Below are 288,358 nucleotides of genomic sequence, written 5' to 3'. Positions count from 1 at the left end.
TTGATGCTAATTGACCGAGGGATGACGCTCATGCATCCCGTTGATGAACTTCATAATTTACCACATCAATATGCCAGCGTGCCACCTTTCTGTACAAAGGCATACATCACCAACATTAAACCGTACATTGGGGATCGATGGGATATGGTTTGCAGCCTTCACTATCAACGAAAGCTAGTCAATCAAAGGGCAAAAGTCAACATCCTCAGGGATCATCCAACCCTGGATGGACATGAGGTCGATCTTTTTATCACTCCACACTACGTCAACCTGCGGGAAAGCCTCATTCAACGTGGATACGCTACAGAAGGCGAATATGCATTCTAGCTTCGAGATGACATCAAATGTGCAACACCAGAAGAAATACAGAGACTGGTAAATGGAGAACAACGGCAGGAACCTTTCGATCCAATCGAGGCTGAGCTGAGGCAATTAGAACATCTGCAATTTATGGACTTGGAGGAAGAGCAGGAGAGAGAGGTCGATTTTTGGAGCGACTAATCACCATCGAGAACTCCGCTGAAAAACAACATCGCTGTCATCTAGAGCCAAGCTGAAAAAACATCAAGATCCTCGAGAAACCTGCAAATCATCAAAATCATCATCATCTTCAGAAGATCATCACCCTGTCCTCCCACTATCCCAAATCAAATTTCATTTTTTATTATTCTCTGTTGAGAACAAAAATCAATTAGAGTCTCAAAATTTCTTTTTGTTCTGGGGGGCGTTGAAGCGAAACACACTCTTAAACACTTATTTCGAGGACATGGCACGCACGAGTGTTTACACCGGCGGCCATGTTGAAAAACTGTCACTTCGCGAAGCGGCGCTCGGGAAGCGAGGCGCTCAGCGCTGCCAACTCAATTTCGATTCCACAAAATTCCCTAGATTCGTGAAATTCTTTATTTTATTCAATTTCAATTAAATAAACTCTTTCTTATTGAAAATAATGATGCGGATTGTTAAAGAAACGTATTGTGGACAATTTGGTGAAAATTTCAGATTAAAATTATTTAAAAACTTAAGAAAACTTTTCTTTTATAGATCGAGCGTGCACAGTGCGCATGCGCGATGACCTACTTTCAGCAGGCACGTGCAAGAACGTGGCCTTCAGCAAATTAATGAATAAAATCAAATAAAAATAATCTTGTGAACAGAATCAATAGAAAACAAAATCAAATAATGGAAGAAGACTTAAAAGGGATAAAAATCGATCCAAAATTCATTTTATTAAATTTTATTGAATTCTCGCACATGCGCAGTGTGACTGCAGTTCGACTCGGCCAATTGGGACCCACGCGGGGGAGTTAGCACACCAATCAGAGAATTTAGAGTGGGAGTCCCTGGTTCGAGATTAAATCGCGCAGCGAATTGGAGTAAGGGACAAAGTCCAAGCGCATTATTATTATTATTTCCTTTGTTCGGGAGAGTATAAAAACCCGAGCGCAGAAGCTCCGGTAGCTTGTCTCATATAGAATCTCGCCACGCTAGGAGCCAGTCACGTCTCGAATCCCTGAGAGCTCGACTCGCATGCCATAACCAAAAGCCAGTCTTGCCTCCGGATCTCGCCGCGTGAACTCGCCATAAAATCGAGAATAAAGAAACATAGAATTTTCACTCATTTCAAAAATAGCTCTAAAAACAAAGAGCAAAATAACATCGCTATTATCCCACTCAGAATTCAAACAGAATAACACCTTTCCTCTCTCACGCTAAGAGGCCCGGGTTCATTCGATTTCGTTTGAACTCAAGATTCTTAGGTGAGAGTTTCCGATCTATCCAGGAGGGCCGGGACAGTTCGATTCCGTTCTGTCTCAAGATTCCTGGTAGATTTCCAATCCTTTTTCTATCCAAGAGGGCCGTGGCCGTTCGATTTCGTTCGGTCACAAGATTCTTGGGTAGGACTCCTACCTTTCTACGCCAGAGGGGCCGGGACAGTTCGGGTTCGTTCTGTCTCAAGATCTCTGGGTGGATTCTTTTCCATCAATGAGTTATTGTTTTCTGAGTGGTGATCTAATTCAGTAGAAATCATTAAAATCAAACAAATTTTCTTTATTCTCATAACGAGACAATTGCGAGTCATTTAGAGCCAATTAAATTATTTCAAAAAGCGAAATAACTCACTGAAAACAATTTATTTGAATTATATCGAGTCAAAAGAGTGAGATCGATCAGAAAAATCCACTCGAACAATTAATTTGGATTGTATAGAGTCAAAAAGTGAGTTTCTAAGAATTATAGCTCAATTATCAAATTATCAAATGATCGAATTATCAAACAAAATTAATCAAGACCAGCGTTGGCGAGAATTATTGAATTATTATTATTGCAAGCGATACTATTAATTGTTATTATTCTAATAAAAGCGAGCGTAAATTCATGCGAAGTTTATGATAATTAATTCTGCGAAAATTATTCTTATTACAAAGAAAAATACCGGAAATAAAATTTTTCATGCAATTAAAATAAAGCGGAAAAACTCGATTTCAAATAAAAAGCCTTTATTTTTGTAATTTGGTTTAAAACAATTAAAAATTGAATAAAACATTTGTCATTTCAATCTAATTTCATTTTACTTTTGTTTTTCCTTCATGCCCGCTCTTCTTTATTATAGAATTGCTCGAATCTTGGCGTGACGGTGTGCACAAGCACAAACGTACCGTTACAATATATGACGTAAAAAATTCATTATAAAATTCTTCAGTTGCTCATTTATGGATAGATTTGAAATTGCTGTCTTCGAAGCTCATTGCGCAGATACATTGAACCACAGCAGATACCTGCGAACTCTGAAATTTCTGTGTATAAATATATATGCTACGGATCACCCCTTATCTTTGATTATGGTAATATGTAATGGAACTTGGTTCAGCAAGTTTTTAAGTGTTTCTTTTCAAATAGTATTGAAGTTTGTATGACTGATACACAGCGAATACTTCTAAACTTTGATATTTCTGTGTTGCAGCATGTGTGCCAATCATTCAAATCATTTACTCCAACCGTATCATGTAATCTAGAAAATTCATCACAAAAGTCTTCAGCTTTTCTAAATACTTCAATTTTCCTTTTTCTATTCCATTCTGAGTTTTTGAATTTCTAAATTCATTTCTGAATTGTCCTGAAATGGTTTTCCTCTAAAACCAATGCCGGTACCTTAAACGTCTTTGAATTCTGTTGCTCTGTTGAATAAAGTTCGCTTAGTTTTTTTTGCTGCTTCGAGTTCCGGCATAATAAATTTTAGAAGATTTCGGGTACTTTTATTCAGCAACTATCAAACTGTGGATAATTGGACCTCAGCGGCCACTTGCAAACTTTGGAAATATATTTCATTGGAGGCACGTTTTGGATGAGACGAAATCTCTAGATTCAGAATGCAAAAGCGACATTTAAGGGGGGCAAATCTATTGGATTTTTCGTGTCTTGAATTTGATCTACCTTTCATTTGAATTTTTAAGAAAATGGATAAATAAAATCTGTTCTATTAAGGAAATCTTTACGTCAATTCTTTCTTGGTATGAAGACTTGAAAAAAATTACCAAAGGCCAAGGACAGACCGGTGACGAAATATTTGTAGTACAATTTGGACGAAAAATAGATCTTTTTCGCGGAAACCAATGTTATAAGCCGAAAATCATATTATACATATATACAGCCCACGAGACGCATTTCTTCACGCTTTTGGGTTACTAATACAAAAAACATATTAGAAAATATGCGGGAAAATCACCAACGTGCAAGAACAAACTGGTGCGGAAATATTTCCAGTACAATTTTGACGAAAAATCGGTCTTTTTTCGTGGAAACCAAAGTTACAAGCCAAAAATCATATCTCGGCCTCCAATGCGCTTTTCACCGTGCTTTTGGGTTTCTAATAGAAAAAACATATTAGGAGACAAGAGGAAAAATCACCGAAGTCCAAGAACAAACCTGTGCCGAAATATTTTCAGTAAAATTTTGACGAAAAATAGGTCCTATTCCGTGGAAACCAACGTTATAAGCCGAAAATCATCTCTCGGCCCCCAACCCGCTTTCTACCATTTCTCTTGGGTTCCCAATAAGCATAGCATATTAGAGTGAAAGGAAAAAAATCGCTTAAATCCATGGACAGACCTGTGAGGGAATATTTTCTTTACAACGTTGACGAGAAATTTGTTTTTTTTTGTGGAATCCAACATTATAAGCCGAAAATCATATCTCGGCTCGCAACACGCTTTTCTCCATGCTCTTAGGTTCCAAATAGACGAAACATATTAGAGTACAAGGGAAAAAATCACCAAAGTCCAAGGACAGACCTGTGACGAAATATTTCCAGTACAATTTTGACGAAAAATACATCTTATTTCGTGGAAACCAACGTTATAAGCCGAAAATCATATTACGGCCCACAACACGCATTTCTTCATGCTCTTGGGTTCCTAATAGACAAAACATATTAGAAGACAAGGAGAAAAATCACCAAAGTCCAAGAACGAATCAGTGCCGAAATATTTTCAGTACAATTTTTAAGAAAAATTGGTCTTTTACGTGGAAACCAACATTATAAACCGAAATTCATTTCTCGGGCCTCATCCCGGATTCCTCCATGTTGTTGGGTTCCTAATAGGCATAACATATTAGAGTATAAGGAAAAAATCGTCGAAGTTCAAGGACGGACTTGTGACAAAATATTTTCACTACAATTTTTACGAAAAATTGTTTTTTTATGGTGGAAACCAACTTTATAAGCCGAACATCATACCCAGGGAAAAAAATGTTGGGAAAAGTATATTGATGGTCCCTTATTTGCTGATAATTTCATAAAAAATATTACCCTATAAAAAATGTTCGTATGAGAATGGAATCTATAAAAATGTACTAAGCTAATAATTCATAGAAATTTAAACTAAAATCCTATACCCATATCATAACATAAATGAGGAACTTTTGAGAAAAAAGGCGTGATATCAAACCATAAACTTCCCCTAGGGAAAAAAAGGTTGGGACAAGTCCATTGATGGTCCCTTTTTTGATGACATAGAAAAAAGATTCAGAACCAGGAAAAAAATTCTATAGAAATAATAAACGAAAAATTGTTAAGTTCAAAAAAATTCAACAAAAATAAAAAACAATCGAACAAATTTCTGTAAAGAAAAAAAAAATTTTTCAAAAAAATTCATAAATATCGAACAAATTGAAAAATGTTCTATCTAAGTTACGTGCAGTATCAAAATGTATGATATCAATTGGAGGACAAGTTTTTATTCATAATTTGTAATATTTATCGAACAAATCGGAAACTTTAATTGTAAAATAGACGTTTTATGCATAGGAGACACTAATCATTCATGATAATTATTTTCAAGAAAAAAGTTCTTGAAAAAAAAGTCGTCACGGAAGTTACGTGCAGTACTAAAATGTATTATATCAATTGGAGGCCAAGTATTTATCAGTTATTCGAAATATTATCTCCGGCGACAAATAAGCGTTGAGAATCCTTGTCGGGCTCAGAACGTTTTATCAAAATTACTAAAAAATTAATGGAAATAAAAAATCGCAGAATCTTCCTTTCGAATAATAAGAACGATGTCAAACCATTTCTTTTTAACCAGACCATATAAAAATCGTTAAAAATTCACATGAAAGTCATTCATTACTTCAACAAGGTACAGACTTTGAAGAATCGATTCCTCTCCGACTTTCAGGATCCTTTGGTATTATTCACGACATTCAACTTCGATTGGATCGGTACAAATTATGTTCAAATACGTCTTAAACGTACTTGTCCGGCCCATCACTTTTTATTCAAATTGCTCATTCGAAAACAAATCAGGGCTGTTCTATAATCCCAAATATAATAAAATGGATAGAAATAAAAATAATATCTTCAAGTAATTTGAACTCGATTGTTCTCAGGTTCGTATGGCAATATCCACTTCTCATTTCCTTCAGGGAACACGTACCATTCGGTAAGAACCGATGGAAATGAGGAATAATCAGGCACATTACAAGAAATTTTAGAACTTATTCAGCCGTGCAATGTTTTTTTTTCGATAGTCACGTACACATTTTGATAAATATCACTAGTCGAGTACGATACGTGGATTCCTGGAATTTGGAGAAAAATGATTTTGTTGTGAATTATGACTCCATACAATATAAATAGAGTAATCAACTTCATCTTTCATTTTCGTTTCATTTTGACAAGAGCGATTCGAAGGAAAATTATTTTCTCGGGAATTACTGTTCCTTAATATCAACACATGGATCAACTTCGTTTTTGATTTGTTTTCGAATGAGCAATTTGAATAAAAAGTGATGGGCCGGACAAGTACGTTTAAGACGTATTTGAACATAATTTGTACCGATCCAATCGAAGTTGAATGTTGTGAATAATACCAGAGGATCCTGAAAGTCGGAGAGGAATCGATTCTTCAAAGTCTGTACCTTGTTGAAGTAATGAATGACTTTCATGTGAATTTTTAACGATTTTTATATGGTCTGGTTAAAAAGAAATGGTTTGACATCGTTCTTATTATTCGAAAGGAAGATTCTGCGATTTTTTATTTCCATTAATTTTTTAGTAATTTTGATAAAACGTTCTGAGCCCGACAAGGATTCTCAACGCTTATTTGTCGCCGGAGATGATATTTCGAATAACTGATAAATACTTGGCCTCCAATTGATATAATACATTTTAGTACTGCACGTAACTTCCGTGACGACTTTTTTTTCAAGAACTTTTTTCTTGAAAATAATTATCATGAATGATTAGTGTCTCCTATGCATAAAACGTCTATTTTACAATTAAAGTTTCCGATTTGTTCGATAAATATTACAAATTATGAATAAAAACTTGTCCTCCAATTGATATCATACATTTTGATACTGCACGTAACTTAGATAGAACATTTTTCAATTTGTTCAATATTTATGAATTTTTTTGAAAAATTTTTGTTTTTCTTTACAGAAATTTGTTCGATTGTTTTTTATTTTTGTTGAATTTTTTTGAACTTAACAATTTTTCGTTTATTATTTCTATAGAATTTTTTTCCTGGTTTTGAATAGTAAAATTTAATAGCATTAAAGTTAATACGGAGTTCAATGCCGAGTTTGCTACGGGTGATCAGCGTGCTCATAAAAGTATCAATACGGCTAATGTGGAACTTTTTCAAACGTTGAATGTAAAAGAGTGGTATGAAGAGCGAGTGATGGAGCCCACTTTGGCATCACTCGATGAGTTTCAAGAATGTGATAGTGGATGGACATTGATTTCAATCACCAATCTCACTGTAAATATTAATAAATATAATCCGATGTGTGCGGGATGTCACATTCGATTGCCGCGAAAAATAATGTTGAAGAGAGCCGTTGTCAACGTTAAATCAAATGACAACGCATGTTTTGCATGGGCTGTGGTTGCCGCTCTCCACCCAGCTGAACAGCATGCTGATCGTCAAAGTTCGTATCCCCACTACTCGACGATTCTGAATCTTCAGGACATTGACTTTCCGATGACACTGAATCAAATTAAAAAATTTGAACAATTGAACGATGTCTTGATAAATGTGTATGGTATAACGAAAAGTGGTATTGCACCTCTTTACATTACCAAGTGGAAAAGAGGGAGACACGTCAATTTGTTGCACATTGAAAACGAGGAAGGGGACAGAATTGGCCACTTTACACTGATTAAAGATCTATCCCGCTTAGTGAGCAGCCAACTGAGCAGCAAGAATCATAAAAAATATATTTGTGATCGGTAAGTAAATTTCTATACTCATATGTGCAACATTTTTTTTTCCTCCCTCAAAAATATATTCATGATCATTTTACAGGTGTTTGCAGTATTTTTTAATGGAGAGCAAGCTACGAGCTCATGAGGTGGATTGTGGCAAGATGAATGATTGTGCTATACGATTACCGGCGGAAAACGATAAATGGTTGGAATTCACAAACCATAATCGGAAGGAGCGCCTACCATTCATCGTTTATGCTGACCTGGAGTGCGCATTAGAGAAAACTGGTGAGAGAGAAAGAGAGATGAATAGGCAGCACCATCATAAAGTTTTTAGTATAGGCTTTTACGTTAGCTGTTCATACGACTCATCATTATCGGGATATTATTCACGTCGTAGTGAAGATTGTATTGGGTGTTTCGTTGAACAGTTGAAAGAATTGGCACTCCGCGTGGAAAAAATTTTACTAACGAATGTCCCGATGAAGGAATTATCGCCAGCGGAATGGAAAAAAATTCCAGAGGACGTAAATTGTCACATTTGTGAAAAACCCTTTGTTGAGAAAGAACAACGTGTACGCGATCATTGCCATCTAACGGGGCAGTTTCGAGGTCCGGCTCATGGCAATTGCAATTTAAATTACAAAAATTCATTTTTCATTCCAATTGTTTTTCACAATATATCGGGCTACGACGCGCATTTCATAATAAAGGAGGTGGCCACAGCGTTTGAGGGGAAAATCGATTTACTCCCTTTAACAAAAGAAAAATACATTTCTTTTTCAAAAACAGTTAAATCATCGTCACATGACTATAGGAAACAGATAAGACTCCGTTTCATTGATTCATTCAAATTTATGAGTTCGAGTCTTGATAAATTAGCATCGCTCCTATTGATTGACCAACTTAAAGTTTTAAAATTACAGTTTTCAAATATTTCACACGATGATTTCACTCTTTTGACGAGAAAAGGAGTCTTCCCGTATGAATACATCGACTGTTTTGAAAAATTAAATGATACAGAGCTTCCACCTCGGGATGCTTTTTACAGTTCTTTAGCAGACACAACAATTTCTGAAAGTGAATATCAACATGCACAAACAGTTTGGGAGCGATTTTCAATTCAAACGCTGGGGGAATATAGCGATCTTTATTTGAAAACGGATGTCCTTTTATTGGGAGACATTTTTGAAAATTTCCGAGTTAGTTCTCAACAAAGTTATGGGCTTGACCCAGCATATTATTTCACTCTCCCGGGGTACACCTGGGATGCTATGCTTAAATTTACTGGAATTAAATTTGAATTACTCACCGACATTGATATGGTATTGTTTATTGAGAGAGGTATACGCGGTGGTTTAAGTCAATGTTCGAGGAGATATGCACGTGCAAATAACAAGTACATAGAATCTTTCGGTCCATCACAAGCTTCCACATACCTTATGTACTATAATGTAAATAATCTGTATGGAAGTGCAATGAAAACGCCATTACCGTATCGAGATTTTGAGTTTCTCGAAGACATCTCGAACTTTGATATAAACTCTCCAGATCCGACAAAAGGTTATATACTTGAAGTTGATTTGGAGTATCCGGCGCACTTGCATGACAAACACAAAGACTTGCCTTTTTGTCCTGAACATGGAAAACCACCGGGTAAGAAACAAGAAAAGTTACATGCAACCGTTTTCGATAAAGAGCGCTGTTATCCATTACCGAACTCTACAACACTGTCTGAGTCATGGGCTCATACTCAAGAAAATACATAGGATATTGCAATTTGCTGAAGCTCCATGGCTGGCAGGCTACATTGATCTGAACACACAATTGCGAACGCGTGCAACGAATGATTTTGACAAAAATATGTATAAACTAATGAATAATGCAGTTTTCGGTAAAACGATGGAAGATGTGCGCGAACGTAAAAATGTTTCATTATTAACAGAGTGGGATGGTAGATATGGAGTGGAAGCGATGATTGCAAAACCGAATTTCCACAGTCGCAGTATCTTTGCTGAAGACTTGATAGCCGTTGAATTGCGTAAGCTTGAGGTGAAATTTGATAAACCAATATACGTAGGCATATCAATTCTCGATATATCGAAAACATGGTTGTATACGTTTCATCATGAGTTTATGACTCCAAAGTATGGGGATAAATGTTCAGTAATGTAAACAGATACAGATAGTTTGATATATGAAATTGAGTGTGATGACGTTTATCGAGATATGCGAGAAAATATCTCCAAATTTGATACGAGTGACTATCCCATTGACAATGCTTACCATATTCCGCTTGTCAATAAAAAGGTTCCGGGTCTCATGAAGGACGAGAATAATGGATCCATTATGACGGAGTTTGTGGGGCTCAGGTCAAAAATGTATGCCACGCGTGTCGAGGGTAAAAAAGATGTAAAGAAGGTTAAGGGTGTGAAGAGCAATGTTGTTGCGAAAACAATAAACTTTGACGATTTTGTAAAATGTTTGAACGAAGAGACTGAAGTGACACGTTGCTAATCAGCAATTCGTTCAACATTAAATCAGGTATATTGAGACGTAACACTCGCGTAGCGGCCCGAGCCCGCTCTAACTATCTAATACTACGCGTGCGAAAAACATCGCGGCGCGATGACGGGCGTGCGTCCCAACCGGCGGCCATGTTGGCGACTGGTACAAAAGCCCGAGCGAGCCGGCGGGCAACGCTCCGAACAGCGCCACTTGACAAGAAATCAAACTAAATCATAATTTCTTTATTCTAATTGTTTTTAAACTTTTTATTTATCAATATGAGCGTAATTAGGCTCAAAATGTCGGGAAAAATAGCCGCTATCAAAGAAAAATAGAGAAAAGATTAAAGCTTGTAGAAAATTTGTGTTATTTCAAATAGAGCGAGATGCTTGATCACAGCGCATGCGCGGGGCTAAGCGTTCATGGGCTATAGGAACCCGAACGTGACTTTTTGTGATTTTTCAAATTAAATTAAATTAAAAGATATTAAATGAAACAATGAAGCCAAATCATTCAAATAATTAAGCAACAACAATTGACATTGTAATTTCATTATTTTTAAATCATGCTGAGCTGAAAATTAATCAAAGCGGAATTCGGCGCATCGGGCAAAATAGCGATCAGCCAATAACAAGGCGCGAATTAGGGCAGCGAGCCAATGGTGAAGCCCGTTACAGGGGAATGCGCAGAACGCGTCCGAAATAGAGAAATTCGGCGTTTGAGAGAATTAAGAGTGGGGAACGGGGTATAAGAGTGGGTGCACAGCTCATTCGGGAGGCAGTTCACCCTACCTCTAGAACCAACTCGGATCTCCTAGAAGAACTAGCAGACTCAAATAGAAAAATACACTCTATTCTGATATAACCTAAAATCCTTTTTCCTATTATTCCTTTGGATGCCTGGGGTATTGGTGAGACTCGGTGACGTATCGATCCCGTAGTCCAGGGTCCATTCTACATAACCTATAATTTCCGAATTTTGCTGCACGGGGCATTGGTGAGACTCGGTGACGTATCGATCCCGTGGTCCGTGGGCAAAATTACCTAACCTAGTGAATGCTCAGGACATTGGCGAGACTCGGCGACGTATCGAGCCCGTGGTCTGGGGTTCACATCCTAACCTGTCTTGTGTTTTTGAGCATTGGCGCCATTCGGCGACGTTTGAGGCCCGTGGTCAAGCACAAACTTTCCACCTAGCATTTTTTTTGGGTTTATTGAGAATAGAGGCGGTAAATAAATGATTTTCTGATTAATTATTATTAAATTCAAAATTGTTCCATAATTTATCCGATTTGGTTGGGTCGAACGAATTGATTAGCATTAGAATTCAATAATTTAAGAATCCATAGTCCATTGTACGACTCCAAAGTCAAAATAAATTATCCGAGCCAATTATAATCAATTATAACGAGTAAAAACAATCAACAAGCAAGCAAAAACGTTAATTCAAGAGGCAGCGGTAAGACTAGAGTTTGTATAGCGTCAAAAGCGATCAAGAAACATAAGGAATTGTAAAAACAAAAGCGTTCAACACTCTTGAATTATCAGCAAGCGTAAGGACTCAGGCTCAATCGGATAGGATTACAGGACATCGGTTGTCAATTTTTAGTGTTGCGCATTTCATTATTTTTTGTTTGTATTTTGTCTGAAAAATCTCATGCAAGCGGAAAGGAGAGGCAATAGAATAAGCAGGGGCACGATAAACCATAAAGCGTTCTTTATTGTATAAAACAAAAATAAATTTGAAAATTCAATCGAAATTTCATACAGAAAAACGCTCCGTTTTTCCGGGTCTTTCGAGTCTTCTCTCGCCTGACTTGGTCAAACAACGCGGACAGACAAAGATTAAAATTAAAAACGCGTATCATTTTGTAAAAACATAATATTATTGTTTAATAAATTCATTTTGTTATCTTATCAACACAATTCTTGTCTCTCGTCTCGTTCATACCTGCTCCTTTTAAAATTAAGGTAGCTCGAACCGACGCGTGGCGGCGTTCAGGCCGGGTCGGCAAGAGCGTTACGTTACAATATACCATCTCAGAAACAAAAATTGCCCTGAGCCCACACGATGACAACCGTTATATTATACCGGGGACGGTGGAGACATTGCCGTGGGGTCACTACGAGATCCCCATGTCCTCAAACATTTCCGAAGAAGAGATGTAGATTTAAGAGCTGTCAAAAAATTTGATATAGTTGAAATGTAAATATGTATGTAAGCGTGAGAGAGAGAGAATATTTTTGTTCAATATTGTACATTTTTGTGTCGAATAAAAAGAACCAGGTCTACAAGCCCCTTTTTTCATTCTACCGGCTTTTCTAAACTCAGACCTCTACAATATAAGGCTTGACCATACGAGTCTCGAGAATTGGAGGGGTATGCTATAGAAAGAAAAAAAAAATCAGCAAGTCCTTTTTTCACATTTTTTTATTTTTTCATTTTTACAAATCATCCTTATTTATCCAACTATTGTGCGCGTCATCAAAACCTAACCATTTAACAAGCAACTGACTACCACGTTTTTTCAATACTTTTTCTACAAGATATATATCGGGATATTTAACAGGAAGTAGCTCTTGTTCGTAGAAACTGCCTGCAATAGGCTCCTCTTGATAATCTTTTATATTATATGTGACTGGATTGGTTTTTCTCACTTGATATATTGTGAAAATTTCCGTTGTCCAGTTTGGAGTATAACCTTTCTCAAATACATTCTTAAATTTACTTATACGCACTTTATCTCCAATTTTTAATTTAGCTCGCTTCTTTCCCACTGCAGTTTGATTGAAAACAGTACGCAATAGTTGTTTCTCATTCGTTGCGTCAACATCTTTCGGTTTCATTCTAATCGTATGATGTATAGTATTATTATATTTTGTAATTAACATATCAAGAATATCGATCCATTTCCAGTTTCCGTGAAAACTAAATTGAATCCACATTTTATTCTTAAGTGTACGATTGAAGCGCTCACAAATTGATGCTTGCAAGTTGCTAAATGTAGAATACAAGTGTATATTATACTTTTTCATCAGAGCCTTAAAGTTCGTATTATAAAATTCTTTTCTTCGATCAACGTGAAGATTTTTCGGTATGCGTCCTTTGCTGAGAATCGACTCCATTGCAGCACTCACATCTTTTCCACTTTTACTCTTCAACGGTGCGGCCCAGGCGAATTTGGAGAATATATCGATGACGGTGAGGAGAAATTTATGGTTGGAGTTGTGTTGTGCATATGCAGACATATCTACAAGATCAGCTTGCCAAGTCTCATCCAGGCTACGTATATCCACATGTCGACGTGGATAATTCCGCCGAGCTAGCTTATACAGTTCTTCAACCACCGCAAGCTTCTTTTCACTCATTTTTTCTTCCCCCCCCCCCCCCCCCCCCCCCCACGGTCCTCATCAATTGCAGAAGATAAGAGTCTGGAGGACTTTTCACTGACTTATCATTAGATGATCTCGTAAAAGCTTCATATCATCATGAAGTTCTGAGATTTCTCTCTTTATATTATCAATTTTTTCACGGAGATAGGCGAGCTAGGTTCTCACACGCTTTTCTGCAGCCGCCACATTCGATTCGCACTTTTGATTCGTTGTATGAGTCATACTATGAGTTATAGAATGAATGTGTTTACTGAATGCTTCGAGTGATACAACATCTCGAGCATTTACTGGCTCGCCAACGTTGCTCAGTCGTTTTCGGTTCAAGTCGTAATGACCGTCTGATGTAATTTTGAATCCAGCACCTGGTTTACCCGGAGGACCTGCACCGCGTCTACTCAACTTTCGTCCAAACACATCAACGCTCATGTTGGGAATGTGGATGAAAGCAAGCCGTCACGCGTTAATAAATGATTTCAGCTTCACGCAACTCCTCGATAATCGATATAATTTCATTAGAATGTGATGAATTTCCAGCAGCTTGCGATGCGAGCAATAAGCGAAGACGATCCACTAGTTCATTCGGATCATCCCAATGAACATAGTCGACAGAGGTATGCTTTCATGCTACCTTATACTGAGGCAGAGCACCGCCCTTCTTATCATTGCTACCGAGCATTTGGGATATATAATTTTTAAATTTACTATTTTTATCCTGACGTACTGCACCCGTGCGTTTATAAAATTTTTTATGAGCATTCGTTGTGATGACAATTTTCTGATATTTCTCCAAGTCATTTGGTGTTACATATTTGAGTTCGGGCTCTTTTTTAAACAACAGTTCCACCAAGCCAATACTTTTGGGATACTTTTCATCTCCAACCACTATATGATCGAGTTCGACATGAATTGGTGAATCACCAATCATTAATCTGTTTTGAGCGAGATTTCGTACTCCATACGCGCCATCCAATCTTGTTTTGTTATTACTACGCAGTAAGCCCAGATATTCACGTATTAAATTATCAACATCTCCAGATGATTCTAAATTATCATCGACATCATCATTATTATCTTCTGAATATCATTATCACTATTTTTAGTTAAGGGTATACCAATATTCTCATCAGTAATTGCATCATGCCAAATATCGTCTTTGAAAGAAATATCTTGCTGCATGCTATTTTCACCAAAATTTGGAGCCTCCTCTTCCTCCTCCTCCTTTTTAACATTTACACGTTCATTCTTAATTTTAGGTTTTTTCGTATATGAAACTAGTTCTTCTAACGGTTCAACAATCGGTTTAAACACATCTTGCATTTTCTGCTGAGCACTATCACGTCCACTTTTCAACATTCGATGTTTTCGTCTGATTGCATCACTCGCCTTGGCAAGTTCACTCAATACAGCCGTCTCCTTTAAAAGTTCTTTGCGCTTCATGTTGACACGAGTAAGTCAGACTTTAGACTGTCTTGTAAAATCTAGGGGAACAATTATTTATCATCATCATCATCATCATCGACAGTGAGGAAAGAATCAAATCCCCTTCTATATCTTTCAGCATTCAATTCACTGTCCTTGTCAATCGTGATGAATCCATACTTGCCCGATTTCCAACACTTGACACACATTTTTTTGAAACTTGCATAAGTCATATCCGTATTAACATGATCATTATATACATGCTTGAGGTTCATATCATCATGTTTGAATAGCACTATAAAATTTGCATTGTCTCTCACGAGATGTTTCGGAATACGAGTATACGTCTGACAGAGATAAAAACTATCCACAATCTCGTGTCTTCCCATGGAAAAAAATGCTTTCACGTTGTCCTGTTTCTCACACGCTATATCGTCAAAGATGAATATGGAGTTTGGGCGAGCTTCACTAGGTGCCACAACTTGTTCATGTTCGTTAAATTGAAAAAATTCCACTCCTTCCACAGGTTTAAGCATTTGCTCGAGCAATCGGTATTTTGGCTGCTTCAACGATTTCGAGTATAGATATATATTCTCAAATCTCAAACCATTTGGATGTATTAGGAGCGTGAGTAAGGCATTCGTTTTTCCACAATTCGAGGGGCCACAAAATACGGCTCGAATGCTGTTAGGTAGTAAGTTTCCATAACGCTTCTTCACACTACCCGCTCCAACAATAAATTAATCGAAATTTATTATGGGGAGTTGTCCGCTCGAAACTTGTTTCTTCGACTTCATCTCGCATGCTACTGATTGAAAAAATCATATAAATGCAACTTTATAATGTTGGAATAGTCAGTCGAGTTGTGACCACTGCAGAGTAATGATTGTACATGATAAACCTGGTAAAGGTTTGGTAAACAGTATAATCAACAATCTCCTCGTGGAACTACATCTACCGGGCTATCAATATTGTGGACCTGGTACGAAATTGATCAAACGTCTTGCTCGTGGTGATCCTGGTATAAACCCGTTGGACGCTGCTTGTAAAGAATACGATATCGCATATTCGAAAAATCGTGAAAACTTCGAAGCACGACATCTGGCGGATAAAATTTTGGCTGAACAAGCCTGGCAACGTGTAACCTCGAAAGACGCAAGTCTTGGTGAAAGAGCAAGTGCTTGGGCCGTGACAAACATTATGAAGGCGAAAAAGAAATTTGGTCTAGGTATGCAACGAGTGACGAAAAAGACCAAAAAAAGTGTTTGCCTGAAAAAGATCATCAGTGCTGCAAAGAAAGCCATGATTCGTAGTGGTGACCCCCGTGAAATCGTCATGTCAGCATTGAAAGGTGCGCGTGCCAGTGTTAAAGGTGTTACAGTACGCACGCCTCGGGCTCTACCTGTACCTCGCAAAATCGGCGGTTTATTGCCCTTCCTCGTACCCATCTTTGCCGGCCTTAGCGCCGTTGGTGCACTGTCTGGTGGAAGTGCTGCAATAGTCAAAGCTGTAAATGGTGCTCAAGCGGCTAAAAAGGAATTGGAGAAAAGTAAACGTCACAACCGAACACTCGAGGCTATCGCTTTGGGTAAAGGTTTACATCTGAAACCATACAAACAGGGTTTGGGTCTTTACCTCGGGACAAAAAACGTATAATCACGCTACCACATCAACCACTCACCGACATCGATCTGCTAAAGTATGCGAGAGCCATGAAAATTCGTAACTTTCGTGGCGTTTTCATGCGTGACACTTTACCTGAAAATGGACCACTCAAGCAAGAATCAGCAATCCTGAATTTGGATGAAAATGTGGGCCCTGGGACACACTGGGTTGCATATAAAAAGACTGCGCAACGAATCACATACTTTGATAGTTTCGGCAATCTCCCACCTCCACCCGAACTCATGAGATACTTCAATGTTGGTAGCGTGAAATACAATTATAAAAAGTATCAGGAATATGATACAATAATATGCGGGCATTTATGCTTGAAATTTTTGTGTGGACAACTAAATCGACGAGACAATTATGCACTATATAAATGAGGACTATGGAGCTGCGTGTTTAGTTCTAAATCTGCGAGCATCATGGATGATAGTTTGACGATCACCACTACTGGATCATCTTCCATACTCGAGGCACAATTTTTTCCACCCATCGAACTATCGCCCCACAAAAATTATACTCTTGGACTCGTCGAGCTGCTCACATTCAATTCGATTCCAAATATCGACATTGGTTGCAATGAATTTCATGTTGGAAATCATGTGGTGACCATTCCAACGGGCAGCTATGAAATTGAAGATATTGAAAAATATTTGAAAACTGAGTTGGCATCTAAAAACATACATATTCAGCTTAAGCCGAATAATTATACGCTACGCAGTGAAATTGAGTGCAATCAATCGATTGATTTTACATTCAAAAATTCGATTGGACCTTTGCTGGGTTTTACGTCGCGTCGATTGGAGCTCAATAAAAGACATGTGTCTGATCTACCCGTGTCCATTCTCAAAGTGAACGCCATTCGAGTCGAGTGTAACATAACCACTGGTGCATACATCAACGGGCGAAAAGTTCACACAATTCACGAATTTTTTCCATCTGTACCGGCCGGCTATAAAATCATCGAAGTACCGTCGAGCGTCATTTATCTACCAATCACAACTCGTCGCATTGACAATATACATCTTCGTATTGTCGATCAAGACGGAGATTTGATCAATTTCCGCGGTGAAGTCATCACCATAAGACTTCATATAAAATCTCAATGGGCATAATTTACAATCATCGTATTGGCAATATTAATAAGCCAACATGCGATCGCGAAAGCAGTCGTCGATCAACGCTCAAAGAGCTAACACCTCAAAACCTTTTACTATTGAAGAGTTTGGGTCTCAAAATTCGTGGAGTTCGCGTGTGAGAAATTATCTGCTTTGCTCGTTGTGCATCTGCTGCCTGCAATGGAGGAAAAAATTGTAAACATCCAGACACCCGTCATGTTTGATGAATCCATCATACATTATGAGGTTCATGCACATCAACCATACGCGTCGTCAACATACAACAATAGTGATGAAATACGTATTTCAATCCAGCATCAAGATCTATCAATTCTACCGAGTAAAAGTTCAATTCACATTTGCGGCAAACTGACAATGGCTGATGGTACAGCGTTAGTTGCAACGAATTTCGTTAACAATGCCATTTGTCATTTATTCGAGGAAGTGCGTTATGAACTGAACGCCGTTGAAATCGATCGTAATGAGAATGTGGGAATCACATCTCTTTAACACATATTTAAACATAATTTGTATCGATCCAATCGACGTTGAATTTTGTGAATAATACCAAAGGATCCTGAAAGTCTGAGAAAAATCGATTTTCTTATAAGTCTCTGCCACCATAGAGTAACAAATGACTAGCTTTCATGTGATTTTTTTGGATTTAAAAGCTTCTTAGAACCATTTAATAATGTCAAAATTTGGAGTTACTCATAAATTACTTGTCCTTCGATTGATATCATAAATTTTAGTGCTGCACGCAACTCAAGTGGTAACTTGTTTCAATTTATTAGAAAATACTTGGCCACGAATTGATATAATAAATTTTATAGCTGCACGTAAATTAGATGCAATTTTTTTCAATTGATTTAGCTGTTCGAATCAAATAAGAAGAATGAGGCATCGGTTTCCAAAATGATTTCAAGCACGATTTTTCGGTTTTTTATTTTTTACTTGATATTTGATACTTTTGACACTTTAAAAAATAGATACCGATAAGATTTTTTTTAAAGATAATGTTTTTCCAAGATTTGTGAAATGTTTTTCGAATTGTTCTGTATATTTTTTATAAAATAATTTTTTTGACAATTTGTTAAAAACATTTTTTTTTAAGTTTTTTTTATAGATGGAATTATCAGGAAACGAGGGACCATCAATGTACTTGTCCCAACCTTTTTTTTCCTAGAGGAAGTTTATGGTTTGATATCACGTCTTTTTTCTCACGAGTTCCTTATTTATGTTCAGTTGACTATAGGATTGTAGTTTAAATTTCTATGAATTATTTATGATTTTCGGCTTATAACGTTGGTTTTCACGAAAAAAGACCTATTTTTCGTCAAAATAGTACTGAAAATATTTCGTCACAGGTCTGTCCTTGGACTTTGGCGATTTTTTCCTTGTATTCGAATATGTTTTGTCAATTAGGAATCAAAGAGCACGGTGGAAAGCGGGTTGGAGGCCGAGATATAATTTTTGGCTTATAACTTTGGTTTCCACGAAAAAGACCTGTTTTTCGTCAAAATTGTACTGAAAATATTTCGTCACAGGTCTGTTCTTGGACTTTGGCGATTTTTTTCCTTGTATTCTAATATGTTCTGTCAATTAGGAACCAAAAAGCACGATGGAAATCGGGTTGGAGGCTGAGATATCATTTTCGGCTTATAACGTTGGTTTCCACGAAAAAGATCTGTTTTTCGTCAAAATTATACTGGAAATATTTCGTCACAGGTCTGTCCTTGGACTTTGGCGATTTTTCCCCTTGTACTCTAATATGTTTTGTTCATTACCAACCCAAGAGCATGGTGGAAAGTAGGTTGGAGGCCGAGATATGATTTCCCGCTTATTACGTTAGAAAAAAGAAAGGAAAAGAGGAAAGATAGATCAAATTCAAAACACAACAAATCCAACAGAATTGGTTATTTTTAAATGTCGTTTTTGCATTCCGAATTTACACATTTTCGTGTCATCCAAAACATGCCCCCGATGAAATATATTTCCAAAGTTTGCAAGTGGCTGCTGAGATCCAATTATCTACAGTTTGATAGTTGCAGAAAAAAAACACCCGGAAACATTCATTATGTCAGAATTCAAAAAAGCAAAAAAAAACTGAGCGGACTTAATTCAACAGAGCAACGGATTTCAAAGACGTTTAAGGTACCTGCATTGGTTGTAGAGGAAACCAATTTCATTTTAGGATAATTTAGAAATAAATTTAGAAATTCAGAAATGTAGCATGGAATTTAGAAAAAGGGAAATTAAGTTAATTAGAAAAGCTAAAAACTTTTGTGATGAATTTTTGAAATTACATGTTAGGGTTGGAGTAAAAAATTTAAATGATTGGCACACATGCTGTGACACAAAAATATCAAAGTTTGGAGGTATTCGCTCCTTACCGCGGTAATACAAACTTCAATACTATTTGAAAAGAAACACTTTAAAACTTGCTGAACCAAGTTCCATTACATATTACTATAATCAAAGATAGGAGGTGATACTTAGCACCTATAATTATCCACAGAAATTTCAGAGTTCGCAGGTATTTGCTGCGATTCAATGTATCTGCGCAATGAGTTTGGAAGACAGCAATTTCAAATCCATCCACACATGAGCAACTGAGGACTTTTGTAATGAATTTTTCACTTCATATTTATGTTACGGTGAGAGTCAAAAAGTAAAATGAATGGCACAGTATATAAATTTTATAGTTTGCAGATTTTTGCTGTATTTCAATGATCCAAATCTATAGTATTATAGTGAAAAGTTGTTAGAAGTCATGATGTTATATTAAAATGACATAGCGCACATGACATTCAGAAATACAGTTGGTTTCCCTGATGTTGGCAGGCATTATACTTAATCGCATCCATAACTGAGCAACTGTAGACCTATTGTAATCAATGTTTTCACTAATAATTCCTTATTTGCAGTTTGCAGAATAGGAATACTCAACATACACATCATTTCATAAGTATTGTTGTCTACATTTGTGTTTGTCTACCGCATTCTAAAGGTTCAACTTTTCATATTATCAGCAAACAAAGCATCCAAAGACGTTTTGGAACAAGTTTCAAACTTTATTACTCGACAGACCAGGTGGAAAAAGAATAACTACACTTATGTCAAGACCAGAAACTGTTTTGAAAATCTGATGTACAAAATGTGCAATTGATGATCATAGTTAGAAACCTCCTGAATCACGTTACCACAATCAGCATGAAGAAGTAGTAGGAAATCAGAGGACACATCCCAGACAACGAATTAATAATATGTATCGATCCGCTGCAAACCAATGGAGTCAAAACAAGGATCGGAAAGAGCAGAGTCAAACTCAATAGGAAGCAAAATATGGGAATATTCAAAAATAATGTTGACACAAGAAATAAATTAGAAAACATTTATTCGATTGGAGTTTCTCACATTATACACTAACATTTCCGTGTGTTCTTGTTATATTAATTATCAACCATAATATTTCAGATCGCAAAAAGAAATCTTGACACATTAAAGATTGACGAACATTTGTCCTTACAACTTCCAGACCTATTTTTGATAAACTGATTTGCCTTATTTATATTATTATTCACTAACTGTGTGAACGTTTGTTACATTTGTCCCGCACTTCGGAACGTCAAACCCCGGCCGGTTCGTTACGACACATAGCTATCAAAGGGAACTCGCATATATAACCTACATTATTACACATGATATATAATCACGCAACCGACGATATATTTACACTTGACAATATTCCGCGCACTCTGGTTTAATTGAAAGATTATCTCAGTTGACACTTATTTCCAATCGAACGAAATAATGAAATACTGAAAAGTTTCGTTGACATAAGCATCGCGCATTTTTTTATATTTTTCATTTTCACACACAGATCACAGTCTACATTTACGCGGCCGCTTTTATACCGGTTTAGTTTACCATAAGAACAAAATAAATATTAGTATACACTTTGTTAGATGACGCGAAAATTATTTGTATTTTCCCGCACGCACTTAATAACATCATAACCCCAAACGTCAACATGACGTGAAACTTCGGCTAGTGACTTTCGAGTACTTTCGAGCTCTCGAGCTCCGAGCTCCTTAGCTTTCCGCCAAACTTCCTTGCTGGTTGGAGTACGCGTATACAGATACGTCAAATCCTGAATGTGTTAGTAACTTTTGCATAATCTTAAGCCCGTGCAAAGTTTTTTCTCAGAAATTACGACACCGAGCATGCTGATTTTGGGCTCATTCGACAGAGAACTTCTTAATTAGCTAAAAGTTCAATTTTCAAAGCGGTACATAACTCATGAGCTTCGCAATTAAAGAAAATCACATGCGAATTTTACCCCCACCACCGCGAATCGTTTTATTCAGAGAAAGTATAGTCTCGGCGAGAGCCTCAGGCCAGCAGACGACAGGGCTGTCAATGTACTTGTCCCGAGACTCTACCGAGTCTCTTGATACGATTTTTCTGTCCGACGTAGGCGGAATGCGGCAACTTCGGCCCGCGCCACTTTCGGTTGCCACTTTCGGCCCGGAGGGCAGAAAAAAATGTTTATCTGTAAATTCTATTATAATGTTCAAATAGAGTAAATTGTATTTTAAATCTATATATTAAATCAATTTTCTAATGTATACGTTCACTCCATGGAAATTTATTGTAATAAAATTCTAATTTTTGATAAATTTTGTCAAGCGTATGCAATATTTAAAAACAATATTTCCCCAACTCCCATTTTCCTTCTCTTTAACACCCATTCATTCATCTCTCTTCTCCACCCCCGCTTGGTGATCCCTCTACAAACTCCCCCACTACAGACCCTGCCACCACCACTGCGGATCATTTTTCCCATCTCTCTCACATTTATCTTCCATCTCTCTCCTGACGGCCCCCCCCTTTACAGACCCCTCGCTCGCTGCAGACCCTACCCTCCGCTGCAGACCCCGCGCTCCCCCGTTCCCGCACCCTCCTGAGATCCCTGGCTTAGAACCGGCCTAGCCCCTATACTGATGGGCATCAAGAAGCCCTTGTATGTATCGGTCTACACCCATATACAGATACGTCAACTCTGTAAATGTGTTGGTACTTTTGCATAATCTTGAGCCCGTGCAAAGTTTTTTCTCAGTAATTACGCCATCGATCATGCTGATTTTGGGCGTAATCGAAAGAGAATTTATTAATTGGCTCAAATTTCAATTTTCAAGTTGCGAAATGACTCCTGAGTTTTATTATTCTACAAAATAACATGTTGATTTTACCCCCACTACCACGAATCGTTTTATTCAGACATAATATAGTCTCGGCGAGAGCCTGGGGCCAGCAGACGACAGGGCTGTCAATGTACTTGTCCCGAGACTCTACCGAGTCTCTTGATATAAAGATTAAAATTGACATGAAATGTAAAAAAATATAAAAACTAAAAGATATTCTTTGGTTAATTTTTTCCTATTTCTCTGAACGATTTTTAGTGTCGGTATGGACGTATTTTCATATCGATGAAATTGTATTCTATTTTGTAATAAATCATGGTAAAACTCAATGAAAGTTGAATATTTTTTTCTATACATATCCAACCAATGCAACATTGCGTTCCAAACATTGCGTTTTCAATTGATGTTAGAGTATTCGCAAGTGCAATCACTTCGGAAATAGCTCGTCAGCGTCATCGACAATTTCCAGTGCGCTTGAATCGTGAACGCTTTTGTCCACCTGTCTTGCTCGTCTTTCTCTAAAACACTGGCTTTCACCGGGTCTGTCTCCATGATAACAGCAGGGATCTGTAGTCGAAATTAAGAAAGAATGATAAACCACAAAGTGAATGATCGTTTATTTTACAAATAGACCCATAATTGATATCCGTTATGACTCTATTCAAAACTGAAACAAGTTTTATTTATTTTTATGCCAAATTCGCATGACTATTTATAATGAATCGATAAAAAACTCAATACCCACGATTAGAAATCACTCTAGAAGAATTGACGTTGAAAAAAGAACTTATTGAAACTTATCGGAATAATAAGGAATCAAAATGATCATTGCTTGACTGACAATGAGTAATGATATAATTGGAAAATTTTTCCATAACATCCTGGAATTATGTTTTTTTTCTATAAATCAAATTACCATGAAAGTGGCTAAAAGTCCTACGTTCATGAGTTGTTCTTACGTTTTTTCTCAAAACTCATCGACCTCCAATCAAACAGCGGAAACAACGGGTATAATGGACTTTAAAAAAGTGTGTTCGACTTTGAGGACTCAGTTGAGATTTCGATTTATTCCCCTAGCGTGCAAGTATCTGAAGAGTAGTCGTGCGATTCCCATAGTCACGTTTGATTCGTTGAATGCTCTTTTTCGATCAGACTGTTTCTCATCGAGTTGTTGATTAAACTTTTACCTGGATTTATCCTTCACCACCCTTTTTTTTGATTATAATGGCTGTAAATTACAAAAAAATGATTTTTTTGTAATTAAAATTTGTTAAATTTGTAATATTCAAAATTAATTGGCTTGGTTTAGTGTGTGAATTAGGCACTGTTTTAAATAAAGAAAGGAACATGGAAAAATATCAGATGCGATTTCGATTGAAAAATGTTCATCTCCACGATGAATGGTCGAATTTTTCAAAGTGAGAAATATCAAAATGAGAAATGTATGAGCTTCACAATAATGACGGTGAACGCTCAAGTCTAATTACGATAAAATCCAGTGATAAATCCATATGCGCTACTACGACGCAAAATTTTTTCATGGACAAAACTACAACGTATTAAAAGATAACTAGAGAGGTAAAAAGCGACACGAGGTAAAAAAAATTATTTTCTCCTTATTCGTCTCTATCTATAACAAAGTCATGTCATGCATATCCTTATTACTAAATGAAGTTGTCGTTGATGATTTATAATTGCATTAAATGAAAGCTGCATGTAATTTCAAATTGCTACACCAAACAGCAATTATTGTAGAATAAATACTCAATTTCTCGTAATATACGTATAAAGCGAATTCCAAAAATTTTCTTCAAAATGATATTTATTATTTGACCCTAAGTATTTGAGTTGTGAACATAAGCATCAAGCATATTCGAATTCTTACTTCATACAGTAGTTCGTCATGGATTTGCAAAACCAAATGACCACCGGTGGCAACTTTGTCAGGACTAGTGCCTCGCAACTTTCGTCTCATTGGAATGTCTGTGAGCACGAGAGGTGTATCTGAATATTCACGACGTATACTTTCATTAATTCGTACCATGGCCCTTTTCGCTATATCCGCCGCTGAACTTGTGTGTTGACTGCTTGTCATTCAGCTTGAGCTGCAACATTGAACATTTAAAAACTTGTGCTCTGTCTATAACCGTATGGACGCTTTGAGTTTGCTCTTTACGTTTTCATTCAAGTATGGTAATAATTTGAATTTTTTCGAAATAACTCATTCGGAAATATTTCAAAATACAATTCCGGGAAATAAAAAAATGTAATTATTCTTTAATTTGATTTTCCGCACTTTTCTTACATATATCAAATCCATGAAAAAACATGATGAAAAAATTACTGCCCCTCACATCTTTCACTGGATTTTTTGCTGTTGAGTGCCGGAAGAAATCTGCGACGTGACATCAAAGTTGTTACGTAACAGTCGGTGCGAGTTTGCTCAATCACTCGAGTTAGCCATTGACGAATTCCTGGATAAGCCCCCATGAATGATTGCAAAATTTCCTTAGCTTTTCAATCGGTAACAGCAAGAGTTTCCGCAAGAGTCCTCGTCCCTCTACCGTATATCATACTGTAGCACAATTGTATTGTTTTCTGACGCATGTTATCGTCGACCTGGACCGTTAAAAATGTTTTATAGGAATTAATATACAAAAGTTGAATTACAGAAACAATTTTTTGTCATTTTCCTCTAATGGTCAGTTGAATTTGAAAAAACATCACCTTTTTTACGTAAAATTCGACAGAGATTTGGCTCTTTTGAGAAATGTGCCAAGATCCTCAACTCTAATTAACAATAATCAGCTGATAATATTAGATTTATAATATATATGGATATATAATATAGATATATAATATAAATATCATAATATTAGATTCATAGCAACAAACGCCATTCGAACACTAATTACATAGCTGTCGTCGTGAGAATTGAAGTCTCTCGGAATGCTCTGTAAATTAGGCTCATGCATTGAAATTCATCCTGCTACGGTATTTGTAATGCAATTTTCGTGGATTCTTGAGTTGCATTCGACCAAGCTCAAAGGCTATTTCCATTTTTCTCAGAACCAGAGTGACTTGGCAAATTTTCCAGAGGCGTTGTTTCCACTATGTTGCAACTTACTGTAACAAAATCTATAATAATTATATGGCAGTTGAGTTAATCAGTTTAACGAAGTTATTTGGAACCATTCGGTTACAGCTTAATTTTTCTCATACAGCTTAATTTTTTTCACAAAACATTTTCTTACACAACAAAATAAATGACTTTGAGTTCTTCTCTTAGTTTTGGATATAAATTGAACGATTTCCAAATTAAGATCTTTAAATATAGTTCAAAACGACCAAATTCTGTCAGAAAATTTTTTTTATTTTTGTACGTCATCTGAACTTTTATGTTTTATAAAGTTTAGTGCAAGATTGAATTCTCTGTCATCACATTAATCTCTCTTGTACTGAAAAAGATAAAAATGTGAAAAAAAATAGAAGCAAAGGAATTTCAAACAATGAGGGATCTGAAAATTTTCTCCCCTGTCTTTTGAATTTGTTTTTTATATAATTCTCAAGATATGGAAAAATAGTAGGGCTCAGTTGTAATAAATTATAAAGGATTTCATACTCATTGCATTTGAAGCACCGAACCTTTCCAAGACTTCCGCTGATGTGAAGCCGTTCACTTGAGTACTGAACCGCCTGCCACTTAAATGGACACTTCTGCGTTCTAGAAGATGCGGAGACGATTGTAGGAAAGATCTTGCTGCATCTTTACATTTTTGTTCCTCTAGATAACCTGTATGCGTTGGAAGTCGACAATATATTATTTTTTTAATATACAGAGAAAACTGAGCTATGTCATGAATATACGGACTACTTTTTGATTTTCAAGAATCATGTTAAATAATAAATCACTATTTAAATTGTAATTAACTATTCAATTTCCCATGTCAGGAATTAATGTGACACTGAAATTATTTCGTATATGCTGAAATTCTTCCAAAACGTCACTTAAGGTGATGTCAATGATCAGCATTTTTCCATTGTTCAAAGCCACTATCAAGTACTTATCACTAAGTATGAACGTCGCTCTCAGTGCGTAGTCACATTCGACGATTCTTACAAGGAAACATAGGGAGGTCGACCCCTCCGATTTTGATATAATTTATATATGTTGTAGTACATCGAAAACTAAGAGACACGTATTTTTTTTTATCGGCCCATAAACGGTTAAAGGGGTGAAAACAACCCCCGAAGATGGGCACCTCAAGGGGTGGTTTCTCAGTTTTGCATACAAGCGCTTCATGTATTCGAATGAAACCCACGCTAAAATATTTATATTGATAAATCATCGAAAACGGACCCAAGGCTTTCTAGGAGAGGGGGTTTTTAAGGGGTGAACAACCCCTATTTCAAAAATTTTATTTTGTACCATAAAAACTATTCTTCCGATTCGAACGGTACCAACTGCATTTTGTAAAGGTCAAAAAATTAGTCGATACGTGTTTCGGGGTTTTTCGGAAAAAATCGCTTTTAAGGGGGTAAATCACCCCTTTCGTCGTAATACCTTAAATCATTATAAAAACATTTTTATTCTTAATTATACTGTTGTACGGTAGCACAACCCCTTATATATATTATTGGAATGTGTTTAAACTCGAAAATAAGTTTACCTTCGACCGTGTTTCTACGCGAGATCATCCCTGTATCGATATTTACCACATAGCCCCTTTGTGAGTAATGAAACTTACCGTAATGAATCTTTTTTAGGTTCTATCTGTTCCGATTATTATTATTCGTCAACTTCCATGGATATAATATTTTTATCTACATTATAGGATATTTGTTTGGTCTCATTCTCCATAATTATTTGCAGGAACTACTGTGTTCTTTGTATGTATTTATTCAATCCCTTTGTATTTCTCATATTAGCGTACATATTCAACTACCATCATAATACGTTAATATAGTTTTTAGATTATTATTAGTTTTTATAGTCCATGCAGTAATGGTATTCGTCAAAAAAGTGTTGCAAGCAAAGTGATTTCTTACACCACGAACATCTTATTATTGCCACTTTCTCACAACCTTGAACATCACATTGAGGTCTCGATGATTGTCCGAAAGCAAATTCGACAGGGTTTACAAATTCTTCAGGTTTATCGCTTGTATAACCACATTTGTACCAAGCATATCGAAACAAATTTTGATACCTTGGAGAAGATAACTGATTATGAGTTAAAGATTGCAATTTAATTATATTATTTCTTAAATGTAGTTTGAGATCATAATCAAGTAACAAGACAGCGTCTGAAAAATGTCGAACAAAATTCTTCCATATTCTGAATCCATACACATCGAGTGGTTAAATCCTTCCGGTTGTACCTTTGGGTATGATCATTATTTTGATGTCTCTTCCAATCGGTGTAAGCTGCCTGACTACTTGTGTGCAATGTCCACTCCATGAATCTATTAAAAGTACGCTTTTTGAACCGATGTTAGGGAAAAAGACCGTCTCCAGTCACATCCTAAAGTGGTCTGCAAAATTCAAGATAACGTTTGTTTTAATTTTTCTTCGCATATGTAGGATTGAAAGATTTTGAAATAATTTTTTTTTCTTATAAAACGTTGTGAGCCCGACAAGGATTCTCAACGCTCATTTGTCGCCGGAGATTATATTTCGAATAACTGATAAATACTTGACCTCGAATTGATATAATTCATTTTAGTACTACACGTAACTTCCGTTATGACTTTTTTTTCATTAACTTTTTTCTTGAAAATAATTATCATGAATTTCAATTAAAGTTTGCGATTTGTTCGATAAATATTTCAAATTATCAATAAAAACTTGGCCTCCAATTGATATCATACATTTTTATACTGCATGTAACTTGGATAGTTTATTTTTCAATTTGTCCAATATTTATGAATTTTTTTGAAAATTTTTTATTTTTCTTTACAGAATTTTTTCGATTGTTTTTTATTTTTGTTGAATTTTTTTGAAGTTTTCAATTTTTCGTTTATTATTTCTATAGAATTTTTTTCCTGGTTCTGAATCTTTTTTCTATGTCATCCAGAAACAAGAGACCATTAATGTACTTGTCCCAACCTTTTTTTCCCTAGGTCATATTATCCTCTGAAATACGGCCCTTAAAAAGGGTGATTTATGAATTTTTTTCGTCATTATAGTGACGAAAGTAGGTTTCAGACTATTAGCGTTACCCAGAATTCACCCCGTGGAGGTTGTCTGCATGGAATTCCTGGTCCTCATAAGGGCCGTTGTGTGTATGTGTGTGTGTGCGTGCGTGCGTGCGTGCGTGCGTGTGTGTGTGTGTGTCATAGTTAGTGCAGTAGTACCGTTTACCGTAGGTATGGATGTAAAGTATAAAAATAATTTCATAAAAAAAACTATAAATCCAAGTTTAAATAATTTCAACAGAACAATTCGAAAAAAAGTTTCACATCGATGCCCCATTCTTTTTATATTATTCTAAAAGCTAAATCAATTGACAAAAAATTCCATCTAAGTTACGTGCAGTATTAAAATTTATGATATCGATTCGAGGCCAAGTATTTAAGGATAATTCGCATTATTTATTCTTATGGAGGAAACATAAGGAACTTAATCTAATGAATCAAAAAAGTTACCATTTGAGTTACGTGCACCACTAAAATTTATATCAATTGAAGGACAAGCGTTTTGTTAGTAATTCCGAGTTTTAATATTATGAAATTGTTCTATGGAGCGTTTGAATAAAAAAAAAAATCACATCAAAGGTATTGTAATTTGTTACTCTATGGTGGTAGAGATTAAGAAGAAAATTGATTCCCCTCAGACTTTCAGGATCCCCTGGTATTATTGACAATATTCGACGTCAATTTTGGATCGGTACAAATTATGCTTAAATATGTGTTAAAAGTACTGGTCCGGCCCATTACTTTTCATTTAAATTTTTCATTCAAATAAAAATCAGGGCCCTTCTAGGACTAATGGATCATACTGATGCATACAGAGGGGATTGAGAAAGTTATTTCCAAATAATTTTTACTCAATTACGTGAGATTAATAACAATTGCAAATGAATTCTCCTAGGCTGTCGTTCCGAAAGGGACACTTCGAGTTGAACACCCAGCTTTTGGACCCATGAAAAGGAGGTTAAAACAAGATGACACCTAAAATTTCAACCGCGGCAAATGGTTTTTTAAATTTTTATCACCATTTTTGTGTGGCGGTAGCCAACTCGCGAAGACGCGCACAGAGCACCTTTCGATGTGTGTGCGGAATCGAAGGTGCTCCAGATCCACCTAACGATTCCGCACACATATCGAAGGTGCTCCAAACCCACCCAACGATTTCGCACACACATCGAAGATGCTTCAAACCCACCCAACGATTCTGCACACACATCGAAGGTGCTTCAAAGCCACCCAACGATTTCACACACACATCGAAGGTGCTGCAAACCCACCCAACGATTATGCACATACATTGAAGGTGCTCAAAACTCGCCCAATGATTCCGCACACACATCGATGGTGCTCTGTGCGCGTCTTCGCGAGTTGGCTACCGGCACACAAAAATGGTGATAAAAATTTAAAAAAACATTTGCCGCGGTTAAAATTTTAGGTTTGATCTTGTTTCAACCTCCTTTTTATGTGTGCAAACGCTGGGTGATCAAATCGAAGTGTCTCTTTCGGAACTATATCCTTCTCCTATAATATATAGGGGATATTACTGTACATCGATAAATAAACGAAAAACATTTTGTACAATAAATATGTCTAAGCTTCTAGAATGACCCCCCAATTTATATTACAATGACGGCAATTTTGACTTCTCTTTTCTTCCAGCGAAATAATTCCATATGGGATAAGATCTAGCCCATACTTTTATCGGAAACATTAAACGGATAATAAATCGCATTTCAGTAAATTTTCAACCAGATTCTGCCGTACAATTTCGTTATTTTATTATAGGTTTTTATTTGAATGAAAAATTTAAATGAAAGTGATGGGCCGGACAAGTACTTTTAACACATATTTAAGCATAATTTGTATCGATCCAAAAACGTTGTCGAATATTGTTAATAATACCAGGGGATCCTGAAAGTCTGAGAAGGATCGATTTTTTCTTCCAAGTCTGTGCTACTATAGAATAACAAATTACTATACACTCGATGTGATTTTTTTGGATTTAAACACTTCTTAGAAAAATTTCGTAATGTTAAAACTCGGAATTACTAATAAAACACTTGTTTTCTGTGTGATATCATAAATTTTAGTGCTGGACGTAACTGAAATGGTAACTTTTTTGATTCATTAGAATTTTCTCAAGTTCCTGATGGGTCCTGTGGAAATGAATATTCCGAATTACCATTGAATATTTGACCTCGAATTGATATCCTAAATTTTAATACTGCACGTAACTTAGATGGATTTTTTTTTGTAATTGATTTAGTTGTTAGAATATGATAAGAAGAATGAGTCATCGGTTTCCAAAATGATTTCAAGCGTGATTTTTCGATTTTTTATTCTCGCGTTTCATTTGATTTTTTTGACACTTTAAAAAATGTCTTCCAACTTTGTATTTTTTAAATTATAATACTTCTTCATGATTTGTGATTTTTTTCGAATTGTTGTATTGATATCATTTGCAGTTGGTTTCATAATTTTTTTTTTGAATTTTGTTTTTAATTTTTCATGATATGATTATGAAACTAGGGACTATCTATGTACTTGTCCCAACCTTTTTTTCTCCAAGGGAATTTTCGAGATTTTATATAACGCCTTTTTCTCAAAAGTTCTCAAATCTTGTTTTGTGGATTAAATTAAGCTGAACTAACTACAATCACGCTAATTTCGAAAAATAAAAATAAGAACTATATACTCTGCTATCAGAAAATTGAAAATTCGATTGAGCAATTTTTTAAAAAATGTTCACATGCGAGACAAAAGTACTCGTCAAATCGATATATTCTTGTACCTTCTAACCAATTTGTTTCGGAAAATTCAGAAAAAAAATTGTCTCATAGTAGGTAAAAATTTCAACATTTTCCATAAAGTCCTAATAGTACAATATTCTTTTTTATCTCATTTAACTTGCTATTGATTATCTCAAGAACAAAAATCAACGGAGTGTGAAATGCGAAATTGAAACATTGGTTGATCTATCGAGGATTACTCTGTTATATATGTTGAAATTAAATTTTCGTAATGTTGATCTCATTCTCTTTAAATAATAAATTGGAAGCCGTATAATGACAAATAATTATGGTCAATAATTTAAACCACGGATGTTTATTTTGTGTGTCCAATGTTTGAAATTTGATTGAAAACTCTCATTAACGTTGAAAATACGGAATGATCGGTACATTAGAAGACAATATTATCCACTAATGCTGAAGGATAGCAATATATTTGATATTTTCTCAGGGTTTGAAATAATTTTAATTACGAGGTGTGAGAATTTTTGTTTACATTTTTTGAGATTTAATCCGAAAATGGGCGATCATCAATATACTTGGCCGAATCGTTTTTTCCCCAGAGGGAATTTTTATAGTTTGATACGAAATTTTTTTTCTGTGGTAATTCTAAACGATACAAAAATGTTTTCCAATGAGGTTTTTGAAAATTTTTGAATTTTTTTGTGATGTTTAAAAAAAATGTCTTAGATGATTTTCGTTAAGTTTTATGCAATTTATAACGGTTTAATATTCTTCGAATGTTTGAAATGATTCCCTTTATATTTCAATGTTTTCGAATAATTCCACAATTTTGTGAATTTAAAATCTTTTTTCGTAAGGTTTATAACCATCATGAAATTTTTCCCCCTTATTTATAAACTGTGTTTTCAATTTTTTTAAGAAATTATTGAGAATAAAAAAGATATAAAAGCTTTTCGAGAAACCAAATGTTTTCGTTGATTTTCCTGAAAATGTGACAGAAAAAGAGTGAGAGAAAATAACAGCTAATGCTCACCAAGTCTAACAGCATTGGCAATGTTTAGATATATATATTGTATTTTTAAATTAGAAATTTTTATTTCATTAAAAAATGGGCTTCCAATGAAATTTTGAAGCATTGTTTTTTTATTTATATTATCATACCCAGAGATGCATAGTGAATGTACACATGTCGATACACAGCATTTTTAAATTCTGCATGTAACCACCAAAGTTTAATCAGAGAAAGAAAAAGTATTGAGTTCTTCCACGTACAACCAAAGATGTCGTGGACCCACCCAACGGTTATGCACACACATCCAAAACTGTTACAGATCCATAATTCTGTGTGGACGAAACATGAAAGAGATGACGTATTCGAATTATGATATGTTCACATTGTAAAAAGCAATGATAAAAGGAACAATTCCTTTTTAAAAAAATAATTGAAAGTGAGGAAAAAGAAAACGTCACGAAAAGTGACAGTTTTTTTGGTGAACTTTGAAGAACGAATTTGTTCTTCAAATATCCTTTTGAAATATCCTCTTTGAACTAATAAATAAATTTTCATTATTAAATTTCAACCTCCGTCACCTTAACGTTGCTTGTTAACATGTTGCCCATTGATAAAAAAAAAAAATTTTTAATTCACTCCATTATAGGTGGAGCCCTACTTTTGCATAATTACTTTGTTTTTAGTTGTTACGTCCAGAAGGGACGAACGTAATTGGGAAATTTACTTAGTTTTCGCTGCCACCAACCTACACAAAGTGTAGGATTTTTGAAATGTGAAATATTTAGTAGATATTTTGTTTGGTCTAAATGAAATTAAAATAATTGGATAATTATGGGAATAACCGAAATATTGTAATATTGAAGTGATTAAGTAATCGAAATAATTTAAGAGATAACGAAAGGGTGCTTATATGGTCCCGTACGGGCCCCGAAGCAGAAGATTGGGTCGCTCAAATAATTATTAACCGGGAAATCAGATTTATTGACATGGAAATAGAAGGTTTGACGAGAACAGAAATAGATGTGAAAAGTATGCGAAAAGGAAAGATACAAAAAGGTTTACATCACACGAACGGGAACAATTCTCTCGTTCCGCTCCGCACACAATAATCGCGCCTTCGTTTGACGCGCGGTTCACACACACGCACAGAATTAACTTGGGTTTATGAAGAATAACAAATTGAGAAATAAACTTAACAAAAGGGTGCACGCAAAAGTCGGCAAGACTCGGCAAAAGAACGTCCGTGAGGCAAGGGGCAGTGTGTTGCTCACTTCGCGTTTGTTGTCGGAGGTTAGGCTTACGGGTCCTCTATGCAGTTTCACCATTTTTCAGGATTTACTAAACCGCCGCGAGTTGCTAACCTACGGAGTTATCCACGTGGACGACCGAGTGCCAGTGAAGATCAAACGGAACTGATGTACAAAAATCCTCGCCACGGCGACGAGAGCTCGAAAGCGATCGTCGTGACGGGGTTTTCAGCATCTCAGCACTTTAGTCGTTCCCATGGATAGGTCCCTCGAACTCGCGATCAGGCGATGCTGATCGGGCGGATTCCGAGGGCTTCCGGTCAGCGGCGACACGAGGCAACGCACAGAGATCGCACTCAAGGACGCTCCGTTGTCAAGTCGCGCAGTTGTCGGAGGAGGCCGTCGTCACGAACCGCGTATATTGAAATCACACGCGGGACGTGACATAGTCAAATATGTTGACTGCATAGTTAGAATAGGAGATCACGAATATTATAATAATGCTTTATTTCGTTCAAACCCCCGTTTCACCCTCTTAAAGATCGTATTTCAAATTTAGGCATTCTTGAAAAAAGTATTATTTTGGTCAAAATATAAAGGCTGCATCGTCAACTTGGGGGCACAGATATCGCAATACTGCCTAAATCACGTCCGGTATTCCGCGTAATAATTTCTTAATCTCAACTTATCAAGGAGAAATTTACAAAAATCATCTCGTATCCCCGGAATGTTACGTTCCCCACTTGAAATGCTCCTAATTCAGTTTTCATTTTTTGTGATAAAACAAGGATCCACGTCAGGAAAAAATTTTCCGTCAAGTTTCGAGTATTATATACGTCGAGCCGCTACCGCGTCTCTTGATTACAACTAAAAGTGCGCATAACTCCTTAAGGAGGCCGAAACGGCAAATTTTTTATTCTTGAAAATCTTCTTATTTTAGCCCAAATATTCAGAATCAACCGTTAAATCTTGGCGCTCCGGAAACCGTAGACGTGCCCTTCGTAATGTTGAAATTTTGTTTATCCGATCAAAAACTGACACACTGTTTGTACATATATATATATCAAGAGACTCGGTAGAGTCTCGGGACAAGTACATTGACAGCCCTGTCGTCTGCTGGCCCGAGGCTCTCGCCGAGACTATACCGACGCTGCTTACGAAAAGTAGCATGTTTCAGATTTCTAACGAAAACAAGCATGTTCCATATTACTACGAAAACTAGCATGTTTCGATTTTCACCACGAAAACTACCATATTTCGGTGTTCACTGCGAAAACTAACACATTTCGGTATTCACTGAGAAAACTAACACGTTTCGGTTTTCACTACAAAAACTAACAGATTTTCGATATTTACGGTGAAAACTATAGCATATTTCGGCTTTCACCTCGAAAACTTGCACGTTTCGATAACACTGGTATTGTTTCCAATTTTTTCTGCATACTTTTTTTGATCATATTCACGGAGAAAAGAAAATAGTACTGGTTACCAAGCCAGATGGTACTCAGTACTATCCGAAAAAAAATAAAATTTCAGATTCAATTCAATACTATGTGGATAACACTGGTTACTATTTAGATGCTACTCAGTACTATCTCGGATGTTACTCATTAACATCCAAGATTATAAACCGCCAGATGGCACTGGGTACCATCCAGATGGTAACCAGTAATATACCACATAGTACACGCTCCTATGTGACGATGTTACAGAGTCGTATCTTGCATGCGCATGCGCATACAGTATTTCTTGTTTACGTTATATATATATATATATATATATATATATATGCCGTAATTAAATTTTATATTTTATTTCGCGTATAATTATTGAAAAAATGAACATAATTAAGTATTAAATATCTAACGAGCGAATATAATATATCATTTTCTCGTTAAATTTAAGCTTGAAGTTTATATTTTATATTTAAGCTTGAAATTAAATTTTATATTTTATTTCGCGTATAATTATTGAAAAAATGAACATAATTAAGTATTAAATATCTAACGAGCGAATATAATATATCATTTTCTCGGTAAATTTAAGCTTGAAGTTAATATTTCTTCATTGGTTTATAATTTTTTTGTGTTATAATGAAAAGTTCTCATTAAAAAAAGCAAAACTTTTTGGAATAGAATGCATAATTTAAATATTTATATAATTCATATTACTTTCAATGTTTTATTAAGCGTAGTACACAGTGAATTACAAAATCAAGACTTGCATAACATTTTTACCACTGGCATATCATAAGACTTTATTTATATATAAATACATATTTTATGCGCAAACCAGGAGATGGTATTGCCCCCGCTGTGCGCCCATTCTCTGTCTCTCTCGCTCGGCGACGCAGAAGGAGAGGGGGTAGCCGCGTTCAGCGTAGTGCGTGACGTAGAGTGTGACAAAAGTAAGAAATCGTGCAAAGGACGTAAGTCCAAATGTAAACAAGCGTAACTTACGCCCCTCTGTCTCTAAGAAAATGAAAATCCCGAAATGATGGATTTCAAATCACTAACGTTACATATCTCAGGATCTACTGGACGGATTTACTTGCAACAAAGACCAATGGAAAGAGAAAAATCGAAAAAAAATCGTCACAAATTTTCAAGTTCTTTTATGAAATGGTTTATTTGTGAGAGCCATTTGAAAATTCTGTGACGTCATAAAACCGGCATATTCGCGTATATAAGAGTAGCGGCAGGGCTCGCGCTGGCTTTTCTTTTGCGCTGCAGTTTTTCCTTTTAATACTTGGCGTCGAGCCGCTACCGCGTCTCTTGATACCTTGCTTACCCCCATCTTTGCGATCCAAAATTGAAAATATTTTTCTACTATCTTTGTATAAATGCGAAGACTTAAAGTACGTCAGCTTAAAAACAATGTTGTCAAGAGCAATAAGTCAGCTACTATTTTTAGAAACTACTGGTGTTACAATTTCAACATCATCAGGTCAAAAACAAATTTATTTTTCATTGGCTGGAGTAATAGGAGATAATCTCGCGGTTCACTCAATATTGGGTTTTGTTGGGAGTTTTTCATCACACCATCCTTGTAGATTTTGTTTAATAAATCGGACAGAAATAAATAATACGTTTCATGAATCAAAGTGTATACTTCGAACAAATGAAAATTATGATGACGATTTATTAAAAAACAATCCAAGTATTACTGGTGCTTCTAAGCCATCAATCTTAAGTGATATTAAATCATCTACTGCGATAGATCTTTTAACCGTTGATGTCGCGCATGATGTATTAGAGGGAATCGTAGAGTATGATTTTGGCTTACTTCTCAACTATTTCATAAAAGAAGCGAAATTTTTCTCTCTCGACAATTTAAATGATCGCATTGAGTGTTTAAATTATGGACCTGATGAAATCAGGAATAAACCACGAGATATTAAAAAAAACCAGATTACTGAGAAACATTTGAAACCTTCTGCTGCAGAAGCGTTATGTATTATCCGCAATATTGGTGTTTTAATTGGTCATTTCATTCCAGTTGATAATATACATTGGAAATTATGTATTACGTTAAAAAATATAATAGATATAGTAACGTCACCTGCAGTACACAATGACTTATGTGATTATTTGGACCGACTCATTAGTGAATATTTAAGATTGTTAGCGTCGTTATTCCCTAATTCTCTTAAACCGAAACATCACTTCTTGCTCCATTATTCGCGCGTTATGAAACTCATGGGCCCAATTTGGAATCTCAATACAATGAGAGCTGAGAGTAAAAACAAGCAAGCTAAAATAACAGCACGTACAGCAATAAGTCGACGAAATATACCTAAAACAGTCGCTATTAGACATCAGTTACATTTAAGTTATAGATTCACATTAAATCATCAAAACGAGTGTGAATTGGACTGTGAGCTTCATTCTGTTATCTCTATTCAAGATTTACCTCAATATTCTTCTTATTGCCAAACCTTACCGAAAAAAATAACAGAAGAAGTCTACGAAGTTTCATCATTAAAATTCAAAGCACGTACGATAAAAAAAAATACAATCCTGACGGTTGCAACTAATACTGGACCTGATTTCTTTATGGTATTTACTATATTCAAAGATTTTGGTAATAAATTATTCATAATCTCGAGAGACATAACAAATTACTGTATTTACGATGAACATTATCAGGCATATGAAGTTTACCCGTTCGCTTTTAATGATTCGCCGAATTGGAAATTAATTACCTTTGATGATTTAGAATCATGTTCTACTTCTCATATTACTGAAGGTGGAAATAAAAAAAAATACATTGTGAAACGATGGGTATAGCAAAAGTTATTATTATCATCATTAAGATGATCATAATTATTATTTACTGTAATTTGTTTCTTTCAAATTTTGTATTGTTCAAGTTACTTAATAAATTGTTTATTCAATCCAACACAGACGTCTTTCAAATTTGTTCAACAATTGTAATTTTCCCACATTTATGTCTTGATGTACATATGTAAACTTTATGCTTATACACGTGAACTTTAGTGTTCAATTACTTGAGAGCTGTGTGGTAGAAAAATCTTAAAAAATTTATATTGTCTTATATATTTTTTAAAAATAAATTCTACCAAATTTTGTTAAATTCTTATCATTTTGAAATTCTTAATATTTTTAACGTGGTTTAGCATGGCAACATTGTATCGTCGCGATCCACCCTCCTTAACAGTACTACGACGATAACGTTGCATCGCTATTGTATTTTTTTGACCGGCATTATTATATCAACATAGTAAAAATTGTTATAATAATACGTCATTATTTATTTAAAAAATGATAAAAATACCAATCATGATAATATATTCTTCATATTTTATTGCTTGGGTTTTCAACGCGTATCTTGATGTGACCTTTTTTATCCGAAACAGCTGTTGAGCGTGATTTCTATCATATTTTGATACCGTATCTAGAGTCGCGGCAGTGACTCTGAGACAAGTACATTTATGTTTTGACGAGTTGCTGCCAGAGACTCTTCACCGGAGCGATAGCGTTTCCAATTGTTTTCGAAATCATATTTACTGAGAGTAATATCTTGTAAAAAAGTGTTTAATAAAAAAACTTAATATAGCGACCTCTATAAATTAAAGCAAGATTTGAGCTTAAATATATTGCACGTGAAGGCGCAAGAAAAAAAGATAAATTTCTTTTGAAGTAATCTCGTGTACATAATACTCGACATATAATAGTAACAATCTTTGAATCAAAATGATTCGTGATCTGAGTATGATACGATTTGCATAACAAAATTTTCCGTAGTTTTGTCGAGTACATATCTTCGCCGCGTCGCAGCTCGACCAGCTCGATCTAAGAGCCATGCGCTAACCAGTGCCATCTGTGAGCTGTTTTAGGAAGCACGAAGATTGAGAGGTGGATATCTTTCGACCCAGAGGCTCTCGCTATATGACTGTTCGATATTCCGATGGTTCGCTATTTGACTGTTCAATTTGCCTATGTTTCGCCATTTTGACCACATTAATGTTTGATGTCTCACTATTATATTTTCGAGACTGTGAATATTCCTAATATTGCCCATTCCCATATGAGATCAGTCGAATGCGTGATATATGAAACTACGTACAATTGATGTTTAAGAGTTTTCATTTATAGTTCATTCTCATATTTCATTTTTGATGTAAACTGATTTCGAACTCTTGATTTCTTCATTTTTTTGTTTACGTTACTATAGGTTCTTGTAGGATGAGTCTGTCTAGATATTATCGTTCTTAAATTTAGAAATTCGCTATTTTAGGTGTTTGTAACTTGAGGCATTCAAAAATCTTACTCCCACCCGCCAGAACTATTGCTAAAAAGTATCAGGAACTATAGAACTCATCTGCATGCGAAGAGAACTTGAGTTTATTTATGATATGCTGGGAAATGATATGTTAAGTTCACCGACATGTTGACCTTGAGGTCCCGGAACCCTGGAAACGCTAGGAATTTCTTCAGCATACTCGAATACCGTACCTCCCGCCACTCGTCCGAGCCCAAACGCTGAAGCTCAATCAATTTCTCAAGTAGCTCTGGCACTGGCGCCTGAACCTGCTTGTTTTCGTCCACGTCCGTGGATAGTTAGCCCAGATCACTTCGACTCGCTGTGGCGCTGCCAAAAAACACTCACTCGATGTGGAGGCCCGCTGGGGATTCTCTTGTGCCCCAGCCGGTGCCTGAATATGCTGTGCCAGAAGGGCAGCAAGACAATCTACCTTATGTTCTAGTACCTCAATCTGTGAACTGAATGCCGGACAATGCCTCTTTGCGGAGGGTTGGTCCGCCTCTTCGTCTCCCGAATCTTGGGAACCTAACCCCTCTTCTTGCCCCTGAATCTCCTCTTTGAGCTCCTCTCCTAGGGGTTCGACCGACATCTTTCTATCACCCTGGTAAGTAATTTGCTCGAGGTACACTGACTTTCTAACTAGTACCGAATTCTAACTAGAATCAAGTCAATCATTAAAAAAATTAATATTAAGATTAATTGTAATCTGAAAAATTTTCGAAATATTAATACTAATTTAATGACGTTGCAAGATTAGAACTTCCTTTGAACTGCGCTTACATGACATTTTCTCAATTGGTTGAAAACAAAGTCATGTTGGTAGCTGTATATAGACGTGGGGTATTTCCTTTAGTCTTGAAACGAAATCGCGCTTGTGAACACATGCATTCGAGAAAACGTAAGCGAAACCTTTGTTGTTGAAACCAGTTTATTATTCGGATCATGTCGAAGTAAGTATCTCTCTAATAGTTTGATATATCAATTCATCGATTATCGATATTAGCACCCTTCTGACTTATATATACGAACGAGATTCGATGATCTTTTGTGTATGTTCATTAAAACTTCAAAAAGTAAAAAAGGCACGCCAAGTATTAAAAGGTCGTGACCGTCGTTTTAAATGATTTTCTATATTCGGCAAATTGATGGCAAATTAAAAAACAATTACATGAGAGGATCATCAAGTTTTCTTCAAATATATGGACGGATGAGGCATTCCTTCGCCGAGCTTCCGATTGAAAACCATGCACGCCAAGCTTGTGTGTAATGTTGAAAATGAATTTGTGCAGTTCATCGTATAGATACAATGCATGCACTTGTACGCATAAACTGTTTTAAGTTTATAACCCGAGCTAGCATAAAAACAGATGATAATCTCTTAATAATTGCAGAATCATTCGAGAAACCTTTGTTGCTCTGTGACGTTTGCTGGAAAATTTTTCTGAATAAGTGAGGGATTAGGGCTAAAAGTGTACACGAATGAATTCCACAAGAACCTTAATTCATTCACTGTACTTGGCTACGTTAGAAAATGATCTCATTTTTTTTTATTTCCAAAATTCAGAATTCCTACAGGAAACGTAATTCATTCACTGTATATGTTACAATAAATCTCATATTTTTTCACAGTTAAACATTTTTTTAAATTTATTTATTGACAATGCGAATATAGAAAATCATTTAAAACGACGGTCACGACCTTTTAATACTTGGCGTGCCTTTTTTACTTTTTGAAGTTTTAATATTTACTGATTTCACTTCTTGTTGCGAGACGTGACAACTATATAGGAATCGTATTTCATTCACTATATTTGTCAACTTCAGAAAACGATCTCATTTTTTTTTATATTTTGAAATTTTTTATTGATAATGCAAATATAGAAAATTATTGGAAACTACGGTCGCGACCTTTTAATAATTGGCGTTCTTTTTTTACTTTGTCAATTATTTTTTTTCTGATTTAGCTTATTTTTTAGAGGCGTGACAATATTTACTTAAGAAAAAAAATACATTCCTCGTCTTCGACGAAAATTTTTAAAACGATTTGTTTCAAGTTGAGTGCTTTTCTCTATGTGCCAAAAGCAATCGACACAGCCAATTTTTCTATGTAGAAGGACGAAAACTGTTCATGTGAGTTAAAACCTTTTACAAGCAATAATGGTGACGATTTTGATTATCCATTCAGCAAATCGAATTTTCCAATGAAAGATTGGGAAATTCCTATGCAATGGGATGATATTTTCATTTTCTATTCCTTTTTTTGAAAAGCTCCACTTGTTTACTTGGAAAAATGATTTTTGAAAATATCTTCTTCTCATTCATGGATTCCATGTTGACATGGATACTGTCAATGGTTTGCAATGTCCAAGGAGATGTTTCCATGGTATTCAATGTCTAAGACCACAGCTTTATGGTTATTGGTGTCCAGTGATATTTTTTCATGGTCTTCTGTAACGTCTGAACCTGCCTCGTCAATGTAAACTATTAAATCGCAGATCTAGATATCGATAACTATGAGGAAATATATCGTAAACCATTGCACCGTTTACCTAAATATCGGGAAATATAAAATTGTCGAATATATATTGAAAAATACGAAGGCATCCACCTAGACATCGAAAACCCTATAGTCGCCAAACTAGACATCGAAAACTATAGAGCCGACGACCTAGATATCGAAAACCTTAGAAAAACTCACCACACTATCGGAAACTATGGAGCCATTAACTTTCATATCGGGAACCATGGACAAATTCACCTTAACATCGGAAACTATGGAGCTATCGACCGGGATAGTGAAAACTATGAAGTCGTCAACCTAGTCCACGAAAACAATGGGAAAACATACCTGGACATTGAAAACTACGGAGCCGTTGATCTAGACCTCGAAAAGCATGAAAAAACATACCAGGACGACGAAAGCCATGGAGAAATATACCTAGCCATCGAAAACCATGGAGCTGTCGACGTAGACATCGAAAACAATGGAACCGTCGACCTAGACCATGAAAACCATGGAGAACCATAACCAAACATCGAAAACTATGGAATTGTTGACCTAGCATCAAAAGCCATGACGGAATATACCTGGACCACGAAAACCATAAAGGAACATACGTAGACATTTAAAACTATGAAGAAATATACCTGGACATCCAAAACCATGGAGGAATACACCTAGATATTGAAAAATATGTAGACACTGTGACGTGACATTTCTGCCCCGCCACTCGTACGATCTGTGTCGACCAGTGGACCGGGTTTACGGTCCATTTTGGGACGCCCCTCGACTCACTGGCAGTGTTCGGAACAAAACTCAGCGTCACGTATCTTTAAGTATTAGTTTATTAACCCGTGTATTACCTTGCTAGCGAAATTTACCTGTTTTACCTTCTGTTACCTCCGCGTGCAAAGAAGAGGGAGAGAGAATTTTAGTTTGCCTGTTTTAAGTTCTAATGACGTGTATTTGGACAGCTTCGAACGATATTGGAGCGATTTGGCGTTGCCACCCGCCGGGGCCCCCCTCCCCCCATCAGTATTATTTTGGGTGAGGCTCTCCGATTGTTTGAGCCGATCTCGCTCATAAGGATCACCCCTCTCACACCGTCACCGAGCATCGAATAACACTCTCGACTTGCGGGCGGCCGAAGGAGCACGCTGGCATAGGCCATAGTTTGAACGCCGCCCGTGTCCTTCCCGCTGGAGCAACCCAGAGTTGCACCGCCCGCACTACCGTGGATTCGGGTGTCACAGTCCGTGTGAACCGGCGCCTCGTCAGGTGGGATCTGGGGGAGTTTTTCTGGAGGCGAGGTGCTGTTGTACCTGGTGGTTTATTTTGTGGGCCCACCACGTCTCCGAGACGTCCGGAATCGTGAGGGAGGCCTCCCCTCGTCCTTCCAGAGCTGCCCGCCGGATCCCCAAGAGGAAAGACACCCGGATCACGGCTATCAAGTCGAGAGGAGTGTTCCGAGTGAGCGAGGGAAGGGAGAACAAAAGGTGAGTCGTGATTAACCCGTTAGGGCAAAAGGCGTAATCAAAATTACGTTCATTACACGCTCCCCATTTGAAAACCCCGCGCGAAAGCGCGAGCCAAGCGTTCGCGCTCGGGCTCGCGCCTAGCGCGAGAGCGCTGCGTTGCCGGGGCCCGGTGGTGGGGACAACGCCGAATCGCGAGGACCGCTCGCACGCACAATGAGTCGAGTTCCGAACATCATTCCGGTGAGTCAGCGTCCAGTCGAGTCCAACGACCACCCCTTTGTGCAGCGAGCGTTCCTCGGTAAGTCCAACTCGTTATCTCCACCGAATTCACTGATCTAGACGAGCCCTTTTCTTTTCTCTTATGGTTTCGGAATATAGTTCCGATTTTTTATAGTTTATGTTGCGCTTCAGTGGGGCATGAGGGCGAGGTATCGAGCGAGATTGCGGCCGATACTTCCCGTGTTTCCCGTCTTTTGATATTGTCGTTTTGAAGGGCTCAGCTTGATCAGTTTTTCGTTATTAATTTGGTCTCAGTCAATTCTTTAAAGTTTCGCGCTAAAGTAGAGTCGGTCATAGAATTCGAGTCTTTGTGAAATAGCGTCGTACGCGCTGGAATATTCCACGCGACGACGCCTCTCTCTCTCTCTCTCCCTGCACGCGCCGAGGCTCTAGCGAGCATATTACCTCGCGTTTGTTTGCGCTCTGTCTCTCTCGCTCGCGCTGGCGAGCATCGTTTATACGGCGTTATATTTTGTCTTTCGTATCGAATCTTTTTCAACCGTTATTTTTACCTTCGCCTATATTGTTCTTTCTCTATTTCGTGTGACGCTTACCGTCTTTTCTGTTACCTTTTTCTGCGAGCATTATTATTTCGTATTATTGCATCATTTCTGTTATCTTCGCCAATATTAATCCGACGCTCATTATCCCTAATTTATCGTATTCGTTATTCGCGTCAGCTCGTATTACCTCCACTGAACGCGCAGGAACTTCGGCGTTACCTCGCGCTTGGCCGAAGTTCGCCCCGCGGTTACCTTCGGTTACCTTTCGTCGCGTATCGCCGGATTCCTCGCGATCGAACGGGTGCCAATTACCTTTTACCTTGGATTACCTAGGGCGCCGGCTGTTCTGGCGTTGCTTACCTTTTACCTTTTACCTAGAGCATCCGCCTGGCGGACGGCTGATTACCTTTTACCTGCACGCCAGAGCATCGGTTGTCGATTACCTACGGCACCCGGGAGACCACGAGGCGAATCGTTAACCACGTTATTACTCGATGAATTCGGGCGCGCCCCGCGCGAAGTCCCACGTTACTGCGCGAGCGGTCAAAGTTTTGCGACCTGATGCCCCCCCCCCCCCCCCGAATTAATTTCACTCAAACTTTATTTTGTATCGAGTCCAACCCGGTTATAATTTATCTCTGTTGCTGTATTCGAACTTATTCGGTCACTTTGAATAAAGCCTGAAATATGTCCAGAATTCTGCTTTGTCTTGGCTTATTTTTTGCTTTGCGAATTGCTACCTCTTCCCCAAGGATCCCCCCCTCTACCTTTCAGTATCTCAGATGAGCTGAGTAGCCGGACCGTCCTCAGTCACGCGGGTCTCTCGTTCCCTCTGTGTCGTACATTATATTATTTGACGTTACCATCGTTGAGAGTGAATGAATCAAAAGTCGAGTAATCGGCGGTACTTCGTACCTGGCGCCCAATTCACTCTCATGGCCGGAGAGTGGTGCGAGAGGACGAGACGGGTGAGCTGAGAAGGGACGTAATCGTACCCATCGGGGGAAAATATTACGTTACAACACATACCTAGACATCGAAAAGTATGGAGTCATCGACCTAGATCACGGAAATGATGAAGAAATATACCTAGAGAACAAAAACTATGTAAACTAAGACCTAGCCATCGAAAACTGTGGAACCATCCACTTAGACCACGAAAACCATGGAGAAACATACCCAGACATCGAAAACCATGGAGGAATATACCTGAACCACGAAAACCATGATGAAACATGCCTAGACATTGAAAACCATGGAGGAATATACCTGGACCACGAAAACCATGAAGGAACATGGTTTTCGTGGTCCTTCATACTTGGTCATTGAAAACTGTGGAGCCGTCGACCTCGACTGCGAAAGCCATGACGAGACATACCTAGACCACGAAAACCATGGAGGAGTCTACCTAGACCACGAAAGCCATGGAGGAATCTACCTAGTCCACGAAAACCATGGAGAAACATATCCAGACATCGAAAACTCTGGAGGAATATACCTGAACCACGAAAACCATGGAGCAATGTATCTAGACCACGAAAACCATGGAGAAACATATCCATACATCGAAAACCATGGAGGAATTATCCTAGACCACGAAAACCATGGAGAAGCATACTTGGACATCGAAAACTGTGGAGCCGTCGACCTCGACCGCGAAAACCATGATAAAACATGCCAGACATTGAAAACCATGGAGGAATATACCTAGACATCGAAACCCATGGAGGAATTATCCTCGACCACGAAAACCCGAGAGAAACACACCTGGACATCGAAAACTGTGGAACCGTCGACCTCGACCGCGAAAACCATGAAGAGACATACTTAGACCACGAAAACGATGGAGAAATATACCTTAGACATCAAGAACTATGGAGAAATACACCTGGACATTAAAAACTATGGAGAAATACACCTGCACATCAGAAACCATAGAGGAATATACCTAGACATCGAAAACCATAGAGGAATTATCCGAGACCATGAAAACCATGGAGAAACATACCTGGACATCGAAACCTGTGGAGCCGTCAACCTCGATCGCGAAAACCATGGAGGAATATACCTAGACATCAAGAACTATAGAGAAATACACGTGGACATGAAAAACTATGGAGAAATACACTCGCACATCAGAAACCATGGAGGAATATACCTAGACATCGAAAACCATAGAGGAATTGTCCGAGACCATGAAAACCATGGAGAAACATACCTGGACATCGAAACCTGTGGAGCCGTCAACCTCGATCGCGAAAACCATGGAGGAATATACCTAGACATCAAGAACTATAGAGAAATACACGTGGACATGAAAAACTATGGAGAAATACACTCGCACATCAGAAACCATGGAGGAATATACCTAGACATCGAAATCCATGGAGGAATTATCCGAAACCATGAAAACCATGGAGAAACATACCTGGACATCGAAAACTAAGGAGCCGTCGACCCAGACCTCGAAAACCATGAAAAAATATACCTAGACGACGAAAGCCATGGAGGAATATATCTGGACATAAAAAACTATGGGGTCGTCCACCTAGAAATCGAAAATCGCGATAGAATGTACCTAAACCTAGTCCTCCAAAACCCATGAGCTATCGCCCTAGACATCCTCGAAAAATCCAGCGGCGTCGACCAGAATTTTATATTTTTTTATTTTTATTATTTATTATTTGATGTTATTCGTATTATTCAATTTTTTTATTTTATTATATTATTATCATTTTATATTATATATTGTATAATATAATATATATATTATATTATATATTAATTATATTAAAATATTTATTATAATAATATTTTATTATTAATTAATATTAATAAATAAAATATATATTATATAATTATATACATATTTTATGCGCAAACCAGGAGCTGGTATTTTTTTTTTTTTTTTTTTTTTTTTACCAAGGAGTTGCGGAAATCCTTTTTACGGATTCCATGTAGTCTTACGGACTACATGGGTATGTGGGACTCCCAAAAAAATAGGCCTACCCACTAAAACCGCCACCTCCTTGTTGTCCTTCCCCCCAGCCAGGGACTATGTTGATATTACTTCTGACTGGGGGTTCTGTCTGTGTTCGTTCGTTCGTTCTGTCCCACCGTTATCGTTACGTCGCGTCACTCCGTCTGCTCAGTTGTCCGTCAAGCAGCCGTCCGCGTTCTTGCGTCTCAGTACGTTTTCTGTGTAGGTGGCGACTAAGCGCCACCATTCCGGTCTCTGCAGCATCACCCCGACGATGTTCTCCGGGGTAATACTGCCAACTGTCATTTCCAGTTCCCGTCTCTGTCTCGTCCAGCGGTCGCACACGAAAAACGTGTGTTCCGCGTCGTCTCGTTCGTGTCCACAGTACTTACAGTCGGGTGTCCGTACTCTGTTCATCCTGTGCAGGTACCGTCGGAAGTAACCGTGTCCCGTCAAGAGCTGGGTTACGTAAAAATTTACGTCCCCGAACTTCCTCCCGAGCCACGGCCTCAGGTCCCGTATAAGTCGTTTCGTCCAGTTACCGCGTCTTCGTTTGTCCACCGTCCTTGCCAGTCGTCGATCGTCCTTTCGCGCTCGGCGATTGCCGCGTTCTTCCGTCCTATGTCCGCGCTGCTCCCGTAGATCCTCTTGCGCTCAAAGGCAAGTAGATCCACGGGTATCACGCCCGCCACCACCAGAACTGCTTGTGCAGAGACTGTCCGGTAGGAGCAGGCGATTCTCAGCGCGCCCTGTCTCTGTACCATCGTCATTGTCTTGCAGTACTTCTTTGTCTGCAGGGAGTCTGCCCAGATCTCCGCACCGTACAGGAGGACAGGAGCTGGTATTGCCCCCGCTGTGCGCCCATTCTTTGTCTCTCTCGCTCGGCGACGCAGAAGGAGAGGGGGTAGCCGCGTTCAGCGTAGTACGTGACGTAGAGTGTGACAAAAGTAAGAAATCGTGCAAAGGACGTAAGTCCAAACGTAAACAAGCGTAACTTACGCCCCTCTGTCTCTAAGAAAATGAAAATCCCGAAATGATGGATTTTAAATCACTAACGTTACATATTTCAGGATCTACTGGACGGATTTACTTGCAACAAAGACCAATGGAAAGAGAAAAATCGAAAAAAAATCGTCACAAATTTTCAAGTTCTTTTATGAAATGGTTTATTTGTGAGAGCCATTTGAAAATTCTGTGACGTCATAAAACCGGCATATTCGCGTATATAAGAGTAGCGGCAGGGCTCGCGCTGGCTTTTTTTTTGCGCTGCAGTTTTTCCTTTTAATACTTGGCGTCGAGCCGCTACCGCGTCTCTTGATGAGTGTTAAAACGAATTGAATTTGCAATAGGAATCCTAAAAAAATAACTTGGGCTCTCGTTAAGTGGGTTGGAGGGATTGATGACAAAACGTACACAGTCGGAATTGATACTAATCATATAAAAAACTTTGATTATGAAAAATTTATGGATGAAAACGAAGACCCAAATAAAATTTATACAGTTGAATGGCACGACACATTGAAGAAGCCCCTAGGTGGTTGGGCTTGTTACAGCGCTCTAATTATTGCCGTATCCAGTGAGTATAGAGTTTTATATGAACGTTGAAGCACGTCACGTCAAGTATAATAATATGATGGACCGTATTCAAATTCAGGCTCAATTACGGTACTAGAAAAAAAGCTTAATGTGCAGGTAAATAATGAATAATTGTTTTTTAATTATTTTTATAAACACAGTTTTCTATTTTTAAAAAATTATAAATAATCAAAAACAAACCCAAAATATAACAGATCCACAGCAGCGGAGAGGGTAGTCCCGCTGTTACCACAACGCAGACACATCCAAAAAGATCTGGATCAAAGCATTTTGAAACAATCGTAGAAGTTCACACATTTCCATCATCGGAACAGGTGTGAAAATAATTTTTGCTTTAATCACTGAACAACAAATTGTAATTCTATTGAGTCAATATACTGTTACGTCCCGGTATAAATTGTTATTACCGTGGTCGTAAACGATGCTTCAGTTTCGGTCAGCTGGAAGAGACCGGGGATTGAAGCGATGTCGCTTGACAAGCGGATCCTTTTTGGTTATATTTTGAGTAAAACCCACTTACCTTTACGCTGATACTTAGGATTTACGTAGATTGTGCTCGACGTCCGCAAGACGGTCCGATCCCTTGTTCTCGGGTCACCCGGTATGTAGCCGACGGCGATTAGAGAAAAATGAGTAGAGGATAACAGGTGGAACCGTTGTTCGCGGATATATTCGCGCGGGTGCAATAAAAACAGAACTCCGCGCGTTAAGTATTTGAAACAATAAAATTATATTCAAAATAATGAGTTGATGATGCGATACAATTTTGAATGGGTTTTAATATTTGTCAGTGCAACCAAAGCCGGAGGAGAACCGATCGGTTTCGTTCGCGAATGAAGACTCACTACTCTTTTGCATTTTTCTCACTGACTCCGGCTATCTTGTCCGAGTCAGTCGTAAATGCTTAGGCCGAGGTTCCCATGATCTTGGATTGATGCTTCAGCATTTTCTCATGGCAAACCGTCTCACGGCGTTCGTCGCTGCTGATTTGCGTTTTCTTATCGCTAGGTGAGACGGACCGCGAGCGGTTCGTCTCTTCGAATAATTATTCTATTAACGTAATTTACTACGTTAATTATTTATTATATTTCTATAGATTCTGTTAGGCAAAAATCAAAACGAATCTCCAGGACGTAACAATACTAAGACATTCTATTGAAAAAAAGGCTGACAGCGGAGAGAAAACTTCCAACAATCAGGTATCGCAGAGACAATATAAAAAATCTGGATCGAAGCGGCTTGATGTCTCCGCAGGAGTTCTCCAAACAAATCAAACAGCGCAGCAGGTGTAGATATAATTTTTATTCACCACTTAACATCAAACTTTTAGTGAACATTTGTTTATTAAGCATAAATAGAACCATAAAAATTAATTTGAGAATGTAAAAGGTTGATAAAGGAGAGGACAACGCTGGTATTCATACTTTGCAAAAAGAAAAGCTCAACGAAAATGCAAAGCGATGCAATATTTCTAGCGAAGAAGACCACACATCACTGCAAGTATGAAAACTGTTGACTATTGCTCCTGACGCTTGCTCTATACCCATGGCTTTTTGATGATCGAATTATAACGAATGAAATTTTGATTAAGGCTGCTATTGGAAAAAACAATCCAACTGTTAAAGTCGGACAACCTAACTGGATGAAACGTCACCACTTAATCGTGGATGAAACGTCATCAGAGGTAAAACAAAAATATTCCTCATTTGTTATATTAATGGAAATGTTATTTCCCGCAAGGAACTTTGCAATTTTCATAATGAATTTCAAAATTTATAAAATCTCCAAAAGGATGAGGAATGTGAGGACACGGCATCGGTACATAGTGAAAGCAATGAAACGATTTTTCATGACCAACATCCGACACCGTCTCCATTGATAACTAAAGTTCCTTTTCGTTCAGTTATGAAATAAAAATAATAACGAATGAAAACAAAAATGACCTTACAATAAAACGAATGAAAAAATCATTTTTATATTTATTCATAATCGTTAAATATTCAAATTAAGTGCCACTATTGACCAGTCAATGTTAATAGCATACGCTGAAGCCTTTATTAATCTTTTGAGAATCATATGAAAATATTTTCAATGGAATTAAAACCATGAAATTACTATATTTTATTATTATAGGGAAGAAATATCGCTAGTGAGCGTCGAGTTGACGTCAGATCCATGAATGATGATGAACCATCCACTTCAAATTCACGGGAAAACTATGTGACAGTAAAAGATTTTCAGAAAGGTATTATTTGAAAATGGAAATCTCAACATGTTAAGAACAATAGCAGTCATTTATAAATATACTCGGAAAAAAACATTTTATCAGTTAAAATCTTCTCGTATTAAAAATTTTTTGAACTTTTTTGTATCCTAGCCTTCACAGAATTACGTGAGCTTTTATTGTCGACATCACAAAGACCACAATCGAGATCAGATACTGAAAAAACAAACTCGAATGGAGACATGGTAAAACATTCTCAAATTCTGTTCACGTTTTTCACCAACTATTTTTCAATACACATGTTATTTTTTATCATAGAAAGAATTAGGTCGCCCAGGCTACATGGTTATGATTCCTTATAGCGAATTTTCAAGGGCAGAATCAGCACTAACGCCTACAGCGATGGCAACAATGTTGTTACGAGCAGTGTGCTCGGAGGAAATACTGCTCGTCAGTAATTATAAAAGCGGAACACCTAAAAATGCCAAAGAGCCCAACATCAGGCACAAAGCTCCCGACAAAACGAAAGTTGAGGCAATCAGAGGTGAAAAAAATCGCATCCCCCCACAAATATATGTAGTTTTTTTCCCAGGGAAAATAACTTATGATAAAATATTTCCGTTTCCAGAAACAGTGAAGCAACGATTTGGAAAAGAATTCCGAGAAGGCGATTTCGGTAGAGCCATCAATGTAAAATGTAACAAGCTTAGGCAACTTCGCCGCGAAGCAGAAGTAACTGTTGAAAAATATACTTAATTTTTTGGAAATGAAAATTAAGAACTATCCCGTCAGATAATATATGTAAATTTTGTTACTGTTTCTTTATTCCAGGCGAAACGGGGAAATTCGTAGAGAAGTGGTTTTCACTTCTCCCTTCAAACTTTAAACATCACAAAAATGAGGGATATGAATTCAAATTTATTTAAAATAAAGGAAAATATATAACCTTATAATGATTATAAATCAATATGAATAAAACTTAATTACGATTGATATTTGTTGCGTGAAGATCTGGTGTTGGTGAGGAAATAAATGACGCAATGCAGGTCGGCGTAAAAAGTGTAACAAGATGGTGCTTTATTTGATATCGATGGTAAAATAACCATGAAGGAATGTCCCGACAATGAATGATAGGCCCGAACGATTAGCCCGGTGAGAAGGAACACGTGAGAAGTGACCCGGTTGTCGTCGTCGAACACACGTTCGACGAGGCCGAAAGGATAGCCGACGCGTGCTCGCGCTTGCCCGAACGATAATCCCGAAATATAGGAATAATCCCGCGTTTATAGGTCCCGGAAAACGTATCAAATTGTAGCAGATAATGTTCCGAATGCGTTGAGCACAATATTTTTAGAATGGCACCCGAAATGTGAAATGTTGCCAAAAGAAAGAGTGAAGAACACGGAGCACGTCAGCACGCTGTACGACCGGATCGAAGACTATCAATCAATATGGAGATCGATGAAGACGCGCCCGAATTGCGCGCCCGAATTCGTCGATCGCGCCCAAATTGCGTATCTAGTACGTGCTAACCCCCCGCGAGAGCGTGAGAACTAGAGCACGAAAAGCCCATTGTCTCACGTTTCCCGAATTCCCGAGCCCGCGAGCTAGCGACGCCCGCGGTGGGGCGAGCACTCGATCCCGAGAGCGCTCGCCGGCACCGAAGCCTCGCTAATTCCTGATCATTCCGCCTGTCATCGGCAGCCGTGCTGTCGATTAATCTCCCGGATGAATTGGCAGGACCGCTAGTTTGGCGATCGGCCTCTTGAGTGTCGTGGTCGCCGTCTTCATGGTGACGACCCGAATGAGCCCGTCCCGTCCCGGATAAACCTCAACGACTCGTGCCCGTGGCCATTTGAGGGGAGGTAGATTCCCGTCAGTCAGCAGAACCATCCTGCCGACCCGAATTTGATGAGATGGGTGATGCCATTTGGAGATGGATTGCTGCTGCTGGAAACAGCCCGATGACCAATGATGCCAGAAATAACATACCTGTTCTTGAATGAGTTGCCACCGCGACAACCGAGTGACGTTCACATCCCGAAGTGATGGCTCTGGAATGGCCGTAAGAGCTTCGCCGATGAGAAAGTGCCCGGGGGTGAGTACGGAGAGATCGTCTGGATCCTCCGAGAGTGGTTCCAACGGACGTGAGTTGAGCGCCTCCTCAATCTGCGTAAGAAGAGTTGTGAGTTCTTCATACGTGAGGCTGGTCTCCCGAATCGTCCGTTGCAGGTGAAATTTGACGGATTTCACTGCCGCCTCTCATTTCCCGCCCATGTGAGGTGCCAAATTTGTGACGGATTTTTCTTTATAACACGATGCCACAAAACTATTCTTTCTCCCGTACGTCGATTTATTTATTTGGGCATCCGCACCTTGAAAATTTTTCCCGCAGCCGCTGTATAGCGTATGTACGTGACCCCGTCTCCCGGTGAAACGGCGGAATGTAGCGATGAATGTATCAGTGGTGGCGTCAGTTACGAACTCGAGATGCATCGCCGAAGTGGTGAAGCAAACGAAAATGCACAGCCAGCCTTTGTATGTTTTGTGCCCGCGTCCCCGCCAGCTTTTGAAAGAGACTGGCCCGGCGTAATCGACGCCAGTGAATAAGAAAGCCCGTGCTGGAGTGACCCGTGTTGAAGGCAACTGGCCCATGAGTTGCTGTGCCCGATGTACCCGAAAGCGCGCGCAATGCACGCACCGAAGTATTCAGGAACGAGCCGGGGCCCGACCTCCGATTATCCAGTACCGCTGGCGCAGAAACGCCAAAGTTGCCTGAGTTTCCCCGTGTAGCGTACGCGTATGAGCGTCCGAAATGAGTAGATGCGTGAGTGATCAGTCCCGCGGGAGGATGGCTGAATGTTTGCTCTCAGGTTGTAAGGCTGAGAGCTTCAACCGTCCCCCCACCCGTATGGTCCCGTGAAAATCAATAAACGCCGTGAGTCGCGTGAATGGATGCGACTTCGGAAGCGTTTGACCCGCCGAGAGAATCTTGAACTCCGTCGCAAAGTAGGCCCCTTGAATTGCCTTGACCCAATATTGTAGTGAGTGTTCCAGGTCGCCCAGTGTGAGGAGTGAGCCTGATGCATCCTGACCCGCACCTTTCAGGTTTGTAAGCGCCTTGAAAAGTAGAGAAGTGATTCTCAACAGCCGTGTGAGAGAGGAATACCGGTAAATGAGATCAAAGACTGGTGAGGGTTGTGTTGAGATCGTGAGAGTAAGACCTGGCCGCTCTTCGAGCGCCGCTGAATCTGCCGTCCCGATGAAATGAGTTGGCCAATGTGAGGATGATTTTACTAACCAGTGTGGCCCGTCCCACCATAATGAAAATTGTTCGAGCTGTGAAATGGTTAGCCCGCGTGAAGCACAATCCGCTGGATTGTCTCGCCCCGGAATGAATCTCCATTGACCCTAAGGAATGAGCTCTTGAATTACTGATACGCGATTTCATACGAAGTCCTTCCACCGCGAAGGATGACTGGTGACCCAGGTGAGAGTGACCATGGAGTCCGTCCATAAATACACTCGAGAATCCCGAAGTTCCAACGTATCCCGAACGTAGTTCGTGAGTTTGGCGACCAATAACGCGGCGGCGAGCTCTAACCGCGGAATGGTGAGCCGTTTGATCGGCGCGACTTTTGTTTTTGAGCAAACCAGCGCGGTTCTAGGGCTCGTTCCCGGACCCGTAACCCGAACGTACACGACCACTCCCAGTGCGAGTTGAGAAGCGTCAAAGAACCCGTGAATTTCGACCGTTGACCCCGAGGTCAGATTGAGCCACCGCGGAACCGCGGTGTTCCCGAGATGAGACAGATCTTGGTGAAACGTGATCCACGATTTCGCGATCTCCGAGGACACGGGGTCGTCCCACGAGAGTTTTTCTAGCCACAGCCATTGCAGCAGAATTTTTGCCCGAATGACCGCCGGTGAGAGAAACCCGAGAGGATCGTAGATCTGAGCAATCTCCAAAAGAATGACCCGTTTTGTTATGTGTTGCCCGTCTGTGTACGGAAGTGAGGTGAACTTAAAGACGTCTGGCCCCGGAAACCATGCGAGCCCGAGAACTTTGATTTCACACTCGTCGATTGAGCGAGAAGCCTCAGAACTCGACTCTACCCCGAGATTCGTGAGTAAGGCCGGACTGTTGCTCTGCCACTTTCCCAGCGGGAAGCCGCTCGCCGTGCAAATCCCGATGAGATGTCGCGCCTGGGTGAGAAGTTCCGAAATTTGGTCAGCCCCCCCCCGTTAATATCGTCCACGTATCGCCCCTTTGTAAGAGGAGCGACTGCGGCGGGATATTTAGCACCTTCGTCTGCTACCAGTTGAAGTAGCACCCGTACCGCGAGAAATGGAGCTGACCGCGTTCCGTATGTGACTGTGGTCAAGTGGTAGTGAGCCGTGTTCCCGTTTCCATCCACCCAAAGAATTCGTTGTAATTCCCAATCATCCCGATGAACCCGAATTTGTCGAAACATTTTGACTATGTCAGTCGCGAAAATGAATCGATGACGCTGTACCCAGAGGAGAACGTCCGAAATGTCCTTTTGTAATTTGGCGCCCGTATACATGAGATCGTTTAATGAAGTCCCAGAATCCGTGTTGCAAGACCCGTTAAACGTTTGAACCATAGCTTCCAACCTCTCAAACATTCTAGATTTATTTTTTTCGATATTGCTTTGACTATTATTCATGGAATTTTCATCTGATACATCGGATCTCTTTTTATTATCCCCCATTATACTAATTCCCGATGACTCTGTTGTATATACGTTTACTGTGTTTATTTCAGTATTCTTTTGAATTTTATTAATAGGTGATCCCCCTTCACGTTGGATGATTTGTATATAAGTTATATCTCTCTCCGCGGATATATTTACGTGTTCCGTGGGGATTTGTCCGAAGGACACTAGTTCGTTGGGAATTAATTCTTCTTTTAGCATTATTGTCTTACGCTCGAAATTTATTATTGTTCCCGTACGAAGCATCCAATCACTACCTATTATCATCATATTCGACAAATGTGGTATGACCAGAAACACAGTATTTATTATTATCGGTCCGACTGTTATTTCTAAACGAATCTGTTTTTTAACGGGGGTTGGTTTTTTACCAATAGCGCTCAACACTACCATATTTGAGACAGGTAATTCAACAAGCGTCACAAGATTCTTTAGATATTCATAAAAATTTTCTGAAATGCAAGTAATCCGACTACCGGTATCCATCAAGGCCCGGGTGGGAAAACCGACTTGAAAAACGACAATATGCGGGCACACTGATACGTCGGTATATCCCTTTTCTTTTACCCCATTTAAATCATTATTGGTAGTGTGTATAAGGTCTTCAAACAGATCATAAGGGGTGTGACACACGTGCGTGTGGACCTCGCTTCACTGTATCACCCTTCAGTTTAAATCTTGTTCCTCCGGTATTTGATTTGCCGGTAATGACGAAATTGCTTGATTATGGCTAACAAATGATGGTGGTGGAACCGATAGGTCCGGAATTGGATACCAAGGTTGCGCCTGTATATCTAAACCCCGAGTTCGGTATGACGCATTTTGATGATTATAACTATTTGCGTTATTTGAGTAACTGCTTTGATTTGGGCTTGGATTGGACGAGCCTGCTTGCTTAGAAGGATTGTTAACGAAGTTCCGACGAGGATCGTGGGGTTTGTTTTCTTCATACGACATATCGAGCTGAGCAAGAGCTCGTGCGACCATGTTCGTATCACCGTAGTCAATCGTAACAAGAGCATCCCGAGCCCGAATCGGTAATTGTTGTACAACGCTATAATTTATTTCGTACTGATCTATTTTTGGAGTAAAGTACTGCGCTGCACTCGCTTGCTGATGGAAATAAGTTTGCATTGTTCCATCAGCTGGGTTATACCGACGAGAGGACCACTGAGATTTCAATCGCACCTGTGTGGGTACTGAGTAGAACTCTTGTATAAATATCGTTTTGAATGTTTCGAAAGTTAAATTTTCGGCATGTTGTGCTCTATACCAATCGCGAGCGCGACCTTCTAAAAGTGTTTCTAGTGTTACGTCCTAGCATTACGCTAAACGCCCCTCACTTTTTCTCTTCAACTCAAACGCTATCACGAGTATATTTCTAACCTTTATCATCATTTGTCGATACATAGTTCTTATCTAGGAATATATTTAAACACAGAGCGTATCCAGACCATCCATAACAAATACATCCTGCGAGACACTCGGCGCTCGCACATATTTTTTTTCCTCAACTGTCCATTCTTTAAACACTCACAACGCGCGCCCTAGACTCTCCCCGACGTTCCGGCGCCACAAATAATCCTACAAGACGAGCACGGAAAACCAGAAATAAACAGTCCAAGACCGATTTCCTATCCTTGAATTTATTATCAATGCAACATTTCCTAAATCCACACGAGATTCCAGAGACGCGTTCCGAAACTCGCGTTTCCCACGAGTCCCGAAAACAGATGCTCTTATCTCAAGTGCAACACGTGCACATCTCAGAACTCCGCTTAACACACTTTCCCTAATTCCGAGAAAACCTCGCGCGACTTTTCCTCCAATCGTATCTCCGGAAAAGTCTCCCCCATATTCAAATCCAATCATCAAATCAGACGATACTTTTTACCCAATCCAAACTAAAAAACCACAGAGAACAAACCCCCTCTACAGCATCCTACCCCCAAAAAACACATCCTTCTCTCGAACTCTAACTATGCTAAGAATCTTAGTTGTTAGTCAGTTAGCAGCGAACCTCGAAACAATTAAGATCGGAGAACTCTCCCTCTCTAATCCAAATCACTTAGGAGAACTCTGTCATAATCGCTAACTCAAAAGTACATAGTAAAACATTTCAATTTCAAAGTGTAAATAAGTGTAATAGTCAATCAATAAATTCATCAATATATTTTGTAGTGAACAAAATATCATCGCATACACTTATTTCGCGAAGCCTTCGACACCGCTCAACAATTGGAAAATCCTTCCAATTTGCGGGTACAACCTCAATAAAAAGGTCACGTATACCTGAAAATATAGTATATGTTCTCGGGGCTCGCACAAGTCCCAAAGAAGACTCACTGGCAGATGTACTCAATGTACACTCTGCTTCTCTAAATCGGCGACTGTGCGCCCCCCAACTAATCCTCCCTCCTGGGACGTAACACTAGCACTAACAATTTGCAATCCTCTTGGACCTTCTTTATCAAAAAGTATTTTTCAACATTTTCCAAGAACTCATTGGAATTTAATTTGAAGTCATTTCCAAATTTAGGAGGTTTAATATTCAAATTCATTGATTGAATTCCACATACCAGCCCGTTTAGCATACCTGTCCGTGTATCACCATTTTCATCGCTAACGCTCGAGTTATTCCGAAGTTGCTCATTCTCTTCCTGAAGCTTCTTAATCATTTGGTCAAGACGACGTGTTTCTCGTCGCATTGATTCCAATTCCGCCATAAGCTTCAGTCTCACTGCCTCCCACTCTGTACGCTGGCGAGCCAAACGCTCTCGATCTATTCTGTTTTTCTCGGCATCGTCGATGGAATTATCGCTCGAACCTGCTAGCGGATCGGTGTTTACATTTTTTAACGGCATGATAGAAGTACAATTATTAGAATTCGTATGCTTCTTGGATAGTTGTTTCTTTTGAAATTGAGCTCTGGTAATCATGAAAATTATATTATCTTGTTTTGATACCGATTATTATTATCGTCGAACACGAAATAACTCTCTCGTGTCCTTGTTCGGGCGCCAATTGTAACAATTTTCGTATATATGTTGTAACGGTACGTTCGTCCTTGTGCACACCGTCACGCCTGGATTCAAGCAATTCTATAATAAAGAAGAGCGGGCATGAAGGAAAAACAAAAGTAAAATGAAATTAGATTGAAATGACAAATGTTTTATTCAATTTTTAATTGTTTTAAACCAAATTACAAAAATAAAGGCTTTTTATTTGAAATCGAGTTTTTCCGCTTTATTTTAATCGCATGTAAAATTTTATTTCCGGTATTTTTCTCCACACAAAAAGAAAATAATTTTCGCAGAATTAATTATGATGAATTTCGCAATGAATTTAAGCTCGCTTTTATTTGAATAATGATAGTTTCGCTTGCAATAATAATTTTTCAATAATTCTCGTCAACGCTGGTCTTGATAAATTTTTAATTAATTTTGTTTGATAATTCGATCATTTGATAATTTGATAATTGAGCTATAATTCTTAGAAACTCACTTTTTGACTCTATACAATACAAATTGATTGTTCAAGTGGATTTTTGTGGTTGATCTCACTCTTTTGACTCGATATAATTCAAATTATGATTTTTTTTTTTAGTGAGATATTTCGCTTTTTGGAATAATTTAATTGGCTCAAAATAATAAATGACTCGCAATTGTCTCGTTATGAGAATAAAGAAACTTGGTCGGTTTTAATAATTTTTAATGAATTTAATTAATTGAACTGCCACTCAGAAAACAATGATTCGTTGGAAAAGAATCCACCCAGACATCTTGAGACAAAACGAAGCCGAACTGTCCCGGCCCCTCTGGCGTGGAAAGGTAGGAGTCCTACCCAAGAATCTTGTGACCGAACGAAATCGAACGGCCACGGCCCTCTTGGATAGAAAAAGGATTGGAAATCTACCAGGAATCTTGAGACAGAACGGAATCGAACTGTCCCGGCCCTCCTGGATAGATCGGAAACTCTCACCTAAGAATCTTGAGTTCAAACGAAATCGAATGAACCCGGCCCTCTTAGCGTGAGAGAGGAAAGATGTTATTCTATTTGAATTTTGAGTGGGATATCAGCGATGTTATTTGGCTCTTTGTTTTTGTGAGCGATTTTGAAAATAAGCGAAAATTTTATGTTTCTTTATTCTTTAAATTTGGGCGAGTTCACGCGGCGAGATCCGGAGGCAAGACTGGCTTTTGGTTATGACATGCGAGTCGAGCTCTCAGGGATTCGAGACATGACTGGCTCCTAGCATGGCGAGATTCGAGATGAGACTAGCTACCGGAGCTTCTGCGCTCGGGTTTTTATACTCTCCCGATCAAAGGAAATAATAATAATAACGCGCTTGGACTTTGTCCCTTACTCCAATTCGCTGCGCGACTTAATCTCGAACCGGGACTCCCACTCTAAATTCTCTGATTGGTGCGCTAACTCCCCCGCGTGGGTCCTAATTGGCCGAGTCGAGCTGTAGTCACACTGTGCATGTGCAAAAATTTAATATAATTTAATAAAACCAATTTTTATTGCTTCTACGCACATTTCGCGTCTTTCTTAATTATTTTGTTTTATTCTTAATTGATTTTATCCCCAAGAATCTTTTATTTCGTTTCGATTAATTTATTTGTTCGTGATTACGTCTATTGCACGTGCCTGTGAAAGTAGGTCATCGCGCATGCGCATTGTGCACGCTCGATCTTTCAAAGAAAAGTTTTCTTAAAAAATTAAATAATTTTAATCTGAAATTTTCACTAAATTGCCCACAATACGTTTCTTTAACGATCCGCATCATTATTTTCAATAAGAAAAAGTTTGTTTAATTGAAATTGAATAAAATCAAGAATTTTGCGAGTCTCGGGAATTTTGGTGAAAATGAAATTGAGTTGGCAGCGCTGAGCGCCTCGCTTCCCGAGCGCCGCTTCGCGAAGTGACAGTTTTTCAACATGGATGCCGGTGTAAACACTCGTGCGTGCCATGTCGTCGAAATAAGTGTTGTTTAAGAGTGTGTTTCGCTTCAATGTATTGATTTAGTTCAGGAGATAAAATGAGCCTTCATCTATTGCCATGTATACCGATATATATAAACAAAAATAAAAAACAATCGAAAAAATTCTGTAAAGAAAAATAAAAAATTTTCAAAAAAATTCATAAATATTGGACAAATTGAAAAATAAACTATCCAAGTTACATGCAGTATAAAAATGTATGATATCAATTGGAGGCCAAGTTTTTATTGATAATTTGAAATATTTATCGAACAAATCGCAAACTTTAATTGAAATTCATGATAATTATTTTCAAGAAAAAAGTTAATGAAAAAAAAGTCATAACGGAAGTTACGTGCAGTACTAAAATGAATTATATCAATTCGAGGTCAAGTATTTATCAGTTATTCCAAATATAATCTCCGGCGACAAATGAGCGTTGAGAATCCTTGTCGGGCTCACAACGTTTTATCAAAATTACTAAAAAATTAATGGAAATAAAAGCATTAAAAATTCACATGAAAGTCATTCGTTACTTCAACAAGATACACACTGTAAAGAATCGATTCCCCTCCGACTTTCAGGATCCCCTGGTATTATTCACAACATTCAACTTCGATTGGATCGGTACAAATTATGTTCAAATACGTCTTAAACGTACTTGTCCGGCCCATCACTTTTTATTCAAATTGCTCATTCGAAAACAAATCAAAAACGAAGTTAATGCATGTGTTAATATTAACCCTCTCAGACCGAGACTTATTTCGCGTTGACGGAAAATGTTTCCCTTCATAATTTTATCTCAAAATACTTTCTAGTTTCCGAATCCATTGTGACATTTCAGTTTTTTTGTTGGGAAATATGAATTTTTGAATGTTCGCTGCGCGCAGCACCAGGTTCTTGGGGAGCAAAATCAGGAAAATTTACGAATGAATCTAGCACCGAATACCTTAAATACATCATATTAGCTTCCCTTTGAAAGGAAATAACGTTTGGAGTACGAAAAAAAAATGTATACCCACTTTTCTTTTGCGATAACTAAAGCACCATTTCACACAACGCCAGCTCAACATGAAACTCCGACTTAATATTGATATTTCGATGAGTTAAAGCAATTTATCTCTTGGTTTAGGAGTATCTAAGGTGCAATCTAACCTTGCTTCATGGGAATAGGCAGTTAGAACCCCGACCTTACTGACCGATGCAGTTTTATTGGGCCTGGAAGCGCGTGTTGCGTAGAAGCAACATACGGTCCGAGAGGGTTAAGGAACAGTAATTCCCGAGAAAATAATTTTCCTTCGAATCGCTCTTGTCAAAATGAAACGAAAATGAAAGATGAAGTTGATTAATCTATTTATATTATATGGAGTCATAATTCACAACAAAATCATTTTTCTTCAAATTCCAGGAATCCACGTGTCGTACTCGACTAGTGATATTTATCAAAATGTGTACGTGACTATAGAAAAAAAAACATTGCATGGCTGAGTAGGTTCGAAAATTTCTAGTTATGCGCCGGATTATTTCTCATTTTCATTGGTTCTTACCGAATGGTATGTGTTCACTGAAGAAAATCAGAAGTGGATATTGCTATACGAACTTGCGAACAATCAAGTTCAAATTACTTGGAGATATTATTTTTATTTCTATCCATTTTATTATATTTGTCATTATAGAACAGCCCTAATTTGTTTTCGAATGAGCAATTTGAATAAAAAGTGATGGGCCGGACAAGTACGTTTAAGACGTATTTGAACATAATTTGTACCGATCCAATCGAAGTTGAATGTTGTGAATAATACCAGGGGATCCTGAAAGTCGGAGGGGAATCGATTCTTTACAGTGTGTATCTTGTTGAAGTAACGAATGACTTTCATGTGAATTTTTAATGATTTTATTTCCATTAATTTTTTAGTAATTTTGATAAAACGTTGTGAGCCCGACAAGGATTCTCAACGCTCATTTGTCGCCGGAGATTATATTTCGAATAACTGATAAATACTTGACCTCGAATTGATATAATTCATTTTAGTACTGCACGTAACTTCCGTTATGACTTTTTTTTCATTAACTTTTTTCTTGAAAATAATTATCATGAATTTCAATTAAAGTTTGCGATTTGTTCGATAAATATTTCAAATTATCAATAAAAACTTGGCCTCCAATTGATATCATACATTGTTATACTGCATGTAACTTGGATAGTTTATTTTTCAATTTGTCCAATATTTATGAATTTTTTTGAAAATTTTTTATTTTTCTTTACAGAATTTTTTTGATTGTTTTTTATTTTTGTTGAATTTTTTTGAAGTTTTCAATTTTTCGTTTATTATTTCTATAGAATTTTTTTCCTGGTTCTGAATCTTTTTTCTATGTCATCCAGAAACAAGAGACCATCAATGTACTTGTCCCAACCTTTTTTTCCCTAGGGGAAGTTTATGGTTTGATATCAAGCCTTTTTTCTCAAAAGTTCCTCATTTATGTTATGACGGTTATAGGATTTTAGTATAAATTTCAATGAATTAATTGCTTAGTACATTTTTATAGATTCCATTCTCATACGAACATTTTTTATGGGATAATCTTTTTCTTGAAATTATCAGCAAATAAAGGACCATCAATGTACTTTTCCCAATCTTATTTTCCCTGTGTATGATGTTCGGCTTATAAAGTTGGTTTCCACCATAAAAAACCAATTTTTCGTAAAAATTGTAGTGAAAATATTTCGTCACAAGTCTGCTCTTGAACTTTGGCGATTTTTTTCCTCATACTCTAATATGTTATGCCTATTAGGAACTCAACAGCATAGAGGAATCCGGGATGAGGCCCGAGAAATGAATTTCTGTTTATAATGTTGGTTTCCACGTAAAAGACCGATTTTTCTTCAAAATTGTACTGAAAATATTTCGGCACTGGTTTGGTCTTGGACTTTGGTGATTTTTCTCCTTGTCTTCTAAAATGTTTTGTCTATTGGGAATCCAAGAGCATGAAGAAATACGTGTTGTGGGCCATAATATGATTTTCGGTTTATAACGTTGGTTTCCACGAAATAAGATCTATTTTTCGTCAAAATTGTACTGGAAATATTTCGTCACAGGTCTGTCTTTGGACTTTGGCTATTTTTTTTCTTCTACTCTAATATGCTATGCTTATTGGGAACCCAAGAGAATGGTAGAAAGCGGGTTGGGGGCCGAGATATGATTTTCAGCTTATAACGTTGGTTTCCACGAAAAAGGACCTATTTTTCGTCAAAATTGTACTGGAAATATTTCGGCACTGGTTTGTTTTTCCACGTTGGTGATTTTCCCCCTTATCTTCTAATATGTTTTGTATAATAGGAACCCAAGAGACTGAAGAAATGCGTCTCGTGGGCTGTAATATGATTTTCGGCTTATAACGTTGGTTTCCGCGACAACAGATCTATTTTTCGTCAAAATTGTACTGAAAATATTTCATCACCTGTCTGTCCTTGGCCTTTGGCGATTTTTTCCAAGTCTTCATACCAAGAAAGAACTGATGTAAAGATTTCCTTAATAGAAAAGATTTTATTTATCCCTTTTCTTCAAAATTCAAATGAAAGATAGATCAAATTCATAACACGAAAAATCCAACGGATTTGCCCACTTTAAATGTCGCTTTTGCATTCTGAATCTAGAGATTTCATTTCATCCAAAACGTGCCCTCAATGAAATATATTTCCAAATTTCGCAAGTGGCCGCTGAGGTCCCATTATCCACAGTTTGATAGTTGCTGAAAAAAAGTACCCGAAAACTTCTAACATTTATTATGCCAGAACTCAAAGCAGCAAAAAAAACTAAGCGAACTTAATTCAACAGAGCAACAGAATTCAAAGACGTTTAAGGTACCTGCATTGGTTTTGGAGGAAAACCATTTCAGGACAATTCAGAAATGAATTTAGAAATTCGAAAACTCACAATGGAGTAGAAAAAGGAAAATTGAAGTATTTAGAAAAGCGGAAGACTTTTGTGATGAATTTTCTAGATTACATGATACGGTTGGAGTAAATGATTTGAATGATTGGCACACATGCTGCAACACAGAAATATCAAAGTTTGGAAGTATTCGCTGTATATCAGTCATACAAACTTCAATACTATTTGAAAAGGAACACTTAAAAACTTGCATTTACCTTACATATTACCATAATCAAAGATAAGGGGTGATCCGTCGCATATATATTTATCCACAGAAATTTCAGAGTTCGCAGGTATCTGCTGCGGTTCAATGTATCTGCGCAATGAGCTTCGAAGACAGCAATTTCAAATCTATCCATAAATGAGCAACTGAAGACTTTTATAATCAATTTTTTACTTCATATAGATGTTACAGTTAGAGTCAAAATGTAAAATGAATGACACAGTATTTAAATTGTATAGTTTGCAGATTTTTGCAGTATTTTAATGATCCGAATCTACAGCATTATAATGAAAAGTTGTCAAAAGTCATGATGTTACATTAAAATGACATAGCGCACATGCCATTCAGCAATTCTGTAAGTTTCTGGGGATGTTGGTAGGCATCATATTTGATCGCATCCAAAACTGAGCAACAGTAGACTTATCGGAATGAATTTTTTTTATAATTCCATATTTGTAGTTTGCAAAGTGGAAATACTCAACATACATGTCATTCTATAAGTTTTGTTATCAAAATTTGTGTTTGCATACCGCATTCCTAAGATACGACTTTTCATATCATCAGCAAAAAAAGCATCCATAGGCTTTCTGGAAAAGTTTCCAAATTTATCACTCGTCAGACCTAATGGGAAAAGAATAACTACAAACTATACCAAGACCAGATGTTTTTTTGAAAATCTGATTTACAAAATGTGTAATTCAAGATCATGGTTAGAAACCTCTCGAATCATGTTACCACAATCATCATGAAGGAGTAGAAAATCATAGGACACATATTAGGGAATGAATTAATAATATGAATCGATCCGCTGCAAACTGATGGGGTGGAAACAAAGATCAGAGAGGGCAGAGCCAAACTGAATATCAAGCAAAATATGGGGATGTTTAAAAATAATGACGACACAAGAAATAAATTAGAAAACATTTATTCAATTAAAGTTTCTAATATCATTCTAACAGTTGCGTGTATTTTTGTTCTATTTATTCGTATATATAACCTATGTACACATGATATATAATCACGCCACTGACAATATATTCGCACTGGACAATATTTCTCGTATTCTGGTTTAATTGAAGGATTATTTCAGTTAACACTTATTTCCAATCGAACGAAATGATGAAATCTTGAAAAGTTTCGTTGACATATGCATCGCGCATTTTTTATATTCTTTTTCACACACACATCACAGACTATATTTACGTGGCCGCTTTGATACCGGTTTAATATATCACAAATAACAAAATAAATAGTAATATGCACTTCTTTAGGTGACGAAAATTATTTTTTTATTGATCCCGCACGTACTTCGTAATGTCGAATCTCTGTTCATACGATCAAAAACTGACACATGGTTTGTACATTATTATATGTATATCGATCGAATTTATGACTGCTGTTACCAGCTGTGCTGCGCCGTGTGCTACGTTCTGAAGTTGACGTCAGATTTCCAATCATCAACAACTAATTTCAACAACCAATGACAACGTTTAAAAATGGATGTCGTCAGATCCAACCAATCAGAAACTCGAGAGCATCAAAGTGCCTTTGATTGTGTTGTAAATATAGACGCATAAATTCTAGAATGTGTTGGTAACTTTTGCATAATCTTGAGCCTGTGCAAAGTTTTTTCTCAGCAATTACGCCACCGATCATGCTGATTGTGGGTGGAATCGAAACAGAATTTATTAATTAATCTCCAGTTCAATTTTCAAAGCCTCAGATGACTCAGGAGTTTCGTAATTGAACAAAATGACATGCCAATTTTACCCCCACCACCGCGAATCGTTTTATTCAGAGAAAAGATAGTCTCGGCGAGCTCGGGCCAGCAGACGACAGGGCTGTCAATGTACTTGTCCCGAGACTCTACCGAGTCTCTTGATAAATGGATATATTTGCAGAATTGGTAGTTATTCTCAAAATTTCATTTTCGATGAGCAAACTATTCAGAATGAATCACACAAAAAATAAATAGTTATACATTTGTTTATCATACAGGGTGTTAGTTATGATGATCAATTAATCAATAGCAAATGAAGCTCCGAATACAAACAGAAGAAAAACAAAGGGATACATCACTTTTCATTTACAGTTATGAAGGATTTTCGACATTGGTGCATCTTACAATATTCATCTCCTCTCATTCTTATACCAAATACATTTGATTATCAAAACTCTCACTCTCCATTGAGCGATATGCACAGATTAGTTAAATTCGAAAGTATATTATAATGTCACTTATCAATATTCACTCCTCGCTCCGTCATTGAAGAAGTTCAGGTCCGCGATGGCCGATGAGGATGAAATTTTTCTGTGTTGTTGACGAACTGCAAGGTTCTCGTTCTACTTGATGTGATTTCACACTCCGACAGTGGAGGTAAATCTCGACGACGAAAGACAGATAAATTTTTCTTCTTGGCTGAACTTCTTGGTGGTGAGATGGTTTTTTTTTTTTTTTTAGTTACAGATCGAAGGAGTTTACAAACGATTACTTTTTGCTGGTATTTAATATATATATATATATATATATATACATTTCGAAAGTGAATCGATGTTTTATGAATATATATATATATATAGTGTGACGTGACATTTTGCCCCGCCACTCGTACGAATTGTGTCGACCAGTGGACCGGGTTTACGGCCCATTTTCCACGACTTTTCGACTCGCCGGGTGTTGGTCGGAGCCGGACTCATTATTGCGTAATTATTGTATTAACTTCGAAAAACCGCCTACATTACCGATTTGAGAGATTTTAGTTAATTTTAGCTACCTGTTACCTACGTGGCAGGAAGAGAGAGAATTTCGTTGTCTATTTTTGGATTTAATCTGACGTTTATTTAAAGGAAAATTTCATTGTCGTTTTGGGATATTTGGTATCGCCCCCGCGACTGGGTTTGCGAACCGTCTTTTATTGTGGTGATGCTTTGCTGTTGTTCGACCCGACCTCGTTCGCGAGAAACACCCTCCCACACCGTCTTCGAGTTACAAGCATCATTCTCGACCAGTGGACGGCTGAGAGGACACGCTGACATAGGCCATTCGTTGAACGCCGCCCGTGCCTCTCCCGCTGCAGTAACCGAGAGTTACACCGTCCGCTACGCCGTAAATTCGGGTACCACGGTCCGTGCGATACGGCGCCTCGTCAGGTGGGATTCGGGGGAGTTTTCTGGAGCCAAGGTGCTGTTTTGCCTGGTGGTTTTTGTCGTGGGCCCACCATGACTTCTAGACGTCCGAAGTCATGAGGGAGGCCTCCCCTCGGTCCTTCAGAGCTGCCTGCCGGATCCCCAAGAGGAAAGGCACTCGAATCACGGCAATTAAGTCGGGAGGAATGTTTCAAACGGACGGGAGAGGTGAGAGCAACAGGGAGGCAAATTACCGACGTGGCGCTTCTTAATTTGAATTCCCGCGACAGCGTGAACTACGAGCCTATGCTCTGGCTCGCGCCTAGCGTGTGAGCGCTGCGATTCGCGGGCCTAGTGGTGGGGATGGCGCCGAATATTGAGGACCACTCGTTCGCACAATTAGTCTTGTTCCGATCACCTCACCGGCGAGTCAGAAATCCGAGTCTGCAGTCATCTAGGTCTCTTTTGTCTTTTCTTCGGGTGCGACGAGTGATCTCCTAGGTGAGCCCACTACTCTTTCTCCCCGGGTTCTTTGGTAGAATTGAGCGTATTGTTTCGGAATTTAGTTCCGGTTTTCTTTGGGTTTTGTTGCCTGGTGGCCTTTTCTTTGAGGGAGACCTGTGTGGCGAAGTAGCGAGCGAGATTGCGGCCGCTACTTCCCAATCTCCATTATTTTTCGTGTAGTTTATTGAGACGCTCAACTCTATCAGAGGATTCACTCTTAATCTGGTTCAATGCATTATTATCTGATTTCGAAGATGGTGTGAACGATTATTCGTTCGAGTTTTGATAAAGCGCTGAATATTGCGCGCAGTAAAGTTTGAGTTCTCTTTTGTCTCTCTCTCCCTGCACATGTCGAGAGCCCTAGCGAGCGCGCTAGCCGCGCGATGTTTTCGTTGTGTCTCTCTCTGTCTCATTGTCGCGTTCGGGATGTACGGCGGTTAGTCAAGGCATTATTTTTCAGTATTTTTCTCTCGTTTCTTTTATATTGCGCCTTCTTTCGTACCTGCTATTGTAATTTTTCTTGTCTCACGATCGACGTATTTTCTGTTACCTCTTTTGAAGTATTCTATTGTAAAATTGCGTTATTCTCCGTCGTCGATCATAATTTCGCCTATCTTTTGTCTTTCGCGTTGCGTCCGTGCATTGCCCAAAATCGCGGACTTCTACCTTTTGTGATTTCTGTCGCCATGTGGTAGGTTAGCTCGCGGATGAGTTATTGGGTAGTAAATTACCAGGTGTCGATTACCTTTTGCCTTTGCGCTACTTACGACACCCGCGTAATCTACCTGGAATTGTCTCACCGTGGTCACTTTGTTGCCTACCCTGCCTTAGTGACCAATGCGTTACAATTTCCGTCATAGCAGTTACCTATTACCTATTACCTATTGCCTGTAGTTACCTTGTGAACTCGGGTAGGTCGTTGGCGACGTTTAGTTACCTACTTGTAAACAGGGCCAACGCGATGGCGAATTAAAATTACCATTTTTTCCGAATTATTATCTTGTTCCGTTTAACTGGCGAATCTAAACTATCGTTTCCTGAAATATTATTTTGTTGAACATTAATTGGCGATCTCGTATTTTTCTCCTGAATAATTTGTTTTCCGCTAAAAATTGTGAATAAATGACGCATACTGTTTCGAATTTCATATTTTGTTGTGGGCTATTTCTTTTGTGTTTCGTGACCGCTACTTTGCCCCAAGGATCCCCCCCTCTACCTTTTGTATCTCAGATGAGCTGAGTAGTCGGACCGGCCTCGGTCACTCGTTCCCCTCGTGCACTCTAGACTTTAATTTTGCGTTGCGTTACCATCACGAGGATTGACGAAAATTAAGTCGATTAATTCGACGGTACTTGGTACCTGGCGCCCAGTTCATCCTCGTCGCCGGAGAGTAGCGCGAGGCGAGGTGAGTGAGCCGAGAAGGGACAGATCGTACCTTCCCGGGAAAATCTTGTTACAATAGATGCAATAGCAACTACCAATAATTACGACGTTTACTTTCTGACTATTAGGTATCGAATGATCGGCTTCTTCCCGAAAGTGGGACGAGGCATAATCTTAAACGTTCGAAAAATCTAGGAAGGGGAACATCCCTACCACCGATTGAGGTTCTCTATCTCGATCCCCTACTTACGCACGCACTCACGTATACACACACATACAACATCCTTATACGGGGTGGCTGCTAGGAGACCGGGGGTGGGGTTTTTAGCCGGTAGTTCCGTAATGGAGAGTCCAGCACACAGGGGGTCTTACAAGCCCCCCCCCCCCCTCCCCCCCAGTGCGTAAATGCATTTTCCCAACCCCGGTATACAAATTTAAAAAAAAAAAAAAAATCATTATTGTTATAATTATCACGTGTAATGTTGAGGGTCGATTGTTTTGTATGGCTTCTGTATTTCTACTTTTCATCCTTGTTTTAAGTACTCTGTAGTTTTACTATATTTTGATACTTTGTTTATTTTACATTTTTGTTATTTTAATGTTCTTTCTTCTCTTGCCTTTTGGTTTAGTCCAAGGCATAAATATATGAATGAATGAATCAATCAATCTCTCTCTCTCTCTCTCTCTCTCTCTGACTGTATCATCAGACTTGTCGATATTTATTATTGGAGAATATAATAAAATAACCCAAAACAGGAATGTCGAAGGAGAGCAAGGGATTACAAAAGTATAGAAAGGCAGTATAAACGCATAATCTGTAATCGCATGACAGATTATTCGAAAGTGCTTGATTACAAAATTTCTATTGGCAATTCGAAACTGAGGCAATCAATATTTTTTTTCGTTTTGCATTGGTGGATTTTTTTTTCCATTGAAAAGATTAAATTGATCATAACGGAGAATTTTCACTTCAATTCCAACAAAGTAAAATTTAAGTTCGAAATAAAATATGTCCGCGTGTATGTATGTGTGTACATTAGGGTGGTCATTATATATGGGGTTAAAATTTATTTTGACCTTTCTGCCCCCTAAACCGGTTCGAAATACATATAAAGTAATGCTGTAATTTTTTCAGATTTTCGAATCAGTGCTTAACCCTCGACCACGGGGGTTGAAGTTTTTCGTTTATAATACATGGAATTTTTCTGCGTTTGTGGTCACGATTTTACTGTGGGCCTCAATCCGTTTGGAAAATCTTGAAATTTGTAAAAATTATTTCACAAGCATGTTGCTACACGGAAAAAAATTCCAATACTCCTACCCTCAAAATGTTGTTTAGCATCACCATACTAACCTATTAAAGCGCAAAACGATAATTTTGGGCACACAATTTCAAGTAAGCAGTTTTAACTAACAAGGAAAGGTACTTTAGTGTCCGCCTCCGATTTTGATAATTTTTTTCTATGTTATAGTCCATCCAAAAATAAGAGACACGTATTTTTTTTTATCGGCCGAAAGTTATTTTTAAGGGGTGAAATCAACCCTCAAAGTTCGGCATGTTTTGCGTCTGGTAGAGTGTTTCATATAGAAGCACTCAACCGATCGAAACGAAACCAATTGCAAAATGTTTGGCATGTCAAATAACCCATATGACATGTCCATCTTCTTATGCACCCTTACGGCCAAGGGATGAACCACCCCCGAATGTTCAGAATTTTTTCGTATAACAAAAACTTACAATCCGATTTTAATAAAACAAACGCCATTTTGCAGAGCAAAAAAAAATAAAATCGACGTGTTTTCGGGTTTTCCTCAGATCAAAAAAATTAAGGGGGTAAAACACCCTTAAAATATCAAATTTTGTTTTGAGCACTGGCCCCTTCCAGTTTTAGTATTCTTTTCATAGAATGTAGCTTATCAAAAAATAAGAAACACGTATTTTTTTTTATCGGCCGAAAGTTATTTTTAAGGGGTGAAATCAACCCCCAAAGTTGGGCATGTTTTGCATCTGGTAGAGTGTTTCATATGGAAGCACCCAACCGATCGAAACAAAACCCATTGCAAAATGTTCTGCATGTCAAATAACCTATATGACATGTCCAACTTCTTATGCACCCTTACTGCAAAGGGGTAAACCACCTCCGAATATTCAGAATTTTTTCGTATAATAAAAACTTACAATCCGTTTTTAATAAAAGAAATGCCAATTTGCAGAACAAAAAAAAATTTTTTGGTTTTCCTCGGATCAAAAAAATTAAGGGGGTAAACCAGTCCTAAAATCTTGAATTTCACTTTGCGAATCGAAATGTTTACAATCCAATTCATATGGTTCCTTTATCATTGCGTATCGACTTATATGTTGAATAATATTTATTTCACATATTCATTGGCTGACATCATAATCGTATAGGGAATCGAATACTTTGACATGCTTTACGTGAGAAGTGTTAGTTTTCGTTCTATTTATATAAGTTTCTATTTTGAATGAAACAAAATAAAACTCAAATATCGAGAGCCGCATTGACAATTCCCCGCCCAGAAGGCAAACAAATCTGACTCAAGCCTTGCCATATTCTTATCCATATCAAGAATCGCTATAGCGGCTCGTAGCCATGTATTCTTAAAAAAGCCAGCTCGCTCAGCCTAATGCTTGAGAGATATCCGAAAAAATAAAAAAATCTGTTTTTGTGATGATGTCAGATTAAGCCACCCACTCAAGATGAAGAAGCTAAAACTGACTTTATATTACTCCAAAAGTTTAGTTGCTGTTTGATTATTTATCTATCACTATCCTGTCCGCTATTGTGAATAACGTATTGTCATGAACATGTCTATCAACCCAATGAACGTAATAAGACTGTTGCTTCTTATATTTGAAGTAATGAACATTCCTCACAGTCCTGTTAACAATAATGAAGTGGAATTGAAAGAAAGTTTCGAGAGAATTCTGAAGGCTTCTATGGCAGAGTTCAATCGGTTAGAAATCGTGGAAGATACGACATTAGATTTTCAAGAACCGTTTAAAGATGTCATAGTAGAACCTGTAGAACGAAAACTAACACTTCTCACGTAAAGCATGTCAAAGTATTCGATTCTCTATACGATTATGATGTCAGCCAATGAATATGTGAAATAAATATTATTAAACATATAAGTCGATACGCAATGATAAAGGAACCATATGAATTGAATGTCAACATTTCGATGCGCAAAGTGAAATTCAAGATTTTAGGACTGGTTTACCCCCTTAATTTTTTTGATCCGAGGAAAACCAAAAAACACGTGCATTTTTTTTGCTCTGCAAAATGGCATTTCTTTTATTAAAATCGGATTGTAAGTTTTTATTATACGAAAAAATTCTGAATATTCGGGGGTGGTTCACCCCTTTGCAGTAAGGGTGCATAAGAAGTTGGACATGTCATATAGGTTATTTGACATGCAGAACATTTTGCAATGGGTTTTGTTTCGATCGGTTGAGTGCTTCCATACGAAACGCTCTACCAGACGCAAAACATGCCGAACTTTGAGGGTTGATTTCACCCCTTAAAAATAACTTTCGGCCGATAAAAAAAAATACGTGTCTCTTATTTTTGGATGGACTATAACATAGAAAAAAATTATCAAAATCAGAGGCGGACACTAAAGTACCTTTCCTTGTAAGGAAGAAAAGAAAAATTCTCCAAAATCTGATATAGGGGGTTTTTGAGGGTGCTCTTTCAGAATCTGGCATTTATTTTGTAAAATTAAATCAAAATCTTCAGTACTTGCATTTTGAATTGGAAAGTCAACAATTTTTGACGTTTTTTTTTCCTTCAAATCGATTTTCGTTCCTGTTGCTGCACTCAAATAACTATATCATCGCCAGCAAAAGTGTTCTCATTGTCTGACCTTTCCAGAACACTGGTTGTGACCAGTATTATAAAAGTATGTATAAATACTTTTTCCTCACTCAGTCTTCCCAAAATAGCGGTTTTTTCAAAACAGCATGATGTAAATTTGCGTAATTTTTTTCCCCGAAAGTCTCAACGTAACAAAGAAATGTTACAGACCAAAAAGTATTCAGCATCATCTGAAGAATAAGTCTGATTTTTATGAAAAATTTTCTAGCTATTTTTGTATTTTTCAATTTTGACAATTTTAGGAAAAATTTTTAAAATTCTGAAAATAGTCACACGTATTTTTTGGATGATTCTCAACAATTTTTGTTATATCAAATTTTTTTGTAAAGTTGAAACTTTTTGAAAAAAAAATTATTTTCTATCGCATAATGAATAGGTTCATAATTTTGTTCTCAAAAAGTTTCAGCTTTAAAAAAAATGTTACATAACAAAAATTGTTTGAGAATCATCCTAAGAATGCGTGTAAATATTTTCAGAGCTTTTGAAATTTTACAAAACATCGAAATTGAAAAATACAAAAATAGCTAGAAAAATTTTGAAAAAAATCACACGTATCTTTTAGATGATTCTCTATACTATTTATTCTGGAACATTTCTTTGTTATGTTGAGACTTTCGAGAAAAAAAATCTGCAAATTTTCATCATGCTGTTTTGCGAAAACCGCCATTTTGCGAAAATCGAGTGAGAAAAAAGTTTTCATCACCAGTGATCTGGAAAGGTCAGTTATTGAGAACACTTTTTCTGGCGATAGTATGATTATTTGAGTACAGCAACAGTAACGGAAATCGATTTAAAGGAAATAAAGCGTCAAAAATTCTTGAGTTTTCAATTAAAAACGAAAAAATAATGAAGATTTTGATTTAATTCTACAAAATAAATGCCATATTCTGAAAGAGCACCCCCAGAAACTTGCTATGCCAGATTTTGAAAATTTTATTTTTTGTTCCTCAGTTAAAACTGATGTGTACTTGAAATTGAGTGTCCAAAATTGTTATTTTGCGCATTAATGGGTTAGTATGGTGATGCTATACAACATTTTGAGCGTAGGAGTATTGGACATTTTTTCCGTGTAGCAACATGCTTGTGAAGTAATTTCTGAAAATTTTAAGATTTTCCAAACGTATTGAGATCCACAGTAAAATCGTGAACACACACGCGGAAAAATTCCATGTATTATAAACGAAAAACTTCAACCCCCGTGGTCGAGGGTTAAGCATTGTTTTAAAAATATGAAAAAATTGCGGCATTATTTTTTAATGTATTTCGAACCGATTTAGAGGGCGGAAACGGTAAAATTTTGATCCCAAATAACGACCACCCTAGTGTGTGTGAATATATCTAAACCAACTTTCATGTTCAATAAAACGATTTTTATTTTCAAAAAAACTGATTTGGCTTATGGGGGTCACCCCCGGTGGGAGCCGCATTTTTTGGGGTTTTTCCCCGATTTTTTTGCGGCAAGGATAAAAAATATAGACTTTAGAAATTTGAAGGTTTCCTTCCATGGTATTCAACTCTATGGTAGAATTTTTTAACTCTGATATTTCGGGTTTATTCGGTGTAAAACTACTTTAAAGGAAACCATCTGCATGGTCTCCACGATTCCGGAGGTTCCGTTTATCTGCGATCAAAAAACCAAGGAGCGTTTTAATTTGTAAAGCAGTGGCTATCGCCTGAACATACAGAATCATACAGAAATATTAAAAATTAAAGGATTATTGAGCTATGCAATATTTTGGAAAATTTAAATCAGGTGTTTCAAAACGGACAAATCCTTCAATTTTTCATATTTCTGTATGATTTCGATTCAGGTGATAACCATAGCTTTACAAATCAAAACACTCCTGCTTTTTTGATCTCAGATAAACCTATCCCCCGGAATCGTGGAGACTATGAAGAAACATATGGGTTCCTGTGGAATAGCATTACACCGAATCTACTAGAGATATCAGAGTTACAATTTCTACCATAGAGTTGAAATACCATTGAATAAACCCTTCAAATTTCAAAAGTCTATATTTTTTTCCTTGCCGCAAAAAAATCGCGAAAAAACTCCACCAAAACCGGCTACCACGCGAGGTGACCCTCTTATGTTGTATTTCATTATTCCAATCGATCAATATTGCGTTATCTGAAAAAAAGATTCGAGCGCCTTAGTACTTAAAATCCTGTCGTTATTTAACGACTTAATCTCAACATTGGAATTTATAATTCGTTACAATTTTTTGAATTTTTAAATATATTAGCCGTAATTTGATTAAAAATTTTTTGGTCCCTTTTTTTCGATATCTCTTTCGACGAGGCAGAAAATAATTTTAATTATAAATTTTTTCAATAAATGTCGTTTCGCAAGTACACTCTGATGGGAGATAATCATTACCTAACATGAAGATTTTTCCCATATCCTGTAAAAATTTGTCAAGTTCATAGTGCACAAAAAGTAGTCAAATCAAATCATAAGTCACAGCATGAATGCTGTTGAAAAATTGGAGACAAGTACATTTATGTTTTATGTCACCTGGACAGTAGTCTCAGTGAAACCCCATGTAACACGCATGTACTTCAAAACACAAATGTACGATGATTTATAAGAAGTTGTTCGATCTATTCTCTCGAAACTTGCTTCAAATGAGCAATTCCTTACTAAAGGTCATAAAAAAAACCATTTCAAACGTAATCAATAAAAAAAATTGAATCTGCTAAATCTTGGTAATCTATGAAAAACGTTTGGTGTTCAAATGAACAAAACGTTGTCAAATAAATGCAAGTGACGAGTACATCGGATAATGGCGAATGAAAAAAATTAAAAACATAATGGTATGTAAAAAAAATTATGAAACCAACTGTAAATAATTTCAACAACACAATTAAGAAAAGCTTTCACAAATCGTGAAAAAAATATTATATTTAGAAGAAATACAAATCCGTAATTATATTGTAAAGGAAAAAAAAATTCCAATAGAACGTGAGAAATTCATTCCTACGGGAAGCATCCGGAACTTGAAAAAGTTCTAGTGAATCAAAAAGTTACCAAAAAATCGCATCAAAGGTAAAAGTCATTTGTTACTCTATGGTGACAGATACTTAGAAGAAAATCGATTCATCTCAGACTTTCAGGATCCCTTGGTATTCACAATATTCGATGTCGATTTCGTATCGGTACAAATTATGTTTAAATATGTGCTAAAAGTACTTGTCCGGCCCATCACTTTTCATTCAAATTGCTCATTCAAATAAGAATCAAACTAGACCTTAATTAATGTATTATTTTTATGGAACTAGTATTAACGCTGCCGTTTCACGCCCACCTGAATTCGAACATCATCCCATATATGCTTGGCGGCAACTATCTCTTCGCAACAATTCACTCATGTTTTTATGTTGATTTTAAAAAAGTGCTATTGTGTACGTGATGATAAAAAAAAACGAGATTGTACAGACGAATCCTCTCGAAAATTTATTAAAATGCGATTTATTATCAGTTGAATATCTTCAGTAATATAATAGGTTAGTTGCTATAACAAATAAAATTCGTTTGAAGAAGGAAATGAGTAGTAAAAATTGCCGTCATTTCAATATAAACTGGGGAGTTAAGGAGGGTGGCTAGAGACGATACAATGTTGCCATGCTAAACCATGTAAAATAAAAAATTTCAAAATGATAAGAATTTAATAAAATTTGGTGAACATATCCTTTAGAGTTAAATTTGACAATCAAAATTTTTTTTAATTTTTCTTCTGTACAGTTATCGAGTAATTGATCACTAAAGTTCACGTCTACAAGCATAGCGTTTCCATATATATAGGTATACATTCCGGGCATAAGAAATCTGCTTTAATGCGTAATTACTCGATAACTAAGCAGAAGAAAATTTTGAAAAAAATTGTGTCTTCGCACTTGATGTTGAAGAACATTATCACCAAATTTGATCAATTTTTTATCAATTTGACGAACGTAGCCACCCTCCTTAATTTGGAAGCTTGACAATTTTTATCGTCCAAAGGGTATTTTTTCATCAATACAGAATAATATCTCTTGTATATTACAGAAAAATTTGTTTGGATCTTTTATAATGAATGCAATCAAGTTAAAATCTCTTGGAGATAATTTTCTCAATTCCCTCTGTAGGCATACATGTGATCCATCAGATCTAGAAGAGCCCTGATTTTTATTTAAATGAGCAATTTGAATGAAAAGTGATGGGCCGGACAAGTACTTTTAGCAAACATTTAAACATAATTTGTTCCGACATGAAATCGACATCGAATATTGTGAATACCAAGGGATCCTGAAAGTCTGAGAAGAATCGATTTTCTTCTAAGTCTCTGCCACCATAGAGTAACAAATGACTTTTACCTTTGATGCGAATTTTTGGTAACTTTTTGATTCACTATAGAACTTTTTCAAGTTCCGGATGCTTCCCGTAGGAATGAATTTCTCACGTTCTATTTGAATTTTTTTTTCTTTACGATATAATTACGGATTTGTATTTCTTCTAAATATAATGTTTTTTTCACGATTTGTGAAAGCTTTTCTTAATTGTGTTGTTAAAATTATTTACAGTTGGTTTCGTAATTTTTTTTAATACATATCATTATGTTTTTAATTTTTTTCATTCGTCATCCGATGTACTCGTCACTTTTGCATTTATTTGACAACGTTTTGTTCATTTGAACACCAAACGTTTTTCATACATTACCAAGATTTAGCAGATTCAATTTTTTTTATTGATTACGTTTGAAATGGTTTTTTTATGACCTTTAGTAATGAATTGCTCATTTGAAGCAAGTTTCGAGAGAATAGATCGAACAACTTCTTATAAATCATCGTACATTTGTGTTTTGAAGTACATGAGTGTCACATGGTTCTTCGTTACGCAGCGCGTTACTATCCCTCTCTTCCCTCTTCGCTCGTTAGGTGACAGGTATGTCACTCGAAATTTCTACAATAGGCGTTAGACGGGGTCCCGAATTTTTGCGGGATTAAATATTTAATTTTCGATGTTAACCATAACCCCGCCCAGATTTTGCGTTTGTTGTCGCGAATGCTAACGGAAAAGAGGAGTATCCCAACGTTGAATCGTGGATTCTTGATTGTAGATCCTGAAACTCCGGAAGGGTTCGACGTCCCTTTCGACGGGACTCCCCTGAGATGTTGGCACAGCAATGTCGATGACTCCTCGCAGGATTGAGAATTTCGATCTTCTCGAACATTCGAGAATATACTACAGCGTGTATCGTGAAATTGTGCGTGCGTGTGTGTGTTGTTCGGAACGTATTTGTATTCCTGCGTACGAGCCCTGCTCGAAGTACGCCGACGTTTCGAATGTTCTGTCCCTCAGATTATAAGCTTTTTCCCAAATTCCCATCTTCCTTGCCAATTTCACAGGACGACTCGCATGGAAAACAAATAAAATAAATCGCTTGCCAGAAATTAAATGTTATCAAAAAATTTTGACCCTATGAAGGCTTTGTGCAGTTGTTGCGTGGCCGAAGTATAGAGCGAGCGAGACGGGTGTTACATCCTAACACATACTCCTATGTAGCCCTCTATTTTCTTTTCGACAAACTAGTAGATAGTATGCAAACTAAAGCCACATCATCATTTGTCGTTATCGGTAAGAGTCATTTAAACATACAGTAACAATAACTCGTACACAAAAACAACTCTATCTCATCATTCCGCCAGCAAGACACAGCTAAACAGTATCGATAAGACCAACCCGAATTATCAGCTTCTACATCAGCTGGAAAAAATAATCACTCCTTACAGTTCTAACTCATGAGTTAGAACTAAATCACGTCGTTACGTAAAACTCCCTCATCCTAAAAACCGAACCTATCAAATCCTATAACCTACTTTCCCACACTTTTTTCCACCAGCATCCAAGCATAGGAAACCTTTTATCACTTCAACAGCCAATCTTAAACACAAAAACAATCCCCTTCCATAACTCTCTCAAAGTAAATTTCGAAGTTATAAAATTACCATTTTTGTAACACAGCAGGCAGTTAACACCGAAACTCCGAAAAGTTACAATCGAATATTAAACGTAATAACTTTTGTCCAATCAATAAGATTGTTAAACTCAGCGAAATTCAAATCAAAATCTATCTCAACTTGTAATGAAAAATGTAATTCTGCATTAATAAACAAAGTCATATTTTGTAGTAACAAAATATCTTCGAACACTTTTTATTCAACGACCTTCAACATCGACTCCATGGTTGGAAAATCTCTTCCCAATCTATGGATATTAAAACCTCCAACTCAAGGTCATGTTTACCTACAATATAACGTATGTAATCGAGAATCGTCCAAAACCTCAAGAAAGACTCACTGATATGTTTTGAAGGAATATTTCCTGGTTTGTGAGGATGGGATCGTGGATGATGGTATTGCCAGAATGAAATAAATGAAAACGAAGGCAAAGTATTTCGTGTAAAAATAATAGTCAAAATATCACAGATTTTATTAGTTAAAGAGTTCACAATGTGCCAATATGGCGTCAAAGCGTGTGAAGAAAGCCGGTGATAGAATGTTCTCGAACAGAAGAAAGATCGAAGTCGAAGCGAAATAATACCGGCATGCGTAGCACGAGAGAGGGAAGCGCGCGCAGAGGTGCACAGCACCGCCGAGCTCAAGCGAGAGACCAATGTGACGTTCCATGTAACTCACGCAACCACCGCTACGAGGCTATAATTTTCTCGTATACGCTTCGACAGGCTCTCATTCAATATATAACACATCCTATCCCAGTACCCGCATCCACAGCGTCTGGGGTAGGGTACAGTTGGCATCAGCCCCACTGATGAGTCTGCCACTGTACCCGAGACGAAACGCATCCCTCAACCATTCTTTTCATACCACAGCTGTGGCGGACCTTCGTTACCAATATCCGTACAATTCCCAATTAGCCATCCACAGCCACCAGGGAAACCAGAGCCCACGCGGAGCAGAGTGCCGAGCGGAAAACAAAGCAGCAACACATAGCAGCCACCGCTATACCAACCGTCGACTGAGGGCCCCACGCGATAGAACGGCGAACTATGCTCTTAATGGTGATCGACCAATCGATACATGGTTCTCTACATCGAGAATTGAACGATCTCATCAAAATCTCCCTCTCGGGACGTAACACGGGCATATGTTTCCCCGGGTCTCACTCTTTATAAATCTTATTTGTGCCAATCTCAAAAATAAAAATTGTCACAGCATATTCTTCAACACTTTTGTGACACAGTTAAAAATTGGGGCCCCATATGGTGTCGCAGCGCTTTGATTTGCAAATGCAACAATCGAAAAATTGCAGAAGCTGTCAATATAGTCCAATTGGTCGACCGCTGCAAATTATGAATAAGTATAACGGAAGAAATGAGAAAGAAGATAATAAGTATTCTTGACTATGAGACAAAAGCGCCGTTCCGCATCAAATTTAATGGACAAGAACATGAAAACTTCGAGGGTATAGGCATATTCGTTTTGAGAGTACTGAACGATTGAGAGCGTATCTTAACCTCGGTTAGACTAACATGCAAAGGCAGAATGTATGTTTTTAAAAAATGTTCAGTTAAAAGAAATTTTTACACTAGTGGTAGCATTGAGCGAGATGATACGAGATATTGTCGTTCGTAAAATTTGTTAACGACGAGAAGTAAACAAAGGAATGCTCGTTAGATTTTACAATACTGTAGGTAACTTAGGAGAAGCCGGATTCATAAAAGTATTGAACCATTCGAATGTAATTTTAACGCCGTTACCCTCCGAATGAAAAATGAATTATGAAGTAATTTTTATAGCATGTTTGGAAAATCGCCAATTGACTGTTATAAACTTATAATAGATTATAAGCCGTTGTAAATAATAAGCCGCCGATATTTTTATTGTTGATTAGTTTTGAAACCATTTTCTTGTAAAACATTTTTCTATCCGCTTTTTTAAGTAACTGCGATAAATAATTCTATTAAATTATTAAGTTTTTTGTAATATTAAAAAAAAAAAAAAATGTTCGTTATATTCTCCTCTCCGCAAACTCCGAGGCATATTTAATTGCTCTTGGAGTGATGAAAACCTTCCCACCTTGAGCTCGCTGCACACGATGCTTGTTTTGCTGCTGGATCGCTTGCGGGGAGCTAGGTTAGCTACCTTGTCGGTTGCAAAGATGGAAAGTGGCACCACTGCGGGCTTCGTAGCGTGGACACGTACTGGATTTTGGTGATTGAACCGGTACTATTTTTCGTGCTTGATTGCTTGCGAGAATCGCTCTCATTGGTTGAATCTGTGTCTCACACGAAGCTAGCGGTGGAGACTTCCCCTTCATTGCCGAAAAGAAAAAGAAGAGGAAGATTACTTGCGGATTCAGAACGAACTATTCGGCTCAAAAAAATGAAAAGTGGACGCAAGAGCAAATTAATATTTTTATTGAAGCGTATCAAGAGGAACCATGTTTGTATGCAACGAATGAATTCACCCAATTATCACAACAAAAACCTCCGAGCCACTGCCCTCGGTCGCGTGAGTGAAGCCATTTTAAGGTTAAGGCTCGGAACAACTCGAAAAGAATTCTCGAGTAAATTCCATAATTTACGAAATCAGTTCAACGTAGAACACTCCAAAGTGAAATTCTCAATTAAAAGTGGCACTGGTACTGATGATGTGAGTATTATTGGAAAACATAATCATTTTATTAATCGCGAGCATAACCACTGAATATGTATTTTCTATGTGAAAATGCCAAACAAAACGCATAATGATCGGAATTTTCCTTTGCATCTAAACATTTTCAATTTTCAAGGTATATACTCCAGGTTTGTGGTATTATGAGAAAATGCTGTTCTTTGACTCATATGTCACTCCCAGAAAGAGCAAAAATTCTTTGGAAAGGCAATGCACGCAATCTGATTCACAAAGTTAAGTAATTGAAATAATTATTAACTTGACTTAGAGGATTCATTAAAAAAAATTTATTTGACATGAAATACAGAAATATTTTTCTCGGTGGATTTTATCAAATTGTAGATATTTCAAATGACGTAGATAAACTAGATAAAAAAATGAGATTGAAAAACATTTATGATTTTTGTTGTTTTCTTCATGGACTCTAAATGATATGGAAAATAGAAAATATCAACCACTTAGAAACATAAAATGTTTATTTTTATTTTTCTTGATTTTCAGATTACTTTTTGAACGTGAGTCAAGACGATACTAGATTTATAAATGTGGAATATTTGAAAGACATTGACGCACCAGAAACAACAGAGCATGAAAACATAGCTAACGATTTTTTAGACAAACGGCTGTTGAAAGTTGATACAACTGCAACGAACCCAGTGCGCATGTGAAATGGACGTGAAGGTGAATTTCACGTCCACCGATCAGTGCATCGTCGTCGTCATCGTCATCAGTTTCAACAATTTGTGACACAAACAATTCTGTTTTTCAACGATCGAGCTTCACCTCTCCTACTCGATTGGCATCTTCAACATCGGGAGTGTGTTCACCAAATATGCGCAAAAAGAAAAATCCTCGCTTCCACTCAAACGGAAACGAATACAACGAGGCGATTCAAAAAATCGCGAAATCAATGGAAGAGCCCATCAATGTACGTCTCGGTGACAATGACACGACAACAGATCCAGATTTTGCGTTCGGAAAATTTTTGGCAACCTTATTACAACGGTTCAACAGTATCCAGCTGAAAATGGAAGTGATGAAAAATGTCATGCAGACAATAACAAATGCTTTAGTAATGGATCAGGAGTGTAATACAAAATAAGTGTAAGACGATGGAAAAAAGTTTAGCTCCATAATTTTGACGTATATAAATAAGTATATTTATTAATATTTGTATTTTAGCGCATATCATTGACATAAATAAAGAAACATGAATTCGCACTTTCAAACCATTATCTTACTACTTATTTATCTCTAAATTAAAGTGCTGAATTTCTAAGAAAAGTATTCACCGTTTTTATGAAACTATCTCAAGTGTATATAAACATTTATTTACAATTCGATCAAAAACTATTGGCATACCAAAAAAATTTTGGGTTACTGAGAGATTCAGTATTGGCACTTATTTTATTTATCCTTGTTCAAGATATTTTTTGTAGATTTACATAATAAAGTCGAAAAATTCATAAAACTGATATTGAATAATTTAAAGTATTAAAAGGTCGTGACCGTCGTTTTAAATGATTTTCTATATTCGCATTGTCAATAAATAAATTTAAAAAAATGTTTAACTGTGAAAAAATATGAGATCTATTGTAACATATACAGTGAATGAATTACGTTTCCTGTAGGAATTCTGAATTTTGGAAATAAAAAAAAATGAGATCATTTTCTAACGTAGCCAAGTACAGTGAATGAATTAAGGTTCTTGTGGAATTCATTCGTGTACACTTTTAGCCCTAATCCCTCACTTATTCAGAAAAATTTTCCAGCAAACGTCACAGAGCAACAAAGGTTTCTCGAATGATTCTGCAATTATTAAGAGATTATCATCTGTTTTTATGCTAGCTCGGGTTATAAACTTAAAACAGTTTACGCGTACAAGTGCATGCATTGTATCTATACGATGAACTGCACAAATTCATTTTCAACATTACACACAAGCTTGGCGTGCATGGTTTTCAATCGGAAGCTCGGGAAGAGACAATTGTTCAAATTTACTATGAAAACAATAATTAATTAGAATTGTATGAACGAGTGTGAAAAAAACCGATCCCCAATAAAATAAGAGGGGCCCTGTTATATAATGATTTGGTAAACAATACAGATGGGTGAAATTTGTGGATAAAATTGAACGATTAAACGAACGGATAAAGAAATGAAATCAATCAATCCCTTTATATGCCTTTATCTTGTACGGATACATACGGCCATTCTTTCATGCCCATACGCATTTTAATTTATCCACGCGTCACTTTCACTCGTTTGTCCGTACACTCTTTTTTTTACCAAATGGGCAGATGATTGGATGAATTACACAAGTATTGAAATGGATGAACAAAGAAGTAAGCTGTGTAAACATTGATTTGAGAAAAGAAAACGCGTTGAATACGAAACATTTGGAGTAATGAATTTATCAGTCAAACTAGTCAAGAATAGATATTTTTCTTTGTGTACACAGCGTGGGATCTCACGTCGGACTACTCAATAAAATAGTTGGATGGAAAAGGGATGGCAAATTAAAAAACAATTACATGAGAGGATCATCAAGTTTTCTTCAAATATATGGACGGATGAGGCATTCCTTCGCCGAGCTTCCGATTGAAAACCATGAACGCCAAGCTTGTGTGTAATGTTGAAAATGAATTTGTGCAGTTCATCGTATAGATACAATGCATGCACTTGTACGCGTAAACTGTTTTAAGTTTATAACCCGAGCTAGCATAAAAACAGATGATAATCTCTTAATAATTGCAGAATCATTCGAGAAACCTTTGTTGCTCTGTGACGTTTGCTGGAAAATTTTTCTGAATAAGTGAGGGATTAGGGCTAAAAGTGTACACGAATGAATTCCACAAGAACCTTAATTCATTCACTGTACTTGGCTACGTTAGAAAATGATCTCATTTTTTTTTATTTCCAAAATTCAGAATTCCTACAGGAAACGTAATTCATTCACTGTATATGTTACAATAGATCTCATATTTTTTCACAGTTAAACATTTTTTTAAATTTATTTATTGACAATGCGAATATAGAAAATCATTTAAAACGACGGTCACGACCTTTTAATACTTGGCGTGCCTTTTTTACTTTTTGAAGTTTTAATATTTACTGATTTCACTTCTTTTTGCGAGACGTGACAACTATATAGGAATCGTATTTCATTCACTATATTTGTCAACTTCAGAAAACGATCTCATTTTTTTTTTATATTTTGAAGTTTTTTATTGATAATGCAAATATAGAAAATTATTGGAAACTACGGTCGCGACCTTTTAATAATTGGCGTTCTTTTTTTACTTTGTCAATTATTTTTTTTTCTAACTTAGCTTATTTTTTAGAGGCGTGACAATATTTACTTAAGAAAAAAAATACATTCCTCGTCTTCGACGAAAATTTTTAAAACGATTTGTTTCAAGTTGAGTGCTTTTCTCTATGTGCCAAAAGCAATCGACACAGCCAATTTTTCTATGTAGACGGACGAAAACTGTGCAGTTATGTTCATGTGAGTTGAAACCTTTTACAAGCAATAATGGTGACGATTTTGATTATGCATTCAGCAAATCGAATTTTCCAATGAAAGATTGGGAAATTCCTATGCAATCGGATGAAATTTTCATTTTCTATTCCTTTTTTTGAAAAGCTTCACTTGTTTACTTGGAAAAATGATTTTTGAAACCATCTTCTTCTCATTCATGGATTCCATGTTCACATGGATACTGTCAATGGTTTGCAGTGTCCAAGGAGATGTTTCCATGGTATTCAATGTCTAAGACCACAGCTTTATGGTTATTGGTGTCCAGTGATATTTTTTCATGTAATCATTCTTCTGTAACGTCTGAACCTGCCTCGTCAATGTAAACTATTAAATCGCAGATCTAGATATCGATAACTATGAGGAAATATATCGTAAACCATTGCACCGTTTACCTAAATATCGGGAAATATAAAATTGTCGAATATATATTGAAAAATACGAAGGCATCCACCTAGACATCGAAAACCCTATAGTCGCCAAACTAGACATCGAAAACTATAGAGCCGACGCCCTAGATATCGACAACCTTAGAAAAACTCACCACACTATCGGAAACTATGGAGCCGTTGACTTTCATATCGGGAACCATGGACAAATTCACCTTAACATCGGAAACTATGGAGCTATCGACCGGGATAGTGAAAACTATGAAGTCGTCAACCTAATCCACGAAAACAATGGGAAAACATACCTGGACATTGAAAACTACGGAGCCGTTGATCTAGACCTCGAAAAGCATGAAAAAACATACCAGGACGACGAAAGCCATGGAGAAATATACCTAGCCATCGAAAACCATGGAGCTGTCGACGTAGACATCAAAAACAATGGAACCGTCGACCTAGACCATGAAAACCATGGAGAACCATAACCAAACATCGAAAACTATGGAATTGTTGACCTAGCATCAAAAGCCATGACGGAATATACCTGGACCACGAAAACTATGAAGGAACATACGTAGACATTTAAAACTATGAAGAAATATACCTGGACATCCAAAACCATGGAGGAATATACCTAGACACTGAAAAATATGTAGACACATACCTAGACATCGAAAAGTATGAAGTCATCGACCTAGATCACGGAAATGATGAAGAAATATACCTAGAGAACAAAAACTATGGAAACTCAGACCTAGCCATCGAAAACTGTGGAACCATCAACTTAGACCACGAAAACCATGGAGAAACATACCCAGACATCGAAAACCATGGAGGAATATACCTGAACCACGAAAACCATGATGAAACATGCCTAGACATTGAAAACCATGGAGAAATATACCTGGACGACGAAAAACATGGAGGAATATACCTGGACCACGAAAACCATGTAGGAACATATCCAGAGATCGAAAACCATGAAGGAATATACCTAGACATCAAAACTCATGGAGGACTTATCCTAGACCACGAAAACCATGAAGAAACATGCCTAGACATTGAAAACCATGGAGGAATATACCTAGACATCGAAACCCATGGAGCAATTATCCTAGACCACCAAAACCCGAGAGAAATATACCTGGACATCGAAAACTCTGGAGCCGTCGACCTCGACTGCGAAAGCCATGAAGAAACATACCTAGACCACGAAAACCATGGAGGAATCTACCTAGACCACGAAAACTATGGAGGAATGTACCTAGACCACGAAAACCATGGAGAAACATATCCATACATCGAAAACCATGGAGGAATATACCTGGACCACGAAAACCATGAAGGAACATGTCCAGACATTCAAAAGCAAGAAGGAATATACCTAGACATCAAAACCCATGGAGGAATTATCCTAGACCACGAAAACCATGCAGAAGCATACTTGGACATCGAAAACTGTGGCGCCGTCGACCTTGACCGCGAAAACCATGATTACACATGCCTAGACATAGAAAACCATGGAGGAATATACCTAGACATCGAAACCCATGGAGGAATTATCCTCGACCATGAAAACCCGAGAGAAACATACCTGGACTTCGAAAACTGTGGAGCCGTCGACCTCGATTGCGAAAACCATGAAGAAACATATCCAGACCACGAAAGCCATAGAGGAATATACCTAGACATCGAAACCCATGGAGAAATTATCCTCGACCACGAAAACCCGAGAGAAACATACCTGGACATCGAACACTGTGGAGCCGTCGACCTCGACTGCGAAAACCATGAAGAAACATTACTAGACCACGAAAACCATGGAGAAACATATCCATACATCGAAAACCATGAAGGAATATACCTAGACATCAAAACCCATGGAGGAATTATCCTAGACCACGAAAACCATGGAGAAGCATACTTGGACATCGAAAACTATGGAGCCGTCGACCTCGACCGCGAAAACCATGAAGAAACATGCCTAGACATTGAAAACTATGGAGGAATATACCTAGACATCGAAACCCATGGAGGAATTATCCTCGACCACGAAAACCCGAGAGAAACATACCTGGACATCGAAAACTGTGGAGCCGTCGACCTCGACCGCGAAAACCATGAAGAAACATGCCTAGACATTGAAAACTATGGAGGAATATACCTAGACATCGAAACCCATGGAGGAATTATCCTCGACCACGAAAACCCGAGAGAAACATACCTGGACATCGAACACTGTGGAGCCGTCGACCTCGACTGCGAAAACCATGAAGAAACATAACTAGACCACGAAAACCATGGAGAAACATATCCATACATCGAAAACCATGAAGGAATATACCTAGACATCAAAACCCATGGAGGAATTATCCTAGACCACGAAAACCATGCAGAAGCATACTTGTACATCGAAAACTGTGGCGCCGTCGACCTTGACCGCGAAAACCATGATTACACATGCCTAGACATAGAAAACCATGGAGGAATATACCTAGACATCGAAACCCATGGAGGCATTATCCTCGACCATGAAAACCCGAGAGAAACATACCTGGACTTCGAAAACTGTGGAGCCGTCGACCTCGATTGCGAAAACCATGAAGAAACATATCCAGACCACGAAAGCCATAGAGGAATATACCTAGACATCGAAACCCATGGAGAAATTATCCTCGACCACGAAAACCCGAGAGAAACATACCTGGACATCGAACACTGTGGAGCCGTCGACCTCGACTGCGAAAACCATGAAGAAACATTACTAGACCACGAAAACCATGGAGAAACATATCCATACATCGAAAACCATGAAGGAATATACCTAGACATCAAAACCCATGGAGGAATTATCCTAGACCACGAAAACCATGGAGAAGCATACTTGGACATCGAAAACTATGGAGCCGTCGACCTCGACCGCGAAAACCATGAAGAAACATGCCTAGACATTGAAAACTATGGAGGAATATACCTAGACATCGAAACCCATGGAGGAATTATCCTCGACCACGAAAACCCGAGAGAAACATACCTGGACATCGAAAACTGTGGAGCCGTCGACCTCGACCGCGAAAACCATGAAGAAACATGCCTAGACATTGAAAACTATGGAGGAATATACCTAGACATCGAAACCCATGGAGGAATTATCCTCGACCACGAAAACCCGAGAGAAACATACCTGGACATCGAAAACTGTGGATCCGTCGACCTCGACTACGAACACCATGAAGAAACATACCTAGACCACGAAAACCATGGAGGAATCTACTTACACCGAGACAACCATGGAGGAATATACCTGGATGACGAAAACCATGAAGAAACATGCCTAGACATTGAAAACCATGAAGAAACGTACCTAGACCACGAAAACCATGGAGGATTGTACCTAGACCACGAAAACCATGGAGAAAAATATCCATACATCGAAAACCATGGAGGAATATACCTGGACCACGAAAACCATGAAGGAACACGTCTAGACATTGAAAACCATGAAGGAATATACCTAGACATCAAAATCCATGGAGAAATTATCCTAGACCACGAAAATCATGGAGAAACATACCTAGACATCGAAAACTGTGGAACCGTCGACCTCGACCGCGAAAACCATGAAGAGACATACTTAGACCACGAAAACCATGGCGAAATATACCTTAGACATCAAGAACTATGGAGAAATACACCTGGACATTAAAAACTATGGAGAAATACACCTGCACATCAGAAACCATAGAGGAATATACCTAGACATCGAAACCCATAGAGGAATTATCCGAGACCACGAAAACCATGGAGAAACATACCTGGACATCGAAACCTGTGGAGCCGTCAACCTCGATCGCGAAAACCATGGAGGAATATACCTAGACATCAAGAACTATAGAGAAATACACGTGGCCATGAAAAACTATGGAGAAATACACTCGCACATCAGAAACCATGGAGGAATATACCTAGACATCGAAATCCATGGATGAATTATCCGAAACCATGAAAACCATGGAGAAACATACCTGAACATCGAAAACTAAGGAGCTGTCGACCCAGACCTCGAAAACCATGAAAAAACATACCTTGACGATGAAAGCCATGGAGGAATATATCTGGACATAAAAAACTATGGGGTCGTCCACCTAGAAATCGAAAATCGCGATAGAATGTACCTAAACCTAGTCCTCCAAAACCCATGAGCTATCGCCCTAGACATCCTCGAATAATCCAGCGGCGTCGACCAGAATTTTATATTTTTTTAGTTTTATTATTTATTATTTAATGTTATTCGTATTATTCAATTTTTTCATTTTATTGTATTATTATCATTTTATATTATAGTATAATATAATATATATATTATATTATATATTAATTATAATAAAATATTTATTATAATAATATTTTATTATTAATTAATATTAATAAATAAAATATATATTATATAATTATATACATATTTTATGCGCAAACCAGGAGCTGGTATTGCCCCCGCTGTGCGCCCATTCTCTGTCTCTCTCGCTCGGCGACGCAGAAGGTGAGGGGGTAGCCGCGTTCAGCGTAGTGCGTGACGTAGAGTGTGACAAAAGTAAGAAATCGTGCAAAGGACGTAAGTCCAAATGTAAACAAGCGTAACTTACGCCCCTCTGTCTCTAAGAAAATGAAAATCCCGAAATGATGGATTTTAAATCACTAACGTTACATATCTCAGGATCTACTGGACGGATTTACTTGCAACAAAGACCAATGGAAAGAGAAAAATCGAAAAAAAATCGTCACAAATTTTCAAGTTCTTTTATGAAATGGTTTTTTTGTGAGAGCCATTTGAAAATTCTGTGACGTCATAAAACCGGCATATTCGCGTATATAAGAGTAGCGCCAGGGCTCGCGCTGGCTTTTCTTTTGCGCTGCAGTTTTTCCTTTTAATACTTGGCGTCGAGCCGCTACCGCGTCTCTTGATGTGAATCGAATGTGTCTATGAAGTCAGAAACTAAAAATTACCTCGTTCGATAGTAGTATACTGAAATGGCACTGAACCTACGGTATTAAAGTATTCACAAAACTTATCTCTTATCTCCAAAGCTTTGTTACTGCTTCGGTTAATACCTGGACGCGGAGAAGAATTCTACATTTCTGATATCTATGGTTAATCACAACGATCACCGTTTGCGCTTGAAATTCAGTAACTATGAGGCACATACCATTGCTCAAAATTATTACTAGATTTATAAATTAAATAGTTATGTAATAGTACACATGTGTACGTAATTGTCTCAACTTTCACAACGAAAAGAGGTGTGGTAGAAAGTAAAACTCGCCATCTATTTGCTAGTATGCCGAAAGCATTTTCTACAACCCTGCGAGCACGGCTTAATCTGTAATTGAATATTTTCTTTTCGTGTCAAATTTTTACCTGGATAAGGTTTTAATAAATTGGGTTTTAAGGCGAATGCATCATCCCCGACTATTACGTGTGGCAACTTGCAAACAAACCCTGGAATTTCACACGGTCGGGGTAAGCTTAATGTACCATCATTGAGTTTAGCTCCTAATGGGCTCTCACGCAAAACAGAAGAGTTATACATCCGTCCATTTTTCCCGATATCGACAAACAAAAATCTATATTCAGCATCGACAAGACCCAACAGAACAATGCTGTCTTTCTCCTTATAATTTCGATAAATTGATCCGTCTCTGCTAGGAGGACGAAAATTTACGTGTTTCCCATCTACCGCTCCGATATAATGAGGAAAATTCCATAATGTGTGGAACTTGTGGGCGATAACCTGCTACTCTTCCATTGCAGATGGAAATTTCTAGACTTTAGAATTTAGAACTTTTATAATTGTTTGTAACGTTTCATCGACTATTTTCGAAATAGTGTTTGGAGCAATCCGAGTTGAATAGCTCAAATCTTGAAAGGTATTGATGGTAGCCAAATATCGAAGAGTCAGTGTGAGTCTATCCCTCGGTGATGTGTGTGTGTGTGTATTTCGTTAGGTACTGGCTCCGGTCTCTGCTGTTACGCGTCGTGAGACCATACGGCCATGTTTGAGTAATTCCTTAAGTTACTGGCGTGTAGAGCGCGAAGCTTGAATTGGAAAAGGGATGTGGGAAGACAGAGAGTAATTAGATATTGATATTAGTGCTTTTTAAAAAACGAAGAACGTGAGTGAGAAGTCTAGCTGATGGATAGGCAATAAGAGATTCGATGTTGTAAGGAGGAAAAATTATTTGGGTCATGAGAGCTTTCAAAAGAGATAGGCGTTGATGTTCAAAACGGGGGCACGCCCAAAAGATGTGATTTAGGTCTTCAGAGTCATGACCACAACTGCAGGAACGAGAATTAGAGAGGTTTTTACGGAAGAGACTAGCTTGAAGACTATAATGGTTCATTCTCATCCTAGTGATTGTGACTATTGATTCGCGATCGAGGCGATCAAATTTCGAGAACCAAGGTTTTTGGTGATCGAAGAAATGCTGGAAGTAGACGGTTCCTTTGGATACGCTTGAATTTATAAGAGATTCGTTGTTGGACTGATTACAATCTTTCCTTGCTAAGGGAAAAAAATCGGAAGCTGGAAGGCGAGTCCTGAGAGGTTCACCCCCGAAATGGCTTCTTTAGCCAGAAGATCCACTTTTTCATTGCCTGGTATGCCTACGTGAGAAGGTATCCAGACTAATTTGATTTTAAAGTTACGTTGAGTGGCACTGTGAAGAGCTAGATATATTTTTGAAATGATAGGGGAACAATTGTGAGAACGAGGAATAGATGAGATGGCTTGTAGGGAGCTTAGAGAGTCTGTGAAAATGTATGCCTTGGAAATGTTGTTAGAGGTGATAAAATTAATAGTGTGGAAAATGGCCAGAGCTTCTGCTGAGAATATAGAAGCGTGGGAGGAGATTTGAAATTTTTGCGACAGGTTCAGGAGAGGGCAATAGATGGCGAAACCTACGTTATTGCCTGGATCTGTTTTGGAGCCGTCAGTGTAAAAGTACGTAGAATCGGAAGGAGAGAATAGGGAAAGAAATTCGGCGCGAGGAGAGTCTGAGAGTTTGATAGAAGTACCGGTGTGAATGTCAATAAGGGAAGAAGGAAGAGTTAAGAAAGGGGGGATCGAAAATATTGGAGGGAAAGGAGAAGATTCAATTGAGTGCATGTGACGAAGAAGGTGATTATAAGCTCTAACGAGAGGAATTTGAGAGATGTTGGCGACAGGCTGGAAACGTCTTAGGGAAAGTGTGATCATGGCCAGATTCGTGAGGAGAGGGTGGTTAGAAAAGGCCGAAGTTCTGAGGACATATTTGTCGCAGAGAAATTGAAGGCGATGGTGAAGAATTGGTTCGTTCGATTCAGCTAACACCACATTATTGGGAGAGGAATGATAATTTGATGGGAATAATAAAAGAGCAATACTCCATGGAGGTTCTGATGAGTGCGCGATATATGCAAAGGAGGGTTGAGGGGTCTGCTCCCCACCATGTTGAACGTAGACATTTGATAATGTTGAGCAGTTTCGAGCATTTGAAGAGGAGGTTTGAAAGATGGGGGGACCACGTTAGACGTTGGTCAAAGGTGACGCCAAGAAATTTGGCGGATGGAGAGGTTGATACTCGAGTAGAGTTGATTGAGATGTAGTAGAAATCACGGTTGATAGATTTACGAGAAAAGAGGATGAATTTAGATTTTGTCGGTTTGATAGAGAGTTCTAGAGAGAAAAGGTAAGGAGAAACGTTGTCGAGGCTGGATTGGATGGACGAAATGGCTTTTTGAGGGGACAAAGCCGAAGAAAATAGTGCCACGTCATCAGCGAATTGAAGGCAGAGGCTATTGGGATGAAGGTGTCGTTCCAGTGAATTCGTGTAAATAATATACAGGAGGGGGCTCAGGATACATCCTTGCAGAACTCCTTTGTAGGAGTGAAAAGGACCTTGTGTAACGCCTGCTATGGAGAAGTAGTTGGAGCGGAAGGAGGTTAGGTTAAAAATGAATTTACAGAATGACCATGGAATACCTAAGGATTTAAGATGAGAGCAAGAATGCCTGGGTCGACATTATCGAAGGCACTGGAAATGTCCAGGAAGATGCATGTGGTGAGTTTGTTACCGAGGAAGCTGTTGTATATTTCGGTACTCAGAATGGATAGGTTGTCGGTACAAGAACGCGATTTACGAAAGCCATATTGGGAATTTGCAATGAGAGAATTACTTTCAAGCCATTGCGTTAAGCGGACCTGAATTAATCTTTCCATGAGCTTGAGAAGGCAAGGCGCTAGAGAGATGGGGGGAAATTTCCCTGGAGTAGATTTTGGAATAAAAAAAACCAGGAAGTTGTGCCATTGATCTGGGAAAAGGCCGCGTGAAAGAAGGAAATTGTAGGTGTCGAGAATTAGGAACAAAATCGATTCTGGAAGTTTCGTAATGATTAAAAAGTCTATTTTGTCGACGCCCGGAGCCGATTTGGTGTTGCATTTAGAGATGGCAGCTTGGAGTTCTTGGATGGAAAACGGAGTGTCAAGATCCGAGGGAGGAGCGTCCTGAAAACCGTCCAGAAAGGAAGGATAGGAACATGAAGGAGGACAGAGAGCAGATATGAGTCCTGTAAGATGTTTATGAGAGTCGGTGTTGGTGGGGAGAGACGAGGGGTTATTGAGGTTTCTATGACGAAAGCTTTTAATTTTTGACCATACATTGGCAGAAGGAGTGCGAAAGTCTATAGAGTTGGTGAAATCAATCCATGATTGTTTTTTAACTTTTTTGAAGGTTTTTTTAGCCAAAGCATCCTGCCTTTTTGCTTCTATGAGATTGGAGATGTTAGATACTCTTCGAAAGGCCGCCCAGGCTTGTTTCCGGGAGTTGTTGGCGGAAGAACATTCTTCGTTCCACCAAATAGCTGGCCTAGATTTATAAGTTCGAGAAGGGACCGGATTAATAGATGGGAGAGCTCTAGAGATGGAATCAAAGATGGCACGAGTTATGTTATTGTATTGTGTAATAGGACAAGAGTCGGCGAGGAGTGGAGCATTCTCCTCTAAAGTATCCTTGAATATAGTCTAATCAATTTTTTTGTGGGGATATCGGAGAGGAGAAAATAAAATGGGGAAAAAGGTGATGCCTAGGAAAACAGTGATGGGGAAGTGGTCGCTCAGGAGAGAATCTTTTCCCACGTGCCAACTCGAGGAAGGCAGAAGATGTTAAGATATGAGTGAGAGATCAATGGCAGAAGGAGGAGTGAGCGAAGGGTTCGAGGGTTTTGTGGTAGCAGATCCATCATTAAGAAAACATAGATTAGAATTATTTAATGAGTCAAATAAAGATATGCCAGAAGGGCAATTATTCGAACAACCCCAGGAGATGTGGTGACTGTTGAAGTCTCCGCAAATTAAAATGTTGTTATAAGTGATAAGAGAGTTGAAAAGACGGTTCCAATCTTGAGAGTTTATGTGGGTGTGAGGAGGTTTGTAAAGTGATACAATGGTGAGAGGGCCAGAGGAGGTGGGGATGGAGATTGCAAGAGTTTCAATATGATTGGGAGAGTGGAAAATAGAATCAACGGTAGAGAAAGGAATGTTCTTTTTTAGACAGATGGTAAGGCCGCCACCTTTCTGAGTGGCAGAGCTTTACTGTACCCTCATTTATTGATTCCTGCAACTTACCGATGTCTTCTCACAGAGTCCTCTCTGGACAGCGTTGAAAAAAATACCGCTAGTAGGGACCGCTGCCTTCCTATAAACAGGCACCAAAACGATGCCGTAAAATAAATCCCCAAAAATTTTGCGATACCTTACCTGATACCCTCAAAAATAGGGTCAGGGTAACGAATTCAGTCGTACATAGGAGAGTAGTCCATAAGGATCTTTTGTACCCACTTTAGTGGGGACATGTTCACAGCGTCAGTTCTCAAATGTGACAGCGCTGATAGCTCGTTTTCATTCTCGCTCTCACTCCCTCTTATATGCCGTGGACATCACGGCGTTCTTTTCGCTCTTATGACTTTTTGCACTGAGGACAATGTCTTCCTTATCACATTTTTTAAAAATAAATCTTTTTTATTAAATTCTTAGGAAAAACTTCTTTTTTTTTAATTCCTTCAATTTGAAATGAATATAAGCTATTTAAAAAAACAAATTATTCAGTGCAAAAATCGATCCTGAAATTTCTAGCTACAGCAGTACACTGGTCATGATCACAAGACTACGATGATACTTGAAACTTCTGTTTATAAAGTCTATATTTAAATTGTGAATTAGCGCTCACTGTTTAAACAAAAATAATCGGAATAGAATTCATATGAACATATTAAAATCTCTTTCAAGTTTCAAAATAGTATGTTAAACATTTTTTAAGCTAAATAATTTTTTTTTTAACTTAACATGAGCAAAAATCTATTCTAAGATTTCTCGTTACATTACAGTTCAGTTTCTACTGACATAATCGGAATAGAATTAATACAAATAAATTAAAGTCTCTTTAAGGCTTCAAAGTATTATGCCAAACGTTTTTGGCTTAATCCCGTTTAAAATAAAAAATACATCAAAACAACGAGGGCTCGAACTTTCGACCCGATCCCATGACTCGCACGGAAACACCGCAACGACTGGTGACCGACGGATAAGTATCGGCGATATTCGATAACTCACGCTTTTATTTTTTTTCATGTTTGCAAGAGTAGGGATAAATTATTGATTGATTATTATTAAATTCAAGCCTGAGTAAAATTTGATCCAGATTGATATGGTTAAAAACGAATTACAATTTAAGGAATTAAAAAATTTATTAATCCAAAGGCTACTGTGCTGAGAAAACAGTAAATCAGAAAATTTGTAAAAATAAAATCGCCTTTGGATAATTATAATTAACTAAATAAAAAACAAACGATTCAAAGCCAAAATGCAAGAAGCAGCGGTAAGATCTAGAGTTTGTGCAGCTTCAAAAACGAAATATCGGAAAAAAATTATAAAAGCGTAATAAAACACTCTTGAATGAAGGCGCGAGATAGAATTCAGATTTAAGGGGTAGAATTACCTAGACATCGTAGATATCATTCCAATCGCATAAAAATATTATTTAGTAATAGAAAATTCGTTTTCGAGATTCAGAAGACATAATTTTAGTATTTTTCATGCATAAAGCGTCAAATCTCGAATTAAGAATAATAAACTTGCAGGAAAATGAAAATAAAGCGGGAACACAAGAAATTAAATAAAACAGAAAATTCTTTATTGTAAACCAAAATAGTTTTGGAATATCATTATCGTGAATTTCACGCCGAAAATCGCACTGTTTTTTCGGGTCTTTCGAGTTTTTTCTTTGCTTGATTCGTTAAATAACACGGAGAAATGAAAACAAAAACCAACCTTTTAAGGCTTTATATACACTTGTGATGAGCGGATAAATCAAAAACTTTTTTATTACATATTCTTCAATTATAACGTCTGAAGAATATTCTCACCGAAGTTTATGAAGGTTGGAGCTTTAGATTCGTAGCCATGGATTTGTTTGGATTTGGGTAAACCTAAATAACGGACCGAGCGGTGCGCGCAGTCGTCTAGCACGCAGCTGCCGCCCGAACGAGTGGTATAAATACTACGTTAAACCTCACCACTATATTGTATTATTTGATTGTATGGCCTTGAAATTTTCGAATTGTTGGACCTACGAGTTCGAAGGTTCCACATCTTATGTGCCTCTAGCAGTTGTGTTTATACACTCGAGTGTGCAGTATCTAATCATTAATTATTTTACATTTGCTCGTAGAAACATGGAATTTATTCGGTTACAATTATGATTGGTCAGCATCATAAAAGCACACTATGAAGTATGCTTTGAGCATCTTTATGCATGAAGAGCATCTACAGAATCATGTAAAGACCGAGTGAAAAAAAGAAAACAATCTTTTAACCCGTAAACCGCAGAAACTGACGAGAGTAATTTAGTGCGTCTCAGAAAAAACTGAAGGTCAACAAAGAAGTCACTGTGTCGGTGGATTATTCGGTGGAATAAAGAATTTTCAATTTTATAACGGTTTTTACAAACAATGTCATAGTATGTGAAGTGTAAACAGTGTGACAGTGATGTAAAATTTGCTCCAACCGAAACACGCGGGCTTGCTTTCAAAGTAGCCATTATATGTGACAACTGTGAGCAACACACGATTCCTTCGTGTGTGTATATTCGGCATTCATATGAAATAAATAGAAGTTTTGTTTTAACAATGCGAATGCTCGGGTTAGGCTTAGCAGTCTGTGCTAAATTTTGCGGGTTTGTGGATATGCCACCGTGTAATGGACCGTCAGTCCACTTACAGTATGATCTTAGAGCACGTATCTGGTACTGTCAAAACTGTTTTCAATAGTTTTATAAAGCTGACTGCGAAACACGAAAAAGAACAATTTAAATCACAGAATAAAAATGATTTTACAGTGCCAGGGATGGGACATAGAAAAAACATGGATTTACGTCACTATACGGTATTGCATCATTGATTGGCTATGACGGTGGAAAACTCGTTGATGTTGTTAAGTCAACCGCCTAGAATTGCCTTAATTAAAACAAATTATTTTTTCAACAATAAAATGAAATCATATACAAGATATATATTCTGTTTCGATGTTCAATTACACCGGATGAATAATCTCAGAATATCAATCTCGCTTTTTGTCGGTAATGCATGTCGGTTACGTTATTTATCTAACCGCTTAAATTCACGTATGAATTATACTCCTTGCCGGAGCCCCGGGTGTATAGACTCTAAACACAGTATTCCTATTTCATTACTGATAATACGAAACCACCCGTACACTTCTTCACCCGTGAGAATAAATCAAATAAAGATCATGTACCATCACTCTTCAACATTAGCACTCTGTATAATTGAGCATCGACGAATTACGGTAAATTCGTTAATTGTAACTCGCCGAGAGAGGTTCTCTCTCTCTCACACTCTCTCTCTCTCTCTCTCTCTCTCTCTCTCTCTCTCTCTCTCTCTCTCTCTCTCTCTCTCTCTAGACCGGTGAATTAGTTGCTGCGCTAATTAAACCTTTGCGATAGAAAGTACGGGATAACGATTCCAGTCTCGCGATACAAAAATATTAAACGCAGAAAAAAAAGTGTTATTCGAAATCGGGTGAAACGCCGTTTGTGTAAAATTAAATAAATTATATGCGCCAAATACTCGTGATTATCTCCTTTGTGTAAACCCAAAGACATCTTCTTCCTCCGCATACTTTGCCGTTTCACATCGTACTCACCAAGATTCATCCTCATTTTTCAATGACATCGATAGTCTGCTACGACGGAATTCCGGAGGAAGGAGACAATCCTCATCTATATTAATCTATATTTTGATAAGTATCCTAATACACACTACATTCGTTTCACTTCTCATCTTGATCCTCATTCTGATTACGAAGGAAGACTGCGCGGTCTATGAAGACACCGTTGGGCAACAAACTTATTGTTACGAGTATTACCATCCTAACGTGTAATACAGCCCTGGAAGGGCTTCGACAAATAACTGAACCTGATGATTCGAAAACCATGGGTTCTTTATAACGAATTACCTTGTGAAGTGTATATTACACAAGGGTGGAGTTCACAACGAACGCCAGCTGGATCCGAGTCAGTTTTTGAGTCATTTGCTTAATAATGTAACTATAAAGAGTTCGTACTGCTAAATGTGCGAAAGTTGGGTGCAGAAGTTGGATACAGCCGGATATGAAGAGTTGAAGACGATCCATGATCCAAACTGCAATGCTAACCATTCAGGATCAGCTGGTAAAATGGAAGTTGACGCCATTACAAAAATGTTCGAACGTTTTGAAGAATTGCACGGAATAAAGTATGTGAACTATATTGGTGATGGTGCTTCCAAAACTTACAGTGTCTTAAAAAATTGTTCAATTACATCGGAGAAAAAAAATGTATTGGACATATTCAAAAGTGAATTTAAAAACAAAATAAAAGTCCCAGAAAATAGAGGAAATTGACAGCAAAAATGATTGACAAGTTAACGGTCTACAACAGTTTGGCAATTCGCCGAAATACTGAATCTGCTGAAAAAATGAAAAATTAAATTTGAGTTAAGTACTTTCATTATAGTTCAACAGATAAAAATTTACAACATAAAAACTGTCCGCCCGGATCTGATTCATGGTGTAACAGATAAAAGTTTAAAATATTTCCCCTTTTTACTGTGGTTCTATCTATTTTTATCTCTCGGGCTCTTTTCAGTAAACCTCCATATACGCGATAATTTTTTTCATCAATTGAAATAAAAATAAAACCAAAAAATTGAATTTGGAACAATTATTCTACCAGTCGTATACGCGATGAAATTCTTCGCAAATACTTTGAGCACCGTGTCTCAACGGCCGCTTCCCCTCTCCCGTCCCCCGCCATAAGTGCTAAGATAGAATAAAAACTGCACTCGTGAAAAAATGATGATATTTTTTTGTATCTCGATTAGAAGGTACTGAAATAGTGATTTTAAAATGATAAGGGGGAAAAAAACCATAGAGAGCCACATTCGGAACACCTTATCAGAAAAACTCTAGAAGTCCAAAAAATACTCTTCAGCATTTCAAATTTATTAAGTAATAGAAAAATGTTATAGCTTGTTGTGTCTCACTCAGTTTTACCTATCGTTTCTGGTCACTGAAAACAAACATGGAGCGTAGTTACTATTGAAAGTGGGTGACCGGTTACTCTGTGACGGGCCCCAGCTAACGCTGATAAAACGATTTCGAACGGGAAATACGAATTTATTGCTTTGAACGCAACATCTTCGTATGTTACATTCTTCTTCGTGGAATTATCATTATTACTATAATTATTATTGCTGTGTCGGTCCGTGGCGTATCCCGGATGGAACGATTACCGTTAAGAATACATAATGAGACAAGCGAACGGGAAACGACAGTTACCCCACGCTTCCAAAAGAGAGACCGCATGAATATACTTTTACAATTTATTCAATCTCTTAAGAGGATGGATCAGTCTTTATATTGCAACCATGAGAGCGAGAGAGATAGCTGCAATTTTTTAAGGTAAATTTGTATAAAAAAATATTGATTTCGAAAATTCCAAGTGAGGTTAGATGACCGATCCATACTCTTATCGAAAAAAGCTCCTTTCTTCTTTCCAGATAAATACAACAAACAGGTTATATTTATAGTGCGAGTGATTCAAGGGACTTTAATACCAAAAACATACACATACTAATGTATATGTTTTTATCATTTTTTTATTTTAATTTTCAATTTTTAATTACCAATGTTTAAAATAAAAATATATACATCAATTGTATACTATAAAGAGGAGCGAATTTTCAATGGGCCTGGAACGAATAAACAGCACAAAACTTCAAAATAATATCGACAGGTAGTTCACCCATTTGGCACATAAACCTTGCGCAGTTGTTGAATCGAACAGAAGAAAAATATTTTTTCTTCTAGAGTTGGTCTACGATGTCATGATCATTTAAGAACGATTTGCGCGCGATATCTTTTTGTGAATGTTTCGTTCGCTGCAGCTCTTTTGCAAAATACGTTATAGTCTTTTTTAGACCTACATCCAAAGGAACTTTAGGCTCCCAGTTCAAGTATTTCTCCGCTCGACTTATATTGGGCCTTCTTCGCTGAGGGTCATCCTCGACGGCTGCTAATTCGATTATTTTACTCGTACCACCAACTAGATCTTTTATTATTCTCGCAAATTCTGGAACAATTAATTAACAGAAATTAATTTACAGAAAACTTTATTTCATATCATAGTACATAATAATATACTTGATCATCTAGTACACGCGAACATATGTTTCTTTGATAAAGCATACAAACAACATGTGTGACCTAAATAAAGAAGAAAATAGAATCAATTGACAGAAATATCCCAAATTCGTGTGCGCTCATATGTCTTATCATCAAAAGACTTGGTAGAGTCTTTTGACTCAAAGAAACAAATCTGTTTACCGTTAATCCAATCACATGCGAGAGGGTTCCTTTTTTATAAACAATAAGAGACTCAGTAGTCTCGGAACAAGTACATCGACAGCCCTGTCGTCTGTTAGCTCGATATTCGCCGAAACTATACTTTCTCTGAATAGAACGATGCGCGGTGGTGGGGGTAAAATTGGCATGTTATTCAGTTCAATCACGAAACTCAGGAGCCATTTCGAAACTTGTAAATTAAACTTTCTTTTTAAGGTTGTTCAATACCAAAACCCGATTTTTTACGGAAATTTTGAAAAAAATATATGTCGCACAGAAAAATCTAACGAATCGATTAAAAAAAAAGTAGTTCTACCGTTTAGTTTTTCAGATACTGCAAGTTAAACTGTGGTTTTTTCATCTGAACACATGGTAATCGTCAAACAAAAAATGTGAACCGAAATAACTCGAGAACGGTTCTTACCATTTTGATTTAAAAAAACACATTGTTTATCAGAGTATCTTCTGAAGAAAAAATTTAAAAAAAAACAACATGATCTACCGTCTAGTTTTTGAGAAAAAAATGATTGTAATAAAAATCGTATGAGAATTTCGGTGGGAAAATTTCAAGGTTCGCGACAGGGCAACGCTGTCGAGTGAGATGGGAAATGACTATCACTATACTTTAGGACGCTGCGCTCCTTTTAAACAGTTGCCTGTGTACAATGTTGTCACGATTGACGCGCTTCTGAGCGTTCATTTGTATGCTCGTATATATGCATACGGCATGAAGATGTATTCTAGCAGGGGCGTAAGCAAAAGAAAAAATATAAAAATTTTAAAATCACGAGCAATTATGAAGTTTTAGTAAAATATCGTAAGCATATATTTTTTTACTGATATTTAACGATAATTTGAAGGATTTTTGAAACATATTTCACATCGAATAATGTTCACACAGAAAGGGGGCTGCACCCTATTTTTTATACGGCACTTTTATACGGCACTACGTTAAAAACCAGCATGTGACGTATTTGTTGAGAGAAAACTTTGCACGGGCTCAAGATTATCTAAAGGTTACTAACACATTTATGGATTTGACGTATCTGTATATGCATTTAGACCGATACATATAAGGGTCTCTTGATGGCATTCGTAGCCAGGGAATTACCGCCGAGGAAGTACCTGCTTCAACCAATCATCGACGAGAAAACTTTTGATTTGTTCTGATACATATCGTTTGTCTTCACATCGTCGGCTTCGTTACATCATCTGTTTAGATTCGTTTATTCATCGTTTGTGTAAAGATTAGGGTGGTTCAAAAAAATCGACTATTTTTATTTCTTCAAAGCTCGGGTTTCAATTATTACAGTGAGGTGAAAAAAGATGCCTGACAAATTTTGAGCCCTTAAAAAAATTTTTTAGAGGTCGCTCATCGCGATTTTCTTTTGTCCATTTAAATAACAGATTCTTTTGACACTTTAAAAAATAGATACACATTATTTTTTTTTTAAAGATAATGTTTTTTCAAGATTTGTGAATTTTTTTCGAATTGTTCTGTATTTTTTTTTATAAAATAATTTTTTTGACAATTTAAAAAAAAATATTTTAAAAGGTTTTTTATGGATGGAATTATCAGCAAACGAGGGACCATCAATGTACTTGTCCCAACCTTTTTTTTCCTAGGGGAAGTTTATGGTTTGATATCACGTCTTTTTTCTCAAAAGTTTCTTATTTATGTTTAGTTGACTATAGGATTTTAGTTTAAATTTCTATGAATTATTTATGATTTTCGGCTTATAACGTTGGTTTTCACGAAAAAAGACCTATTTTTCTTCAAAATAGTACTGAAAATATTTCGTCACAGGTCTGTCCTTGGACTATAGCGATTTTTTTCCTTGTACTCTAATGTGTTTTGTCAATTAGGAACCAAAGAGCACGGTAGAAAGTGGGTTGGAGGCCGGGATATGATTTTCGACTTATAACGTCGGTTTCGACGAAAATAGAGCTATTTTTCGTAAAAATTGTACTGGAAATATTTCGATAGAGGTTTGTTCTTGGACTTTGATGATTTTTCCCCTTGTCTTCTAATATATTTTGTCCATTGGGAACTCAAGAGCATGGAGCAATGCGTGTTGCGGGCCGAGATATGATTTTCGGCTTATAATGTTAGAACAAAGAAAGGAAAAGAGGAAAAATAGATCAAATTCAAGATACAACAAATCCAACAGAATTGGCCATTTTTCAATATCGCTTTTGCATTCTGAATCTAGACATTTTCGTATCATCCGAAACGTGCCCCCGATGAAATATATTTCCAAAGTTTGCAAGTGGCCGCTGAGATCCAATTATCTACAGTTTGATAGTTGCCGAAAAAAGGCATCCGGAAACATTTATTATGTCACAACTCAAAGAAGGAAAAAAACTGAGCGTACTTAATACAACAGAGCAACGGAATTCAAAGACGTTTAAAGTACCTGCATTGGTTGTGGAGGAAAACAATTTCATTTCAGAATAATTTAGAAATAAATTGATAAATTCAGAAATTTGGCAAAGAGTTTAGAAAAAGGAAAATTAAGTTAATTAGTAAAGCTGATAACTTTTGTGATGAATTTTTGAAATTACATGTTACGGTTGGAGTAAAAAATTAAAATGATTGGCACACATGCTGCGACACAAAAATATGAAAGTTTGAAAGTATTCACTCTATACCGCAGTAATACAATCTTCAATACTATTTGAAAAGAAACACTTTAAAGCTTGCTGAATCAAGTTCCATTACATATTACCATAATCAAAGATAGGAGGTGATACTTAACACATATATTTATCCACAGAAATTTAAAAGTTCGCAGGTATCTGCTGCGATTCAATGTATCTGCGCAATGAGTTTGGAAGACAGCAATTTCAAATCCATTCATACATGAGCAACTGAAGACTTTTCTAATGAATTTTGCACTTCATATTTATGTTACAGTGAGAGTCAAAAAGTAAAATGAATGGCAAAGTATATAAATTTTATAGTTTGCAGATTTTTGCTGTATTTCAATGATCCAAATCTATCAAGAGACTCGGTAGAGTCTCGGGACAAGTACATTGACAGCCCTGTCGTCTGCTGGCCCGAGCTCGCCGAGATCTTTTCTCTGAATAAAACGATTCGCGGTGGTGGGGGTAAAATTGGCATGTCATTTTGTTCAATTACGAAAGTCCTGAGTCATCTGAGGCTTAGAAAATTGAACTGGAGATTAATTAATAAATTCTCTGTCGATTCCACCCACAATCAGCATGATCGGTGGCGTAATTGCTGAGAAAAAATTTTGCACGGGCTCAAGATTATGCAAAAGTTACCAACACATTCTAGAATTTATGTGTCTGTATTTACAACACAATCAAAGGCACTTTGATGCTCTCGAGTTTCTGATTAGTTGGATCTGACGACATCCATTTACAGATGTTATGATTGGTTGTTGAAATTGGTTGTTGATGATTGGAAATCTGACGACAACTTCAGAACGTAGCACGGTAGTACAGTAGACATTTAAATAAAAAGATGTAGCAACGGTAAGGCCTGCTACACACGGTCAATAATATTGCGCAATATAACAGGTGATTGCACAATATTATTAAACATGTAGATGTAGTATTGAAACATTGCGCAATCATTGGCGCACTACACGCCATATAAACTTATTGTCCAATATTACTGTGCAATATTATTGAGCGTGTGTAGCGAAGAAAAAAACAGACGTTTCTCAGAAATTACAGTTGTTTTGTGCAATTATCGTAATATATACGAAGATAGCACATTTGCGAAATTTCACTTCATGTTGACGTTTGAGGTTATGATCCCCTGAGTGCTGTTGCGTGCGGAGTGTAAAAAAATAATAATGGTTATTGTAAAGTGGAAGGAATCGATATTATTAATGACGTGACTAATTATAGTGTTGAATGATAATAATATTAATGAGAAAAAAAACGTTCGTTCATTATAATGTCTCAAACGTTCTTTCCACACAGGAATTTTATGTTGTGTAATTACATTAAAGAAAAAATATGCGTGGTTGTATGTAAATGAATTTAAATAAATTTTGAAAAACTTTGGTCAAGGAAAAGTGTCTAATCCAATGTATTGTTGTCATATTTTCTTTCATTTAGTTTGGTTGTATTCACCGGGCCTTTTTTCCCACCTCCCTAGCTTTTACAGTGTATCCATACCAATTTCTATTCATTCTCTAGACAATTCGAGTGACATTCGTATTTCTATTTCCTTATACTGATTTCAATAAATTGGAAAATTCATAACAAAAAGTTTTCATGATTGCTTGTTTATAAACTCGAGTTTGAAAAAATCTTTGGGCCATGTAAATTCATAGATATTCACTTGAATTGTTGCATGATGAATTTAGGAATATATTTCAATAAGTCATTGGTTGCTTATTTTTCGTGATATCAAAATTTGTATCTTTCAAATGCAATAAACACCAATTAAGTTTGACAACGTGATGAAGCGACATGTATATTGAGTATTTCCAGACCATGTTTACGATTGGCATTATGGATTAAAAAATTCATATGTGTGACTCTACGCCTGATCATTTTTGGATGTGATCAAATATTTTGTCTGTATATAACCATGGAGACATACTAAATTACATTATTTTATTTACTTCAACATGCAGCGTATCTGTCACTTTATTTCTTGAATATGCCATAATAAGTTTCAAAAATGTGGTTCAGGTAATTTTGAAGTTTTTTGCCCCATAGCACCAAAGTTTGTATTACTGGTACGCAGCGAGTACCTATGAACTTTGATAGTCCTGTGAAGCGGTAGGTGTGTCAAACTTTTCACTTTTTGGTTCCAACTGAAATATATGAATGAAGATACATGAAACAATTATGAGTTCTGTTCACTTTCAAGTGTGCTGTCTTTTATCCTTTGAGTTTTGGCATAATAAATTTTATGAATCGGTGGTGATTTTTTCTGTCTGTATCAAAATTTAGATGAATAAATCGCAGCGGATACTTGCAAACTTGGAAATTCTGTGTATTGACATGCATGCTAGGTACTTAGTACTTCCTATTTTTTATTATAGAATATGGACTACAAATAATAAAATTTATACATGAATTATAGGATTTGGATATAGATTATAAATAGTAATCAATAATAAAAAATAATGATGAATGCTACAAAAATTCAGCAATGGCCTGTTTATGAATGGCATATCAAGTTATGTTTTCAAAATGCAATGCGCATATGAAAAAGTAAGCAATTCTGTTGGTTTTGACGCACTTCATACTTTTTCTTTTGTCCGGTTGAATCTTGGTGGCTACATGCAGAGTTTGAAAATTTTGTGCATCGACGTGGGTGCGTCAACTTTCTATCTCTGGGTATGATAATATAAATGGAAAAGATTGCTGCAAAAAGTGCTTGGAGGCACGTTTTTTAAGGGTGAATGATACAAAAGTCAAAATAATTAGAAATTGATCAAATTTGGTGATAATGTTCTTCAACATCAAGTGCGAAAACACAAATTTTTTCAAAATTTTCTTCTGTTTAGTTATCAAGTAATTACGCATTAAAGCAGATTTCTTATGTCCGGAATGTATACCTATATATATGGAAACGCTATGCTTATACACGTGAACTTTAGTGATCAATTACTCGATAACTGTACAGAAGAAAAATCTTAAAAAATTTGTATTGTCAAATTTGGCACTAAAGAATATGTTCACCAAATTTTATAAAATTCTGATCATTTTGAATTTTTTTATGTTTTTAGCATGGTTTAGCATGGCAACATTGTATCGCCTGTGCAATATATCCTTAATGAAATAAAAATTGCTAGCATTAGAATTCAATAAACATATGTGAAAATTGCAAATTCTGGTGGACTTGGTAAACATTATATATATTTTGTTCATTCTCCTTCTGTCAAATTTTAAGGAAAATCAATCAAAAAATCCGTTTCATTGGAAAATTTTCATATTTTCTTTATTCACAATGATTTCATCAAAACAATTGAAAACAAAATTTATAAATGACGGAGAAAAATTCCAGAATGATACGAAATATTGAAAAACCTTACGGAATATGATTTTAATTCCACAAAATTATGAACACGTTCGAAATGGTTGAAAAATTGAGGGTATCACTTCAAACATTCGAAGAATATCAAACTGTTATAAATTGTACAAAACTGAAAGAAAATCATTGGAGAAATAATTTTAAATATCACAACAGAAACATTGGAGAACTTTAGAAAATTTTATTTAAGAATATTTTTTGTCGTTTAGAACTACCACAGAAAAAAGATTTGATATCAAGCCGTAAAAATCCTCTCTCAGAGAAAAAAAATTTGGACATTTACATTGATGATCGCCCGTTTTCGCATTATACCACAAAAAATGTAAACAAAACTTCTTAAATTACACAACGAAAATGATTTCGAAACGTAAGGAAATATCAAATATATTACAATCCTACAGCATTCGTGTTATAATATTCTTCACTAGGATACTGATTGTGCGATATCAGTCTTTTTTCGACGAATCAGATGTTACAAGCCAAAATCATATCTCGGCCTCCAACCCGCTTTCCACCGTGCAATTGGGTTCCTAATGGACAAAACATATAATGGACAAAACAAGGGGAAAAATTGCAAAAGTCCAAGGATAAACGTGTGACGAAATATTTCTAGTACAATTTTGACGAAAAATATGTCTTTTTTCGTGGAAACCAACGTTATAAGCAGTAAAACGTAAATAATTCATAGAAATTTAAATTAAAATTATATAGTCATCAAAACACAAATAAGGAACTTTCAAGAAAAAAGACGTGATATCAAACCATAAACTTCCCCTAGGGAAAAAAAGGTTGGGACAAGTACATTGATAGTGTCGTGTTTGGTGATAATTCCATCCATAAAAAAAATCTTGGAAACCGATGCCTCATCCTTCTTATTTGATTCGAACAGCTAAATCAATTGGAAAAAATTCCATCTCATTTACGTGCAGCATTAAAATTTATTATATCAATTCGAGGCCAAGTGTTTTCTAACGAATTGAAAAAGGTTACCACTCGAATTACGTGCAGCACTAAAATTTATGATATCAATCGGTGGACAAGTATTTTATTAGTAACTCCAAATTTTGACATTATTAAATTGTTCTAAGAAGCTTTTAAATCCAAAAAAAATCACATGAAAGCTAGTCATTTGTTACTCTATGGTGGCAGACTTATAAGAAAATCGATTTTTCTCAGACTTTCAGGATCCTTTGGTATTTTTCACAAAATTCAACGTCGATTGGATCGATACAAATTATCTTTAAATATGTGTTAAAAGTACTTGTCCGACCCATCACTTTCCGTTTAAATTGTTTATCCAAATAAAAGTCAGGGCTTGTCTAGAACTGATGGATCACAAGTATTCATGCAGAGGGAATTGAGAGAGTTATCGTCAAGTAATTTTTACTTAATTGTACTGATTTTATAAAAAACGGAAACAAATTGTTCCGCAATATACAAGGGATATTATTGTGCATCGATAAATGAAAAAAATTATACATGTTATATATGTTCAAGCTTCCAAAATAACTCTCCAGTTTATATTTAATGATGGCAAATTTTACTTCCCACTTATTCTTCCAGCGAACGAATTCCATTCGGAATAAGAACTAACCAATACTATAATTAATAACATTAAACTAATAATGAATCGCATTGCAACAAATTTTGGATCAGATTCTGCCGTACAATTTCGTTTTTTATGATTGATTTTTTATTGAATGAATAATGATGGGCCGGAAAAGTACTTTTAACACATATTTAAACATAATATGTATCGATCCAATCGACGTTGAATTTTGTTAAAAATACCAAAGGATCCTGAAAGTCTGAGAAAAATCGATTTTCTTATAAGTCTCTGGGGAAAAAAGGTTGGGACAAGTACATTGATAATCCCTTGTTTCCTGATTATATCACGAAATATGTAAAAAAAATTCATAAAAAAAATTACGAAACCATGTGTAAGTAATTTATAAATAACACTCACGTAATTTGTAATCAAGAATGTAAAATTTCGATTGGCAATGTTGCTCACATATTCTTAGTAGTCCCAAACGATTTCCCTCTTGAAGAAGATGGAATCGCTTTTTTAACACAAGAAGATGCAATTATCTGCATGAAAGAACGTACAATAATTTTCAATAAAATGCGCTCGGAATCGAAGCTTTTTAAACTCAACAACTCATCTCCAAATAATTATTCTCCGTCTCGAAGCCAATTATTAAGAGAAAATACTCGAATCCAACACATTTTGAGTGAAAAAGATCGCGATAATATTCGGGAGATCATTGACGCATTTCAAGACGTCTTTTATTTACCGGGTGACCCACTACCGTGCACAAATTTAGCTGAACATGCAATAGAAACGAGTGATAACATTCCGGTGAATGTTAAACAATATCGGCATCCGCCGGCTCAACATGAAGAAATCTTGAGACAAGTAGAAGAAATGAAAGAAAAGGGAATTATTCAAGAATCGAATTCACCATACAACTCACCATCATGGGTAGTTCCAAAAAAAATAGACGCGTCCGGAAAGCAAAAATGGAGAGTAGTTGTAGACTTCAGAAGAGTCAACGAAAAAACTTTACAGGATGCTTATCCGTTACCAAATATTGAAGAAATACTGGATCAGTTGGGTAACGCCCGATATTTTTCAGCATTCGATTTGGCTAACGGGTTCCATCAAATTCCAATGAAAGAACAAGATAGGAAAAAGACTGCATTTAGCACACCTCATGGTCATTTTGAATATTTGAGAATGCCTTTCGGCTTGACAAATGCTCCTGCAACGTTTCAGAGAATGATTGACAACGCTTTGAGAGGATTGATTGGTAGAATTTGCTTCGTCTACTTGGATGATATCGTTATCTACGGAAAAACTTTAGAAGAACACAATGAAAAATTGCGCATATTTTTTGAAAGAATGCGAGAAACGAATTTAAAACTTCAACCCGACAAGTGCGAGTATTTGCAGCGTGAATTGCAATATTTAGGCCATATCATTACCGAAGAAGGAGTAAAGCCAAACCCTGAAAAATGCAAGAGCGTTTTAGAATTCCCACAGCCAAAGAACATTAAGAATGTCCGTCAATTTCTAGGACTTACAGGTTACTACCGAAAATTTATTAAAGATTACAGCAAAAAAACGAAACCATTAATGCAACTACTGCAGAAAGATGTCAAATTTCAATGGAGTATGGAACAGGAAAAATCTTTTGTCACTTTAAAAAATGAATTGTGTGAAGAACCGATTTTGGCATATCCTGACTTTTCGCGGAATTTTACGTTAACTGCAGATGCTTCGGATATTGCTTTGGGAGGAATTTTGTCTCAGGAAAAGAATGGTAAGGAACATCCTATTGCTTATACTAGTCGTGTTCTGAATAAAGCGGAACGAAATTATTCAACGACAGAAAAAGAACTCCTAGCAACCGTGTAGTGTGTCAAACATTTACGACCATATCTTTACGGCCGAAAATTTAATATTATCACCGACCATCGCTCATGACCTTGGTTAATGAATCATAAAGATCCTCATTCACGACTTGCAAGATGGTGAATCGCTTTACAGGATTACGAATACAGGATCGATTACAAGGAAGGCTCACTAAATACAAATGCTGATGCATTATCCAGAAATCCCGTTCTAGTTTATCGTCGCTTAAACGCAGATGATTTAATAGAAGAAGAAGATCACGAAGACCCAGTACCAGAAGAGGAGACTAGAAAAAGAAAACGAAGAAACGAGCCAGAATCGTGCCGGAAAAGGATGTGTTACCCCAACGAAAACGAGGAGGAATCAGAACAACAAGTAGAAGAAACACCGACGGAAGATTATCGTTACGAAAATGCCGCGTACCAAGATGATCTACACGAGGAATTGGAAGAAATCGAACAGTCAATGATAAAACTAGGGAAGAAAATATTCTTGATGAACTCTCCAATACCCGAGGGTAGTATAGATGTTTCGTTTATCAGGAAAGACGATGAGGACGAGGATGCACAGAATTTTGAAGTCTACTCCGAGGAGGGCGACCGAGAATTTCATGTGGTAATTGGTATAAATCGAAGAACGACAAGCAATGAACTGTTGAGGCAGATCAGAGAATTGTGCTACGTTGCAGTTGTCGAAGAATGGGAAGAAATTCATGTTGATCATGAGAGTTGCATCTGGTTGACGAGTCTTTCGAGAAAAGAAATCGAAAAGCAATGGCGAGAAATCTTTAATCCTGGAGTGTCGTGTATCTTCACGACAAAGAACGAATGATCCCTCGAGTAGAGGATATTCAGAAAATACTCGAAGAAAACCATAACAGTCCAATAGGAGGCCATGGTGGAGTTAAGAAAACATATTATCGGATATCACAAAATTTCTTTTGGAAAACTTTGAGAAGAGATGTAGAAAAATTCGTGAAAAATTGTGTGATTTGTCAGAGAAATAAAGCCAATCGACATTCGACTAAAATGCCTATGGTAATCACGGATACACCGCAAAAGTTCAACGACAAGATCGCTATGGATATCTGCGGACCCTTACCATTAACCGCTCGTCGAAATAAATATGTTTTGACTATACAAGATTATTTGACAAAATATTTCGTTGCACTTGCATTGAAAGATATTACAGCTCATTCGGTTATTGAAGCATTCCTGAAAGGATATGTCAGATACTTTGGACCACCACGCACAATCCTGACAGACAGAGGAACGGATTTTACCAGCGACTTAATGAAGAATTTTACAAAAATGTTAGGGATTAAGCACATCACGACGACCAGTTTTCATCCAGAAAGCAATAGTAGCTTGGAGAGAAGTCATCAAGTATTAAAAGATTACCTTCGCCATTTTACAGACAAAAACGCTGATGATTGGGACGAACGAATTCATTTGGCGAATTTGTATTATAACACATCAAAACACGAGAGTACGGGGTTCACGCCGTATAAGTTATCTTTCGGTATTGATCCACAGAATATCTCGTCACTCATGAGAGTTAACACAACGTATCCTGAGTATTTGGAGAACCTACAAACGAAAATCGCTACAACGCTGGAAGAGAGCAAACGAATAATCACCGATAGTAAAAGACGGACAAAAGAACGATACGATCGAATGATCAATCCACAGGATTTTCATCCTGGAGATTTAATCTGGTTGAGGAAAGAAAGCAAACGACAAGACGAATGCGTTGAATGTCCCATTCGAGGGACTCTACGAAATAGTTGAAAAAGTTTCAGATGTTAATTACAAAATCCGTAAAAACAGAAAAGAAGTAATTGTTCATGCAAATAGAATGAAATATGCTAATGTGAATTTGTTTCAGAACCATACTGATTGAAATATTGAGGCCCGATGCCAGAAATTATGAGGAAACAGAATTTTTTACGTTACCGAATTTGCACATGGAATATTTGGGAAATACAAAATTCTTTCATGAGACCTATAACGTGATTTCATACTATAATTTGGACGAACTCACTTGGGAGGAGAGCGAAATCACTAAAGGATTGAATTTCGTGGAAAATCTGTGTTCTCAAAATTGCACAGAAAAGAGATTGATTCAACGGCTACGTGAACAATTAAACATCATTCGTAACGATAAGTACACACTGTTTTCAACCATCGGCGTACCAACCCTTTATCGAAATAAACGTGGTTTGTTTGACTTTGTGGGAAAAATACGCAAAATTTTATTTGGAACTATGAGTGCAGATGATGCAGAGTATTATAACAAAGAAATAGATGCAGTCCATAATGATAACAAATGAATCGGAGAATTATTCAGAAATCAGACTCACATAATTCAACTCTTTCTTCAAAAAAGTGAAGGGCTTTTTCGTAAATATAATGATACATTCAATAAAATCAATCTAAATTTCCAAAATCTTGGTAATGAATTAAATGAATTGATAAAAAGAGACAAGGTATTAGCAAATGATTCTTTGTTAGCAGAAATGTGTTTGGAAATTGAATTAGCATTGATAGGACTAGACAGAAATGTAAGGATTTTAATAGAATCAATCATGTTTGCAAAAACTGGTCAGACAAACCCTCAACTATTATCGCCGGAATTATTAATGAGTGTTATTAAATTAATAAAAGAGGAAAAGGGAAGCGATCGGATGCCCATCCCCGTTCATGATGGTAACTATTTCGAATATTTGGAAGTCAGTGATGTGGCTACTAGTGTCATAGGATACCGTTTTGTGTATGTTACAAAAATACCAATTCTCGAAGTCGAAAATTACAAAGCATTCAGAGTGATTCCAGCTCCGAAATTGATTGGAAACAACTTAATTGCATACATTTCGAATCCACACGATTATATTATTACTAATGATGAAAAATTATTGTACACCCCGAGCGACGAACGTTTTTTAGACACCTGTAAGGTGCACCAATCTCGATATTTTTGCAAAAGGATAAACCCGAAATATTATATGAAAGCACACGACACTTGTCTGAGTAAAATAGTAAACGAACCTCTAAAGTTGAACAAAAACGACTGTACTATTAAAATAGTCCACGTAACTCACACGATGTGGGTTCAATTTAAGAGTCATAATAAATGGCTATACACTGCACCAAAACCGGAATCCATTCGCATAATGTGTAAAGAGAACGTAGAAAAAAAAATGATAAACGGCACTAAAATTCTTTGGATACCACCAGGATGCAGTGCAGTAACCAATAATGCTATATTAAATTCACACATCGAAAAGGAATACGAGCAAAATAAGGCATTTACTCCCCTCATCACTTATAATTTTAGTGATCACTTCCAAACATTAGAAAAATCATTCTTTAACCTTAGTCTTGTTAGAATTCACACAATCGAAACACCAGATGTGAAAATAGGTGACCTCACCAAATACGGAACTAAATTAAGTGACCTTAGCAAAGAAATAAACAAAATTGGAAGTCATCAAAGAACTAAATCTTTTCAAGAAAATTTAATAACATGGTTTTGGTACATCTTATATGGGGTGGCTGCGGTACTAATAATTTATTTAATTTTTAAGTTAAGAATCGTAAAAATCTTGAAATGTCTATTAAATAAGGTATCCAATCTGTCTACTTCATTGTCAAATTACTTCCTGGATCAACAGACTGAACGTAATGCTTTTCAAAATGACATCTTTATGGAATCAATACCAGAAGTCAACTCAGTATCAAGGCTAGAAACGTTGCCAAGTAGACCTGCCAAAAATAAACATTCTTTTCAAACAACAAGGGGAAATTTAAGACATTCCAATTTGCGCATTTCAGAATTTTGCGATCATAATTAAGACAACTAGAAATTAAAAGAGAAATCCCTTATTATAAAATTGTAAGTGGGATTTCTCATCTATGGGTGGAGGTGTTATGCCAGAGGTATTTGGATTTCACTAACATCCGTTTTATTTGATAAAAATTAGTTTAGGAAGCGTTAACACGGTTTTGTAGCTGTCTCAGCAAAAGTGACCGTGAGAGGCCGACCGTACTACGCTCGACCACCGCACGTTACCCGCGCGAAGTAATACATAATAGCACTAATAAGGTAGATTTTTTTATAAGCGTGCGAAGTCACTCTAAAACACTCCTTCGACTTGGTACGATCTCGAGAGACGTAACCGACAAGAGCCGAAGTTCAGAACGAAAAACTTGTGAATGTTTTATGAATCAGTGAAGAACAGTAATAAATTTAAGTTTTAATCATAAAAAAACAATCGAGTGAATTTTTATTCCGAAGAAAAACCCGTGGCATAACAATACACTTATTTCGGACCGTATGGCTCTACATGGTTCTCTCATTCAACCACGCCATATTTACACAATTATTAATGAAGATCGTAATGGTTTCAAGACAATGATTACAATGGCGCAAAAAATACAATCGAGGGACACAAGTAATGCCAATGTAAGTGCTGTAAGCACAGAATCTGGAAATGATTCAAATGTGGCTTTATCGGAGAGCGTTTTTTCGAAAGAATTTAAGTTGGTTTTGTCCGCCCAGAAGTGGTTGGAAATCGCCCCGAAAAAAAAAAATATATGGTAGGCGAATATATTGGAAGCTCCAAGAAGGGTGGGGTGATGTCATTGCAGAGCGAATTTGTCAGCAGCATAAATCCATCGACTGCGTCTTTTCATGGAAAGATAATCGTTCGAGTCGATCTGCTACTGTGGCATCCTATGTTATATTCTGGGGTAACTGCGTTGAATGTCGAGCAAAGATGATTGGTCAATCAAACGAAGCTCCATCAAAGGATGTCGACGTAATATTTTTATGTCGTCTCGAAAATTTTCGTCCCGCATCTCACGAGGGGAAGAAAAAAAGGCAGCTAAGAGGCAAACGCCGAGAAAAAGTAGCCGAAAGATTAATTAACGAACGAATGGGCGCAGTTGCTTTTCAGCGCAATGAAGCGAAACGAATGAAAAAGTTTGGCGGAAAAAATCTCGCTATCGTGCCAAATGCTCCTACGCTACGTAAAGTAAAAGAGCAGCACTTATTAGAGTTGTTCGGGTTGGAATCCGCGAATCCGCCGCTGAACCTTTTACACGAATCAAAAAATGGGAACTTTGCTGGTTCTATCCACAGCATTAGCTTGGTCAAATTTTATTGCATGTACTGGTCACCAGAACAGCAACAGATCTATACTGCAAGGTGCCGAGGCAATCCGGATTGCATCCTAACAATTGACGCAACTGGAGGTATAGCGAAAAGAATGAATAGTCACGATTCACACGTTTTTTTATATCTATGCATGTTGGTAACCAAAGAAGGTAGTGTACCCGTGTTTCAGATGGTATCCGCTGATCAAAGATCATTTATCATCGGGCATTTTCTGAGATCCATAATGGCCATGGGTGTTCCACGACCACCTACTGTCATATGTGATTTCGGCCGAGCTCTGGTAAATGCCATTGCTCAAGAATTTGGCAAATGCAATAATCTAGAAGAATATTTGCAAAAATAAGGCTTATCTGCAATTTCAGCTTCATATACACGCCTCGGTATGAACCATTTTGTTAGAATGGTTTCCCGATGGCCATGCCTTAAAATCACAGTGATTGCCGCACGCAGATTCTATATCCGCTGCATTTGCCAAGTCTATCAGATGGATGATTTTGAAAAGGTCACCGATTTCATAGAATCACTGCTCGCGATAGCTTTAAGTGAATCAATCGGGTTTACGGCCGAGGGAGAGCCGGTACCAGCTGAAATACGGATGCAAGTCCTCACCAACAGCATTAAAGGTGTTTCTTTCGAAGGAATTGAAAATGATGCCGAAAAAAGTGATGACGTTGAAGTAGACGCGGCTCTCATGCGGAATGTGATACAATCGATACGGATTGGCACATGTGGGTAAACTCAAGATATTCCATTGCAGAAGACATTGGAAAAAGATCGAAAGAAGGAAGCATAATCAATGCATGTTTTAACCCTGACTTTGCCCTACGTATGAAAAAACAATTGCTTCCGATCTTACCGCTTTGGACTAATGTCATGAGACGCCATTTCGGTAGAGGGGAAAAAATTAGAACGTCGGCTTCGGTTGAATCGGAGTTTTGCGACTTGAAACGTCGAGCTTTCAATGGTAAATTACCAATGAGAATTGATAAGATCATTCTTCAACCTTTAGATTACCTCGATGGCAAGATTAAATTGGCTTCCAACGAAAACGACCTGTCGTCAACTGTAAAAAAAAATCGAGAAATCGGAGAGTACATTCACGAGAATACATCTGGCCAAGATGATCGAATCGCTGAAGAATTCGACCCGACTCATGTCACCAACGAGTCATAAACCTCCAATGATGAGGAACCGTCAGAAAAATTCGAGAAATGCGGTAACAAGTCTGACGCTATCAGCGATTTAGAAAACGACCTGTCCAGAAATGGATCTCAATGTAATGTGAATGTACTTTCAAGTGCGCGAGCTGAAGACTGTGAAATGTCCAACAACCAGGAACAACTAGAGGCCTTTGAAAATCGCGGAAAAGACAAATCGAACTTTATGAGCGATTTTGAGGGCGACCTACCCGAAAACGTCTCACAAAGTAATGATAATGTTCTTTCAAGGCCATCAACTATTGAGTGTGACGTTTGGAATACGAATGAAAATTGGCGCGGGAAAGCTAAAAAAATATTAAAATCGACTTCTGAGACGAAAGATTCCCCGATCAAAAAAAGAAGAAAACCTTCGTATTTGGTCAACTGCCCGGAATGGGATTTTGTAAAAAACACAAAAGTTTTAAAATTTCCTTCATTAAAAAACGGCTCGTTCTGTCAACCAGTTATCATGGTAGATTTTCGACTCAATTTGAAACGAACTTGTGCATTTTACACGCTGTTTCAGCTGATCTTTACCGCAATGGCATCAGCCTTAACGTATATCAAAACATTAGAGCAGTCTACAAATCCAACAATTAAACTGGCTCGAAAAATATTGGTGGAGAAACAAAACATTTCGGCATCTGACTATCGAGAGAGAGCGGATATACTTTCAAAAACAGGACTGTTCCAAATGGAATCATTCACCAGGAAAATAAAACAGATAGACGCAGAGTGCAATGTAGCTCATTTGGCTCAATACATTTTCAATGACATACCGAGCTACACTACCAAAGTTCTCTGCCCATGTGGATATAACTTGCAGAACCAACATATCATTTTTGGTATAAACATCAATTTGATATTATGACAAGGTTTCCAAGCCATGCAGCAAGCGGTCGACGATGTACACCAAAAACAGTGGTTGTGTCGAAAGTGCAAACGTTTTATCGAAGACGATATTGAATATGGACCGCACTTGATAATTGACACGAGTGTAATAACTGACAACCGCTACACAACCAAAAATGAGAATCTCATTCACACTCTGGGGTCGATAGCCAATTTGGTCGTTTTGGGAGATAAGACATATTGTCTTGCTGGTGTCGCTAACTGGTCAGAGGGACACTACACTGCGCTTGCAAAATCTGGAATGTTTTAGCATGAATACAATGATTTAGGCCCAACTCGTGACAGTGTCAATGCAAAAAAAAACAATACAGCCACATCTCGTTTTCTACACTTTTGTAGATAAAACCCATTGAAAAAAAGGGCATGAGACCGAGAAATCTTGGTTCTTAGAATCCCTTTCCGGAAAAATTTCATTTTAGAATCGTTCCATTTATTTTATTTTCATTTATTTCATTTCAATTCATTTTATTTTTTCTTAGACCTTTTTTTGGGAACAAATAAGCATTCTACTCCTTTTCCGGATATATTTCCTTTGACGTATATGTTCAGATTAATTATAACTTTTAAATACATTCCCAATAATTTAATGAGTATTAAAAAAAACAAAACAAAAACTGCAAACAAAAAAAATCAAAAAACTAAAAACCACAAAAAAATAAAAACAACAAAAAAGTACAGAAATAAAAAAAAAACAAAAAATGGAGCCAAATCTTACCACGTCCCCGTCGTTGGTTCCGGGTAATGCTGAGAGTAAGAAATTTCATGTGTGAAATAGTTTACGCTGTACCAAAAGAGCGTGAAACGATAAGGACGACAGAAGAGATCGAAAGAATTTTCAGAATCGGTGAGGATGAGAAATTGCAAGCGAATGACTTGATAACTGTTTGCATTTTGTAATTGGCAGTTTACTGGAATATTTAAAAATTATTTACAATCTCGTACATGTTTGTGAAAAAACATGATCTCATTCCATCTTTCAGTTTGATACAATTAAATAAAATTATGCAAAGAAAGAAATTCTAATTGGTGAGATGCTGTCATACTATCACGAGTTCCAGCTAACATGACGGTTGTATATGATATCTATATTCGCATTGTCAATAAATAAATTTTAAAAAATGTTTAACTGTGAAAAAATATGAGATCTATTGTAACATATACAGTGAATGAATTACGTTTCCTGTAGGAATTCTGAATTTTGGAAATAAAAAAAAATGAGATCATTTTCTAACGTAGCCAAGTACAGTGAATGAATTAAGGTTCTTGTGGAATTCATTCGTGTACACTTTTAGCCTTAATCCCTCACTTATTCAGAAAAATTGTCCAGCAAACGTCACAGAGCAACAAAGGTTTCTCGAATGATTCTGCAATTATTAAGAGATTATCATCTGTTTTTATGCTAGCTCGGGTTATAAACTTAAAACAGTTTACGCGTACAAGTGCATGCATTGTATCTATACGACGAACTGCACAAATTCATTTTCAACATTACACACAAGCTTGGCGTGCATGGTTTTCAATCGGAAGCTCGGGAAGAGACAATTGTTCAAATTTACTATGAAAACAATAATTAATTAGAATTGTATGAACGAGTGTGAAAAAAACCGATCCCCCAATAAAATAAGAGGGGCCCTGTTATATAATGATTTGGTAAACAATACAGATGGGTGAAATTTGTGGATAAAATTGAACAATTAAACGAACGGATAAAGAAATGAAATCAATCAATCCCTTTATATGCCTTTATCTTGTACGGATAGATACGGCCATTCTTTCATGCCCATACGCATTTTAATTTATCCACGCGTCACTTTCACTCGTTTGTCCGTACACTCTTTTTTTTACCAAATGGGCAGATGATTGGATGAATTACACAAGTATTGAAATGGATGAACAAAGAAGTAAGCTGTGTAAACATTGATTTGAGAAAAGAAAACGCGTTGAATACGAAACATTTGGAGTAATGAATTTATCAGTCAAACTAGTCAAGAATAGATATTTTTCTTTGTGTATACACAGCGCGGGATCTCACGTCGAACTACTCAATAAAATAGTTGGATGGAAAAGGGATGGCAAATTAAAAAACAATTACATGAGAGGATCATAAAGTTTTCTTCAAATATATGGACGGATGAGGCATTCCTTCGCCGAGCTTCCGATTGAAAACCATGCACGCCAAGCTTGTGTGTAATGTTGAAAATGAATTTGTGCAGTTCGTCGTATAGATACAATGCATGCACTTGTACGCGTAAACTGTTTTAAGTTTATAACCCGAGCTAGCATAAAAACAGATGATAATCTCTTAATAATTGCAGAATCATTCGAGAAACCTTTGTTGCTCTGTGACGTTTGCTGGACAATTTTTCTGAATAAGTGAGGGATTAAGGCTAAAAGTGTACACGAATGAATTCCACAAGAACCTTAATTCATTCACTGTACTTGGCTACGTTAGAAAATGATCTCATTTTTTTTTATTTCCAAAATTCAGAATTCCTACAGGAAACGTAATTCATTCACTGTATATGTTACAATAGATCTCATATTTTTTCACAGTTAAACATTTTTTAAAATTTATTTATTGACAATGCGAATATAGAAAATCATTTAAAACGACGGTCACGACCTTTTAATACTTGGCGTGCCTATTTTACTTTTTGAAGTTTTAATATTTACTGATTTCACTTCTTTTTGCGAGACGTGACAACTATATAGGAATCGTATTTCATTCACTATATTTGTCAACTTCAGAAAACGATCTCATTTTTTTTTATATTTTGAAGTTTTTTATTGATAATGCAAATATAGAAAATTATTGGAAACTACGGTCGCGACCTTTTAATAATTGGCGTTCTTTTTTTACTTTGTCAATTATTTTTTTTTCTAATTTAGCTTATTTTTTAGAGGCGTGACAATATTTACTTAAGAAAAAAAATACATTCCTCGTCTTCGACGAAAATTTTTAAAATGATTTGTTTCAAGTTGAGTGCTTTTCTCTATGTGCCAAAAGCAATCGACACAGCCAATTATTCTATGTAGACGGACGAAAACTGTGCGGTTATGTTCATGTGAGTTGAAACCTTTTACAAGCAATAATGGTGACGATTTTGATTATCCATTCAGCAAATCGAATTTTCCAATGAAAGATTGGGAAATTCCTATGCAATGGGATGATATTTTCATTTTCTATTCCTTTTTTTGAAAAGCTCCACTTGTTTACTTGGAAAAATGATTTTTGAAACTATCTTCTTTTCATTCATGGATTCCATGTTGACATGGATACTGTCAATGGTTTGCAATGTCCAAGGAGATGTTTCCATGGTATTCAATGTCTAAGACCACAGCTTTATGGTTATTGGTGTCCAGTGATATTTTTTCTGTAACGTCTGAACCTGCCTCGTCAATGCAAACTATTAAAGCGCAGATCTAGATATCGATAACTATGAGGAAATATATCGCAAACCATTGCACCGTTTACCTAAATATCGGGAAATATAAAATTGTCGAATATATATTGAAAAATACGAAGTCATCCACCTAGGCATCGAAAACCGTATAGTCGCCAAACTAGACATCGTAAACTATAGAGCCGACGACCTAGATATCGAAAAGCTTAGAAAAACTCACCACACTATCGGAAACTATGGAGCCATTGACTTTCATATCGGGAACCATGGACAAATTCACCTTAACATCGGAAACTATGGAGCTATCGACCGGGATAGTGAAAACTATGAAGTCGTCAACCTAGTCCACGAAAACAATGGGAAAACATACCTGGACATTGAAAACTACGGAGCCGTTGATCTAGACCTCGAAAAAAACATACCAGGACGACGAAAGCCATGGAGAAATATACCTAGCCATCGAAAACCATGGAGCTGTCGACGTAGACATCGAAAACAATGGAACCGTCGACCTAGACCATGAAAACCATGGAGAACCATAACCAAACATCGAAAACTATGGAATTGTTGACCTAGCGTCAAAGGCCATGACGGAATATACCTGGACCACGAAAACCATGAAGAAACATACGTAGACATTTAAAACTATGAAGAAATATACCTGGACATCCAAAACCATGGAGGAATATACCTAGACATTGAAAAATATGTAAACACATATCTAGACATCGAAAAGTATGGAGTCATCGACCTAGATCACGGAAATGATGAAGAAATATACCTAGAGAACAAAAACTATGGAAACTCAGACCTAGCCATCGAAAACTGTGGAACCATCAACTTAGACCACGAAAACCATGGAGAAACATACCCAGACATCGAAAAACATGGAGGAATATACCTGAACCACGAAAACCATGATGAAACATGCCTAGACATTGAAAACCATGGAGGAATATACCTGGACAACGAAAAACATGGAGGAATATACCTGGACCACGAAAACCATGAAGGAACATGGTTTTCGTGGTCCTTCATACTTGGTCATTGAAAACTGTGGAGCCATCGGCCTCGACTGCGAAAACCATGAAGACACATACCTAGACCACGAAAACCATGGAAGAATCTACGTAGACCACGAAAACCATAGAAAAACATATCCATACATCGAAAACCATGGAGGAATATACCTGGACCACGAAAACCATGTAGGAACATATCCAGACATCGAAAACCATGAAGGAATATACCTAGACATCAAAACCCATGGAGGAATTATCCTAGACCACGAACACCATGAAGAAACATGCCTAGACATTGAAAACCATAGAGGAATATACCTAGACATCGAAACCCATGGAGGAATTATCCTAGACCACGAAAACCCGAGAGAAACATACCTGGACATCGAAAACTGTGGAGCCGTCGACTTCGACTGCGAAAGCCATGAAGAATCATACCTAGACCACGAAAACCATGGAGGAATCTACCTAGACCACGAAAACCATGGAGGAATCTACCTAGTCCACGAAAACCATGGAGAAACATATCCAGACATCGAAAACTCTGGAGGAATATACCTGAACCACGAAAACCATGGAGGAATCTACCTAGACCACGAAAACCATGGAGCAATGTACCTAGACCACGAAAACCATGGAGAAACATATCCATACATCGAAAACCATGGAGGAATATACCTAGACCACGAAAACCATGAAGGAACACGTCTAGACATTGAAAACCATGAAGGAATATACCTAGACATCAAAACCCATGGAGAAATTATCCTAGACCACGAAAATCATGGAGAAACATACCTAGACATCGAAAACTGTGGAACCATCGACCTCGACCGCAAAAACCATGAAGAGACAAACTTAGACCACGAAAACCATGGAGAAATATACCTTAGACATCAAGAACTATGGAGAAATACACCTGGACATTAAAAACTATGGAGAAATACACCTGCACATCAGAAACCATACAGGAATATACCTAGACATCGAAACCCATAGAGGAATTATCCGAGACCACGAAAACCATGGAGAAACATACCTGGACATCGAAACCTGTGGAGCCGTCAACCTCGATCGCGAAAACCATGGAGGAATATATCTGGACATAAAAAACTATGGGGTCGTCCACCTAGAAATCGAAATTCGCGATAGAATGTACCTAAACCTAGTCCTCCAAAACCCATGATCTATCGCCCTAGACATCTTCGAAATATCCAGCGGCGTCGACCAGAATTTTATATTTTTTTATTTTTATTATTTATTATTTAATGTTATTCGTATTATTCAATTTTTTTGTTTTATTATATTATTATCATTTTATATTATATATTGTATAATATAATATATATATATTATATTATATATTAATTATAATAAAATATTTATTATAATAATATTTTATTATTAATTAATATTAATAAATAAAATATATATTATATAATTATATACATATTTTATGCGCAAACCAGGAGCTGGTATTGCCCCCGCTGTGCGCCCATTCTCTGTCTCTCTCGCTCGGCGACGCAGAAGGAGAGGGGGTAGCCGCGTTCAGCGTAGTGCGTGACGTAGAGTGTGACAAAAGTAAGAAATCGTGCAAAGGACGTAAGTCCAAATGTAAACAAGCGTAACTTACGCCCCTCTGTCTCTAAGAAAATGAAAATCCCGAAATGATGGATTTTAAATCACTAACGTTACATATCTCAGGATCTACTGGACGGATTTACTTGCAACAAAGACCAATGGAAAGAGAAAAATCGAAAAAAAATCGTCACAAATTTTCAAGTTCTTTTATGAAATGGTTTATTTGTGAGAGCCATTTGAAAATTCTGTGACGTCATAAAACCGGCATATTCGCGTATATAAGAGTAGCGGCAGGGCTCGCGCTGGCTTTTCTTTTGCGCTGCAGTTTTTCCTTTTAATACTTGGCGTCGAGCCGCTACCGCGTCTCTTGATCTGAAACTTCGATGAATGCAGTTCTGCAGAGTTGCGGCCCCTGACATTTTTTTAAATTTTTTCCCCAATAATTTTCGACAGAGAATCTCGGCGATCGTGAGATGCTGTCATACTATCACTAGTTTCTGTAAAGATTTTCTTCAACGACTGAGCCTCTAACAACGTCATTCCATGGAGTTCTAATCAATACAACTTGTTTAATGATTCTGAAATATACCGATTCTTGGCAAAAAATTTCAATAATTTTTCTTCCTCCCGCAGCCGAAAGTACGCACTTTCTGGCCGCATTTCAGGCCGGGAAGAGCACTTTTCGTAGCCGGTTGACTCGGCTAACTTCAGTGCGCTTTGACGATATTTTTGCGGCCGGTGATCCTTTTTTAAAAAAAGACATTTCGATATACTAATGTGAAGCCTGTATTCGTTGCCATGATTTTGTTTATTCGTTGCCAAGCATCATTATTTGCTTCAAGCGGGCGCGTATAGGGTAGCTTTCATCATTCATGTTATGCGCTATACTGCCATGAACCCGGACGAATAACATACATTTGTTCGTCCAGATGCAAAAACAGAAAATAATGTAACCGGACTAATAAAATGAATATGGTCGTCCGGAATAATGTTATATTTCCAGATTCCAGGTTCATAGGAAAGCACATATTTATATAAATTGTCAAGTATAGCGGGAAATATTCATATATAGAAATTGTTAACTATCATGGGACTTTAAATCAGACATTTATCAACGAATTATTTATTTGTACTAATAATATTGTTGTATTATTGTGTGATATTTTTGTGTTTTTTTACTTTTTGTTTATGCTTTTAATGCCTGCCCCGACCAGCAAAACCTCGGCTTCGCTTCGGTCCTGCAAAAGTCGGGCAGGCGCCCCCCCCCCCCCCCCCCCGCCCCCGCGATTGCTAATAATTATTGAACGTACTTTCGGCTACGGGATCAAGAAAAGTAGTATACAACCCCCTCGGCTTCACCTCGGCCTTCATATCGCACATGCCAGGAAATCCAACTTTCGGGCCTAGGGTCGTAATATACTAATTTCTGCCCTCCGGGCCAAAGTTGCCGCATTCCGCCTGCGTCGGACAGAAAAATCGTATACACACCTCGAGCAGGAAAAAGTAAAGCCTCAGACCATTACATCGGCCGACAATTACATGTGATCTGAGACTTTCCTTATTTTCCTGCCCTATAGGTGTGTAATATACTATTTATCCATCGTCAATATTTACTTCCATGATATTCTTTTGGCCTGTGGTGAGTTCCAGCCGGCATGTCAGTTGGAAATGCTACACAAACTAATTTTTATCATCCAAAATTTTGTATGAAGCTCTGAGGTATTTGATTATAGTCACAATTCCTTTTTTTTATGGTAGCGGTTTTATTGTCTCAAAAAACCATTTTTTTGCATTAAATCGACAGAACTATCGATAAATCTCTTATAGGACACAGAACTCAGCGGGTTTCAACTTCTAATCGATCACTCTTCCAAAATTCGTTGAGATGCTGGAACATTTTTTGCGAAGTTTTTCAAAACGCAATATTTATAGTAATTTCGACGGAACTATTGTTAATATTCATCTAGAACTATAGAACTATGTTGCATGTCACTTCATCTGCAATTTTTTTCTGAGATGCTAACGAATTCGGGAAACGTGAGACAACACGGCGCGTCTTCATCGTTCTCCATATTGATTGATTAGTCTTTGATCCGGTCGTACAGCGTGCTGACGTGCTCCGTGTTCTTCATTTTTTCCTTCTGGCAACATTTCACACATTTCGGGTTCCTTTTTAAAAATATTATGCTCAACGCATTCGGGACATTATCTGCTACAATTTGATACGTTTTCCGGAACCTATAAACACGGGATTACCCATATATTTCGGGATTATCGTTCGAGCAAGCGCGAGCACGCGTCGGCTATCCTTTCGGCCTCGTCGAACGTGTGTTCGACGACGACGATCGGGTCACTTCTCACGTGTTCCTTCTCACCGGGCTAATATTTCGGGCCTATCATTCATTGTCGGGACATTCCTTTATTGTTATTTTACCATAGACATCAAATAAAGCACCATCTTGTTACACTTTTTACGCCAACCTGCATTGCGTCATTTATTTCCCCACCAACACCAGATCTTCATGCAATAGCTTCAAATAACTATAAGTAAAAAAATTAAAAAACGAATTTTTGGTAATTATGCAGAAGATATGGATCTAGCACTCGAAAAACGATTCAACAATTTTTTTCCATTGATTTATACTGAGTTTTTGCAGGAAATTTAACTTTAATATGCGGTTTTGATTAGTAAATCACAACACAAAAGTTTCATGAATGGGCTCCTGAACCGAATAATTTACCGAAAATTGAAGTTAAATTAAAACTGAGTATGAATCAATTGAGAAAAAAATTGTTGAATTGTTTTATGATTGCTAAACCCATACCCAACACACAATAAATTTATCTTGCCACACCGAATAGTGAAAACGCAATTAGTGTAATAACCCTTTCTAGATCAACGGAAACAAAAATGCATAGTATTCAGAATAATGAGAAATAAAAGAAAAAGTTTGTAATGATAGTCAATCAAGTAAGATGTAAAATGTAAGAGAAAAGTTATGTATTTTGAGACTGATTCAAGGAATTACGTGATCTCCGAAAAAAAACAAATCGAATTGACAGAAAAAAAAAGTTTAAAAATTTTTTTTACTTGAAGTTATTTGAAGCCCATCTTGCAACATGGCTCAAAATTTTTTTTAACGTAGAATTTTGTGAATTTTTTTGAAAATAATCGAGTGTCCCATTAAACGAAAAACCATTTTTTGGCTAAAAAAAGCCGAAAAAGCATTAAAAAAAAATATCTTTTGGTTTTTTAATCTTCATTTAGGGAAAGCGTTAAAAAGTAAAAAAAAAATTACCCGTATTCAGTGACATTATGATAATTATAGTCAGGGATATACATTATTTACGCAAAAATCGATAACTCCGGAATGGGTGGAGATAACGAGCTAAAAACCTAGCTGAAGACTTCTTTTTATTATTATATTAAAAAACGAAAAAATTAAAGAAGGTCACCGTCACAACGTCGTTGAATTGACATGGAATGACCTATATACAGGGTGTCCCATTTTAATCTTACACCTGACTTTTCTCGGAAAATATTGCTCAGATCAAATATTGTGTGGAACAAAACTTTTAGGGGTTGAAGGGGGACGTATGATAAAAATTGGTTTGTGGATCCAAAATTCAAAATGGCGGCGTTAGAATGGCCGACATGTTTTTTTCGAATGGAAACATAACTTTTTTTCATCACCAAAAAATTTTTCAGCGCAAAACCAACAACTTTTGTTGCAAAAATTTTTTGATTAAGTTCATATTTTTTAAGTGAGAACATCATTTTCAACTATTTTAGAGGTATCCAGGATGTACCGCGAAGAGATCTTTAACGTACCAAGTGCAAGTGCGTTTGCATGTAAGGAGCATATCAACGATTTCGTTGGGACTGAAATCAGCCATTGTTGCTAATTTTCAGAATTTTCCTCTAATATAAGAACTTTTAAAAATTTCGAGAATCAAGAATTTTTCTCTGAATTCAGAACCTTTACAAATTTTCGATTTCGTCTCTTGCTAATGGCTGCGGAGTCAGAAGATAAACGTTTAAATCAATTTTTCATCCGTGGGCGATCACAATGACTTCTGAAATAAAAAATTCTTCTCTGATTTAAAACTCTAAAGTAAGAGAACTACGCAAAGTCAAACTACGTCAGTACTATCAATGATGTTTTCTTTAATCTCTTACAAAGTGAACTTACCTTTAATCGTAAGCGAGGCTTACGCTTAAAGATAAGTACACGCAAGCGAGGCTTACGCTTAAAGATAAGTTCACGTAAGCGAGACTTAAGCCATGATAGCAATTGATCCTCATTTGAGTGCCAAAGTGATCTCGGAACGACTGGGGTTTCCCAAATCGACAGTGCACCGTGTATTGAGAGGTGCGAAACTTCACCCGTACTGACTACAATTCCACCAAGACACTCCTAATCCAGATCCGTTGCGAATGGTGGCGTTTTGTCGGTGGGCGTTGAGACAAATCGAGCGATCCAGGGACTTTTTTCGATACGTTATGTTCAGTGATGAATCCACTTTCAACAACCGTGGTCAAGTGAACCGATGGAACTATCGGTATTGGTCTGATCAGAATCCACATTGGTTGAGACAGATCGATCACCAGCATCGATGGAGTTTGAACGTATGGTGTGGTATTGTGAACGGGCAATTAATAGGTCCCCATTTTTTCGAGGGAAATGTGAACTCTGTCCGTTACCTTGATTTTCTACAAAATGAACTGCCTCTTTTGCTAGAAGATCTGGATTTGGAAACACGTCAACAGATGTGGTTTCAGCAAGACGGTGCACCCGCTCACTGGGCTCATGTTGTTCGAAATCATCTGGATACAACATTTGGTCAACGGTGGATTGGTCGAGACGGTCCTGTAAATTGGCCTCCAAGGTCACCAGATCTTACGTCTCCTGATTTCTTTTTGTGGGGGTACTTAAAAGACGCTGTCTACCGTCAAGCTCCAACAACACGAGAGAACATGAAGGAGCGGATAAGAGCTGGCTGCCGTGCGATCCCGAGAGATGTTCTCCTACGCACAGTTGATGGTTTTGAGAGAAGAGTTCAGGCATGTTTAAACATGAATGGAGGGATCTTTGAACATCTCTAGGGAGGGATCAGAGTACACTCACAAGGAGGGTTTGGAGTCCGAAAATACTGCGGTAGTGATGAACCGCAGAGACCTAATCCTTGTGAGCTCGTACCTACGGGCATAAAGGCATTGCATGCCCCTCTTTTTAAAAAAAGTTGCAAAATAAAATGAAAATAAAAAACACACACACATGCACCTCCCCGTATGCACGCATATGCAGACGCACACGCAAACGCACTTGCACTTGGTACGTTAAAGATCTCTTCGCGGTCCATCCTGGATACCTCTAAAATAGTTGAAAATGATGTTCTCACTTAAAAAATATCAACTTAATCAAAAAATTTTTCCAACAAAAGTTGTTGGTTTTGCGCTAAAAAATTTTTTGGTGAAGAAAAAAAGTTATGTTTTGTAACAAGATTTTCCCGGGAAGGTACGATCTGTCCCTTCTCGGCTCACTCACCTCGCCTCGCGCTACTCTCCGGCTACGAGAATGAACTGGGCGCCAGGTACCAAGTACCGTCGAATTAATCGACTTGATTTTCGTCAATTCTCGTGATGGTAACGCAACGCAAAATTAAAGTCTAGAGTGCACGAGGGGAACGAGTGACCGAGGACGGTCCGACTACTCAGCTCATCTGAGATACAAAAGGTAAAGGGGGGGATCCTTGGGGCAAAGTAGCGGTCACGAAACACAAAAGAAATAGCCCACAACAAAATGAACGGTATTTTAATTCGCCATCGCGTTGGCCCTGTTTACAAGTAGGTAACTAAACGTCGCCAACGACCTACCCGAGTTCGCAAGGTAACTACAGGCAATAGGTAATAGGTAATAGGTAACTGCTATGACGGAAATTGTAACGCATTGGTCACTAAGGCAGGGTAGGCAACAAAGTGACCACGGTGAGACAATTCCAGGTAGATTACGCGGGTGTCGTAAGTAGCGCAAAGGCAAAAGGTAATCGACACCTGGTAATTTACTACCCAATAATTCATCCGCGAGCTAACCTACCACACGGCGACAGAAATCACAAAAGATAGAAGTCCGCGATTTTGGGCAATACACGGACGCAACGCGAAAGACAAAAGATAGGCGAAATTATGATCGACGACGGAGAATAACGCAATTTTACCATAGAGTACTTCAAAAGAGGTAACAGAAAATACGTCGATCGTGAGACAAGAAATAATACAATAACCGGTACGAAAGAAGGCGCAATATAAAAGAAACGAGAGAAAAATACTGAAAAATAATGCCTTGACTAACCGCCGTACATCCCGAACGCGACAATGAGAAAGAGAGAGACACAACGAAAACATCGCGCGGCTAGCGCGCTCGCTAGGGCTCTCGACATGTGCAGGGAGAGAGAGACAAAAGAGAACTCAAACTTTACTGCGCGTAATATTCCGCGCTTTATCAAAACTCGAACGAATAATCGTTCACACCATCTTCGAAATCAGATAGTAATGGATTGAACCAGATTAAGAGTGAATCCTTTGATAGAGTTGAGCATCTCAATAAACTACACGAAAAATAATGGAGATTGGGAAGTAGCGGCCGCAATCTCGCTCGCTACTTCGCCACACAGGTCTCCCTCAAAGAAAAGGCCACCAGGCAACAAAACTCAAAGAAAACCGGAACTAAATTCCGAAACAATACGCTCAATTCTACCAAAGAACCCGGGGAGAAAGAGTAGTGGGCTTACCGAGGAGATCACTCGTCGCACCCGAAGAAAAGACAAAAGAGACCTAGATGACTGCAGACTCGGATTTCTGACTCGCCGGTGAGGTGATCGGAACAAGACTCCTTGTGCGAACGAGTGGTCCTTAATATTCGGCGCCATCCCCACCACTAGGCCCGCGAACCGCAGCGCTCACACGCTAGGCGTGAGCCAGAGCATAGGCTCGTAGTTCACGCTTTCGCGGGAATTCAAATTAAGAAGCGCCACGTCGGTAATTTGCCTCCCTGTTGCTCTCACCTCTCCCGTCCGTTTAAAACATTCCTCCCGACTTAATTGCCGCGATTCGAGTGCCTTTCCTCTTCGGGATCCGGCGGGCAGCTCTGAAGGACCAAGGGGAGGCCTCCCTCATGACTTCGGACGTCTAGAAGTCATGGTGGGCCCACGACATAAACCACCAGGCAAAACAGCACCTTGGCTCCAGAAAACTCCCCCGAATCCCACGTGACGAGGCGCCGTATCGCACGGACCGTGGCACCCGAATTTACGGTGTAGCGGACGGTGTAACTCTCGGTTACTGCAGCGGGAGAGGCACGGGCGGCGTTCAACGAATGGCCTATGCCAGCGTGTCCTCTCAGCCGTCCACTGGTCGAGAATGATGCTCGTAACTCGAAGACGGTGTGGGAGGGTGTTTCTCGCGAACGAGGTCGGGTCGAACAACAGCAAAGCATCGTCACAATAAAAGACGGTTCGCAAACCCAGTCGCGGAGGCGACACCAAATATCCCAAAACGACAATGAAATTTTCCTTTAAATAAACGTCAGATTAAATCCAAAAATAGACAAGGAAATTCTCTGTAAATAAACGTCAGATTAAACTCAAAAATAGACAACGAAATTCTCTCTCTTCCTGCCACGTAGGTAACAGGTAGCTAAAACTAACTAAAATCTTTCAAATCGGTAATGTAGGCGGTTTTTCGAACTTAATACAATAATTACGCAATAATGAGTCCGGCTCCGACCAACACCAGACGAGTCGAAAAGTCGTGGAAAATGGGCCGTCAACCCGGTCCACTGGTCGACACAATTCGTACGAGTGGCAGGGCAAAATGTCACGTCACAGTTTCCATTCGAAAAAAACATGTCGGCCATTCTAACGCCGCCATTTTGAATTTTGGATCCACAAACCAATTTTTATCAAACGTCCCCCTTCAACGCCTAAAAGTTTTGTTCCACACAATATTTGATCCGAGCAATATTTTTCGAGACAAGTCAGGTGTAAGATTAAAATGGGACACCCTGTATATTTTATGTATACTAGGTCGACACCGCCGAATTTTTCAAGAATTTTTAAGTCGATAGTTCAACAGTTTTCGATGGTTTGGTATATTCCCCCATAGTTTCCGATGTACAAGTATATTTCTCCATAGTTTTTAATGTCTAAGTATATTCGTCTATGGTTTTGCGATATCCAGATCGACAACATAGTTTCTGATATCTAGGTATATTTCTCCATGGTTTCCGATGTTTAGGTAAATTTTTCTATGGTTTTTTATGTGTAGGTCGACGGCTTGATATTTTTCAATGTCTACGTCAACAACTTTATATTTCCTGATATCTAAGTAGATGATGCAATGGTTTGCGATAAACTTTCTTATAGTTATAGCAGGTTTCGGAAGACTCAACGATCAATGCAGAGGGTAAAAGATTGTTAAATTTTTGTGAGAGAATGGAGTTAATGGTGATAAGAAGACGAGGATATAATTAAGAGAGTGGAGGTAAAGGTACGCATTGAGTCGGATCACTTGCCAGTCAATCTTAACCTAAGAATAGAGGAGGGGGAAGGGGAAACAAAAGAGAAATGCGGGGGAAGAGAAATGAAGAAAGAGAGAGAGGTTAAGGTGGGGCGTGAGGGAGGGGGAAAACTTCGAAAAGAAGCATATCGAAAAATGCGATATGGAAGGCAGCGGAAAAAATGGGAATGATAAAAAAGATAGGGGGACAAAAAGGAGGGAAAAGAGGATGGTTTAACGAAGAGTGCAAGGAGCAAAGGGCATTGATATGGCAGTGCCTCAAGAAATTTCTAGAGGACAGAAGCGAAATCAACAGAGGAAAACTAGCTGAGGAAAGAAAAAAGCTGAAAGAACTATACGAGGGTTTGAAAAGAGAATAGTTCGAGGAACGCTGGAAAGGAATACAGAACAAGTGGATTAACAAAGAAGGAACAATCAAGGAAAGTCAGGCAGGATTCAGAGCGGGAAGAGGTACGAGGAACCACATATTTGTGTTAAATGGGATAATTAATAATAGATTGAAAAACAAAGAAGGAAAACTGTATGTGGCCTTCGTAGACTTTAGGGCAGCATTTGACAAAGTGTACAGAGAACGATCGCTGAGAAAACTATGGGACAAAGGGATCAGGGAGAGGATGCACAAAATGACAAAGGCAATCTACAGGAAGACGATAAATCAGGTCATAACGGAGGAAGAAATATCAGAGGCCTTCGAGACGGGAAATGGAGTAAGACAGGGGTGTCCAGTCAGCCCAACGCTCTTTAATATTTTTCTAGATGATATAGACGATGAATAGGAGAGGAAAAATAAGGGAGGCACCGTATTGGGAGGAACGAAATTATTTGCGCTCAAATATGCGGACGATATCGCAATTGTGGCAGAGAGAGCGGAGGAACTTCAGGATATGTTGGAGACCCTGGAAAAGTACGTGAGAAAGGCGAAGATGGAAAAAAACAAAGATAATGGTATTCCAGAATGGAAGAAGAAGGAGAAAGGGTGAGACATGGAAGTATCTAGAAACGAAGCTGGAAGTGATAAACGAATTCAAGTACTTGGGATTTTGGTTCAGCTCGAGGAATAAGCCAAGCAGACATATAAGGAACCTTGTAGAAAAAGCGCAAGAATTGCCAATCTTAGGAAGAGACTGTACCTCACGGACTCGTTGGTAAAAGCGAGGCTACTATATAGAATAGAAATATGGGGTTGGAAGCGGAGAAAATAAATAAAAAGGATGCATGGAAGAGTCGTAAAAATGGCATTGGGGGTTACAAGAAACACACTGGCGTATATATGGAGATTAGAAGCTGGGAGGAGAAGTATTGAGGTAGAGGCGAAGAAAAGAGATAGCAAAAATGGAGGAAGGGAGGTGGCCGAAAGTATGCTTGAAGGAAGAACTGAGGGGAATTCGGAACGGAAGAGCATCACAATGGGGGAAAGAATTGGAAGTAGCTGCGGCAGAAGTAGGAGATGGGAGGTTGCTGAATGCTCTGTATGAAGGAAGCAATGAAAAGGAACTCAGTCGAATACTCCAAAAGATAATAGAGCAGAAAATTGAGCAAGAAACGCAGATGGACTGGGTAAAGGTGGACCAATCAACGTTCTGCAGTTTTTACGGAGAGATAAAAAAAGGGCATGAGTGAGGAATATTGGGAGGGAGATGAAAATGCCAGGACAAAAGAGATGTGGGCTAAACTACGGTGCGAGAATATAGGAAAAGTAGGGAAAAAGGGGTATAAAAATTGGAGGTGCAAGAATTGTGGAATGGAGGAGAGTCTAAGTCACGTATGGGAATGCGAAGTGGCTAGAGAGGGAGCGAAGGAAAATTGCAGATCAGTCCTGGACTGTTGGAAGGAGAAATAACCGAAGCTGAGGAGACAGAGGAAGGGTTAGGGGAGGAAGTATAGACACGGAATATGGAAACAGTCAAAAAGTGAAAAATGTGAAAACGTAAAACGTAAAATGTAAAAGGGAAAGAGGAGAAGGAAATATAGATGTAAATGCAAATGTGAATGTGAAGGGAGAGGGAGATGTAAAAAGCTAAACTGTACATTGGAAATATATATACTACTTATGGAGCCACCGACCTAGACGTCGAAAAACTGTAAAGAAACATACCTCGACATCAAAAACCATAGAGAAATATACCTAAACATTGCAAATCGTAAAGAATATACCTCGACATCGAAAACTGTAGAAAAATATACCTAGACATCGAAAACTATGGAGCCGACCCCATGTACTTGGGTTTTTTTCTTATTAAACTGCTCCAAAATAGGTTAGCTACAAAACGCTGTTCCAATAAAAGAAATACTGCAGTGCTACCAGAAAACAGTTCACTTTAGCGTGCGCGATGCACCCTAATCCATGCACGCCAAGTTTGCGTAATTTGTGCAGTTTTTCTTTAAAAAATTTTTTTGTATATATTGTGTTGAATGTTATACGGTTATGATCCTGAGCTAACATAAAAGCAAAATAATAATCTTTCAATAATTGCAGAATCATTCTGTAGATGAATTCCCATCGGAATCGTAATTTTTCACTGTACTTGGCTACGTTAGAAAATGATCTCATTTTTTTTTATGGATTGAAATTTTTTTCAAAATTTTTTATTGTCAAGCAACTTGTGGAAAGGATGTTGCAGATTTTAAAAAAAGTCCTGAGTATCAAAGGTGATTTTTCCTATGAGACCAAAATGTGAAAGGTAAATGAAAAAATTTATCAATGAAAAATTCAAATATACAAATGATTTTTTTTCATTAGTTAAAGTTTTTGGATGAAAACATTTGCAAAAACTGATAAAATTCTAATAAGATAAAAATAAAAAGGTAAAACTTTTTCTCTTTTAAAATTTTACCAAAAACCCCACTGTTTTCAATAAATGCAATTATATTCCTGTGGAACCGCAATTGAGAAACTTAATGAAAAAATGATAAGAAAATTCCAGCAACCAAAACAATCGCAGACGCAATTTTTTTTTACTCTTGCAATATCTTATGTAGTCTAATCTAAATTCACGGCAGCGACTCGGAGGCAAGTATATTTATGAAACAAATGTGCTGGCAGAGATTTTCTACATGAGTCATCGCGTTTCCATTTGTTTTTTTATTTCTATGCTACACGGCAATTTCCAAAATTTATCTTCACTGCTAAAAATTTGATAATTCTGTAAAAAGAAGTCATTTTATTTTTTTCCTAAAACAAAAAAGAAACTGAAGCTTCTTCCTTTGACGATTCCCTAACAAAATTGGGGATGGAAAATGTTATCTGAAAACGTGGTCAAAATGAAAAGAAGCTAAAAAATGAACGTTTTTGAAGCGACATAGTAACCATAAAAAGGGTCGTTGAAACTTTTTAAACAAAAAACAAAATGAAGCCGAATGGCCTCCCTTGAAAATGTCTATTATAGCATACTAATATCTAGATTAATGGCGTAGTAGGAAAAAAAAGAGCGCAGGAATTTTTTGGAATTTTGTCCAGAAACTTTTCTCCGATAGTGTTGTACTTGATTTAGACCAATAGAATTTTTCTCGTGTTCATCACTGGGATTTTTCCCGATTTTTACGTATTTCGGGTTGTTTTGCAGTTTAGTCGAAGTTTCGGAGATGTATTAGACAATCAAACCCCGGATTTGGATTCAGCGTTATCCGAAAAGATGGCTCAATTCGGCTTGCGAGAACAAATACTCCCGTTTGAATCACAAACATGCAGTGCAATTCTAAATCGTTGAAAAAATAAAAAGACCCAGATAATAGCTACTTTTTTCTTTATTTATCAAAAATATAGTGAAAACGGGTTCATCGTGAATAAAAAGGTCTCATGCGAACCGCGTGTTTGTGACGTTAAAGGGTTCCAATCAGCTATAATTATTTGTCTATTATGGAACGGTTGATTTGAAGCAATTAACTCTAAGAATTTTCCCGTAGAGAATTTCATTCTCTCAGATATCTCAGAACTGTATATCCGTGGAATTCTTTTTTTTTCAAATGATGTGGAACAACGTTCACTGCGATTGTCTTCTTCCACAATTTGGCATATTATGATAATAAATGGTCTTTTTTCAATACATTCTAATATAAACATTAGCGTGCTTAAAAAAAAAATCTTTTTTCCTCGCTCTTTCCCTTTTAGATTGTAATATTCGCTGAAAAAAATATCATGTCAAAAAAAATCAGCCCTCTAAGTAATTTCTTAGAGGTCGCTAATCCCACTTAAATTTCCCGTTTAATTAAAGAGTCTCGGTACAGTAAACCAAAATGCTTAGGTTATTTTGAAATTTTTTCCATATGTTCGTCGATAATGTCAAGGCTCACCTGCAAAAATTGAGATTGATTCACAACACAGTTTTTGAGAAATACATTTTTTTTATGAAGCATTTTAACACGGGATTAAATGGCACAAACCACATTTTTTGTCATAATTTAAAAAATGCTTACACATTAAAAAGAAAAACACCAACTTCCACGTTGTATTAAACTGATAATTGTGTCAAATTTTCAAGAAGTTTCTCTGCATAGTTTGTTAGATTTTCGTAGAAACAAATTACTGAACTGCTCATTTTCCATCGACTCGCCACGGTCGAAGAAAGTAACGGCAACGTTGCATTATGTCAGGATCGGCGCGAAATTTTAAACAGTCAAGTGGAGTGGATAGATGAGGTTATATGTATCGTATGAAACCGAGCAATATTCGTATTTTGTCCAACCTCTGTCTGTTTCACTCTTTTATCGTGAACAGCTTCGGTCACCCATTTGCTTTTCCACCGTTTTCTTGGCACCATTACGATAATAACAAAAAACAATTCAACACTACTGACAAAATGTTCGCGAGGTTGAAACTTCGAGACCGAGGTTAGATTGTCCACACAGCTGTTCGAGAGGACCTGTCGACAAAGCAGGCCGGCCACTACATGCGAAACAAAACATGACAGAGCAATGCCGCGGTAGTCACGTTCGCGTCACATTTTTCGATAATTTTTAGAAATAACATAAAAAATATCCATAATATGTAAAGTAAACTATAACATTCATCATTACAAAATATATGGATGGATACTGTTCAGAAAAGGGCATAGTTCGCCGTCCTCTCGTGGGAGGCCCTCAGTCGACGGTCGGTCTCTCGCTTGAGCTCGGCGGTGCTGTGCACCTCTGCGCGCGCTCCCCTCCCTCGTGCTTCGCTTGCTGGTTGTTGCCGGCGCCTTCTTCTCCTTCTTCTGTTCGGAACGTCGTACAAGACGACACGTGCTTCGCTATCGATCTATTTTTCGCAACCTTCAATCTTTCTTTTTCTAACTCTGTTGAGTGCGCGCTTTAGTCTCGCGATTTACGCCCGTGAAATTAAAACGTACACTTCAATTGTTTTCCGGCGGTATTCAACTTCTCTTTCATTTCGGAACCAAATTATTAACGGCTCTCTTCGATCACTTCTCCGCCATATTGGCCACCCGCGGACTCTTCGATATCTCAACATTGTGAACTCTTCGAACTAAATAAAGCTGTGATATTTTGACGACTTTTTTTACACGGAAACTTACGGCTTCGCCTTCATTCTTTTTTTTTCTTCACCCGGCCATACAATTATACACGATTCCATCCTCACAAACCAGGAAATATCCCTTCAAAAAATTACAGATACATAATTACACACATATTATTCGTAATAAAGCCTACTCTGAATAATGAAAAGTGAGAGTGTAGAAGTTGGCGCCCTGCTAGAATACAATGGATTTGCCACCCTGATCCCCTCCAAAGATAAGCGGTACCGAAACTCCTTAACATGGGGGAATTTTGCTTTTCGACACAATGAAAACACTCGTAAACGACTCAATATTTTTGTGATTCTTTACGCTTTCCAAAACCCTAAAATAGAGCATAATTATCAACTATATAACAGGTATTGTAGCCATCTGAAAATTGAATTTTTTTTTACTGGTAATGAATTGTCCATTTATTTTTGTTTTGCTTCCTCATAGAGGAAGCTTTGTGACGATGAAAATTTTTTTTTCCAGTTTTCAATATCAATGTGCTCAAAATGTTCCAAAACACCGAAAAATCATATCTAGAAAAAATCCGGGTGTGTGTGTGTGTGTGTGTGTGTGTGCATGTGTGTGTGTGTGTGTGTGTGTGTGTGTGCATGTGTGTGTGTGTGTGCGCGCGTGCGTGCGTGCGTGCGTGCGTGCGTGCGTGCGTGCGTGCGTGCGTGCGTGCGTGCGTGCGTGCGTGCATCTTGACCATCTTGAGGAAGCAATTTGCAAATTTTAATTTGCAGCATTTTTTTTTCTTCTTAATTGAATTATTTTACATGGTTTATTTAAAGATATGCGTATTTGTAAAGATATTGTAAGGGATCATAAAGCAAAATATCCCTATTTTGAATTTTTAGTAATTACACAGATTGATTACTTTTCCCAAGTTCGATGCAAGAATTTTTTTTTTTGCATGAACAGCTTCGATTAGTCACTATTAATGGAATTTCATCGGAGGAGGTTAACATTTTCCATAAAAACCATAAATTATGGTATTTTGAACTTGTTGGAAAAATGTAATGAAATAGAGACTATTTGAATATTTTTGAGTTCACATTAGGACAGGTGGACATACACACACATACTTAGGCTTATACTTACTAATAAAGAAAAATGTATAATTCGTTACCAGTAAAAAAAATTCACTTTTCAGGCGGCTATAATGCCTGTCATATAGTTGATAATTATGTTCTGCCATAAGGTATTGGAAAGCGTAAAGAATCAGTTTGAAGGTACTATGCGTAAATTGCAAAAATATTGAGTCACTTACGAGTGTTTTCACTTTTGCCGAAAAGTAAAATTTCGCCATAATAACTAAATGGGAAATTCAAGTAAGATTAGCGACCTCTAAGAAATTAGTTAGAGAGCTGATTTTTTGACATGATGATTTTTTAATCGAATACTAAAATCTGACGGGCTAAGAGCTTTTTTGAAGCACCCTAAATACACATGTTTTTACTAAATGACGTTATCCCACGTTTGCATATATACGCAGTGTTTTTTTTTCTAAACAAAAGTTAGGAATATTTTGATAATTATTAACAGTCATCGAGCTCACGTGATCAACTCAAAATCGATGGTGGCGCCTCCCATAGTAAAGTATATCTGTATATAGTAAATACAATCGCTGTCACATTTCAGACGCCTCGCGTGTATTCTACCGGATTTCTTCTTAAATTTTTTTTTAAATGGCGATGAATAAATTTTGTAATGAGCAGTGAATTGGCGTGAATCCCGTTCTGGTCTCTTCGGTTGTGACGAATGTGTGTGCAATTTATTATAACATAATCTTTGTGACTAGCGTAAAAGGTGTTATGGCGTACGCAAACTGCTTAGTATTTCCATTTATTCATTGCGCTAATGAGAAAAATCTGGTGTCCGAAAGCGGACCACAGCCAGAATCGGCTAATTGAGGTGGTTGGATCACGAAATCAAAGTAATCAGAATTTGATAAAATTTGGTGATAACATTCTTTGGCATCAAGTATACAAAGACGATTTTTTTCAAAATTTTTTATCACATCGTTATTGAATAATTGAGCGTTCAACCGAAGTTCTTATGCATAAGATGTATAACTGTATATATGTATGTAAACTCTATGCTCATACACGTGAAATTTAGTGTTCAATTACTCGAAAGCTATGTGATAGAAAAATCTAAAAAAATGTATCTTGTCATATATATTGTGACGTAACATACTCCTGAACGATCGCGACGCGGCGCGATGTTTTGACCGAGCACGTACAACGACCGGTGAGACGCGTCACTGCTGGCCGGCGGCGGCCGTACTGGAGGGCAATACAAAGGCCCGATACAAGCGGCGGAGCGCGACACTAGCGGCGTCGCGTATTAAAAACTCGAACTATCATATTTTTTTTCATTTGTTAATTAAAATTCAACGCGATTTCGTAAAATATTGTAACTAGGCTCAAATGAAGCGGAAAATTATAATGAATCGAAGAAAAATGATTATGAGTCAAACTGATAATATAAAATCTAATCACAAATGAAAAATGTAAAAATCAACTGCGACGCATGCGCGAGCGGAGCGTTAATGGGCTATAGGATGCGTACGTGACTTTTAGCGATTGTAATTATTCGAATCATATTAAATGAAGTAACAATGCCAAATTAAAGAAGAAAATAAATAATAACTGATCAAATTGAAGTTTACGTTGTTGAAAATCGCAATAAGCTGAAAATCATAAAAAGCGGTAGACCGCGCATCAAATGTTAGCCCGCTCAACCAACGGGCGAGCGTGAATCATGGCAACAAGCCAATAGCAAGTCCCGTTACATTAGAATGCGCAGAACGCGTCCAAAAACCGAAAATTCGGCGATTGAGACATTTTAGAGTGGGGAACGGGGTATAAGAAGCGCTGCGCGACTCATTCGGCAGACAGTCCTTACTCAAAATTCTGACTTGGAACAAAAAGGCTGACCTCAAACATTCTTCCTGGTTTTGGCAAGCAACCTAACCTATTATCCTAATTTTTCCTGGATTTTTTTTCCGACGTTTCAATCCCAGAGTCTAGGGTCCGCACCTAACCTTTAAACTTTCCAAATTTCCGTTGCACAGGATCTCGGAGCGATTCGGTGACGTTTCAATCCCAGAGCCTGGGGTTTGTTCCTTAACTTAACCAATTTTTATTTCTTTTTTTTTGCTTGCTAGAATCAGGAATGGTTTTTTTTTGTAAATTAACTTGTGAATTGGGAAATTTTTCTTGATTACCATTTTTTAAGTTCAAACTTGATACAACTGAGCCCGAGTCAGATTTCATTTTTATTTTTGGAAATCTTCTAAATTCCTTGACATCATCGATAATTCAAGAGGTCGCGGTACGAATTTGAGATTATATCGCTTCAAATTAATAATAATAATAATAATAAATTTTCTATATATAAAATCAAAAAACTTTGGATTATCGAAACTTTTTTCTTTTTATTTTTAAAAGCGAGCGAAAAACGCTTAAATTAAAAATTGATTCATTCGAAAACGGCGAGCGCAATCGAAATTCCCCTAATTGGCGAACACAATCACAATAATAAATCAAAAAAACCAAAGATCCTGTAAACTCAATCAAAATTGAATAAATCGGAATTGTTAAATTCTTCAAAATCGAAATTCCGCGTTCTCACGTTTCTTTCATACTTGCTCCTTTTAAAATTAAGGTAGCTCGAACCGACACGTGGCGACGTTTAGGCCAGGTCGGCAAGAGCGTTACGTTACAATATTTGTAAGAATACATTTACCGAATTTTATTAAATTCTTGTCATTTTGAAATTTTTAATGTTTTTAACATGGTTTAGCATGATAATATTGTATCGTCGCGATCCAACCTCCTTAAATCATATTTTTTTATATTTTTCATATTCGCGTAATCACTATGTTCGCGATGAAATCCGGTAGAAACGGATTTTAGTTTGATTTTTGGATACTTGGCGGTGCGATGATTTGATTTTGCGCTCGATGACTCTCAAGTTTGGTTTTTTAATACCTTCAATGGTGTGTTCCACAGGATTCCCGATATTAATGGGCATAGTGTAATTTGATGCCATAAGTGCCACTAGGCCATCAACGAGATCAGAAACATATTGAAACGATCTCGTCTGTTGGCCATTGCCATAAATCGTAATCGAATCGTTTTGTAAAGCCTGGAGAATAAAATTCGATACAACACGCCCGTCGTTCATATGCATCCTCGGACCAAACGTATTGAAAATCCTTGCGACACGAACTTGTACCCCATCCTGACGCATGTACGCGTAGCTCAATGTTTCGGCAACCCGTTTGCCTTCATCGTAACACGCACGGGGACCTGTCAAAACGATGGAAAATCCATGTTAATAGTACATCATGATACATATGACTTCAGTTGTCTGTTATTGTACGGCGTGAAGTTAGCGCCCGAGTGTCAGTGAGGATGCTAAACTCCGTGCATATAAATAGAGTAACTTACTTTACAAGTATCGTATGCTGTTTTATAGCCCGTATGACATAAAACGGCATTTTAGCCACGCGAAAGAGTTTTATTTCATACGGTACTATAAATGAATGTACATAATTGTTCAAATATTAAATAATTTCATCAACATTATCGTAGATGCTAGTTTAATTTTCATATAGATGGACAAAAAAAATTTAAGTTAAACTGAATTGATCAACAGTCTAGCAGCAAGTAAGTTTAAAATTAAAAGACACTATCTAGATAATCTAGCGGCAAAATCGGTAAACCAGTAAATATTACCCCTCATCTTCACCAATTATATACACTGCTATAATTTGATGTAATATTTAATCGTGATTCGCGTAGAATTCGATGTATTGAAATTGTAGGGTAGATAAATATTTCCAGTTTGTTCCTACTTGTTTTACCAATTATACCGAAATTAAGCCATCCATAAAATTACGTTAATATCGACATTAACAACCTAATTATAGAAATTTACCAATTGGATTGACATGTCCCCAATAAGTTTCAGTTTGTGGATGCTCGTTGGGATCTCCATATATTTCGGAAGTGCTGGCTATTAAAACACGGGCCCCAACACGCTTAGCCAGTCCGAGCATATTTATCGTGCCCAGAGTATTGGTCTTAAGAGTTTTTACCGGGTTCAACATGTAGTGCGGCGGACTCGCCGGACTTGCAAGATGATAAATTTCGTCCACTTCGAGGTAGAGTGGCCTGACAATATCATGATGTACCAATTCAAAATTCTCATGTCCCACCCAGTGCTCAACATTTCTTTTTCGACCAGTAAAAAAATTGTCCACCACGATTACCTGCGATTAGAGACAGAAATAATTTAAAAAAATAAAACCCTTCATCGGTAATACCTTAATACCATATCGAATAATTGGTTTGAAAATAGTTATTCAATTCGTATATTTCATTCAAGTTGATCGAAATTTAATCGTATAGTGAACATAAAGACCTCGTGTCCGGCGAGCATAAGACGATCAACAAGATGTGAGCCTACGAATCCAGCTCCTCCGGTTACCAAAATTCTTCGTCTGTTTTTGTAATTTAAAAACTTCACAACCGGAAAATTTTTGGGTATCCGATCGTTCATTCTAGTCTCCATGTGGCTAAGTTTTTCCTCAAGTTGGCGAATCCTTGCCTCGTGAGAATCCCGAATTTCATTAGCACTCGGCTCTCTTTTTTCCCAAAAGAATTTATCATTGATTTCCGGATCAGATGTATCATGATAGACTTTTTTATTGAACGCATCCTTTGGCCAGGCTATCGACGACGCATCACCCGTTTTCACGACAGTCTCGTAAAAACCAAAAACTGTGTTGACGTTTTCCCCATCATTAGCATTATTGTAAAAATGTGATCGATGATTATTTTTTACATGATAATATTTAATTTTAATATTGACTTTAAGAACGGTATTGACAAAAACTATACTTAGTAAGACATAAATTATTTTTATATAAAAACAAAATTCATAGTTTTCTCATGTTGTTTGTGGGAACTTTTATTTTTCGCAGTTTTTTTTGTTTGTGCTATACAAACATGTACTATTTATTGAAGAAACGTATCCGATCATTCTTAAATTTTTGACATTTGTGGAAGGAGAAAATACTCAGGAACCTAACCGAGTGATTTGTATCAGAATACTGCAATTTTTTTGAAATAATTACAAAACTCACTATTTTCCGCAAGAAGTAAAACGCTAGGTTCCTAAGTATAGAATTAATTGTTTTTTCCAAATAAAATTTGCATTTTCTTATTGATCTATATTTCACTGATATTGATGGCAATATCTCATGACCTGAATAATGAATGCACACAAATAATATTCCAACGTCTATCCTTAAGGTAGTAAATAATCTGATAACATAAATGCCAAGTATGTTGCATACAAAAAAAAACAAAACTAGTCAAAACCTATTACTATTCACAATCATTCACAAACAAAGCAGAAGCGGAATTAGTAGGGATTCAGAAAACGGTGCTTACCGATTCCAACCATTTTAAAATATATTAGTTTGGACATCGTTCCGAGTACATAATTTGACGTATATAACGGACGCTCTATATAGTTTCGGAAATATAAGGAGGGCATGCCATGCTAGCTCAACTCACGGTGGAAATTATTATCTCTGATTCGGCTTGAATTCTATTATTTTAATGTTCTGTTGCATGAAATTCTTGAAAAGTTCACTGAAAAGCCCACGATTAAAAGAAAACATTCAATTTGATGTATTTTAAAACAAATTATAAGCATTTGAAAAGAAAACCACTACAATTTTGAAAAATCCGTATCTCGTGAACGGTTTGATAAAAGAAAATCAAAAAAAAATCATTAGCCTCTTTTTTACAGAGTATAAAATGATAATAGAATTAAAGCCAAATCAGAGATATAAATTTCCACTATAGTTGGAGTTGGTATGGAAGGCGATATGATGTCAAATATGTATCTAATAAGCACGCATATACATTAGTCGTGTATTTCGGTGATCTTAGTCACTCTTATGACTGTCACCATAGTACTCGTGTAGAAGAATTCTAAAAATTCTAATGAAAATTTGATTTGATAACATTTTAATCCTAGGAGTAGGGTTTGCAGGATTTGGATCATACAGAAAGTTCAATCCTACATTCGATGTTGAACTTTTTATAGCATTCAAACCCTGTATATCCCACTCCTAGAAATATTACTAAAAATCCGTCTCCCCGCGTTTCGCACCAATTTCATTTATTTTATATATAAAAATTGGTTGGATGGGTTTAAATAAAACCTTGTACACATCTCCTTTACAAACTCAGGTATTGGAAAAAAAAAAATTAATTTTATTAGTGGTATATTTTTGTACAGTGTTGTGTTGAGAATGGCATCAATTGAATCTGGCCTCAATAATATTGAGAGCAAAACACTGAAATGTTACATCTAGGGGGATTTTCAAAATATTGTTTAAGGAAGTTAACGCAAATCTAATGGAAATCGAAAATTCCAACTTCAAGACTTGACATTTTGAAATATGCTAGACCATGCGTCTATTCCCGGAATGATTAGAGGATCTACCGTCTAGTTATCGAGAAATCTATGAACAAAAATCACATTTTTTGAAGGGTTATATATGGACTCTTATGACAGGTACACTCCCTGTGTGATGATTTAAATTTAATGTAATAGGATCCTCCCAACTTTGAAGAGTCAAAAACGAAAATAAGAAAGTAGAATGTTTTTAGAGACCAATGATGTCTTAAAAACCCTTGTTAACATAGAAAATAACTTGGGAATGGAAAAAGAAAAAACACTTTTTGAGTTTAACGAGTAATAACGGCATAAACAGCAGAAGTTTCGACAATCCCATGAGTCAGCTGGTTTAAAATATAGATATGCATACGCATGTAAATAGAAGAATTAGAATAATAGAATTTTAATAATTGCGAGAATGAATTTTAATAGTTTTTTTGATCATCAAGAGAGCAAAAAAATTCAGTTGCTTTTTTGAATCACAAGTAACGCAAGATCTTCCTTAGAAAAAGATGGCAACCATTGGAAAAAAAAATTACAATTCTTGTGGATTTCTCAGTAGAAAATTGCTTAACCATAAACTTCCCCTAGGAAAAAACAGGTTGGGACAAGTACATTGTTGGTCCCTCGTTTGCTGATCAAGAGACTTGGTAGAGTCTTGGGACAAGTACATTGACATCCCGGTCGTCTGCTGGCCTGAGGCTCTCGCCGAGACTATACTTTCTCTGAATAAAACGATTCGCGGTGGTGGGGGTAAAACTGGCATGTCATTTTCTAGAATTGCGGAGCTCAAGAGATGTTTCGTTAAGCGAAAATTAGTTTGGAGACTAATTTACAAAATCCCTTTCGAATGAGCCTGAAACGAACACAATCAGTAGCGTTATTGCTGAGAAAAAACTTTGCACAGGCTCAAGATTATGCAAAAGCTACTAACATATTTATAAATTTGACGTGTCTGTATATAATATCATCAAAAGCCTCATGTCCCTGGGGCTAACTTCATGGCGGTGTCGTGGACTGACGTCACATGCCAGCAATTCCACCTCGTCGCCATATAATCGAGATATTATGAAAAAAGGTTATGTTGTTTTGACAATGCGAAGTTCGGGATGTGTGGATCGTGTGTTTGATAAATTCGTAGTAATTAGTTAATTGTGTCATTCTTTTCCGTGAATTCTTTCTAAACATAGATTTATTTAATGAGATCATGGCCACTATTTAAAAATCTGCAGAAAAATCTGATTTTTTTACACAGCATAGAAAAATGTTCGAAAATGACGGTAAAAAAAATTGAGGGGAGGTTATCGAACATTTAAGCAAGAAAATAAGTATTAAAAATTGGACATCGTAGTGGCAGTAAATGGATCGTGATTTTTCAATTAAATTTAAGGGATCGTAAATGCTGGAAAAAAAAAAAATTAAATCATATACGTATTCGTTGAACATTTATCTTGTTAATGGCGTTATAAAATAATCAGGTCACCGAAACTTTAAGAATGAAATCATAAATTAACTACGATTATCGCTCACGATGAATCGTTGAATACTAGGTTCGGTACGACATCGGCAACACCGCTCTATCAGCTGTTTATATATATGTATATCGACGTATATCGTGTTTAGTTGTGACGTGCTTACATTAGTGTATCGGTACTGTACAGGCGTGTATACTTTCTCGGTATAATTAATAGAAAAATGTTTTTTGTTCATATTTATACGAATATTGTGATAACAAAAATATTTGTAATCACAAATAATGACGTAACCTCAAATTCAAATAAATTGTTGGTTATGTGTATCAAGTCATATGTGAGTGACAAGCCATCAGTTTACCGTTGGCAAGGTAGATATATCTCTCCACCAACAACAAAGTTACCAAATCAAAAAGTTAACTAGTCAAATTTTTACTAATAATGATATTTTTTTTTATATAATTAATAATTACAACGGACTAATTGATTAGTTATGTTAATTTTTAAATCTATAAATTTTGAGAGAACATAATAGCACCAATCCCTTATCATGACAAAAAATTCAGTTGTTCAACGCTCGTGTGGTGGGCATGATCTCATTAAACGAATAATTATTTCAATGTAAATAAATTCCAATACATTTTTTAAAACTTTTATCAAATAAAAATGTCTAATCCAATGTATTTTTGTCATATTTCCTTACATTTAGTTTAGCCGTGCCCTCCAGTCCCTTTTTTCCACCTCTTTAGCTTACAGTTTATCCATATGTGTGTGTGGACTATATGTGTGTTGTGTATTTCTATTTCCTCTCATTGAGTTCATCAACATAGTTTGAAGATTTATGACAATAACTCGTGTTCAATCTGATTGGTTGTTTATACACCTGAGTTTGAAAAAAATCTTTTTGCCAAGTAAATGCATAGATATTCACTTGAGTTGTTACATGATGAATTTGGAAATTTATTTCAATGAGTCATTGGGTGCTTTGTTCCTCGTGATATCAAAATTTGTATCTTGATAATGCAATAGACACCTCAAGTTTAACAACATGATTGAGCGACATATATATTGAGGATTTCCACACCATGTTTGCGATTGGCATTATGGGTTGAAAAATTCATGTTCGCAAGTCTACACTTGATCATATTTGGATGTGAACAAATATTTTATCTACATATAACCATGGAGACATACAAAATTGCTTCAATATGCATCACACTGTAAAGATGTTATGAAATTTACAATACTTTTACTATACTGCGGTGTATGAATTTTACAAACTGGGTATATGAAATGAAAATTAATATACTTGTGTGGTAAATTTAAAACAGTATTATACATTCCTATAGCTGGTATGAAATCTACAATACATGATATTCAATATTCAAAACGGGTTTGAGAATTTTTCGAACTAGTGATGTAACATCCCATATTGTCAATTGGAAATTACAACATTTGTATATGAATCCACCTGTCGGAAACAAAACATTGAAAATACAGTACAACTTTGAAATTTATTTGCAGGAGTTTGGGAAATGATATACATATGAAGTTGAATTTCAAGATATGCGCGATTTGTGCTTCCAACAATGACCTTTCAAAAATGCTAAACGAGAATAAGAAACAAAAATTAATATACACGGTCGAAAATTGTATTATGAGCTCTATGAAGATTTGCCATACATTTTTTTTGTAATTAGTTACACCGCAAACCCCTAGGTTCAGAGTTTTAAAAATATTGAGGAGATTTCAGAATTTGACTGCCACCATATTGATACCGTCATTTCGAATTTTAAACATCTAATGCCAGATTCGTAATCAAGTTTCTGATCCTTTCAGTCCCGACTTTTTTTTATAGTAATGCAATTTTCGTCGCAGAATATACCTAGGGAAATAAAAGTTGGGACAAGTACATTGATGATTCCGTGTTTCCCGACCATATCACGAAAATTGTAAAAAAATTCCTTAAAAAAAATTATGAAACCAACGAATGTTAACAGAACAATTCGAAAAAAATGTCACAAATCCTGAAAAAAGTCACATTGAAAAAAAAAAACGAATCTGTAATTATTTTGTAAAGTGAAAAAAATTTAAATAAAACATGAGAAATAAAAAACCAAAATATCGCGCTTGAAAATCATTTTGAAAAACGATGCTTCATTCTTCTTATCTTTTTCTAATAACTAAATCAAATTTAAAAAAAAATCCTATCTAAGTTTCTTACAGCATTAAAATTAATGGTATCAACTCGAGGCCAAGTATTTTCTAATAAATTAAAAAAATGTTACCACTTGAGTTACGTGCATCACTACAATTTATGATAAAACCATAAAAATTCCCCCGCCGGAAAAAAATCGGATAAGTAAATTGGTGATCGCCCGTTTGCGCATTAAATCTCAAAAAATGTAAACAAAAATTCTCAAACCTCGCAATGAAAATGACTTCAAACCGTGAAAAAATATCAAATATATTACAATCCCATAGCATTAGTGGATAATATTATCCACTATTATCCACTATATTAGTGGATAATATTACCGCTAGGAAAGAAAGGTTGGGACAAGTACATTGATGGTCCCTTGTTTGCTGATAATTCCATCCATAAAACAAACTTTAAAATAAAATTTTTATAAAAAATGGGCAAAAAAATTATTTTATAAAAAAAATACAGAACAATTCGAAAAAAATTTCACAAATCTTGAAAAAACATTATCTTTAAAAAAAACTAACCTCTATCTATTTTTTAAAGTGTTAAAAGAATCAAATAACAAGTAAAAAATAAAAACCGAAAAATCGCGCTTGAAATCATTTTGGAAACCGATGCCTCATTCTTCTTATTTGATTCGAAGGGCTAAATCAATTTAAAAAAAATCCATCTAATTTACGTGCAGCATTAAAATTTATTATATCAATTCGAGGCCAAGTATTTTCTAATAAATTGAAAAAAGTTACCATTTCAATCGGATCGATATCAATCGAAGGACAAGTAATTTATGAGTAACTCCAAATTTCAACATTATGGAATTGTTTTAAGAAGCTTTTAAATCCAAAAAAATCACATGCAAGCTAGTCATTTCTTACTCTATGGTGGCAGAGACTTATAAGACAATCGATTCTTTTCAGACTTTCAGGAGCTACTGATATTATTCACAATATTCGACGTCGATTGGATCGATAGAAATTATGTTTAAATATGAGTTAAGAGTACTTGTCCGGCCCATCACTTTCCATTCAAATAAAAATCAATCATAAAAAAACGAAACTGTACGGCAGAATCCGGTTAAAAATTTATTGAAATATTAGCGATTTATTATTAGTTTAATGTTTCTTAATAATAGTATAGGTTAGTTATGCCGAATGAAATTCGTTCGCTGGAAGAAGTGAGAAGTAAAAACTGCCGTCAGAGCAATACAAACTGGGGAGTTATTTTGGAAGCTTCAACATATTTAATGTGCAAAATGTTTTTTATTTATCGATGCACAATAAGATCTTTTGTATATTACAGGACAATTTGTTTCCATTCTTATTAAATTAGTGCAATTAAGAGAAAATTACTTGAAGATAACTCTCTAAATTCCCTCTGCATGAATAATTGTGCTCCATCAGTTCTAAAAAAGCCCTGATTTTTATTTGGATAAAAAATTTAAACGGAAAATGATGGGCCGGACAAGTACTTTTCACACATATTTAAACATCATTTGTACCGATCCAAAATTGACGTCGAATTTTGTCAATAATACAGGGGATCCTGAAAGTCTGAGGGGAATCGGTTTTCTTCTAAATCTCTGCCACCATCGAGTAATCAATTATAATACCTTTGATGTGATTTTTTTTGGATTCAAATGCTCCATAGAACCATTTCATAATATTAAAACTCGAAATTACTAATAAAACGGTTGTCCTTCGATTGATATCATAAATTTTAGTGCTGAACGTAACTCAAATGGTAACTTTTTTCAATTTATTAGAAAATACTTGGCCTCGAATTGATATAATAAATTTTAATGCTGCACGTAAATTAGATGGACTTTTTTTCAATGCATTTACCTGTTCGAATCAAATAAGAAGAATGAGGCATCGGTTTCCAAAATGATTTCAAGCGCGATTTTTCGGTTTTTTATTTTTTACTTCTTATTTGATTCTTTTGATACTTTAAAAAATAGATACAGATTAGTTTTTTTTTTTAATATAATGTTTTTTCAAGATTTGTGAAATTTTGTTCGAATTGTTTTATTTATTTTTTAATTGCATCAAAAAATGGGTCGGATTTTCGCATACATTTTTGATGTTTATTTGTTTTCTATTTAGTGACAAATCTAGTGCCATAATACAAGTATATATCTGTATATTTTCGTATCGTATGACGTATGATGTGTTGTTTATGCTATGATGAGGTTATAAAGATCGCGAATTTGAAAGTTCACCGATATCCCAGTCTGTAGTACAAATATATACCTTAGGGTGGCCCTTAATATGAGTAAAAAAAAATTGATCGCGCCGCCCCTCAAAATGATTCTAAATGATAAAAAAAAATCTACGCAAAGCCGCAGCTATGTCCGGTAAGAAGAAGACGTGCCTGTAAGCAAGAACTTTTATTTAAATATCAACTTTTCTGCATGATTGGAGAAACACGGACTTTTTAAATCTGTTTTATGTGTCAATTTTTGGTTTCCTACTTTCCGAAGCTATTGTATATTAGTATTCAATATACAGATCAAATAATAAGGTCTTCCATACTACACTAACGAAAAAAATTAAAGGGTCAAAAGACTTTTCCCAATTTTTAGTGATTTTTCAAAATGTTGTATTTAAGTGAAAAATGGTCGTATCGAGGTCTGAAAAAATGCATTTTGAAGCTTCAAGTTTCTAATTTCAAGATCTTATGACGAAGAAAATGCAGAGCTACATGTTCTGCGCAATTTTGAGAAAAAGTGCGAGAAAAAAATTTACAAATTCTTATGCTTTTTTTTCAATTCCACAAGCGTAGATTTATTTTTCTCATCCAAGTCATGGTATGGACCGGATAGCTGGTTTATTCAGCTTCAATTTACTTTTTTTAAAACTTCAGTAGAACCATTTTTTGCTGAGATGTTGAACTTTGAATCAAGAAGGACTCTTTTGTCTTTGATCGACGATATCTCGGCAACCAATGGTCGCACAGGAAATTTAAGGGCAGTTCTGAAAACTGGAATGAATGTCCTACGAGGTTCCGTTGCGATCTTGCAGACGAATTTTTTCTTTCATCCTTGTCGTGCATTTAAAAAACAAGAAAAAAAGGTAATTTATGGTTTTTCAGAAGCCCTCAATGTTGGAAGCCTTGAGAAAAAAATCAATTTTCAATCAAAAACTTTCAGAAATTTGTTTTTGTATATTTAAACCTTATTTATGGAAAAAATGTGGAAAAAAGTTGGAAATTTTTTATTTTTCTTTTTTGATCAAAAAACCAAGGAGCGTTTTGATTTGTAAAGCAGTGGCTATCACCTGAATTAAAATCATAAAAATATTAAAAATTGAAGGATTATCGAACTATGCAACATTTTGGAAAATTGAAATCAGGTGTTTCAAAACAGATAAATCCTTCAATTTTTAATATTTCTGTATGGTTTTAATTCAGGCGATAACCATTGCTTTACTGATCAAAAAGCTCCTTGGTTTTTTGATCTCAGATCAACCGATCCCCCAGAATCGTGGAGACCATGAAGAAACATATAAGTTCCTGTGGAGTAGCTTTACAACGAATCTACCAGAAATATCAGAGTTAAAAAATCCTACCATAGAGTTGAAATACCATTGAATAAACCCTTCAAATTTCAAAATGCTATATATTTTTTTATTGCCGCAAAAAAATGGCGAAAAAATCCCACAAAATCCGGCTGCCACACGGGGTGAACCCCTTATGTTGGATTTAATTATTTCAATCTATCAATATCGCATTATCTGAAAAAAAGATTCGAGTGCCTTAGCCGTTGAAATCCTGTCATTATTTAACGACATTGAAATTTATAATTCGTTGCGATTTTTTGAGTTTGTAAATAAATTAGCCGTAATTGGATTGAAAAATGTTTGTTCCCTTTTTTTCAATATCTCTTTCAACGAGACGAGGAATAATTTTAATTAAAAATTTATTCAATATATGTCTTTTCGCAAGTACATTCTGATGGGTGATAACCATTACATCTGAACGGTAGTTTCAGTGAATAAACTCTACATATATTACTCATGTAGTGTGCATTTCTTGGAACGAACAAAAATGAATTAACAATAACAGAATATCATCTACATTGTGCCCTAACATGAAGAATTTGATTTTCCAATATCCTGTAAATTTTTTTTAAGTTCACAGTGCACAAAAAGTAGTCAAATCAAATCATAAGTAATAGCACGAATGCTGTTGGAAAATTGGAGACAAGTACATTTATGTTTTATATCACCTGGACAGTAGTCTCAGTAAAACCCTATGTGATACTCATGTAGTTCAAAACACAAATGCACGATGATTTATAAGAAATTGTTCGATCTATTCTCTCGAAACTTGCTTCAAATGAGCAATTCATTACTGAAGGTTATAAAAAAACGATTCCGAACATAATGAATAAAAAAATAAATCTGCTAAATCTTAGTAATGTATGAAAAACATTTGATTCAGAGGAACAAAGCGTTGTCAAATAAATGCAAAAGTGACGAGTAAATCGGATGACGAATGAAGAAAATTTTAAACATAGTGGTATGTAAAAAAAATTAGGAAACCAACTGTAAATAATTTCAACCAAACAATTAAGAAAAGCTTTCACAAATCATGAAAAATTATTATATTAAAAAAAATACAAATCCGCAAATATATTGTAAAGGAAAAAAATCAAATAGAACGTGAGAAATTCATTCCTACGGGAAGCATCCGGAACTTGAGAAAGTTCTAGTTAATCAAAAAAGTTACCATCTGAGCTATGTGCAGCACTAAAATTTATAACATCAATCGGAGGATGAGTATTTTATTAGTATATAATTCAGAATTTTTCAAAATATGAAATGGTTCTGAGAAGCGTTCAAATCCGAAAAAAAAAATCAGGATCCCCCGGTATTCACAATATTCGACGTCGATTTCGTATCAGTGCAAATTATGTTTAAATATGTGCTAAAAGTACTTGTCCGGCCCATCACTTTTCGTTTAAATAAATATCATGGCTCTTCTAGATCTGATGCATCACATGTATGCATACTAGGGTGATCCTTATTTGAGGTTGACATTTTTTTTTTCAAATTCCTCCCTGGTTCGATTCCAAATCATTAAAAAAGACACCACGAAAAAGCTAGAGTCAGTGGGATGATGGGAAATGGTGCCGGCAAGTCCGAATCGATTGAAAAAAACGCATTTTATATAAAAGAGATGTTTTTCTGCTGGGACCGATTATTTATTATTTCATTCGAATTTTTCTTCCTTTTGTAATCTCTGCGTGTTTTCCTATTATAGTCTCTGCGGCATAGAGTCCAACTATCACACTTCCGTGGGAAAGCCGACGCCGTTCCGAATATCATGTCTCGTGACACAGCGTCCAGCTAACACGATATTCTTCCTGATATCTTTCAAGTTTTCTCGGCATAGCCCAAGCCACCTTAACTACAAATTCTATCCTCAAATATTAATCTTCTTAATCATTATTCTTTAATAACTTTCATATAAAATGCTGATATAGATCATCCGATGGTTCAGGAATTGCATCTTATTGCGAATTATTCATCAAAACTCTTTCGGCGTTGCGTTCGACCTTCTTTTGACAAACAAACTCTCAAAACAGTTCTTTTATCCCGTGACTCTCAACATAGCGCCTGACTATCATATTATATAAAAAAATTCCTCAGATGTAAGAATTCACATCGCAACATCGACAAACTGACATAATCCTACGAAACAAGATTACTTCGTTTCATCGGCCTTCAAAAAAGGCTGTTCTTGAGCAATGTATCCCGAAAACGCCAGATATATAAATTCAGTAATAGCATGCAAATAGAACCGTTTACCTCCAGGTCATCAAGAAAATATTAGAGGAAGTAATGATCTAGAAATTTTAGAAAATATAATTCTCTCGACAAATAGAAAAACGATAGAAAAGTTGTCTATTATCGAAATTCAGGAGCAAAGAATAAAAAATCATCTGATTATTTATTCCTGGGCATACGGGTAAATATTGTAGTTCGAATTCTCAACGATTATATGTTGAATAAATACTTGAATGGTTGTTCTTAATGACGATTTACAAGGGTTTCGAGTACACTTGGATGGCTCGACGTGATTTATACATAGAAAAAGAATAGCAGCCAAAGATAAAGCAAACACAAATTTGACTGAAGTAGAAACAACGACCGGGCTTGCCGGCACCCTTTCCCATCATCCCACTGACCACAGCTTTGTTGTAGTGTCTTTTTTAGTGATTTAGAATCGAATCAGGGGGGGAATTTGAGAAAAAAAAATGTCAACCCCAAATAAGGACCACCCTAGTGCATACAGAGGGAATTGAGAAAATGACCTCCTAGAGACTTTAACTTAATTGCATTCATTGCATAAAAAAATGCAAACAAATTTTTCTGTAATATACAAGAGATATTATTGTTTATTGATGAAAAAGTTTCTTGAAACCCAATGAAAAGTGATTCCCTAGTGAATTACTATATATCCTTTCTTTAAAAAAAAATCGATAGATATATCGAAATGTAAAGCTTCTATCCCTTGCAATGGTTTTGTTTATTCGTTGTCCTGAATTGTTGCCGCCGAGCATATGTGGGATGATGTCCAAATTCAAGTGGGCGTGTAACGCCAGCGTTAACGTTTAGACGACCGGGATTTAAGAGTTGAAAACGCCCTTGAAAAGTGCCCAAATTAGTGTCTGGTATTACGTATCAACTATATACAAAGTTCATATCACAGGGCGAGCCGATATATCGGCTTTCTGGTCCTCTAGAGGTTAATGCTAGTTCCATAAAAATAACGCATGAATCCAGTTTGATTTTTATTTGAATGAGCAATTCGAATGAAAAGTGATGGGCCGGACAAGTACTTTTAACACATATTTAAACATAATTTGCACCGAAACGAAATCGACGTCGAATATTGTGAATACCAGGGGATTCTGATTTTTTTTTTTCGGATTTGAACGCTTCTCAGAACAATTTTATATTTTGAAAAATTCTGTATTATATACTAATAAAATACTCATCCTCCGATTGATGTTACAAATTTTAGTGCTGCACATAACTCAGATGGTAACTTTTTTGGTTCACTAGAAGTTTCTCAAGTTCCGGATGCTTCCCGTAGGAAGGAATTTCTCACGTTCTATTTGAATTTTTTCTTCCTTTACAATATATTTGCGGATTTGTATTTTTTTTTAATATAATGTTTTTTTATGATTTGTGAAAGCTGAATTCTTAATTGTTTTGTTGAAATTATTTACAGTTGGTTTCCTAATTTTTTTTATATACCATTATGTTTAAAATTGTCTTCATTCGTCATCTGATTTACTCGTCACTTTTGCATTTATTTGACAACGTTTTGTTCCTTTGAATCAAATGTTTTTCATACATTACCAAGATTTAGCAGATTCATTTTTTTATTCATTACGTTCGGAATGGTTTTTTTATAACCTTCAGTAATGAATTGCTCATTTGAAGCAAGTTTCGAGAGAATAGATCGAACAACTTCTTATAAATCATCGTGCATTTGTGTTTTAAACTACATGAGTATCACATAGGGTTCATAAATATACATCAAAATACTCAGGAGGATGTCTAGAACAACAGATTTCAAAATGGTTGAAATGTGGTGAAAACCATTTTCTGAATATTGACTGGAAAGTTTTAACTGCGATTGATGGAAATTCAGGACATAAAAGATAAAGAAATTTCTTCAACCTTCACTAATTTGAATCAAAATATCTTTCAATTGTATTGAATTCAGTTGCAGATAAACGACTTAAATATAGCAAAATCATGCAATTTTAGTTTAAACTATTTCCTTTAGGAATTTTCCTTTATTTCTCTTGATATTTCAATAATGCTTGTATTGTTTCACCAGTATCATGCATTAAATTGCAAACATGCTCAAGGCCTCTGTTATTTTGTAGAAATGGGATTTTGAATATATAAATCTTGACAGATTAACCCTTACTAGTCACACCTCAAGTTTCTGGCGTAATGGTCACACGGGGTCCAAAGTACCCCACTCACTTTGGGGGACAATAAATAATTGAAAAACTGTAAAAAAAAAAGAAAATAAAAATACTGTAATGAATTTTGAACCTTTAAGAAACGATCATAACGATTTTATTCTATTCGTGTTATTTTTAATATTAAAAAAAATGTCAAAGAAAAGAATGCAGGAAAAATGACTTTTTTCACAAAAATTGATGTAGAAATCGTAATTTTCAATTTAAAAAAAATCAACTTGTTCTATAAATCTGAGAAATCACGCTTTCAGGTAGGATTAGTTAAATTTGTCACGCTGGGGTGGATCGGACCCGAGATCTTCGCACAATCTGACTTGGCGGGCCCTTTCAAATAATAACGATGAGGCTCCCTTCTCAAAGGTTCGAACAGTCAACCGAGGGAACCACAAGTCCCATTTTCTCGAAATTTCTATTTGGTATCGTCGGTTGAAAAATGGCTGGGGTCCAATATACCCCGTGTGACTATTAAGGATTAAGAATGTCATCTCTTTACACAAGAATAGAAAAATTTGAATAAAACTCTGCAAGCAATGAAATATTTGAGAAAATAAATGCTTGCAAAGTTGATCACATTTAGGGGGATGATTGATACGTTGTCAATCAATCAATTACCATAACTATTGCAACATCATGGCATGAATAAATGAATTGTATATTTAAATAACCAACAAATTGAATGAAACTTTGAGAAATGCTTCTAGAATTATTGAATAAGTTATACTCCAAATTTCAAAAGGATTGATAGAATGATAGGAAAAAAGCTTCCACAATCATGAAAAAATATTTGTTCCTTGCAAAGAAAATGAAACGATATAACATTTTCTTGGATTTACTTGATACGACTTACCAAGAAGTAGACATACGATGAGAAATGCAATTTGTTTAATTTGCCGCTGGGTAAGAACCATTATTTTTGAATTTGATTTGTTATTTAAAAGTATTGGCGCTCAATAATTTTGCATCAACAAGGCCGTGCATTCTCCCCGTTTCAATGATTTTGTTGTTCTTTATAACTTGCCAATGTGCAATTTTTCTTTGCTTGTCTGTTTTTTTTTCATATCCTTTATTGATTGAGTTTTCATGTTTCATGGTCAACTTTCTTCCACGTTGGTATTCAATAAATTATAGAGCACTCGACGTTATTTTCGTTTGCATCCCATTAGTTTAGAAAAGTGCTGTCTGTCTGATGAAAACTTGGTGTCACCATGAGGAAAACGAACATTCGTATCAAAGTGTGCGGAACATTGGAGTAACTAGAGATATCGGAAGCGGACGGAACAACGAAATTACGGTTTCGATTAACATGATTGTGGTATTATCTCGATGTAATCGCGTTGCACCATCTTGTGGTTATATCAATCGTAAAAAATAGAATAAGGAAATAAAGAAATGAAGCTTATAATATTACATGTTTGATACTTCGGTTTTACTCTGATTCCTCTGATTATTTTAAATTCCCTCTGAAATACTGAGTTTAATATTTAGCCTCACTTATTATTTTTACCCAACCGCACTCTGTTCACCAGCATCTGTCTTTCAAAACAAAACTAATGCGAAACAAACGTCACCAATAAGATTAACAATAAAACTGGCATTATCGCCACATTTTCACCATTAACATATTTTTTGCGAATATTTTCTTTGAGGTTATAGTAATCATGCGCATCAAGTTCCAGACAGTGGGTAGAGATGTCGCCACGGTCGTTTTTGTCGGTAAAAAGATTTTGTAGCGAGTCAGTGCCTGGCGTCCGTGGGGACGTTTAGGCCAGAGTCTAACACAAATCGTGTACCGTCGAGGAGTTTCTGTATAATTAAGGAATGGTTAAGTCGGTAAAGAAGATCCCTACGCAGTGCGTAGCGGTCGAAAAGAATGGGATCGTTGCGTTTCGTCTCCGGTACGGTCACAGCCTCATCAGTTGGGCTGAGTGACTCGTACCGTGCCCTAGACCCGCTGAGGATGGTGAGGCGTAGAGCGATGTGTATTATATTGAAACGCAGACCTAACCTTCTGCTTACGAGAAACTGTTCAACGGATTTAACCGCGTAGTGGCGGTGATGAGAAGCTTCGGGAGCCTACAATTTAGGCAGCATGGGCGACATCTGTTGCTCAAAGCCCTTAAAAATAAATAAAAAGATTTAGCAGCTGACAGACGACAGGGATTCTCAAAGCTATATAAAATTATCATCGATTGGCGTTTAAAAAAATTAATTTTGAAAGAGTTGGGGCTAATTGAACGCTATTTTTGTGTCAAAAAATATTATCGGAACAAACGTTTAAATTAATCAAACATTCACAAACTAACGACAAACAATCATAATGAATTAAAAAAAATGGCAAAAATCAAAATCAAGGGACTAATTTTATGTAGCTGATTTTCCCATCATTTTAGGACAATCTCCACCCTATAGCGTTGGCACAGAGATTGGGGCTAGTTGAAACCACAGCGAGCCTGAAACTGCTCGCAGTGTACTTCAGAGTATCATAGTGCTGTGTCGTGTATAGTTGAAAAAACTTTCTTCGTCAGCACTGTCAGTAAAGGTGCCTGTAGTAGAAGCGTTGACAAGAAACTGTAGCCTCGTAGCGGATGTTGCATAAACTACTGAAACGCTACAGTTTAAAGCCCACTTGATCTCCCTGCCATACCTCTATTTAAGCCAACAAACGAATAGCATAAGCGCTCAGTATATCAGTAAGAATCGTTTGGAGTGCTAAATACCCTTATTCCGTGTAGTGTATGTTTATTATCTTGATCCATACACGGTTATTAAGTATCTTTTTTCATTTCCTATCGATTTGACAATACGTCATAAACAGCAGGTCGCCATCGAATTGGAGTGGCGTTCCGTAACGTAGAATATTGTATAAAATGGCAGACGTTGTGGATTGTAATTTTCCTGTTTGGGGACTTCTACCGAAAAAAGAAACCGGTGTCAATCAATTTCTCATTAAATATCCCGAGTACGATGGACGTGGCACGATTATCGCGATCCTCGATTCCGGCGTCGACCCTGGAGCACCTGGATTACAGGTCTCATTTACAAATTTATTCAATATAAACAATAAACACATATACACCTGATACAATATATTTACCCTGATATATTATATATAATTTCCTGAAATGAAATTGAAGACAAATTCATTGATTTCTGAAAAAAAAAAATTTACCATCAAAGGGGCAGTGATCCGATTGTGTTAAGGAAGTTTTTTCGTCGATGTGTCAAATGGTTCTTCGAAGGGCACGACTCTAGGTGCATCCAAAAATTAGAAAAAATTAACCAATCCTGATTACGGGTGAACTGCATAACTTCTTGCCTTGCTTTTTGAATTTTTTTTTGGCTATATCTCTAGATATATCCATTCAATATAAACTTGGAAAGAATGCCTTATTGGATATGACAGTCCTAAATAAAAATGTACACATATCACGTTATTCCGCTTAATTTTTTATTGTATTTTGAATCTAAATTGAATTAAATGAAATTTATCCAATTTTGAAAAAATCATAAGATTGTGATTTAACTGGGTTTCACAGACTCAGTCAAGTCAAGTTAGGCAAAATAAAAATAGGCAGTAATGAAATTTGTGTTCATCTATCTTATTTGAAAAATAGTGAACTCTTCACACTTATTTTGTTCAATTTTTCAGTACAAGTGTACAAGAGAACAGATTTCTATCCTTTGAGTCTTTGATTTGAAATAAAGAACTAGTGTATGATCTGTTATTATAATGATAAAATGTTTTCAATAACAAAAAAACTACTTTGAGATCTATATATGATGCCAAGTTGAAAGCTGCTAGATGTAATTTTATTCCTAGAAAACTATGTTACATGCTGATTGTGCAATTAGATAATTATAATGGGAGTTGTGTACGATTACAGATGGTTACTGCTTTTTGATACAGGTAACATCTGATGGTAAACCCAAAATTATTGGACGATTTGATTGTAGCGGAGCAGGAGATGTTGATACAAGCACTATCGTGCAGGCTGAAGAAGGTTTTATAACTGGCGTTACAGGCCGTAAACTCAAGGTAAACTATTTAAATTTAATAAGTTATCAATAATATTGTTCAGTACATCCTTGCTGGTTCTGAATGAAGATTCCAATTATTGATTTATTTCTATAGACCATTTATATTTGAACAGTTGCATTGAACATTTTGATCTGGCAAATGGTTGCGAATGAAAAAATTTCTTTAGAATCAATAATCGACTACAGAAAAATATACTTTTTCTGTGGTAGTCTAAAAACAACATTAATTGGTTACTCATGTTTGAAAAACATGTTTTTTATGCTGAAATTTCCTGAGGTAATCTTTTTTCAGTATCAACATAGAACATTGCCAGGTAGATGTAGAACAAAAAATAGTTATAGTGAAATGTTTTTTTGTATTTTCACTGCTAAATTGGGAATTGATTAGTACACTTAGCATATTGTTATTGAATTGAACGAATAGAATGTGATGGAAAGTTGAAATGAAGAATTGCAGAAGAATGGTTTACTTAGGAAGAATAACGTGTTTTTTTGCATACATATATACATAAAAAATATTTTTTCAGATTCCGTTTAAATGGTCAAATCCTTCGGGTGATTACCATGTGGGAGTTGTGTATCCTTTTTCTATTTATCCATCCAAATTGTCTGAAAAAATAACGGCCGAGAGAAAAAAACGGTGCTGGGACGATGGCCAGAAAACAGCTCTTGCCGAAGCGACAAGGAAGTTACAGGTGAAAATTTTCGAACTTTTAATCTATAAAAAAAAAAAACAAAAAAAATCAGTGACAGATCTTTAAAATTTCCTAGATAGTAGAAAAAAAATTATAATAGTAAAAAAATGCCAAAGATGATGAAACATCCAGGAAATCATTGTCGTTGAGTTTCACCAATTGGAATTCTAAACCAAGTCATCCAAAGATAGGGTCGCTGGCGTCTGGGCGGGGTGCATTGAACTGTTTACCGTTGCTCTTTTTCTTTTTTATTCCAATCGGCCCGTTTTATTTCGGTCTCTAGCGACCCCCTTTTGTTGCTATATTTGTCTTTTGGCATTATCAAACGACACAGATACGTCTAACATTTGATTTGACACTCAATCATTGCATAATCCCGATCATTCTTTTTCGAACATTTCGACACTTTCGAATCGACGTGAAAAACAATTTTATGTTATACTCGAATGTATTGTTTTTTAGCGGTGTTATTTTGTTCCATTAAATAACGTTTACGGATGAAGCGAGAGATAGTATAATAAATGATTAACATCAATTTTAATTTCGTTTTTTGTACTTCCTAACTCGTTTGTCCAAATAATCCACAAACATAATAAATTAGGAGGATTTAGCAAAGCATATCAGTTAGTCTGTTTAACGGTATATTGTCTAAAAAAACAAATATGAGATATTATATTATCAATGAAAGAAAAGGAGCGTTTTCAAAATTTGGGGTTTAAAGAAAATAACAAATTTGTACCTATCAAAGAAAATATAGTTTCTGATATTTATTATCAATAACCATTAAAACCAACATTAACATAAGAAGAACGTTTGGGCATAACAAAATAAATCGTTATAATTGGGAATGACTTAATGAACCCAGGAATTTGAAGCAAGAACTTCACAAGCACCGAGTCCACAGGAAAAACTGGAAAAGGAAGAGCTCGAAGCTAGAATCGAAGTTTTGATGAACGCGGAGAAAAAGTACAACGATTCGGGCCCGGCTTACGACTGTGTAGTTTTTCATAATGGGGTCGAATGGAAAGCCTGTATCGATACGTCAGAAGAGGGAAATTTGGAAGCTGGTGTTAGCCTTGGCGAATATTCGGTCAATTACGAATTTGCCCCGCTCACGCCGGAAGATCAATTGAACATTTCCATCAATATTCACAACGAGGGAAATACCCTAGAAATTGTCAGTCTCTGCTGTAAGTCTATCGTCATTGCAAAAATATGATAAAAATCAAGAATCTCGGTAGAGTCTCGGGACAAGTACATTGACAGTCCTGTCGTCTGCTGGCCCGTGGCTCTCGCCGAAACTATACTTTCGCTGAATAAAACGATTCGCGATGGTAGGTTTCTATTTATTTCGAAGAAAAAAACGACAACAACGACAAAGAAAATACTGGAAAAGTGGTTTTATTTTTTTGAGAAAATGTTTTAGTTGTACTATTCATCGACAACTTTTCGGCATGATTAGTCAAACGGGAATGAATGATATTCAAAAATTGATATATGTAACTCAATAATAAGTAGAAGAAATTTTTTCGAAACAATGTTCAGTTAATGAGAACAAAATTTCAGCTAGTCACGGGACACACGTAGCATCTATAGCGGCAGCATATTTTCCGGAGAGTAAGGAACTGAACGGTGTGGCGCCAGGTGCACAAATAATATCTCTAACAATCGGTGACGGTCGTATAGATCCGATGGAGACGGGAACGGCACTAGTAAGAGCAATTATATGGATAATGCAACAACGAATAAAAGTTCACGTTATAAATATGAGTTACGGGGAGCACGCTAATTGGACCAATACAAGTAGAATAATGGAACTGATGAACGAGGTTATTGACAAATATGGAGTTTCGTGGGTCGCAGCCGCGGGAAATTTAGGCCCGGCATTGTGTACAATTTGTACACCACCAGATATCAATTCGTCCAGTATAGTGAGTGTTGGGGCGTACGTGTCCCCGGATATGATGGTGGCTGAATATTCTTTGAGAGAAAAATTGCCGGGAATGCCGTACACTTGGTCCTCTCGTGGTCCAATGGTTGATGGTGGAGCCGGAATCACGGTTTGCGCACCCGGAGGCGCAATTACCAGCGTACCAAATTTTACTCTTAGAAAATGTCAACTTATGAACGGTACAAGCATGGCAAGTCCCCACGTTGCTGGTGCTGTTGGTAAGCTAAATCAACAGAAAAATCCATTATTTTTCTTCATTTTATCGTGTTGCCAGTCGTCAATTTGAGGCTAATCATCACTCTGGGGGGATTTATTGAAGCAATGGTCTAATAATTTGAAGCATTGGAAGAATGGTTCTCGGGAATCCTTTTCATAAATCTGTGCTGTAGATAATAATCTGTTTTAAAACTAATCTATCGAAATTTTCATTAATCGAAAACAATGGCAATCGTATTTTTTATTCGATTAAAAAAAAATCAATACATTTTAAGATCGCATTCATTCGTTGATCAATCAATAGAATATGAAAGCTGGTTAGACGGAAAAGTTTGTAGCTTATTCGGGAAATAAGCAAAATAATATCTTTCGAGAATAATTTTTGATTGGAGTCAAGAGGTCAAAAAGTTTAATCTCACCTTTTCAGTGAAATGAGGAACATCATAATAATAATCTTTCGATTTCCAGATAGATCTCGCTGATTTTTTTCCTATCAGAATATGTTGGTCGCCGTTAGAAAAAAAAAACCATTTTTATTTTACCCCTCATAATCTAGATACTCCTGTAATGATCGATAGTCTATAGAACTTATGTCGTTTGCTGCATTGATCAAGAGACGCGGTGGCGGTTCGACGTCGAGAATTAAAAGAAAAGCCAACGCGAGCTCTGCCGCACTCTCATACAGGGTGAAGCACAAACTGTTCCCACCTCAAATATTTCGGTAACTATTGACGTTACAAAAAAATGTTTTAGACAAAAGTTGTGCCATACAAAAGGGGTCATCAAATGCGAGCATTTTTATTTTTATTTCGGTGGAGGCGCTGACGCACACTGAAGATCACTTCGCCTTTTTTAAATCGTTCATCGCTTGATGGGATAATACTAGTTTTACCGTACATACTATCGTTGGCTTGTATGTAATGCAATGTAAGTGTGTGTGAATGTAAACACGTACACCGTATTTACTCAATACGGCGTACGAGAATGAGTGATAAGGAGATTACAATATTGCATCAGTTCCAACGGCAATCACTTTAAAAATCTCCCGTAAATAAAGTTCATTTCACATAGAAATAAAGTTCACGTTACTTTTTGATCTTGAATGACCTTGAACGAATTTGAATTTGACCCCCAATGTTTTTTATGCAGTTTGTAGTGCTCTACTTCTCTAGCTGAAAAAAAATGTACCATAAAAGCAGTAGAGGTGACCTTCACTATGCATCAACGCCTCCACCAAAATAAAAAAAAAAGCTCGCATTTGACGACCCCTTTCGTATGGTACAACCTTTGTCCGAAACATTTTTCGGTGACGTCGATAATTACCGAAATATTTGAGGTGGCAACAGTTAGTACTTGACCCTGTAAACGCGACTATTATTCCATATACATATGGAAACGGTGTGTTACATCTAGGCACTTGTATATTGATGCATACTGTTTTATTTTTATGGTAAATGAAGCTGTGCTAATATCCGGCCTCGAAGCGAAAAACGTGCCGTATTCACCATACAGCATCAAACGTGCCCTTGAAAATAGTGCAATGTACATTGAACATTTGGATCCGTACGCTCAAGGTTGCGGACTTTTACAAGTTGAACGCGCTTTCGAGAACCTCGTCGAGTACAGCGATGCTATCGAACGAGACGTTCGATTCGCGATCAGCTGTGGTGTCAACGCTTCTAAGGGAATACATCTTAGATCGGGAGTTATTGATCGACCGAAAGACTGTACGATTACGATCGAACCCGTTTTCCTCGATACCGAAAAAACTGGTCAGTTTGAAATTCTTATCAGTCACTTATTCAGAGCTTGCTCAATTCAAGCGTCAATACACGTTCTTCCAGTGATTAAATTGGCAAATTTCTTCCAGACCCACAAAAAAAAATAGATTTCAGTCTCCGTCTGTCGTTAATATGCGAGGCCTCTTGGGTACACTTTCCCTCGCATTTTGAGCTGATGAATATGTCACGCGCATTTGCGGTACGAATCGATGCTGCCAAATTGTCAGAGGGTGTACACTCCGCATCTATAAAAGCTTACGACGTCAAAAACGTTGAGAAAGGTCCCGTGTTCCGTATTCCAGTAACCGTCGTTCAACCAATGACACTTCCAAAAACTATTAATTTACCAGATTTTCATTACAACAACATACTGTTCAAACCGAACACTATTAATCGACATTTCATTCTCGTTCCGGACGATGCAACGTGGGCAGGTAATTCAAGGGCTATAAGGGCTCTATTGAAAAACATAATAGTTGAAACTGCATCTGTTTGACCTCATATTCCTAGAATGTCAAAATATCAAATATTTCTGTAACAAATTTTCTCGAATGTTTGCAATTGTCTAACTGTACATTTCTACATTAGCATACAATCGCTAATACGTCTCATCTTAGACGGAGAAAAAATCGGGAAATAAATACATTGTTCATTTCATTGGCGTAACGTCGCTGTATCAAGAGGCTAGATTCTTCTTCAAGATTAGTGGAATTTAAAAGCATTAATAGAGTTATAATTTTCTTATTATTTTAATTTGTTGCCACTTGAAATGAGCCTAAAATCACTCCCGATAGCATTTTTGTATTAACGCCCTCATTCCACAGTTTTGAGGCTGAAAGGTACGGAGAAGGAAAAAACTGGAAGATTCGTGATTCACACGGTACAGCTGAAACCTCGACTAGTCTGCAAAACTCTTGAGCTTAATAAAATGATTAACGTTACGTCACAATCTGAAACCGTTCAGGGCTTCGCAGTCCAGGTATTTGTTCCGGACTTACTCCTTTCAATTCTAACGATGCTGAAACTCCAAAAACAATCATAGAATTGGTATGAAAATTACATAAGCAAAATAAAAATGATTACAGGGAGGACTCATATTGGAGGTGGCTGTGGCTAAATATTGGGCTAATTTAGGAGAAATATTGGTTGATTATTCTATAGAATTTCACGGTATTCACGTAATTGATGGAAATATGACAATGCAATCGGGTGATGGTATTCATCGTCTCGAATTGCGGAGCTCGCTACGACACGAAGAAGTCGTGCCAAGTATAACGTTGAAAACGGCCGTACAGGTACTACGACCGAACGAAATGAAGATTTCGCCATTGGGAGAACGCGACGTTATTCCACCAGCAAGACAAATTTACGAGCTACAACTTACGTACACATTCCACGTTGCAAAGACGACCGAGGTCACACCAAACGCCGCTTTGCTCAGTGATTTACTGTACGAGAGTGAATACGAGTCACAAATGTGGATGATTTATGATTCTAATAAGCAACTCATTTTCTGTGGCGACGCCTATCCTTCGAAGGTCTGTCTTTTTTTTTTATAAGGTTGATGCATTTATTTAGGCTCTGGATCGCATAGACGTTGTTTTTAGTCTATTTTTAATTTCCAATAAATACATTTAATACAATTTTGGAAAATTAATCTACAGTATACGGTTCACAAAATGGAAAAAGGTGATTACAATCTAAAAATGCACGTCAGGCACGAGAAGAAAGATTTACTTGACCGTCTGACAGAAATGCCAATTTTGCTGAGTCAAAAACTTGCCTCGCCGATTAATCTTGACGTTTACGCTAACCAGTGTCAAGCAATTATTGGTGGAAAAAAAATGGTCACGGCATCGGTTCCACCAGGACACGTTATTCCTGTTTATATTGCACCCATATCCAACGAGAACAAGTGAGTATTTTTTATTTCGCAATTGAAAGGTTAAGGGCGTTAATATTTATCCAATTGCAAACGAGCAAAAGCATTTTTAGTTGTATCTTTTCATATTTAAGTGCTCGTTTTGTTACCGTACGAAGAAATAGTATATTACACACCTAGGGAGGGAAAGTAGACTACTCAAACCGCGGGCACGCGGTTTGAAGTGGTCTAATTTCACTCCCGTGGAGTATATACTATTTTTCACCACACATGCACCAAAAATTCAACCTTCCGATTTCGGAAAGTTGAACTTTCAGCGCATGTGTGGTAGTCTATAGTCGCGGCAGCGACTCTGAGACAAGTACATTTATATATATGACGAGTTGCTGCCAGAGACTCTTTACCGGAGCGATAGCGTTTCCAATTGTTTTCGAAAATTTTCAAAATTTGTTTCTTCAATAATTAATTAATTATAGCATTCCGGAAAAGATTATAAGTTGACATATTTTTTATTTTTTTTTTCTTTCGATTGTGACCTCTTCGAACTCTGTAGCTTAATGCGTTGAAGAGATATTAATTATTTATTTTTTAATTGGATCAAAAAATGGTCTCGGATTTTCGCACACATTTTTAATGTTTATTTATTTTATTTAGTGCCAAATCTGGTGCCATAATGCAAGTATATACCTATATATTTTCATGACGTATAACGTATGGTGTGTTGTTTATGCTGATAGATGATGAGGTTATAAAGATCGCGAATTTGACAGTTCACCGATATCCCGGTCTGTAGCACAAGTATATACCTATATATTTTCGTTTTAGTACATTACGATACGTGTGACTTAAGATGATGGATCAGTCGGTAATCACAACCGTGAGTGCGAGAGAGATAGCTGCAAATTTTGAAAAGGAAGTTTTTCCACATCGTTCGTCTGATCGAAAAAATAAAAATGTCATCGGATTTTTGCGATCGTGCTGCGTACGATGACATTTTTATTATTTTAATCGGACGAACGATGTCAAAGAGTTTCAATTTCAAAAATTCGAGGTGTGATTACCGACTGATCCATCATCTTAAGAGTATGGATCAGTCGACTAACCTCACTTGAAATTTTCGAAATCGAAATTCTTTGACACAGTTTGACTGATTGAAAAAAGGCTCTGTCAGCCTACGCAGGACGATGGAAAAACCGTGAGTGCGAGAGAGATAGTTGCAAATTTCGAAATCGAAATTCTTTGACACAGTTTGACCGATTAAAAAAAGGCTCTGTCAGTATAATTTTAATTATAATTTAATTTCTGTCAATATAATTTTTTCCTCTTAAGAGGATGGATCAGTCGGTATGTGGCAACCGTGAGTGCAAGAGAGATAGCTGCAAATTTCGAAATCAAAATTCTTTGACCAGTTTAACCGATTAAAAAAAGGCTTTGTCAGTCGATTTTTGCCATCGTTTTGCGAAGGCTGACAGAGCCTTTTTTTAATCGGTCAAACTGTGTCAGAGAATTTAAATTTCGAAAATTCCAAGTGAGGCTAGTCGACTGATCCATACTCTTAAGCTGCCTATTATTAGACGGCGTGAGGTTAGCGCCCGAGCGTACAGCGAGGGTGCTAAACGCCGTGCTATAATAGAGCAACTTAATTCACGAGTATCGTATACTATTTTATAGCCCGTATGACATAAAACGCAAAAGCGTGGCTAAAATGCGGGTTTAGGTCATGCGGTGCTATAAAAATAATTACAATATAATTTTTTCAATTGTTTACGTGCCCGTTTCTTTGCTTGTTGCGGTTGTACATTATTTGTTTTTGGGTACGTATGCCTACTTGTTCATTTGCTTTCAAAGAACAATTTCTTATTTCTTTGTGATATATTGATATTTTGTCGTATGATTTACAGTCAAGGAACCATTTTATATCGCTAATTCTAATTTTTTTAAATGCGTACCATCATACACATACACCGCTGTAAATAGCTGCAATTAGAATAATCTGTTGAAATTTCTCAGTCATTGCATAGAATGTAAATTTGTCAATCGCTACTCGTGGATATACACGGAAAATCATTGATTTTAGGTTTTCAAATTCTATTCCTCATTCAAAATTCGTATTTCATTATATAATAATATCTCGACTGGAATTCTAGGAAAAATCGCTTCGGCGAAACAATCGCCGCAATTGAATTCCTACATTGAAGTTTTCACGAATCTTCTTAGGGTCGACATTATTTTTTTTGTCTTTTGCATAGCCATGACACAGCGGTTTTTTATTAGCGTTTTACGACGTTATTGTTTTCTCAACAATTTGCGTTTTTTTTTCCTATACAATTTACTCATCTCGTCATTTGTTTTATTTGGTTTTTTCTCGTCTATATGCCGTAACTCCCATTAAAAATGGGCTTAAGAATATCGAAAGGCGCCACCCTGGGAACGTATCTCCAAGGTACCGCAACCTTCTGTAAGGACGAGATTGGTAAAAAAGTCGATTGTCACACCTTCAAATATGTACTTTGTGAACCTGGGAAAAAGAACAATTCGAATGCGAAAAACGAAAAAGAGAAAGTTAGTAAGTGGGACGAGTACAAGGAAACATTGAGAGACGTCAAGTGTACCTGGCTAGCTAAACTCGGTGAGTTGAATAAAATACTAATGAAAAAGATACGCTATTCGCCAAAAATTTATAATTGATTATTTTCTTATCTTTTTCGAATATTATTTCGTTTTTATCATCAAAACCCAATTGAATTTTGTTCTCCGTCACGGCGCGATCTTCTAGCACCATCGATAAGTAAGTCTTTTCATGTAACTTTTTCCCGTCAAAAAAAGCAATTTCTTCAATAAGAATGACTAATGTGACTGAAAACTCAAAATTCTATGAAAAAAAAATTACTCTGGCTTTTGTACGTTTAACGATTTTCCAATGTTTTTTTTTTTCACATCCTATTACACCTTTCTGTTCTATGCAAATTCTATAGAAGCGGAGTTATAACCGGTTACTGATTTTCTATTGTTTTCCACCTGGTATTTTTTGTTGATCTGTTTATTTTGTAGGTTTAAGGTAAGAGTCGCGCGACTCTATGGTCAAATGACTATTTATTAATCGTCGAAATAAAATAGGTTATAAGAAAGGTTTTCTGTATTGAATAAATCTTGGGGCAATTTAAACTGGATTCGTCTAAATTTATACAAGATCATATTTAATAATTTATGATTAAAAATATCTTATGATTGCTTATTTGACCCGGTTTTTCAATATATACATATATATATCGGTTCTCTTCTCACCTGACAGTCGAAAGATATCCTAGCCTCCAAACTCGCCGGCTATCACGAAAAGTATATATATATGTATACATTCTTAACGTTGCCAAGTATATCGAGCCACTTCATGGCAGTCGATCTCCTTCCATTTTCTGAGTTTTCATCGAGATTATTTTTAAAATTCTCTTCGAATTAGTCGATGGCCCTATATTTTTATGGTCACATTATAATCTTTATAATATAATCTATGAGGAGCAATTTTATCATAAACTATATCTAATCGATAAGGAAATGAATTCTGCAATCATAGTGTTGGCGGGATGGGTTTCTCATACGATGCCGTGTTATATTTCTATTTTTGATCGTAAATTTCTTGATATAATTTTCGGTAACCTATTAAATCCTTTAGCCATATGAAAGTTTATCACGTAAAAATGGTATAATTTAAAAATCACGAGTTCGTCTAATATCGATTGTCGCGCGACTCCTACCTTAAGATGATGGATCAGTCGGTAATCACAACCGTGAGTGCGAGAGAGATAGCTGCAAATTTTGAAAAGGAAGTTTTTCCACATCGTTCGTCTGATCGAAAAAATAAAAATGTCATCGGATTTTTGCGATCGTGCTGCGTACGATGACATTTTTATTATTTTAATCGGACGAACGATGTCAAAGAGTTTCAATTTCAAAAATTCGAGGTGTGATTACCGACTGATCCATCATCTTAAAATAGAGGTTTGATGTTCCTTACTCTGTGTTGATTTTCTTGTCGTAAATTATTCCGTTAAAATAAACCGAAACTGGATCGACTCACATTACGGCTTAAGGAGACTCGGTCGCGGATGCTTGCACGCCAGAGAAAAATATTTTTCTGGTATCTTATAGTTGAATTACCAATATCGACGTATGGCAAAATATATCAAAAAAGTTAGGGGTTATCGACTTATCTAAAAAGATAAAGACTGTTAAAGTGTCTAAAAACTCGGAGCTCCAGGACATCTTGTGACTGTAAGACGATTCGGTAGCATCGCGAAAATGAGATCATCAGTACAACACGGAAGCGCATGCGCAAAATTTGAAGCACTATCAACTCGGGGGGCTCCGGATCATGAGTGCGACAAGGGAATCCGTGGACACAGTCAGATAGAGAATTGCAATATTTTGCTGCACCATAAAGTTGTATCAGTTTTTGGCTTTGATTTATCGATATACGCCTGATTTATTCGGTATTAAATTACCAATAATACATTCATAATTCATCTAGAGTAGCGATAGTGATTCGGATACAAGGACATTTATGAAAGCGAGCTTGCTACCAGACTACTATTTTTTTTTGTTCGAGATCCGATGTGCTTGGCAACTTCTGAGATTATTTGACGTTCTCTTTCTTTGAACTGAAAGTCTTACAATCATTGATTCCCATAATTTTACAGATTCGGCTTAATTTATCAATTTCACTCAAAATAGTTTTTTATAAGTTTTCATAATTAATGCTTTTATAGCACCGCATGACCTAAATCCGCATTTTAGCCACGCTTTTACGTGGCTAAAATGCGGTTTTATGTCATACGGGCTATAATAGTACATTACGATACGTGTGACTTAAGCTGCCTATTATTGCGCGGCGTGAAGTTGGTGCCCGAGCGTACAGCGAGGGTGCTAAGTCACACGTATCGTAATGTACTATTTTCGTTGTGTTACAGGGTTTTAGTTACATAGAAGGAAAATTTAATTACGGGGTTTGGTTTTCGATTGTAATGATAACGTGAGCAGTTTTTTTTCAAGTGTATAATGAGTTGGTTTTATTGGAAAGTTTTTGTAAACGTCATTTATTTTTTAGAAATATTTTCTTATTATCGCAAATATGCGTATTTGAAAAAAGGGGGAGCTCCGATCATACGTCTTCCGCGACCGAACCTCCGTTAAGTCATGTATTAGCTATACGGTCAGAAAAAATTTTGGTACACGGCTTATTTCAAGTGACTTGGTATTCGAAAAACGATATGAGCTTCACGCTACTCACCTTTTATTAGAGAACAAGATGTAACTTTTATTTTTCTCGAAATACAAGGATACCCACGCGCGACAGAAGTTTAACTTCTAGTATATTATGTAATACTGAAAAATTCGTATTATTTTATTTTTGTTCAACTGAAGAAATTATTTAGAAATAGTAAGGATGCGGGTATGATCTGAAATGAAAAAAATCAATATTCGAGAGCCGGGAGAATAATGATTACACCGGCACACAAAAAAAAAGTGGTCAGTACTTTTGGCCGGACCCATTAATTTCTATGTATTTCGATGCGCTGAATCCAGATTTCGACCCGTTAAAAAACCGTTAAAAATGTCTAAAAATCGCATTTTTCAGTATTCGAAATTTTTGTTTGACTCATATCATGCATGATTTATATGTAGTTTGATATACTGAATTCGAATTCAGGGTTATTTCAGCTCGTCCACCTCTAGAACATTCAGTAAATTCCAAAAAACCGTTGAAAATGCCAAAAAACTGTATTTTTGAGTATTTAGATATTTTATTAACCTATATTATGCATGATTTTCATGTAATTTAACGCGCTAGATTGATATCCAGGGTTGACTTAGCCTTAGATCATCAAAACGTTGGACAAATATCGAAAAAACCTGTAGAAATTGTAAAAATCGTAGTCACGAGTATTTAAAAAATTGTATTACCTGGGTTAAGGGGCCTCACTTGCACGGCGAGAACCGTTGATAGAAGCCCCTGAAGCCATACAACGACCCAACACGCATCGCAGAGAGTTATTCTTTTGTCCCTGGATTTGTCAAGATGGAGTCCGAAGCACTCGGGATCACAGTTGAAACATTTTTTTATTGGTGTTCTGGGCTGGGATTCGCACCTAGGGTCCGCAATATGCAAGCCCGAGTTCCAATCCAGACACCAACCGCTCTCCTTGCTTGATGGAATGATATTTTCTTTTTTTTTTTTATGGATGCTGAACGAGATGCAAGAGCGATGTAGAAAATATGACAAAATAACTTTTATCGGTATTGAATCGTTCTTCTCTTATAATGAACTCTATTTCCTCAAATAAATGTTCGATGCAGTGGATTTCTCTTTCTTTATATTGTCTCTATTTATATCTCTCTTTAGCGTCCAGCAAAAATCAGTCACCACGTTGACGTTCCATTTTTCTTTAAACCCTCTCTACATTTCACTAAATAGAGAGTCGGTATCTTGATAAAATCGTTCTCCTTTTTCTTCACTATAATCTCCGAGGTTTTGAAGAAAGTAGTCGAAAAGAGAGTGTAAGAAGTGCAATTTAAGATTCATCAAGCAACCCAAATTTTTATAATTCTCTAACGACTCGTCTACCAATTTCTGGTAATTCTCACTTTTCGTATTTCCTAAGAAGGCCTGAGATATATTTTTTTAATTTAGCCAAGCAGTTTTTTCAATATCACTCATTTTATCAAGAAAATTTTCCTCTGAAAATAAATTCCGCATTGGAGGTCCATCGAAAATCCCCTGTTTTTATTTAGCTTTACTTATCGCCGGAAATTTTTCTTTCAAATACTGGAAACAGCTGCCATCTTTATTCAGAGCATTAACATACTGCTTCATAAGACCGAGCTTAATATGTAATGGTGGAAGACGATATTTTGACGGGTCAATTTATGGTACTCTTATAATGTTTTTACTGCTGGGATCGAAGTTCGTTCTTGTTAGCCACTCTTTCTAAATGTAGTGTTGTTTCTTGTCCCTACTATGCCATAAACTCAAAAAGCAGGGATTTTATGTGAAACCCGATTGTTATCCTAAAAGTATTGTTGCAATTTTCAAATCCGCACAAATTGGCCGGAGATGATCCGAATACTTTATTTTTTCCAATACAATCTGTAAATTTTGATAAGTCTCTTCCAGTTTGATCAAGTATACTATTAGAATGGATGCGTATGTATTTCTGTTATGGAGTAAAACAGCTTTGAGACTTCTTTTTAACGAATCAATAAAAAGTCTTCACTCATCATCTTTGTACGAATTAGGTTTCTGTGCATCTACCAAGTCTTTTACATCCTAATAATACAATGAGGAATTCTCTTCATTGTTCACAAAAAATTGCCGAAACTTTTTCTCCCTATAACGATAGAAATAAGCTGAAGTTCCTTTTGTGAACAGATTTTTTTTTCTCAAATGCTGCTGCGAGATATTCAGCTCCGTCTTTAGGTAATTCTCAATCTCGTACGAGTTTATTCAATTCTTCGTGGTTGAAGGTTTGCGGAAAATGTCTGCCATCATTTGGCAAAAATTCATCGTCAGCTGAACTTTTTCCTTCAAAAATCTCGTCGACTTCCATGACTTTCTCTTCATCGGTAAGCTCTAAATTCATCGATTCAGGAGTTACAATTTCTTTCACGGCCTCTTTTTTTTGTTTTCAGAACTGATGGAACGTTGGCGTATACAACTTTACCTTCAGTATTTTTAGTAAAACCTGTGATATTAGTCATAAAAAAAACAATTCTCTTGAGATGGTGCAGAATATATCATAAGTATTATAAATTGCTAGTTTAAAAATTTTTTTTTGGATCTGGCTGCGTTTGAGCGTGCTCACATTGCCACCAGGGGAAATTTCCCTTCACCCAATAGAGTAAAATTAATTTCAATACACGTATAACATACCTAAAACAGGTCAAAAAATTTTTTAAAAATACTCATAACTACGATTTTTTTACAATTTTTAAAGGTTTTTTCGCTATTTACTCAACGGTTTGATGATCCAAAGCTAAATCAACCCGGACTGGCGCTCTGGTCTAGTGGTTAGCGTGCTTGCTTCTAAACTAGAGCGCCGGGAAGGTCCTGGGTTCGATTCCCGGTCTCGTAGCCTTTTCGCGGAAATTGAAATATGAGCGTGACGTAGCTCCAGGCGTATGTATGGGTCACACTCAGGTACTTGTACCTGTGCGACACATGCATATGACTGTAGTTCATGTTTACATTCCCGTGAAAAGGCGCGACGTAGCTCCGATACCGTGAGGCGAGCTCAGGGCCGGGCTGTAGTGGCACAGGTTTTCCGCAATTTCCCTGTGCCCATGGAATCGAGTGCCATGGCAAATGCGCTACAGAGGGGGAAGTCGGGTGCGGCCGCATGGGGGACTGGTTACTGATCCGGACCAGACCCCCAGGGGGGACTGGCTACTGACCCGGGCCGACCCTGCAATAGGCGAAAGCCTCTACGCGGGGGGACAATACGAATTAAAAAAAATAAAAAAAAAAGCTAAATCAACCCTGGATATCGATTCAGCGCATTTTAATTATATAAAAATCATTCATGATATAGGTCAAAAAAACCTTTCGAATACTCAAAAATGCGATTTTTTGAAATTTTTAACGATTTTTTGAAATTTACTTAAAATTGGTTAGTGTAGGTGTTGAACTGGGCCGAAATTCGATTTCAACGCGTTGAAATACTCAGAAATTGGTGGATCCGGTCAATAGTACTGACCACTTTTTTTATTTTGTGTACCGGTGAGGTTATGTCGTCATGCTGGAAAAACTCATTTGTCTGAATAGTTATAATTTTCCGAATTCCCCCTTATTTCATCATACTGTTCGCGAAATTGTTTCCTGTATCCTCCATCGAAATCAGTATGATTATATTTTTGTATGGCATGGACTATATTTCTGCAGTCTATTCACAATTAATCTCTTGCAACACGTGAAAGTCTGCTTATGGGTTCGAAGATTTATGTTTCAATGCTGCATCGAATGCAGCATTTTCGATGCACAGGAAAATGTGAGCATGAGGGTTTCCATGGTGTTGAAACTCAATTCGCTAAAAGTTATGAATCGCTCGATATTCCCCGAAAGGATTTTTTTTTCTTTTTGAAGTGAGCAAACTCATAATGATATTCTATTTAATTGAAGCAGATAACGCACATTATTGTGTCTTCATTGACTAATGTGCATTCATGAATATAGTTCATTTGTTCCAGTTATTTATGGGAACAATTGTTACTATGGTTTTTCTGTATATATAAAATTTTACGAAGCGACGCCTGTCATGGCTGTGATTTCACTGACATTGCTACTCCTGCATTAGTAGTAGTGCTGAAAGCGAGTGGGACCACACGGGGTCCAATTATAAGCACCCAGAGCCAAGATGGTTCCTTTGTGATGTCTCGCTCTCTAATCGATTGTCACCCTATGTACATTTATCCCGGATTTTTCAACCAGGTGGCACATTTAAATAACTTTCGCATTAAATTTATCTCCGGGTTCGATAAACATTCGCCCCCAGGTTTTGTGACAATGGGGTAATGCTCTGGATAATGTGTCCCGTAAGTAACGCAATGTCTGTATTGAGTTCCTTCATCCAAAATTTGGCTTGCCTGCAATCTCTTCTCGTTTTCCAGAGATGGAGGTGCGGCGCTTCAACCCAGTTTGGATGATATACTTTCCAGTGACAAAAGAGACTCGGACCCTCTGGTATAATGGTAGCGTCTCCATTCATTATTTGGCCAGCTCATCGGCCATAGAAATCTTGATGACCTGGTATCCAGGTCAGCGTAATCTTGTTATTTTCCCCATCCTCGCTCAGGGCTTGCATGCATTACCATAATCGTTGAGTCGGCGTGTGGTTTAGTGACGGCGTTCAGGGCCGCCATACTGTTCGAGTAAACCAGTATATGTTTGCCCGTCGTATACCATTCCAGGCATAGTCTGATGCACTCATAAATGGCCAGCACTTCAGTCTGAAACACCGTGGTTAGTTCCTCCATGGAGAAGCTGAGTCCAGTATCGGTCGCCTGGGTTGAAGACCTCAGTCTTCAGCCCCTGACCCATCCGTGAACCAGACATCCACTTCCCGAGAGGTTGGGGGTTGAGAATGCCTCCAATCCTTTCTTGAGCGGATGATAGTTCTAAAGGACTTCATTACCTGGAATTTCCTAAGTATTTTATCCTGTTGAAGGGAGAATGGGTTCCTCTGTATGAGTCCCAGGTCAGTATGACTCGTCCCGGTACTCTTCCAGTACCCTTACAGATTAACCTGTCTGCTGATAGTTTACCTGACGGTGGTTTCGATGTTAAGAGGTAGGAAGCCAAAGGCCACCTTCGGTGCCACCGTTAGGGGCGTCCTCATGGCACATGTCCCCGCTCTTAGGTATTTTCCCTGTAGGCCACCCATCCAACGACGGGCCACCAGATGACGGCTGCGTAGTTTAGTTTGCGAAGCAAGATTGCCCTGTACACCCACAGTACAATCGTGATCTCCAAGATCCATATCTTGCCCATGGCCCTCCTACAAGACCAAAAGCTCGTATGGAACTTATTCAGCTTGTCCTCTAAATGCCGGTTCCAGTTAAGTTTACGGTCAAAATAGACACCCAAGCTCTTAACCTCATCGATGGCATTGACGGCATTTGGCGTCAGATTTTTTCTGTGCTGCCGATAATTAATAACGACACCGATGGCTTCATCGATTATTTCGAGATTGGCTTAATGAGATCATGCCCACCACACGAGCGTTGAACAACTGAATTTTTTGTCATGATAAGGGATTGGTGCTATTATATTCTCTCAAAATTTATAGATTTAAAAATTAACATAACTAATCAATTAGTCCGTTGTAATTATCAATTATATAAAAAAAATATCATTATTAGTAAAAATTTGACTAGTTAACTTTTTGATTTGGTAACTTTGTTGTTGGTGGAGAGATATATCTACCTTGCCAACGGTAAACTGATAGCTTGTCACTCACATATGACTTGATACACATAACCAACAATTTATTTGAATTTGAGGTTACGTCATTATTTGTGATTACAAATATTTTTGTTATCACAATATTTGTATAAATATGAACAAAAAACATTTTTCTATTAATTATACCGAGAAAGTATACACGCCTGTACAGTACCGATACACTAATGTAAGCACGTCACAACTAAACACGATATACGTCGATATACATATATATAAACAGCTGATAGAGCGGTGTTGCCGATGTCGTACCAAACCTAGTATTCAACGATTCATCGTGAGCGATAATCGTAGTTAATTTATGATTTCATTCTTAAAGTTTCGGTGACCTGATATTTTTATAACGCCATTAACAAGATAAATGTTCAACGAATACGTATATGATTTAATTTTTTTTTTTTCCAGCATTTACGATCCCTTAAATTTGATTGAAAAATCACGATCCATTTACTGCCACTACGATGTCCAATTTTTAATACTTATTTTCTTGCTTAAATGTTCGGTAACCTCCCCTCAATTTTTTTTAACGTAATTTTCGAACATTTTTCTATGCTGTGCAAAAAAATCAGATTTTTTTGCAGATTTTTAAATAGTGGCCATGATCTCATTAATTGATTTCCGTCCGGAAGAAGTCCGGAGACTGGAGAGGAGGTAAGAAAGAGCAGAGCATTCGACATTTTCATTGACAACTGCTAAAAATATAACACATAGTGTTTTGAAAACATTACCCAATTTTCATTGTTAGTAATTTCAATTGATTCTTATCACTGTCTGCAGGATATATATAATTTGCCTTCGACATTTATGTCGATGGTCATAGCGGTATAAAATTATGAACGTAGATTGAAATTCACCACCTAATGCACGGGGCAATTTTTCTTAATATTCATGCTGAGTACTAAAGCTCAAATACCCAACAAATGTGAACAAAGAAAGAGGTTTCATTCCAATCATTCAACGTTTTAAATTAGCGTGCGCCAAACTCAATCCAACATTTAGACTTTTTGCGTTTCGAGAGTAGATTCATAATCACTGACCTTGGAAACTACTAAGTACCAATTTTCATCTAATTCAAAACAGTTTTTGCATTTTGATCCACCATTTTAGATGCGCCATTTTGAATTTGTATATTTTGAGTGCAGATTCGTAATCAGCGACCTTGAAAACCCTCGAGTACCAAGTTTTATTCGATTCAAATCAATTTTTGCATTTCGGTCCGCCATTTTCAATTTCTGCCTTTTGAGTGCAGATTAGTAATCAGTAACCGCGAAAACTCGCGACTACCGATTTTCGTGGAAATCTAAAAACTTTTTTTCAGCGTTTTGGGCACTTGGCGTAAAAAATGTCTTGCCACTGAAAGGGTTAATAGTCGGCGAGTCCCCTTCCAACTTTAGTGGGTGTATAGCGGTAGGTTTATATTTTCTAGTAAAGATCATGATCATGACTTAGGTATTCTTTGAATTTACTACTCGTCCCTTCACCGAGCTCCAGTCCAAGATGAAGTAAAGTAATGAAAAAAGTTTCATTAGCTTCTACAGTGCTTATAGGAAGTTACCTTACCAGAAAAGCTACGTCATCTTGTAGGCAGCCTTTTTTCGGCGTCCTACTGATCGTCAAGCCATTGTGCCTAGCAGTCAATCGTCTGTCCGCCAATATACCGTGTGTCCAGTAGGAGGGTGGTCGTTATTCGGGGTAGAATTTTTTTTTTCAATTCCCCCCTGGTTCGATTCCAAATCACTTAAAAAGAGATCACCAAACAGCTGGGGGTAGTGGGATGATGGGAAAGGTTGCTGGCAAGCCCGGTCATCGTTTCTACTTTAATCAAATTTGTGTTTGCTTTATCTTTGGCTGCTATTCTTTTCCTATCTACAAATTACATCGAGCCCTCTAAGTGTATTCGGAACCCTTGTCCATCGTCAATGAGAACAACCATTCAAGTATTTAATTCTGAGAAGAGAAATTTTGTCCATGTGATGCAGACACTAATCATTTTTAACAACAAAATGTTGTACTATTTGACTAACCAGAAAACATTGATGCATGATCAGATTCTCATTCGTCGCCGTCTCTTTTTGTCTATTTCATTGAGACATTATTGATGCATTGTTGTACAAATAATTTTTCATTCGGTGTTTTTTTTTGTATAATCGTTGTTGAAAGGTAATCGTTATATTTCAAAATAGCGGTCAAACATAATTATTTATTGAGATGATGAAGCGATTTTTAAGAGTATGGATCAATGCGTAGCTTGCCGAGGTGAATGCGAGAGCGATAGCTGCAAATTTCGAAATTGTCATTCTTCGACACAATTTGACCGTTATAAGAAAAAAACTACCATTCTTAGACCATTTTTAATACCGCCTTACAGGGACTGATAAAGCTTTATATAATGAAATGATCGGAGCATGTTAAAGAGTTCAATATCGAAAATTTGAAGTGAGGTAAAGTGACAGGTCCATACTCTTAAGATTTGTATTTGAATGAAACAATGTAAATAAACATTGCGTTACCATTGTTAGAACCAGGGGAGCACGCAGTCCACTTGTACAACGAGTTGAAGATCGCGTATCCAGATCATTTGCCGGTACATACGGCGATGTTGACGTCGCTCGATTCGCCCGAAGCTCGTCGTCACTTGCCTCATGACGATCTCTCCGAGAGTGCAATCAGTTTTGCTGATCAAATGATCGACGTTGCTGACACAGTTATTGGCGCAATAGACCAGGAAAAGTTGTTAGCATTCTATGGTATGAAAAATGATCAACGAGCGGATGCCTCAAAAATCAAAACTACAATGGACAAACAAAGGAGTTGTTTGATAGAGGCTCTCGTAAAAAAAGGATGCGCATTGGCCAGAATGTACGTAAGTGCGGAAAGGAAGGGACAGCGCGAGGCACCTAATCTTTTAAGGCAGTGTGGTGAAACGTGGAATGAAGTTCAAAAATATGCGGAGCCTACTGACCTCAAAGTAAGAAATAGTTTCTGACTTACAATAACATAAGAAACAGTTCGCGATAAAAAAATTATTTTGAAAGGAAACCGTGAACGCATGATGATGAAAACTTGTCACGAGACGAGTACAAGATTCTCAACATTATCGTAACTTTTTTCATTATTGCGCTTCGATCAATGTGTGAATAAGACGATTTTATCTAACGGTTTGTTCGCGCCCATTACGTACGCAATCACGAAGCTTGTGTAATGTTGCAGGTGAAAGCGACTCCTTTTTACGCTTCATCTGAAAACTTTTTTGGGGAACTAAATGATGATCCGAAATATTCACGACACTTTTTTTCACATTTGGAGCACACTTAACTAGTTTTTCAGCTCGAAATCGTCGCTCATTTCTGAATTTCACGGCAACTCAGCCACTCATTTTCAATACACGATTTCTCGTTACCACAAATGCGAGCGTTCTGAATGGTTAACACGAAAAAATCAAACAGCTTTTTTATCGGAGAAGTTTGACCTAGTCTTGAAAACAGGATTATCAAACAATATTGAGAAGCTTATTGTTGAAAAGTTAAAGACGTCATTAAAAAAATACAATTGACGAGAAAATTTCAACAAGGTGTCGAAGTTCGTCTCTTCAATATTTTTGATTATTCTAGTTTTAAGATCGGCTCAAACTCAAATAGATCAAAATACTCCTTAATTTTTTTTATTTCAAATCAACAGAGCGGCCGCAATCGTGGTGACTAAATAAAAAATATGTTATTATTTGAAAACGTGGTAAAAATATCACAGTTGTATCTTTGTTTAGTTAGCAAAAAAATACCAAAAGAAGCGTAAAGAACGAACCTCTACACGGGATAACGGACGGCCTTGACACCATAAATTTGTCAACTCACGCCCAACTGATGGATATCTTTCTACATGTTTATACTTCAATGTTCATGGGTACCTCTGCACCCACTGCTTTTTTTACAATGTTTAATTGCAGAACTCCTTCGAACGTAGCAAGTTTATCCCGTGTAACGAGACCGGAGATGTATCTAGCCTGAGCTACCATTTTTACTGAGTTCACTTGACACGGTTAGGGACTATGACTCGCTACAGTTACGATCTTATACACACTTGCAGCAGGCGAAAAACGTGATTTTCTTGATTTTTTTTTCAACAAGAAAATAAATGTTTATTGAAAAACTGTTAATGACATTCATCATGAGTACATATGTTCATGTACTTGTACAATTTTTTTCTTCAAAAAATTTCTCAAAATGGCGAAACTCCAGCTGTATTCCAGTAGCACTTTTTTTTGAGCATTAGTTGCGGTGGGCATGATAACTAAAAAACTATTAATCCGATCGATACCAAATTTTTACCACTTATTTTTATAATAATAGCTCAGGCCTGGACGGAAGACTTGTAAAAATTTCGATTTAAAAAAAAATGGCAACAGTTTTTAATAAATTCATTGTTTGAGCCGTTAAATTTACGTATTTTTGTTAAATTTTTTTTCCCAACAAAGTACGAAATCAATTTGGTATGGATCGGATTAATAGTTTTTTAGTGATCGTGTTCACCGCGAAGATATTTTTGAAAAACAGACGATTCTGAGATAATCGCATTTAAGGAGAGGTCCTGCTTTTAAAAATAAAACAAAATCGATTGTTTTTGGGAATATTTTTGGATAGACGGAAATAACTCACCATAGCGAACTTTTCCATATAGTTTCAAGGATATTTCAAGAGTACAAAAACATTGTTTTAATGTGAGAAGTACTAATTTGTACATGGTTTATGCGCAAAGTCTGATTGTCGAAATTTCTCAGCTGTGTACAACGTGGAGATCGTAATTATTGTCTGAAACGAAAATTCCAAATTTTTTTCCATTTTCATATATTTTCTTTACATATGAACCTATAAAAACCTTAAAAAATTGCGAAATTCTATATTTTTAGCGAGTTTGAAAAAAATGGTTTGTTATTCTTCTTTAAAAATTCTTAAATTCTTAAAAAAATTCTTTAAAAGAATATCACTTCAACGTGCTGTAACTAATGAAAAAAATTGCGATTTTTCCGCCTATTTCAAGTGTATATAAGGCCTTAAAGACTTACTCAATTTGACATTGTGTGGTTCGGTTGACACAGTAGCAAGTAGATCCAAGATGATTGATGACCGCCCCCCTCCCTTTCCCTACTCTCGCAAATGTTAGATCACTTTAAGAGGATGGATCAGTCGGTATATTGCAACCATGAGTGCGAGAAAGATAGTTGCAAATTTCGAAATCGAAATTCTTTGTCTTAAAAAAAGGCTCTGTCAGTCGATTTTTGCCATTGTGCTGCGTAGGCTGACAGAGCCTTTTTTTTATCGATCAAACTGTGTCAAAGAATATTGATTTCGAAAATTCCAAGTGAGCTTACTGACTGACCCATCCTCTTAAGAGTCATCGAGCGATGGCATACGCAGCGCTAAATGTCTAGAAATCAAATTAAAATTCGTTTCTACTGAATTTCATAGCGAATATAACGATTCGCAAATATAAATAATAACAAAAAAAAGTGATTTGCTGAGGTCTGAGACTGTGGTCTGAGACCAGATTTTTCTCATAAACGCATTGTATAAATAAAAATATCTAGCAGTTTAGGTGCGCCATGACATCTTTTACGCCAGAGAATAAAGATTATTTTATCACAAATTGTAACTACATTTGACCCAACCGAAGAGATCAGAGCCGGATTCACACCAGTGTGTGCTCATTACAAAATTTATTTGTCACGATTTCAATAAAAACTCATGGACAAATCCGGTAGAATACACTCGAGACGTTTAACATGTCATAGCGAACATATTTACTCTATATAGATACTTTGCTACCGGAGGTACCACTATCAATTTTAAGTTGGTCACATGAGCTCGATGACTCTTAACATTAATCCGATCAAAATGCACCAGTGCTCATTTTGTTCTCATTTTGAATCTCTGAAATCTGGCTGGCCTTATAGAGTACATACACTGCTTGTTTGCCTTACATTGTTCACATGAAAAAAGGATATGATAAATGCGAGTAAGAAACAGTAGAATGTAACTATGGATTGACTGTCTGTATAATGGTACCATCGGTATCCTGGTAATTTTTTTGTCGACTATAAATTTCTAATGCTTGGCCTGCTTTCTGAGGTTAAATTCTCTTGGTTTCTATTAATTTACATTCTGAGCCATTTGCATAATCGGAAAACACCTCTTTTTTTTCACTTTTACGAAAGGTGATTTTTCGTGACACCTACATCTTGAATTGTCTTGTCTGTCAGAAATCTAACTCAATACGAAACCCCGATGAATATTTACCAGCTGATTCTTGGAAAAAATTCTAAATAATTATCATTTAAAGTTTCGATACAACAGAGCTAAGAATATAAGTCCTATTCTAGTTTTTTATCGCAACGTTACCCCTCATGTGAATATAACAAGGTTTAGTATTAAATATTTACTGTTTTTCACAATCCAGGTAATAATTCTGTCGTTGTGGCACGCACATGTGAACAAACATTACGGACGTTACCTCAAACTGTTGACTCGCTATTACGAGGAAAAACCACTGAAAGAAATCGACGAGAAAAGCGTCGAGATATCGAGGGTTCTTGGATGGGAGCATTTTGTTAGACAAATTACCAACAGAATACCGACACATTATCCCAATGCATATAGACCATTTTGAATAATGGTAAATATAGCAATGAATTTTACTTGCATTAGCCAAATAAAATGTATGAGTGAAAATGAGTCATTATAAATTCCATGTTTGTTTGCAGATATTATCAAAAAACTCATTCGATTATTGTCTCGGTGGGGGAGCCGATTGAAGAACTGAACGTGATTTTTCAGTCTGATGTTTTTCCCGTGGATTACCTTTTTCGTCTCAAATCCAAAAAAACAAAAATCCGCCAGTTTGCGAAGATAAATGCAAACGAGAATGAACGAGTGTAATAACTATTTCAAAAAATATTCGTATTTAAACTTTAATTGTATATGTAAAATTTTACAATGGACATGAAACGTAAAGTTATGACCCTTTTTTGGCAGCCGGTCCAATGGATTTATAACTCATTAAAAAATAAAAAAAAAGATATTCATCGTGCAGTAAGTTCATTGAGAATGTTCTCCTTTCGTTCGAAGATAAAAAAGAAAAAAAACAACGTAATATGAGCATTACAAAATCGGGAAATTTAAAGGAACGTTGAATTTCGATTAAATCTTTCACCAATTAATCATTTTCTCGCCCCGTCATGTTCTTTTTCTTTTTATTTATCTGTTTACAAGATCATACGTTAGGGATCATGAGGGAATGTTTGAGATCTTGTTTTTTCTTTCAACATGGATAGTAAAAAAATATGACTGCTCTCTCAAGATTAATTTTGTACTGCCATATTTTTTTTCAAATTAAATGACACCGTAACCAAATTTCGCTAATATAAACTGTGGTCGAAGAAAACTATTTCTAACGGAGCAAAATAAAAAGTAAAGCAGGCTTGGCCTACTTCGGAACAATCATAAGAATCCCTTGAAAATATATTCCTATAAATTTTCCACACAGCATTCTATTGCTTCTATATAATGAACAAACGCATCACTAAACATTTGTTTAGAAGCTATTAATCTTCTCTTTCGTATTTTGATAGTTATATATTTACAATCATCTAAAACCGCATATGCTCTCTAAAGAAATAGAAGAAATAAAAAACTGTTACAAAAAGTTCCGACTTATCTGAGCGAGCATGAAACGCAAAAAAAGACGAATATTTTCTTTAAAATTAACACGTATTGGTCATGTTTAATATTTTCCATTGGCTTCGTGTGAGTTTCCTATTAGTACAATCGAATGATTTAATTAAATAAATACGTATAATTATTTTACACATCTTAAAAAATTGCCGCTTCATTTGTTACTATTGAATTATGTTATTTGTTTTTTTTTCAACATTCACTCCCACATGACGAATTTCGCGCAATCTTTTTTCTTCTTTTTTTACTGTACAACAAATTCATTTTCGTGGTTTTTAATCGTTAAACAGATAATGCATCAGGTTTGCTCAAAACACTAGTTCAAAAGGCAGAGACAATGTGTTGCCCGAAATTACCTTTTTACGACACCCGTTGAATCCATTACATCGTTTTTTCTACCCGCCGCAAATAATTCTCTTTCGATTAATAATTGGAAATAACCTTAACGTTATTATTAACAATAGTGATGAAAAAAAAATTATGAAAACGGGTGCTCAAGGCCGCACCTCGAACACCCTTAGTCCCGTTGTCAGACGTCAATTTGCACGTCACTGTCTTCCGCCTCACTTTCCGTACTGATGATCGCATCCTCACCGACCAGCAACGCCGCAGGTAAATTTTGCGGCACGTTATCAATGTCTAAACGGGGTGTTGAATAGACATTTAATACTTGTATTGTTGTTGGTGACGTCGATAAACATTGTTGTACCGTCGCCAATGGATCGGTCTCCAATGAATCACAGTGAAGGGGCGCCGAGAGCTGAAGTTGCAAATTGTGAAGTTCCGGTATGTGTGGACGAATCTAAATTAAACAATAAAGTTTTTTTCAAACTAAAACCAAAAATCGAGAATGAAGAGAACGATTCAAATAATCACATATTGTTAGAAAAGAAGATCGACGTTATTGTTGATGTCAAATTTGTCACTACTTAATTTTTAGCGAATTCGATAACTGCGAAATTTACTTTCGTTCCCTGTGAAAAATAAGTTTATTAATTTTTCTAAGATTATTCTAAGATCTTGCTTTGTACTTCTTGCTTCTGACTTGGTCATTTTTTTCTGCAAACTTTGGAAAAAATAAAAATGGAACTGTTTATTCGATTTGGCTAGTGGATCCTCGAAATAATATCATCTGTCATTTGTTTTGTTCTGGACGAATAAGCAAAAAGAAATTAAACATTTTGGGAAAATCATTAAACATTCAGAAAAATCAGCTGTACAAAATTTGCATTGCGAAACAGATTTAAAGACGCTTGGTCACCAACGCTTGCGCGCCAGAAAATTTGAGATTCATTTATCGACCATTTAAGAGAAAAAAAGTTGAAGTTAGGATTCGTAGCGGGAGTCTTATGGAAAAGTATCTCCGAAAACGCGTGTCCTAAGTGGTATTTTTGCACTGGCTCAACAGAAATGAATGAAAAACTAGTGTACCGTTCTTTTGATCGTAAAGATTGAAAATATATAAAAAAATGCTGGGGTTCTCTATTCATCTAAAAAGATATTAAGTGTTGATGTATCTAAAATTTTCAAGTTCTGAGATGATTCGTGACTGTGAAACGGTTTCGTAGTGACGTTGCAACAATTTTGTGTACCGTCAAATTGTACCAATTCTTCGGTTTTTATTTCTCGATATACGGCTGAATACTTCTCTAATGAATTTCCAATTTTACGTTTATAATTCATTGTAGTATCGCAAATATACGTATTTAAAAAAGGGGGAATGCCTCGCTCGTGTACTCCCAGAACCCTCTATTAAACGATTGGTGCGCATTAACGAATTGGCTCACACAGTTTTGGCACTAATTTACAACGAATCAATAAAGTATAACAAAATTACAACAAGTAGTATAACAAAAATACGACCGAAAACAACCGATTTCGGTCGTTTTTGTAGTCTTTTCGACCAAAATTCTGGTCGTGCAATCCGCTAGGGAATTATTCATCTTATCCCGGAGTCAATAAAAAATCCGGTGGAAACTCGCCGAGTTTGTATTTTCTCGTAATGAAACGATTCGTGGTAGCAGGGACGAATTTTTTTTTTTACTTTTTGACCAACCGTAGAACCGAGCACGGATTTGACATCTTGTAATTCACGCATAAAAAAGCATTGATAATCGAAAGATAGTGAAAAAAAAATAAATCCTTGGCTCGTTTAAGTAGTTTGAGCGTTCTATGACTAGTCAAGTTAGAAACTGCTTGATATTGATCGAATTGAAGTATAAATTATGAATAAAATTAATAAACTCATACATTGAGAGTATTTTTACCACGAGAATGTAATAAAATACCTTGAAAAAATCATGAAAAATAAAATTTATAGTTCAACTTGACCAGTTAACCCTTTAAAACATGATGGCGACCTACGTTACCACTTCGATTTTCTTAAATTTTTCCCATTTATTTACATTTTTACGTACTCAGATCCGGTTTTTTTTTAACTTTTTAGTTACTGAGTGATTAAAGAACATAAAAATACTGTCTAATTGGCAAAATTTTTTTTCATATGATATTTGTAACGCGGCCGATACATGTTCAGTAGTATGATACAATAATATTGGACAATAAATTTGTACGGTGTATGGCGCGCCATAAATTTAAGCTCACTGAAACTTTTGTTCAATCATTGCGCAATAATTCAATACTGCCCCTACACGTTCAATAGTATTGTGCAGTCATCGATATTGCACAGTATTATTTTGTGGTATATGGGTCGCCTAAATAAACAAACTATTAAACACGACGTTTTTTTCGGAAAAATTCATTTTCCCAGAAAATCTATCCAAGGCAATGACTTGAAATTTAGTTTGAGGGGGTATTTGGGTCGCTAATTGCAAATCTGTATTAAAAATTCGGAAGTTCGAAATTCAAGATGGCGAACCAATAATACAAAAAATCGTTTGACGAAAGCGAAATTGGTACTGAGAAGTTTTCGAGGTCGCTGGTTACAAATTTGCACTCGAAATTCTGAAATTCAAGATGGCGGATCCAATATTACGGATCAATCGTTAAAAAAGTCGTTTGACGACAGTAACAGTTGGTACTGTTACTGGTTGGTACTAACGGGTTGTTAGAATGAGACGCAAATAACTTCTCACCAGATTTGTAAGAAATAAGTAAAAGTGACTGTGTTAAAATTACTTTCATAAAGCAATTCTCACTCTCAATTCACGAAATATAGTGTAGCGTAACGCTTCCCGAACGACGCGAATTGACCCTAACCCGAACTTAACCCCAAAAAACATCGCGATCCGGAGCGATGTTTTTACCGAGCGCGTGCAGTGACCGGTGGATCGCGACGCTAGCTGCGCCACGTATTAAAAACTCGAACTACACTATTTTTTCTTTTGTTAATTTAAATTCAACGCGATCTCGGAAAATAATGTAACTAGGCTCAAAAGAAGCGGAAAATTATAAAGAACCGAGGAAAAATAATCCCGACATGAAATTTTGGAAATAAATTCTTGAAAATAATAAAATAAAAATACTTTACAGCACATGCTTAGATCAAATGTTCTCGAACTAGCCGCGACGCAAAAAACAACTTTTCTACCAAATTAAATCTTTACAAATTGAACTTTGTTATGAGATAAAACTTCTATAAAAATGGTTAAATAATTAATTGAGTCAAATTTTTATTTTTTCATTGTAAAATAATTCTGAAAATGATAAAAACGAACTTTCGCGCATCATGTGATAATTTTCTTAACCAATGCTAGAGCATGAATCAAGGCAACGGGCCAATACAGAACAATGTTACAAAAAGATGCGTAGAACCGATCTAAACTTGAGTCAGACCTAAACTTTTTATTTTTGTAAATTTTGTAAATTCTGTAACATCATCGATAGTTCAAGAGGTCGCGGTACGAATTTGAGATAATATCGTTTTTAATTAATAATAATTTTTTTTATTGTATAAAACCAAAACACTTTTGAATTATCGAAACTTTTTTATTTTTATCTTGAAAACGAGCGAAAATCGCGTAATTAAAAATTGATAAATTCGAAAAACGGCGAGCGCAATAAAATTTTCCACAATCGGCGAACGCGATCGCGAATATATCACAAAAAAATAAATCAAAACCAAATTATCCTGTAAGAACGATAAAAATTGAATAAATCCGAATTGTTAAATTTTTTCGAAATCAAAATTCCGCGTTCTCACGTTTCTTTCATACCTGCTCCTTTTTATTAAGGTAGCTCGAACCGACGCGTAGCGGCGTTCAGGCCGGGTCGGCAAGAGCGTTTCGTTACAATAGTTAGATAAGTTTATTGAGCTGACACGCTTTAAAGTTACAGAGAGATAGAGAGAGAGGGTTGTTTATGAAACAAAAAACAAACGTAGTCAAGGAAAATTGTATGAATGATACGAGTGGAGACATCTAGTCTCTGAATAATAGTAATAAGGAGTAAAGTCAACATTTTTAACAGAAAGTAAACTAGAATGAAATCAAAAGTGTCTTTATTTATCATATAACGAAAAAAAAAGTAAACAAGACTTATGTCGTCTAGGTAACATAACAGTTGAAGTTAGTGATACTAATCTTGTGTTGTAAAAGAAAACAAATATAGAGACGCAATAGCGTCTTGACGCCGAGTATTGAAAAGACATTTTGTAGGCAGAGCGAGTCAACGGGCCGTGTATTTTTACTCGAGATTGGTCGATTTCCCCTCATTCGTGAAGTTGAAGTGGCAGCCATTTGTTGAGAATTTGTCGTTCATTTTTTTTTTCAGCAGAAAAAAATTACGGTGCCGTATGATAATGTGATTTATGCGCTTCCTATGATAAAAAAATTTGTTTGCTGTGACATTGTGAAAGGGTTAAAATACGATTAAAAAAATAAAGCCGCGCGGTTTCACGATCGAAAATTTTCTTTCAACAATATATAAGGTATTCCAGCCCAATTGTGTAAACCCATGACGCTGACCCTCGTAACGGATTTCTTTGATTTTTTTTAATATGATCACATTGGGTCTAAAAAACACTCTCATCATATTTTTAGAGTGTTCCGAAGATTCCTCATTCCACGAAAAAATTCTTTTCGAAATATAAAACGTCATGTTTTAAAAATTTTTTTAATTCTAGAAGCACCGTGATAACGTATTAAACAGTTAAGCCAGCACTCGTAGTGGGCAAATTATTTTTTCAGTGTTTTATAAGCTATTAACGTTCTGGAAAAAAATTCTCAAATAGCTCTCACCTTGAGCTGATGTTGATTTATTTTGGTACTCAAATTAATTTCATTAATGAATTTCGAATAGCGAAATACAAATTAAAAACCTTAAAATGAGAATAATGCCTCCGTAATGCCTGAATAATACTTCACATCATGATATAGCATCTGGCGTTCTTAATATGTTTTTCCAGAATAGGTATAAAAAATTCTACTTGTAATACAATTAACGATAACATCATAATTATTAAGTCACATTAATTGATGAGAAATAGATGTTATCGTAGTTTGCGTGCGCGTACTTGGCTTGCATCACTAGTACTTGGCTTGATTGAATTTATATGATTATATTTTTGTAACGAAACAAAATGAATAATTTGAGGAAGAAATATAATATAAATATTTTTATCAACAAATTTGGGACTTTTTAATACTTGGGGTAACTTTTTTACTTTAAAAAAAAGTTTTATTACAACAAGGATTTTTAGGGGCTCTGATTACGAATCTAATGTCAAATACTAACGTAATTGAAATTGCTGATTCAGTATGGCCGACATCAACACATGAATTCAGAAAATTTGATGAGATTCTGGGAATCGACTGTCTCTCATCAGCACGACATCGATTTTCAGAACGATTACGACAATAATTCTAATGTCACTTCCCTATCTCTTTCTTTTTGATTTGCGCCGTAACATTGTACGTGTATTTTTTTGCTTAAATCTCATTGATGATAATCTTCGAATAGAAATATGTACTTCCGACCTTCACGAATTTCTTACAAACGGCCGCGATTATGGATCCGGTATATTGAATTTCCATTTTTTTAATGCAGATTTGTAATCAGCGACTCTGAAAACTCCGGTGTACCAACTTTCGTTTTCATCAAACGATTTTTCCGTTCATGATCTACCATATTAGATCCACCATCTTGAATTTCCAAATTCTGAGAGTAGATTTGTAATAAACAACCTCAAAAACTCCTAAGTCCATAGTTTTGAGGTGATTGCATTTAAGGGAAAATGTATGCTTCTAAGGGTTAAGTAATTGAGTTCACAATGATTGTGGTAATGTTCGGATAAAGTCGGGTCGCTGCTCATCTCACTCCCGCCATAACGGTATTGCTACCATTTTAATCAATACACTGTGATGGTTTTTTTCTGACACCGTTTTTTCGTATCGTTAAGTAAAACGGAAAGCTCCGAAAAATGTTTTCCCATCTCTTCCATTCGATACTTCAGCCACGCACCAACTTCGTAAAGCTTTTATGGGGCCAAAATTATAAAAAATACTTAATTTATGTCACGTAATCTGTTTATTTTATTTTTCATACGAGTCATTCCCGGGAAAGGAAAGTTGGAATTAGAAAAAACTGAGCGAGAGACTGGAGAGGAGAACAAAAGTGAAGCATTCGAAACTTCGAGCAGGGCTCGTACGCGAAACCACAAACAGGCCACTGAAACACACACACAACTACACAGCTCTTGTCATCAAATGTTCTCGAAAATTCGAGAAACCATTGACTTTGAACTAAGATCTCAGGGGAGTCCCGTCTAGAGGGACGTCAGACCTTTTGGAGTTTCAGAATCTTCGGTCGAAATTCAAATCGTGAATCGGAATATTCTCTCTTCCCGCCGTCATTCATCACAATTATCGTTATACTTGGGCTAGGGGTTATTGTTAACACCATAAAATTGAATAATTAGTCCCGCGAAAATTCGGGATCCCGTCTAATGCTCATTAAATAAAATTGATGCGACAGACCTGTCACAGGACAGGCGAAAATCCAGAAAAAGAAGCGTGGTATCGTACCACGTAGCGAGGATCGATCTTGTTAGATTTTCGTGAAGTATCGAGTGGGTGAGACGTATGATCCAGAGAGTGTACAACGCCATGAGTTTTGTCTCTTCATTGTTCGTTTTGTTCAGTGAGCTCTTGTTCAGAATATTTGCTCCTGGGAATTATTGTTGTTTTGGCTAATTTCAAATTTTTTTGGGAGAAATTCAAATGGGAGAAATAAATCATGATCGATCCCGTAAAATAAAAATAACAACTCGAGAAAACGCGGTCACTGCGGCAATTTCACCACGGGTTGATTTAACCGGTAAAATTATCTTTTCACTGGTATTCCGATCTCGTGACATTGATATCCCGAGAAACATTGTTATTTAAAATAAAATCGGTTACGTGGCCGTACGCGAAAATCTCAAAATTTTTGTTGTTCATAATTGGTAATAATTGTTCTTGAAGATTCGCGAATGAGTGTGTGGAAGAGTGAGTGACAAGGAAAGAGTAGATCGGGATTTCTAACGTGCACGACGGGTGATAGCTCGGCCGAGCAACCGAATACCGAGACCGAGGGCCCGGTGATTTGATTCACTCTCGATAATTTTCAACAGTATGAATTCCATTTCTAGTAAATTTCTGACCACGAGTAGAACCGTGACAGAAAATAATGAGCTCGGTATAGATTGTAGCGAGTGTAGGCTCCCGATCGAGCGTATGAAATGTGGGGTTTGAGATCACGACTTTTTCTCATCTTTTGAATCTTCTTCTCGCGGTTTTTCCAATACCTCCGATCATCCTGTGTCACTTCGGTGCCCACAAGAATAAGATCTTTTCCCGAAATTATGAAGCAGTATGAACGGAAGAATTTGATTTTGTGACAGCCGGGAAAATTTTGGTCACGACACATAACACTTGTATTATACATTACTATTTATATTTGTGAAACTTAATTTCTTCATAAAAAAAGAAAAAATAAAAATGAATGTTCATCACTTTTAAAGTTTTTCAAGATGAATTTGAAATTTCCGCTATTACCGACTTTGCCCGAAGCTTTAATCAGCTGTTGCTAGCAGTGCAACGTAATGGCTGACATCCGCTTCCATTAATGACTAAAGTTTTTTTCATGTTTTCTTTAAGGAGTTTCGGTACAGCTTATCTTTGGGGGGGGATCAGGGTGGCAAATCCATTGTATTCTAGCAGGGCGCCAACTTCTACACTCTCACTTTTCATTATTGAGAGTAGGCTTTATTACGAATAATATGTATGTAATTATGTATCCTTCCATATTTTCTGTAATGATGAATGTTATAGTTTACTTTACATATTATGGATTTTTTTACGTTATTTCTAAAAATTATCGAAAAATGTGACGCGAACGTGACAACCGCGGCATTGCTCCGTCGTGTTTCGTTTCGCGTGTAGTGGCCGGCCTGCTCTGTCGACAGGTCCTCTCGAACAGCTGTGTGGACAATCTAACCTCGGTCTCGAAGTTTAAACCTCGCGATCATTTTGTCAGTAGTGTTGAATTGTTTTTTTATTATTATCGTAATGGTGCCAAGAAGACGGTGGAAAGGCAAATGGGTGACCGAAGCTGTTCATGATAAAAGAGTGAAACAGACAGAGGTTGGACAAAATATGAATATTGCTCGGTTTCATACGATACACATAACCTCATCCATCCACTCCACTTGACTGTTTGAAATTTCGCGCCGATCCTGACATAATGCAACGTTGCCGCTACTTTCTTCGACCGAGGCGAGTTGATGGAAAATAAGCAGTTCAGTAATTTGTTTTTACGAAAATCTAACAAACTATGCAGAGAAACTTCTTGAAAATTTGACACAATTATCAGTTTAATACAACGTGGAAGTTGGGGTTTTTCTTTTTAATGTGTAAACATTTTTTAAATTATGGCAAAAAAAATGTGGTTTGTGCCATTTCATCCCGTGTTAAAATGCTTCAAAAAAAAATTTATTTCTCAAAAACTGGGTTGTGAATCAATCTCAATTTTTGCAGGTGAGCCTTGATATTATCGACGAACATATGGAAAAAATTTCAAAATAACCTAAGCATTTTGGTTTACCATACCGAAACTCCTTAAAGCCTCGTAAGGTAATGTTTTTTTTAAATAAACAGAATCTGTGATAATTTTATTTTCACGATAGAATTGAACTTTTCTGAAGCTCGAACACCAATTAGCTTTTTCACAATCAACATTATTGTGAGTTTTCCCATAAGGTACGGTAATAAAAAATGAAAGATGTAAATGGAATAATTCAAAATTTTGTTTCATAAGAGGCCCGAAAATGTGCTTAGTGTAATTTATCATTTACCGCGAAAAACGTGATGGAACTACTGTAAAAAAAATATATTACCTTCAAACCATCAGCTGTATGGGGATTCCTGCAACCTCGACATCGGCACTCGATGCAAGGTTTGCTCTCAACGTAACAAGGGCATCTTTGACCGCAGCAGGTGAGTTTACCGGGTATCGCTGTCGCGTTGCCGCATCTACACCCCTTTCTCTTGCTTCTGGTGGAACTTGATCTCGGTTTTTTAAAACTTCCGGACGCCTGGAAAAACCTATCGATATGACATCTTATCTGAACCTCCGCACCTTACTTTCAATTACATATATATTTCAGTACAACTTGGCAAGCATTCCGATTGAATTATATTGATTGATCTTTTATAAATATACACGGTCGTCTAAAGGTAGTTTCCAGAACTTTCTAAAAAAATGTCTAATTTTACATCATTTAGTCATAAACCTAGAAGTAAAACCTATAATAATATTATTATCATTATTTCAATGCTTATGATTTCGTCAACAAAGCTAATATACGAATAGTTTTGAAGTTATGTCATATCTTATTGGGGAAAAAATGGATTGAGAGCATATAAATTTTACATCTCATGTATTTTCATAATTTTACATTGACATATAATTTTGTACATTTTTCATGTTTTTATTTCAACTTAATTCAAAATTAGAGTAAATTTGTTACGTGCAATTCAAAAAGACATTGATAATGCCGTAAACGTGAAAAAAAATGCGAGAAACTGGGACATTTTGAAAATACATTTTGACATTTTGAAATTCACCAGTCTTTAAGCTTCAAAGAGTTCGCACGGAAAGGAGAGCGGTTGGTCCGATCGACAAGGACTCAGACCCGCAATCTGCGGGTCCCGGGTTCGAATCTCGGCCAAGACACCAATGAAAATTGAAAAATATTTTCAAGTGTTTTCTGCTGTGATCCTGAGTGGTTCGGACTTTACCTTGATAAATCCACGGCCAAACACCTCTCTGTGATGCATGTGCGGTCAGTGTACGGCTTCGGGGGCCTTCCGTGGACGGTTCTCATCATGCAGTGATGGCCTTCTAGCCGTGTACTGGCTGGCGCAATGTACCGCAGTAGAGAAGGTGCATGTTTGAGCACCTCTGGTGGGAGCGTTTGAGCGCTGCCACCCGAGGGGATCAACCAAGTATCGGCTGTATCGGCAAGGTTTTCTGCAGTTTCCCTTCGCCCTCGGCAAATGCAATACAGCGGGGAGTACGTCGGCTGCAGCCGCAATGGGCGGGGGAAAAATGTGGAATGCGGACAAGGGGGGGGGGGGGGGGCGAGAACGTAAAAACCGAGAAAGAGTAGAAAAAATTAATAAAAAAAAAAAAAAATAGTAGTCACGTGGCTTTCATTTGCAATCAAGTTCGCACGGAAAAATCGTAAAAATGGCCAAAAAATTGACTTTGTAAGAATTAAAAAAAAATTCTACAGCCATCAAAATTTCCTGAACTAACTTCACATTTGAGGGATTATCTTGTTTTTAAACTATTTTTTAGGGAAAAATTGGCAGCTAAATCACTGACCCGAGCGCGCAGACTGCAGTCGAAAAGTAGTGATCTACCCATATAAAGGGTGGTCCATTTTAACATTGTCATTTCAACGTTTCGAAAACTAAGCGATTATGATAAAAAATTTTTGGACAAAATTTTCAGGGTTTGGTAAAGGTCGTTTAACGACGTTAGCAATTTTGACCTTCAGTAGCTGCCTCAAGGTCATTTGAAGGTCAACTTTGTTTTTTTTTTTCATAGGAACTATATATTTTTTCTCGCAGATTCGTGTTTTATGTTAGAAAATAAGTAATTTTTGTGTATCAAAGTTTTGGTCAAAAATCTCAAATTCAAATGGAAAACTGACATTCTAGGTTGTGGAAAATAGTATCACCCACTCGCCTCACCGTTAGCATTGACGTTACCCAGTGTGCATCACATGGAGGTTGCTGATCGCGTTTTACACATCACTTGGCCCTGAGAAGAGCCGTTTGTTTTTTTAACGCTTTTTTCTGCTTGATCTAACGCGTTTCGTGTTCTCTCACCAAAGAACCCCCACCGGAATGGAGAAATCAGCAATCAATATCGTTGGAGTCTCATCACTCGGATAAAGATTGTCAACAATCAAATCACCGGGCAATATTTTTTCGTTCGTGATGATGGACGGGATTGGAAAAGCGTGTACCGCAATCAATGCAAACACTATCAGATTTAAATTAATTTCCGACATAGGTTTAACTTGTGCATCCAGAGCAACGGAGGCCATTTTGAACACGAAATACGTTAAATCAAGCAGCAACAATCGTTAAAAAAAAAAACGGCTCTTCTCAAGGCCAAGTGATGTGTAAAATCGCGATCAGCACCCTCCACTTCATGCACCCTGGGTAACGTCGATGCTGACGGTGAGGCGAGTGGGTGATACTATTTTCCACAACCTAGAATGTCAGTTTTCCATTTGAATTTGAGATTTTTGACCAAAACTTTGATACACAAAAATTACTTATTTTCTAACACAAAACACGAATCTGCGATAAAAAAATATGTAGTTCCTATCAAGAAAACTAAGTCGACCTTCAAATGACCTTGAGGCAGTCACTGAAGGTAAAAACTGCTAACGTCGTTATAGACGTCCCCCACGAAGTCCTGTCAATTTTGTCCGAAAAATTCTCATCGGAAGCGCTTAGTTTTGGAGATATTACAACGACAAAGTTAAAATGCGCCACCCTGTATATAGTAACGTAACGCTTTTGCCAACCTGGCCTGAACGCCACTACGCGTCAGTTCGAGCGACCTTGACAAAAAGGAGCAGACATGAAAGAATTTGTGTTTTTTAAAATTCAGCGAATTGCATTTATTCAATTTTAACAGCTTGTTGTATATCCACTTGTTTTTTATTCATTTTCTATTATAAATTTGTGATTACGTTAGCCGATTATCGAAATGTATGTTCCCCTCACAGTTTTGAATTCAAACGATTTTCAATTGTGCGATTTACACTCGACTTAAATTTCTTATAATGAAAATTCAAAATTAATTTTATAATTGGTCGTTTCAAAATTAGATTTCCTTTCTTAAAAAAGACATTTCGATATATCGAAATCTGAAGCCTCTATTCGTTGCCACGGTTTTGTTTATCGTTGCGATGAAGGCTTGCGACGTATCGATATCGAATATGGAGCCTCTATTCGTTGCCATGGTCATGGTTTTATTTATTCGTTGCCATGAACATCATCAGTTGCCGCCAAACACGAGTATGCGATAAATGTCAGCGATATGCGATATGTCGATATAAAGTGAAAATTTAGTAAATTAAAGTGAAGAAATTAAGTGGAAGCAAGAAGAAACAAAATCCATCAACGACTAGAGAATTTACGACGACGACTGAAGAATTTACAAGTAATAAAGAAATGGATGAATTTATTGCGGGTGATGAAACCATGTAAGTACCATCATAAACCTTTTTCAAAAATGACGAGGATGACGACAATGAGGACACGTGAACGTGGATGAGGGTTACAATGATGACGACGATAACGACGACGAGGACACGTGGACATGGATGAGGGTTACAATGATGACGACGATGACGACGACAAGGACACGTGGACGTGAATGAGGGTTACAATGATGACGATGGTGACGACGACGAGGATGTTACGTCCAGAAGGGACTGACGTTCTGAAATATTTTTTTGAAGTTTTCGCTGCCACCAACCTACACAAAGTGTAGGACTTTTTCAAATGTAAAATATTTTAATGGATATTTAGTTTGATGATCTGAATGAAACTGAAATAATTGAATAATTAAAGGATCGAAATAATTGAAAAGATAAGTGAGGAATACCTATGGTCCCGTACGGGCCCCGAAGCAGGTAATTGGATCGCTCAATTAATAATTAATAGTAAATTAGATTTATTGATAAGACATGGAAAACAGAAGGCTCGACGAGAACAGAAATATATGCGAAAAATATGCGGAAAGAAAAGATACAAAAGGTTTACAATTTGAATGAGTCGAGGTGCAAATTTGAAGATGAAAACAACAGTGAATTAGCGTTTACGCCAACTTACTCTCTCACACGAACGGGAATAATTCTCCCGTTCCGCTCCGCACACCATAACCGCGCCTTCAATCGACGCGTGGTTCACATACACGCACAGAATTAACTTGGTTTTGAAAAGAATAACAAAAAGTGAGTCTCGAGACTCGATAACAGAACGTCCGTGAGGCAAGGGGCAATGTGTTGCTCACTAAGCGTTTGTTAACGAAATCCAGGCTGACGTCCTCTGTGCGGTTCACCTGTGTCATTGTACAAGGATTTATTACCCGCCGCGAGCTTGCTGGATTACGGAGTTATCCCGAGGGACGACCGAGTGTCAGAATTGACCAAACGGAACTGATGTACAAAAATCCTCGCCACGGCGACGAGAGCTCGAAAGCGATCGTCGTGACGGGGTTTTCAGTGCATCTCAGCACTTTAGTCTCTAAGTTACGACTTTAGTCGGTACCAAGGGTATCCACGAGCCACCTTGGAGGTTGCGATCAGGCGATGCCGAATCGGCGGATTCCAAGCGGTTGGTAAGATACGAGGCATCGCGTACTGACCAAATCAAGAACGTTCTAGCAGTTTCAATGAAAGAAATATTTTAAAGTTGAGAGGGACCGTCGTCAAGTCTTGCGTTTAATGATAACCAAATGTGGGACGTGACACGGACACGTGGACGTGGAAGAGGGTGACGGCGACGAGGACGAGGATAACGATGACGAGGATAACGACGGCGATGACGACGACTACGAGGACGATGACAATGACCACGAGGACGAGGACGATGAGAACGACAATGAGGACACATGGACGTGGTCGAGGGTGACGAAGATGACGACGCAGACGAGGACAACGACGACGAGGATAATGACGATGACAACGAGGACACGTGGACGTGGACGAGAGTGACGGGGATAACGATGACGACGAGGACAACGAGAACGACAATGACGATGAGAACAACGAGAACCACAATGATGATGAAAACAACGACTACTATAATGGCAATAAAGACTACGACGATGACAACGTAATTTTAAATATTATAAATGATGATTATAAATCAGCATATAAATATTGATTAAAATTCCGAATTATCATTAGAAATGATATTAATTTATTACTTTTTCGTTAAATTTTTTCAGCCACTTCACTGGGTACATCGATACATTCTAAAGAAGACAATTCCCAATCAAATTGGCTTTTGTAATGACAATAAACAAATCGCAGGGTCAAGCATTTGATATAATCGGGATTGATTTAAGGAAAAATGTTTTTAACTATGGTCAATTATACGTCGCGTTTTCACGAGTACGTTCTTGGAGTTCACTTAAAATATACTTGGGTAATCAGAGACATGATAGCAATGTAAAAAATTTTGTATACTGTAACGAAACGCTCTTGCCGACCTGGCCTGAACGCCGCCACGCGTCGGTTCGAGCAACCCTAATAATAAGGAGCAGGTATGAAGGAAACGCGGACACTGTTAATTTTGGTAAAATATAAAAATAATCAATTTTATTCAATTATTTAACCGAATTCTGACAAAAATAAAAGAAATTTTGCGCCTTGGCTCGCTAATTCGAAAACAATTTTGTGTTTTTTGTTTTTAAACTGTCTTGCTTTGTTTAATCGGGTCTGGCGAGAAAAAGACCCGAAAACGTTGCAAATTCTCTGTCTGAGATAATTTTTGATTTCTCAATTTTCGGAATTTAATTGTACAAAATTAACAAACAAAAAAAAACTTGTTTTTATTCTAATTATCGCCTTTGTCTTGTATTTACGACACGCCTTAAACCGAAAAACTCGCTATTATTGCAAAGTTCAATTTTCCCGATGTCCTGTTACGTCAGCTCTAAGAATAAGTGAATCCAAAAATATTGCTCGCTTTTACAATTTTGAATTTCTTTTTACTTGATATAAAATCAATTTTAAACTATCGTCTCTTGGATTATTATTTTCTAAAATGGGTCTAGATCTCCTTACCTGGACCACCTCGGACAATGTTTTTCAAACGAGAATTTAATTTTTGATAATAAGGTGAATTTTTAATCCTCCTCAACAATAAGAAAGAAATAAAATGTGAAAAAGTAGGATGTAAACCACGGGCTATGGGATAGAAACGTCACCGAATCCCTCCGAGAGTCCGTGCATTCACCGGGTAAAGATAACCTCCCGTCCACGTGTTATGAGATCGAGACGTCACCGAATCGATCCGAGAACTCCGTGCAACGGAAAGCCGGAAAATTTTTTTAGAGGTTAGGTGCGGACCCTGGATTATGGGATCGAGACGTCGCCGAGTCGCTCCGAGAATCCAGGCATCCAAGGAAATAGGCAATTCACCGTCCACGGGCTATGGGATCGAGACGTCACCGAGTCGATCCGAGAGTCCGCGCTACGGGAACCCCAAAAATTTTGAGGATAGGTTTAGTATTGCTGAGGCTGATGTCGAGGTGTACTAAGAGAGGTCCGAGTTAATTCTTTAGCCAGGGAGAACTCTCTGTCGAATGAGTCGCGCAGCGCTTCTTATACCCGTGTCCCCACCATATAATTCTCGAGCGCCGAGAATCTCCGTTTTCGCTCAGTTCTGCGCACCTTTCTGTAACGCCTACTCTGATTGGCCCGTTGCCATGATTCACGCTCGCCCGTTGGTCGAGCGGGCTAACATACGATGCGCGGACCACCGCTTTTTATGATTTACAGCTTATTACGATGTTCAACAACAAAAACTTCGATTTGATCCGTTATTATTTAATTTCCTTCATTTTTTAACATTGTTAGTTGTTTTAATATGATTCGTAAAATTATAATCGCTAAAAGTCACGTACGCGTCCTATAGCCCATCGACGCTCTCCCCGCGCATGCGTCGTAGTCGCTTTTTACATTTTTCATTGTGATTAGATTTTATGTTATTAATTTGACTCGTAATCAATTTTCTTACATTCGTGTTATTTTTCTGGTGATTTTGATCGTAATTACTCACTTCGGCGACTTGAAATAATAAAAATCAAAAAGAATTAATTTCAGTAAAATATAGTGCGGCGAAGTTCAAAGCGGTGCCGGTTGCCCCGCTCGGGCTCATGCCTACCGGCCTAAGATGGCCGCCAACTGTCAATAACGACGAGCGTGGTCGCCGCGATGTTTTGTCCGCGATCTAAAGATCGCGGAGTTTCGTTAGTTTCGACGGGCTCGGGCCGTCGCGCGAGTGTTTCGTCACAATACACAAAATTATACGATACTGTAAATAATTAAATAATATATTTAATTACAACCTATTCAATGTTGCAAATCATCATTTTAATGGGTGGGGATCAAATGTTGGAATGACTAAAATTTCGAACAGCTAAAATCTCGAATTTATAAACTTCGAATGATAATATGGAGACGGATAGATTCGACTAGAGCTTTGAATGCCGAAAATAAATAAAGCAGAAACTGCAAGGTTCAAAGCACCTTTACATCGAAAATAGAATGTAACAATCGCCCATAGAACTATGGCTAAAATATCGATTTTTCGAAAACTCGACTATCACTCTTTCGATTCATAAATTACTATAGTCAGCGATATTGTGAAAATTCACAATTTTGAAAATATAATAACGAAAGACCAAATATTACTGAGGTTGAAATACTGAAACACCAAAAAGTCGAATGGTCAAAATAGCGAAACGTTAGAAAGTCGATCGATCAAAATAAAGAAATGGAGCGGAGCTCCAAATACACGCGTCTCACTCACTCACTTACTCAGACCGGTGATCTCCAATTTTAAACATCGCCATTTTGACTCTTGCCTTTTCGAGCTATCGCTATTCCGCATATCTAAGTTTTATAGGCTCGAAAAATTCACTTTCGATTTTTTGCTACTCTATATTCTGGTCTGTCTGTAAAACAATTACTCTCCATTTTGAATTCGAAATATGAACTTTTGACATTCGTACGGTCTATAAAAATTGCATTCGAAATGCAAACTATCGAAATATATATTTTCGAATAAATGCGAATTCAAAGAAAAAATATTCGATTAAAGACGTAATCTGCTAAATAGTCGATCGGGAATAAGAATTTCGAATTACTTATTTTTCTCCAATCTTACATGACAAATTTATTAATTTCGAAATATCGACCATTCTACAATTCGGTTATTCGAAATTTCGAACCCCACCCATTTTAATTATATTTTCTTACAGTACTGGAAACGGATTTTGTTGCATTATTAAAATATTTTGTTGATTCAATCACAAACCTGAAACGAAACTTTTTTCAAATGACGAAACAATTTGTTACGTCCATAAAATATTTTAATATTTCAAAAATTTTCCAAATATTCATATTTTATTATATTTTTAATATAATAAAAGTTTCTTTCAGACACCAACAATAATAATTAAAGCAGGCGCGTAGCGCCCGCGTTGTTACTAGTTTCAAAAAAAATCGATAATTGAAAAGTGTTTTGATTTTATACAAGGAAAATTATTATTTAATTAAATTGTCGCAATATAATCTCGAATTATTTTGAATTATTAATGAATTTACAAAATTTACAATTTAATTTACGCAATTTAAGAAAACTAATGAAAAATAAATAGGTTCGGTTTAAGAAAATATCCCCTAGGCTATAGGATCAAAACGTCGCCGAATCTCACCGATACCCTGGGCATCTGTTAAGTTAGTCAATTTACCGTCCACGGACTATGGGATTGAAACGCCCCCGAATCTCTTCAATACCTCGTACAACAATTGAATCGGAAATTTAAAGGTTAGTTGTGGACTCTGAACTATGAGATGATTCGATACTCCAGGCATTTTGTTCCGAGTCAAAAATTTGAGGAAGTACTGCTTCCCGAATCAGTCGCGCACCGACTTCCATAACCCCCTTGGTCGTGACTTTCGGCAATTGAAGAGTCGAGTGCCGAATTTTCATCTCGCACCTTGTTCTGCGTATGTTTTATTATTTCTTGATTTTTATTTGGCTTAGCGCCCTCGTTTACGCAATTTGATTTGTTTGCCGCTATTTTGTAGTCTCAACTGTGAGATGCGCGAAAGTTTATTTTAACATTTTCAGTTTTATTTTACAACGAAAAGATCGAATTTGATATTAGTAATGATTTGACAATTTTCAAATAAGTTTTATTTTGCAACAAAAATCAATTATAAAGAATAAAAATTGACCAAAGAAATGTGTTTGCCGTGCAATTATTTTCAGAACATTCGATTTGTGCATGCGCTGTAAAACGCATTTTCATTTTATTTATTTCCCGAGTTCATTAACAAAATTTAATGACGAGAGTATTTTTAATCGATTTCACGTATTTTTCCGCTTATTTTGAGCCTAATTGCAATAATAACAAAGATCGCTATGATTTTGAATTTATAAAACAAAAAATATATATTCTGGGAGCTAATGAACACTTTTTGGAACTTATTTTCACACGACCTATTTATCGTAGATTTAGTTCTATTAATGATGTTCTTTGAATAAACAGACAGTGGCTGTGAAATTCTGATGAAATTAACGAGGTAAAATAAAAATTCATTCTACTTATTTTCTCAAGGATAAAACTTACTAATTACAAACATCCTAAAACTCGTTACAAACAGTCTGGCTGATTTTCGCAGTTGGAAAATAGGTCTGGCAGGATTCTTCTGATTTTCGAAGTTTTGGTTTTTTTTTTCAAATGCTCGAAACTTTTTTCGCAGAAGTGAAACTTGTACTGATTCACGTAATAATTAAACTTAGTATAAAAGCAGCCAAGCTGATCTATGAATTCGGGAAATGAGACTGGTAGACATTCAAAATACGTTCATAAAAAAACTTAAGGAAAATATTTTCGCAGATTTAAAAATTTTCCAGATTTTCGAATGCTGTATACAATGATTGAAAAAAGCAGTCTGGCTATCATTTGAGATTACTCAAGTTTAGCCAGACTAACCGAATAATACCATAGTCTGGAAATTTAGACAATTGTTATAGATTCGTTCATGCTTAGATGATTTTATTACAGTCTTAATTTCGCAAAACCAGAGTATTTTAGATGTAATAATAACTGGATATGCGAGATGGTTCGGTATCGTCAGACATAGCGTTTAAAATACTCAACTTAGATTTTCTTAGTTCAACGAGGCTGGGGTCATTCAAAATAGTAATCACCCTGTTTATTTTATTCACTTCACAGTGTTATGGATAACCTGAAGAAAACTCAATCGTGCAAAAATAAGACTGTACTAATTGTATAAGTTTTTCACGTATTAAGTCCCAGCCTACGCATATTCTCGTTTATTTCGCAAGGTATTGTAGCGTAACGCTTCCCGAACGACGTGAATCAACTCGAACCCGAACGTAATCCCAAAAAACATCGCGATGTTTTGATCGATCGCGTACAATGACCAGTGAGCTTCGTTACTGTTGGCAGGCGGCGGCCGCACTGGTGGGCAATACAAATGCCCGAAACAAGCGGTGGAGCGCGACGCTAGTGGCGCCACGTATTAAAAACTCGAACTACACTATTTTTTCTTTTGTTAATTTAAATTCAAGGCGATCTCAGAAAATAATGTAACTAGGCTCTAAAGAAGCGGAAAATTAGAAAGAACCGAGGAAAAATAATATCGACACGAAATTTTGGAAATGAATTCTTGGAAATAAATTCTTGAAAATAATAAAATAAAAATACGTTTTACAGCGCATGCGTAGATCGAATGTTCTCGAACAAGCCACGACGCAAGCAATATTTTTTCGACCAAATTAAATATTTTTTAATTAAATTTTGTTATAACATAAAACTTTTGTAAAAATTGTTAAATAATTAATTGAGTCAAATTTTGATTTGTTCGTTGTAAAATTGTTACGTCCAGAAGGGACGAACGTAATTGGGGAATTTACTTAGTTTTCGCTGCCACCAACCTACACAAAGTGTAGGATTTTTGAAATGTGAAATATTTAGTAGATATTTTGTTTGGTCTAAACGAAATTAAAATAATTGGATAGTTATGGGAATAACCGAAGTATTGCAATATTGAAGTGATTAAGTAATCGAAATAATTTAAGAGATAACGAAAGGGTGCCTATATGGTCCCGTACGGGCCCCGAAGCAGGAGATTGGGTTGCTCAAATAATTATTAACCGGGAAATCAGATTTATTGACATAGAAATAGAAGGTTTGACGAGAACAGAAATAGATGTGAAAAGTATGCGAAAAGGAAAGATACAAAAAGGTTTACATCACACGAACGGGAACAATTCTCTCGTTCCGCTCCGCACACAATAATCGCGCCTTCGTTTGACGCGCGGTTCACACACACGCACAGAATTAACTTGGGTTTATGAAGAATAACAAATTGAGAAATAAACTTAACAAAAGGGTGCACGCAAAAGTCTGCAAGACTCGGCAAAAGAACGTCCGTGAGGCAAGGGGCAGTGTGTTGCTCACTTCGCGTTTGTTGTCGGAGGTTAGGCTTACGGGTCCTCTATGCAGTTTCACCATTTTTCAGGATTTACTAAACCGCCGCGAGTTGCTAACCTACGGAGTTATCCACGTGGACGACCGAGTGCCAGTGAAGATCAAACGGAACTGATGTACAAAAATCCTCGCCACGGCGACGAGAGCTCGAAAGCGATCGTCGTGACGGGGTTTTCAGCATCTCAGCACTTTAGTCGTTCCCATGGATAGGTCCCTCGAACTCGCGATCAGGCGATGCTGATCGGGCGGATTCCGAGGGCTTCCGGCCAGCGGCGACACGAGGCAACGCACATAGATCGCACTCAAGGACGCTCCGTTGTCAAGTCGCGCAGTTGTCGGAGGAGGCCGTCGTCGCGAACCGCGTATATTGAAATCACACGCGGGACGTGACAAAATAATTCTGAAAATCATAAAAACGAACTTTCGCGCATCTCGCGATCGAGATTAATCAATCAACATGCGAAAACGCAGGCGCTAAGCCAATAAAAAGTCGTAAAATCATTTAACAAGCGCAGTACAGGTTTTGAGATAAAAATTCGACGCTCGACTTTTCAATCACCGAAAGTCACGACCGAGGGGCGAGGGGAAAATAAAGGCGGTGCGCGGCTGATTTGATAGGCAGTCCTTCTTCAAATTTCTGGCTCGGAACTAATAAGGCTGACCTCTCTGATGATACTAGCAACTCTAACCTATAAAACCTATCCCATTTTCCTTGGATTTCTGGGATATTGATGAGACTCGGGAACGTATCGATCCCTTAGTCTACGATCCACTCCTAACCAAACATTTTCCGAATTGTTGTTGCACGGGACATTGGAGAGGTTCGGCGACGTTCTCATCCCGTGGTCGGTGCACAATCAATTACCTAACCTCGCGGATTCTCCGGATATTGGTGAGATTCGGCGACGTATTAATCCTGTAGTCTGGAGTCCGCATCCTTAACCTGACCTCACTTTTTATTATTTTTCTTGCTTTTCTAGAATCAGGGATGCGTTTTCTTTGTAAATTAATTTGTAAATTTGTAATGTAAATGTCTTTGGGTCTTTGTATCGCTCGCCAATATTGCCGCCGCCTGTCAACAACAACACGGTCAGTCGATCATTGTGCATGATCGTGAAAAATATTGCGTCGGATTGCGTAGTATTTTAGGGGTTACGTTCAGTTCAAGTCAGTCGGGAAGTGTTAAGCTCGCTACACACGACGCTTGTTTTGCTGCTGGATCGCTTGCGGGGAGCTAGGTTAGCTACCTTGTCGGCTGCAAAGATGGAAAGTGGCACCACTGCGGGCTTCGTAGCGTGGACGCGTACTGGATTTTTCGTGCTTGATTGCTTGCGAGAATCGCTCTCATTGGTTCAGATAAACTAGATAAAAAAACGAGATTGAAAAATATTTTTGATTTTTGTTGTTTTCTTCGTGGACTCTAAATGAAATGGAAAATAGAAAATATCAACCACTTACATTATGTCTCTACCACCATAAAGTTATAAATGAGTTTTACCTTTGATGCGATTTTTTTTGGATTCGAACACTTCTCAGAACAATTTCATATTGTGAAAAATTGTGTATTATATACTAATAAAATACTTATCCTCCAATTGATGTCGTAAATTTTAGTGCTGCACATAACTCAGATGGTAACTTTTTAGATTCACTAGAACTTGCTCAAATTCCGGATGCTTCCCGTAGGAATGAAATTCTCACGTTCTATTTGAATTTTTTTTCCCTTTCAATATAATTACGGATTTGTGTGTGTGTGTTTTTTTTAAATATAATGTTTTTTCGTGATTTGAGAAAGCTTTCCTGTTTTGTTGAAATTATTTACAGTTGGTTTCGTAATTTTTTTTTACATACCATTATGTTTTGAATTTTTTTCATTCGTCATCCGATGTACTCGTCACTTTTGCATTTATTTGACAATGTTTTGTTCTTTTGAACCAAACGTTTTTCATACATATTCATACATACAAGATTTAGCAGATTCATTTTTTTTTCACTACGTTTGAAATGGTTTTTTAAAACCTTTAGTATAGGTATAGAGAAAAGATCAAACAACTTCTTATAAATCATCGTGCATTTGTTTTTTGGACTGCTTGAGTGTCACATAGGGTTTCACTGATGAGACTACTGTCCAGGTGACATAAAACATAAATGTACTTATCTCCAGTTTTTGAACAGCATTCGTGCTGTTACTTATGATTGGACTTGACTACTTTTTATGCACTGTGGACATAAAAAAATTTTACAGGATATTGGAAAATCAAATTCTTCATGTTAGGGCATAATATAAATGATATTCTGTTATTGTTAATTCATTTTTTTTTTAGTTCCAAGAAATGCACACTACATGAGTAACATATTTTCTGAGTTTATTCACTGAGACTACCGTTCAGATGTAATGATTATCGCCCATCAGAGTGTACTTGCGAAAAGTCATTTATTGAAAAAATTTTTAATACGAAAGACATATCGAAAAAAAAGGGATAATTTATTTGAAAATTCAAAAAATTGCAACGAATTATAAATTTCAATGTTGAGGTTAAGTCGTTAAATAACGACAGGATTTCAACGACTAAGGTACTCGAATCTTTTTTTCAGGATCAATTGGAATAATGATTTTTTTGCGATAAGGAAAAACCCTAGGAAAAAAAAGGTTGGGACAAGTACATTGATGGTCCCTCGTTTGCTGATAATTCCATCCATAAAAAAAACTTTAAAAATATTTTCTTTTTAAATTGTCTAAAAAATGATTTTATAAAAAAAAAACAGAACAATTCGAAAAAATTTGCACAAATCTTGAAAAAACATTATCTGTAAAAAAAACTAATCTGTATCTATTTTTTAAAGTGTCAAAAGAATCAAATAACAAGTAAAAAATAAAAAACCGAAAAATCGCGCTTGAAATCATTTTGGAAACCGATGCCTCATTCTTCTTATTTGATTCGAACAGCTAAATCAATTGAAAAAAATTCCATGTATTTTACGTGCAGCATTAAAATTTATTATATCAATTCGAGGCCAAGTATTTTCTAATGAATTGAAAAAAGTTACCACTTGAGTTACATGCAGCAGTAAAATTTATGATATCAATCGAAGGACAAGTAATTTATGAGTAACTCCAAATTTCAACATTATGGAATTGCTCTAAGAAGCTTTTAAATCCAAAAAAATCACATGCAAGCTAGTCATTTCTTACTGTATGGTGGCAAAGACTTATAAGAAAATCGATTCTTTTCAGACTTTCAGGAGCTTCTGATATTATTCACAATATTCGACGTCGATTGGATCGATACAAATTATGTTTAAATATGAGTTAAAAGTACTTGTCCGGCCCATCACTATTCAATCAAATAAAAATCAATCATAAAAAAACGAAATTGTACGGGAGAATCCGGTTAAAAATTTATTGACATGCGATTTATTATTAGTTTAATGTTCTTAATAATAGTATAGGTTAGTTATACCGAATGAAATTCGTTCGCTGGATAAAGTGAGAAGTAAAAATTGCCGTCATTCCAATACCAACTGCGGAGTTATTTTTGGAAGCTTGAACATATTTAATGTGCAAAATGTTTTTTATTTATCGATGCACAATAACATCCCTTGTATAGTACAGGACAATTCGTTTCCACTCTTATTCAATTAGTGCAATTAAGGGAATATTACTTGAAGATAACTCTCTAAATTTGCTCTGCATGAATATTTGTGCTCGATCAGTTCTAGAGAAGCCCTGATTTTTATTTGAATAAACAATTTTAATGGAAAGTGATGGGCCGGACAAGTACTTTTAACTCATATTTAAACATAATTTGTATCGATCCAATCGACGTCGAATATTGTGAATAATATCAGAAGCTCCTGAAAGTCTGAAAAGAATCGATTTTCTTATAAGTCTTTGCCACCATACAGTAAGAAATGACTAGCTTGCATGTGATTTTTTTGGATTTAAAAGCTTCTTAGAGCAATTCCATAATGTTGAAATTTGGAGTTACTCATAAATTACTTGTCCTTCGATTGATATCATAAATTTTACTGCTGCATGTAACTCAAGTGGTAACTTTTTTCAATTCATTAGAAAATACTTGGCCTCGAATTGATATAATAAATTTTAATGCTGCACGTAAAATACATGGAATTTTTTTCAATTGATTTAGCTGTTCGAATCAAATAAGAAGAATGAGGCATCGGTTTCCAAAATGATTTCAAGCGCGATTTTTCGGTTTTTTATTTTTTACTTGTTATTTGATTCTTTTGACACTTTAAAAAATAGATACAGATTAGTTTTTTTTACAGATAATGTTTTTTCAAGATTTGTGCAAATTTTTTCGAATTGTTCTGTTTTTTTTTTATAAAATCATTTTTTAGACAATTTAAAAAGAAAATATTTTTAAAGTTTTTTTTATGGATGGAATTATCAGCAAACGAGGGACCATCAATGTACTTGTCCCAACCTTTTTTTTCCTAGGGGAAGTTTATGGTTTGATATCACGTCTTTTTTCTCAAACGTTCCTTATTTATGTTCAGTTGACTATAGGATTATAGTTTAAATTTCTATGAATTATTAATGATTTTCGTCTTATAACGTTGGTTTCTACGAAAAAAGACCTAATTTTCGTCCAAATTGTACTGAAAATATTTCGTCACAGGTCTGTCCTTGGACTTTGGCAATTTTTTTCTTCGTACTCTAATATGTTTTGACAATTAGGAACCAAAGAGCACGGTCGAAAGCGGGTTGGAGGCCGGGATATGATTTTCGGCTTATAACGTTGGTTTCCACGAAAAAAGACCTAAATTTCGTCGAAATTGTACTGGAAATATTTCGTCACAGATCTATTCTTGGACTTTGGCGATTTTTCCCCTTGTCTTCTAATATGTTTTGTCCATTGGGAACTCAAGAGCATGTAGCAATGCGTGTTGCGGGCTGAGATATGATTTCCGGCTTATAACGTTAGAAAAAAGAAAGGAAAAGAGGAAAACAGATCAAATTCAAGACACAACTAATCCAACAGAATTGGCCATTTTTAAATGTCGCTTTTGCATTCGGAATCTAGACGTTTTCGTGTCATCCAAAACATGCCCCTGATGAAATATATTTCCAAAGTTTGCAAGTGGCCGCTGAGATCCAATTATCTACAGTTTGATAGTTGCAGATAAAAGGCACTCGGAAACATTTATTATGTCAGAACTTAAAGAAGCAAAAAAAACTGAGCGTACTTAATTCAACAGAGCAACGGAAATCAAAGACGTTTAAGGTACCTGCATTGGTTGTGGAGGAAAACAATTTCATTTCAGGATAATTTAGAAATGAATTTAGAAAATCAGAAATTTAGCATGGAATTTAGAAAAAGGAAAATTAAGTTAAATAATAAAGATGAAAACTTTTGTGATGAATTTTTGAAATTACATGTTACGTTGGAGTAAAAAATTAAAATAATTGGCACACATGCTGCGACACAAAAATATCAAAATTTGAAGGTATTCGCTCCATACCGCAGTAATACAAACTTCAATACTATTTGAAAAGAAACACTTTAAAACTTGCTGAATCAAGTTCCATTACATATTACCATAATTAAAGATAGGAAGTGATAATTAGCACATATATTTATCCACAGAAATTTTAAAGTTCGCAGCTATCTGCTGCAATTCAATGTATCTGCGCAACGAGTTTCGAAAACAGCAATTTCAAATCATTTTCATTCAATTTCAAATCAAATTTTAAAGCATTAATGAGCAACTGAAGACTTTTCTAATGAATTTTTCACTGCATATTTATGTTGCAGTGAGAGTCAAAAAGTAAAATGAATGGCAAAGTATATAAATTTTATAGTTTGCAGATTTTTGCTGTATTTCAATGGTCCAAATCTATATAGTATTATAGTGAAAAGTTGTTCAAAGTCATGATGTTACATTAAAATGACATAGCGCACATAACATTCAGAAATTCTGTAGGTTTCCATGATGTTGGCAGGTATTATACTCAATCGTATCCAAAACTGAGCAACTGTAGACATATCGTAATGAATGTTTTCACCAATAATTCCACATTTGCAGTTTGCGGAATAGGAATACTCAACATACACGTTATTTCATAAGTATTGTTGTCAAAATTTGTGTTTGCCTACCGTATTCCGAAGATTCAACTTTTCATACTATCAGTAAAAAAAAAATCCAAAGACTTTTTGGAACAAGTTTCAAAATTTATTACTCGACAGACCAGGTGGAAAAAGTATAACTACACTTATATCAAGACCAGAAACTGTTTTGAGAATCTGATATACAAAATGTGCGATTGATGATCATAGTCGGAAACCACTTGAATTACGTTACCACAATCAGCATGAAGAAATATTAGAAAATCATAGCACACATATTAGGAAACCAATTAATAATATGTATCCATCCGCTGCAAACCGATGGAGTCAAAACAAGGATCGGATAGAGCAGAGCCAAACTCAATAGGAAGCAAAATATGGGAATATTCAAAAATAATGATGACACAAGAAATAAATTAGAAAACATTTATTCGATTGGAGTTTCTCACATTATATATACTAACAGTTCTGTGTGTTCTTGTTTTATTAAATATCAACCATAATATTTCAGATCGCAAATAGAAAATTTGACGTTATAGGTTGACGAACATTTTTTCTTACAACTTCCAGACCTATTTTTGATAAACTGATTTGCCTTATTTATATTATTCACTAACTATGCGAACGTTTGTTACATTTGTCCCGCACTTCGTAACGTCAAACCCCGGCCGGTTCGTTACCACACAGCTATCAATACAAAGGGAACTCGTATATATGACCTACATTATTACATATGATATGTTATCACGCAACTGATGATACATTTACACTGGACAATATTCCGCGAACTCTGGTTTAATTGAAAGATTATCTCAGTTGACACTTATTTCCAATCGAACGAAATAATGAAATCTTGAAAAGTTTCGTTGACATATGCATCGCGCATTTTTTTATATTTTTTAGCACACACAGATCATAGTCTACATTTACGCGGCCGCTTTTATACTGGTTTAGTATACCACAAGTTTTAACAAAATAAATATTAACCACTTTTCACTAACCATTTTCATTTATTAGAGTCTGCACAACAGCACTTTGGGGATTATAACCTCACCTGTCAAAATGACGTTCAGTATGAAAACAAGTTTCAGGTGGTTTCGGATGTGCGTATCGATGTATTGATATCATATAACCTATTTACAAATGATATAAATGATAAACTTATTTTCAGTCAAACGAATTAATGAAATCTTAAAAAGTTTCGTCGACATGCATTTCATTTTTATTTTATTCTTTTTTACACACGACAGATCACAGACTACATTTACGCGACTGCTTTTATACCGGTTTAGTTTAGCATTCCACAGGTTTTAGTACTATGCACTTCGTTAGATGACGAAAGTTTTTTTTATTTATCCCACACGCATTCCATAATGTCAAAACTCCGTTTGTTTATACGATGATCGAAAACTGGCACATGGTTTATATATATATATATAATATAATATTCACGGAGTCTGAGCGCGGTCGGGGTAAGACTCAAAAGTTAGAAGGCCTAAAATGGCGAACAGGCATTCTGTATAACGCATATATAGATATACAGAATGCCTGTTCGCTATTTTAGGCCTTCTAACACTTGAGCCTCACCCGCGGTCGGCCTAGCAACTGGAGGAGCCGACATCGTTGAGCCAATCAGAATGCGTAGAGGCAACAACTCTCTTACCACTAACTACGTCAAAACGCGTATACGTATACGTCGAACTCGTGATGTGTCAGTAACTTTTGCATAATCTTGAGCCCGTGCAAAGTTTTTTCTCAGCAATTACGCCACCGATCGTGTTGATTTTGGGCGCAATCTAAAGAGAATTTCTTAATTAGCTGAAAGTTCGATTTTCAAAACCTCAGATGACTCATAACTTCGGTAATTCAAAAAAATCACTTGCCAATTTTACCCCCACCACGGCGAATCGTTTTATTCAGAGAAAGTATACTCGGCGAGAGTCTCGGGCCAGCAGACGACAGGGCTGTCAATGTACTTGTCCCGAGACTCTACCGAGTCTCTTGAAAATATCGAGTTTTGAAATTTAAACGGTTTATTCAATGGTATTTCAACTCTGGTAGAATTTTTTAACTCTGATATCTCGGATAGATTCAGTGTAAAGCTACTCCATAGGAACCCATATGTTTCTTCATAGCCTCCACAATTCCAAGGGATCGGTTTATATGAGATCAAAAAACCAAGGAGCGTTTTGGTTTGTAAAGCAGTGGTTATCACCTGAATTAAAATCATACAGTAATATTAAAAATTAAAGAATTTTTGCGTTTTGAAACACCTGATGATATACGGTACAATAACACACAAGTATATATAAAGCGACATTCAATGGTGATAAAGCCTGAAAGTGATTTTGAGGAAAAGGGAAACAAAGGTGTGTTGCGCGGTGGGGGAGATAGACTTGTTTCGTTTTATATGCTGCGAACTTTATTATATAACTCCAAGCCGCATCCGCGCAACACACCTTCGCTGCCCTTTTTCTCAAAATCACTTACAGGCTTTATCACCTTGGAATGTCCATTTTTTGTGTTTTACACCGAATAAACCGGAGATATCAGAGTTAAAAAATTCTATCATAAAGTTTAAATACCAATGAATAAATTCTTCAAATTTCAAGTCTGTTTTTTCTCGCCGCAAAAAAATCACGAAAAAACCCCAAAAAATTCGGCTGCCACACGGGGTGACTCTTTTAAGCCAAATCAGTTTTTTTGAAAATAAAAATCGTTTCATTATACATTCAAGTTGTTTCAGGTATTTACATACACACACACGGATAATAGAAAAAAAACCACCAAAAAACGAAAAAAATACGGATTTCCTCAGTTTCGATTTGCCAATAGAAATTTTGTAATCAAGCACTTTTCAATAGTCTGTCATGCGTTTACAGGCAATGCGATTATACTTCTTTTCTATATTGTTGTAGTCCCTCGCCCTCCTTCGTCATTGCTGTTTTGGATTATTTTATTATATATTCTCCAATAACAAACATCAACAAGTTTGATGATACAATCAGAGAGAGAGAGAGAGAGAGAGAGAGAGAGAGAGAGAGAGAGAGAGAGAGAGAGAGAGAGAGAGAGAGAGAGAGAGAGAGAGAGAGAGAGAGAGAGAGAGAGAGAGAGAGAGAGAGAGAGAGAGGAGGCATGGATTTTTTTCTAATGTTTCAGAATCCGGATTACATCTCAAGATATATATAGAAAAAATCTCTAACCTTTCTAAATATTTTATACCATCAATTCGTACGTTGTTGACAATTTTCGGTTTATTTTCCATCGCATAACACTCTTAGATTCCTTAGCCTTTATTTCTCTTTTATTCTTCTTCCCTTTTTTCTCACCACTTTCACTAAAATATTGTCCTGTTTTTATCTATTTTTTACAGAACCGGACAAAATTGGAACAGTGTTGGTGAATTGTCACTTTCGCGATCTTTATAACCTCATCATCTATTAGCATAAATAACACACCATACGTCATACGCCACGAAAATATATAGGTATATACTTGTATTATGGCACCAGATTTGTCACTAAATAAAAAACAAATAAACATCAAAAATGTGTGCGAAAATCCGACCCATTTTTTGGTGCTATTAAAAAATAAATAATTAATATCTTTTCAATGCGTTGAGCTACAGAATTCGAAGAGGTCGCAAACGAAAAAAAAAAGTAAAAAATACGTCAACTTATTATATTCTCTGAAGTACTATAGTTAATTAATTATTAAAGAAACAAATTTTGAAAATTTTCGAAAAAAATTGGAAACGCTATCGCTTTGCTAAAGATTCTCTGGCAGCAACTCGTCATATCTTATAAATGTACTTGTCTCAGAGTCGCTGCCGCGATTTTAGATTAAAAAACGGAAGAATTATTTTTTCAATGTTTTTTCGGCTATTTTTAGTCAAAAAATTGTTATTTCGTTCAATGGGACACTTTCGATTTTTTTCAGAAAAATTCACAAAATTCTGTGTAAAAAAAAACTTTGAGCACTATTGCAGGATGGGCTTCAAATAATTTCTAGTAAAAAAATTTAAAAACTTTTTTTCTGTAATTTTGATTTATTTTTCTTCCAAGATCACGTAATTCTTTCAATCAGTCCCAAAATATTGAAGGAATTACGTGATCCTAGAAAAAGAATAAATCAAAATGACGGAAAAACATAAGTTTAAAAATTTTTTTTATTAGAAATTATTTAAAGCTCATCTTGCAATAAGGCTCAAAAATTTTGTTTTTCAACACAGAATTTTTTGAAAAAAATCGAAAGTGTCTCATTGAACAAAAACCCAATTTTTTAACTAAAAATAGCCGAAAAAGAATTAAAATAAATTATTTTTCCATTTTTTAATTTTTATTTAGAAAGAGGGTTGAAAATTTTAAAAAATTACCCGTATTAAGTGACATTATGATAATTATAGTGAGAGATATACATTTTTAAGCACAAATCGATGACTCCGGAATGGGTGGTGATAACGAGCTAAAAATTTAATTGAAGTCCTTATTTAACATGTATAAAATCATATTAAAAAATAAAAAGAATCGAAGAGGGTCACGGTCACAACGTCGTTGAATTGACATGGAATGACCCATATATAATACTAGAATTTATATACTGAAATCGCACTTCCCTTTTAATTGCATTCAATCTCACGTTTAAATCGTACGCCAAGAGAACCAGCGCTCAAACACTTGACGTGACGCCTTTCCGTAGAAAAACAAGGAACCTACACTTCAATTTGGAAAATTTCTGTTCTATCATAATTTATGAAATCAATGTTATGAAATAGAAATTTTCATTTATTTTCGTAAAAAAAAGGAAGAAAACAAGTTTTGTTCATGAAAACATTCATTTTTATTATCAAATTATTGGTAGCACATCTAAATATCACACGTCAAAAAATCACGCACGAAAAATCTCACACGACCAAAAATAACTGTGACAAAATATCACATCGATAGTACATGAAGGCAAATCACGAATGTATTACGAATTAATCGAAGCTCAATGTTGTGTGTATGTTTCGAGTATTGTCCATAAGAGGATTAATAAATAACCAACGGTTAGGAGTATCATCAGAGTGGGGCAATGCCTGGTATACTTTGTCTATTATATGTATATATTCGTGATTGTAATTGACGTTGTAATGAGTCGAAAAAAATGACATTCGATTTACATCGGTAATATAGTGTCCCTTTGATATTTTGTTGTCCGTTTGGTATTTTTTGTCCGTGTGTGTTTGTTTGTTTGGGTTTGTTTGGAACCATGCGCGCGCACGGACGTGTATGTATGACCGATTAAAAGTTCTATGACGTTCCAAAATCGGCATATTCGCGTACGGCATGGCTGGCTTTTCTTTCGCGCTGCAATTTTTCTTTTAATTAAGCGGATGGATCAGTCGCTTCGCCGGTATCGAATTTTTGATTGCAAAATTCGTTGACACTGCTCAACCGATTTTCATAAAAATTGAACTGCGTACACTATGGTATAGCACAAATCATTTGACAGAGCGATTTTGAGAAATTCGATAAAAACATTTTTTTTTTTTCATTACCATGGGAGTAATCTTATAATTATTCCGAAAGAAATGAACGGATCGAAATTTTGGCCTGTCAGTCGAAGTGCAAATTGGGAACAAAGATTTTAAGCCTTGTTGCATTGAAATCTATGTAAAATCGACGTCAAATTGCCATTTTGAAATTTTGGTTGAAAAAAGTGATCGACTATACACCGGTTTCGTCAATTTTTGGTTAGCCGGAACTCCGTCTTGCTGCCCGATCGTCGTATTTTAAATCGTTTGACAGCCAAAACTGCGAGCTCGTGCGACAAGCATAAATTTTTCAGGTTTCATTACTTGAAAAAAATCGAGATGTTACTCGCGTTATATATTATGGAGAAAAGTGTTGTGTTGTGCGGAAACGTAACGAACATTGAACAGGGGTTTTTAGAAACGATTATTTGTGCAAACAGTGCGGGCTATAAACATAATATAACGGCCTCACAATGTTAAAATGTGAGAAGCGGTCAAACAAATGTATATTTTTTTAATCGCGCATATTTCGTATTTTTATACGTAAGTACACAGCAATACAAATTGACAGTATGTTCATACCGCGCTTCTTGAAGCGGGAACCCAGTGGTTTATTGCCGCTAGAGATTTCAATTTTTATTGAACTACCCAACGATGAGATCTACGGAAGAACGACCGTTCTTTCTTATAAACAATATCAATTGTTTATTTATTTACACCGCTTCTTCAAAGCTCTTGCTTGAAGAAGTGGTGTATATTCTTATATAGTGATTTTTCCCACTGGAGAGTTCAATTCATATTGAGCTGCCCAGTTAGAAAAATTGCTGATGATGTACGAAGAACTATCGTTCATTCATATAAACATTATAAATTGTTTATTTATTCTTACCGCTTTTTCAAGCAAGAACCCGGTGATTTTTCTCACTCGTAAGAGTTCAATTTACTCTTAGCTACCCAGTCAGAAAAATCACTGGAGAAAATTACTATATAAAGAACTAACGTTCTTTCATATAAACAATATAATTGTTTGTGAATTTTTACCGCTCTTTCAAGTGAAAGCCCAGTGGTGTCTCTTACTGGAGAGTTGAGTTCACATTGAACCTGGGCCAAAAAAAATTTCCGATACATAATAATGATAACGATAAGCTAATCCTATGTACTATTTTCGAAAGGATTCGTCCTTTCGAGTGCATGTAGTGCAAACGCACTCACACATAGTGAAGCGCGCGGCTACCGTCTCGCCAAGTTTCTCGTGCACCCAACGCGTTGGAACTTGGAGGAAGACGCGAGCCGCGACAACTAGTGGTAGTCTGCAGTAGCTCCTAGCAAGTTCCTGCAGTACCGCCAAGGGGAGGAAGTGACAGCCGACCATTTCGGCGGGTGATCCATCCTCTTAAGGTCCGCTGATCAATTCGTGAATTTGAGAAATTTGAGATATTTTTAGAACGAATTATTATAATTATTCCTTTGTCTGAATTTGTATAAAAGGCCGTGCGGAGCAACAACGGCAGCTCATTCTTTAACAATGTATGGTACAAAAGTCTATATAATTAGAAATTGATCAAATTTGGTGATAATGTTCTTCAACATAACAAATGCGAAAACACAATTTTTTCAAAATTTTCTTTTGCTTAGTTATCGAGTAATTACGCATTAAGGGTGAATGATACAAAAGTCGAAATAATTAGAAATTGATCAAATTTGGTGATAATGTTCTTCAACATCAAGTCCGAAAACACAATTTTTTTCAAAATTTTCTTCTGTTTAGTTATCGAGTAATTACGCATTAAAGCAGATTTCTTATGCCCGGAATGTATACCTATATATATGGAAACGCTATGCTTATACACGTGAACTTTAGTGATCAATTACTCGATAACTGTACAGAAGAAAAATCTTAAAAAATTTGTATTGTCAAATTTGGCACTAAAGAATATGTTCACCAAATTTTATAAAATTCTGATCATTTTGAATTTTTTTATGTTTTTAGCATGGTTTAGCATGGCAACATTGTATCGCCTGTGCAATATATCCTTAAAGCAGATTTCTTATTGAATTTCGCTCAATTTCTCGGGAGGGGTCTTTCGATTTTGCTCAAACTTAGGTACTTTGAAGTACCTTAACAACTATTCTCAAATACCAAATTTCAACTCTCTAAGTGCTCAAGATCACAAGAACGAGCCTTATAATTTCCATTTTTTGCCTCGTTTTAAGATGATGGTTCACAAAGACTTTACGTTTAAGTCAAATAATACTGGTTCCATTTCCTTTAGTATACTATCTAGATTATAGAAAAACGGGTGTCACGAATTTTGCTCCTCGAACAAAATATCCGCGACAAAAGAACCGCGACAAAATAACCGCAGACAAAATAACCGTAGCTAAAATAACCGCGGATAAAATAACCTTAGATAAAATAACCATGTATAAAAATCCCGCACACACATCGAAAGTGCTCTGCATCCACCCAACGATCCCGCACACACATCGAAAGTGCTCTGCACCCACCCAACGATCCCGCACACACATCGAAAGTGCATTGCATCCACCCAACAATCCCGCACACACATCGAGAGTGCTCTGCACTTACCCAACGATCCCGCACACACATCGAATGGAATGTAGCAGATATTTTATACATGGTTATTTTATCTAAGGTTATTTTATCCGCAGTTATTTTAGCTACGATTATTTGGTCTGCGGTTATTTTGTCGCGGTTCTTTTATCGCGGATATTTTATCCGAGGAGCAAACATTACGGAACCGAAAAACATGGTTCAATCGTCCAGATCAAGAGGCCTTTCATTGTGATCAAGTTGAATAAATTGAAAATTTCAATAAAATGACCTTTTTCAAATTGATGCTACAGGCTCATATCTAGCTTAATTAAATTCTAATATGGCTCATTTTTTTCGTTTTTCATACCTTTCAAGCGAGTCATGAGGAAAATTTGGATCACGTGAAGAAGCCTAGAGAAATATCATTCCAAAGTTGGTCTTTTCCGAAATTTTACGAAAAATCGCTGAGTTTCACCGTGCGCCACGGATTTCTAACAACTCCGATGTCACAAAAATTTAGGTGAGAGCAGTTCTTCATATCCAGAACACCCACTTCGAGGAATTTCTTAGCCCGAACTTCCATCACTCTCTACAGCTTGCCGAAGATGACACAACTCCGAGTGCTTTGTTATTAAAAAATGTATGATACAGTATTTCTAATTTTTTTGCGGCTGTTTTACGGAGTTTTCAGTATAGTTGTATTGAATAGAACACACATTTACCACATAAACAGCAGTACATTTTTTGATAAATAGAATCATATGCTATACACTGCCTTTTCATATGAATTTTCGTATTCAAAAATATATCATTTTTAAAGAAAAATATATTTTCAGTTCATTCAAAAAACCTATTTTTAATTATGTTGGACTAGCTTTCAATTTTTATGAATTTCATTTTTAGACTTGGTTTAATACTGTTTTTTTTTTTCATCATGTGAAACGTAATAATTTTTCAGCCGTGTATAATACAGTTTGAATTTACTCTCAAATTTACTTTATATGAAATATTGAAAGGTGCGTTAATATCTCCTCATTTCTTTGTATGATAAACAATAACGGTGCAAGGATAAAGATGCAAGACGATTTGAAGGGCTATGAACAGTGTGAACGTTGGAATTTTAGGTTTTTTTTGTTTATTGTATACATCAAAATTGGTTGGATGGATTTAAATAAAACCTTGTACACATCTTTTACACACTCAGTACTGGAAAAATTTTGTTTCAATTTGTTCCATGGTATTATTTTGTATAAAGGGGTGTTGAAAATAGCACTCGCGGAATCGGTGTTGACAGCAAATCTCAAAAATGAAACATCTCAGGACGAAAAACTAAAAAGATTCTTAAAATACATGAGGTATTCCAGTCCAAGTGTGTAAATCCGCGATCCTGACCCACTCGAATTTCTCTGATTTTTTTTACATGCTTACATTGAGTCTTAAAAATATCCTCATTATATATTTAGTGTTCCTAACATCTCTCATTTCTGAAAAAAAAAGTTTTTCGAGAAAAAACGTCGTGATTTAAAAATCTGAAAAAATTCTAAAAACACCGTGATACCATATAAAAAATGTTAAGCCATCACCCGTAGTGGGCAGATTATTTTTTCAGTGTTTTACAAGCTATTAACGTTCTTGAAATTCCAGAAATTTCTCAAATAGTTTACCTTCAGCTGATACTGAACTATTTTGGTACTCAAATTAATTTTGTTGATGATTTTTGAATAACACAATACGAATTATAAACCTTAAAATTAGCATAATGCCTACGTGATGCCTGAATAATGCTCCACAACATGATATAGCGTCTGGAGTTCTTAATGTTTTTTTCAGAATAGGTATAAAAAATTCTATTTGTTATATAATTAATTATAATTATTAAGTCAGATTAATTCATGAGAAATAAGTTTTTATCGCAGTTTGGGTGTGCATGAAGGAAGGCATGTTACTTGAAGTATATTTTAAACCTGACATACAGCATGAATACTATAAAAAACTAGAGACAAGTATATTTATGGTTTTTGAACAGTCACCTGTAAAATCATGGAAATCAATGGTTGAAAGACTTTTCATTCAAGAACGAAAACGTTTTCAAATAAATACAAAAGTTGCCACGTACACGGATTACGAACATGAATGTGATTCCATTTTTCAAAAAATGTACTGCTGTTTATATGGCAAATGTGTGTTCGATTTAATACAACTGTACTGAAAACTCCGTAAAACAGCCGCAAAAAAAAATTAGAAACACTGCATCATACATTTGTTAATATCAAAGCACTCGGAGTTGTATCATCTTCGGCAAGCTGTAGAGAGTGATGGAAGTTCGGGCCAAGAAATTCGTCGAAGCGGGTCGTTCTGGATATGAAGAACTGCTCTCACCTAAATTTTTGTGAACATCGGAGTTGATAGAAATCCGTGGCACACGGTCAAACTTAGCAATTTTTCGTAAAATTTCGAAAAAGACCAACTTTGGAATGATATTTCTCTAGGCTTCTTCACGTGATCCAAATTTTCCTCATGACTCGCTTGAAAGGTATGAAAAACGAAAAAAATGAGCCATATTAGAAGTTAATTAAGCTAGATATGAGCCTGTAGCATCAATTTGAAAAGGTCATTTTATTGAAATTTTCAATTCATTTAACTTGATCACAATGAAAGGCCTCTTGATCTGGACAACTGAATCACGTTTTTCTATAATCTAGATGGCATACTAAAGGAAATGGAACCAGTATTATTTGACTTGAACGTAAAGTCTTTGTAAACCATCATCTTAAAATGAGGCAAAAAATGGAAATTTTTTTACCTTTATAAGGCCCGTTCTCGTGACCTTGAGCACTTAGAGAGTTGAAATTTGGTATTTGAGAATAGTTTTTAAGGTACTGGGAAGTACCCAAGTTTGAGAAAAATCGAAAGACCCCTCCCGTGAAATTGGGCGAAATTCAATGGATCTACTCATAGCTATATATATGGAAACGCTATGCTTATACAAGTGAACTTTAGTGATCAATTACTCGATAACTGAACAGAAGAAAAATCTTAAAAATTTGTATTGTCAAATTTGACACTAAAGAATATGTTCACCAAATTTTATAAAATTCTGATAATTTTGAAATTTTTTATGTTTTTGGCATGGTGTAGCATGGCAACAGTGTAAGCCTGTACCAAATATTCTTAATCAGCTCTCGGTTCAAATACAAAGGTAGTGACTCTGAAAAAGCAAGCTTCAACAATTTAAAACCTTTAATTTTCCAAATTTCACGCCGAGAGGAAGGAGGAGAGGGGTAGTAGAATTTTTTATACCTATTCTGACAACACATATTAAGGTATTCCTTTCGCACGGCCATATTTTTTGGTGTCACAAACTAGAGCACTCGAAATTTGGACTGATTCCTAACCTCTGAGAAGTCGCTGTTATATGGGAAAAGCTTCTGCTTCTGCCATTTTTCCAACTTATATCGTTAATATCTCTTTTCAACATTCGATAACCCTTTATTTTTATTATCGCTATGGATTCCTTACATTTTTTTCTATCCGTAAGATAGTTTTTATCAGGAATTTATAGATATTCATTGTATAAATTATTGAATAGAAATGTAGTGATGATGGATTCTCCATAAGCTCCCGTAAAAATTTTACGATTTTCGACATTTTAATCCTTCATTAAATGGTCGATAACCTGACCTAAAATTTCGCCAATCTATTCGAAAGCAGTTGTATTTTACTGCAAATTAAAACCAATTTTTTGTAGAGATTTCGGGTTCGTGAAAGGAATACCTTATGAACTCCAGATGCTATATCATGTTGTGAAGTATTATTCAACCATTACGGAGGCATTATTCTCATTTTAAAGATTTATAATTTGTATTTCACTATTCGAAATTCATTAATGAAATTAATTTGAGAACCAAAATAATTTAGTATCAGCTCAAGGTGAGCTATTTGAGAATTTTTTGGAATTTCAAGAACGTTAATAGTTTGTAAAACACCGACAAAATAATCTGTCCACTACGGGTGTTGGCTTAACATTTTTTATATGTTATCACGTTGCTTTTAGAATTTTATCACATTTTTGAAACATGACGTTGTTTATTTCGAAAAAAATTTCATTTCGAAATGAGGGATGTTTGGAGCACTCTAAAAATATGATGAGAGTGTTTTTTAGGCTCAATATGATGATATAAAAAAAAATCAAAGAAATCCGAGAGGGTCAGGGTCACAGGTTTACCCTTGGGCTAGAATGCCTCATATATAAGTTTTGTTGCTTCTCACAAAATATTTGATAGCACAGTGGATAGCGCCCCAGATTAGACTCCGAGGGTCCCGGAATCGAGATTCTCTTCGATCGACTTTTTTTCGATTTACTTAAATTCGGTTTGTTGTCCCGAAAGCTTTGGTCAAAACAACCAGCTCGTCATCCAACCAATAAGTCGTTCCGACGACGGTGATGTGGTCGTTCCGACCACGAATGAGTCGTTTTGATCATGGTCAGAATGACTCTGGTGGGACCTTTACTGGACCCTACAGTGAGTCGGAATTCCCACTACGATTTCGTGGTCGAAACGACCGACGTGAATGTGTCATGTTCAGCTCAGTCCTACCACAAATCACCTGTACAGAAGTGATTTATACAAAAACGAACAGAAATCTGATCACACAATCCGCTAGGGTGGATATGAATTGAAAAAGTGTGGCTGCAATCAAAATGGCATTTCGATGAACGTTTTTCACAATTGTTTACTTTAACACAATTGATGCAAAAACTTTGGTTGTCTGTTTGTAGTTTTTTATCCAACGAGGAAAACGGAACACCATGAAAAATTGAATTGATCTTTGTTTACCTTGATGCCTTTTGAAGACTTTTTCTGAGAAGTAGACCCATACGTTAGATGCGAAGATGGAATGCATTTTACCCCTCCCACTGAACCTCTTGTTGCAACATCCCCTTCCTGATGTACCATTTCTTCGTCCTCGATACTTGTTGCTGCTTTTCTTTTTATCGTTATTTTGTTACCAGAGCCAGCATACATGACCGAATATATTGAAGATCCATTGGACACTGTTCTGATAGCTGGTGAATCTGAAAAAAGAAACATTTCTCTTATCATGTGTCCATTACCTTTTATAAAAGCTAATATACTGGATGAAGAAGAGACTTATTTTTGTGATTATTTTTAAATCCTTGATAGTTGTATCTGAACATGAGTACAATATATTAGGTAATTTAAAAAAAACATGGAAAACCATTCTTTCATAATTCTGCGACTACCAGGAGCAAAAAAACTTTATACATAATTGAATGAGCTGTCATTTGAAAATATTGATTTTCCCTGGATGATAGAAAGAATTGGGAATGCATGATTTTTCAAAAAAAAATCCTTATATTTCTGTGGTTAAAGCAATTATCAATTAGTTAATTTTTACTACTATAGCTAGTGCATAACAAAAGTTAGTGTACAACAAAAGATGTTCCTGAAAAATGCAGTCAGAATTAAGGTTGCTCTGTGGGAGAAGCACCGGCTGCTGGACTGATTTACTGTAAGAAAAAAGAATTTTAACAATGTGGATGACTTCAGCTCTGTTAGCAATACTTTGAAGCATATTTTTATTGGAAAGTCACAACAAATTATTAAAAATTCCATTCATGTGTGTTACACATTAAGGCGACAGGGGAGTGGGTTGTCAATTGTATGCGAAGAGAGCCGAATTTAATAGGTTGTTTTCATTGGCTTCAATTCAATATATTTTCTGTGAACCTTTTGATTACTCAAAAGACTTTGAAAGGATATTCTATAAAAATATTATTTTCTTTCATTTTTTTCCAGATTGTATATTACCATTCGAGTTTAAGAAAATTGGAAAATTTATTGTTTGAATCCACTACATGACGATATTTCAGAATTTTTGTATGTTTGAATCTAGTTGAACACCTGTTAAAGTTATCTAATACTCATTAAGTATACATGTTTACGTTTCTTCAATCGAAAAATTGAATTTGTAATTCCAGGATATGAAAAAACAGTTTTGTGGTTGTGAAAAAAGTTTTATGGGTCAAGCAAAAACTTATCAAATGTATCATCTTCAGAGCATTTTTGATGAGGCCTTCTCTTATTGAAGAATTAATGACAATGGAAAAGGAACAAAAGTATATTAGTGGAATAGAATAAACATTCCTCACTTTTCAAATCCATAAACATAAGTAGGATTATAGTGTATCAGTGTTTACCAGGTACTGTTTGCGTAGCCAAGTTGTCGATGGTTGGCAAAGTATTGGCTTGAGTTTGTGTTGAAGTGGTACTCGTATAGACGCACGGCAATATGCTATAGGCGGATTTGGAAAGGCCTGCATTACATTTAAATTCATCTTTAAATCCAGCACCTTCCTGGAGCAATTCCATAAGACTGTTGGCACCCATTGCAGCAGGACAATTGTTGCTAGAATTGGAAGCTGCGACGGATAATATCAAATTACGATAAATCCCAGTGCTCCTCAAGTATTCGCACAATTTTTTGTAACACTGAAGTAAAATTCTGAGCTGTACGTTTTCAATATATTTCTCATAATCTTTGCACCATCCGCACGAGGGTTTTAACTTTTTCCTACCGCCGCGACAAGCCCGACATACGTGATGCTGACAATTGGTTTCAGTTGGTGTGTGAGGCTCAATCAAAAGATTCGAACAAACAGTGCAACTCAAACTCTGACGCAAATAAGGTACCAGTCTATACAAATCGGTCCAAGAGTTTGGATCTTCCACATCGGCCTGTAATACCAGCCGACATGTCGACACATACAAACTCGTAGCGTTCATACTTTTCTTTTTTTTTCGTTTTAAAAGTGCCACCTTTTTCCCTCTGTTTAGAAATTTTCCTCCACCACCTCCCTTGGCCGCCCACCTCCCCCACCCATACAACAAACCACCGTTTTTCGACACTCTGCTTTTATCCACTATTATTATTTCGAATGAGCTTTCTTTTCTTCCTTTTTCTTCGATCACGATAAACTACACTTATACGACACATTACCGAAACCGAGCAGCATAACCATCTTTGCACACAAACAAAACATCCGCCATGTTTTTCTTACTCTCCATCTCACTTTTCCCATCAGATGCGCTTCTTGCGTCCTTTTTCCTTCAACAACACTTATCCTCTGGTACTGTATATTATAACACAAAAATTTGGTAATTTTTTTTGTGTAGTTTTGAAATTGTTTCTGTTAATTTTCAAAACTATTACGATAGTTTTCGAAATAATAGTTCATGAATAGTTTATAAAAAATTATTGGTATATTATCGGTAGAGCCCGATCGTAAAATCGTTTTCTTTTTTTAAACGTGCGGAACCCAATTGAGAACCACATTATTACTATTAGATTTGTTGACGAAATGATTATTTCATCATAATCAATGAACTTTTATAAATCTTTCACGCTGCGGGTCAAAAAAGAGCTGCGTATTATCATCATCCCGATAATGATGAATCACTAGGGATTTACTAAGGCTATATCAGTTGTATTACAAAATACATAAACACGCGCAGATACGCACACACACACATACACGCGCACGCGCGAGCTCACAACCAGCAGGGGCCCAATAAAGAATTGTCGCATGCGATAAATATCGCATATATGCCATTTATATCGCATGCGACTTCACTCGTGTCGCGCGTATTCTGCTCGAACGTCGCTCGAGATTTAAATGCACCACTATTTCCGTAATTCCGTATGTGAGTTCACATCAGCGTTGCCCGCGTTGCCACATGTTGAAGCAACGTATTAGCCAATGGCGAAACAGTTTAAAGAAAATCCTGATTAAAATTTGTGGCGCGCATTTTTAAGTTTTGAGAAACTTTTGAAAATGGGATTTAAAAATCGGTATAATAGAAATTTCATTTTCGAAAACGTGATTTCAGAATAATTTCGAAAGTTTTGGAAAAAATAAGGATTAAACATGAAAATATGAAGTTACAAACTTCCGGTTTCAAAACAAGTCAAATTTTAATAACTAAATCGTTTTTTAAAAATCATAAAATATATCAATTATTATTCTCATAGGGTACGTTAATAGTATTTAGAAATAAGTTAATTTATTTCATAATTGGTGAGGGCTATCCTGCTCAAAGCAGTTTTTTTGGAGTTCTTCGTTTTTCAAACGTCGTCCTTTAAGGAAGTTGAAGCGATATATATAGGACATCATACGAAAAATACATTAGATTTTATTATTCCAAATTAATGAATTGAAAATTTACGTGAATCTTCTTGAATAGCGTTTAATTATGTGTGAAAAATTTGGAGAGGTTTCACTTCCTAGTAATCGAGATATTCATTGTTGAAAATGACAAGATTAAACATGGGCCCTTATGGAAGCTTTCAAAAAATTGCAAACCTCAACAATAAATATCTCAATTTCACGACGGTGAATCATCGGCATATCCCGCCAGAAGTTTAATACTGTCTTTAAGCTTCCTGTTTAAAAAATTTTAATGTGCAAAGTTGGAAAATAGTTTTAACATAAGAAACGCTTCAACCTCCTTAAGATGATGCATCAGTCGGTAATCACACCTCGAATTTTTGAAATTGAAACTCTTTGACATCGTTCGTCCGATTAAAATAATAAAAATGTCATCGTACGCAGAACGATCGCAAAAATCCGATGACATTTTTATTTTTTCGATCAGACGAACGATGTAGAAAAATTTCCTTTTCAAAATTTGCAGTTATCTCTCTCGCACTCACGGTTGTGATTACCGACTGATCCATCATCTTAACTCTCAACTACGCTAGCTATTTTTTTCAGACTGGTGAGAGTCTCAAGTAAACAGGGAGTTGAGACTCCTCGTGTTTCCATCTTTTTTTTATTTCATTATTATATTGAAAAAGATAAAAATACGGGAATTCGGTTGAGCGACATTTTGCTGAATGACAATTTGAATTGTTAATTCCATTATTTTTCCAAATTGTTGTAAGTCACATCTAACCAACCCACCTATAACCTTTTTCAAAACTGTTATTAGTTACATCTAAAATCATTTTTAAACTTATTCAAAATTAATATTGGTCACATCTAAAAATGTAATGATAACCTTTTTCAAAGTCGTTATTAGGCATATTTAAACTCACATAACCACACTTTAGCAGTCAGTATATTTTTCTACGTTTATAGACATATCACGAAAAATGTAAAAAAAAATCCATAAAAATAAATCATGAAACCAACTGTAAATTATTTCAACAGAATACGAAAAAAATTTCACAAATCATGAAAATAAACATCATATTAAAAAACAGTACATTATGTAACAAGGATGCAAAGTGGATCTTTTACGCCAAGCGCGATGTTTTCAGTACGAGGCGAAGACGAGTTTTAACTCCTAGGAGTTAAAAGTGGTGTTTTACGTACTCCTCACCACTAATCTATTTCAACAGTCGGTAAAACACTTATTTTCCGTGCCGCCGGCAGGCTCGAAAAGCGCGGAAAACGTGATTGCGTTTATATAAAATCTATTCTGACGAGTGTGAGTTTGCAGGCCGAGCCAAAGGCGAGGACTGCAATCACACACGAGTCAAAAAAAGTTTTTCGTACGCGTGTTATACTTAATTATATATTACGAGGTGCGGAAATGGGGGTTTTGTGTACGCGAAGCATACGCAAAAGCGTCCATTTACGTACCGCGTGATATAAAATACATTTTAATCCGGTCAGTAACGCCCAATGTAGTAGAAACCGGTGCTAAAATACGTGTAATGGCCTCTTCACACTGCGCGCCATTAGCGATGAGCGAGAAGAAGGGATAGACATTTCTCATCGCTCATCACGCGCAGTGTGTGCCAGAGGCCTAATGGCCTCTGCACACTGTGCGCGATAGCCAGTGAGGAGCTCCGATTATCCGGACGACGGCCAGAAAAGCAGAGCTCTCATTGGCTATTGCTCGTCGCTCGTCGCTCATCGCTAATCAGCGGGCAGTGTGCAGAGACCATAAACGGTACTTAACATCCGGAATAGCTAACCAGTCTAGTTATATGCCCGTTTCCTCCAACGTTAATCTGAGGTTAAACTCGGTTCATCCTATCTCGAAACTATATGAAAAAAATTGAACTAAGTTTAAACCGCGTCGAAGAAAATGACCATTATTCCGTTACCAGCGTTACCGGCGTCACTAATCCGGAATATAAGCACACGTACGGCGTTTTTATTCCGGTTTTATATATACAGACTAGGGTGATCCTTAACAGGGATGTTTTCGTATTTCTTTGCTTCCAGCAGGGGCTCAGATGCTTCCAAATTGATAAAAAATAATTCCCTGAAAATTTGAGCTCTCAATAGTAACTTTAATGACCGTTTTCTCCAACGTTAATCTGAATTTAAACTCGGTTCATCCTATCTCGAAACTATATAAAAAAAATTGAACTGAGTTTGAACGGTTTGAACCGCGTCGGAGAAAACGGCCATTAATGAGCGCCAGAGCGTATAGCGACGGTGCCAAACGTCGTGCTATAATAGAGCAGCTTTTAATTCACGAGTATTGTATACTATTTTATGGCCCGTATAACATAAAATATATTACATATTTCCAGTAATTTTTTTATATGTATAACCAATATATGAATATACAAATTCGTTTTTGGAATTGGTTTACCTGTATATCTTACACTCACGAATTGGAAAGTCAAGTAAGACGCCAAGTTTAACGGTCAACTTTTTTTTGTTTAAATTCTTTGGTTTATAATTTTTTACATATTAGTATAATGTTAACATATTAGTTTAGTAATGTTAATAGTCCACTTCACTCCAGATCAATTTTTTCTGTTATTCTCAAGTTAATAATAAACCTGAAACACAGCATGAATGCTGTAAAAAAACCAGAGACAAGTATATTTTATATCGTTTGGGCAGTTACCTGTGAGATTATGGAAATCAATGGTTTCATCAAGAAACAAAACGTTGTCAAATAATTGCAGAAGTTGTTAAGCAAAAAATTGCAACCACAAAAAATACAAAAATAAATTGCGACCAACAAAATAAAGATCACAAAAATTAAAAAATAAATTACGAACGAATAAAATTATAAACCAAAGAATTCAAACAAAAACAAATTAACCGTTATACTTGGCGTCTTACTTGACTTTCCAATTCGTGAGTGTAAGATACAGGTAAACCAATTCCAAAAACGACATTGTATTTACATATATTGGTTATAAATATTAAAAAATTACTAGAAATATGTAATATATTGTATAACACAAGTGGTTATTTGATAAATATCCTTAATAATATTGATAATGATAAAAAAATTAAACTTTGAGCTCAAATAACTATTAAACCAATAGAATTAGCTACAAATCAGAAGAGACCTTTTTTGTAGAGCGTCAAATTCTCTATGAAAATATGCATGACTCGAAATTTTGAATTTATTTGTCCCAAAGTTATAAAATACTGAAGAACGAAAGAAATTTTTCTCATGTTAATTCTATAAGAAGTGCGGACTATCTTAGAGTTACTATTGAGAGCTCAAATTTTCAGGGAATTATTTTTTATCAATTTGAAAGTATCTAAGCCCCTGCCGGGAGTAAAGAAATTCGAAAACACTCCTGTTAAGTACCACCTTAATACAGACGGGTTATTCATATATTCAATAGTAATTTGTATATCTATAATGATTAGGGTGTGCAGGAAAAAAAACAAAACGATATTTTTGTTTTCTTTTATTGCATCCAGCCGAGAAACTTGAATAAAAAAAAACAGAATCCCAAAAGCAGAGCTCATCGAAAAATTATTTCGAACGACGCATTGCGTTTGAAGATTTTCCATAAGAATATTGGTAACCCAGGAAACGATTGAGACCTCCTGGGCGCACAGTCGCTCGGACACAACAATTTGCTGCATCTGAGCGTGCCCCGCAGTGCTGTAGTTGGAACACTTGTGCTCGTCTGTTTTTGGAAAGCTAATTGGAAAGCACGCACCCATTATAAATTTCCGAGTTCATAACAAATTCGAAAATTGGGTATTCAATGATGATCATTTGACAGATAAAAGTCAAATTGGCGTGATAAGAATTCTTTTTTTTTAACACCATCTTCGCTATGGCTAAAAAATTTTTTAATGACGGATAAATTTATATCTCTTGACGGTTCTTTAATAATTTTAATTTGTAACGGTAAATCGAAAATGAGATAAACACATAATTTTATGACTTTCTGACTCATACAATGTATTTAGCTATTACTTATGTTTACACGTAATCGCTTTTTCAAAAATATATCCAACTTAATTCATCTGAACGTTTAACACAAAATGATTTCAGTATTTCGCGTTAGTTAATGAAGTATGTTATAGTGGCAAGATAACGTTTTCTTGTTGAACGTTCGGGTATTAATATCTTTAATATGTATGATCCTCCAATTACAGTTTTTCTGAAAAAAAAAACTTAACAAATATATCATGCATCAACAAAACACGCTTTATTCGTTTTGTATCACTGTACCGTTTTCTTCGTAAAATTCATCAAACGATCAATTAGAAAAAATGAACAAAAAAATGACTACTCAATCAATATAGTTAATAACGATATTATGCAATTGTTGCATTAGTAGTAAGTACATCAATTTTGGTTGCTTTTCCTTTTTCCACTTTTTTCTTCTCACAATTCGAGCGTACATAACTCGATAACTGAAGGAATGTGACTCGTGTTCGAAATAGTATTGTAGAATAAGTGAAACATTTGAAAAAAAAGTAGTAAATCCTATTTGAGATATGAAAAATGCGTTTGCGCAATGACAAAAATGAAAAGTAAACGGAGATATATGTCTGTAAACTTTGTGATTTTTGCGATATTTTTTGGAATTTTTCTTCCTCTCATCACCACTTTGTCACTCCTCCATCTGATCTTTTCTTGCATAAACTTTTTAATAGCTTCGCTTCCAACTTTTCGGAAAATCGCTATGATTTGTAATTCACGATCACTCCCGTAATAAAAAAAAAATCGATCACCTTCTCAGGGGTCTGACTAGATTCGCATCCTAAATTCAATCGTTTTTTGGCTTCACTTTGCCATTTGTGTTTTCGTTATTCTGTCGATTTTTCGCTTGCTGGCGCAACTGAGCTCTCTTCAAACTGGTCATTAGTTGACTCGATTGGTACAACCAGCTTGCCTTGAAGAAAAGAAAAAAACAAATGTATTTTCTTACAAATGTTTTTATGAATAATGCTTAAATAATAACTGACAGCAATGAGTGCTCGGTCGGCGTGTATGACTTTGGCAGATACCAAAATGTGTAGCCTGTGGCAAAGTCAATACTTGGTTGGATTATCACTAAGTCATGCACCGAATCGTTCATGAATCACTAAGCACCGGCAGTATTTCTAAGTAATGTAGATGCCTGTATTGGTCGAGTTTTTAATAGTTTTTCTTCGTCCCAGCCCAAATACAAATATAATGTTGTATTGAAAAAGAGTGACTGTCTGCAACACTTTGGAGGAGTTTCTTGAGAAAATGTGCATTAGGAATTTGAAAATTAGTTTAGTAAGATCCAAACAGTGATTATAACTAAACTTGTGAAAACCCACAAAGGTACATGGAAGAAAGATTAAAAAAAAATGAGGCAATGTTTATAAAAAAAAGACAATAGTGTAATTAATGATATACTGTTTATAAAATTAATGTGAAACAATATTGTTTGATCAAATGTTTTCACATTATATCTAAAAATAATGTGAAACCGACTGGAGATTGAACTTATTGGGAAGATTTTTAAGTTATCATTATTTAAATTAATAGAAATATAAACAAAAGTCTTACCACCATTATCATACAATTCATTAATATGGGAACCGAAAAAACTATGGATATGAATAGTCCTTTAGAATCGAAATACTGTTGCCTAGAAAAAACCCTGAAAACAATTCAATTATATTGTCAACTGAACATCAAAAGTATAAGAAAACTCAAAATAGCAAAAATACAATGATTCACAAAGGATTGGCTTACATCCAATTTGTAGCTGCGACTTCATTAATGTTCTCAGAGAAATAAACGAGTAGAACTGTGGATCCAAGAAATTAATTAATCATTTATTTTGAAAATTCATCTCTGCAATTTTTATCGTCATTATTTGACTCACGCAACACAAGAAACAGTAAAATTTGAAAGTTGGCGTGATTGCGTGTCATCAATGCAGTCATAGTGACGGCAATATGGAACGTCAGTAGTAAAGCCAGCCATGGATCTCGCCATTCAATCTGAAAAAACAAAATGAATGTTGATGGTTCGATACTATAAGTATAAACAAAACTGACTCTAACCCAAATTTCTTTTTGCTCATTAGGATCTGACAGAAAATATGTAAACATTTTAACCCTCAAGAACATTTTTGGGTCAACAAGATTCAGAATGAATGTAAGAAAATGAAATTTTTTTCTCATCAGCAACATCTCTGTATATCATGGAGATGACAAAATTGGATTCAGTTTCGCAAAAACAATATTACCGAGTTGATCTCATCTCACAAATTCACTCTGTGCCAGCAAAAGTAAAAGTGTAAATTGACATCTACATTAGATCTTCCGAATAAAAAAATTGACAATGCGATAGTTTATTAAAAATTGAATCCTGATCAAAACTGATGAAATGAACAGTTGACAAGCGGCTTGTCGAACTATCGTTTCCATTACGTATGGCGATAGTACATTGGAGGCATACAGAAAACAAAAATTTGCACAATCATGTTAGTTGCATGAATTTATAACTGAATAATCGCGGTCTTATAGAATTATGTAAATAAAATCTCAATCGTCATCATAACAGTTGTAAAAATACCAGTGATAATGCATTGTAAATCCTGAATGGCATATGAATTTCGAAGTTCCTTGTGTTTTAATACACACCAGACATAACCTATAAAATTGGAAAAGTTTCCGCTAAACTTCGATTTTAAAGAACATATATTGAATGAACTGAAAAAAAAAATGACCATTAGTAGACTTACACTTTGTAAAAAAGGCCATATACCGTCTATTAAGTCTGTAGCGATAAGATCCGGTCTTGACGACATTTCACTGTTTTGTTTCTCTGTTATGATTAATTATTGTACACTTATATGCCTCTACACACGTATGGATATAAAATATGATGGCACATAACTACGTGTCCGTAAATATATATATGCATAGATGTATATGTACGTTTGTAACTTGGGACTTGGACGGTTTAATGTGTGTTTAATGCGTTTAATGTAAAAGAGTGAAGGAGGAAACACACGTGAGGAGATGCCGCACTCGTGCATTCCATTTCCATTGCGTTTATATTTTACCGTACCGACTGCATAAAATGTATATAAACTCATGGCGCTCAAGTTTGAATTTCCTTTCAATATCCCTAGCGGATTTTGTGACTAGTTTGTTGTGGTCGGAATATTGAGCTAGTCGCTTTTGTATAAAAGTAGACCCGTTGTTATTATTCGTGGTCAGCAGGGGCACAATTCTGGAAGTCATACGAGAATTGTCGCATGTGATAAATATCGCATGCCATTTATCGCCTGTGACTTCACGACCGTACTCACGACCGAACGTCACTCGAAATTTAATGCACCACGATTTTCGTAATTCCGTATATGCGAGTTCACACCAGAGTGCCTCATGTTTTGAAGCAACGTATTAGCCAATGGCAAAACAGTTTGAAGAAAATCCTAATTAAAACTTATGGCGCGCATTCTTAAGTTTTGAAAAATTTTTGAAAATGGGATTTAAAAATCGATATAATGGAAATTTCGTTTTTGAAAACGTGTTCGAAAACGAAAACAGAATAAAAATAAATTTGAAAGTTTTGGGAAAAAATAAGCAGTAAACATAAAAACTTCAAAAGACTCGGTAGAGCTTGGGACAAGTACATTGACAGCCCTGTGTCTGCTGGCCCGAGGCTCTTGCTGAGTTTTTTTATACTTTCTCTGAATAAAACGATTCGCCGTGGTAGGGGTAAAATTGGCAAGTGATTTTTTTTAATTACAAAACTTCTGAGTCATCTGAGGCTTTGAAAATTGAACTGGAGATTAATAAATTCTCTTTTGATTCAACCCAAAATCAGCATGATCGGTGGCGTAATTGCTGAGAAAAAATCATTGCACGGACTCAAGCAGATTATGCAAAAGTTATCAACGCATTCAAGAATTTATGTGTCCGTATTTATAAACACTATCAAAGGCACTTTGATGCTCTTGAGTTTCTGATTGGTTGGATCTGACGACATCCATTTTTAGACGTTGTGATTGGTTGTTGAAATTGGTTGTTGATGATTGGAAATCTGACGTCAATTTCAGAACGTAGCATACGGCAGCACAGCAGACATGAAAAAAACGTATTCGATCGATATATATTATACAAACCATATGTGTCACTTTTTGATCGTATAAACAGAGTTTCGACATTACGAAGTGCGTGCGGGATAACTAAAAATAATTTTCGTCATCTAACGAAGTGCATATTACTATTTATTTTGTTAAAATTTGTGATATAAGCGGCCGCGTAAATATAGTCTGTCGTGATCTGTGTGTGAAAAAGAATATAAAAAAATGCGCGATGCATATGTCAACGAAACTCTTCAAGATTTCATTATTTCGTTCGATTGGAAATAAAGTGTTAACTGAAATAATCCTTCAATTAAACCAGAGTGCGAGAAATATTGTCCAGTGTAAATATATCGTCAGTTGCGTGGTTATATATCACGTGTAAATGGGTTATATATACGAATTAATAAAAGAAAAACACACGGAATTGTTAGAATGATGTTAGAATCTTTAATTGAATAAATGTTTTCTAATTTATTTCTTGTGTCATTATTTTTAAACATTTCTATATTTTGCTTGATATTAAGTTTGGCTCTGCCCTCTCCGATCCTTGTTTTCAACCTATCAGTTTGCAGTGGATCGATACATATTAATTCATTGCCTGAAATGTGTCCTCTGATTTTCTACTACTTCTTCATGCTGATTGAGGTAATATGATTCGAGAGGTTTCTAACCATGATCTTCAATTGTACATTTTGTAAATCAGATTTTCAAAAAAATTTCTGGTCTTGGTATAAGTATAGTTATTCTTTTTCCACTTGGTTTGTCGAATGGTAAATTTGGAAACTTGTTCCAAAAAGCTTTTGGATGTTTTATTTTCTGATGATATGAAAAGTCGTATCTTTGGAATGCAGTGGGCAAACAAATTTTGACAATAGAACTTATGAAATGACATGTATGTGGAGTATTTCCACTTTGCAAACTGCAAATGTGTAATTATTAGTGAAAAAATTCATTACGATAAGTCTACATTTGCTCAGTTTTGGATACGATCAAATATAATGCCTGCCAAGATTCATTAAAACATACAGAATTTCTGAATGCAATGTGTGCTATGTCATTTTAATGTAACATCATGACTTTTGACAACTTTTCATTATAATGCTGTAGATTCGGATCATTGAAATACAGCAAAGATCTGCAAACTATACAATTTATATTAGGGTGTGTCGAAAAAAATCGATATTTTTTTTTCGGGCTCCACAAGCATTTTTCTTCTTATTTTGCCAAACGATGAAGCTAGCCGAAAGGACAGCCCGAAATAAAATTATTTCGGCCGGCCCACCGCATACTTCAATTTTCCATAAGAATAACGCGTGAAAAAAAAACTTCGGTGAACATTGTTCCATATCATGTTTAAAAAAAAATGCACAGATATTCTACTTACGTATTTTTGTAGAGAATTGAATTCTCTACAAAAAAAAATCCTTAGAGTCATTGTCCTAGAACCAACCGTTCAATGGCTACAGCAGTTTGAAGTTTCTAACGTCACCTAGTCAGATTTCGCATGTATCATTTCTTACTTTCGAGGTCGCTCCCTTTAACGGTGCTGTTTAAATTGAGCTAAAGCCTATGTTTTTTTATATTTAAAAAAAATTAAGACTGAAGCAGTTCGGCATTACGCCAACGTGTGCGTTTACAGCGCTCAAACGGTTCGATATTACGCCAACATGTAATTATAATAAGTTAATCAATTCAATTGTAAGCACGGGAAATAAATTGAACTGTTTTCTCTCTCTCTCTCTCTCTCTCTCTCTTTTCCTATGTATATTTGTATCTGTGCATTTGGTTTGATTAATTGAATTTCATAATTTATTCAAACAAAGTGGAAAGACAAACAATTTATGTCGTTCGTTCAAACAAATGAGAACAGTATGTACCCGATATTTTTGCCTAGATAACGATCCTAGAAGCTATTTTTGAAAAACTATACTTAAAAATAGTTTTCAGTCCAATTTAAACAGTACCATTAAAAGGAGCGACCTCGAAAATAGGGAATGATACATGCGAAATCTGGCTAGGTGACGTTAGAAACTTCAAACTGCTGTAATCGTTGAACCATTGGTTCTAGGCCAATGACTCTAAGGACTTTTTTTATAGGGAATTCAATTTTCTATTCTACAAAAATACGTCAGTAGAATATCTGTGCAATTTTTTTTACAGATGATATGGAACAATGTTCACCGAAGTTTTTTTTCACGTGTTATTCTTATGGAAAATTGAAGTATGCGGTGGGCCGGCCGAAATAATTTTATTTTGAGATGTCCTTTTGGCTAGCTTTATCATTTGACATAACAAGAAGAAAAATGCTTGTGGAGCCCGAAAAAAAAAATATTGATTTTTTTCGACACACCCTAATTTATATACTGTGCCATTCATTTTGCTTTTTGATTCTATAGAGTTATAACTGTAACATATATATAAAATGAAAAATTCATTACAAAAGTCTTCGGTTGCTCATTTATGGATAGATTTGAAATTGCTGTCTTCAAAACTCATTGCGTAAATACATTGAATCGCAGCAGATACCTACGAACTCTGAAATTTCTGTGCATAAATATGTGTGCTAAGTATCACCCCCTATTTTTGATTATGGTAATATGTAATGGAACTTGGTTCAACAAGTTTTGAAGTGTTTCTTTTCAAATAGTATTGAAGTTTGCATTACTGGTATAGAGTGAATAGCTCCAAACTTTCATATTTCTGTGTCGCAGCATGTGTGCCAACCATTCAAATTATTTACTCCAACCGTAATATGTATTCTAGAAAATTCATCACAAAAGTTTTCAGATTTTCTAAATTCCTAAATTTTCCTTTTTCTAAATTCTCATCTGAGTTTTCAGATTTCTAAATTTATTTCGAAATTATCCTGAAATTGTTTTCCTCCAAAATCAATGCAAGTACCTTAAACCTCTTTGAATTCTGATGCTCTGTTGAATTCTGGCATAATAAATGTTAGAAGTTTTCTCGCTGGTGCTTTTTATCGGTAACTATCAAACTGTAGACAATTGGACCTCAGCGGCCACTTGCGAACTTTGAAAATATTTTTGATCAGGGGCACATTGTGGATGACACGAAAATCTCTAAATGCAGAATGCAAAAGCGACATTTAAAAATGGTCAATTCTGTTGGATTTGTTGTGCATTGAATTTTATCTATCTTTCACTTGAATTTTGGAGAAAAAAGATAAAAAAAATCTGTTCTATTAAAGATGGGAAAAATCGCCAAAGTCTAAGGATAGATCTGTGGCGATAATTTTTCACATCAAAATTGACGAAAAATAGGTCCTTTTTCGTCGAAACAAATGTTATAAGCCGAAAATCATATCTCGAACCCCATCTCGCATTGCTGTATGCTCTCGGGTTCCAATGGACAAAACATAAGGGGAAAAATCGCCAGGGTCCAAGGACAGATCTGCGACGAAGTATTTCCAGTACAATTTTGACGAAAAATAGATCTTTTTTCGTGGAAACCAACGTTATAAGCAGAAAATCATATCTCGGCCTCCAACCCGCTTTCCCCGAACTCTTGGGTTCTCAATAAGCATAACATATTGGAGTACAAGGAAAAAAAACGCCAAAGTCCAAGGACAAACCTGTGTCGGAATATTTTCAGTACAATTTTGACGAAAAATAGGTCTTTTTTAGTAGAAATCAAAGTTACAAGCCAAAAATCATATCTCGGCCTCCAACCCGCTTTCCACCATACTCTTGGGTTCCCATTGCGCATAACATATTGGATTACAAGGAGAAAAACCGCCAAAGTCCAAGGACAGACCTGCGAAGAAATATTTCCAGTACAATTTTGATGAAAAATAGGTCTTTTTTCGTGGAAACCAACGTTATAAGCAGAAAATCGTAAATAATTCATAGAAATTTAAACTAAAATCCTATAGCCAGCAAAACATAAATCAGGAACATTTAAGAAAAAAGACGTGATATCAAACCATAAACTTCCCCTATGGAAAAAAAGGCTAGGACAAGTACATTGATAGTGTCTTGTTTGCTGAAAATTCCAACCATAAAAAATACTATGAATGCTTTTTTTTTATTATAAAAAAAAATTATTTGATAAAAAAATATATAAGACTTCCTGAAAATTATTACAACACAACAATTCAGAAAAAAATTTACGAATCAGGAAATAAGATTAAAATAAAAATCGAATTCCATAAAAAAAAAAATCAGGAAAAAGAGTGTTTTCAAATAAAAATCTTTTTAATAACTAAATAATTTTTTTTTAATCATAAAATATATCAAATTGTTATTCTCATAGCGTACGTTCATAGCATTTAGAAGTGAGTTGATTTATTTTCATAACTGGTAAGAGCTATCCTGCTCAAAGCAATTTTTGGAGTTCTTCGTTTTTCAATCCTCGCCTTTTAACTCTGCTATCTCTATTATCAGACCGGTAAGAGTCTCAAGTAAACAGGGAGTTGAGAGTACTCATGTTTCCACCTTTTTTTTATTTCATTATTATTGAAAAAGATAAAAACACGGCAATTCAGTTGATTGAGCGATATTTTGCTGAAGGGCAATTTGAATTGGTAATTTCATTATTTTTCGAAATTTTATAAGTCATTAATAAAAAACATTTGTAACATTTTTCACAATTGTTATTAGTTACATCCAAAACTCATTTATAAAATTATTCAAAATTGTTATTGGTCACGTCTAATAATTCAGTGATAACCTTTTTCAAAATTGTTATTAATTACATCCAAAACTCATTTATAAAATTATACAAAATTGTTATTGGTCACGTATAAAAATTCAGTGATAACCTTTTTCAAAGTTGTTATTAGACATATCTAAGCTTACATAACCTCACTTTTGCCAGTTAGTATATTTTTCTACATATGAGGAATTCTCTGTCGAACCGGCCACCTTTTTTTCGACCATCTCAGATCTACCTCATAACTTGTTATATCAAAGTACAACTCAAAAGTACTTTATGTGGATTTTTTCAGATTTTTAAATTCATAATTTTAGAAAATACCGTTTTTTTTTCAAATCATTATATCTCGGAAACTTGGAGTAACTGAAAAAAAATGAATTTCGGAATGATTTTTGAATGATTTTTCGGAACACTAAACGTAGTCATTTTTATGTGAAAAAACCTCAGCTTTTCGATAAAAATATTTTAAATATTCTTATAACTTTAACTTATAACTTTAACTTTGACTTTAAAATTGCTTTTTTCCTAATGTACCATTTTTTAAATATTTTAGAATATGTTTTTCGTAAAGTTCAGACTTTTTTTTACAAAAAAACAGTGCTATTTTATTTTGAGATTCTTAAAAAATCAACTATAAAACAATCAAGTTGAATGATACGTCATGAATTATCGGTGTGTGCCGTACTGTGGCTCGTTACGTCGTTTATGGGTTGAAATTCAATGATCTCGACATATAACATTATATTCAGTAGCTGTGTACTTGAATACGTATCTAAAACACATGACATTCTTGTGATTTTTCGTAAAGGATTACTTTCTCTAGTAAAAAAGTGTTACAATTATTGTAATTTAAAACTTTTTATAAAATCACTTATTTTTATTGTTGCGTGCTTAGTTTTCATATCGTTCGTGTAAAGCTATTGAACTCAAAACTCACACGCTTTACTGAGATGTATATATTTCTTGAACTGACAATGACAAAAACAGAGAAAGAAAATAATCTCAGTGAAACCCCATGTGACGCTCGTGTAGATCAAAACACAAATGCACGATGATGTATAAGAAGTTGTTCGATCTATTCACTCGAAACTTGCTTCAAGTGGCCAATTCACAACTGAAGGTTATAAAAAAAACCATTCCAAACGTAATGAATAAAAAAAATGAATCTTCTAAATCTTGTTAATGTATGAAAAACGTTTGATTCAAAGGAACAAAACGTTGTCAAATAAATGCAAAAGTGACGAGTACATCGAATAACGAATAAAAAAAATTCAAAACATAATGGTATGTAAAAAAAAATTACGAAACCAACTGTAAATAATTTCAACAAAACAATTGAGGAAAGCTTTCACAAATCATGAAAAAACATTATATTAAAAAAAATACAAATCCGTAAACATATTGTGAAGGAAAAAAAATTCAAATAGAACGTGAGAAATTCATTCCTACGGAAAGCATCCGGAACTTGAGAAAGTTCTAGTTAATCAAAAAAGTTACCATCCGAGTTACATATGTGCAGCACTAAAATTTATAACATCAATCGGAGAATGAGTATTTTATTAGTATATAATCCACAATTTTTCACAATATGAAATTGTTCTAAGAAGCCTTCAAATCCAAAAAAAATCAGGATCCCCTGGTATTCACAATATTCGACGTCGATTTCGTATCGGTACTAATGATGTTTAAATATGTGCTAAAAGTCCGGCCCAACACCTTTCATTCAAATTGCTCTTCAAATAAAAAACAGGACTTTTCTAGATCTGATGGATCACATGTATGCATACAGAGGGAATTGAGAAAATGACCTCCTAGAGATTTTGACTTAATTGCATTCATTATAGAAAAAATGCAAACAAATTTTTCTGTAATATACAAGAGATATTATTGTGAATTAATGAAAAAGTGTCTTGAAATTCGATGAAAAGTTCCCTAGTGAATTACTATTCCCCCTTTCTTAAAGAAAAAAATTTCGATATATCGAAATGTAAAGCTTCTATCCGTTGCAATGGTTTTGTTTATTTGTTGTCCCGAATTGTTGCGAAAAGATAGTTGCCGCCGAGCATATGTGGAATGATGTCCAAATTCAAGTGGGCGTGTAACGCCAGCGTTAATGCTAGTTTCATAAAAATAACGCATGAATTAACGTCTAGTTTAATTTTTATTTGAATGAGCAATTTGAATGAAAAGTGATGAGCCCGACAAGTACTTTTAGCACATATTTAAACATCATTTGTACCGATACGAAATCGACGTCGAATATTGTGAATACCAGGGGATCCTGATTTTTTTGGATTTGAAGGCTTCTTAGAACAATTTCATATTGTGAAAAATTGTGGATTATATCCTCTAATAAAAAGTTCATGAGCTCGAAATGTATCGAATTATATCGAAATATCGAATTCTTGAAGCCTCTTTATTCGTGCTGTGATTGGTCGCTTTGAAATCTCGAATTTAAAGTCCTGCTCTTAGTTTGATAGTTTCAACTGTCAGATTGACAGTTCGTGTATGCGCAGTTGATTATATCAACCAACAGCGTTTAATTACATGGCCCACAGAGAAACAGCACATTCAAATAAAAAAGTATTCGTATTCGAGTGTAAAATAACATAACCCATGTTTTTCAGGCTCCAGTTTTTTTCAGCACGAAAATAGGAAATAATATTTACATTGAATTGAAATGCGAATTGCTTTTTATTTCGTACTTCGAATGGTAATAGATTTATCGTAGGATGATTATGAAAATATACGAATTTTCTCAAGGTCCGAAATTTCGTGTTAATTTTACAAATTTCAGTGACGAGGTCGACGGTTTGTGGTAGTCAAAATCCAGGTCGACTTAATAGTGATTTTTTATGCCCAGATCGACAACAACTACATGGCTTCTGTTGTCTAGGTTGACGACTTCATGTTTTTCGATGCCCAGGATGACATTTCTACTTCCTGTCTACGTCGACAGCTCCAGATTCCACTATCTAGGTCGACGGCTCCATAGTTTTCAATGTCTAGGTATATTTTTCCTTGGTTTTCGATGTCTAGGTCAACGGCTCCATAGTTTTCGATGTCTAGGTATATTTCTCCAAGGTTTTTGATGTCTAGGTCGACGGTTCCATAGTTTTCGATGTCTAGGTATATTTCTCCAAGGTTTTTGAAGTCTAGGTCGATGGCTCCATAGTTTTCAATGTCTAGGTATATTTTTCTTTGGGTTTCGATGTCTAGGTACATTTCTCCATAGTTTTTAACATCCAGGTCGACGACTCCATAGTTTTCAATGTCTAGGTATATTTGTACGTGATTTACGACCTCTAGGTCGACGGCTCCATAGTTTTTAATGTCTGCGTATATTTCTCCATAGTTATCAATGCCTAGGTTTGATAGGTCTCGATATCTAGGTACATTTCTCCATAGTTCTCGATGTCTAGGTATATTTCTCCTTGGTTTTTTATGTCTAGGTATATTTTTTCATAGTTTCCGCTATCGAGGTTGACGGCTCCATAACTTTTGATGTCTAGGTATATTTCTCAACGGTTTTCGATGTCTAGGTCGACGGCTTCATAGTTTTCGATGTCCAGGTGTATTTCTCCATGTTATTTGATGCCTAGGTATATTCCTCCAAGGTTTTCGATGTCTAGGTCGACAACTCCATAGTTTCCGATATCTAGGTGTATTTCTCCATGGTTTCAGATGTCCAGGTATACTTCTCCACAGTTTTCGATGTTTAGGTATGTTTTCATACAGTTTTCACACAGTTTTCGATGCCTAGGTATATTTCTTCATGGTTTTCGATGTCTAGGTCGACGGCGGCAAAGTTTTTGATATCTAGGTCGACGGCTCCATGGTTTTCGAGGTCTAGGAGGTCGACGGTTCCATAGTTTTCGATGTCTAGGCCGACGGCTTCATAGTTTTTGATGTCTAGATATATTTCTTCATAGTTTTTGCTATCGAGGTCGACGGCGGCAAAGTTTTTGATGTCTAGGTCGACGGCGCCATGGTTTTCGAAGTGTAGGTCGACGGCTCCATAGTTTTTAATGTCTAGGTATATTTCCCCATAGTTTTCGCTATCTAGATTGATGGCTCCACAGTTTTCGATGTCCAGGTATAATTTTCCATAGTTTTCGATGTCTAGGCCGACGGCTTCATAGTTTTTGATGTCTAGATATATTTCTGTACGGTTTTCGATCTCTAGGCCGACAACTCCATTGTACGTATATTTTTCTATGGTTTTCGATGTCCAGGTATATTTCTTCATAGTTTTCGCTATCTAGGTTGACGGCTCCAGAGCTTTTGATGTCCAGATAAACTCTACGGTTTTCAATGTCTAGGTCGGCAGCCCCATAGTTTTTTATGTCCAGGTATATTTCTGTACGGTTTTCGATGTCTAGATCGACGGCCCCATATTTGTCGATTTACAGACATTAGGGTGTGTCAATAAAAAAATTGTTTTTTGTCTTCAAAGAACATCCTTCAATTGTTCCAGTGTCATAAAATATGATGCCTGTCCAAATTTCAGCCCTTTAAAATATTTTTTAGAGGTCGCTCATCCCGATTCTCTCTGTTTCCCATGTAAATAACCCGGGGAGCACATCGCTGGCGACTTTGGAATTTTGCAACCTGCAGACTGGTCTATGTCTGATCATTCCCAAAACAGGTTTTTGTAGGAAATCGAACGCTCTATAAAAAAGATCTCTTATCATTTGGTAATAAATATTCTCTTTCAACAGTTATTCACTGTCAAAGTTGAACCGATAGTAGATTTTTAACTTTTGCTACTTTTCCAGCGAAGCTGTTAGATTCATCAGAATACATTGCAAGAACTTTTTTAAAAATCACGTCATTCTCATCGAAATTATCTCAAAAAAAATTCAGATTGTCAGAAATTAATAATTTTCTGCTTTCCGAACTCATTGTTTGAAGGCGAATGGCGTTTATTATTTGGAAATACTTTGTAATGTTTACTATGGATGGAGATTCTAAAAGACGTTAGAATTTTTTAATTCTCTGTCAAATAATTTTTTTTATTATTAAAAAAATCGCCTGGAGCTACACCGTAAATGTAGGTCCTATGTTATCGGCGGAACGGAAAGACTTATTGCTTACTTCACTCCACTTCACTTTACGCGTTCGCTTCGGTTGACTTTGCTTTGTTCTGATTTATTAGAAAAAAGTTTAAGGAAGGATTTAAGTGAGTTTGTATCTAAAGATTCGCTGACATTTTTCAAAACTTTCATGTACCCCACGACTTCCTGGGAGTCGATATTTCACTGTGGTCTAACCACAAAGATATAAAGAGAATGTGGAATTTTTTTACAAATCTGAGGGTGGTGAACGGTGTTGCAGAGTGTAGTATTGCGTCAATAGAACGGTATAATCATTGTTTAATGAATCATGAGGAACAATTGCAGCATTTTATGAAGGTTGTTCAAGAACACCGCCAACGTTTCCCAGATTGTTAAAAAAAAATCTGAAATGAACATTCTTTTTTTCATATGGGCGTTTGTTATGTTTATTCATTTCTATATGTACGCTTGCAGATTTTCAATAATGCATGCTGTCAAGATGACCCCACTCAATGAAAAAAGTCATTCCCCTCCAAACAATGAATTCGGAATACAGTAAATTATTAATTTATGACAATCTGAATTTTTTTATGAGATAATTTTTGTAAGAATGACGTGATCTTCAAAAAAGTTCCTAAACGTATCGCGATAAATCTAACAGTTTCGCTGAAAAAGTGGCAAGAGACCTTTTTTATAGAGCACTCGATTTTCTACAAAAACCTGTTGTGGGAATTATCTTACATTGACCGGTCCACGAGTTGCAAAATTTAAAAGTCGCCAGTGATATGCTCCCCGGATTATTTAAATGGGAAATAGAGAATCGCGATGAGCGACCTCTAAAAAATATTCTAAAGGGCTGAAATTAGGATAGGCGTCGTATTTTATGATACTGGAAATTGAAAGATGTTCTTTGAAGAGAAAAAAAAAAATTTCGACAATACGGTAAGAAAGAAGAACGTGAGACGTTATTTCTAGAAATTCCTGCCAATGACAAATAAAAGTTGAAAAAGTGCAAACATCATTAACTCATTGAAGGGAACACTTTTCTATTGAAATTTTTTCAAAACTGATAGGCAATCTAACGCTTTTTGGGATCGTTAATTACGATTCTTGTATCAGGATTGAAAAATTTAAGATGGCGGACGTAATATGAAGACTGTTAGATCAAGTTTGAATTTTGGAAAATTTGAAGAATTTTTTTGAAAATTCGAGCGTGCGGAAAAAACTTAAAAAAAATGATGGTACTCAATATCAAGTACAGGTAAAACAAATTTTAAGCACTTGGAGACTCCTTTTAAGAATAACCCAATTTGTTTTGAAAAAAAAACATGTATTTTATATTTAAATTATTTTTTCTCATAAGTATCTCATAATATATGAGCCCTGAAGAATCTATAAAGTACTTAAAAGTATAAATGTATTGCAAAATACAACGAAAAAAAGGAAAAAACTTGAGAAAGAACGTGGTACATATATGTACCTTCCCTCAAAGTGTTAATGTAAATGAAAAATAAATACAATAAGATTAAAATAGATTAAAATAGCGATCTAGATGACGCTTAATGAGAATAATGGGCTATTTACATCATTTTTTGAAGTTATCGAAAAAATGGTACACAGGATCTGAATTTTAACCTCGAATATTGGTTTGATAGTTAAAAATACGTAGGAAAAGTTTTACGGTATCCGCCGCACATCCAACTTTTTTATTTTGTGTGCCTGTGTAATTAAACATATCCGTAATATTGAATGAAAGGCAGAATTCTATAATAGAAAAATTTCCTCTTCTTTGAATCACAAAAAGTGACAGACAGCTTACATATAGAAAAATATTAGATATTGGGGTGATAAAAAAAAATAATTTTTATTTTCGTTCGAAACCAAGCTCATAAGTTTCGTTTAAATATCAAAATAGACCAGCTAAAACATGAGTCCTTAATATTAATATTAAGTTAGTGCGCATCGCTCTTGTCGATTTCCCATAAGATACCAAAAAGTTCTTGGCATATTTTTGTAGAGAATTCAACGCTCTATAAAAGACGACCGATATCACTTTTCGATAAATCGACTCGGTCAACGATTATCCAAGGACAAAGACAAAATTCAAGGTCAATATATTTTTTTCTTCAAAAAACTTTGAGATTTTTTAGTTCAAAGAGCCTGCAATGGACTGAAACTATGTTTGGAAGCTCCAAAAATTCGAAAAAACACACCTATCGATAGTGTGATCTGGAAACGCCAGACTTTTGCCAAACCGTAGCTGAGTATCAGCCACACCGTGGACCCAAAGACTCGACATACAGTAGTCACTTAGGAGTCAGAGGGGAGCCAAGGTGTAATTTTTTACTTGGGTAGATATCGAAAATTGTGGAGCTGTCGACCTAGCATCGAAAATAGTAGAAGAATATGCCTAGAAATCGAAAAATATGGAGCCATCCCTCTGTACTCGTGTTTATTCTTATTGAACTGCTCCGAAATAGGTTGGCTTCAAGATGCTGTCGCAATAAAAGGAGCGGTTCAGCGCTACCAGAAAACCGCTCGCGCGCTTCAGCGCGCGGGATGCACCCTAGTACTAATAAAATACTCATTCTCCGATTGATGTTATAAATTTTAGTGCTGCACATATGTAACTCCGATGGTAACTTTTTTGATTAACGAGAACTTTCTCAAGTTCCGGATGCTTCCCGTAGGAATGAATTTCTCACGTTTTATTTGAATTTTTTTTTCCTTTACAATATATTTACGGATTTGTATTTTTTTTTAATATAATGTTTTTTCATGATTTGTGAAAGCTTTCCTCAATTGTTTTGTTGAAATTATTTACAGATGGTTTCGTAATTTTTTTTACATACCATTATGTTTCGAATTTTTTTCATTCGTCACCCGATGTACTCGTCACTTTTGCATTTATTTGACAACGTTTTGTTCCTTTGAATCAAACGTTTTTCATACATTAACAAGATTTAGAAGATTCATTTTTTTTATTCATTACGTTTGGAATGGTTTTTTTTATAACCTTCAGTTGTGAATTGGCCACTTGAAGCAAGTTTCGAGAGAATAGATCGAACAACTTCTTATAAATCATCGTGCATTTGTGTTTTGAACTACACGAGTGTCACATGGGGTTTCATTGTGAGACTACTGTCCAGGTGGGATAAAACATAAATGTACTTTTTCCAATTTTTCCACAGCATTCGTGCTATTACTTATGATTTGATTTGACTACTTTTTGTGCACTGTGAACTTGAAAAAATTTTACAGAATATTGGAAAATCAAATTCTTCATGTTAGGGCACGATATAGATAATATTCTGTTATTGTTAATTCATTTTTTGTTCTTTCCAAGGAATGCACACTACACGAGTAACATATGTAGGGTTTATTCTCTGAGACTTCCGTTCAGATGTAATGATTATCACCCATTAGAATGTACTTGCAAAAACACATTTATTGAATAAATTTTTAATTAAAATTATTCCCCGTCTCGTTGAAAAAAATATTGAAAAAAGGGAACAAAATTTTTTTAATTAAATTACGGCTAATTTATTTGAAAACTCAAAAAATCGCAACAAATTATAAATTTCAATGTCGTTAAGGAGGCTCGGTCGCGAATGTCTGCGCAACAGAAAAAAATAATTTTTTAATATCTCATAGTTAGATTATCAATAATGACATGTGCGAAATTTCAGATGGGGTCATCGACCATTTAAGAACGAAAAAAATAGTGAAAGTTAGGATTTTTAACACGGGTCTTATGGAAGAGTCACTCTCAAAACGCGTGTTCTAAGGGATATATATGCACTTACGCAACAGAAATAAACAAAAAAATAGAGTATTGTTCTCCAAATCGTAAGGATTCAGAATATATCAAAAAAGTTTGGAGTTATCGACCTAACTAAAAAGATATTGACTGTTAAAATGTCTACAAACTCGATGTTCTGGGACGTTTCGTGACGGTGAGACGATTCCGCAACGTCGCAGAAATCAAATGTTCAGCACAGCGCTGAAGCGCATGCGCGATATTTGAAGTATCGACTGTCTAACCTGAAATTTGTAAAAAAATACACGCACGTCCGGGCGTGTGTATACGCGTACATAGAGGTTAAAAAAACGAATTAATTGTATAAAAACGACAAGTTTTAACGATTAACACAATTTATATACTTATTTTCCAACAATAATAGATAATGTTATATATCACAGGTAATGAGACCGAAAAAAAATCGTAATAGATCGTTGAGTATTTCTGTATGAAATCAAGTCATTTTTAGCTGTTGAATTATTTTCTCTATATTTCGACGTTGCCACTTTTTTGTGAGCAGGATCGTAACGTCAAACTGTACCTTTTTTTCTGATCTTTTTTTATTGATGTGTGACTGATTATTTTTGTTTTAAATGATTAATAATCGTTTTATAATGCATTCTGGTAATGCAAATATGCGCATTTAAAAAAAAACGGGGTGCCCCGTTCATGCACCCACAGAACCCGGCCCTACGCGACCGAGCTTCCTTAAATAACGACAGGATTTCAACGACTAAGGCATTCGAATATTTTTCTTCGGACAACGCGATATTGATAGATTGGAATAATTAAATCTAACATAAGGTGGTCACCCCGTGTGGCAGCCGGATTTTGTGGGTTTTTTTCGCGATTTTATAGCGGCAAGGAAAAAAATATAGCCTTTTGAAATTTGAAGAGTTTATTCAATGGTATTTCAACACTATGGTAGGATTTTTTAACTCTGATATCTCTGGTAGATTCGGTATAAAGCTACTCCACAGGAAAATGTTTCTTCATAGTCTCCACGATTCTGGGGGATCGGTTTATCTGAGATCAAAAAACCAAGGAGCGTATTGATTAGTAAAGCAGTGGTTATCACCTGAATTAAAATTATACAAAAATATTAAAATTTGAAGGATTTTTCTGTTCTGAAATACCTGATTTCAATGTTTCAAAATGTTGCATAGCTCGATAATCCTTCAGTTTTTAATATTTCTGTATGACTTTAGTTCAGGCGATAGCCACTGCTTTATAAATCAAAACGCTCCTTGGTTTTTTGATCGCAGATAAACGGAACCCCCGGGAATCGTGGGGATCATGGAGAGCATATGGGATCCTGTGGACTAATTTTACACCGAATTAATACGAGACATCAGAGTTAAAAAATTCTGTCATAAAGTTTAAATACCAATGAACAATTTCTTTAAATTTCAAGTCTATGTTTTTTCTCGCCGCGAAAAAATCACGAAAAAACCCCAAAAAATGCGCTTGCCACACGGGGTGACCCTCTCAAGCCGAATCAGTTTTTTTGAAAATAAAAATCGTTTCATTATACATCCAAGTTGTTTCAGGTATTTACATACACACACATACACACACGCGGACATATTTTATTTCGAACTCAAATTTTACTTTGTTGGAATTGAAATGAAAACTCTCCGTGATTATCAATTTAGTCTTTTTTATGAATAAAAAAAAACCACCAAAAAACGAAAAAAATACGGATTTCCTCAGTTTCGATTTGCCAATAGAAATTTTGTAATCAAGCACTTTCGAATAGTCTGTCATGCGTTTACAGGCCATGCGAAAATACTTATTTTCTATATGTTGTAGTCCCTCGCTCTCCTTCGTCATTGCTGTTATTTTATTATATATTCTCCAATAACAAACATCGATAAGTTTGATGATACAATCAGAGAGAAAGAGAGAGAGAGAGAGAGCTGATGAGAAAGAGTGGAGGCATGGATTTTTTTTCTAATGTTTCAGAATCCGGATTACATCTCAAGATATATATAGAAAAAATCTCTAAGCTTTCTAAATATTTTATACCATCAATCCGTATGTTGTTGACAATTTTCGGTTTATTTTCCATCACATAACACTCTTGGATTCCTCGACCTTTATTTCTCTTTTATTCTTTTTCCCTTTTTTCTCACCACTTTCACTTAAATATTGTCCTGTTTTTATCGATTTTCTACAGAACCGGAAAAAATTGGAACAGTGTCGATGAATTGTCACTTTCGCGATCTTTATAACCTCATCTAGTTAGCATTTAAACAACCCGCCATACGTCATACGTCACGAAAATATATAGGTATATACTTGTATTATGACACCAGAAAAACAATATATAGGTATATAAAATGTATTATGGCACCAGATTTGTCACTAAATAACAAATAAATGAACATGAAAAATGTGTGCGAAAATCCGACTCATTTTTTGATGCTATTAAAAAATAAATAACAGCGGCACACAAAAAAAAAGTGGTAAGTATCTAGAACCGGACCCATCAATCTCTACTTATTTTGGCCCGCTGAATCCGAATCTGGGGTCAGATGATTGACCAATATACCTCCAAAATTTTGAGTAAATTCCAAAAACCGCAAAAATTGCGGAAAATCGCTGTTAAGAACATAATAAAAGTTCTCTTCGCCTTACGCGGGGGTGTTTTTCATGTAATTTGACATGCTGAATCTGAATCGAAGGTTAGATTGATTGATATATCTCCAAAATTTTTAGTAAATTTCAAAAAACCGTAAAAATGACGGAAAATTGCTGGTTAAAGCGTGATAAAAGTTGTCTCCGACCTTAATCAGGGGTGTTTTTTTTATGTAATTTGATGCGCTGAATCTGAATCTGGAGTCAGATCGGCTGATATACCCGCAAAATTTTGAGTAACTGCAAAAATCTCTAAAATTGGGTCAAAATCGCTAGCATGGGTAGAAGAAGAGTTTTATTGATCTAGATCGAGTACGCTCTTTTTGTATTTTGATGCGCTGAAACCGAAACCGGGCGTCTATTAAACTCGTACGTCTCCAAAATTTTGTTTCCATGGAAAAAACCGGCTAAAATTGTTCTTTATGAATTTCGAGCAGCTCAATCCGAATCCAGTAGCAAGTAGTCGCGATTATACATACTTCGGCCGAAGATCGTTAAAAATAACAAAAAATATCAATAAAAACGTAAAAAAATAGTTTTTTGAATGTTTTACACATGCATGATTCATCTTAAACTGTACATAAAAAAAAGATCTGTATATTCCGTATGCAATAAACTAGAAACTGGGGAAAATTGTATAAAAAACTTGAATATAAAACTATCGCAGGCATGATTGTTCTTTCAATTCTACTTAATTGATTCTTTTTTCACTTTCCACAATAATATGAGAAGAAAAAAATCTTCATCTATCTTAAACCGTCCTTCTCTTGTAACGGATTCTCTTCTCTTCGAATGACTTATGCAGTGGGTTTCTCTTCCTCTTTCTATCTTCTCTTCCTCTTTCTTTCTTTAGCGTCCAGCAAAAATCTGCCATCATATTGATATTCCACCTTCCCTGATACCGATTTTCCATTTCGCTGATACTTGATGAAATCTTTCTCCTTGTTCTTCACTTAAATCTCCAAGGTTTTCAGGAAAGTAGTCGAGGTGGGAGTGTAGAAAGTGCAGTTTGAGATTCATCAAGCAACCCAAGTTTCTAAAATTTTCCAACAACTTTTCAACTAAATCCTGGCAATTGTCAATTTTCTCATTTCCCAAAAAGTTCTGAGAAACGTTTTTGAAACTTTGCCATGCTGCCGTTTCAGTATCGTTCATTTTTTTAATGAAATTTTCATCGCCAAATAAATTACGAATTTGTGGTCCATCAAATATACCCTCCTTTAATTTCGCATCACTCATCATGGGAAGCTTTTCTCTCAAATACTTGAAACAATCCCCATCTTTGTCCAGAGCTTTGACATACTGCTTTATAAGACCAAGATTAATGTGGAGTGGTGGTAGCAGATATTTTGAAGGATCGATCAATGATGTTTGTATGATGGTGTTACGGACTAGATCGAAGTTTGTTCTTGTTGACCACTCTTTCTGAACATAGTGTTTTTTTCTGTCTCTACTGTCCCATAAACATAAAAAGCAGGGATTTTTTGTGAACCCCGATTGTTAACCTAAAAGCAGTGTTGCAATTTTGAGATCACCACAAATTTACAAGTGATGTTCCGAATACTTTATTTTCTCCAATACCAATTGTAAATTTTCGTAATTTTCTTTCAACTTGGTCGAGTGAGCTATTGGAATAGGAGCATATGTGTTTCCGTTATGGAGTCGAACGGCTTTGAGACTTCTTTTTGACGAATCAATGAAGAGTCTCCACTCGACGTTTTTGTATATGTTAGGTTTGAATTTATCCATTAACGTGATCTATCAGCTGTTCAGTTGGTAAAAATCCTGCTGCACGTTTTATTCCGAGTAGGTTGATATTTGAAAGAAAATATGAGTTACACGCTATTCTCATTTTATTAGAAAACAAAGTGTAACTTTTATTTTTCTCAAAAAATCAAGGATGTCCGAGTAAAACGTGTAACCATTTTGCAGCTATCTCTTTCGCACTCACGCAAGCACCACGCAAGTGATAGATCACTTTAAGCATTTCACATCTGAACAGAACACAGAACACCAATGAATTCTCTTCGTCGTTTATGAAGAATTGCCGAAACTCTTTCTTTCTGTCACTATAAAAATAAGCCGATGTTCCTTTCGATAGCAAGTTTTTCTTTTTCAATGCTGCCGCCTAGCATTCAGCTCCGTCCTTCGGCAGTCCAAAATCTCGTATGAGATCATTCAATTGTTCTTGGTTGAAGGTTTGGGGAGCTTTTCTTTCATCATCTGGGAAGTAATCGTCATCTTCGGAACTTTCTGCTTGATAGATCTCGGCAACATCCATGACTGTCTCTTGATCAGAAAGCTCCACATCCATCGGTTCGGTAGTTCTGATTTCATCCACGCCCACTATTTTTACTGGTTTCTGCATTGATGAAACATTGGCATACACAATTTGACTTATGGAATTTTTCGTGAAACCAGTGATGTCGGTCATACAAACATAGCAATTCTCTTGACCTATCAGTGCAGATAGTATCATAGGTTTTGTGAATTGCAAGGATTCTTGCTTTCTGGACTTATTCCATCGTATCAACATTATCTTACACTGACCACAAACTGTATGTGGTATCCAATTCGCACTCCAGTCTACTATTTTAATACCGAAGCAAACCTCATAAAAGAATTTTAATCATGCCTGCGATAGTTTTATATTCAAGTTTTTTATACAATTTTTCCTAGTTTCTAGTTTATTGCATACAGAATATACAGATCTTTTTTTTTTATGTACAGTTTAAGATGAATCATGCATGTGTAAAACATCCAAAAAACTATTTTTTTACGTTTTTATCGCTATTTTTTGTTATTTTTAACGATCTTCGGCCGAAGTATGTATGATCGCGGCTACTAGCTACTGGATTCGAATTGAGCTGCTCGAAATTCATAAAGAACAATTTTAGCCGGTTTTTTGGAATTTATTCAAAATTTTGGAGGTATATTGGCCAATCTGACCCCGGATTCGGATTCAGCGGGCCAAAATACGTAGAGATTGATGGGTCCGGTTCTAGGTATACTTACCACTTTTTTTTTGTGTGTCGGTGTAATTTATTGAAAATTTTTATTTTTTATTTTTAGTTTAGTCACTTGTTGAAAAATAATTATTGCCAAATGAGAACGGCATATTTCTCTATCGATCACTCTAACCCTTTAGCATATATTCGTATTCGAATCACAATGGCGCTTCAACAGTTTTTTAATAACTATTTTAAATTTACCCATACATATCACGAATTTTGATAATATTCATAAAAACTTGAGTCCATTTCGATAAAATAACAGCTTTTAACTTACGTCTCATCTTTTCTTTGGGAATATATTTCTTTCTAATCAATTATTCAACAAAATTTTCTTTTCATAATTTGGGTCTTATCACAATTTAGAATCGTGATTTAATATTTTTCACCCGGTTTATTTAACATGTAACTAAATTTTTTTAATTACATTTTAAAACAATAAGAAGCAAAAAGAATATATTTTCGATGCTTTAATTCGTCTTTTTAACGCCTTTTCTAAGTATTTCAAAAGTTCATTTCATTTATTTTTGTGTTGCCGATTTCTCACATTCGAAGTTTTTTTGTATTCTTGATTATTTATTATGACATCGAATAATTATTTTAAAAAAGTCATATTCTGATTTCTGGAAGTGATAATATCGTGAAAAAAATATATTCTCAAACAAAAAATAAGGCGTAAAATTAGAAGCTATTATAATATCGTAATGGACTCAAATTTTTATGAATACTAGGGTCACCGCACGCGCAAGCGCGCGCTTGTCTTTAATTGTTTCAACACTTTTTAAATAAAAATATTACTCAGAACTATTGTTTCGAATTGCAAAAATCACGGTATCTACGGTCGAATAGTAATTCCGCAAGATCACTCTTACCAAATTACTCCATCACTTCACTCTTATGTCGCTAAATAAATTTATCTGACACGATCGCGATCGAATGTGATGCAATTGTTTCCTCCTTTTTTCTACGATCTGAAATACGCACATGAACGAACTCCGAGCACAACATCGACAACCAATCAAAGTACGTCTATAGCAGCTTCAAAAATAACTCGCACTTCGAGATTTCGTGACAACTCTTCTTTTATGAAAGGATTCTCAAAATTCGTGATATGTATATGAGTAACCTTAAAATAGTTATTGAAAAGCTGTTAAAATCGGTACACATTGTGATTCGAATACGAATATATGCTAAACGGTTAGAGTAATCGATTAACGCAATAAACGCAAGAGACCTTTTGTATAAACCGTTTAATTACCTACGGAAATATGCCGTTCTCATTTGGCAATAATTATTTTTCAGCAAGTGATCAAACTCAAAATAAAAAATAAAAAATTTTGGGAATATCTGTGGCCTCGAGTTTTGGCCATGCAGTTTTTATATTTGGCCCAAAATATAACTTTTCAAGAATGAAAAAAACGAAATTCGGCATTTAAGAGGGTGAAACAGAGGTTTGTAATTTTTGATAAACGGGGTATTTTTGGGTAGATTTCCTTGGAATTCGGTGAAAACATTCTAGAAAATAAGTAATTTCAAAAGTGTCAGGCAGTTTATTAAAACTTGATTTTTAAGGGAATAAACCGAAGCTTTGAACGTTTTAAATCATCATATTTTTATCAAATCCTCTGAAATTCAGCTTTCAAGAAAACAGGCAAAATAAATATCAAGAGACGCGGTAGCGGCTCGACGCCAAGTATTTTAATAATACGCTAACTTCGCGACTTTCATTTTCCCCCTCGGCCGAGTTATGATTATCATTATACTTGATAACGTTTGGTTCAAGTGTAATAGCTGTATGGTCGGAATTAGCACCCGCAACTTCAACTTTAAAACTTTTTTTTAAGGCTTGAAAAGTTTTATTTTGGGCCAAATATAAAGATTGCATGGCTAAAACTCGGGGCCATAGATACCGTAGTGCTGCCGAGATCTTTTTTTTAAGCGTTCAATTTCCTACAAAAATCTGTGGGAGGATTGGCTTAATAATCGATTAAAGATGAAATATGGTCATTTTTATATGAGGCTGAAGTAAACGTAAAAAACCGTGTCGAGAAAGATCTTCCCCTCAATATTAAGAGCTCATTTTTAGTGAGTACTTTCTATAGAGGTGCCTAGGAACTATTTTTTTTTCTGTGTCTGAACCAAAAAAAAGTCGATTTTTTTACCCACCCTAATGTATGTATGTTACAATCTGATTCCGTGAACACTTACAGATCTTTTTTTTTGCTCTACAAATTTCGTTGAGAAACTGGTTTATCTTTTGTACATGCATAGAAGATAATTCATGTGTGCCCAACATATTTAGAGTCGCGGCAGCAACTCTGAGACAAGTACATTTATGTTATTTTATGACGAGTCGCTGCCAGAGAGTCTTTACAGGAGCGATATCGTTTCCAATTGTTTTCGAAAATTTTCAAAATTTGTTTCTTTTCTAGAGTCGCGGCAGCAACTCTGAGACAAGTACATTTATGTTATGACGAGTCGCTGCCAGAGAGTCTTTACAGGAGCGATAGCGTTTCCAATTGTTTTCGAAAATTTTCAAAATTTGTTTCTTTAATAATTAAATAATTACAGTACTTCAGAGAATAATATAAGTTGACGTATTTTTTATTTTTTTTTGTCTTTCGTTTGCGACCTCTTCGAACTCTGTAGCTCAACGCATTGAAGAGATATTAATTATTTATTTTTTAATAGCATCAAAAAATGGGTCGGATTTTCGCACACATTTTTGATGTTTATTTGTTTTTTATTTAGTGACAAATCTGGTGCCATAATACATTTTATATACCTATATATTGTTTTTCGGGTGCCATAATACAAGTATATACCTATATATTTTCGTGACTTATGACGTATGGTGTGTTGTTTATGCTAATAGATGATGAGGTTATAAAGATCGCGAATTTGACAGTTCACCGATATCCCGATCTGCAGTACAAGTTTATACCTATATATTTTCGTTACGACATGACGTATGGCGTCTTGTTTAAATGCTAACTAGATGAGGCTATAAAGATCGCGAAAGTGACAATTCATCGACACTATTCCAATTTTTTTCGGTTCTGTAGAAAATCGATAAAAATAGGACAACATTTTAGTGAAAGTGATGAGAAAAAAGGGAAAAAGGATAAAAGAAAAATAAAGGCCGAGGAATCCAAGAGTGTTATGTGATAGAAAATAAACCGAAAATTGTCAACAACATACGGATTGATATGGTATAAAATATCTGTGGAAAAACTTTTTTTAAAAGTAAAAATAACGCCAAGTATTAAAAGTGCGTACCTTAAGTTAAAAACAAAATTCAAAAATCAATTCTAAAAGTAAAGGTTATAAAAAAGGAATAGAAAAATTTAAAAATATCTTATCGCATGCGAAATTTCTACTCTTGAATTAGAGAATTGAACTTGCTGAATGAATAAGGGAAATCATTACTAAATAAGGGAAATCGTTACTATGGCTTGGAAAGAAAAAAATCCTTATCCCATGTGAAGTATTTACTCTATAAATTGATTTATCGAACTTGCCAAAAATAATTGAAATCGTAACCATTGCTTGAAGCCAAGAATCAGACGCTTTCAATTAATGCCTGCAGTGGTTAGTATTACCGACCATGCATCGTTATTTGTTGCGATTTATCAGAGTTCTGACGGTTCCGGGACCGCTGTTGAGCTGCAAAAACAATATAAAAACTTGGCGTGCATGGTTAAGTAAAAAAGCCCGGGAAGATATCAAATTTACATCATTTAGAAGAACTTAGAATAAGCTACGCAAATAGGATTGTCGTTCGATGTGGAAACACAATAAAAATGTGTATTTTGATCGAATAGAAGAGAGAGATCGAGTAAAACGTTGAACGTTTGGGATGAACTGGGTCGGTGGCATGGAAGATAAATGTATGGTAAAGATTGGAAATAAATGGAAGATGTATGGTGAATGGAGAGGATGATCCTCGATCTAACTGGTACAGAGTAGGAAAGGATTGCGGGATGAAGAATGGATATAAAATTACATGATGAAGAAATGCGGCACGGTTAACGATGATTTCTTTTTCAATGCATGACGTCATGTTGTTACTTTCCCCGTGCATGTGGCGACTGTTGATGGCAATAACGAGATATTCCTTCGCCGTGCTTTTTTACTTAACCATGCACGCCAAGTTTTTATATTGTTTTTGCAGCTCAACAGCGGTCCCGGAACCGTCAGAACTCTGATAAATCGCAACAAATAACGATGCATGGTCGGTAATACTAACCACTGCAGGCATTAATTGAAAGCGTCTGATTCTTGGCTTCAAGCAATGGTTACGATTTCAATTATTTTCGGCAAGTTCGATAAATCAATTTATAGAGTAAATACTTCACATGGGATAAGGATTTTTTTCTTTCCAAGCCATAGTAACGATTTCCCTTATTTAGTAATGATTTCCCTTATTCATTCAGCAAGTTCAATTCTCTAATTCAAGAGTAGAAATTTCGCATGCGATGAGATATTTTTTAATTTTTCTATTCCTTTTTTATAAGTTTTACTTTTAGAATTGATTTTTGAATTTTGTTTTTAACTTAAGGTACGCACTTTTAATACTTGGCGTTATTTTTACTTTTAAAAAAAGTTTTTCCACAGATATCATTTCTTTTTGGAAAACAAACCCAAACAACATTTTGGTTCGGACTTGATAAAAAGTGCTACTTATGGTACAAACTTTTAATACTTGGCGTTATTTTTACTTTTTTGAAGTTTTTCCACAGATATCATTCCTTTTTGAAAGACAAAACATAACAGAATTTCGGTTCGAACATGATGAAGAGTGTTTTACGTAAGGTACGAATCAAGAGACGCGGTAGCGGCTCGACGCCAAGTATTAAAAGGAAAAACTGCAGCGCAAAAGAAAAGCCAGCGCGAGCCCTGCCGCTACTCTTATATACGCGAATATGCCGGTTTTATGACGTCACAGAATTTTCAAATGGCTCTCACAAATAAACCATTTCATAAAAGAACTTGAAAATTTGTGACGATTTTTTTTCGATTTTTCTCTTTCCATTGGTCTTTGTTGCAAGTAAATCCGTCCAGTAAATCCTGAGATATGTAACGTTAGGGATTTAAAATCCATCATTTCGGGATTTTCATTTTCTTAGAGACAGAGAGGCGTAAGTTACGCTTGTTTACATTTGGACTTACGTCCTTTGCACGATTTCTTACTTTTGTCACACTCTACGTCACGCACTACGCTGAACGCGGCTACCCCCTCTCCTTCTGCGTCGCCGAGCGAGAGAGACAGAGAATGGGCGCACAGCGGGGGCAATACCAGCTCCTGGTTTGCGCATAAAATATGTATATAATTATATAATATATATTTTATTTATTAATATTAATTAATAATAGAATATTATTATAATAAATATTTTATTATAATTAATATATAACATAATATATATATTATATTATACAATATATAATATAAAATGATAATATTATAATAAAATAAAAAAATTGAATAACACGAATAACATTAAATAATAAATAATAAAAATAAAAAAATATAAAATTCTGGTCGACGCCGCTGGATTTTTCGAGGATGTCTAGGGCGATAGCTCATGGGTTTTGGAGGACTAGGTTTAGGTACATTCTATCGCGATTTTCGATTTCTAGGTGGACGACTCCATAGTTTTTTATGTCCAGATATATTCCTCCATGGCTTTCGTCGTCTAGGTATGTTTTTTCATGGTTACCGAGGTCTGGGTCGACGGCTCCTTAGTTTTCGATGTCCAGGTATGTTTCTTCATGGTTTTCATGGTTTCGGATAATTCCTCCATGGATTTCGATGTCTAGGTATATTCCTCCATGGTTTCTGATGTGCGAGTGTATTTCTCCATAGTTTTTCATGTCCACGTGTATTTCTCTATAGTTCTTGATGTCTAGGTATATTCCTCCATGGTTTTCGCGATCGAGGTTGACGGCTCCACAGGTTTCGATGTCCGGGTATGTTTCTCCATCGTTTTCGTGGTCTCGGATAATTCCTCTATGGGTTTCGATGTCTAGGTATATTCCTCTATGGTTTCTGATGTGCAGGTGTATTTCTCCATAGTTCTTGATGTCTAAGGTATATTCCTCCATGGTTTTCGTGGTCTAAGTATGTCTCTTGATGGTTTTCGCGGTCGAGGTCGACGGTTCCACAGTTTTCGATGTCTAGGTATGTTTCTCCATGATTTTCGTGGTCTAGGATAATTTCTCCATGGGTTTTGATGTCTAGGTATTTTCCTTCATGGTTTTCAATGTCTAGACGTTTTCCTTCATGGTTTTCGTGGTCCAGGTATATTCCTCCATGGTTTTCGTGGTCTAGGTACAATCCTCCATGGTTTTCGTGGTCTAGGTACGTTTGTTCATGGTTTCAATGTCTAGGCATGTTCCTTCATGGTTTTCGTCATCCAGGTATATTCCTCCATGGTTATCTCGGTATAGGTAGATTCCTCCATGGTTTTCGTGGTCTAGGTATGTTTCTTCATGGTGTTCGTAGTCGAGGTCGACGGCTCCACAGTTTTCGATGTCCAGGTATGTTTCTCTCGGGTTTTCGTGGTCGAGGATAATTCCTCCATGGGTTTCGATGTCTAGGTATATTCCTCCATGATTTTCAATGTCTAGGCATGTTTAATCATGGTTTTCGCGGTCGAGGTCGACGGCTCCTCAGTTTTCGATGTCCAAGTATGCTTCTCCATGGTTTTCGTGGTCTAGGATAATTCCTCCATGGGTTTTGATGTCTAGGTATATTCTTTCATGGTTTTGAATGTCTGGACATGTTCCTTCATGGTTTTCGTGGTCCAGGTATATTCCTCCATGGTTTTCGATGTATGGATATGTTTGTCCATGGTTTTCGTGGTCTAGGTACATTGCTCCATGGTTTTCGTGGTCTAGGTAGATTCCTCCATAGTTTTCGTGGTCTAGGTAGATTCCTCCATGGTTTTCGTGGTTCAGGTATATTCCTCCAGGGTTTTCGATGTCTGGATATGTTTTTCTATGGTTTTCGTGGTCCACGTAGATTCTTCCATGGTTTTCGTGGTCTAGGTATGTTTCTTCATGGTTTTCGCAGTCGAGGTCGACGGCTCTACAGTTTTCAATGACCAAGTATGAAGGACCACGAAAACCATGTTCCTTCATGGTTTTCGTGGTCCAGGTATATTCCTCCATGGTTTTCAATGTCTAGGCATGTTTCATCATGGTTTTCGTGGTTCAGGTATATTCCTCCATGGTTTTCGATGTCTGGGTATGTTTCTCCATGGTTTTCGTGGTCTAAGTTGATGGTTCCACAGTTTTCGATGGCTAGGTCTGAGTTTCCATAGTTTTTGTTCTCTAGGTATATTTCTTCATCATTTCCGCGATCTAGGTCGATGACTCCATACTTTTCGATGTCTAGGTATGTGTCTACATATTTTTCAATGTCTAGGTATATTCCTCCATGGTTTTGGATGTCCAGGTATATTTCTTCATAGTTTTAAATGTCTACGTATGTTCCTTCATGGTTTTCGTGGTCCAGGTATATTCCGTCATGGCTTTTGATGCTAGGTCAACATTTCCATAGTTTTCGACGTTTGGTTATGGTTCTCCATGGTTTTCATGGTCTAGGTCGACGGTTCCATTGTTTTCGATGTCTACGTCGACAGCTCCATGGTTTTCGATGGCTAGGTATATTTCTCCATGGCTTTCGTCGTGCTGGTATGTTTTTTCATGCTTTTCGAGGTCTAGATCAACGGCTCCGTAGTTTTCAATGTCCAGGTATGTTTTCCCATTGTTTTCGTGGACTAGGTTGACGACTTCATAGTTTTCACTATCCCGGTCGATAGCTCCATAGTTTCCGATGTTAAGGTGAATTTGTCAATGGTTCCCGATATGAAAGTCAATGGCTCCATAGTTTCCGATAGTGTGGTGAGTTTTTCTAAGCTTTTCGATATCTAGGTCGTCGGCTCTATAGTTTACGATGTCTAGTTTGGCGACTATAGGGTTTTCGATGTCTAGGTGGATGCCTTCGTATTTTTCAATATATATTCGACAATTTTATATTTCCCGATATTTAGGTAAACGGTGCAATGGTTTACGATATATTTCCTCATAGTTATCGATATCTAGATCTGCGATTTAATAGTTTACATTGACGAGGCAGGTTCAGACGTTACAGAAGACCATGAAAAAATATCACTGGACACCAATAACCATAAAGCTGTGGTCTTAGACATTGAATACCATGGAAACATCTCCTTGGACATTGCAAACCATTGACAGTATCCATGTCAACATGGAATCCATGAATGAGATGAAGATAGTTTCAAAAATCATTTTTCCAAGTAAACAAGTGGAGCTTTTCAAAAAAAGGAATAGAAAATGAAAATATCATCCCATTGCATAGGAATTTCCCAATCTTTCATTGGAAAATTCGATTTGCTGAATGGATGATCAAAATCGTCACCATTATTGCTTGTAAAAGGTTTCAACTCACATGAACATAACCGCACAGTTTTCGTCCGTCTACATAGAAAAATTGGTTGTGTCGATTGCTTTTGGCACATAGAGAAAAGCACTCAACTTGAAACAAATCGTTTTAAAAATTTTCGTCGAAGACGAGGAATGTATTTTTTCTCTTAAGTAAATATTGTCACGCCTCTAAAAAATCAGCTAAGTTAGAAAAAAAATAATTGACAAAGTAAAAACAGAACGCCAATTATTAAAAGGTCGCGACCGTAGTTTCCAATAATTTTCTATATTTGCATTATCAATAAAAAACTTCAAAATATAAAAAAAAAATGAGATCGTTTTCTGAAGTTGACAAATATAGTGAATGAAATACGATTCCTATATAGTTGTCACGTCTCGCAAAAAGAAGTGAAATCAGTAAATATTAAAACTTCAAAAAGTAAAAAAGGCACGCCAAGTATTAAAAGGTCATGACCGTCGTTTTAAATGATTTTCTATATTCGCATTGTCAATAAATAAATTTAAAAAAATGTTCAACTGTGAAAAAATATGAGATCTATTGTAACATATACAGTGAATGAATTACGTTTCCTGTAGGAATTCTGAATTTTGGAAATAAAAAAAAATGAGATCATTTTCTAACGTAGCCAAGTACAGTGAATGAATTAAGGTTATTGTGGAATTCATTCGTGTACACTTTTAGCCCTAATCCCTCACTTATTCAGAAAAATTTTCCAGCAAACGTCACAGAGCAACAAAGGTTTCTCGAATGATTCTGCAATTATTAAGAGATTATCATCTGTTTTTATGCTAGCTCGGATTATAAACTTAAAACAGTTTACGCGTACAAGTGCATGCATTGTATCTATACGATGAACTGCACAAATTCATTTTCAACATTACACACAAGCTTGGCGTGCATGGTTTTCAATCGGAAGCTCGGCGAAGGAATGCCTCATCCGTCCATATATTTGAAGAAAACTTGATGATCCTCTCATGTAATTGTTTTTTAATTTGCCATCCCTTTTCCATCCAACTATTTTATTGAGTAGTTCGACGTGAAATCCCGCGCTGTGTACACAAAGAAAAATATCTATTCTTGACTAGTTTGACTGATAAATTCATTACTCCCAATGTTTCGTATTCAACGCGTTTTCTTTTCTCAAATCAATGTTTACACAGCTTACTTCTTTGTTCATCCATTTCAATACTTGTGTAATTCATCCAATCATCTGCCCATTTGGTAAAAAAAGAGTGTACGGACAAACGAGTGAAAGTGACGCGTGGATAAATTAAAATGCGTATGGGCATGAAAGAATGGCCGTATCTATCCGTACAAGATAAAGGCATATAAAGGGATTGATTGATTTCATTTCTTTATCCGTTCGTTTAATTGTTCAATTTTATCCACAAATTTCACCCATCTGTATTGTTTACCAAATCATTATATAACAGGGCCCCTCTTATTTTATTGGGGGATCGGTTTTTTTCACACTCGTTCATACAATTCTAATTAATTTTTGTTTTCATAGTAAATTTGAACAATTGTATCTTCCCGAGCTTCCGATTGAAAACCATGCACGCCAAGCTTGTGTGTAATGTTGAAAATGAATTTGTGCAGTTCATCGTATAGATACAATGCATGCACTTGTACGCGTAAACTGTTTTAAGTTTATAATCCGAGCTAGCATAAAAACAGATGATAATCTCTTAATAATTGCAGAATCATTCGAGAAACCTTTGTTGCTCTGTGACGTTTGCTGGAAAATTTTTCTGAATAAGTGAGGGATTAGGGCTAAAAGTGTACACGAATGAATTCCACAATAACCTTAATTCATTCACTGTACTTGGCTACGTTAGAAAATGATCTCATTTTTTTTTATTTCCAAAATTCAGAATTCCTACAGGAAACGTAATTCATTCACTGTATATGTTACAATAGATCTCATATTTTTTCACAGTTGAACATTTTTTTAAATTTATTTATTGACAATGCGAATATAGAAAATCATTTAAAACGACGGTCATGACCTTTTAATACTTTTTTTAATACTTGGCGTTAGTTTTACTTTTTTAAAGTTTTTCCACAGATAGCTTTTACCTGAACATCCTTAAGTAGAATGTCGAAAAACCCAAAGATATCTAAAAGTATTTTCTGTAGTTCATCGAAGGCCTCCCTGCAACTCTATCAAAACTTACCTGTTGGAGAATTAATCCAGATATATTAATAAAATCAAATAATTATGGAAAATAATGCACTCGTACACTGACTCATTGCTTTATTGACTCAGTAACGCATCCATGTGCCCAAAATTATATAAGAATATAAAAAGATTGGCTTTGACTACTTTCTTTCAAACATTATTTTTTTTAAACATCTTTTTTAATATCAACTTATTTTCTTGGTCTATCACTCAATTGATTATCTGCTTTCTCACTTGTATTATCGCTCACTTATATAAACTCACAATACTTTCAATTATCATTTTGATAATAGTAACAAAATAAATACTCTTTTCAGAGAAATTTGATTTACATCAACTAATCAAGAGACTCGGATTCGCGGTGGTGGGGGTAAAATTGGCATGCCATTTTGTTCAATTACGAAACTCCTGAATCATCTGAGGCTTTGAAAATTGAACTGAAGGTAAATTAATAAATTCTCTTTCGATTCCACCCACAATCAGCATGATCGGTGGCGTAATTGCTGAGAAAAAACTTTGCACGGGCTCAAGATTATGCAAAAGTTACCAACACATTCTAGAATTTATGTGTCTGTATTTACAACACAATCAAAGGCACTTTGATGCTCTCAAGTTTCTGATTGGTTGAATCTTCAGAACGTAGCACGGCAGTACAGCAGACATTTAATGAGATCATGGCCACTATTTAAAAATCTGCAGAAAAATCTGATTTTTTTACACAGCATAGAAAAATGTTCGAAAATTACGTTAAAAAAAATTGAGGGGAGGTTACCGAACATTTAAGCAAGAAAATAAGTATTAAAAATTGGACATCGTAGTGGCAGTAAATGGATCGTGATTTTTCAATCAAATTTAAGGGATCGTAAATGCTGGAAAAAAAAAAAATTAAATCATATACGTATTCGTTGAACATTTATCTTGTTAATGGCGTTATAAAAATATCAGGTCACCGAAACTTTAAGAATGAAATCATAAATTAACTACGATTATCGCTCACGATGAATCGTTGAATACTAGGTTCGGTACGACATCGGCAACACCGCTCTATCAGCTGTTTATATATATGTATATCGACGTATATCGTGTTTTGTTGTGACGTGCTTACATTAGTGTATCGGTACTTTACAGGCGTGTATACTTTCTCGGTATAATTAATAGAAAAATGTTTTTTGTTCATATTTATACAAATATTGTGATAACAAAAATATTTGTAATCACAAATAATGACGTAACCTCAAATTCAAATAAATTGTTGGTTATGTGTATCAAGTCATATGTGAGTGACAAGCTATCAGTTTACCGTTGGCAAGGTAGATATATCTCTCCACCAACAACAAAGTTGCCAAATTAAAAAGTTAACTAGTCAAATTTTTACTAATAATGATATTTTTTTTATATAATTGATAATTACAACGGACTAATTGATTAGTTATGTTAATTTTTAAATCTATAAATTTTGAGAGAATATAATAGCACCAATCCCTTATCATGACAAAAAATTCAGTGTTCAACGCTCGTGTGGTGAGCATGATCTCATTAAATAAAAAGACGTAGCACGGTAAGGCCTGCTACACACGGTCAATAATATTGCGCAATATAGGTGATTGCACAATATTATTGAACGTGTAGATGTAGTATTGAAACATTGCGCAATCATTGAACAGAAGTTTGAGCTTTCTTAAATTTATAGCGCACTACTCACCATATAAACTTATTATGCAATATTACTGTGCAATATTATTGACCGTGTGTAGCGGGCCTAACAGCAGACATAATTTCGATCGAAATAAGGCGAGTGTCAGTGTACAACTAGCTGTGATTGTAAAAAAAATACAGTTAATAACTGAGTGAATAAAAGAAAAAAACAGACGTTTCTCAGAAATTACAGTTGTTTTGTGCAAGAATCGTAATATATACGAAGATAGCACATTTGCGAGATTTCACTTCATGTTGACGTTTGAGGTTATGATCCCCAGAGTGCTGTTGCGTGCGGAGTTTAAAAAAATAATAATGGTTATTGTTAAGTAGAAGGAATCGATATTATTAATGACGTGACTAATTATATAGTGTTAAATAGTAATAATATTAATGAGAAAAAAAGCGTTCGTTCATTATAATGTCTCAAACGTTCTTTCCACACAGGAATTTTATGTTGTGTAATAACATTAAAGAAAAAATATGCGTGGTTGTATGTAAATGAATTTAAATAAATTTTGAAAATCTTTGGTCAAGGAAAAGTGTCTAATCCAATGTATTGTTGTCATATTTTCTTTCATTTAGTTTGGTTGTATTCACCGGACCCTTTTTCCCACCTCCTTAGCTTTTACAGTGTATCCATATCAATCAATTTCTATTCATTCTCTAGACAATTCGAGTGACATTCGTATTTCTATTTCCTTATATTGATTTCAATAAATTGGAAAATTCATAACAAAAAGTTTTCATGATTGCTTGTTTATAAATTCGAGTTTGAAAAAATCTTTGGGCCATGTAAATACATAGATATTGACTTGAATTGTTGCATGATGAATTTGGAAATTTATTTCAATAAGTCATTGGTTGCTTATTTTTCGTAATATCAAAATTTTTATCTTTCAAATGCAATGAACACCTCTTAAGTGTAACAACATGATGAAGCGACATGTATATTAAGTATTTCCAGACCATGTTTACGATTGGCATTATGGATTAAAAAATTCATGTATGTGTGAGTCATTTTTGGATGTGATTAAATATGTTGTCTATGTAAAACCATGGAACATACTAAATTACACTATTTGATTTACTTCAAGATGCAGCGTATCTGTCACTTTATTTCTTGAATATGCCATAATAAGTTTCAAAAATGTGGTTCGGGTAATTTTAAAGTTTTTTGCCCCATAGCACCAAAGTTTTTATTACTGGTACACAGCGAGTACCTATGAACTTTGATATTCCTGCAAAGCGGTGTGCCAATCTTTTCACTTTTTGGTTATCCAACTGAAATATATGAATGAAGATACATGAAACAATGATGAGTTCTGTTCACTTTCAAGTGCGCTGTCTTTTATCCTTTTAGTTTTGGCATAATAAATTTTATGAGTCGGTGGTAATTTTTTCTGTCTGTATCAAAATTTAGATGAATAAATCGCAGCGGATACTTGCAAACTTGGAAAATTCTGTGTATTGACATGCGTGCTATGTACTTAGTACTTCCTATTTTTGATTATGGAATATGGATATCTACAAATAATAAAAATGATACATGCATTATAGGATTTGGATATAGATTATAAATAGTAATCAATAATAAAAAATAATGATGAATGTAACAAAAATTCAGCAATGGCCTGTTTATGAATGGTATAAGAAGTCATGTTTTCAAAATGCGATGCTCATATGAAAAAGTAAGCAATTCTGTTGGTTTTGACGCACTTCATACTTTTTCTTTTGTCCAGTTGAATCTTGGTGGCTACTTGCAGAGTTTGGAAATTTTGTGCATCAACGTGGGTTGCGTCAACTTTCTATCTCTGGGTATGATAATATGAATGGAAAAGATTGCAGTAAAAAGTCCTTGGAGGCACGTTTTTTAATGAAATAAAAATTGCTAACATTAGAATTCAATGAACATATGTGAAAATTGCGAATTCTGGTGGACTTGGTAAACAATATATATATTTTTTTCTTTCTCCTTCTGTCAAATTTTAAGGAAAATCAATCAAAAAATTCGTTTCATTGAAAAATCTTCATATTTTCTTTATTCACAATGATTTCATCAAAACACTTCAAAACAAAATTTATAAATGACGGGGGAAAATTTCAGAATGATACGAAATATTGAAAAACCTTACGGAATATGATTTTAATCCCACAAAATTATGAACACGTTCGAAATGGTTGAAAAATTGAGTGTATCACTTTAAATATTCGAAGAATATCAAACTGTTATAAATTGTACAAAACTTAAAGAAAATCATTGGAGAAATTATTTTTAAATATTACAATAGAAACGATGGAGAACTTTAGAAAATCTTATTTAAGAATATTTTTTGTCTTTTAGAACTACCACAGAAAAAAGATTTGATATCAAGCCGTAAAAATCCTCTCTCGGAGAAAAAAAATTTGGACATTTACATTGATGATCGCCCGTTTTCGCATTATACCACAAAAAATGTAAACAAAACTTTTTAAATCACACAACGAAAATGATTTCGAAACGTAAGGAAATATCAAATATATTACAATCCTACAGCATTCGTGTATAATATTCTTCTCTAGGATACTGATTGTGCGGTATAAGTCTTTTTTCGACGAATCAGATATGTTACAAGCCAAAATCATATCTCGGCCTCCAACCCGCTTTCCACCATGCTCTTGGGTTCCCAATTGACAAAACATATTAGAGTACAAGGAAAAAAATCGCCAAAGTCCAAGGACAGACCAGTGACGAAATATTTCTAGTACAATTTTGACGAAAAATAGGTCTTTTATCGTGGAAACCAACGTTATAAGCCGAAAATCATATCTTGGCCTCCAACCCGCTTTCCACTCTTGGGTTCTTAATTGACAAAACATATTAGAGTACAAGGAAAAAAATCGTCAAAGTCCAAGGACAGACCTGTGACGAAATATTTCTTGTACAATTTTGACGAAAAATAGGTCTTTTTTCGTGGAAACCAACGTTATAAGCAGAAAATCATATCTCGGCCCGCAACACGTATTTCTCCATACTGTTGGGTTCCTAATGGACAAAACATATAATGAACAAAACAAGGGGAAAAATTGCAAAAGTCCAAGGATAGACGTGTGACGAAATATTTCTAATACAATTTTGACGAAAAACAGGTCTTTTTTCGTGGAAACCAACGTTATAAGCAGTAAATCGTAAATAATTCATAGAAATTGGAATTAAAATTATATAGTCATCAAAACACAAATAAGGAACTTTCGAGAAAAAAGACGTGATATCAAACCATAAACTTCCCCTAGGGAAAAAAAGGTTGGGACAAGTACATTGATGGTGTCGTGTTTGCTGATAATTTGATCCATAAAAAAAATTTGGAAACCGATGCCTCATTTTTCTTATTTGATTCGAACAGCTAAATCAATTGAAAAAAATTCCATCTCATTTACGTGCAGCATTAAAATTTATTATATCAATTCGAGGCCAAGTATTTTCTAATGAATTGAAAAAAGTTACCACTTGAATACGTGCAGCATTAAAATTTATGATATGACATTATTAAATTGTTCTAAGAAGCTTTTAAATCCAAAAAAAATCACATGAAAGCTAGTCATTTGTTACTCTGTGGTGGCAGAAACTTATAAGAAAATCGATTTTTCTGAGACTTTCAGGATCCTTTGGTATTTTTCACAAAATTCAACGTCGATTGGATCGATACAAATTATGTTTAAATATGTGTTAAATGTACTTGTCCGGCTTCTTAGAAGCATAAAAATCGAAAAATCGACATTTTTTGAAATGCGGCCATTCCAAGCGACTGTTTCCGAATAGGATGTCAACTCGGTAATATGGAAAAAGAAATGGGATTACTCAGGCTCTATTCCTTGAATGTAAATGAAAAAAAATGAGGCAAATCCTGAGAGCGTTTTTGTTGCCAACAAAAATTTTGGAAAAATGAACACCCACTCATTTCATAAGGAGAGTGGGCTTCGTATCCACTCAATCTTTTTCGCGCATCCGAAATTTCCATTCTACCAAAATATTTTTGCGGATTGTTCTAAGTGTAAAATTGTAAATAGTTTGCTCACCTCCTCTATATATGGCGTCAATATAGGATTTTCTACCAAAATATGTTTGTGGATTCTTCAGGGATTATTCGGAGAGTAACATTGCAAATTGCGCGCTCACCTCGGCGTCAATGCAGGATTTTGTCTTGTCTGAGTTGAAAAAGCGGATGGATAGTGAGAAAATAGTTTGGAATCTATTTTGCTCTGAAACTTGAATTTTTTGGGGATATCACCGTGAAATTCAACAATTTACCATGATTTACGATCAGGACATGATTTGAAACCGAAAAAAAATTTTATGCATTTTATGAAATTTCAGTTTCGGAAAAGACCGTTTTGCCCCGAAATTCAACTTTACGGAGCAAAACGGACAACACAGTTTCCATTTTGCCCCATGTGTCCATTTTGCCCCATATTACCCTATATATATTATTAATCTTACCTGAAATCACTATAAGTTTTGAAAATCATGGTGAATATGAGAATATTGTTAATTAGAAAGAATGAAACAAAAATCACACTTCAAGTTTGAATATTTAAAACGAATAAAAGGAATTAAGTGAAGAAGGAAAATGTTGACTTGTTATTTAACAAGATTCTTTTTCGAAAGAGATATAAATAAGTCAAAAATCAAAACACGAAAATGCAATCGCAAATATTATTTTATTATTTAACGACGCACTAATAAACACTAAATATATAATTTAACCTCGATGACAATGCAACATTTTACTAAAAATTATTTGCACAAATTATATATGACGATTTATTATTTCCATATTTTTATTTCATTCGCAACCCATACACGTGGAACAGAACACATGGCAACTAGATAAAACCAAAAATAAATGTATAGCGAAACGAAATATGATGTATGTGGAGAAAAAATATATTGACATATTTTTATTTACAATTAATTGATTTTTTTATTCTCATTCATTTATTTAATATACTCATTACAATAGAGATTTGTTTAAATTGATATACACAGATAAATGTATTATAATTCTCACGAAAAAATGGCTCGACCGAAAACCTTAACAGGTTTTTTTTTCGATTTTCATCTTCTGATTACTTTTTATTGCAACTAAATCGATTCAGTCATTCATCGTATATACGATGAGAACTCGTGATATCGCCGTCTCACTAGCCCGCTGGCCGATAAAGAGAGGGAGTAGCCGCGTCAGCGTAGCTTGTGACGTCACAGTGGGACAAATGTAACGCTCTGATAATAGAGCGCGAGGAACATTTCGAGAAAATCATCATAACTCACGATCGGCTGAACCGATTTAGTTGCAACAAGAGGCAATCGGAAGATAAAAATTAAAAAAAAATCTATATAAAAAATTAAGATTTTCGGTCCAGTCATTTTTTCGTGAGAACGATTTGAAGTCGTTGTGACGTCATAAAACCGGCATATTCGCGTATAGTAGAGTACGGTAGGTCTCGCGCTGGCTGTTTCTTATTTTCTTTTAATACTTGGCGTCGAGACGCTACCGCGTCCCTTGATTTAGAGGTGTTAGAGATTTTTTCTATATATATCTTGAGATGTAATCCGGATTCTGAAACATTAGAAAAAAAATCCATGCCTCCGCTCTTTCTCATCAACTCTCTCTCTCTCTCTCTCTCTCTCTCTCTCTCTCTCTCTCTCTGATTGTATCATCAAACTTATCGATGTTTGTTATTGGAGAATATATAATAAAATAACAGCAATGACGAAGGAGAGCGAGGGACTACAACAATATAGAAAATAAGTATAATCGCATTGCCTGTAAACGCATGACAGACTATTCGAAAGTGCTTGATTACAAAATTTCTATTGGAAAATCGAAACTGAGGAAATCCGTATTTTTTTTGTTTTTTGGTGAATTTTTTTTTTATTCATAAAAAAAACTAAATTGATAATCACGGAGAGTTTTCATTTCGATTCCAACAAAGTAAAATTGGAGTTCGAAATAAAATATGTCCGCGTGTGTGTATGTGTGTGTATGTAAATACCTGAAACAACTTGGATGTATAATGAAACGATTTTTATTTTCAAAACAACTGATTCGGCTTGAGAGGGTCACCCCGTGTGGCAAGCGCATTTTTTGGGGTTTTTTCGTGATTTTTGGTGATAAGCACTGCTTTATACTAATCAATACGCTCTTTGGTTTTTTGATCTCAGATAAATCGATCCCCCAGAATCGTGGAGACTATGAAGAAACATGTTCCTGTGGAGTAGCTTTACACCGAATCTACCAGAGATATCAGAGTTGAACGATTCTACCATAGAGTTGAAATACCATTGAATAAACCCTTCCAATTTCAAAAGTTTATATTTTTTTTCCGTGCCGCAAAAAAATCGCGAAAAAATCCCACAAAATCCGACTGCCACACAGGGTGATCCCCTTATGTTGGATTTCATTATTCCAATCGATCAATATCGCGTTATCTGAAAAAAAGATTCGAGTGCCTTAGTCGTTGAAATCCTGTCGTTATTTAACGACATTGAAATTTATAATTCGTTGCGATTTTTTGAATTTTTAAATAAATTAGCCGTAATTTAATTAAAAAATTTTTGTTCCCTTTTTTTCCATATCTCTTTCAACGAGACGGGGAATAATTTTAATTAAAAATTTATTCAATAAATGTCTTTTCGCAAATACATTCTGATAGGTGATAATCATTACATCTGAACGGTATATAGTCTCAGTGAATAAACCCTACATATGCTACTCATGGAGTATGCATTCCTTGGAACGAACAAAAAATGAATTAACAATAACAGAATATTATCTATATTGTGCCCTAACATGAAGAATTTGATTTTCCAATATTCTGTAAAATTTTTTCAAGTTCACAGTGCACAAAAAGTAGTGCAATCAAATCATAAGTAACAGCACGAATGCTGTGGAAAAATTGGAAAAAGTACATTTATGTTTTATGCCACCTGGACAGTAGTCTCACCCCATGTGACACTCGTGTAGTTCAAAACACAAATGCACGATGATTTATAAGAAGTTGTTCGATCTATTCTCTCGAAACTTGCTTCAAATAGCCAATTCTGAAGGTTCATTTTGACCAAATGACCAATTCATTACTGAAGGTTATAAAAAAAACCATTCCAAACGTAATGAATAAAAAAAAATGAATCTTCTAAATCTTGGTAATGTATGAAAAACGTTCGATTCAAAGGAACAAAACGTTGTCAAATAAATGCAAAAGTGCCGAGTACATCGGATGACGAATAAAAAAAATTCAAAACATAATGGTATGTAAAATAAAATTACAAAACCAACTGTAAATAATTTCAACAAAACAATTAAGGAAAGCTTTCACAAATCATGAAAAAACATTATATTAAAAAAAATACAAATCCGTAAACATATTGTGAAGGAAAAAAAATTCAAATAGAACGTGAGAAATTCATTCCTACGGGAAGCATCCGGAACTTGAGAAAGTTCTAGTTAATGAAAAAAGTTACCATCCGAGTTACATATGTGCAGCACTAAAATTTATAACATCAATCTGAGAATGAGTATTTTATTAGTATATAATCCTCAATTTTTCACAATATGAAATTGTTCTGAGTAGCGTTCAAATCCAAAAAAAATCAGGATCCCTTGGTATTCACAATAGTGTATTCGATGTCGATTTCGTATCGGTACAAATGATGTTTAAATATGTGCTAAAAAGTACTTGTTCGGCCCATCACTTTTCATTCAAATAAAAATCAATCTATACGTTAATTCATGCGTTATTTTTATGAAACTAGCATTAACCCTGGCGTTACACGCCCACGTGAATTTGGACATCATTCCACATATGCTCGGCGGCAACTATCTTTTCGCAACAATTCGGGACAACGAATAAACAAAACCATTGCAACGGATAGAAGCTTTACATTTCGATATTTCGAAATTTTTTTCTTCAAGAAAGGGGGAATAGTAATTCACTAGGGAATCACTTTTCATCGAATTTCAAAACACTTTTTCATTAATTCACAATAATATCTCTTGTATATTACAGAAAAATTTGTTTGCATTTTTTCTATAATGAATGCAATTAAGTTAAAATCTGTAGGAGGTCATTTTCTCAATTCCCTCTGTATGCATACATGTGATGCATCAGATTTAAAAGAGTCCTGATTTTTATTTGAATGAAAAGTGATGGGCCGGACTTTTTAGCACATATTTAAACATCATTTGTACCGATACGAAATCGACATCGAATATTGTGAATACCAGGGGATCCTGATTTTTTTTTGGATTTGAACGCTTTTCAGAACAATTTCATATTGTGAAAAATTGTGGATTATATACTAATAAAATATTCATTCTCAGATTGATGTTATAAATTTTAGTGCTGCACATATGTAACTCGGATGGTAACTTTTTTCATTAACTAGAACTTTCTCAAGTTCCGGATGCTTCCCGTAGGAATGAATTTCTCACGTTCTATTTGAATTTTTTTTCCTTCACAATATGTTTACGGATTTGTATTTTTTTTAATATAATGTTTTTTCATGATTTGTGAAAGCTTTCCTTAATTGTTTTGTTGAAATTATTTACAGTTGGTTTTGTAATTTTATTTTACATACCATTATGTTTTGAATTTTTTTTATTCGTCATCCGATGTACTCGTCACTTTTGCATTTATTTGAGAACGTTTTGTTCCTTTGAATCAAACGTTTTTCATACATTACCAACATTTAGAAGATTCATTTATTTTATTCATTACGTTTAGAATGGTTTTTTTTATAACCTTCAGTTGTGAATTGGCCACTTGAAGCAAGTTTCGAGAGAATAGATCGAACAACTTCTTATAAATCATCGTGCATTTGTGTTTTGAACTACACGAGTGTCACATGGGGTTTCACTGATTTTACGAAACCGCGATCTTCAATTATGTCATTACGTAATCACGTTCACATTTTTCTATGGCAATGTGTTATGGTAAATAATCGTAATATTTTCGACACGTATAGATCTGAAAACTCACAACTATAATACGAGTTCGTATTGCTGTTAAACTTTTCTGCTATCAGAGTTATAAAGGGTAAATGGATATCTTGGGGGAAAAAAAATTCGGACAAGTACATTGATGATCGCCCGTTTTTGCATCATACCACAACAAATGTAATCAAAAATTCTCAAACTTCGCCATGAAAAAAATTTCAAATCATGAAAAAAATTCAAATACATTACAATCTTATAGCACCCGAAGACCTCGCTTGAAAACATCTTAAAAACCGATGCCTTATCCTCCTGATTTTATTCTGACGAAGAAATAACTAAATGAATTGAGAAAGTTTCAATCTAAGTTACGTGCATAGCAACAAAATTTATGATATCGCTTCGAAGCCAAGTATTTATCGGTAACTTGGAATATTAATTCTTAGGGGACGACTCAGAAACTAAAATAAAACGTTATCCATAAGAGTAAAATACCACTTAGTATTATTCTAAAGGACCAACAACATAATGAATAAAAAACGAGTCTTGTTCTAATCTACTTAGAGCACTAAAATTGATAATATCAATTGGAGACACGTAATAACACGTATTTATTAAGAATTTAGAAGATATTGGGATTCACTTACTGAAATTCGTTAACTGAATTTCTCAATTTTAACATTTTGAAATTATATATTTGAATAGCGGTTGAGAATACCCGTGCGCTTCAGGAAGTTTCAGCAAAACCACTAATGCAAATTGAAGTCAACAATTATAAAACCCCCAAAATTTGGCTTGCCAACATTCAAAAAAATGCTGACCCGGTTCTTCATAATCAGAACGTGTCAAAATTTATGCGCTTAAAATCGTTATCTACATTATTTCATTTTAACATTATAAAATTATGTTTAAATACGTATTAAAAGTACTTATCCGGCCCATCATTTTCTATTCAAATTGCTCATTCAAATGAAAATCGTGAAAGAGATAAAGCACTTAAAAACGAACGGAACTCAAAATTGTTTGATGTATCTTTGCATTGGTTTTCAAAGACAGCAATTTCAGACCTATCCAGAAATGAGCAGCTGAAGACTTCGGTAATGAATTTCTTAGTTCATATATTGTAGTCGGAACCAAAAAGTGAGTGGAAATACTCAATGTATACATGCTCGCTTTATAACGGTGTCAAACTTTAGAGGTGTCCATAACTACAATGGACTAATTCATTAGCTATGTCATTTTTTAAATCTATAAATTTTTGAGAAGATAATTTCACTAAATCTTTATGATGACATAAAATTTCTGTTGTTCAACGTTCATTGTACATGATTTCATTAAGAGCTAATTTTACGCAAAGTCCGCTTCATAATAAGTCATGAGAAGCCTGCTTTATAATAAAGTGTTAAATGGGTAATGAGGGCTTTTATTTAACTTAAAAATTGCACCGCTTCGTTATTGTGGGTACGCGTTGCATCTTGTTCATCGCATTCGTGGTATTGTCGTTGAATAAAATTCCTGAATCAGCACGTCCAGTACGCACTTTAGTATCAATACATGCCTCATCGCGATTAGTCACGATGTTTTTATTTTTCTTATCTCCAGTAGTCGCCCACATTATATATAATCGTACAAGCGCTCCATTTGAATAATGTGCAGACAATTTTTCTGCTGCAATTTTAACTTAGCATTTGACGATGTAAATTTACCTTTACGCGTGCCTTATTCAAAAGAAGAAAGATTACTTTTTTTAAGACACTCTAGTGTCCATGCTTGATCGCATTGCAGTGAATCAGCTGTTGATCAACGTTGTCCAAGCTATATATAGTTACGTATTGTCCGTGCAGTAATCAGGCTGACAAAGAAAAACAGAGCGTTTATACGTTTTTCCATACGCGGGCAAGTTAACGAAATGCACGTTTGGAAGCGTCAACGAGATGTAATAATGTATATAACCAAGAAGGTATACAAATTATGGCTGCTTTCTGGGATGCGCGTAGTTTAAATCTACTCCCTTTTGTTGGATACAGTTTCGATATAAGATTTACTGAGTTTGAATTTAGAATAACGTTGGAGAAAGCATATTAGTCGTTCACGTTTCAGTTGAGCTCGATCAAGTAACCGAAATATCCTGAGGAATAAAAAAAAAAATTGTGAAAGTAGCAAGTTTTAATTCAACAATGAAAACAGTTGAATTACCCCTTTCATAAACCGTACGAACGATGTTTTTCTTTGAAAATGAAAGAAAAATAGAAGAATATTGTCATGCACCTATATCCGCATTTCTGTCCGACGTCTATTTATTCTTCCTATGTAAAGACTTCCCCCCCCCCCCCCCCCCCTCCACATGAAAGGTTATCCCGAGATAGCTCTCATTACTTTACGAATTTTCAGTTTGTTAGGGATCGTCTTTGCCTAAAAAATGTTCTTTTCTGCTTTCCCACTATCATAATTCATATACGACGAAATAATAGCCTGCGCGATCATTCCCCGAGCATTTTGAAGTAAAGATTGAATGCTGAAAGCTACATCAATGAGGTTATCAGTAAATCGTCTGAAATTTAAATTCAATAGAGAATGAATAATACAGAATTTCACTCAAATTAGTTCGATCCTCGGGATACGATTTTATAATAAATTTTTTAAGAGAATCAAACCGAAACGATATCGGATTATAACGTCATTGATCTCTTTCTTGATATGGTCACGGGAACAAATGAAAAACACGCACATGTTCGATGATTCCCTCGAATCCGAGAGACCGATTGGACTTTGAGTATGGTCAAAGATTGTGTACTGAGATGTGGTGCACAAGTGTCTCCCCGTATTACTCGATCGCAGATATATTCTGGACGTTCGTCAGCGAGGATCGAAAGGGGTTACATTTTTCTAAACCAAGTCTTGTTTTAAACGAACGATTTCCTATTTGAATTTTCTTATTGTTATTTTTCTTCACTTTCCGTTACACAATGTCTTTCGAGCTTGAAATTGGATCGCTCGACGACGAGACGAAGGCATTTGCTAAGAAAGAATTAAGAGAGACTGAGGAAAATGTGAAAAATGGAATTGCGGCGCTACGAAAACTCTTGGAGGGTAAGTCAAATTGAAGAAGAATCTTTCAGTCGTACATTATCAACGTTTCAGACGTTTTCTTTAACATACTATATTTTCTATTTTTTGCCATATTCTTCTTGCAGTTAGGTGTTTTAATTGTCGAATTTCCCAAAGAAACATTAATTTGAAAAAAATTGGAATACCAAATGAACTCGTCAATGATCTTTTTATTTTACGAATTGCTCTTTCCATTGAGATGTTGCAATAATGATAATAAATGAGAAAGGTCAGATTACGGTCATTTCGATTTCTCTTATCTTCATTAAATTCTTCTCTTGTGCGAGATTCATATATTTCCATGCAAATTTTTGTTACTCTCTATTCTGCTGTGGATTTGAAAAAAAAAACCCAATAAATATGATTATTTCGACTCGATGAATAAACATTGCGTGTTGTCAGCCATGAAATTTGAGCGTAATCATGACAACATCATCCTTCTTGCTGATGAGTAGATTCTCCACGATCATAAAAAATAACGAGCCCTGCGGGTTACTGCTTTTCATTTTAATTTTTTTCAATTCTCTTATTTTTTTCCATTTTCTTTCAAAATTCTCAAGTGTCATGCAACGTAGGAGATGTCTTTATAGCGTTAAAATTAGATAAACAAAAGTTTTTTTTCGAAATGTCGAAGTTAAGTCGAGTAAGCACTTGCAACTATGTCTTACTTATTTAATTTTTATCTCCCATTTTTTTCAGACGACAAGACACTTCATTATAGACTCGACGATGATTTTCTGACAATATTTCTACGTCCCTGTAAATTTTACCCCGAAAGCGCGTACGCACTTATGCAAAGAATAGCCGATTTCAAAGTGAAGCACGCAGCTTTACTTGACAACCTCTTGCCCTGTGACGAGCGAAACTCGATAATGGATAATAATGTTGTCAATGTATTGATAAATCGCGATCATAAGAGAAGACGTATTCTTTTGGTCAACGCTGGGAAATCATGGGATCCGTCAAAAGTCACGGCCGATCAAATGTTTCGAATTTTTTATCTTATTCACGAAGCTGCCGTTCTCGAACCTGAGAGTCAAGTAAGTTTTCTATATTTATCTTATTTCTTTGAATCAAACTTACAAATTATTTAAATATTTATAAACAAAGTACATCTTGACGAAACAGGGAGAGAGAGAGAGAGAGAGAAAAGATTTACACAGTTAAAAAATGAGACGGAATACCAGATGATTGTCTGTCGATGCTGATGTTTTCAAAATCATCCATCATCGTACAAAAATATGCGGTATTAAATTGCATCACGTTCTGTATTCACTGCTCTGCAATGTGACTAATGTTTTACCAATATGATATTAAATTGGAGGCGTGTCATAAAAACTATATAGAAATATTAAAAATTTTGCGAATGTTTCATTTGAGGAAATCATTTAAGAAGGGTGGATCGCGACGATACAATGTTGCCATGCTAAACCATGTTAAAAATATTAAGAATTTCAAAATGATCAGAATTTCATAAAATTTGGTAAATGTATTCTTTACAAATCTATAAGACAATATAAATTTTTTTAGATTTTTCTACCACATAGCTCTCGAGTAATTGAACACTAAAGTTCACGTGTATGAGCATAGAGTTTACATATATACAGTTATACATCTCGTGCATAAGAACTTCAATTTAACGCTCAATTATGCGATAACCGTGTGGTAAAAAAATTTGAAAAAAAGTGTATTTATGTACTTGATGCCAAAGAATGTTATCACCAAATTTTATCAAATTCTGGTTATTGTGATTTCGTGATCCACGCTCTTTAAGAAATAAAAATTTTCTTGTCGTTCATTAAAGGCGTTTGAAGAAATTTGAGAATTTTTTCCTATTTCAAATCATGTAGTACACACATACCGAACGGTATTAAAGCGACAGTACCATATTGTAATGGTACTGTCCCGATGTAATTTGATTTTCCTCAAAATAGGAAAAAACATAGAAAAGTCGTTTGAGGGACCGCTAAATATATTTTTTTAAATCTCAAATTATGGGAAAATCTCTTTTTTACATGTACTAACATCCCTCTTCGGTCCACGAAAAAAAAATCGATTTTTTTTAAGCACCCTACTGTATTGAATAATGATCCGATGAAATAATATAGCCGTTCTTTTATTTTTTCAACTATCTAACTTTCTAACGATCTAAAAAATTATCAATGAATAAACATGTCACTTTGTTTCAAAATGATTTTCTGTGATACAAACTCCGCAAAGTTTTTATTTTTATTCAAAGTACGGCACATAATTGTATAGTCTATTATATAGAGTTGTACTTTGGACTACGATATGTGCATGAATAGAAAAATGAAACTCTGTTAGAATATATGGAATTTGGTATGTACGCGTGTATATATAAATGGGGTTCAAAGGTTGAAGATTATCGTAATTTGGTTGAGTGGCTTTAAGAAAATTGTTAATCGTGATAGCTTGATTGGGTGGATAAAGAATCAATGGAAAAATAGAGTCGATGGTCACATGATTTTCATTGCGCTATTTTTTTTATTAATCAATAATTGTACTGTGATTTTACAAATATAGTTGATGCATATTATATATTGATATGGTATATAATAGGTGTGAGCAAAGTCTATCTGTTACTCCCGATAAGATAACTTTTGTATTGAAATCATCCGTCACTGTTATTTTATGATTTTTTCTATTGTATCATCAATAGAAATATAAATAACCGACGAATCAAATTAATTACTTTTATGTCTAATTCGATGCTTGAAATTGAAAAACGTCAAGCCGTTAACACAAATTATGTGCGCAGCATTGTTCTGGATTTTAGGATATCCCATCTCGACAAATTTTAAGGAGGTTCACTACCTACTCGGTGAGTCAAAGATAGATCGCGCGTTTGACTAGCGCAGTGCGTGTGAACGCTTGGCACCTGCGCAACACATACGTGATCACACACAAACATAGAGTCTCGCGTCGTTTACTATCGTGAAGTTAAATGGAGTGAAATATAATGAATAACGGCAAAAATAAAAACTTTTTTTGGAAAGGGAAGCGAGTTAGTGAAAAAGTGTATTATAATAGGTTGCGACTGCAGAAAGTCGGCAAAAATTTGCGGCAAGTTTATGGTTCCGCCAAGGAAGTTGTTCATAACCTCAAGCATAGCGAATGTGCGAAAATCGAAGGTCGTCGGATTATTCATCTCAACACTCTAGGAGAACAGCTTTTTTGCTCTAAATGCAAGAGTATATTATCTATCTTGGATAGTGTACAAGAGCAACGTTTTGGTTTAGCGTCGATTTTCCATGTAAAATGTCGCACATGCGGCATGCTCAACCAAGTGTCGACGGATAAAAAGCATTCAACGACCAATTCGATACAAGCTGAAGATTGTGAATCAAGCACAAGTACGTATGACATTGAAACCTTTGTGACAAAATTCGATCTTGTTAATGGCTGATCTTGTTTACTAAATATTTCTTTTTTATCACAGACAAAAGATTGGACATCGTTGTGGGTCATTGCAATGCAAGTGTCGAAGAGTGCGCTAGACCTAACTGGAGGAAACATTACGACACCAATACGAAAGCCGTGATAGGTAAATTTGATATTAATAATAATATTATATTAATTAATAGTATTATAATCGTTAGAACGAAGTTGCTAGACTGCGTCGTTATCATTTGCAGCCAAAAATTTTTATTTTGCCACGGAGCGAAGAAAACAATTTCAAGATATTTGGAATCCGCAAAGAGAGTTTTGTGAAAAATAGCTCTTCGAAGGGGAACTTTCAAATGCTCAGTGGCAAAATATGAATTTTGAACTCGTGCGAAGAGAGTTTTATGCATTTCAAAGTTCCCCTTCGAAGAACTATTTTGCACAAAATTCCCTTTGTAGATTTTAAATATCTTGAAATTGTTTTCTTCGAATTGTAAATATACCAAGAGGAATTTAATTTCTGCCAAGTTTAAAATTTTCTTTCGGAAGAAAATCAATTCTTATACAATCCGAATAAATCAAATATAAATTTTGCCTCTGAGCAAAGAAAGTTTTATGAATATAAATTGTTCTCCAGAGGGAAAATTTGATTTGTTTCATATATAAATTTTTAATTCCACTCTAAAGCACTCTTATATCGATAGGTTACTGCATACTACAAAATAATTATTCGCAAAATTTTATTTAATTTGTTCCAGGTGTTCTGAACGGAGGAATGGGTAACACCCATTTGAACAAATTGCTGGCTTCGTTAAACATTCCCCCACTTCATTGGAAGGTTTTTAAAAATCACGAGGTGGAAGTAGGAGCAGTCGCAGAATATATGGCGAAGGAAAGTTGCGAAGAAGCTGCACTTCAAGAAAAGAGCTTGACGTTCGAGAATTATGAGAGGGTTAAAGAATTGTTGTAAGTATACGGCATCATTTAAGTTACTCGTCTACTTTAGATGACCAAAGAAAGAAGCAAATTTTTAAGATTTCTCTTCTTTGTAATAACAGTTTTACAGTAATATCTGATAGAGGAGCTGAGAAAAGAAATCTGAAAAATTTACTTTTATTTTAGCCCTCGAAAGTAGACCAGTTCCTTAAAAATGAATTGAAATGATGGAGAATCGTGCATCGATTTGGTTATTCACCAATGTACAATTATTCTATAACGATTGTCGGTTCTATCGAATTTATAAATATGAAAGTGTTTTGTATAAAAATTTATGTACAAATATTTTGACACAATCGAATTCTGAATTTATACAAATTCAACTTGTATTTTTTGTTACATTTTCACTGGCAGCATTTTTGACAGTCATTTAAGATATTTTGTAAAAGAAGAAAGCACATTACATGTATTGATAAGTATGTATATGTATGTTATAATTGTGGGAAAAATAAATGCCTCCATTAATTTGACATAATTCCACTAGTTAATTTTCCTCATCAGGTCCGCAAAATTCATGATTTATTTCTAGACCGTCTCATCTGAAGATTGGTTTTGTTTTCCCTGGCTCGTCTCCGCTCGATGAAGGAAATCTGCAATATGCTCCCGATATGCCGACTCGCATTTGCGTATCATTCGACATGGGATGGACAACTCGAGGTACCGGTCGCAGCTACGACAGCCTGAGTGGCAACGCAGTTCTCATTGGCCTATTCAGCAAAAAAATAATCGCTTACATAGCGGAGAACCGAAAATGTAAGAAGTGCGATGCGGGACATTCCCAACAGGACC

At 36.1% G+C, this 288,358-nt stretch overlaps 6 protein-coding genes and 1 long non-coding RNA gene across 23 annotated transcripts in view; 3 read left to right on the top strand and 4 right to left on the bottom strand.

Moving 5' to 3' along the window:
• Positions 1-23,996: 23,996 nt before the first annotated feature.
• LOC122418296 (uncharacterized) lies at positions 23,997-25,474 on the bottom strand. The gene is made up of 3 exons (XR_006262491.1): positions 25,381-25,474; positions 24,912-25,131; positions 23,997-24,254 (listed from the first exon to the last, which is right to left on the bottom strand). It is a non-coding gene; the product is annotated as an uncharacterized lncRNA (long non-coding RNA).
• Positions 25,475-51,882: 26,408 nt separating this feature from the next.
• On the top strand, positions 51,883-52,429 carry LOC122417775 (uncharacterized). Its single transcript, XM_043431572.1, has 3 exons — positions 51,883-52,121; positions 52,206-52,309; positions 52,409-52,429. Exons 1-3 carry the CDS (start codon positions 51,920-51,922, stop codon positions 52,427-52,429), a joined length of 327 nt encoding a protein of 108 aa, XP_043287507.1. The 5' UTR covers positions 51,883-51,919.
• A 49,774-nt stretch (positions 52,430-102,203) lies between these two features.
• Positions 102,204-160,608, bottom strand: Uxs (UDP-xylose synthase). 4 transcript variants are annotated; one of them, XM_043431880.1, is made up of 6 exons: positions 160,373-160,602; positions 159,812-160,217; positions 145,224-145,582; positions 144,738-145,071; positions 143,786-144,106; positions 102,204-102,694 (listed from the first exon to the last, which is right to left on the bottom strand). In XM_043431880.1, the coding sequence occupies exons 2-6, from the start codon at positions 159,870-159,872 to the stop codon at positions 102,429-102,431; spliced, it is 1,341 nt and encodes a 446-aa protein (XP_043287815.1). In that variant the 5' UTR covers positions 159,873-160,217; positions 160,373-160,602; the 3' UTR covers positions 102,204-102,428. The 4 variants fall into 4 exon arrangements, with proteins under 4 accessions (XP_043287815.1, XP_043287816.1, XP_043287818.1 ...); XM_043431881.1 differs by having other exon boundaries at positions 159,812-160,157; XM_043431883.1 differs by having other exon boundaries at positions 160,456-160,600.
• Positions 160,609-161,459: 851 nt separating this feature from the next.
• On the top strand, positions 161,460-187,610 carry TppII (Tripeptidyl-peptidase II). 10 transcript variants are annotated; one of them, XM_043432701.1, is made up of 16 exons: positions 161,482-161,654; positions 161,783-161,993; positions 162,872-163,000; positions 163,530-163,697; positions 164,563-164,887; positions 165,264-165,866; positions 167,325-167,636; positions 167,735-168,079; positions 168,470-168,624; positions 168,731-169,183; positions 169,310-169,560; positions 171,933-172,156; positions 172,304-172,315; positions 183,055-183,503; positions 186,986-187,201; positions 187,290-187,610. In XM_043432701.1, exons 2-15 carry the CDS (start codon positions 161,832-161,834, stop codon positions 187,193-187,195), a joined length of 3,798 nt encoding a protein of 1,265 aa, XP_043288636.1. In that variant the 5' UTR covers positions 161,482-161,654; positions 161,783-161,831; the 3' UTR covers positions 187,196-187,201; positions 187,290-187,610. The 10 variants fall into 10 exon arrangements, 8 of the variants coding, with proteins under 8 accessions (XP_043288638.1, XP_043288640.1, XP_043288636.1 ...); XM_043432699.1 differs by having other exon boundaries at positions 161,780-161,993; XM_043432700.1 differs by having other exon boundaries at positions 161,482-161,697.
• Positions 187,611-187,741: 131 nt separating this feature from the next.
• On the bottom strand, positions 187,742-230,875 carry msl-2 (male-specific lethal 2). Its single transcript, XM_043432706.1, has 4 exons — positions 229,437-230,875; positions 228,052-228,290; positions 197,594-197,791; positions 187,742-189,061 (listed from the first exon to the last, which is right to left on the bottom strand). The coding sequence occupies exons 1-4, from the start codon at positions 230,020-230,022 to the stop codon at positions 188,789-188,791; spliced, it is 1,296 nt and encodes a 431-aa protein (XP_043288641.1). The 5' UTR covers positions 230,023-230,875; the 3' UTR covers positions 187,742-188,788.
• A 4,521-nt stretch (positions 230,876-235,396) lies between these two features.
• Positions 235,397-238,515, bottom strand: Tmem18 (transmembrane protein 18). 4 transcript variants are annotated; one of them, XM_043432158.1, is made up of 6 exons: positions 238,196-238,515; positions 237,332-237,449; positions 237,199-237,253; positions 237,010-237,103; positions 236,202-236,362; positions 235,397-235,624 (listed from the first exon to the last, which is right to left on the bottom strand). In XM_043432158.1, exons 1-5 carry the CDS (start codon positions 238,259-238,261, stop codon positions 236,237-236,239), a joined length of 459 nt encoding a protein of 152 aa, XP_043288093.1. In that variant the 5' UTR covers positions 238,262-238,515; the 3' UTR covers positions 235,397-235,624; positions 236,202-236,236. The 4 variants fall into 4 exon arrangements, with proteins under 4 accessions (XP_043288093.1, XP_043288094.1, XP_043288092.1 ...); XM_043432159.1 differs by adding an exon at positions 238,027-238,104 and having other exon boundaries at positions 235,397-236,362; positions 238,196-238,235; XM_043432157.1 differs by having other exon boundaries at positions 235,397-236,362; positions 238,196-238,513.
• A 44,344-nt stretch (positions 238,516-282,859) lies between these two features.
• The window catches only part of LOC122418196 (retinaldehyde-binding protein 1), a 19,781-nt gene continuing 14,282 nt past the window's right edge, over positions 282,860-288,358 (top strand). The window contains exons 1-4 of one of the 2 annotated variants that reach the window (XM_043432268.1): positions 284,072-284,208; positions 285,948-286,542; positions 286,629-286,733; positions 287,332-288,358. The exon at positions 287,332-288,358 is cut by the window's right edge and continues 2,100 nt beyond it. In XM_043432268.1, coding sequence (XP_043288203.1) covers positions 288,178-288,358 — 181 coding nt within the window. In that variant the 5' untranslated portion in view covers positions 284,072-284,208; positions 285,948-286,542; positions 286,629-286,733; positions 287,332-288,177. Of the gene's footprint in view, positions 283,151-283,867; positions 284,209-285,947; positions 286,543-286,628; positions 286,734-287,331 lie in introns of those variants that run through there. The other variant, XM_043432269.1, reaches the window with a different exon arrangement.

Source organism: Venturia canescens, chromosome 11 (genome assembly GCF_019457755.1).
Source record: "Venturia canescens isolate UGA chromosome 11, ASM1945775v1, whole genome shotgun sequence".
Lineage (NCBI taxonomy): Eukaryota > Metazoa > Arthropoda > Insecta > Hymenoptera > Ichneumonidae > Venturia > Venturia canescens.
This window is presented reverse-complemented; position numbering and strand designations above follow the sequence as displayed.

What these genes read in the sequence shown, in the direction of transcription:
- LOC122417775 (XM_043431572.1), top strand. Translation starts at nt 51,920, where the DNA reads ATGGTTATGATTCCTTATAGCGAATTTTCAAGGGCAGAATCAGCACTA. An exon ending in GAAAGTTGAGGCAATCAGAG is followed by an intron (nt 52,122 to 52,205) that starts GTGAAAAAAATC and finishes TTCCGTTTCCAG; the next exon opens with AAACAGTGAAGCAACGATTT. An exon ending in AACTTCGCCGCGAAGCAGAA is followed by an intron (nt 52,310 to 52,408) that starts GTAACTGTTGAA and finishes TCTTTATTCCAG; the next exon opens with GCGAAACGGGGAAATTCGTA.
- Uxs (XM_043431880.1), bottom strand. Translation starts at nt 159,872, where the DNA reads ATGGTTCTTACCCAGCGGCAAATTAAACAAATTGCATTTCTCATCGTA. An exon ending in CATCGTATGTCTACTTCTTG is followed by an intron (nt 145,583 to 159,811) that starts GTAAGTCGTATC and finishes ACGTCAACACAG; the next exon opens with TTTTTGGTTTTTACGAGACT. An exon ending in GGGACATGTCAATCCAATTG is followed by an intron (nt 144,107 to 144,737) that starts GTAAATTTCTAT and finishes TCGTTTTGACAG; the next exon opens with GTCCCCGTGCGTGTTACGAT.
- TppII (XM_043432701.1), top strand. Translation starts at nt 161,832, where the DNA reads ATGGCAGACGTTGTGGATTGTAATTTTCCTGTTTGGGGACTTCTACCG. An exon ending in AAGCGACAAGGAAGTTACAG is followed by an intron (nt 163,698 to 164,562) that starts GTGAAAATTTTC and finishes TAATGAACCCAG; the next exon opens with GAATTTGAAGCAAGAACTTC. An exon ending in CCACGTTGCTGGTGCTGTTG is followed by an intron (nt 165,867 to 167,324) that starts GTAAGCTAAATC and finishes TGGTAAATGAAG; the next exon opens with CTGTGCTAATATCCGGCCTC.
- msl-2 (XM_043432706.1), bottom strand. Translation starts at nt 230,022, where the DNA reads ATGAACGCTACGAGTTTGTATGTGTCGACATGTCGGCTGGTATTACAG. An exon ending in GGCTACGCAAACAGTACCTG is followed by an intron (nt 228,291 to 229,436) that starts GTAAACACTGAT and finishes TTCTTTTTTCAG; the next exon opens with ATTCACCAGCTATCAGAACA. An exon ending in ATACAGCTGATGGTTTGAAG is followed by an intron (nt 189,062 to 197,593) that starts GTAATATATTTT and finishes TGTTTAATTTAG; the next exon opens with ATTCGTCCACACATACCGGA.
- Tmem18 (XM_043432158.1), bottom strand. Translation starts at nt 238,261, where the DNA reads ATGTCGTCAAGACCGGATCTTATCGCTACAGACTTAATAGACGGTATA. An exon ending in TTTACTGTTTCTTGTGTTGC is followed by an intron (nt 237,254 to 237,331) that starts GTGAGTCAAATA and finishes TTGGATCCACAG; the next exon opens with TTCTACTCGTTTATTTCTCT. An exon ending in GTCGCAGCTACAAATTGGAT is followed by an intron (nt 237,104 to 237,198) that starts GTAAGCCAATCC and finishes AATTGTTTTCAG; the next exon opens with GGTTTTTTCTAGGCAACAGT.